The 288,358-nt window shown below is 38.7% G+C and overlaps 1 protein-coding gene and 1 non-coding gene across 2 annotated transcripts; both read left to right on the plus strand.

Annotated features, from left to right (window-relative positions):
• The first annotated feature begins 23,911 nt into the window (after positions 1–23,911).
• Positions 23,912–179,373, plus strand: HMGA2 (high mobility group AT-hook 2). The gene is made up of 8 exons (XM_066255561.1): positions 23,912–24,018; positions 24,126–25,018; positions 27,619–27,705; positions 38,924–38,974; positions 126,907–126,959; positions 161,300–161,332; positions 174,918–175,082; positions 179,238–179,373. Exons 2-8 carry the CDS (start codon positions 24,908–24,910, stop codon positions 179,371–179,373), a joined length of 636 nt encoding a protein of 211 aa, XP_066111658.1. The 5' UTR covers positions 23,912–24,018; positions 24,126–24,907.
• On the plus strand, positions 88,381–88,456 carry TRNAV-GAC (transfer RNA valine (anticodon GAC)). Its single transcript has one exon. It is a non-coding gene; the product is annotated as a tRNA-Val (tRNA).
• Positions 179,374–288,358: the final 108,985 nt, after the last annotated feature.

Consider the following 288,358-nt stretch of genomic DNA (forward strand, 5'->3'; position numbering starts at 1 on the left):
GACAAGAGCAACTTGCCTTTCTACTGCACGTCTACTCAGGAAATATGGGAGCAGCTGTATGCTTTCACAAACAGTGTAGTCAAACATGATTTGTTAATTTTTGGTTATTATTTGTTTATTTACAACAAAGGCTTTGGAGTAGCCTGACTGTAAGTACCCTGAAGGAAGAGAGAGAAATGAGTTTGAGCACAGACAAGAAGAGATCTAGCTGGGAAAGGAACAAGAGCATCATTGTTACCTTCCAGAGCTTCTCTCCCTGACCTAGGCTCCACATCCCCATGCCTCTTCCAGCTCTGGGAAGGGAGAGGAGGAGAGATAGACGAAGAGATGGGGAAGAGGACAGGAAAATGGAAAGGAAGTGGGGTGAGCAAGTAGTGGGAGTGCTCAGGAGTGGTTAAAACAAAGAAATGAGGGCTAGAGTAAATCTGTTCTGAGCATCATCATAGACAAACTGAAGATTTTGTATCATGTATGATGTACTATACCTACTGCTTCTGCTACCGTTATCTAAGGACACCATGTATAAGCATGATTCTAAGCATTTTACATATATTACACATTTAACTTCATGATGAACCTACAGGGTGAAAGTCACAGAAAGCTTGATCTTTACTGTCTTAAAAAAACATGAGAAATAATTGGTTATACAAATAAGCAGTCCTTCAGGCATGGCTTTACCCGGGGCACAGAAACACAGAAAATGTGTCCTTCTCTCCATTGCTTTGCTCTACTGCACAATATTGATCCCAGGTCCTAACAGTTTATTTATATTTTCCTATATATGTGCATGTGTGTGCACACACTTCTATCTATACTGAATTGCAAGCGAGAGAAACCAATTTAGATTAATTTAGGCAGAAAGGGTTATTCTTTTTAAAAGAAAGGTTTTCACTAGGTCAGAGGCTCCATCTCCAGGAAGCTGACTGTCTTCCATCAGACTGCTGGGAAGTGGCCCCTGGCAGATGTGTACTGGTGGTGACTTAGCAATAAAGCCAGGAGGAACTGGCAAGGGCGAGGGGCAGCAGGGTAGGAAATGGCAGGAAACCCAGCAAGCGTGCAGTCTCAAGCAAAGTGTCCCAGGGAAGTTTCAGCCTGATTCCACAGAGTAACTCAGTAGTACTTACTCGCTCCTCAGTGTTGCCCCAGCAAACGGCCTGGGGGCTGGGTTTTCCCACCCTGCACCTCTAAGGTACTGATTAGGGGCTGCTCTCAGAAGGCAAATTCCCAGGACATCTGGATCTCCATGCGTTCTAGCAAAACCTAGCTCCGGGAGCCAACAGCTCCGGGAGCTGCCGAGAAAATAATGTACAGCAGTCTCCCACCCCCTTATCTGAGGTTTCACTTCTATAGCCCAAAAATATTAAATAGAAAATTCCAGAAATAAACAACTCCTAAGTTTTAAATTTCTCCTTGTCCTGAGTAGTGTGATGAGATCTTGCACTGTTCCACTCCATCCTATCTGAGGTGTGAACCCTCCCTTTGTGTGTGGACACTTTCCCCCCGTTAGTCACTTAATAGCCATCTCTGTTATCAGATCCATTATCCTGGTATCGCAGAGCTTGTGTTCAAGTCAACCTATTTTACTTCATAATGCCACATTCACATAACTTTTATTACTGTGTATAATTGTCCTATTTTCTACTACTAGTTATTGTTAATCTCTTACTGTGACAAATTTACAAATTAAACTCTATTATAGATATGTATATACAGGGAAAAACATGTAGTATATTATAAGGTTTGGTACTGTCTGAGGCTTCAGGCATCCACTGGGGGTCTTGGGACATATCCTCAAGGATAAGGGTGGCCTTGTTGGTTTTTGGAAGTGAAAACACCTTGAGATGCTGGGGAGGAGAGGGACACATAACTGTAAAGAGGGACCTAGTGAGATATGGGCCACGTGCAAACACAGCGCACTACTTTGGGACAACCAGTTTTGAAATACCCAGTCAGTAACAGTGTTCTAGACCACACTATGCAGCTGTCCTGGGAAATCTTGCTGCTACCCAGCCAATTCCACTAACCTACTACTGCTTCAATTGCTGACTGAAGCCTTTGCCAGCATAGTTCCCTGGTGTTTTCTCTTGGAGTCTATATCTTCTAAAGGCTAGGGGGCTGAGTGACGGAGGCGAGGATGTGTGATTACACCTCTACTGAAAGAGGGGCCAGTCAAAGGAATACCTAACTTTTTTAGATTCTACATTAAGAGGGAAGATGTGCCCCACTAAATATTAAATGGGAATTCCCGAAACACAGGAAGAGGATGCTGATCTTGTGTGGCCCAAAAAGAATAAGAGGTGTTCACTATACACAGACTTGCAAATGCATCAGAGACATGTTGTATCAACAAGAGATTGCTGACAGAAATTACTGCTGGAAAGTGGAATTAAAATGAGGGTTCAAGGAATGGGGGAATTCTTGTCATTTTATATCTTTGTAGTTTTTGAGGATTTTATAAGGGACATGTATTCATTTGGTTTAAATAAATTATGTACTCTCTCTTTTCAGATTTGGTGGCTGTCATTTATTTATTTATTTTTCATTCTTTTATCAAAGATATATTGAATTACATGCAAGGCCCAGAAGACATAAAGATAGAACACTCAGCTTCTTCCCTCAAGGAAGAATGGGTGATTGTGACAAGAAATGGGAATAAAGTGTCTTTAAATGTTTGGGGGTTTATTTTCTTAAACATTGGTCAGACTGTAGCTTCAATTAGTAAGTGCCTCAACTCTGCAACATTAACTAGCTTTACTATATTTTTTTCCTATAAAATGGAATTTGGAATTATAAATTATATATTTTCAAGATGATTTCCAAGCTAAAGAATGTTGGTGTCTTTGAAAGAAGTTGCTGTAGAAGTATTTTATGCTCTTGAACTTAATTTTTTAAAGATTACACTAGAATTAGGTAACATCCTCTATGTTTTGTGTTGGAGTGCAAAAAACATATTGCTATCCAGATGTATTTTAGCTGATGGTAATAAGAGCATTCTAAAAGTTCATATTTCTAAGATAGATTTAATGCAGAATCATAGGTAAGAAAGTTGTGTAAAATCTATAATCTGGATTACTCTGTCTACCTGACATCTATTTCGATTTATGAAACATTTATAATATGGTCAAACCCAGTGGTAGCTTGAAGAGGGATGCTTTATTTGACCCCCCACAATCACTGTCAGCTCCCAAAACCACCTTAGGCAGGCAGCTTACTATGCTAGTGCAACAGCAAGATCCAGCCCCTTCTTGCAATCAGCTTGCCTCCTTGAGGCCCTTCCTTCTAGAAACTGGAGCCACCACTGTTTCTGCAAGTCATCCTGGTTTTTAGTGGTGCAACTGGTTGACTAAAACACAAAAGTAGCTAAAATTCTTTGGTTTGGGAGTAATTTGTTATATCAACCCTTCTTGAAAATCTACCCTTGCATTCTGAAATATAACATGTCAAAGGGGTAGATTGAAACAATGGTTTTTAACCTGAACTCTGGAACCCCAGGGCTCAGTGAAGGCAGAAGCTGAGAGTGAAGCTGAAGGGTTAGAGCCTCAGAGCTCTGCTTCCCTGCCTCAGACCAATGCATTTCCTCTCTTTCTGTATATTGGGCTTCTATGCAAAGGTTAATTTGGAAAAGGTTTCCACTGATTTTTTTTTAAGTGACTTAAATTTAAGATGTGTATTCTCTTCAACTTAGAAATATAACTTTGAGAAACTATCCTGTTGATATACTACACACATGCTTAAAGATACACACACATACATACACACACACAGAGCAATAATTCCTTTGCCATTATTTTGTAATAACAGTGAATTGGGAACATTTTAATGTTCTTCAACAGGAGAATGGATAATCGTGCTATCATACTAAGAAAATATGATATTATGCAGGTGATACAAATATATGGTAAGATCTTCAGAACATGTTATGTTTTCTAAAAGCAAGTTTCAGGACCTTGTACATAGTATGGTCCAATTTAGGTAAAACGGGGCTGTATATTTGCCTATATATTTATACAAATGCTTAGAATAAAATATCAGAACACTATATATACATCAACTATTTCCAGTGGTTCTAGCTGGGAAGGAGAATGTGCAGAGTTGGTAGGCTAGTAAAGGAAGACTTTCTCACTTCTATGTGTTACTCAGATATTTCTGAACTGTATGAGTGTTCTACAATTAGATTGTCTTCAAGTATAGCTTGTGTGCATAATTAAAGAAAATATTTATCATGAGAGTTTGAAAACCACTGAATGAGATAATGGTTTAATGAAGCCATGAATATCTGCATTTCTCCTGCTAAGGCAAGTTAGGGCCACATACAGAAAATCTCTGACAGCAATGGTACTCACTAACCCCAGCCAGATTTGGCAATCACATATGCATTTGTCACAGTTATATCAGGTGAGAGAGCAGAATTGATTTATTGTTCCCAGTTTACAGCATGTGTCTTACTGGTAGTTTTGTGGCTTTCTCCTTTGTTCTTTGTTTAAGCCATACCATAAGTCTATCCATTTACAGTACATAATTCAATGGTCTTTATATTCAAAGAGTTGTGAAACCATTCCTATAACGAATTTTAGAACATTTTTATCAGGCCAAAAAGAAGTCTCTTACCTATTAGAACTCATTCTTCATCCTTTCTCCCATTCTTCACAAACCACAAATCTATTTCTTGTCTCTTCAGATTTACCTATTCTGAACGTTTTTTATGTAAATGGAATCATGCTATATGTGACCTTTCTGGTCTGGCTTTTTCAATTAACACTAATGGTTTTAAGGGTCAGACATGTAGCATGTGTCAGTACATCATTCCTTTTTACTGCTGAGTAGTGTTCCATTATAAAAACTTTTATCTATCTATTCCTCAGTTGAAGGACACTTGAGTTGCTTCCATTTTCTGGCTTTTGTGAGTAATACCACTATTCACATTCATGCACCAGTTTTTGTGTAGACCCATGTTTTTATTTCTTTCTGTAATCTAGTAGTAAAATTACAGGGTCATATAGACATTCTACCTTTAATGTTTTGAGGAACTGCTAGACTAGTTTCCAAAGAGACTGTCCCACTTTACATTCCCACCAGCAACGTACGTATGAATGTCCCAATGTCTCCATGTCCTTGCCAGGACTAATTTTATCTGTCTTTGATTATAGTCATTCTAGTGGGGGTGAAGTCATTTCCATATTTTCTTGTGTCTTTGAGAATGACCAACTATATTAATTAGGCTTCTACTACAATATAGCACTGAGTAACAAAAAGAGCCTCAAACTTCAGTGGCTTCAACCACAAGCATCTATTTCTCCCTCATGAGTTTACACATTGACTGTGGCTCTGTTGGGTCCTGACTTACTTCCTGAGTCTTTATCCTAGAACCAGCAAGTTCTCTTTTCATAAAGGAGCTTAGAATATCAAACTGCAAGCAGAAATATTCCAGCCTAAAAGTGACATGTCACTTCTGCTCTCAAACTATTGTACAAAACATTCATGTCACCAAACACAACTTCACTGGAACTGGAAAGTAAACTCGGCTTGCAGTAGTAAAGAGCATGCATGTATAATTTTATTAAGCACGGAAGTAAAGAGCTGGAAATGATAATCCAATCTATCTTATTACTCAATTCTTTATCTCCAGTTCTATTCTATCCTCTCTCCTGTTTTCCGCCATGGATTGGCCATTATGTTGTATGTTGCTGTCACTCCGAATTCAGTATGTGTCAAATCTTAGAAATCCTTTTCATTCTTTAAATAACTACTCCTCCCAATTTCTCCATCTGGGCAACCAACACCCAAATCTGGAATTACTAACCGCTCAAAAGATTAATTAGAGTGCTTTCTCCCGTCAAGCTTTTTTCTCTTGTTAGCTTCTATCCAATAATATTTTTCTTTAAAAAAAAAGTCATCCAAACTTCATTTTATTCAGAGTAGCAATCTGCTTTTTGCCAGCCAACCTCTTTTGTAGGCGAAGTTGATCCTGTGGTGAAAATCTGCTGTGAATTTCTGGGAAAGTATGGTTCCTTTGTCATTTTCTTCTTATTATTGTTGTCTAGAAGTAGAGATGAGATGAGAGGGAGAGTGGACCTTTGTTAGCCATAAGGTGACTGACCCCATACAGATGAGAACCACATGCTAAGAACTAGGGTGCAAACTAAAAGAAGAGACAGGGTACACTGATAACCAAATGGAGTTTTGCCCATGTAGCTTGCCCACTTCTGAAATTTTTGTTACATCACACTCTTGCTGATAAAGCATCAGTGTCTCTACATTAATAATCAAATAATTTAGGAACTTCTAAATTTGTTAATTAAGATGTTTCAAAGTTGTCTGTAAAGTTCTAATCTTTCATCTCACGGTTATTCTTTGTCCTTCTCTGCCTTGTTCTATGCCCTACTTGGAGGCCATGCTGGTAGCCTAAGTCAGTCGGGATCCCTTGCTCATTGGTTATTGTGTTTGGCCAATGGGATGCACTGGTGTATAAAAGCAGAGCAGGATAGAGGCATGTCACCCCTCCTCCAGGGCCTTCACTAGGGCCTTGAACACAAATTCCTCGCTTACCCCTTCCTCTCTAGAGCGGTAATGGCTCCCTAATATTGCTCATATCTGGCTGCCTCAATATTCCTTGTTTGTTCTCATAACTCTGCCCAATATCTGTACGTGGTCCTCGCAGTAAAGTGCCTTCGCAAGAACCATCTGCAGTCAATTGTTTCCAGCTGGCATCTGACTAATGTAGTAAAAGCTTTCTTGGTACAATATATGCATTTCAGGTTTGTGTTTCAGCAACTTTTCTCATAATTCCTTTGCTGGAAATCCCTTTCCTCCCACCTTTGTGTCTCGCTGTCCTTCAAGGCCCTCTCAAACACCACTGCTCCCAAGTAGCCTCCCTAATCCCCACACCATGGAAATCTCTTCTCTCCTTGAACTCACTCAGCACATACTTGAGAGTGATTATCTTTCTCTGCTTTAAATTATAGTGACTTATGTACATATAACTCTGGCCAGTTTGTAAATTCTTTAAAGTCTGAACCCCCGCCCAGGTCTGGTTTGTTTTTGTTTTCCTCTCTCTCCTTTGGGTTCCTCCCTGAACTCTGCCCCTCTCCCAAAAAACACCTGAAACAAGGACTGATACCAAATATCATTTACTATCATTTACTCATTACTATTTATTGTTGCTTAATACTGCTTCTTAGCGTATTATCAAAAATACCAGTTATTAATGTATTACAATATACACTTCACAAAAAAATTATAAAAATGATGGCACAGGCTAAAATTTCCCTTTGGTGACAATGAAATTGTTATATTTAAAATCTGAAGTAATCATTCACCCCTGATACACATATGATAGGGAATTTTATTTCTATTTATAAGTTTTCAGGTGATAAACTTGGTTTTTCTCTTAATACTTTTCTTGGGTACAAAAAAAACTACCTCTTTGTCTGTGGACAAATATTTATCTATAATGAAAGCTATCTACAAACTACAATCAGAGTTATAGCGTTATCTTCTAACCTGTTATTTTTATGCTCTGTTCTGGGAAGTTCTAGAGCAGTGGTAGTCAACCTGGTCCCTACTGCCCACTAGTGGGCATTTCAGCTTTCATGGTGGGTGGTAGCAGAGCAACCAAAGTATAAATAAAAAGATAGATTTAACTATAGTAAGTTGTTTTATAAAGATTTATTCTGCCAAACTTAGCGAAAATCCGACATAAAGTACTTGGTAAGTAATTATTATATGTTCTAACTTGCTTTTACTTTATATTTATAAAGTAAAGTTACATCCCTACTTTATTATTTTTTATTTAATTAATTGTGTTTACATAGATTCTAGGGTCACCTTGAATGCCTCCCTCCTCCCCCCTATTCCCCTCAACATCTCCCTGGCCCCCTTTCCTACAGCGCCCTCCCCCCTTCCCTTCAGGCTTATCCCATCCTATCATCCTCTTTCCCTCTGGTTCCTTTGATCCCTCCTCTGTCTCAATTCTGTTCCTCATTTCTCATTATTCCTTGGGATCCTCAAATGACTGAGGTCATATGATATTTTTCTTTCTCTGCCTGGCTTATTTCACTCAACATAATAGTTTCCAGGTCCCTCTATATTTTTACAAAGGTAATATTTCCTTCTTTTTCATAACCTCATAGTATTCCATTGTACATATGTACCACTGCTTTTTAATCCACTCATCCACTGATGGACACTTGGGCTGTTTCTAGAGTTTCACTATTGTGAACAATGCTGCCATAAACATGGGGGTGCATTTCTTTTTTTTCAGTTGGTGATATGGTGTCCTTGGGATATATTCCTATAAGTGGGATGGCTGGGTCAAAGGACAGTTCCATTTCTAATTTGTTGAAGAATCTCCATACTGGTTTCCACAGTGGCTACACCAGTCTGCATTCCCACCAGCAGTGCAGGAGGGTTCCCCTTTCTCCACATCCTCACCAGCACTTATTGTGTGTTGTTTTGTTAATGAGTGCCATTCTGACTGGTGTGAGGTGGTATCTCACTGTGGTTTTAATTTGCATTTCTCTAATGATTAGTAATGTTGAGCATTTTTTCATATGCCTATTGGCCATCTGTATGTCCTTTTTGGAGAAGTGTCTATTCATTTCTTTTGGCATTTTTTGATTGGATTGTTTGTCTTCCTGGTGTTGACTTTTAAAAGTTCTTTGTAAACTTTGATTATTAATCCCTTATCAGATATATTGTTGAATATATTCTCCCATTGTGTGGTTTGTCCTTTTATTCTGTTCATATTGTCTTTAGCTGTGCAAAAGCTTTTTAGTTTGATATAGTCCCATTTGTTTATCCTGTCTTTTCTTTCATTTGCCTGTGGAGATAATTCAGCAAATATATTGCTGTGGTAGATGTTGGTGAGCTTACTGCCTAAATTTTCTTCTAGGATACTTATGGTTTCACGATTTACATTTAAGTCTTTATCCATTTTGAGTTTATTTTTGTGTATTGTGTAAGTTGGTGGTCTAGTTTCATTTTTTTTGCAGGTAGCTGTCCAGTTTTCCCAACACCATTTGTTAAAGAGACTGTCTTTACTCCACTGTATGCTCTTACCTCCTTTGTCAAATATCAGTTGTCCATAAAGATGTGGGTTTATTTCTGGGTTCTCTGTTCTGTTCCATTGATCTATATATCTGTTCTTATGCCAGTACTAAGCTGTTTTGAGTACAATGGCCTTGTAGTATAACTTGATATCAGGAAGTATGATACCTTTCACTTTATTCTTCTTTTCCAAGATTGCTGAGGCTATTCATGTTCTTTTGGATCCATATACATTTTTGGAATGTGTTCTATATCTTTGAAGTATGTCATTGGTATTTTAATAGAAATTGCATTGAATTTATAAATTGCTTAGGGTCATATAGACATTTTAATGATGTTTATTCTTCCTAACCATGAGCACAGTATATGCCTCCACTTATTTGTGTCTTCCTTGATTTCTTTTATCAATGTTTTATAATTTTCTGAGTACAAGTCTTTAATGTCCTTGGTTAAATTTACTCCTAGGTACTTTATTTTTTTTGTTGTTGCAATAGTGAAGGAGATTATTTCCTTAATTTCTCTTTCTGACAGTTCATTGTTCATGTATAAAAATGCCTCTGATTTCTGTGTATTAATTTTTTTTTGTATTTTTCCAAAGTTGGAAACGGGGAGGCAGTAAGACAGACTCCCCCATGTGCCCGACCAGATCCACCCGGCATTCCCACCAGGGAGTGATGCTCTGCCCATCTTGGGGCGTCGCTCTGCCACAATCAGAGCCATTCTAGCACCTGAGGCAGAGGCCACAGAGCCATCCTCAACACCCGAGCAAACTTTGCTCCAATGGAGCCTTGGCTGCGGGAGGGGAAGAGATAGAGAGGAAGGAGAGGGGGAGGGGTGGAGAAGCAGATGGACGCTTCTCCTGTGTGCCCTGGCCGGGAATTGAACCCGGGACTCCTGCACGCCAGGCCGATGCTCTACCACTGAGCCAACCGGCCAGGGCCTTCTGTGTATTAATTTTGTATCCTGCCACCTTGCTGAATTCGTTTATTAGGTCCAGTAGTTTTTGACTGAGACTTTAGGGTTTTCTATATACAGCATCATATCATCTGCAAATAATGGTAGTTTTGCTTCTTTTCCAATTTGGATGCCTTCTATTTCTTCTTCTTGTCTGATTGCTGTAGCTAGGACTTCCAGTACTATGTTGAATAAGAGTGGTGAAAGGGGGCACCCCTGCCTTGTTCCTGATTTTAGAGTAATTGCTTTTAATATTTGTCCATTAATTATAATGTTGGCTGTGGGTTTGTCATAGGTGGCCTTTATCATGTTGAGGTATGTTCCCTGTATTCCCACTTTGCTAAGAGTTTTGATCATAAATGGGTGCCAGATTTTATCAAATGCTTTTTCTGCATCTATTGAAATTATCATGTGGTTTTTCTCCTTCCTTTTGTTTATGTGGTGAATCACATTAATTGATTTACGAATGTTGTACCATCCTTGCCTCCCCAAAATAAATCCCACTGGATCATGATGTATGATTTTTTTCATGTATTGCTGGATCTGGTTTGCTAATATTTTGTTGAGGATTTTAGCATCTAAACTCATCAGGGATATTGGCCTATAATTTTCTTTCTTTGTGTTGTCTTTGCCTGGTTTTGGCATCAGAATTATGCACACCTCATAAAAGGAACTTGAAGTGTTCCTTCCTCCTGAAGCTTTTGAAATAGCTTGAAAAGGATAGAAGTTAGTTCTTCTTTGAATGTTTGGTAGAATTCACCAGTGAAGCCATCAGGCCCAGGAGTTTTGTTTTTTGGAAGCTTTTTGATTACTGTTTCAATCTCTTTTGTTATAATCGGTCTGTTTAGGTTTTCTGATTCTTCCAGATTGATTTTTGGAAGATGACATGTTTTAAGGAATTTGTCCATTTCACCTAGGTTGTTTAATTTTTTGGCATACAGTTCTTCATAGTATTTTCTTACAATATTTTGTATTTCTGTTGTGTCAGTTGTTATTTCTCCACTCTCATTTCTAATTTTATTTATTTAAATCCTCTCTCTTTTTTTCTTGATGAGTCTTGTTAAAGGTTCATCGATCTTGTTTACCCTTTTGAAGATCCAGCTCTTGGTTTCATTGATCCTCCGTATTGTTTCTTTAGCTTCTATGTCATTTATTTCTGCTCTGATCTTTATTATTTCCTTCCTTCTACTACCTCTGGGCCTTACTTGCTGTTCTTTTTCTAGTTCTTTTAGATGAATGGTTAGGTTGTTTATTTGAGCTTTATCAAGCTTCTTAAGGAATGCCTGTAGTGCTATGAACTTACCTCTCAGGACTGCTTTTTCTGTGTCCCATAAATTTTGAGTTGTTGTTTGCTCATTATCATTTGTTTCTAGGAATTTTTTAATTTCTTCTTTGATTTTGTTAACCCACTCGTTATTTAATAACATGCTATTTAGTTTCCATGTGTTTGAGTATTTTTCAATTTTTCTGTTGTGGTTGATTTCTAGTTTCATGCCATTGTGATCAGAGAAAATGCTTGATATGATTTCAATCTTCTTAAATTTGTTGAGGCTGCTTTTGTGTCCTAACATGTGGTCTATCTCAGAGAATGTATACCATGAGCACTTGAAAAGAATGTATATTCTACTGCCTTAGGGTGAAAGGTTCTAAAGATATCTATTAAATTCAGTTGATCTAGTGTGTCCTTTAAGTTTGCTGTTTCTTTGTTGATTTTCTTTCTTGAGGATCTATCTAGTGATGTTAGTGGGGTATTGAAATCTCTTACTGTTATAGTATTGCTATTGATCTCACCCTTTATATCCGTCAAGATCTGCTTTCTATATTTATGTGCTCCTATATTAGGTGCATAGATATTTATGATGGTTATATCTTCCTGTTGGATTGCTCCCTTTATCATTATGTAGTGACTTTCTTTATGTCTTACTATAGCCTTGGTTTTAAAGTCCATTTTGTCTGATATAAGTATTGCTACCCCAGCTTTTTTTACATTTCTATTTGCATAAAATATTTTTTTCCATCCTTTTACCTTCAGTCTATGTGCTTCTTTTGTTTTAAGGTATGTCTTTTGTAGACAGCATATGTACGGGTCCTGTTTTCTTATCTAAGCAGCTACCCTATGTCTTTTGATTTGATCATTTAATCCATTTACATTTAAGGTTATTATTGATATGTAGTTGTTTATTGCCATTTTATTCTTTAAAGCTGTATTTCTTTTTGGTATATTCTTTTCCTACTTTGATCTGTTTACAACTGGCCCCTTAACATTTCCTGCAGCATTGGTTTGGTTGTAATGAATTCCTTGAGTTTTGTATTTTTTTTTGTCTGGAAAGCTTTTTATTTCTCCTTCAATTTTAAATGATAGCCTTGCTGGATAAAGTAGTCTTGGTTGTAGGCTCTTGTTCTGCATTACGTTGAATATTTCTTGCCATTCTCTTTTGGTCTCAGGTGTTTCTGTTGAGAAGTAGGATATCATCCTTATGGGGGCTCCTTTGTAGGTGATAGCTTTCTTTTCTCTAGCAGCTTTTAATATTTTCTCTTTATTGCTTAGCTTTGGTATTTTAATTATGATGTGACTTGGTGTAGGTCTTTTTGGGTTTCTTTTTAATGGAGTTCTCTGTGCTTCTTGACCTTGTGAGACCCTTCCTTGCATCAATTTAGCGAAGGTTTCAGCTATGATTTGATTGAATAAAGTTTCTATCTATTGTTCTTTCTCTTCTTCAGGAACCCCTATGATGCAGATGTTATTTCTCTTCATGTTGTCACACAGCTCTCTCAGAGTTTCTTCAGACTTTTTGAGTCTCTTTTCTTTTTTCTGCTCTGCTTCTGTGCCTTTGTTCATCTTGTCCTCCAACTCGCTGATTCAATCCTCAGCTTCATCCATCCTTTTCCTAATTACTTCCATTGTGGTCTTCATTTCTGATATGTATTTGTCACCTCTGACTGATTCTTTTTTAATATTTCAATGTCCTTTTTTATACCTGCTATCTCTTTATTTAGGTGTTTGTAATGACCATCCATTGTTGTTCTAAGATCCCTGAGCATCCTAACAATCATTATTCTAAACTCTGCATCCGGCAGTTTGGTTATTTCCGTATCACTCAGTTCCTTTTCTGGAGATTTCTCTTGTGGTTTCATTTGGATTGCACTTCTCTGTCTTCTCATTATGTCTGTGTATTTGGGTGTGTTGTTTGTAGGGCTGGTTGAGTCTAGATTTGGTGTTGTCTGCCTCCAATTTTCATTTGTTTTATTTCTATGTCTTCTTGGGTTGGCATCAGCTGTAATTTGTAATCCACTTTCAGATTTGGGCTGCTTTGAAGTCTTGATTTGTTTGTTTTCTTCTCACTTGTAGTCTTGTTTACTGATCTCAGCAGGGGGCTTATTTGAAACTGTATCCAGGAATGCAGTGGGTGTAACCTGAGACTCGAAAGCCTTATCTTCCAGTTACTCTCTCTGGGGGTGGGGTGCTTTCTCAGGTTCAGTAGGGGGAGGTGTATCTCAGATCTCCATGGAGACCTGAGTTACTGTCCCTACTCCTCACTTCTTGCTTTCAGCTGTGTCTTGTTGTAGTGATTGGAGCTGGAGAGATGTCTGGAGATGTATGATCCAGAAGCACTTTAGCCTTGTGTTATGTGAAAGGATCAACCTCTCCCCAGCTATGACCGCCTCTAGCACTGAATGATTCAGTTTCTCAGGTCCTCCCATACATTCCTCTACCAGTCACCATCTGTCTCTCTCTCTCTCCCCTTCCCTTTTGGAAGATAAGCCAGCGCTTTCAACACACCTTGTTCCCAGGTTCCCAGGCAAGTGGCTGTGAGCAATATTTACTACTCTTTTCCTTGGAATGAGAGCCCTTCTGGGCTCTCAGCCTCACACCTCCTTTGTTCCTGTAAGCAGGGGAGAATCACCACTCCTCAGCACTCCCTACCAGACTCAGTGTGGCTTCTTCTTTGCTCCTTGGTTTTTGAGAGCTTGTCTTGTAGTCCAGAGTTGGTTTTTCACGCTGACTGTTCCTAAATTAATTTGTAATCCAGTTTGGTGGTGTGAACTGGAAATCTGTGCATTTGCCTACTCCGCTGCCATCTTCAGGTCTCTTTTCTACTTCCCTACTTTATAAATCACCATAACTGTGGAACCAGTGGGCGGTTAGAAAATTTTAATACTAACAGAGATACAAAAGTGGGTGGTAGTTATAAAAAGGTTGACTACCCATGTTCTAGAGAGTCTTTCCAGTAGTGGGAATAGATTGAGAGGTCCTTAGGAGGCTCTCACTAGAAGAAAGGGTCCTGGTTTTTAAAAAGAATGAGAACAATTTCTCTAATCTCAACTCTCATTCCAAACATCCCCACAAACATCCCTCTGTTTATTTGTTAAGGCTCTGTCCAAACATCACTAACTAGAAATTCACTTGCTACACAGAACAAATTATATTCTGTAGTATGTTTTTTTTTTTTAATTTTTTTTTTCATCTTTCTGAAGCTGGAAACAGGGAGAGACAGTCAGACAGACTCCCGCATGCGCCCGACCAGGATCCACCCGGTACGCCCACCATGGGGCGATGCTCTGCCCACCAGGGGGCGATGCTCTGCCCCTCTGGGGCATCGCCATGTCGCAACCAGAGCCACTCTAGTGCCTGCGGAAGAGGCCACAAAGACATCCCCAGCGCCCGGGCCATCTTTGCTCCAATGGAGCCTTGGCTGCGGGAGGGGAAGAAAGAGACAGAGAGGAAAGCGTGGCGGAGGGGTGGAGAAGCAAATGGGCGCTTCTCCTGTGTACCCTGGCCGGGAATCGAACCCGGGTCCTCCGCACACTAGGCCGACGCTCTACCGCTGAGCCAACCGGCCAGGGCCACTGTAGTATGTTTTTAGACAACCTTTACTTTAGGGCATTCTAGATTATATTTGGCTGCAATCTGAGTATCCATCATTCTTCTACTTGAAGCAATAAAGAAGATATTTACATATACTTCCTCAAAATGGCAGTGCTTTAAAATGGTGATCATATCGCCACAGGTCTCTCTTCAGGTGGAAAACACCATTTTCTTCAACTGATCATCATAGGACATGTTTGAAAACTTGGTCATATGTTATTTGTCAAAATCACTCTTAAAATATGATGCTTAGAACTGAAAATAATTTTTCTGATGTACATTGACAAGGACAAAATAAAGTGTTACTATTACCTTCTTTATTCTGGGTATTTAAAAGCCAGTTATAGAGACTGCAAGTTTCTAGCCTGGCACATAAGGAGCTTGTAAGTTGCCAGTATGTACTAATAAGTAAAAAGCTGAGCAAACTGAAAAACCAGTTCTTCTTAGATGTGTAAGATAAGGGAAATTACAGGACAAACTAAGCCTCAAAAGTTGAAGACCGAGCCTGACCTGTGGTGGCGCAGTGCATAAAGTGTCAACCTGGAATGCTAAGGTCGCCAGTTCGAAGCCCCGGGCTTACCTGGTCAAGACACTTATGGGAGTTAATGCTTCCTGCTCCTCCCCCTGATCTCTGTCTCTCTGTCCCTCTTTCTAATAAAAATGAATAAATAAATCTAAAAAAAATTGAAGACATAGGTGAGTACAGAGAGTCACAACTTCCCTGAGCTGCGACTACGGCAGAACTGGCACTGGGATGAGGAAACCTGAACTGTAATTGATAATTTGTGAATGTAATAAGGCAAGAAGATGAAATAAAAAGTAAACATATTTGGAGGGGAGAAAAACTGTCTTTGTTTACATTTGACATGCTTATCTGTGTAGAAAATCCAAAGCAACTGACCACAACATCCTGGAACTAATAAATGATTATAGCAAGATAGCAAGGTTAATATATAAAAGTTCATCTCTTTCCTATATACCAGCAATAAACAAGTGGAATTTGAAATTAAAACACTTTACTGTTTATATTAGCAAACCCCAAAATGAAATACTTACATATAAATCTAAAACTATATACAAGATCTACATGAATAAATCTAAAAAATTCTGATGAAAAATATCAAAGAAGTGAAATGAATGAAGAGAAGTAAATGTTCATGAACAGGAAGACTCAATATAGTCAATATGTTAGTTTTTCTAATTTGGTTTACAGATTCTATATAATCTCTATCAAAATCACAGCAAGTTATTTTGTGGAGATCAATACACTTGTTCTAAAGTGTATATGGAGAGGCAAAAGACCAAGAATAACTAACTCAATATTGGATGAAAAGTACAAAGTGTCAGGGGAACTGACACTATGCAACTTCAAGATTTACTATAAAGCTATAGTAATCAAGACAATGTGGTATTCACAAAAGAATAGATAAACAGATCAATGGAACAGGACAGAGAGCACAGAAATAGACCCACACAAATAGAGTTAGCTGATTTTTGGCAAAGGAGTAAAGCGAATATAATGGGGCAAAGACAGCTATTTCAATAAACGGTGCTAGAACAACTGGACATCTGTCTGCAAATGGCGAAGCCTCTCAGCTAAGTCAGTCCCCTTTAACGAACTTTCCAAGAAGTACTTTCTAAAGACTTCTGCTTATATTTCATTGAGTACCCTAGTCTAGAAGGTAGGCTGGGACATGTAGCTTTGTGGTTGGGCATACTCAACACTGTAGGTGTTCTTATACTAAATTAGAAGGGTGGAATGGATATTAGGTGGAAACCTAACAATATCAACTTTTTAGGTTCTTTTTACTTTGATGCATAATTGATGTATAACATTAATTTCAGGCATAAAATATGATTTGATATTTTATCTACTTCTTTTTATATGTAATATCAGGAATTGTTTTTAAGTCATTTTTTCCACCCTCTATTGGTATGGCTGGGTTTTTTTCTTCCTCTTTTGAAACTAATTACATACCTCATACTCTTTTTTTTATTATTGTATTATAGCTTTCTGAGACCTTTTAAAATCTTAATAGGGCATCAGTAAAGTAAGCTATCCCTTCTACTTTTAGGATGTCTGAAAATTTTTAAATTAGCCAATATGTTGATAGAAGAGACAACCTTTGAATTTTATGTCAGCAGAAAAGAATGCATAATATCCAAGCCATATTTCATATTTTTACAAAGATGTCATAAATTTTTTTTATCAAATACTTACTTAATTCCAGGTGTTCTAATTTATGTCTATCTATCTATCTATCTATCTAGATATGCCATAGAAAACAATGGAATCATTAGAACATTCATCAACATGAAGAAATATTCATGACATATTATTTATATAAAAATAGGTTATGAGCCTGACCTGTGGTGGCGCAGTGGATAAAGCATCTACCTGGAAATGCTGAGGTCGCCGGTTTGAAACCCTGGGCTTGCCTGGTCAAGGCACATATGGGAGTTGATGCTTTCAGCTCCTCCCCCCTTCTCCCTCTCTGTCTCTCTCTCCTCTCTAAAAATGAATAAATAAAATTAAAAAATTATAAAAAAATAGGTTATGAAACCAAATGTGCAGCATAAACCTATAATATTTTTCATTTAAAGTTTAGAAAGATTAAAATGTTAAAGGATTATCTGTGACTGGTGGGATAACAAAGGAATCTTTTTCTTTGCTTAATGTTACCTGCATTTTCTGCAATGCATTTTATTAATTTTTTTAGGTTTTATTTATTTTAGAGAGGGGAAAGGAGAGAGAGAGAGAAGGGGGGAGAAGCAAGAAGCATGCTTTATCCACTGTGCCACCACAGGTCAAGCCTGCAATGCATTTTATATTATATTTCTGATAATAAAAAGGGATAATAAAGATAACTGATTAAAAATAAATAAATGAAAGAATATAGATTCTAGAAGCACTGTAGAGAAAGGATTTTTTAAATATAAAACTAAAGGCTAGGAAACCAGAGAGAAAGACGAAGTTATCCAAATGGGAAATGAAGAGCGTTCTAATGCAGTGACAGTGTAGATAGAAAGCAGATAGATTAAAAAAATACTTAGTTCCTGGCTGGATTGCTCAGTAGATGGTATGCTGAGGTCACAGTTCAATCCCTGGTCAGGGCATAAATGAGGAGCAATCAGTGAGCACATAACTAAATGGAAAAACTAAGTGGGACAATGAGTTGATATTTCTCTCTCTCTCTCTCTCTCTCTCTCTCTCTCTCTCTCTTCCACTCTCTTTCAAATCAATGGAAAAATTTAAAAAAAAAGAAATATTTAGAAGACAGAGCTGGAAGCACTTGGTGATCATTTGATGTGGAAAGAGAGAGTGAATTCCAGTTTAGAGTGGTTTGTAGCTAAGCAAATCACCCATTTGAGATTACTAATTTGAATAGGGTAAATAAAGAAACTTGTTTGGGGGGGTGATGATGGACCAGTTTCTATGGTTACATAAAAAAAAAAATCCAAAATTTGAGTGGCTTAAGAACAAAAACAATGTTTACTTTACTCATATATCTGTTGTTGGGGCAAGGCTCTGCAGGAGTCCCTCCACTTTGATCAGCTTCATGTCAGCTTGGGGTGGTTTAGAGGCAGGGGTTTGGGGACCTTGAATTCTCTGAATGTGCAATCTCTTGCCATGTGTCTCCAGCATGGTAACTTTAGGAATTCTAAAGTCTTGAGATAGAGATATAGAGATGAGAGATAGAGATAGATAGATAGATAGATAGATAGATAGATAGATAGATAGATAAAGAAAGAAGAGAGGCCCTGGCTGGTTGGCTCAGCGGTAGAGCGTCGGCCTAGCGTGTGGAGGACCAGGGTTCGATTCCGGCCAGAGCACACAGGAGAAGCGCCCATTTGCTTCTCCACCCCTCCTCTCTGTCTCTCTCTTCCCCTCCCACAGCCAAGGCTCCATTGGAGCAAAGATGGCCCGGGCGCTGGGGATGGCTGTGGCCTCTGCCTCAGGTGCTAGAGTGGCTCTGGTCGCGACATGGCGACGCCCAGGATGGGCAGAGCATCGCCCCCTGGTGGGCAGAGCGTCGCCCCTGGTGGGCGTGCCGGGTGGATCCCTGTCGGGCGCATGCGGGAGTCTGTCTGACTGTCTCTCCCCGTTTCCAGCTTCAGAAAAATGAAAAAAAAAAAAAAAAAGAAAGAAGAGAAAAGGAGAGAGGGAAAGAGGAAAGGATAGAAAGCAGTACAAGGTGATGTGTTTTCATGCTGGTCATTGCTTCACTAACAGCTCAAAGAGACACAGTGAGTAGCGAGTAGATAGGTGTGCTGCAACCACCTGGGACATCCCCAGACAAACTGTACGCCTGCTTGTATTTCAGAAGTAGTCCATGAGATGGAGAAAGGAGGGGAAGTTTAACCAGATCCCTCTTTTATCAGTTTTCTATTGTTACATAATAAAGTTGCCACAAACTTAATGACTAAAATACCTACTTATTAGCTTTGTAATTCAGAAGTCAGGAATGGCATGGGTCCTCAGCTGGGGGTAGCAAAAGGCTGAGATCAAGGAGTTTACCCCAGCTGAGTTCTCTTCTGGAGGCTCTGGGGAAGATTTCACTTTCAAGCTTATTCTTGTTGGCAGAACTCAGTTCCTTGTGGTTCTAAAAGGAAAGTCCCCGTTTCCTTGCAGGCTATTGCCTGGGGCTTCCCTCAGTTCCTAGTGGCTGCCCACATTCCCTGCCAGGACTCCTCTCTCTTTTCGCACCAACAATGGTGAGTCAAGTCCTCTTGAGCTCCAAATCTCTAACACTCTGCCCTAAAACCAACAAGAGAAAACTCTCTGCTTTAAAAGCACACAGATGATTAGATGAGGCTTACCCGGACAATTTTATCTTAAGGTCAACTATACCATCTGTCATAGCCTAATCACAGGAATAAAGTCCACTGTTTCACAGTTCTAGGGATTATACAGCAGGTACACGGGGGGTGGGGGGGCGGGAAATCTGAGGGGCCATTTTAGCATTCTGCCTACCTCCCCTCCTGTTTCTAAATCTGATTAAAAAGCCCATGCTCCTCCTGCTATTTAAAGCTGCTTGATAGTATAGTATATCTAGACCAAGATTGTTTGGGACTGACAGTATAATATCAACAGATAAGGGATGGAAATGAAATTATCCCACTTCTGTTCTGCTTCCATGACTTTCATCCAAAAGAATGTTCTGGGAATTCCAGCACCTATTGGGTTCTTAGTAAATATTTGTTGAATGAACTATGGATTGGATAGAGAAGAATAAATATTTGTAAGGGTAAATTAAAGGCTTAACAGAAGAGATACATAGATTTTAAATGATTACCTTGCTGTTTCAAAAGAGAGTCTTTCCATTTCCGAATGAATGACATTCCTGAGTCCTGAGAGAATAACAGGCGAGATTACTACAAAACTAACTCAATATATGTTTGTTGAGAAAGTGAGTGCACAAGTTCATTTTATTTGACGATTCTCTGTCTATGGGATGAGAATACTTCCACAGCACCTCCTTCCCCAGCACCCAACATAATGTTAATTCTGTAGGAAAGCTCTGAGATTATTTCTGCTACATTTCATTAAGTACTAAGCATATTTTAAAAAACACAACCCTTACGATTGTCAGTTTGAGCAGCATGAATGAGTTCATGTTAAGACACGGGAAACATTTTTTTAGAAATATATATTTACCTTGTACTATACTGAGCATCTATATAATATATATATATTTATGTGTATATGCAAGCTATGCATTGTTCCATAAATATTAGTTATATTTTTTCTGTGGACTTACATAAATTCACTTCCAAAATATCTGGTTATAATGTGTTTAATTACACGTAAAATACATCCACCCATGATTAATTCAGTCAGTTCTAATGTGAAGGAATTCTTGAATTATTATTTAATTTCTGAATATATTAAAGTATACATATAATGTGATAAAGTACAGTGTGAGAACTTCAATCACCGATACATCTTCCTTTAGTCAAAAGAATTTTGAGGCTATTTTAACATATGTAATGTTTTTCTTATCCTGTGATATATATGTAACATGATAACTTAGTAAGAGTAACTTTGTCAAAGCAATAAATTAGTAAGTATTAAAAACCTATTATGAACTGAACACTACCAACATACAACTAGTACAAAAAAAAATAGGTATCAGAAATACCACTTATTTCCATGGAATTTACTGAGCAGGACACAATTAGAGAACAAGATATTATACATGTTTTAAAGGCTGTTAGAACTGGGAGAACCGTCAGAGATTATACTGATCTTTCATTTCAGAAATGAGGACATTGATATACAGGAGAGAAATGACTTATCAAGGGCAGCAAGTTTGGTTTAGTGAAGTTGTAAGAAACCCTTGTCCCACAACTGTCTGTCAGTGTCATTTATACATGTTACACTGAAAACCATGCTAATATATAGACTGTACATACATGTATTTCTCTGATCTGTGGTGGTGTTGATTATAAAACACAAAGGTATCATATAGATACACTAAAACAAAAAAGATACTGTCTAGTATGTGATAACACAGTGCTAAGATGCTCTGAACTCTAAGATACATCCCATTTTCCAAAATGCAAACAGGTAAAAAAAAAAAGCATCCAAATACAATTTTTTTACACACATGTACTATATAATTAAAACAAAACTTTTACCTGTGATATTATCTATTGCATTTAATTTATGGTTTTAAAATTGTGTGGGTCCACTGAGTTCACTTTATCATCCACTAATTAGGGGACCTGATCCAAATACTAAATCATGTATTACAAATAATTAGAAACCTTTAACATATACAATCAAGGTGCTAATTGCTCAGTTTGATAGTAAGTGCAGAAGAGAAAAGAAATAGTTTTATATGAACAAAAACCACCTGAAACATTTTCAAATTAGAAATAAGAGTTTAGCCTTGAAATATGGTGAGATAAAGAAGAGGAAGTGAACCACTGAGCAACTTAAACTGTAAAAAAAATCCCTCAAATGTAAACATAAAAAAATGCATTTTTAAGTTAAAATATAACCATTTAACTTAATAAAATATATAATGCCATTTTTTAAAATCTTAAGTAATTGCAAACATGAAAATAAATTTTAATGTCTCCTTTACAAAAGATACACAGAAACTCGAAAAAAATAAATAAAAAACTTATTTAGACAAAGCTGGATGCAATCCCCCCCCCCCATTTTTCTTGTTATAAATTCAAAGGGGGTCAAATAGTCTAACGGCTAAGTGACATTGGCCGGAAAACAAGTGCCTGGACACTCTCCCAACCCTAATTTTTTTGTGCTTTTCTTAGAGTCAAGGATTAATGCAAAAACAAAATTTTGGAATCCCCTCCTTTCCAGCCTCTGTGATATGAAAATAAAAACAAAAACAAAAACGAGGCTATAATGTACCCAGTATAAAACTCGCTGGCTGAAATCCTCAGTGATTTCTCTTACATTCGACCTCAGAATTTGATCTGTAGTCCTTGCAAAAAAGAAACAAACAAAAACATACCTAGAAACTCATTTTTATGTATAGGTAAAATGTGCACACCACAGTGCAAATGTGATCACATTAAAGAATGTGCAAACTTGGAAGTTAGGCAATGTCACTGCAATCGTTAGTACCTGAAATTTCAAACCCTTTGATGAAGATAGTATCTTTCAGCCAAGCCCTGACAGAAAACCTATGGTTCCTGTTAGACACCCCCACCCCCACCCCTTCCCCAGTCAGCTGCTGGGCTCCGTCCGGAGGAATGGGGGGCTCCCTCTCACAGCTAAGCGTTCCCAGACCCAGGAGAAACCCTGGTTTCTGCAGGGAACTCAACGTGCAGCTAAGTGTCCCAGCTCCGCAAAGGGCAGCTGGAAATAGATTTAAAATGGCAAGGCGGACCAATCAGCGCAGCCGCGCCGAAGCAGACATTTACACGCACCTCCTCCACAGGCTCAGCGGAACCTGGCGGTGCCTAACTCCTCGCTTAGGTCTGTAAAGGAGGCGTTTTTATTCCACGGTGGTCTGTATTTCTGGGGGAAAAAAAGTCTTCCTCGGGTGAAAGTTTTTATTTTGGAATTAATCCAAAATAATTTTGGGTTTGATGTGTGAAAATCTGAACCTAATTTTTTTCAGAGTTTTTTGTTATTCAAGGTTGAAAAGAGGCACATATTTAAAATGCGCTACACCTTTTAAAAACTGTGGTCATTATATAACTCTAAAACAGCTCAAGCTATAAAATTAGGAGTTGGCAGAAAAGAAGTTCCTAAGGAGAAGGTTTTATCGAGGTAAACTGAAGGGAGAGTTGGACAGCTGGCACAATGGTGGTGTTGGAAGCTTACGATGTCCCTGCTCCGGGCAAACCATATACCCTACGATTGTTGGAACTCGGTGCACAGCGTCAGCCGGGAGGTGTGTGTAGGGGAGTAGGGGGGTGGGGTGGGAGACTTCCCGTCGCCTCTAGTCTTTCCTCAAGAAAAATTTTCAATGAAGAGGCTGGCGCGCTCCGGGTGCGTGTGTGCACATTGTCTGCATGTGTGCATATACCTACGAATGTGCATGTATGTCTGTGTGCATTTGTGCATATAAATTCGCGCATGTTTGTTTACGTGTGTTTATGCATGCATGTGCCTGTGCAAGTGTGCACGTGTATCTGCGTGCATGTCTGTGTGTGCGCGCGCACACCGGGTCCTGCGATCTGTGATGAGGGCATTACGAGGCATGGCAGGGCTGCTGGGGGTCCCGCTCCTACTCCTTTTCAGTTCCTTTCCACTCACAGGGACCTAGAAGTCTGCCCTGCGTGCAGCGAAACGTTTCCTGCAGTGTTGGCTCGGCATCATGGAGGTGCAGGTAAAGGCCAAGCCCCTAAACGCTGCTATGGGGCAGGCACATTCCCGCGCCTTCCTAAGACAACCGCCCAGGGGCGACCGCGGGCGGCGGGCGGGGCAAGGCCGGCGGTGGAGCCGCCCGGGATCTCCGGCCTGTCCCTTTAACCCCGCCGCAGGGCAGGAGCACGTGAGCGGGGCTCCGGGTGGCACCCGGGCGCCGCCGCCGCCGAGGCAGTTGTATTTCGAACGCTGCCTCTGGCCCTCGGCCAGGCGCCTCGGTTCCGCGATCCTCCCGGCCTCCCTCCTCCTCATACTTTTCCTCCTGCGCAGCCCCCTCCCCTTCATCCGCCCACGATTAGAGGTGGGCACTACCCCCACCCCCACCCAGCCGCCCCCTCCCCAAGCGCGCGCGCACACACACACATACACACACACTCACACACTCATCCCTCTTGAATCCTGGGGCAGGAACTCAGAAAACTTCCAGCCCCGGCAGCGCACACTTGGTGCAGGACGCCGGAGCGAGCAGTCCGTCCCCCTCCGACTCTCCGGTGCCGCTGCCGCCTGCTCTCGCCACCCGAGGAGGCGCGGTGCCACCCACTGCTCGTCGCTTGCCTGCGCTCATTGCTCGACCCGGTCCCGGCAGAAACTCCCCATCCTCCTTTGCTTTCCGACTGCCCAAGGCGCTGTTTTCTCTTTCTTTCTCTTTCTCGCTCTGCGAGCGCGGAGCGGGGGGGAAGAGGAGGAGGAATTCTTTCCCCGCCTAACATTTCAAGGGACACAATTCACTCCAATTCTCTTCCCTTTCAAACCATTTCCGAAGTGCTCTCCTTGATCGCAACTCCCGATCCCAAACCGAGAGGGGAGCCTCCTAACTTCAAGCCCTCTTTTTTTTTTTCCTCCCTCGCTTTCCTCCTCCTTTCGCTACCTCCACCTCCGCCGCCACCGCCACCTCCACCTCCGGCACCCACCCACCGCTGCCGCCACCACCAGCAGCGCCTCCTTCTCTCCTCCTCCTCCTCCCCTCTTCTCTCTTTTTGGCAGCCGCTGGGCGTCCGGTGTTGATGGTGGCAGCGGCGGCAGCCTGAGCAGCAGCCCGCGCAGCACGCCAGCTTTCGCTCGCCCTGCCTCAGTCTCCAGCCCCATCACCCACTCTCCCGAAAGGTGCTGGGCGGATTGGGGGCAGCTGAGGCGAAGCGGCTGCAGCGGCGGTAGCAGCGGCAGCGGTAGCGGCGGCGGCGGGAGGCAGGATGAGCGCACGAGGCGAAGGCGCCGGGCAGCCGTCCACTTCAGCCCAGGGACAACCTGCCGCCCCGGCGCCTCAGAAGAGGGGACGCGGCCGACCCAGGAAGCAGCAGCAAGTTAGTACCCGGGCTCGGTGGGAGCACCAGCCACCTCCGCGCCCGCCGCGAGGGCGGTGCGTCGCGAAGCCACCCGAGCGCGGGAGTCCAGCCGCCGCGGCTGCCGCGCTCTGCCCGCCGGCCGTGGGGGGCGGGCTGCCGAGTGCCGCGCGCGGCTGAGCCCCGGGGCGCCCGCGCCCCTCCGGGCGGGGCGGTGGGGAGCCGCGGCGCGCGGCAGCGGGGAGGCTGGAGGTAGGGTCGCGCGAAGAGCGTCCTCCGACTTTCGCTATTGTGCGGCGCCCCGAGTGTCGCGGTGGCTCCTGGCGACTGGAAGCGGCCAGGGTCCGACTATCCAGGGTTCGCCTGGCGCTCTCGGAGCCGCTTTACAATTGCCCCGGGGGGAAGGAAGTGCCGGGGGGGCAAGGCTGCTCTGGAAGGACGGAGTTGGAGGAGCTGAAGTCCTGGCGGCTGAGAGCTCTTTCTCCCGCCAACCCCGGCAGTTCGCGGGCCCGGGTCTAGCACGCCGCAGCCGCCCCCTTGGCGCCTTCCCCAAGTTCTCGGTGGCCCGAGACTCGCGCCCTCCCGACAAAGAGCTCGCGGGCCGGCCGGGTCCTCTCAGGGCTCTTTAAATGCGGCGCCGCCGCCGTAGTGTCCCGGGAAAGGGGCTACTGGAGAGCCTGTAGCCGCAGGGGACCGGATTTGCTCCTTGGCCAAGGGCGCTATAAGTAATGTCCGAGAGGGGTGCACCGTGGCTCGGGTCACTTCCTCGCCAGGCTCCCAGTCTCCCTTTTGCCCCTGGACCCCGCGCCTCAGAGCTTCAGACATTAAATGCGTTACTCTAGGGCCATTGGCTGGGGGTTGGGAGGGGACGATCTAGGGGCGCCCTGGACCCCGCAGGGTGGAGGGTTTTGTCTGCGGATGCAACCAATTAAGCGTGCAGCTAGCGCTTGCCGGGCTGCGCGCAGCGCCCAGGGCGGGGGGTTTTGTTCGCAGCAGATTTCCAAGCCTTGGCGGGCAGGGCTGGAGCGGGACATGTCTATTGAGAACTTTAAACTCCGCTTCCGCGGGCTTTTAAAAACTTCTTTACTTCTTAGCCTTAAAGCGCTTCCTTCGTGGCAAATAGGCCGATTAGAAAATTATCCTAGAGTTTCAAAGCTGCCCGAGAGCAAGGTGAGGATATCGAACATTTGCTTGCCAGCGCGTTTTAGAAAAACTGAGAGGGTTGTACCTTTTTGAAATCATCAAAGGAAACAAGCCCATCTAGAGGCCCCTGAGTTTTCCCGCTCTGCCCAAGCGACACTTTATACCGCGGGAGGATCCTGTTTTACACCTCCCAGGAAGTCTCTGCCCGTCCCCCCGCCCTTGTTTCCCACCCGCCACCCAGCTCTCTTTAGCTGTTCTAATTGCTTCCCACCTCCGAAAACATAATCCAAAAAAAATTGCATTGGGGTCTGGAGATGATTGGAGGTTTTACCTTTGAGTTAAGGCAGAGTTCACAAAGAAAGGAAAATGTGTCTCCGATGTGTTTGCTCCGGATGTGCCCACTGGCGCTAGTGGTCCCACAGAAGCTTTCAGTAACCTTCCCCAGATTCTCTCAATAGGATGCGAATTTTCATTGAAGACTTTCATGAGTTTTAAGTTAGTTACTCTCATTTAATCACTGAATTTGAATGAAATGTAATTTGATGATTCACTGGGTAAATATTTAGGAACTGGAATATTAATCATCGCATTCTCTTAACCACTTCAGTATTTACTACTTGGCATAGACAACATTTAAAGTTTTGCTAAACCTATTGATACTTTCAATTTCTTCTTCCCAGACACTTCCATTCCTTCTCATGTTTCCCCCTTTTCAGTTTTCTCCAGTTCACCCCCATAAGAGTTTTCTCAAAAGATAGTTTTGGAGAAATTGTTCATTTTTATCAAAAGATATTTAAATTTAGACTAGAGATAATGCCTCAATCTCCAAAAGGAAGTGGAGAATTGAAGCAATTATCTAGATAATTCAAGCAAAACCTCCCACAACAGATTTACCATAATTATTTGGAAATTTTAGGGGGAATGAAGTTAATTTGAATTGTAGAACTTGGATAATTGCTCCAATATTTCACTCAGTGTGTTGATTTACAATGCAGATACACACATACATATATAGAGATGATTAAAAACAATCTTTTCAGTAGGGAAGATTGTTGAAATGTTTATGATGTTAGCTTTATATTTCTGTTTGAAATGCTAGTACAATGGCTAGTAATATTAGTGTAAAATGATTATTGATTTTTGTCAAATGCATACTCATGCAACTTTTTCACCTTAAAAATGTGTGACTTTCTTTTTAGAATGAGCAAACTTGTCACTCATTGTTACCCTTTGTAAGGTTGAAATTGAATTTAGTTTTCATATGTAAAATACAAATTCACCTCTGAACCCTTGGGTTAAAAATATAATTCTTTCTCCTCTATGTAAACTCTGTACCACCATCACTATTTATGCTTGAACTGTATGTGTTTCAACAGTTCGGTGGAGCAGCACATTGCAGAAAACATAACTATAGACTCAGGGTCAATTTCTTGCAGACATTCTTGCCACAACAGCATTTTTTTTTTCTTCACAATTAGGAGCCAACTGGTGAGCCCTCTCCTAAGAGACCCAGGGGAAGACCCAAAGGCAGCAAAAACAAGAGTCCATCAAAAGCAGCTCAAAAGGTGAGATTTCTCAAGTCAAGTCCTCCCAACATTCTCAATGACTAAGGAACCTCCCTGTAATTTTCCCATTCTAGATCAGTGTCTAAGGATTTGTCCTAATTGGTTAACTCAAGACTCATTTTCTACCCTTAGTATTAGTAAAATTTCTAAGCAAATGCTTAGCCTAAAAAGGTCATAAAGGAACTTCAGTGTTGTTTTTAAACAAACAATCACCAAATAATTGAAACTTAAAACAGGAGTGAGAAGGTGAGGAGGGGGAGTAGAGAATGACACACTTAAAAATTGGGCCAGTTGTGAAATAGTTAAATGCAAATCAAAACTGTAGATTTTGCAATTTCCTTTAAAAATAATAAAGATTAATTTACTTTGTGCTTATTTACAAGATTACTGCAAAACCAAATCCCCCTATTAAAGTTAAGTACTTTGTCAAATAGATAATAATTAGAAGTGAATGAAATTATGGGATACTCTAAAAAATATATGAATATTACAGCTTTAAATTTGATGATAAAGTATACTGTTTGTTTACTTTATACTGTTTGTTACTTTATAAAAGCTTGCAATATAATATAATATCTCAAAAAACTTTTCTATCATGTGATACAGCAATTCTCTAAATGGAACAATGAGAAGTTTATTTAAGAAAATTTTTGACTCACTGTATTTTTGGAAGGCAGGATAAAACCTAGTCAAATACAATTTTCAGTGTTTTTCTTTATAAACTTTAAATTCCAGTGCAAAATAACTTCATGTTGCTTTTCTTTGAGCTAGCAAAGAGGAAATATGTCAGAGTCAATGCTTGTATAGAGAAGTGAAGGTGAATATAAATTCACGTTTTTAGCTGTATAAATAAATCTGAAATTTTTCAGTATTTTATGTGTAGGTTTGTATATTAGTTAAAAATAAAGGTTCAAAGTTTCAGAAGTAAATTTTGATATACCTTTTGAGTACATTTGTGTACATCATGCACAGTATTTGTAACAGCTACTATATGCTCATCTTTTGGGGATTAATGTTCTATTTGGTTTTCTCTGTGATTATAGGCACTTAACCATATTATATGTGATGGTTTCATGTTGTAAACTATCATAGCAACCAATGATACATATAAAGTTATTTAGGGTGTAACTGTGATTTCTTGTGTGTTTTATTTTAATAGTCTAACAGAATTGAAGAAGCAGATTTCTAATATATTTATATAGAACTGCTTCTCAGAATGAAGATTTGTGACAACACATTTAATTAATAAAACTTTTAAGTAGCTCTAAATCACCTAGTCATGTAAAAGTGACAATATATAATCTTATATTTCTGACATGAATACTTTGTTCCCTTTTATCTGGTTTATTAAATTAACTAAAAATTCAACAGGAGTTTTTTAATTTTGCATCATGTGGGGTTTACCTAACTAATTTTACTTTAATGATATGGCAAAGGGGATATCTTGGTAGGTAGCTAACAAACATTTAGACTATGATGTAATTTCTCTTAAAGATGCATCATTGTAACATCTCCCAGGAAGAAATCTATAAGTCTCATCATAAATAAATTGATTAAAATCTTGTACAAAAAATAGAAAAAGAATTATCTTTCAGATTTCATAGTATTACATATTTTCCAGTGAGTAAAGAGATGTTCCCATCTTTCATTTTGAACAATTTACCACTAACAAAATCATTATTGACAAGGAGAGCTGAGACTTATCCCTAATTTACCACCTAAAAAAAAAACAAAACAAAAATCTTGATCCCCAACAAAGGTTTGATTTCTTTTGAGTTACTTTTATGATAGGCATTTGCAGTGAACCAGGTAGGCCACTCATCTCTCTGATAGTTCTGTATTTATACATATTACAACTTCCCAGTCACAAGTAAGTTTTCTCATTCCCCAAGAAACACTTCCCTGAAATCTCTCATTTTTCCTGACAAAATTATTTCACACAATTCTGTTATAAAAGTCCCCCTTCCAATAAAAATGAATAAATACATTTTCCCATAACATGGCTGTTATATTTCCTCAGTTTTATAAATTACGCTTCATTTGGAGAAGATAATACTTTGCAAAACAGTGAATGACATTGATGAATTGTTCATGGCATGTGTAAACTTAAGGTATTTTCCCTTGCAAATTGCTATGTATTGAGTTTGCTATTACCCTATATAAACATGATTATCAAACGTATTTATCAAATATCTATTGTATTCTAAAAAAAACCCATGTTTATAAGGATTTTGAAAGGGAATCATTTAAAGAAATAGTTCAATTGTTCATAACATGTAAGATAAACACATCGTGCTAGACTAACCAGAGTAGAGATGAGAAGTCTTCTATAATTAATAAATTGGGTATTCTCCTGAAAACCAAGACTCATCAAAATGGAAACTATATAACAAAAACTGGTAAGTATATAAGAGAATATAACTCCAAAATTGGAGAAGATGCAGTGAACATTGGAATCTTGATGTTGTATGTTTAAAATTTCTTGCTGTTTGGAGTTTCTTTACTTATAAAGTTTATGTTTGGTCTCAGTAACTGGCCTTGGGGCATTTGAAAACAAAACTGCTTGTTGGAAAATTAGCAATGTGAAACTTGACAATGCGTGCAGAATGTTACAAGAACAAGTACTTGACTACTAAATTAGCAATCACTTTAATTTTAGGCCACATTCAAAATAAAATTGATTTGTGTGATGCAAAACATAATTTCTAAAATCACCATTTGTTATGCTTAGAACTTTTGGAAGAGAAGATATTTCTTAAATCTGCTTAGGTTCCATTATGACAATTTCTCATAGATGACCATGATGTAGCAATTCTAGTCATTCTTCAAAACTCCAATCTGAGTAATCAAAATGTGTCCCTGAACCAGTTTCATATTGTTATCTTAATAAAAACCCATAAGTTAATGTTTTCCTGAATAAATAATTTATTCATGTGTGTGTGTGTGTGTGTCTGTCTGTGTTTGTATGTATGTCTTGACCCTTTTATTTATATTTTAGTTTGAGATGTACCTGTGACCAGTTGCCTCTTAATTTCCTTTCTATTTTTTTTTTCCTCTCATGTTTGTGCTGGATGGAAATACTTTGTATTTTCACATGACCCATGTTTGGGGAAAGAAAGATATCCTCTCCTTATTGGTTGGCTTAGGCTGTTTGTTGGGGCTTCTTAATCACGAGAGAATACTAGAGGAGTTGTCTTTAATTCCCCAGTGTTTAAAGGTCACAGGTCAAGTTCATCTCTTAAGTCTCAAGCCAGTTCTCATTCAGGTACTTTTAGGAAAAAAAAATAGATTGACTAAAATTTTAATAGGAGGAAATTGCATACAAAAGAGACCTCATGTATGAGGTACCCCTACTTCATAATGTCATAGATTTTCTTGTGCTTCATTTTGACCATACCTAGAGAACAAAGAGCAGACAGGACAAGATCTAGTGAAGGGTGTATAATTCAAACAGTGGTTCAAGTAAGGATTTAATGTATATATTTTATTTGCTTGAACAAAGAAGACCTGATATTAATTGGCTACTATAAAGGCAGATTTTGTACTCCTTCTAATTACATTCCCAGAAATGTGCTTGATTTTTCATAAATGATTACTATTGCAACCACAGGTATTTTAGGATGAGCGAACATGGGTTTAGCTCATCATTTCAGATAAATGCTAGAGCATAATGCTGAATGAAGATGAAGCGTATTTCAGAATTCAGTAGATTCAATCAGAGAGTAACCAAAGGTATCATTATAGGTAAGTTGGGGAAAGATGGTTTTGGAAGTGCTCATATAATTCCAGCCTATGGTCCTCTGTGTATTAGTGGAAAGATATTTCCATTGGGATCCAGGGCCCTATCTAAGTATGCAAATGAATCCAGGAGGGTAGAATTAATTAAAGCCTTGTTATTGTCCGCATTATCTTGATACTTTAGGCTGACTTGCCTAAACAATTGACTTATTTTTTTTCATTTCACTTTGCCAGGGAGAACCAACTGTTACTGCGTCAGTAATTTCTATCTGGCGATGCTTTTGAGTCACCAGAGATTATGATCTAAATATAGGAGATTCAAGTACATTTGAATTATTTTATGGAGTAACTTTATTTCTAGGAAGCCGTAATTCTCATTTTCAGCAAGCTGTCCTTCTCAACTTTTCATCAAAATCTCCTCATTACTTTGACTGACCTACAGCCCTGACTGTAATTTTTTTTTTTTTTATTAAGTGAGAGGCAGGGAAGCAGACAGACAGACTCCCGCATGTGCCTGACTGGGCTCCACGCAGCAAGTCCCCTATCTGGCGATGCTCTGCCCATGTGGAGCCATTGCTTCATTGCTGCGCAACCAAGCTATTTTCATGTCTGAGGCAAGGCTGTGGAGCCATCCTCAGTGCGTAGGGCCAGCTTTGCTCAAACCAATCAAGCTGTGGTTGTCTGAGGGGAAAGGGGGGAGGTGGAGAAGCAGATGGTTGCTTGCTTCTACTGTGTGCCCTACCTGGGAATCGAACCCAGGACATCCACACACCAGGCCAACACTCTACCACTGAGCCATCTGGCCCCTGGTTTGTTTTTATCTTCGTCTCAACACATCATTTTCTAAGGAGTTAGAATATATCATTTAGGTATTCTATTGCATTCCAGTTCTTTCTTGAGAATAGATCCATGCTAAAGAACATTTTATGACAGTTAAGTCATTCAAACCTATCTTGTCTTGTTAGTTGACTTTTTGCAGTTTTCAGAGCTCACGCTGGAAACCACATTGCTTGGAACAAAGGTGGAACAATGAATGTCATATTCTAGATTCTAATGATTTTAGTTATAAATCTTTGTTCTGCCAACCAGGAGGAGAAGGTGAATGGAGAACTTATTATATTTTGGGCTATTGCTTTGTACTCTGTTGCTTTAATGCACTGAACAGTTTTGAGTGGCATTTTCTAATTGTTTTAGTGAGGAATAGTGAAGTTATTATTTTTTCTCCAGGATAATGCAAGGGGCAGTTTGCTCAGAAGTAAACCACAATCCACTTATGTATTGCTGATAATGATTTTTCTGATTCCAAAAGATGTAGAGGGACAATTTAAAGAAAGAGAATCTTAAACTTTGAAAATAACTTTTCTAGTCATTTTGGCCTTGGCTTTAAGTATTCATACAAGTGAAGACAGGGGTGTGTAAATGATATGTGAGTTGACAATGAGGTCTTCCTTGGGTAAAAAGAGCACAAACTCCAATAGATGACAGAATTTACTTACATTTTCTGTTGCAAAATATAGAGTGATGGCAAACTTGTAACATCTTTTTAAGACTGAAAATGGTTGCACTTAGACTTTGGAAACCTATAGAACTAGATTATCAAACAGGTGAAGTGAGAGTTACTTACTGTTAACCTGATTAGTCCAGGGGATTTTGATACCCATGCACATTGATTTAATTCACACACACTATATATATATATATATATATCTCAACATTATGATATATATATATAACGTATATGTTTTTATTAATATACATTAGTATATATCACAATATTGATATATATAATATGCATATTTAATTAAGTGAGAGTCAGGGAAGCAGACAGACAGACTCCCACATGCTATCCTACCAGGATCCACCTGTCAAGTTCCCTACAGGGCGATGCTCTGCCCATCTGGAGCCACTGCTCTGTTGCTTGGCAACTGAGCTATTTTAGCACCTGGGGTGAGGCTGTGTAGCCATCCTCAGCACCTGGGCTCAGTGCCCAGGGCCAACTTGCTCGAACCTTTTGAGCCATTGCTGCGGGAGGGGAAGAAGGGGAGAGTGGTAGAGAAGCAGATGGTCACTTCTCCTGTGTGCCCTGACCAGGAATCGAACTTGGGACTTCCATGTACCAGGCTGATGCTGTACTGCTGAGCCAACTGGCCAGAGTCACTGTTGATATTTTTAAAAGAACAACTGAAAGAAACAAAATGTGACTTTCTAAACTTTGGCTAGCAGGCTCCATATGCTCTTAGTTCTGCTGGTCTTAGTCTTAAAATATACTGCTCACAAAAATTAGGGGATATTTTATCCCTTCATATTCATTTTGAAATATCTCCTAATTTTTGTGAGCAGTATATCTATCTACCTCCCTACTTACCTACCTACCTACCTAATCATCCATCTATCTACCTATCTATACATATATACATACATAGAGATACATGTAAATGAAACAAGGTAGTGCTATGCCTAAATATTTTTCTAGCTTTTTGTTGTTGTTCAGATATATGAATTGATTAAGGATGGGAGAGGGTTGTGGCTTTCATGCATTATCACAGCACATATAAAATATGATGGCAGCATTTAGAGCAGGGGTAGTCAACCTTTTTATATTTACCGCCCACTTTTGTATCTCTGTTAGTATTAAAATTTTCTAGCTGCCCACTGGTTCCACAGTAATGGTGATTTATAAAGTAGGGAAGTATCTTTACTTTATAAAATTTATAAAGCAGAATTACAGCAAGTTAAAGCTTATAATAATACTTACTTACCAAGTACTCTATGTGGGATTTTTGTAAGTTTGGCAGATAAAATCTTTATAAAACAACTCACTATAGTTAAATCTATCTTTTTATTTATACTTTGGTTGCTCTGCTACTGCCCACCATGAAAGCTGGAACACCCACTAGTGGGCGGTAGGGACCAGGTTGACTAACACTGATTTAGATGAACAAAAAATTAATAGCTATTTAAATTTGAGCCAGAAGTCAGAACTGGATAATTCTCTTGGTTCCCAATCTCAGCTCTTGTTCATGTCTTTACAGGAAACTAGGAAATATTTTACTTTTAACTACTCATTTGTTTCTCACCCTAGAAGGTTCTGAACTTTTAAAATTTGCCCATGGTTATTTTATTTTACATGGGATCATCTCCCAGAAGAACAGACCCTTTATTGCCTTGAAAACCAATTGGGTCTCAGTTCCAGTACTTATGAATGTGGGCAGATCGCTTTATCTCCCATTTGGGAAACGGGAAGTAATAGCTGCCCTATTTAAATAAGGTGATACTCAGAAAATCACTATGGAAACTTGAAGAATTGGGAAGTGTTTTTTTTAAGGGCAACATTTTAAAATGTGGAGGGAAGAAGAAATTAATTTGAGTACCTTCTAAATACTGTCACTTTTGTCAGGCACTTCACATACCTCTTAGCTCCTTTTGTGCTCTGATGTGGGCATTTTGGTCTTCATTTCATAAATGAGAAAGTGATATATCTCATGTTCAGCTCCAGCAAATGGTGGTGCCTGGGTTTGAAGTCAAATCTCATGCAAAAGCTTATGATATTTCTTTTACTATATGCAGAAAAATATTTTGTAAAATATTTGCTAGAAGGTAGATTGTTACCTCCAGTAACCTGAAATGCAAGTTGGAAGTTAGGTTTTGAGAAACCTTTGGAGCGCAACTCTTGGCAAGCTTATAAACGGACTATAAATATGTGCTAGCTTCACCCACTACTCACAGACTGCTGGCCCCCAAATAAACCATAGGCGTTATGCTTTTGGAGAATAGAGGCACCAGAAGTTTTCTTATTTTTTGATATAAACAGTAGTGTTTCTTTCTTGCTTCCCTTCCTTCAATAAATATGGAGTGAGCATATCTTGTGTATCAGGCAAAGCACTGTTTCCAAATTCAATAGTTATATTTGCTAAGTGAATTTCTTAATTACTTTGTTAAAGTGCAGAGTACATTTAAAATCCTGAAGTACCAGAACTTCTCAGAGAAAGAAATAATTACATGTCCTATTTAATATTTTTCCTAGCTCTCATGAACTTGCTTTTCAGCATATTATAAAATTAAAGATACATTTCTGAATCTACACTTATTTTTTAAAGTCATATTTATGAAGACAAGCAAGAAAGAAATAACACCTTTAACAAGATATGATAGCTTCAAATATTAGTGTAATAGTGCTGGTCATAGTTTGAAATTCAGTTCTTGCAAATGTAGAATTTCCACATCCTACCCCCCAAATAAGCAGGAAGTATTTAGAATGAGTTTTTGTCTCAATTATACATGGGTTTGCAGTATAGATCCAAATTCTACTCTGGCAAAGGAAAACCAAATATACAGTTCCACAGTATTGCGTATGTTGACATATTAAAAACAAAATAAACTCCCAAAATATTTTGTTTGTCTTCTACTGAAAAATAATATTCTGAAGAGCATTAAACAGAGGGAAAAAAAACTTAAGGCCTGTGTTTTCCACTATGTAAAGACCCTGGATTTATGCTGGTTTACCAACTAAAATCCTAACTTGTTTTGCAGCCTTTGTGAAGTTTGATCAGAATGATTAAATAATGTGGGTTTTAAAGAACAGTGAGAACCTCCCAGATTGACGCCACACAGCACGGCTAATGTGTTTCTTCTAGATGGAGTCTCAGAAGAGGGTTTCGGTTTACAGGTAACACTGGACTGAAGACCATGGAGCAAGTTCGCTTTTAACAAGTCCAAGTGACAATCGTGATATTTTGCCCTTTAGTTAATGGTGCAAAAATTTTCTTTTGAATAGGCTTTTTGTCAGTGAGATGCTCATTTTAAAATCCTCTTATTGGCAGGGCTTTCTCTTTCTTTGAGAGATTTGCTTTCCCTGACTTTAAAATGCAGTGAAATCCTTTTAGAAAACAACCCTCTCTTCAACAGAATTTAGATACACCCAGGTCACATGGCCCCTGAAACATAACAACTCTGCAGAGAGAGCCTGGGGTAGCACTGTTTGCCTTCAAGGTCAGTAGCCTCCTTCCCTCAACTCCACCTGTCATCCCCCATGCCTGTTAGGAAGGATTTCTATCTTCCATGCTAGTGTAATTTACTACTGGGTAAATTATGCTCCCAAAGACCAAATCAGACACTGCTTCTGTATTAGGGAATTTTGTGCTTGTATAACTCACTATACTAGCCAAAGAGTTTCTTAAAAGCTTCATTCTAAAGGTGACAGGTGGGTGTAATGGAATATTTGCATTGAAGGAACCTTTTAACCTGAAGGAAAACTTTCCCTTTAAGAGTTCCAACTTGTTAGGAGAGAGAGAACTTCTCTTGAGCACCTCATTTTATGGTGAGCACTTCACTCCTCACAGGAGGCATTATCTCCATTTCACATATGAAATCAAATCAGGGTTTTCAGGGACCTGCCCAAAGTCCTAACTAAAGCTAAAATGTCAGAGCAGGGATTTGAATCTAAGCTTTCCAAAGTGGAGTCTGTGTTCTTAAGATACCTCCCTCTTTCTCTGAGACACTCAGGAAGAGAGTGTGATTCACTGGGCACTCCTGGCTTTCACTTCATTTAATTCATGCCCGACTGAAGTTAAGACCTTGCCAATAAGTGAATCCTTTGTGGAGCCACTGAAAAGTAGTAAACAATGATTCAGAGTGCCCAATCCGATGGTTAAGTAGACAAAGGCTCCGCCAGGTTTTCTTCTGTTCTAGGAAATTAGCTGAATCAGTGATAATTTTAGTTAACTAAAGTATCTCCTATGGTAGCAAATGCCTTTGGAAAGGTAACAGCACTGTTAGCAGGGTAGGAGCCTAGTTCTTAGGGCCCAACAGAACTGGGTTCAAATCCTAGTTCTGCCATTTACCAACTTTGTGTGTGACCTGGGATTTTTTAGCCTCCCCTACCTAAAATTTACTTGCTCATCTACAAGATAAGAGAAAAAATAATAATAGCTATCTTATAAGACTGTTGTAAGGATTAAAATAACATGTGAATGACTGGGCCCTTTGCCTGCCCTGGGGTATTTTAAATGCTATATAAATGTGAAATAACATAAATTATGCAGAATTTAGGTTAATTCATTGGACCTGTTGGATGTCAGGCCAGGGAGATACTATTTGTGAGAAGTCTTGTGGTTTATTTTATCTGCCTGTCTCTATCTATCATCTATCTATCTATCTATCTATCTATCAATCATCTATCTATCTATCTATCTATCTGTCACCTATCAATCTATCTATCATCTATATCATCTATCTATCTATCTATCTATCATCTATCAATCTATCTATCATCTATCTATCATCTATCTCTCTATGTATCATCTATCATCTATATCATCTATCTATCATCTATCTATCTATCTATCTATCTATCTATCTATCTATCTATCTATCATCTATCTATCTACCTATCTATCATCTATCTAATTCTTACCAGGGAAATTATAGAAAACGAAGGCATTTTCATTTGGCAGGTAGACAGTTATAACAGGTAGTTTTAGTATCACTGTATAAAGTTTCTACTGGCTGCTATACCAGGTAACAAAAGTGAAATGCAAAACAAGTTATCTTGGCTCAGGTTACATGTATTTTTGTATTTAGAGAGCCTTGGAATGATTCTCCTACACAAAAGAGTATGTACTAAGCTTTCTTTATCCTGTTTTTATAGGTGTATGTGATGTGTATGTGTGTGTGTGTGTGTGTGTGTGTGTTGGTAAGGATTGCAGTAAGGTTTATAAATACAGGAAATCACTTAATAAAAAATGTTAAATTTTGATTCAAAAGGGAAAAAATAACCGTGATACCAGAAAAATCTTCTATGAAGTAAAGCAATAAAACAAACTCTCATGGTAGTTAGAACATATGTTTATGTTAAGTCTGTGTTGAGAGTGGAATTAAAGTTAATGTGCATATTTATTATTTTTAATATTCATAGTTTCAAGCACAAAGACTGATAAAATTTCTTCCAGTTTTTTTCCCCCTTTGATTTAGGTGAGCGGATTGGCAAGTGATTGTTTTTTAGCAAGGAATAGGAAATTAACTATGTAGAAATATGCAGATGTTTTTTGAAAAATCAGCATCCTAGATTTTATTTACATTTAGACTTGATTGAGACTAGCAATGTAGGTACGTGCACTGTAAATTATAAAGCAATATTAATTTTTGTAACATCAGTGACATGGAAGAAACATTAATTTTCTAAAGTACTTTATGTAATTATAGAAATGTGGGGATTTTTATTATTATTATAGATAGAAAGAAAAGAAAAACAACCCAGGGAATCTTTTAGGGTGAGGGTTGTGTACATCGTTGTTTACATCCTACAATGAAAAACCAAGAAGAATAAAACGTGGAGAAGATGAACCTAAAAATAGACAGAGATTGTTAAAAGCAATCTTAATACTTCTGAAAATCAGACCATGCTTATTTGGAATGTGTCCCTCCGTGCACTTATAAATAATGTCAGGTAGGAAACTATATAACTTCCTTTTTCATTTTGCAGAAAGCAGAAGCCACTGGAGAAAAACGGCCAAGAGGCCGACCTAGGAAATGGGTGAGTAACGAGATATCATTTCTATTTTTTTTCCAAAGGAAAAAAATTTATTTTAATGAAAGTTAGTTTTATTTTCATCAATGATGTGAATTTCTGACTTCTGGTTCCGAGAATCTTTAAAAGGGTTAAGGCAAGTGGCAGATTACCACCTCTCCTCACCATTAGGCGCCAGAAAGAAGTTGACTCAGAACACTTCTTTCCTGGGAGTGACTCCTTTTTCTATCTCTAATCAATATGAAAAGAGTCTCCACTCTTCCTTCAAGTGGGGCAACAATGAGATGACTTGTTCAGTGGGTTGCATAACTAAGGTTAAAGGGTATTATGAAACCTTAGAAGTTGATTACAAAAAGATAAAGTTCAGATGAAATGTGTTTAAGATAACTTTTGAATGTTTTTCTTTCCTTCTTTTCTTGGTTTGTGTGTGTGTGTGTGTATTTCCTTTGCAGCTTTGCTCTAGACATACCTCATTTTCTAGGTGGTTTGTGTTTTTTTTCCTCCTCTCCGCATTGGCTTTGTTAGTAAACCAGGTTGTAATTTCCAGTTTTTCCAGCTTCCCTGTGTAATTCTTATATCCTGACATTATCAACAGTGGCTTCCATGCAAGTGCTCTTGACCCCGTAGGCACACAGATTTATTTGAGGCCCGAAATTCAGTGATTGCTGAAAAGCTTCGAGATTTTACCATTTGAACCTTGTTTTCTTTGCTGCTATGCTGCTGTCTTTTCCATGGACAGAACAGTCTTAAAATGAATGAAACCATTTGTCAAGAAAGAGAAAGGCATCCTCTATACCCAGTAGCGTCTATGGCGGGATCTTTGCCTTTCTTTTCTTCTTCCTTGGTTTATGCTTTGTGCTTTATCTTTTTAAAAATGTTTCTTTGCTGCTATAATGGAATATATTTTCCTGGTAGTTTGCCGTTTCTTCCTCTAAAGTTCTGCATCACTTTCTATTTATACCTGGGTATTGCCTTTCATTTAATTTATTCATCTTGTATTTTTTTCCCCTCTGCTCAACATGTATTGGGATTAGATTTCTTAGCACAAGGAAATGGGGTTGATTTTTAGATTAAACACATCTCAGTGTTACAGTGTAACCTTAAAGTAAGAGCATTTCATTCAACTTTCTGGTCAATAAATGAATCCTGGCCCAACGTACCCACCAGGTGGGGATCACTGTATTTGATTACCTTGAATGTTAGGGAACTCACTACCTCTTAAGGCTGCCTCTTTGTTCCTGGAAAGCTCTGAACATTCAAAAATTCTTCCATCTGACTCCCTCTAGCTTCTGCTTACTGTGCCCAGGCCTCTTTTCTGGGAATATACAGAAGAATTGTTTTTATTTTTACTCATGAAAGCCCTTCAAATATTTGAAGACAGCTAACATATACCCTTTGCTCTCTTTTCTGGTTTACATGTCTCCAGTTCTTTTAGTCCCCCCCCCCCCCAATAAATGAATATTCTTGTTACTCTCTTCTTCTATGTAGGTTTGGTGTTTAGTCTTTTGAAATATGTCTCCCAGAATCAAGTGCCATGTTCTAAGTGTGGACTCCACAGCCAGTGGATTTACCACCTCTCTCATACACATGGCTCTAGCTACCCGTTACTGCTTCGTCAACCACTTGAAAACTTAATAATGTAAAGTAAAAGGCCATGTTGTTATGCTCATGGATTCTTTGGGTCAGGAATATGGACTAGGCACAGCAGAAAGACTTGTCTCTGCTTCAGGGTCTGGGGCCACAGTGGGAGGACTCAAGCAGCAGGGATGACTCCAGTACTGGGAGCCAAGAATTTGGAGGTTGCCTCACTCCCAGGTCTGGTGCTTTTGTAGGATTGTCTTGAAGTCTGGATGTATATGGAGTGACTGGGGCACCCGTACATGTGGCCTTCCAGCCTTGTGGTCTCGGGATAGGTAGTCAGCCTTCTGCGTGCACTCAGGCCTGCTGGAGAGACTGTTCTCACTACTAAGAAAGAAGCTGCGAGGATTTTTTTTTTTACTTTGTCTCAAACATCAAAAGGTGCTACTTGCATTATTCTGTGTAATAAACACTCTGTTGACTGAGTTGGTATTGGCATACATATTAAATATAGATCTGGCCCTGGCCGGTTGGCTCAGCGGTAGAGCGTCGGCCTGGCGTGCGGGGGACCCGGGTTCGATTCCCGGCCAGGGCTCATAGGAGAAGCGCCCATTTGCTTCTCCACCCCCCCCCCCCTTCCTCTCTGTCTCTCTCTTCCCCTCCCGCAGCCAAGGCTCCATTGGAGCAAAGATGGCCCGGGCGCTGGGGATGGCTCCTTGGCCTCTGCCCCAGGCGCTAGAGTGGCTCTGGTCGCGGCAGAGTGACGCCCCGGAGGGGCAGAGCATCGCCACCTGGTGGGTAGAGCCTCGCCCCTGGTGGGCGTGCCGGGTGGATCCCGGTCAGGCACATGCGGGAGTCTGTCTGACTGTGTCTCCCCGTTTCCAGCTTCAGAAAATGAAAAATAAAAAATAAAAATAAATAAATAAATATAGATCTGCCATTCTCATGGATCAGAACCATTGAACGAATCAATAGAAAAGACCTGTATAAACTTTCTAATAGGCAACATAATAGAAAATAGAGAAATTCTTTGAAGTCATGAGATTAACTTTTGCTAAGTGCAGTGAAGTAAATTATAAGCAAGTACAATGAAACTTAACCAGCACAACAGCCATCACGTATGGCTTCTTCCCACTCCCCCCCCCCCCAGCTTTATTGAAATATAATTGACATATAACATTTTGTAACTTTAAGAAATATAGCATGTTGATTTAATATATTTTATGCATATTGCAAAGTGATGACTAGAGTAACATTAGTTAATGCCTTCATCACTTCACAAAAGAACCATTTCTTTTTCTGTGGTGGGAACATTTGAGATATACTCTCTTAACTTTCAAGTGTATAATACAGTATTGTTAATAACCACCACGATGGATCCGAGAACTTACCTTATAACTGGAAGTTTGTACCTTTTGACCATTATATCCTCATTTCACCTACCAACCAGGCCCTAGCAATCAGCATTCTACTCTGCTTCCAGAAGTTTAGCTTTTCTAGATTCCACATGTAAGTGATATCATAATGTTACTCTCAGTTTGACGTATTTCACTTAGCATAATGCTCTTAAGTTCTATGCAAATAGCAGGATTTCCTTTCTCATAGCTGAGTAATATTCTGTTTACACACACACACACTTTCTTTATGCGCGCACACACACACACACATTTTTAGATGGACCCAGGTTGTTTCCATATCTTGCCTCTTAACTGGTCTAACCTTTCATCTTTTATACCTTTGGGCTACCCTATAATGTTTGGCCATTAATCTCCGTAGGTTATAGTCATGTCACTGTTCTTCTCTGAATCTTGGTTCCACAACTGGGTGCTGTATTAATTATACTCTGCCTTAGCACTTTGAGATTCTTACAGTTTATACCCACCTATCTTTATGGCTTTATTTCTTACTACTCATTCTCAGACACCTGATGTTTCAGCCAAGCTGGAATAAAATATAGATTAGTTAAAGAATTTTTCTTTTTTTTTCCCCCCTCAACAATTCTTACTCACTTGGGGGAGGTGTGGATTCCAGGCAACTGATTTTCATGCTGGATAAGAAGCCCATGCCAGTCATCTGCCATAGAAACCCTTGCCTTTCTGAGAATGATTGGGTCATTCTCATTGATCCTCCTGGTGTCTAATTTTTACTGGCTCTCAGAATGGAAAATGTTATGTAATGAATTGTTTTAAGTCGTTGATTTGTTCCCCAAAGAAGCGTTGTTCTACTCAGAAGAGGAAATGAAAGGAAATTGTATATTTTTTCTAGACAGTGTATTTCCTCTTTGCTTGTATATGTTCTGTTGGATAGAGTATGCAGCCAGTCAGAGCAAGGCATACAGTTTAATGGCATTCTTTACTGGATAGCTTGTACTGAAGAAATAAATTATTGCATTTTCCAAAGGAAATGGGTTTGTACTTTATAGTAAGTTCAGTTCTTTCCAGCGATGTCATTCACTGATTTCCTTGTATTAGAGATACATTTTTCAATTGACTGGATTTACTAAGTACATGGCCTAAAAGCCCAAATTGCTCCACTGCTATTCTTCTGAGTTGCTTTGTTTTGCGTTTAAGTTCTTTTGCTTTAAAGATGATGTCTTGTAAATCTTAAAGTGTCATGTAACAGGCCTGGAAGAACATATCTATAGTGTGACACTCTTATCTGATGTGATTGGGATCTGAAGTTGGTAGGTTATTCAAAGGTTGATTAACCAAAAGTGTGTAGATGCAGGAGAGAAAAATGTTCCAGTCTTGCTACTGCAAGGGATGGAGGGTTGGCTAACCCACGGAGGACATTAACTAAATTTTGGTTAAGAGCACTTCTGCTGTTTAGTTTATTCCCCTTTGTTTGAATTAGATTTTAGATCTATTATTTTTGATGTGTTCATCTCGACTTCACTTTTTTTTTAATGGAAGAAGTGAGTGTCTTAATTGTTGGGGATCAGAGTCTAGATTCAAATGACTTGGATTTATATGTTGACCCATCACTTAACTGCGTAATCTTGAGCAAGTTACATCTTTTAAAAGTAAAATTTTCTCATCTTTAAAAATGTGGTAAGAGCAATGTATTTCCCATAAAGTTGTTTTGAAGATTGTAACATAATGTATGCAAAAGGCTTAATAAAAGTCATGGCACATAGTGAATGCTCAATAAATGTTAGAAATTATGCTTAAATCTACTATACACTTTCATTAATATATCACTCACATCCTAAACTCTAATTACGTACAACTTTCAGTGGTTACACATGGAGTGAGGTAACAATTTATGCATCCAACTAACCAGGTACCTTGATGATATCATTATGTCTTCAATATATCTATGCTGAATCTCATCAGGTTTAAGAATTGCTGATAAATAATTTATTTATAAATAAATAAATTGTGTTGTTCATCAATTTGAAAAGTAATATTTCTGCCATTTGCCTCAATATGCACAGGAGAGATGTTCTGGCTTCTCAGCACCTTTATAGAATTCCATTAGTCAGTCCTTTTGCCAGTTGAATCTAGGCATTTAATATTTGCATTTCTCAATATGTAGGGAAGGAGCTCATCATGTATCTGATTTAGTGATAGAAAATATTCGAAAAATGGTGTAGACAATGGAGCTAAGGCTCAAGAATATAGTGTAATAATAAATATGTCAACCTCACGTATGAAATGCTTCATCCAGATGTTGCTTAGTGAAGCAACTGGTGCTTCTGGAGGAAAAGAAACAAGGGCAAAAGAGTAAAGAATGAATCAATAGACAAGTAAAATTTTTTGAGAAAGGAAATTAACAACAAAAAGGAAAACTACTCTTCAATCGGAATTAATGGTTTTTAAAGAAAAAAAAAATCATTCTAGAGGTCTTGGGATTGACCTAGAAATTGTCTCAAGGACCAGGTACTGAAGTTGAACTCCAATTGGTCACTAGGAATTTATTAACAAACCCCAGATGTTTTCTGGAGTTGCTGATTCTCTTTATTTGGTAATGGATTGTGTGCGGTAGTATGTCAATTTAAAAATATGCATTCCTGTCCGTGTCTTTCTGGGGACAGTTGTCCTTCTTTTATTGAGAGCTTGTGATATGCAGGAAAGTGATGTAATTTCATTTGTTAGTCAAACAGATGAGGATTCTAGATAGGCAACAAGGGTTTTTTGTTTTTCCAAGTTTGTAGAAATCTAGAAACTTGAGTGATGATTTGAAAATCAAGTAAGAGAACTAATTCAGAATTAAAACCTATTACATTTAGACTGATTGAAATTCTGGATTTCTTCTAAAGATCTCAACCATTAATGATTTGAGGAACCTGGAAATCTAATATTGAAGTTAAAACTGTAGATTTTCATTTCCATTACTTTTTCCCTTCATCTTTGTTCCTTTAAAATAAAAACTTTTAACCATTTGTAATTTAACACTTGCCTTATTTAAACTGAAATATAACTTCGATGTTTAGAAATAAATATTCAATAATGTATATTACAGATAATTGTAACTTTACTGGAGTCAGGGAGAAAAAAAATGACTTTAACATTAAAAAACTATCTGCTCGTAATGGAGTGTGTGAGGGTGAAATCATTTTCCTTTAGAGACTTGAAATAAGAACATGTTTTAAAAATGGGAGATGATCCCTCTGAAGTACATGTTTTGATATATGCTCAGCAAATAAAATATAAATTTCTGGTGCATATAACATGTTCAAAATTGGTGAGCAGTCTTTTCTAAAATTGTCTCTTTCTTTGCAATATTTTGTGATAAAATGGAATACTTTGCCAAACAGAACTCTGTGGGGAAAAGTGACTTGTTTATTCTGTTTTTTAATAGCATACTCTAAAATTCACTGAAATGATTATTAAAAGTTGCAAAATTAAATGTGAAAACACTAATAAATCATCCTCAGAGGGCAATAATTGAGTTTGGTTAATAATTGTCTCAAAGAAAACCAGATAGAAGGTGATGGAAGACTATATAACTTTGGGTGATGGGTATGCAACATAACTCAATGTCAAAATAACCTGGAGATGTTTTCTCTGAACCTGATTGATCAATGTCACCCCATTAAAATTAATAAAAAAGAAGTAAAGTTAAAAAGAAATATTTGTCTCAAGATTACATAATCTCTTTTCTGTTTGTTTAAATGTTGAAGTTTTTGTTCCTAATTATTCTGTTAAATGACGTCTGGAAAAGAAAGAGGTTGATTACCTGCCCCAGTAGTCATCCAGTTCAGTTTGGCATGGCTGCTCCTGACCATTAAGGATTATAAAGACATTGACCTTGGATCTGCCGCTTAGTGACCTGCCACAGTACCCCAGTAGCTGTGTGGTCTTACTAAACTATTATCAAGAAAGAACATGTTTTTTTCCCCTTCTTGTAGCTGAATGGCAAATTATATATTAGAGGTGATTCAGATAAATGCCTGTGTCTTTACAAAGAAATAATTAGATCACTAAAATCCTGGCCAAGACAGTTATCTCAATTTTATTCTAATTAGATGACGAGAATTATATAATCCAATAACCATTTTCTATGACAGTAAATGTGTTTAAGACTTTTATCTATATTACCATACACATATTTACCTATGTTAACCCAAATCTGAGTGTTCATGGTCAATATTTCTAAAATATTGGTTACCCTCATGTCCTATATAAATAAAATTAATACATTATACATATATATTTTTTTTCTTTCTGAAGCTGGAAACAGGGAGAGACAGTCAGACAGACTCCCGCATGCGCCCGACCGGGATCCACCCGGCACGCCCACCAGGGGCTACGCTCTGCCCACCAGGGGGCGATGCTCTGCCCATCCTGGGCGTCGCCATGTTGCAACCAGAGCCACTCTAGCGCCTGAGGTATAGGCCACAGAGCCATCCCCAGCGCCCGGGCCATCTTTGCTCCAATGGAGCCTTGGCTGCGGGAGGGGAAGAGAGAGACAGAGAGGAAAGCGCGGCGGAGGGGTGGAGAAGCAAATGGGCGCTTCTCCTGTGTGCCCTGGCCGGGAATCAAACCCGGGTCTTCCACACGCTAGGCCAACGCTCTACCGCTGAGCCAACTGGCCAGGGCTATACATATTTTTTAACTAGGCAAGATAGCTATAACTATTACTTCATATTTAAGAGGCCATTTTCTGTTCTGTTTTTAAGCATGGGGTCTGCTTTTAAGATTTTTTTTTTATATCGAAGATTTTTTTATTCTAAATTCATCAATATTTGACACAAATATTTAACCAGTTTGGGCAAGATTTCAATCCCATGGGATTTAATCAAGTCTGTCTGAAATCAAACCCTGGACTGAAAGAAGGATCTCTGTGTTTTGATGTACTGAGGACCTTTGGGCAGATGGTTTAATTCACCCATACTTTTTCTACTGTTTGAGTGTCTGGCAAGAATGTTCTATCTCTAACTAATCAAGCATTTAAGGTTGTAAGACACAAAAACCTTTATTGATACAACCAGCTCTGTTATCGAGGGGCTGACTATTGAATTTGTAGATTATCTAGCCTCCTGTCCCCTTCTCTGCTTTGTTTTCCCTGCTTCCACCTGCTGCCTGCCCACTGACTGTTTCACTGCTTAGGAGCACCTCCACCAGCGAGGGGCAGGGCCAGGAGCAACGTGTCAACTCTGGTAAAAAGGTTTTGGGGAAAAGAGGCTGGGAGTAATAGCAGACAAGGTTTTCAGATTGTCTGTCAATTTGATAAATTGAACCTCCCCCCTAAACCCTGCTTTCACGAATAATTCAGATTAGCTATGACACTGAAATCTGATTTTCATTCATTATTTATTCATTTTTATAATAAGTGTGATTTTAGAAGATAAGATGGGCCCTGGCTGGTTGGTTCAGTGGTAGAGCGTTGGCCCAGTGTGTGGAAATCCAGGTTCAGTTTCTAGTCAGGGTAACAGGAGAAGCGATGATCTGCTTCCTCACCTCTCCTTTCCCCCCTCCTTTTTCTTCCTCTCCTGCAGCCATGGCTTGAATGGTTTGAGCAAGTTGGCCTTGGGCATTGAGGATGTCACCATGGCCTTGCCTCAGATGCTGAAAATAGCTCAGTTGCTGAGCAAAGGAGCAGCAGCCCCAGATAGGCAGAGCATTTGCCTGGTAGGGAGCTTGCTGGGTGGATCCTGATTAGGGTGTATGCAGGAGTCTGTCTCTCTGCCTCCCCACCTCTCACATAAAAACAAACAAAAAGAAAAGAAGATAAGACATCTTTTTCGGGATACTAGTGGAAACAAAATCTCAGTATTGATGAGTGGCTACAGAATAGATGTGGTAGCAAGTCCTGCCCCAGAAGAATCACACCAAGTTTACTCAAGCTATGGGATGATAGTTCTTTAAATTTAGGCCATGGAAGGTTACCTTATGATGCCGAAGGAGTACTATTTGGGTGTTGAAATATCATATAGCTAACTCTAGCTGTATGACCAAGGGAAACCCCTGTTATCACTTTGTACTGTGTTTCATTAACCCAGAAAATCCACTTGGAGTGTCTCTTTGAATGTAGTATAGTATTATGCAGAAGGCTCAGCATGTAAGATGGACAACACAAATGTGAAAGAAACTGCTTAAACACTTTTTTTATCACCTGTGTTTGCTTCTCTCTTGCTTGGCTGGACCATATAAACCCTAGGGCTCGACTTGTGAGACCCTTTGATTTGTGATTTTCCATTTGTGTAAAGGTGTTGCTAAGTCTTCTGACAGTATTATAGATCAAGCCCTGTGTTAGGTCCTGAGGCTTCAGAGGCCAACAAAACCGGTACAGCCTGCCTTTGGGGCACTTAGGTCTCAGTAGCTGAGAAGGGAAATCTGATGCCAGTCCATTAGATTACTGCTCTATGCTTTGAATTGAATATTGTGAAGCTAAATTAAATTTCCGCTTTCAAGTTTTTCTGCTTCTGTTTTTGTTTTTTAATGATGAGAGAAAGAGTCCTTGATTTGTTGTTCCAATTATTTATGCATTCATTGGTTGATTCTTGTACATGTCCTGACTGGGAATCAAACCTGGAATCTGAGTGTATCAGAACGACACTCCAACCAACTGAACTACCCAGTCAGGGCTCAAGTTTTTTCAACTCTTTAGAATTTAACAGTCCTTCCATACAAGTGATGATGTTGCTTTCCAAATCCTAGCACCACTATCATTATTTGAATTTAGCTAAATGTAATTTGTGAATTTGTGTCCTGAGGGGCCTGAGGTGACATTCTGTCATTATTGCCCTAGAAAAAATCCAGGCAAATATCAAATGTACACATATTTGATCTATTAAAATAGTGAGCCAAATTTTATCTGGTTAAGAAAAAATTTAAAAGGTAGATATTTAAGTGTCAGATAGTAAAGTGTCAGCTCCAAAAAGAAGAGGTGACCAGGAACCAGAAAGACCGAAATAATTCTGTTGAGTCACCACTTCAACATATGTCAATCTTATTTTTTCTCTTTGTTCATGCTGAATATAATTTATGTTTATCAAATAACTTGAAAATTACTAGGTGTTAAAGCAACTGATTATATAGTGCTCCCCTTTATATTGAAAATGAGCGCTTTGAGGGTAGAACACATATCTTATTTATTATTTTACTCTCAGCACCTATAGGACATAAGGGGACTTTAGCAAAGTGATTAAGAGCTCAGACTGCCCGGGTTTAGTTTTCAGGCAGTCTTATTGTCACCAGCTCCAGTCTCCCTGTGTGTAAAACAAAGGGTAATAATAGTTTTTATTTTATAAGATTATTTTTTAAGAACTCAATGACAAGTCATCAAAAAACTTTATTCAACAAGTAACAAGCACTTCATAGATCATAGTTGTTGATGTTAGTACAGTTCCAGGCTCATAGCAGGATTTAATAAATGTTTGGCGAATGGAATAGTATTTCTGCAGTGTTGATAAAGCATGGTCTTTGAATTTTTATTTTCTCAGAGTGAATGTGAATGTGAATTGCATTTTTTTGGCTTTTATGTTTTATCTGGTGGTTTGAACTTTTACAGAAGTTATACATGGGTTAAAAGTACAACCTGTGGGCATCACAGCGGTGTTTGTAAGAATTTTGAATTCCAGCTGATGTCTTTCCCCTGCAGAAGTAAGCTGTGAGCCACTATCACCCAGGCCCGGCACCGACTGAGCGCTTTGCCCTATGTTACTGTTTCCATTCCCTCACTCCTGGAAATAGAATTCTGCTTTCCAAAACAGACTCTAGTGCTGCACCTTAAAAGAATTTTTGTCCCAGCTTTGGATCATCAGAGGCACAGAAGAGAGCCTTGCTGGCACAAAATAGTTTTCTAAGCTAGTTTATACTTTCATTTTTCCTACAAAAAATACATTTTAATTGCCTGTTGCCTATCTCCTGTACTCCTAATTGTAGTATAATCATGGGAATAAAAAAAGGAGGAAAATCAGTTAATAACGCTATTCTTTCTTTGACTTCTTTCCAGGGCATCCTGAAGCCCTTCGAGTGATGCAAAAAGCAATGGGGTATATATAGAAGGATTCATTGAGGGGAAAATCTAGCATCCTAGGTTTACGTCACTACAGGAATAAGGACCTCACAGCCAGAATGACATAGGTAGCAATAGTTCATAACTTAGAAGTTAAAACATTAACATTACCAACTAAGGAAGTGCAGATCTGCCAAGTTTCCAGACAATCCAAATATTTTCAGTCTTTTACAGGAAGCACCAAAGCCCAGGGAGGTGAGAGCATTACCCTCTGGAAGACCAAGAAATCATAAGCTTGTAACTGATCATGTTCTGTAAAAGTACCATTTGTTTTGATGTCTTTTATCATTTTCTGTTCCAAATGATTCTGATGTCAGAAAAGACATAGTATCAGAAGCTGGCCCTGGAGTCGAATTTCCTTATTACAGAATCTTAGTCCTGACATTTTCTTTTCCACAGTTACTCTCTCAGGTTGTCCAATTCTAATGTTCTTTAAATTCCCTACTGGAAATTGATGAAGCATTTGCAGGCCTGCGTCCACTCTCAGTAGATACATCTGGTGTGGAGTTGGAATGTCTGAACATGACCGTCTCTGTGGTCCCGTTACCTTGAGAGACTGGCATTCAGTGGGCAGTAGTATTGTTTGTGCCCATGGGCATGCGCCATGTGAGTGTAATGGAGGGAATGAAAAGGCAGTGTATGATAATGCTGTCCATCCTGTAACATTTTTATTTTCCCATGCTCTTATTAAACTTTAAATTTCTATTTTAGGAGTAAATAAAGTTTGGTTTTTACATCCTTCATTCCTCTTTCTTATCTTTGGGCCATATATTTCCTCTGTGCATGGGATGAAAAATGACCTCACTCCCATCATTAGTGCTCCTCCTCATAATTCCTTTCAGAGCAATGGTACAGAGTTTAATGATGTGTTGTTGGATTGGCCTTTTTCATTTCTAGGCTATCAAACCAAAGCAATGGTGGGTCATGTGCTTTTATTTAGTAATGTTCTTCCAGTGATAGCCTACTTTTTTTTATAAACATTAACATCTATCATTGAACCAGCCAGACTGATTTTGTGCATTGCTTTGCATCCTGTTTAGATAATTGATGAGTGACATAAAATCCGTAATTCTATAAACAATACAATGATGGCTTTTTTCTAATACATAATCTTAATCTTTTTTTTTGCTGTTATATCACTAATCTTAGTGGATGTCAATTGGAACCTCTTTTTAATAGTTAACACCTACGGAGCAAAAAAATATTTTGTATCTTTGAAACCTCTTAGGGGTTCCTTAATATTCACAGGGAACTAATTTATGCCATACCGACTTGTACCACATAGTTTTCTGCTGTGATAAAGTAAGTGGACTTAATGTACATTAAGGGAGCAGTAGTATGCACAATGTGCAGGGCTTGCATAGTGTGAGAGGGCTTGGCCATACATGGTCACAGTGCAAAGAGTTCCCTTGTGACTGAAATTTTTTTGCTAAAAAAAGTCTTCTGCCCAGGATCATTATAATGTGGTATATAGTCAGCACTTCTATTTGTGACTCTTTCAAATAAATATGTAACAATAAAAATTTAGACTTCCCCTGCCCCCTGCATTTGGCAAACTGACATTTTATATCCATAGGCAAACACAACTTTTAAATGTGTGTGAAGATTTAGGTGTCCTATTTTATGGTTTTATCTTTTTATGAATTTTTGGAGTCTAAGAAAATGTTTAGATTGATTTACTTACAATCTCAACAGTATCTTTGGTAGAAAAATCTACTTACATAAAAATACCCTTAAATATCATAAAGAAACCTCCTGTATATCTAGAAAGGAGATTTTTAGTACCCTTGATAATGATCTTGATACATTCAACCTAAATTTCTCTTTATACGGTTTTCAGTCCATTTCCTCTTGTCTTGTTCGTAATGGTGATAGAGAACATCTGGTATGTCCTTCTTTAAATAATCTTCCTCCTTGGGGTAGTGTGATATGTACACACTCCGAGTTTGAGTCTAGGCCTTATCACTTCCTTAGGCCATTACCTCTCTGAATCTAAATTTCTTCCTTTGTAAAATGAGGCTAATAGTTTCTCCCTTGCAGTTTTAGCTTCAGTGTCCTGTTCCTAGTAAATGCTCAAAATATGGTACCTTGTATCATTATTGCTTAAATCTGTGAGAATTTATTAAGTCAGCCTTTTCTTTTCCATAATCGCATTCCCAGATCTTTCTGACTGTGTCCTGTTTTTCTAATCCACCAAAAATAGTTCTAAATGAGATTTCTGATTGTATGGTAGATGATACACAAGGTTTACAATGAAAAACCTATCTGTCTTGCTTTCTGACTTGATGAATTTCTTCCACAAGACCTTGGACAAGTCACTTAACATCGTTGAGCCTGTTTGCTCATGTGTAAGATGGGGATAATAATTACTATATCTTCTCTGCCTTCCTTTCTGGGTTGTAATGAGGATACCATAAGAAAGTAATTTATAAATCATGAAGCACCATACAGTCATAAAGTGATAGCAGTAAACACAATCAGCAATTCAAATTTAATTCTTTACAATAGGGTTAATGAAATCAATCTTATTAACATGACTTTAAAAATGTTGATCGCCATCTTCAGCCTCACCCTTGTCTTACTTGGCAGTTATGAGGCATTTACTGTGTTTAAATCTCCATTTTGTCTGTTTTTATAGTTGGAAGGCTAAAACTGACAACTTTCATTTGCGTGACAGACATACTAAGACAATTCCAACATGAAAGGTACTGAGCTTATGCGCAGAAAGTGAGTCAATAGCAGAGTTGGGTGAAGATGAAAGAGAGCCGGGTGGTCTAAGTGGGAACAAAGAGGTGGAGGGACCTGTGAGAAGTAGGTGAGCAAAGAGGTCTCCTCAGCGCTGGGCAGTAACGGACAGGATGGAGACCTGCATTTCCTGACATAGTCACCGCCAGATTCCGAACAGAAGCAAGGGATGGTCACACAAATCTGAATGAGAAGGGAACATCGGGACACTGGGAGTGTTTTAGAGTGGAAGTTGCATTGGGGGGGCCAGTGATCCTGGGCAGTAGAGGAGAATGCCATGTCTGCAGAGATCCACTCTAAGGAGGAAAGTGGGGCCAGCCCGCTGATACATGGGGAAGTGAGAATGTGATCTTGGAGACCAGTGGGGAAGCTGAGCGTCCCAGCTATGAAAGTCATACCATGGGGACTCTTCAAGAAAAGTGCTAAAAGTAGGGGGAAAGAAAGAGTGGACACAGTCATGTTTAACTTTACATGTGTTGTTGGTTTTAGTTTTTAACTCTATTGTATATAATTACAGTTTGTAGAAGCAAGAAGCATTTCCCTGTATTTGCACTGTGTTCACGTTGTTTTGTTGCCTCGATGCAGTTTGGTTTTATGTTTCATTGTGGGACTGCAAGTGTTTTAATTTTGAGTGGTGGAGAGCAGAATTTGGTTAACTATCCCTGTTGATCACTTTGTTTCTATATCCTAATAAAACTAGTCACAGTGATCCAACCGTCCATTTGAGATTTGTAGATGCTGCTTCCTGGGGCCTTCTCCTCCATGGCTGTCTGTGACCTTAGCCACTGAATCTTGTCATCATTTCTGGCCTCCTAAGTCTGTGATTCTGAGTGGGTCGAGTAGTAGGGTGATGTCATGTCTACGGCATGAACCTGTACCCTCACCTCACCTGGGTCCCACCCTTTCTGATCCAAGCGGCTCAATACACAACACAGGTTTTGGCTCATAGTGGGTGCTCAGTTCATTTAGTTGCTTTTCCTGTCTCTCTCTGGATCTCAAATAGAAATATCCAAATTTGAGAACACCACCATAGGATTAGGTTCCCCAATTAAAGCCCATCGTGAAAGCTGAGGCAGATGTGTGGGAAAGCGTTTCCAGACTTTCATTAGTCCAGGAAAGATGATTGCCCTGCGTTTACAGCTAGGCTTCCCGTGCTCATGAATCATGATATCTCTTACGGGATTAATGAGTTTGAACTTAAGCAACATTGACAAACTATGTGTAATATTGTGACATTTGAAAGGATTAAGTATAAAAACTAGCTGATGGGGGTATATATTTTGAGATACTTTGTGTTCTACTAAGATTGTTTGGATTTTATCCCCTTCTCCCCTTTCTCTTGAAAAGGGTCAGAAGAAAGGTCTTCTGCACTACCTCCAAATTCCTAGAAAGGAAAAATATCAAACTATTGATAATTTTACACATTTCTATCTTTTTAAAGTAAAAAGTGTCTTTCTTGCCTCTTCTTTGGTAGATAGGAAAGTTAGATTCCCTTTCTTTCTCTCCTTTCCTTTACCTCCAATTCCAACAAATATATCCTTATCTTTCTTTTTAATCCAGATAATTGCTGATTCACATACAGTTGTAAAAATTCTACTGAACAATAGCCTGGACACTTTGCCCAGTTTTCCCCTCAATGGTGGTGTTCTGTAAAACTGTATATAGGAACAGCCTCTCAAAGAGGATATGGCATGAATACAGCCCACCCATCCTATTCAGATTTCCCCAGTTTCATGTGTCCCCATTCATGTGTGTGTGTTAAGTTCTGTACAGTTTTACTACCTGGGTAGATTCGTGTGTCTGCCACAAGAGGTATTCTCTTTTAAGACTGTACGTAGCTTGAGAGTTTGGGCACATCCCGTGCTGACAGATATTAAGATGTGTCTTCCCCTCTAAATACACAAGAACACTGCATGGCTGGAGAAAGGAGGAGAGTGGAAACCTGGTCCACGGTTCCCATCTGTGGCTGTGTAGTAACTCCTTCACAGTCCCTCAGTAGGAAGGGCTGGCCGGCCGAGGTGAAATCATAGGTGGGCTTGGCACACAACTAACTATTCGCCTGGAGTAACATGCTTTTGTACTGTGTTAAAAGTTCTGCCAATTTCAGAGGCCAGGAAGCAAAGAATTGGCCTAGGAGTGTAACACACCTGCTTTTCCTGAGGCCACATACAACAGGCTGATTTGAGTACCTGTTTGCCCTCTTGGGGATATATTGAAACATGTCTTCCAGAGTCCTCAAAGTGTGGAAAATACTCCCTACTGCCATCTAGAAATTCATTTCATATACATTTTAAATGTCCACAAGGACAGATATTTTTGGAGGGAAATGTCCTATAAATTGCACTTTAGCTATGTGGCCCAGTCTCTAGAGTGAACTTTAGTAAAATTCTGCTATGTCTAGGCCTTTAGGAATATCTACGTTTGAGAATGTCACAATAACATCAGGTTCCCTAATGTTAAAAAAATTATAACTACCTGTCACACACACAAAGTCACCCCAAACTGTGCTGAGGTATAAACACTTGGCAGATGGCCAAGCTGCTTCACCAGGTAAGTATCTCACTCAGGCTTGTACTATATTCTGAGAAAAACTGGATTTGCAAATAGCTCAAACTGTGAATGGTAAGATCTGAGAATGACAAAGATCTGTTGCAAACCACTCAGTACTCCTGGAATCTGACTGTTTAATTAGATGACCAAAATTTGTGATGATGGTATTTGGGCATATTAACCAATGAGCAAAAATTTATAAATGTGATTACTATGGGATCCTTTTACAGAATAAGTTTAGTAGATTTGTTGCCAATGTCCTATTGGATTCTAAATCTCAACTATATAAAGCATTTCTTTTCCTCTTTGGCCTAATAATACTTTTCTTATTAACACTTTAAAAACCCGTGATTTACAAGTGACTTAATTGTTGGTGGTGACAATCATCTTATTTAAACAAAAGTTTACTTTTAGTCAGCTGGATACATTTTGAAAATTTTACAAGTGCAGAGAAAATTATATATGAAAGGAAAAATTATAAAAGATTATCAGGACAGGCTGCTATTGCTGTTACTCCCATAGCAGACATCTTTGGGCCTTACCTGATCCGAATAAATGTGGTCAAACTGCTGGTGTGGCCATGGAAGTGGCGAATGGAAACCTGAAGTTCTGTTTTCCGTGTCCCACTGTGTCACTGAGGCTTTGTTTAAGCAATGCTAGAATCGTGATTTTCATAACTATTAAAAAGTCAATCAATTTGATATTTGATCTGTCCAATGATAACCCTAGACGTAGTTTAAATATTATGTAGTTGAATTCTCTCATATTCTGCAGGTGACAAAATGAAAACTGAGAGCAATGAAATGTGCCCAGTTCAAGGGAAGGCAACCTCATTAGCTGGGATGAACACCAGGTTTTCTGACTTCCAGTCCATTACTTTTCTGATATAGGAAGCAGTTTCCTGTCACCCCACCAGTCTTCCCTTGGTTTTACATTTGTAATGTTGACAGTTCTCTGATAAACCTCTTCCCTTGGGTCCTGAATGAGTATCTTGGGGTAGCTGTAACAAAGGAATGCAAACTTGGGTGCCTTAACATAACAGAAATATATTCTCTAATAGTTCTAGGAACCAAACATTCTAATCAAGGTGTGGGCAGGGCCACACTCTTTCTAAAGGCTCAGAGGAGTCTGTTTCATGCCTTTTCCTTGGCTTCTGGTGTTGCTAATAAGGCTCATTGCTTCTTGGCTTTTAGGTGTGTCCCTCAGTCTCTTTCTCCTTCAGATGATTGTCTTCCTGGGTGTCTCTGTATGTCTTCTTCTCTTAAGAAAACACCAGTCATTTTTGGTTAGAGTCCATCCTAAGGACTTTATCTTGACCTGATTACATCTTTGAAGACCCTATTTCCAAATAAGGTCACATTCATAAATACGCAGGGGATTAGGACATCAGCGTCTTTTTTAAGAATACAGTTCAATCCATACTGGGGTTCCTTAGCTTCAAAACCATTTTTAGAACTAGTCAGGTATTCGTAACACAATGAGAACCTGCAATGAATTTCATTAAATGTAAAGTATCACATTCAACATTTGTAGTTTGTTACAATAACACATTGAAAAGATTTATAGACTGTTTTGGGTGTGATTTTTGGGTTAATTCCCTGCTTTGAAACTATTTCTTGGGCCCCATTTATTTAAAAGAGGGAATGAATAGACCTGAAAACACCTCATTTTTATTTTCATTTCAGCCTGAAAGTAAAAAAGAATTTTTAGAGAATTAAAAACTGTTGCAGAACACCAGCACTGTATTTTTTATATCATTTTGATCTTCAATTATTAGATACTTGTTTGTATGTGCTAAGCCTCTAGCTAAGATAAAAAGAAACTAAACTTAAAAATATTTTGTCACCGTAAAGTCTAGAATAAAATATTTGCTATATAGTATTTAATAGTGTGTGTATAATTTTGAAGTACAATTTAAAAAGAAAGAAATCTCACTCAACACTCAACTGTATGTGTTCTCCTTTTGGTGTATAACAATTTGTGTTCAAAATAATCTTCTTGTCCTCTTCTTTAATATTATTTAATTAGTTTGGGAGGAAATGTCCATATAACCTGAATTTCTATCTTTAAAAATAATATTTTTAAATGAAGTAATTGGAATAGATGTCATATCTTTTTATTAACTTTTATATATATGATTTCAAATCTCCCTTTCAGTTAATGTCTTCAGCTTCAAATACACTCCTTCCCATAAGGCTGGTCCACATTTCCTATAACCTTACAGAACTAGGAGAACAATATTTTTCCTTCTGTTGTTTTGATAATTACATCCTCTGTGCTCATTGGTGGCCTATTAACTAACATGAATGCCATGGGCTTGCATAATAGCCTCAAATTTCCATATATTGGAACTGTGAGAATTTTCTGTAATGGTGCTCTAGCAATAATGATGGAGGTATAGGCATTTCCTGAGGATTAATGACCAGCTGGGAGGAACCAGTGGCCCTTGGCTCTCCCTCCCAGCCAGCCATTAATTCTTAGGAAATGTCTTTTGTTAAGATCGTTATTGCTATTACAAGTTTTAAGTGGAAAAACATAATAGGCGTGTGAGTTATTTTTATGGGTTGATGCAGTTTCCAATGGTACAGACTAATTCAAGAATATGAATGTGTGTACATACAGTAGTAAGTCAGTCAGATTGTCTGAGTCATCCCTCAGTATTCTGTATGTTTTATGACTGACTTTACAGTTTCCTACCTTTCTTGCTTTGAAAAGAAGAAGAAAATTTTATTCGGTAATTTCTACATTAGTTCAAGGCTTAAAAGTGACATATAGGGAAACACCAGTTTCTGTTATCAACTTCAAATAATAATATTCAGGTTTCATGAATGGTCTGAACAGAAAAAAGTGTATTTTGTATTTTTGTGAAAATTTTTTTCTGTTAGAATAAAACATTGCACAGTTTTTAAAATAAACCTTGTAATAATTTTGCTGTGCTTTGATTTTTCCCTGTCATTTATTTGTTTATTAGACAGCCTTAGATTTATATCTTTACAAATTGAATCCAAGAGAAAGCTTGGATGTACAGCTTAAGTAGTCTATATTCCAGGGTTTTTAATGTACATTAAGTCTTGCAAAAATGGGGAACCCTTTAACATACAACAACCTTAAAAAAGAAGCCAAAATGTTGCCCATCACGCTTTTTCTTTATTCTTTTAAAAAGCTAGCCCTTGTTATATTTCTAATTATGATCTTATCAACTGACCCATTGCATTATTTTTAGTCTAAATTTTTAACAAAGCTAACCTAGAAACATTCTTAAAAGTCATAAAAGGGAATATCTTGAGAATCCAGGCTTTGACCTTGTGGATAGACAGGATCACCCAGGTATGATTTTGTTGACCAGGGGTAGTCAACCTTTTTATACCTACCGCCCACTTTTGTATCTCTGTTAGTAGTAAAATTTTCTAACTACCCACCGGTTCCACAGTAATGGTGATTTATAAAGTAGGGAAGTATCTTTACTTTATAAAATTTATAAAGCAGAATTACAGCAAGTTAAAGCATATAATAATAATTACTTACCAAGTACTTTATGTCGGATTTTCGCTAAGTTTGGCAGAATAAATCTTTATAAAACAACTTACTATAGTTAAATCTATCTTTTTATTTATACTTTGGTTGCTCCACTACCGCCCACCATGAAAGCTGGAACGCCCAATAGTGGTCGGTAGGGACCAGGTTGACTACCACTGTTGTAGACCATTTTTATTTATGTTACCAGGTAGTGACTCCACATTTACCAGGCATCACATATAGAGACCAGGCGCAGTGGAGAATTTGAAAAATTACAGGACACAGATATTCACCAAAAGAAATAGAAGAGTCAAGTGAAAAAGTCTTATCCTGTTTAGCTCTCAAGTTCTGGTCCCTTGTTCACCAAATTCACTCCAGGTGGTTGTTCATATTGGTAAATTCATTTTCAATCAAACTTACTTGAGCTTGTTTTGTCAAAGGTCCTCCACTGTCCCCATCTGCTTCATCTTTCCCTCTCCTTGGCTTTTGACACCTATGAAATGCTTCGGTGCTTCCCTGCCTCTCAGACTTACCCCTACACCTTCTTCCACTTTTGTTGAAAGTGCTAGGATTCTCCCAGTTCCTGCGGAGTAATACTGCCCAGTAGAACTTTCTGCAGTGGTGGGAATGTTCTGTATTTCTGCCATCCAATATGGCAGCCACCAGCCACATGGAGCTTCTTTAGTTTTTTTTTTTTTTTTTTTTTATTATTCATTTTAGAGAGGAGAGAGAAAGACAGAGAGGGAGAGAGAGAGAAGGTGAGGAGGAGCTGGAAGCATCAACTCCCATATGTGCCTTGACCAGGCAAGCCCAGGGTTTCAAACTGGCGACCTCAGCATTTCCAGGTCGACGCTTTATCCACTGTGCCACCACAGGTCAGGCTAAAAGTTTAGTTTTTTTTTTTTTTTTTATTAATTACACATGGAGCTTCTTGAACACTTAAAATGTGATAAGTACAATTGAAGAACTGAATACCTAGTTTTATTTTATTTTAATTAATTTGAGTTTAAAAAGCTACATGCAGCTAGTGACAACTGTATTGGATAGCACAGACACCTTTGGATCCATTCTGTCTCTGCTTTTCCTTTCATAGCTATCTTATTTACCTTCATAGCACATACTTTATATCAACCCTATTCTGTCACTTGCCGCAGGAGGAGATCTTTATGTCCTTCACATTAAATCTTGCCCTATTCTGCCTTTGGTCTTTTGCCTAATTCTACATAACAAAAATCAAATAGCTGTTATATGCAAGCCAGTAGCTTGGTCCTGGTGGAAGTACAGAAAAACCCTCAAAGGATGTACAGACTAGAAAGAACCAGGGTTTTCTCTGTAGCCAGGAGTAGATAGATTATGATTCAGCAGTAACCTGAAGGAAGCCAAATGTGGACTGTCCTGAGCTGAGGGCTTTGAGATGGGAGGCATTGCAAAGAATATGGGATACTTCTAAAGGGGTTAACTTTCAAACCATTTTTAAATGATGTACTTTATACAATACAATACTGTTACCTCTTGAAATGTCACACTAGTGCCCGGTGATTAAGGTGATTATATATGATGGATTTATCAGGACAGCCCCAGTTTATGCCCATTGTTCCAGTGTACCTGCCAGTAGCACCCCTATCACTCCCCAAAGTGCCCCATTTAGGGAAGGTAAAGTCTGTGATCACCCTACCTACAATCTGCCTGAATTTTTCACACAGACACCTTGTGCATCCCTTAATCTTCTTACATCTGTGTTCTTAGTTCACTTCTAGGTTATTTTTTCACTCCATTTTTCTAACAGGTCTCTGTTCAGAAACTGCTAGGGGCTCCTCAGTGACTGATAAAATTCTAACATTTTTAGTTTCTTTAAATAGAATTATTTAGCTTACCATTTTTAAATACATATATACATGTAAGATGTACACATATATAGCTGAGTGAGAAAACTTTCTAGTCCATAAACAAGACAGACACTTTCTCACCATCACTTGTACCTGGAATTTCTTTGATCCACTGCTAAAATCTTCTTTAATCTTTAATGTCCAGTTCAGACACAACTCTTATGACTCCCCAGCAGGAGGGGGGCTCTCTCACCCCTCGATCGTGAGAACACACATTATGAATGCCTTGCTTAAAGTGTGCCTTATCTATTTTCTCTTGTACTGATACTTTTTGAACATTTCTTATCTTTGTTTACTCATTTTGTAAATTCCTTGAGAGAAGTTGCCACATTTTGAATTTTCTTCCAAATCTAGGACAATTATATACAGTTGTTGCTTAACACACTTATTTGTTGAATGAAGAAAAAAAGTATATGGCTGCACTACTTAGGTCATTCCCACAAGATGATTTCTTAAAACAGTAATTGTAAGCTTTAAAAAAAAAGTATTTACGGTATTATGTCATTAATTGCTGTACCCTAAGGAATTACTGCTGCTACTAATCTCTTGGATCCAATACTCAGAGACATAAATATAAGTGACATTAGCCCTGCTACTGCATTCAACGAGATTACAGAATAGAAAGTAGACTTAGAAGCAGATGTTGGAAAAATACCTTCAAAGATAACAAAATGTAGCATGTATTGCTAGGGTTAGCCTGGGGACACTGTAAGGGGACACTGCCAGTGCAGCACTGGACAGTATGCTGATGTGCTCTTTTTTTTTTTTTTTTTTACAGAGACAGAGAGAGGGATAGATAGGGACAGACAGACAGGAACGGAGAGAGATGAGAAACATCAATCATTAGTTTTTTTTTGCAACACCTTAGTTGTTCATTGATTGCTTTCTCATATGTGCCTTGACTATGGGGCAACAGCAGACCGAGTAACCCCTTGCTCGAGCCATCGACCTTGGGTCCAAGCTGGTGAGCTTTGCTCAAACCAGATGAGCCCGTGCTCAAGCTGGCAACCTCAGGATCTCGAACCTGGGTCCTCCGCATCCCAGTCCAACGCTCTACCCAGTGTGCCACCACCTGGTCAGGCTGCTAGTGTGCTCTTCTGCACCGTTTGAAAGAGTTGTTTATTTTGGGGAATGTTTCTTCAAAAAAAACCCACCCCAAAACATGTCTATGATTGATTTTTGAAAAGATCATTTAAAGAAACAACACTTGCTATCTGGGATGAGGAGAGTTCACATATAAGGTGAAAACTTGTATGTGAATGTATTTCTTATTTTTTTTAATCATCTTTCTATGTATGTAGATAACTACATATGAGCACTGAGCTCAGATAAGAAATTAGTTTTCTTTTTCTAACTATGTATCGATAATTTCATCCCTTTTTAGGTTATGTCGACTTCTCTTAAATTAGCAAAAACCTAGATACTCCATAGATTTAATTTAAACCCCTTGTATGTCTGTAGTAAACAAAATGATATAATCTTGGGATAAATTCAAAAAAGAAATATTGCAACTAGTTTCCAGTAGACTGTACTTTGAATTTTAAGATACCAATATGTGTTTTGAAAAAAATCAATTTATGCATTGGCCTGTTCCTGATTCCACAGTGTGACTTTAGATTTTAAAGGGTAATAATAAAAGACTAAGCAATGGATATTTTTACTTTTTCTCAGAATCTTACAACAAACTTACTGAAATATTCACGCACACACACACACACACACACACTGCCTCTGCGGCCATCTCAAAAAACAGAAACTGGCTCTCTCTCTCTACCTACTACCAATGGGTTTAGATATTTTAAGTACATATATATATATATATATTTTAATTAAGTGAGAGGAGGGGAGGCAGAGAGGCAGACTCCTGCATGCACCCCAACTGGGATTCACCCAGCATGCCCCCTATAGGGTGATACTCTGCCCATCTGGGGTGTTACTCCATTGCTTGGCAACTGAGCTATTTTTAGTGCTTAAGGCAGAGGCCATGGAGGCAACTGAGCTATTTTTAGTGCTTAAGGCAGAGGCCATGGAGCCATCCTCAGCATCCACAGCCAACTTGCTCAAGCCAATCGAGCCATGGCTGCAGAAGGGGATAGGGGGAGAGAGAGAGAGAGAGAGAGAGAGAGAGAGAGAGAGAGAGAGAGAGAAAAGGGGTAGAGAGCAGTTAGTCATTTTTCCTGTGTGCCCTGACCAGGAATCAAACCCAGGACATCCACACACCAGGCTGACACCCTACCACTGAGCCAACTGGCCAGGGCTATATTTTTGTTACGTGGGGTTTGAGGAAAAACTAAGTATGTTGGCAAGTGTATTTAAAATACTGTTTTTGAACAGTTAGTTTGCTTGGTTATACCAAAATGGAAGCCAGTTATTAGAAATTTCTTATACTTGAAACACTTAAAAAGTGGTGTCAAGGACTCAAAGTATGGGTTACTTGGAGGATGGTCATGTCCTCAACTATGAGAAAAAACCATGAAGAAGAAAGGGTTTAGCGTTCCAGCTGGAAATAAAATTCTCACATTCTTAGTTATGCCCATACAAAGGCTAGGAGAAGGGGCTGAGCTGCAGGTAAAAATGGAGCCATTAGCGGTAGTAGTGACAGCCATGGCTGTGAATGGAAGATCTGAAGAAAATGTGGAGAAAGAAAAGTGATGCAGAAAGTAGAGAAGAAAAGGAATGTGGGGATCATTGCCCACAAAGGAGATAAAATAGGTGGTCAGCTGCCAGTAATGGCCCATGGACCAGTGGTCATCACTGCATCCTCCCCCGGTTGTTCCCAGTACAAAGAACCTGTGTAGGGCTCTCTGCCCTCTCTTCCCCCACACTCCACTCCTGGTCCTTGGCATGGGTGTTACTTCTTCATTAGCTCACTAGCCTAAGCTCCCCACTGAGCCACACCACAGCCAGCAGTGAACACTAAATCCTGGTCATGCTCTCAACACACATGGAGAGCAGGGAAATGAAACCAAGGAGAATCCTTTTTGGGCCAGACCATTAACTCATATCAAGCAACATCCTGTTTCCTATCTGAAACAGTTAAAAGTTTTGTTGTGTAATTGCTTTACAGCACAGAGCATTCCTCTTGGTTTAATGAAACTCTTTAGCAAAATAGGACACAAGTACAAGGCCTATTCCCAGCAACTGACTGTACCTTCCTTTCTGAGGAACAAAGAGAACATCTGTAATGAAGAGCGAAATGTCCTGGTGTATTTAAACTGACAACCTTGACTTCAAGGATCATTAAATTTCAAAGACAAAAAAAAAAAAGTCAAGGTGTATTAATTGCATGGATCAGATGATGCGAAACTGAGTTGTAATGTGGGATTCATTCACAAGGAAAAGTCTCAAAGCTTTTCACATGAATGAGACCATAAGAGTCAGGAACTCCAGGCTCTGTGCCCAGCTCATCCTCTCTGACCTGCTAGAGGACTTGATCTTTGGGCTGCAATAGTTGCCATCTCTATACTGAGCAGACCATATAAAGTTCTCAAACCTTTGGAAGGGTGTGGTGTCTTCAGGTAAGTCAGCTAGGCACAGAATTTGTACTTGCACCTAATTTTGGCTAAGCTGTTTTAGTAATCCCCCCAAAAAGGTTCATTCTGTAGAGCTAATTGTAGAACAAAGCTTTAACATCTCCCAATGGAAAATGAGACAGGCAAAGCCACTGAAGGAAAGAAACATGTGGTTTCCTAGGCCATGGCTCTACCATCTTAGAATAGTTCTGTGACTAGTCCATATGTGCAGTAAACATTTCTGACCATATTCAGGTGCAAGCATCATGTGGGATTTTGTGCTAGTAGGTGCTGATGAGTACCACAAACAGGAATCTTTTATATCTGACATATCCATAGCAGTGGTGGGATTCAAATAATTTAACAACTGGTTCTCTGCTCTAATGACCATTTTAAGTATTAAAAAACGGAATACCGAAAGGTAGTTTATTATCTCATGCATTTAATACTTAAATAAGAACAATAAAAGAGGTACACAAAACTAGATTATGTTATAAGAAAGAGTTTTAAAATACTAATGAAAAAATATTAAATAATACCTGACAAAAACCAATAAAACTGTTACATTTCTATCTTGCTTCTTGATTGCCATCGCAATTTTCTTTGCTTTTATCCGAGCATCATCGGCTGTGTGATTTATCCTTAACCATCTCTTCACTGTGAGAGTAGGATCCCATTCCTTTAGAGGTAGGCTGATTAGACTAAGAGTCATTGTGTTTGATATATTAGAAACAGGCTACTTCTCTTCTCTGAATATACTATGTTCATCTTTGAAAACCCCCTTTCCACTTCTGCTGAACTTACAGCAATTGTTCTGACAATATTTTTAGCTCTTTGAACACTTTCAGAAATTGCGTAGTTCTGGGAATTTTTAAAAATGTTTTCCATGAAATCTCGATAATCATTAATATTAATTTGGTAATTAAAAATGTCATTAAATGTGAGCAATTGTTCTTTAGCTGCTTTCCATGAACTAGTACTTCTTCAATAATCTAGTAATCTGGCTACAAAAAATTGAAAAATTATAATTTATTCCTATCTTGAAACTGACTACAACTTGCTTTTAAATGTTTACAATCCATTAATCTTTCTTTCAAATTCGTTGATACTTTCTGAACATCTTTCCCGAGGAAGCCTGACAAATTGATGATTTTCTAAAAATTTTATATTTTAGAAGGTTTCTGAAATAAAATTCATCAACTTTTTTTTTTTTTGTATGGACCCTCTTCCTTTCCAAGCATTTGAAATGTTTTAATAGATCTTATCACACATTTTTCAGCCTTTATTATATTTCTTGCTTGCAGTGCATTTGAAAGAAATTTTGTTTAAAATATCAATCATCAATGCCAAATCAGTTACAAAATGCATATTTTCAAGACAGGCAGCCGTACCTAAGTACTTTTTATCTGAATAAAACTAGTGATGTAACGCTGTATAAGCACACTACATAGCTAGGGTTGACCTTAAACTACAGGCAGCCCATCTTGGTCCCAAAACTCTACCAACCTTAGTAATTTCAATTCCAAGTTGTTCAGATATTTTGGTAAGTTCAATCTGGTTCTTATTAGATTGACAAAAAAATAGTGTATATCTTATTGATGAGTACTTATAAAAGATTTACTTGCTTTATTTCCTTTATCAAATCACCTAAAACAAGATGGAGGTGATGGTTTAAGCAGTGCCATATTATGACGTTTGGAAACTTTTGCTGTCCACTCCAGATTTTCTCCCAAGCATAATGCTGGCACCATCGGAGCAAAATCCCATTAAATTTTTTTCTAGGTAGTTCTTAGGAAGCCCAAAGAACATATTGCCTCTGTATCTTGTTTTTCCAATTCAACTAGCTCAACAAAAATTGTTGGTGATGTAACTGAATCCTCAACTTTTAAGAAAAGTATAATAACTGGTTTGCAAGATATCGTTGAAGCTTTGTCAATAATCAAACATATTTTCATATTATTTTAAGTAATTTTAGTAAATATTTCCCTTTTAATTTCCTTTGCAACAAATCAACTACCTTCACAGCAATTTTACATGAATGTAATCCTGTTCCCATACGTAATGTATTTTTAATTTGCGCTTCTATCTTATCTTCTGTCTTAAAACAGCTTACTTTTTTTTTTTTTTTGGCCAGGGTATAAGCTATATTAAATACTCCACAAGTAGTTCTTAAGTATTATTTGTGCACTGTATCTATTACTTTTGTTATTGAATCCTGCTCACATTTTTAAAGTCTCTTTACAAATATTTTGATGAAAAAATGTTTTTTCATTTTTTTATCCTTAGAGAAACTTGCTGTACCTCTTTATTTTCTCCTGACACCTCAATATGAAAACATTTCCATTCTTTGGACGCACGAACACTTTTCTCTTTTATGAAGTCGTATTTTGCAAAATACTCGCAACCTAACTTTTTGTTTGAAATTACCAGTCAGTCATATTTTTCTTTAAAATTGTTTTATTGTTGCACTGTCCAGCATTTAGGAAGACTGTATTCAATTTTGGAGTTGTTATTGTTTTTTATTTCATTCAGTAGTTGATCTACTGCTTTCTGCACGTTGGAGTGGTTGTACTTGTGACTGTTTTGTATGATCCAAGGCCAGTTCTGATATAAGAGATTCCAATTTTGGTTTCTTATTGAAAAAAATCTGTCAAAACACTGTTGCCTTCTCATCCTCTTAAGGGCTACTGCAAAAAAAGTTGAAAAATGTTTTATTTTTATATATTATAGTAGTAATATTTATTTACGGACATTAACACCCTTTATTGAAGATTACAAGAAATTGTACAAAAACTGATTGAAAAATATATGCATCAATAACCACAGACATATAATAAAGAATGCAAAGTTTTATAACATATTACTACAATCACCAGAGGAAATTATAGAATAAAGAGTAAGCAGTAATTAGAATCAAAGAATAGGGGAAAGTTGTAAAAGATGAGCCAGTAGTTGGGTCAAGACAAAAATATCACAAAAATAAGATGGTATTGTTCAAGTAGAAAAAAATGTCATGATTCAAACAATATGTATAAACTACATCAATATCAGTATTTAGAAATAAGGTATTTCAAGAATAAAGGACACAAATATAAGGGAAAAAAAGAATGTATAAACATAAAGCATGGAAAAAAAAATATAAACTAACAATAGAAGTTACATGGCAACACATACATAGAATCACAATAGGAATTAAATTTAAATATAGTCAGTAAAAGTATAAATTAAGACATTACAAAGAAATAGCAAAGTAATAAATATTATAAAAGCTTCATAATGTTATTTATATCTATATCCAGAAACAGTTTGTTATATTCCTTTATCATTCTCTTTATGTCACTAAAATAAGCATAGTTTCACCTGATCAGGCAGTTTTGCACAGTAGATAAAGCGTTGGCTTGGGACACAGAGGACCCAGGTTCGAAACCCTGAGGTCACCCGTTTGAGCACCATCTCACCAGCTTGAGTGCATGGTCACTGGCTTGAGCAAGGGGTCACTGGCTTGGCTGGAGCCACCCCCCCCCCCCATTAAGGCACATATGAGAAAGCAATCTGTAAACGAATAAGGTGCCACAACAAAGAATTGATGCTTCTCATTTCTCTCTTTTCCCGTCTGTCTGTCCCTATCTATCCCTCTCTCAGTCTCTTTCTCTCTCGTCTTGTATCCCATAAAAAATTTAAAAAAAAATGAGCATAGTTCTGCTACAGAAACTCACATTTAAAAACTTGTTCTCTCTTGTTATGACTTTAGGAACATTGAAATGCAGGGTCTCAGGGAGAACAGGACACTCAACAAGATTATTACAAAGTGTGTGTATGAAATTTAAGTCACTCACCCTCCTCCTATGTAGTGATGCTATTAGGTTAAGAACTTCCATAACATCATCATAAGGTGCATCGTAAGTGACATGGCCATGTTTATAGGATACCGATTTTAAGAACTTATGTTGTATCATACTCTCTCGATGCTGTTTTGATGATTTTTGTAATATGGGTTTCAACTGTTGCATTAAATTCCATGGTAGGTCAAACCAGGGTACCGTACAGGATTCTTAGTACACAATTGATGTTACAAAAATCCTTCATGAAGCGACAAATAAAACCTAACATTTTGATGCTTTTTTAACAACGCCTTGAATGTGCAGAGCATCTTCAACATATTTCAGCTTGACCTTTACGGGATGCGTTTTGTTTGCAGCTGGTTTACCCAGTATATGACCTGTGTACATAGACAGAATTGATTTCAGAGAGCAAAGATTTTACTTGTTCAGTGTCTTCATTTGATGTGGTGATTCCCAAAAATTAAAAATTATTATATTGTTTGTTCTAAGACAACCGTCTTAAACTCTCGGGAGAACTTTTTGTCCATGTGCGGTCATATCATAAACTTTTATAAACAAAGCACTGTGCTTCTACTATTGATAAACACCAGTCAGGACATGCATTTTCTTCATTTTATTGATACTAGAAGAAAATTTCTGGGCTAGAATAATAAATGGCATAGGTTATGCAGATTAAGTATGATCAAATAATGTGAATGGCAAACCTATTTCTCATGGGAAAGCCGTGAGCACACTTCCACAGCTTCTGAAATGGGCTGTAAGATAACCCTTGAAATCTATATTTCTGATGGTTCATTGTGTCCTAGCTTCCTATTGGTTTCACCATTTGGGGAACACAAGTGCGCTCATAATATCTCAGGGGAATTTTGGGTGTAACACAAAGCTGGAACAAATGACAGCTTTTCACCCTTTGGTTGTTTGGCACTTTTTCTACTTATTTATATGTTTATTTACTGAAGTAACAAATGTGAGGGAATTAAAATGTAGTACTTCATCAAAGGTATAATGAGTTTTATGAAGTGAATAAATATTACAAGCATAGTTCTGTCAAATTTTTTTCACCTATGAACAGAATGAACATTACTACGGGTGCTTAGAATATATTGTTGTGCAGATGAACGGTAAAAAAGAGTAAAGAATATAAATTTGGGATTTCCACATCTGACAGCTGCCCAGGTGCCCACCTTAGAGAGAACCCTGATTACAAGTGCTGTTTTAACAACCGATTCACCGAACTCAACAAAAAATTAGGTATTGGTTCTGCTGAACCAGTGCGAACCGGATAAATCCCATCACTGATCCATAGTAACTAACTAGGCCCATTTCCATTGTGCTTGTTAGCTTCCAACATGCTGGTCACGCTTAGGCATTGTGAGCTCCAGGATTCTTAATTCATACAATGCCCCAGAGACGGGGACAGCTGCTTGTCAGAGAAACAAACTTAAGCAACAGTTTAAGAGATTTGAAGAATGCCACAAAGCAACCAAGATGATAATGTTTGACTCACCTTTTAATTTAACTGAGCGATGTTATAAGGTTACATAGCCAAAACCAGAAGTGTGAGTTTTAGGAACATACCAGTATTTTTTTGCACCTCTTTGAAGTTTTCTATTATGTTACTGACCCCATTGTTGACTATTTTGTAGGTCGTACACGTTCACCTTGTATATGGCAGGGATCACTTGATTTCCTATTGATGTTCATGATTTTTTTTTTTTTAAAGAAAAGGGGTGGGGGCACAGGGGAAGGGAGAAGGAGGAAAGGAGACAAGGCGATGTTCATGATTTTTTAAAGACATATTTAACATACTAGATGTATTTAACATACTAGAAAGGTTGTTTAAATTAATGGCATTAATGGCCCTGGCCGGTTGGCTCAGCGGTAGAGCGTCGGCCTGGTGTGCGGGGGACCCGGGTTTGATTCCTGGCCAGGGCACATAGGAGAAGCGCCCATTTGCTTCTCCACACCCCCCCTTCCTCTCTGTCTCTCTCTTCCCCTCCTGCAGCCAAGGCTTCATTGGAGTAAAGATGGCCCGGGCGCTGGAGATGGCTCCTTGGCCTCTGCCCCAGGCGCTAGAGTGGCTCTGGTCGCGGCAGAGCAACGCCCCGGAGGGGCAGAGCATTGCCCCTGGTGGGCGTGCCGGGTGGATCCTGGTCAGGCACATGCGGGAGTCTGTCTTGACTGTCTCTCCCCGTTTCCAGCTTCAGAAAAATACAAAAAAAAAATTAATGGCATTAATATTATAATGTTAATATGTCTTCTTTTTTCTAGGGCATACTACAAATGATTATATAGTGTTTGCATTCAATACACATAGTAGGTTTTCCTTTAGTTTACATGTGCAATGCCATTTGAACAGCAGCATAAAATTGTTATTGGCCTGTATTTGCTAGCTTACTTAACTGCAGTTAGACATATATGATCCATTGTATTTACTTTAGCTCTTTTGCATATTAGTGCATTTTTGTTTAATTGCATGAGGGTGACCTTTTGTATTATATGTTTAACAGGTATAAATTAAAATACTTTATATAATTAAATGTATATGCTCTGAAAGATTATACTGCTGTTTTAAATATTTATTATATTATATTTAAACCTAAATTAATCCTTAGACTTTCTAAAGTTTTCATATTTGAATGGAATGCACCAGAGTGACATTTTCCCATTTCTGCACTGTCAAGGTAGGAAGACACTTGTTCTCAGCATTTGTGTCCCCGTCTACTTTTCACTAATATTCAAGCTGTAGTTCCTAACTGCAGTGATGGAAAATTAAATTTGAAAACTCTAAGGATCACACCAAATATCTAATTTCTATGTATCAAAGGTGAGCAGGCTTCTATTTTGAAGAGGAAACCAGTTCACAAACATAAGAGAAAGAGTGGAAACTGAGAATTACCCCTAAGAAGACATCTCTTTATTCACTCAGCTGATGTTTATCATGTCCGTAGTAGGGGACATACACTGGTGAGCACTTCAAGGGCCCTGCTCTCATCAATCTTACATTTTAGAGAGGAATTATGAGCAATAGTCTAGTTACTGGAAACTAAAGATGATCATTTCCAACAGTGGTAAGAGTTATGAATTAAAGTGAACCAAGTTAATGTGATGTTTTATATCAGATAGTCCGAGTGGGCATCATGGAGGAGGTGCTGTGTGAACCTAGAGCCCCAGATGACAAGAATACAGATCTGTTGGCTAACATTAATAGCAGATGGGAGGAGGGAGTTAGGAAGGGCTAACTGAGCATTCAACTTTTTTTGTTTAATTCCCTGGGTTAAGAAAAATGTGAATGAACAGAACACCCAATAATATGTTGCAAGTATCATAAAAGGCATATCTTTTCTTCTTGTGATACTTATATGACTATGTGTTAGCTTCAAAATGAAATAAATATTGCCTCTGCCATTTCAGTCCACCTTTTATTCTTCAGCACAGATTTAAGAAAGCCATCAAAGTGTAGCCTGACCGGGCAATAGCACAGTGGATAGAGTGTCGGACTGGGACGCGGAGGACCCAAGTTCGAAACCCCGAGGTCGCCAGCTTGAGCGCAGGCTCATCTGTTTGAGCAACGCTTACCAGCTTGAGCCCAAGGTCACTGGCTTGAGCAGGAGGTCACTCGCTCTGCTGTAGCCCCCCAGTCAAGGCACATATGAGAAAACAATCAATGAAAAAACTAAAGAATTGATGCTTCTCTTCTCTCTCCCTTCCTGTCTGAACCTCTCTGCCCCTCTCTCTGTCTCTCTCTGTCTCTGTCACATACATAAAAAGCCATCAAAGGGTAGTCATTAATGAAAATAGTTGTCCTTTTAAACAGCGTTAACTTAGAAAAAAATAACTAGCACTTTGCTAAGATATAGCCAATTTGTATCAAGACTACTTGGCATTGTACCCTCTTGACTCAGCTGAGTCAAATTGTTTCTGCTGATGCTTTCCCTGCAGAAATGAGAGAGAAAACGAGAATGTGTGTATGTGCAGGCATAGGGGAAGAGAAATCAGTTCTGGTTTTCTGGTTTCTAACCACTGCAGAAAAATATAGTAAAGTAGGGAATAGAATTTGTAAAGAAAGATGTGGAAAGGGATCCGTGCGCCACCTCAGCAGTGGGTTAAGTTACTAGTTTGTAAAATAAAAAAACGTTGACACTATAAATTGAGAACACGCCTTTGTTAACTGGTGCTCCTGAATGTAGCTAACAGCACAATCTGTGTGGCAGCAGCCACACATTTTTCCTGTTGTTACAATGAACAGAAGTCTAGCCCACTGAGGCACTGAATTCTAACTCTCTGCTCTGTTGAGAACCAGCACACTTGGTATCTGAGCAAGAGGACTCGGAATGGGCGATCCTGCCCTCCCTCAGTGAACATTGATTTGGTTTAAGCTACAGAACTAATTATTGTGAAAGGACACAAAGGAGAGAGAAAACCCAACCCTTACCCTCATGACTCTGACAAATCAGTTGTACTGAGCCACAGGAATCAACTGCAGAAGAACACTGCTGCCAAATTCCAGTTGTGTAAAAAGGGAGGATATGAGTCTTGTAGGGAACACAGAGTTGAGTGAGGCATGTGTGATCAGTCAGGGCTTAAGGCTGCCTGCGGGAGAAAAAATTGGGGTGATGTTTTGAGAGAAGTGAGGAAAAGAGTTGAATTAATATACAGAAAGCTTGTCACCTGAACTGGACTGGAAACACACGGAGGGCACAGATGTAGCTTTTCTTCGTTACACGTTTCCTGAAGTCCTTTGTGACTCTGTAGCAGTATTCGGCAAGAGCATGAATGACTGTACTTGGGCGCCACGTTACTCAGTTGATGAAAGGTTGGCCTTCCACTGTGCCACCGATAGGGCACAGCACAGAATGGAAACAGATGTTGCAGGCACCTGTAGACCTGTCCCTTTTGTCTCCCTATGTTCACTTCCTTTTGAGTTCTTTCTCCCTCCAACATTGCTCACAAAGGAATCTCTCCGTCTAAGAAGGAACAGATATCCAGTAACCTCGTGCATTGACCTCCCTGAAAGGGGAGAATCTGTTGAATGCCACTGGAAATGTAAGGCTCTCTTGTGACAGTGAGGTCTCAGGAGAAAATGCGTAGTTAAATTGCTAAGTTCTTTGAGTCCGAAGCTTTTTTCACTTGCAGTGAAGATAAGTGCCCAATCTTGCAATATCAGGTTTCTGACTTTGTTCTGGCTTCATTTTTTTTTTCTCTCAAAATGCCATTTTCATTTGTTGTTAGAGTTGAGGACATGTCGAAGAGCTTCTGTGAGCAGTGGGTGGTTTCACAGAGCACACAGAGAAGGAACACTCAGCGTCATCCTGGAGGCAGGCCAACGCCATCAGGGAGAAGTCGGCTTACTTTTCAGTCGTGGCTGTGTCTGAATGTGAAACAGGGAAGGGAGAACTGAGGCAGTGAGTCACCTCATGTGGGCCCAAAGCACTGCTGACCTGGAATGTGGAAAGAAATTGAAGCAAGAGCTTTTTTGCTGTTTTCTCCATGGTTTTTATCCAATTCAGTACATCTTAAGTGATGATTGGGTACTATCGGTAGGTCTTGCTTGTTCTCACCTATTTTACCTAAATCCTCATCGGGGTCTATGGGAATGATATTGTCAATTTTAATAAGTTATCAACTGGGTGTTCAGTGGTTTTTATTGGTTATTTTTGATACAGTGATAGAATTGTGATGTTTTGAAATTGAAAAGGAAATTAAGAATTTGTACCCAAACCCAAATTGCAGACAGTCATATTAAACATACTAATGCTGCCCCAAACCACCAACATACCATGAACAAATGAGTCTAATAGATTACCATTGACATCCTGTAACACATTTTAAGAGACAGCCATTAATTAGTAAGCTGCTGTACTTCCTGATCAAAGAGGCAGAAACCTTTGCAAATCATCAGTTGATAGAATGATTAGCTTGAATGAGTCTAGGCCCTGTTTTATAAGGATCCTACTTACTCAACTCAATACCAAATAGACTTTTTTATTTTTTCAAAGTTAGAAGCGGGAAGGCAGAGAGACAGACTCCCGCATGCACCCGACTGGGATCCACATGGTATGCCCACCAGGGGGCGATGCTCTGGCCATCTGGGTGTTGCTCCGTTGTAGCTGGAGCCATTCTAGCGCCTGAGGCAGAGGCCATGGAGCCATCCTCAGTACCTAGGCCAACTTTGTTCCAATGGAGCCTTGGCTGTGGGAGGAGAAGAGAGAGACAGAGAGGAAGGAGAGGGGGAAGGGTGGAGAAGCAGATGGGCGCTTCTCCTGTGTGCCCTGGCTGGGAACCGAACCTGGGACTTCTACACGCTAGGTCGATGCTTTACCACTGAGCCAACCGGCCAGGGCCCCAAATGGACTTTGATTCATTTTTGCATGAGGTTCCCTGGGCCAATTTATTTTGGATATATGTTGTTTGAAATAGGGTACCATGACCACGATCATCACCATGTACATACATAAGTTAAAGCAAGCCAGGGGAAGGAATATGGTGGATCACAGAGCAGCTCAGAAAGATGACAGCGAGTAGGAAGTGAAACACAAGGGTTGTATGTCAGGGGTCCTATCCAGTAGATGATAGTTATTGTAGCTCTTAAAGTTCTACCTTATAGGTTGATGGGTCCTCAAGTCTGACCTTACACCATGGTCTACACTTCCCTCTTGCAATCTGCTGAGGTCATCAGAGAGAGGTCACAGAGGTGCTGTCAATAGGTAACTCCTCAGAGATCATACTAACTCACCCTCATTGTACTGGCTCCTCCCCACAAATGGACTAGAGCTTGCTGCTCTATTTATGTAAGAAAGAATGGTCAAGGAATACAGTTGACATTTTAGTCTGGTTTATACTATTTTGAACATTATTTTTCACTGCAGATAATATAAATGGAGCCACTAAATACACATAATACAGTGTACAGATGATGTGTTGTAGAATTATACACCTGAAACCTGTGTAATTTTGTTAACCCAGTGTCACCCCAATAAATACAATAAGAAGGAAAAAAATAAACACAGTCCTGTTTAATATTTATAATCAATACTTACTAAATGCCTAAAAAGTGCCAGACATTTTTCCAGAGACCTCAGAATTAAACTTCAAAGCTCATTTGATTGACATAATTTTATAAATGGAGAAACCAAAGTCTGTCATACTCCAAAACCCATGATTTTTCTATACCAAGAAGCCAATCCAACTTGAAAGATTATGAAAATCTTAGTTTTTCAGTCCTTTTGACACTCACCTTTAAGATTAGAAGTATTGATTATACTTTACAAAACTGTAGTGTTCAATATTCCAATCATATTTCCTACATATTTATTAAACAGTTAACATAATAGATTTGTGTGTAAGTAAAGAAAATGTTTTTAGCTTTAAGATCTATAGTGTAAGAGTAGATATACATACACTTTCTAGAACTATTCAAGCCATGGCTGTGGGGGGGGGGGAGAAGGAGAAAACGGAGGGGTGGAGAAGCAGATGGTCACTTTTTCTGTGTAACCTGACTGAGGATGGAACCTGGGACACCACACGCCAGACTCCATCACTAAGCCAACCAGCCAAGGCCAAAAATAGGTATTTATAATACAGTTAATTTCCACTTTACAAGATGGTTTTTATGCTTTCTTAATACCAGGAGCTGGTAATTATCATGTGTTTCTACTAACTGGAAAGTGAAAAGATTTATTTCCTTTTGGCAATCTAGTCTAAGTATTAGCGGCCTGAGAACTCTGCCTATAGTTTTAAGAACTTGTATTGAAATTGTTCAACTAGTTCAAATGCCTGAGTCTACTGTCTCAAATAGATGTAGACTTCTGGAGGATACAGACCTTATTTTTGCTTTCTTTACCATCTCCCACAGCACTGGAGAGATTGTTACTCAATGAATACTTGTTGAATGAATGAAAAATTGAATGGACAGCCCCTATGTTAGCCCCTATGTTACTTATAACTCTCGCTCTTATTGTCAGGGTGAGTGATTAGCCCAGAGTCAGAATGAGAAGAACTTTCAGACTTCTGAAGAACCATGTTCCTATAAATTATCAAATCAATAAATGTCATGGACTCTACAAGGACAGTGGGCACCACACTCAGAAATCGTACAGTAGCAAAGCAGGGCTGGAAGAGGTTGAACTGGATGAGGCTCTTCTAGCGTAGGTGCCAACAAACCTTGGCCCACAGGCCAAATTCAGCCCATCACCTGTGTTTATAAGACCAGCAATCTAAGTACAGTTTATACATTTTTTAATGGTTGAAGAAATATTAATAGAACAGTAAAATTTTGTGACATGTACAAATGATAGGAGATAGAAATCCTGGAACACAGCCCATTGTAGTCACAGGGTAGCCATGGCTGCTTTCACACTACAGGGGCAGAGTTGAGTACTTGCCACGAAGGCCACCTGGTCTGCAAAGCCTAAGACATTTGCTATCTGGCCCCTTACAGAAAACACTTGCTGACCCCCTGCTCCTGTGTGTCTTTCTGGCCCTTTTAATCCATTTATGTGCATTTCTTCTTTTGGCGTGCAGGTGGAAAATGAATTTAAGTTCACTAATAGAAGCAAAAAGGCTTAACTTTGCCTCCAGATGCTATTCCCCCCCCCCCACTTGTAAGAATCTTAAATGTTCGGTATCTAGATTCTTGAAGTTAAAGAATAATGAGGTAGAATATGTTTTATGGATTACCAGATCCCTCTACTATGGGGATCCTGAAAATGTGGTTTTCCCTTTAGATTAGAGAAGTACATTCCTTTCTTGGTCACACTCCATTTTTAGTTCACACTCAGGCTGTCAGCTCCTCAGAGCAATGCCAAATGGGCTTCTTAGGGTCTCTTAAAACTCTCTTCCTGTTGGATTTTTGACCAGGTAGTTTTCCTCAGAAGGGCTCAGGAATAGTGCAGTAACTTTTTATTATGAACGGTACATTTAACTTCTCTATTTGTTGTGTTCATGTCACGGTAACCTACCAGTTGCCTTCTGTGCTCTGCAGCTTTGTTTGTGCTGGGCAGTGTCTGGGTTTAGGCCTGTTTAGACATAGCAAAAGGAGGGGGACAACCTGTCTTTCATAGGCTGAAGCCATTCTGACATGGCAGGGAGGCAACTGGATGCAAAGTGAAAAATATTCTCACCTCTTCGTGTCACTTATTCACTCTTGAGCCCAATGTGGTCTGGTCTCCAAATCCTTCATCCCATGGAAAGTACTCTAAGGTCACTGATAACTCCCCCCCACACACACACACTGTAGTTTTATTTTTTTTAATTGAATTTATAGTGGTGACAGTGGTTAACAATTATACAGGTGTCAGGTACACAATTCTACAACACATCGTCTGTGCACTGTAGTTTGTGTTCATCTCCCAAAGTCAAGTCTCCTTCCATCATTTATCCCCACCCTCTCTAACCTCCTCCACCTCCTCCTGCCCCCCTCCCCCCGCAATCACAACCTCGGTAACTTAACTTCTAGATCCAAGGGACACTCCTCAGTGGTCATGGTGACATCTATTCTGAAATAGCCTACACATTGCCTACTCTTCCTGTTTCAAATTCTCCTTTCTGGGATCCCAGAACAAACAGACAAAAGCCAATCCTGATGTTTCTTCTCTTTATCTGAAGGCACCTTGTATCTGGCAGGCTCTTCTCTGTCTACCTGCCCCTCCACATTGTGTGCCCCCAGGGTGACAGCAGAGGGCCTCTCTATTTCATTCCATGTGTCCATTGTGAGTAAGCTCAGTGACAATCTGTGTTTCAGTTACTACCTACATTTCAGTGACTGACTTGAGAGTGCCATAATTCACCCAGTCATTCTGAACTCCTTTCTCCATTTTCAACACCCGCAAACTGTTGTTTCAACTGTCATCTACTGCTTCATATGTTTTGAGTTTTCTTTTCCTCTGTTTCTACTGTGCCTTCCTCTTTGCAGGCCCTTACCTTCCCTCACGCAGACCCTTTGCACTAATCTCCTGTGGTTTGCCTGCTGTCTCTAGTCCTCTCTCTTAAACCACCCCCGATATTATAGCATGTGCTGTGTTCAAGACAAGAAACCTTGTCGCTCTCCTGCCAGAAGCCTTCAATGGCAGTCATTTACTCGAGCGGTAAAGTCCAAATTGCACTATAACGTTAGGTCTTGTTTTTAAGTCTTGCCTGCTGTTGTTTGCCAGCTGTATCCTTTACTTCATGAGTGCAGAAAAACCAGTTTTTCTGAGACCTACACACCTCTGCTGATGGTCATATCCCTTTTCTGTATCTCCATCTGGACAAATTTCAGCACATCTCCCAAGCCCCAGTTCAAATATAGTATCCCCTGAAATTAATTGCCCATCCCCTTTGCATCATGGGAGTTTACGCACCCCTTGTGGAGAGCGCATTTCCTAGTGGACTGTAACTGTGCGTTCATATGTTTTTCAACACAGCAGACCACATCTCCCTCCCCTTTGTGTTTTCAATGCACAGCACAGTGTTTATCTTATCAAAGGTATCCAGGGAATGAAGGTGTCCAAGCACATGTTTGTACCTACACTATGCACCCTTTAGAACCCGTTGCAAGGCGTGTTAGATATGAATGGTGCTGTAATAGAGGTTGGTTGAGGCCCCAGGGTGCAGAAGAAAATATTGGGCCCCTTAAAAAAAGAGAGGGAGACAGGGAAAATAAAAATACACGTTAACCATATTTTTAAATAAATAAAAATATTATGTACTATTAATGTTAAAATTGCACATATGAAACCTAAGTTGGTGTTATTAGAAAAAAGTATAAAGTTGGGGTTTTGCAGGGCCCTTAAGAAGTTGGGGCCCAGAGTGTGTGCCCAGTGTGCCCGCTGTTATATCCACCTCTGCCAAAGGGCAACTATCAGCGGAAAAGGTTTGTTTTCTCCTCTCATTATAGTATTTGTATTAAACCAGACCAAGTGTATGTGGCAGCAGATAGTCGTGCATAAAGTCAGATGTGGGAGGGATAATATTCATTTTAATAGAGTGGTAGAGAAGAGAAGACTTTCAAATGTCACTATTAGTGAGTGGCACATGATAGAGGTAAAGTTTAATTCCCCATATCAATACTAAGAGCTTGGTAGGAAGTCATGGCCTTATAAGTCATACAAAGAATAGAAAGTATAATAAGTGTAATATAAAGTATAAATATTTTAATGTGACCATTACCACATTAGTCAATTTTTTTCTACTCATCCTCTGAAAATTATCATAAAATCTAACAATAAAGACAGGGACTGGGCAGGACCACCATGGGGTTTAACATTTGGTCCCTGCCTTATGGAATGAAAAAAATCACAAGATAAAAAACAATGTAAGGCAGTTTGAGGCATGCCATTTTATAAGTGAGATACCATTTTAGATCTCTCTTTACCTAACTATAGTTTTTGCACTCACTGGATGTTTAATAAGTATTTGCTGAATGAGTAAGTGACAATGGAACAGAGGCCAACTTGTAGTAACTTTTTAATTTTTCTTTCTTCCCTGTTTGAATTAAAATGGTGTTGGGTCTCTGTCTATATTTACTGACACCAGCTAGTTTTAAAGAAGAATAAGCATTTATCTTTAATACCTTGGATATCATTTACTACCTGTAAAGATAAAGCCTATCTTCATTTATCAAATTTCAAATTAAAATTAATAAATATACAGTATAAGTAATAAAGAGATATAAAATATATAAGTAATATATACATTAAAATGTATATCATTTAAAGCTGTAGTATGAAGACTTTGTCAGTGTTGTTGAAACCCATTGGGTAAAAATGTTCATAAAACTTTTTAATGATTTGGATCAAATACTCAGGAAATTTTAACCATCTTCTTTCAGTGGAAACAAGTTGCTTTCCTACAACAAATTCTAGGTTTCCAGTAGGAAGGAAACAATCTAAAGATGTAGTGCCTTCTAGAAGTTGTTTCAGAGGCTTTTTCATAAGGAAGTGTCGGTGATTTCAGACGCCTTTCTAACTTCGTTGTAGCGGAGTACAGGTGACTTGAATATCATTCTTTCATTGGGCCAATTTAAAGTATGCACCCAGCTGCCCAGATTTACCCATAGGACATCCTTAAAGCTCAGTAAGGTATCTTCCTTTTACAAAAGAATGGATGGTCATGATGCTTTTTATTTTTTACAGAGACAGAGAGAGAGTCAGAGAGAGGGATAGACAGGGACAGACAGACAGGAACGGAGAGATGAGAAGCATTACTCATTAGTTTTTCGTTGCACATTGCGACACCTTAGTTGTTCATTGATTGCTTTCTCATATGTGCCTTGACCGTGGGCCTTCAGCAGACTGAGTGACCCCTTGCTCGAGCCAGCGACCTTGGGTCCAAGCTGGTGAGCTTTGCTCAAACCAGATGAGCCCGCGCTCAAGCTGGCGACTTTGGGGTCTCAAACCGGGGTCCTCCGCATCCCAGTCTGACACTATCCACTGCGCCACCGCCTGGTCAGGCGGTCATGATTCTAACTCATCTGTCTTTCTTTATCTATATATGGACGTTAATATTTTCACAAGTTTGCTTAAAAATGTCTTTCTTGCCTCTTTCAGTTTGGGGCTCCATCTCAGGAAAATGAAGTCACATTCTGAAACAGGTATAGATCTTTCTACAAGTATTTCCAGTGCAAGACTATTAGAATCTCACAAATCTGCATGTGCTATCTTCTGTCTCCTCTTCACCCTTTATTCAACCAGGAAGTTTCTATTCCCCCAGACGTTTTCTTATAGAATTACCACGTATCTTGACACTGTGACCATTGTGAGCTTTGGGTTTTTTTTAAATCACACATATGTAAAAATAAAAGAAGCGCTTATATTTAAATAGAGTTAATGCAATAGGTAATTCTTGCCGAGTAGTCACAAATGAATGTGTACTTCTCCATTCTCATCTTAGAAGGTAATCAGGACATGCTTTCTTCAGTTTTCCTATTGGCAGTGATGCCAGATATCCTTTTGTTTGTTGGATAGCTATGTCTTACAGGAGTAGATGATATTATTCAGAGTCGACCTATTTACATGCACTAGACGAACTTGTCATTTATAACAACCTTAGATTATTATTTCAAAGATCATACTGCAAATAATGCCTTCTTCAGATTTTTGTATATTTAGTTTTTCTTTTTAATAGCAAGGCTTACATCAAAAGTCGACTTTCTGTGAGTTTGAACTACCAATTTGGGGGATGTTACTTTCTTTTTAAATTTGCTTTTTCTTTGAATTATTTTTACCATCATGAGAGAATGAGCAAGGTTAATTAGCAGATAAGGAGCTTATTTCTGCTGCTCCAGCTATTTTTAGAATCTTTGATTTTAAAAATGTGGTTGGAAGGAAGAACTGGACCTGCATACCACCAGGCTGACCCTGGTCTCCATTAGCAGGAGCTTTGGTGAGTTTATTCTCTTTAGTTTTTGCCTCTCATTGTCAATAAAATTATTTCTTTGGAATTTCTTTCTTTTCTTCTAAACTTGTTATAAAGAAATGCAGTAGCTACAGACCGGCCTGTCATATGAATACATGTTTGTAAATGATTTACTTGGCTATTCTGGTCTGTTAGTCAAATATGTATGTAAGACACTTAAAAAAAAATAAAAGTACAGTATCATGTTTTTCATGGAATGGGTTCAAAGCTGCTACAAATTTAGTCATTGATTTGTAATTAAATATTTTCAAGACTTTGCATTAGAAGTTTGTACAATGTACTTATGCCCCGATCGTGGTACAAAGTATAAATCAGTTAGCTATATTAAAACAGTGATGGGAAATATCTCATTTGGTATTTCTATAGTTGCCAATAAGTTACTTTCCATTAGACAATGTTAAATACTCCCATTCCCTTCCTAATTTTAGTATGTACACATCTATACACCCAGTTTTTTCCTTCAAGAAAGCCACATCCTCGGGACTTAGAAAGGAGTTCCCAATTAGTGAAATTCTCAGTCCTCTTAGTGTAATTTATAAAGCAGACAAAACAATTCCTGGCATTCGATTTTTGAAAACCATAAAATCATTTCACCACTTACGCCCAAACTTTCTAAATCAAATTTTGACCTAAGAAAATACTTTTGCCATTTATAAACCTTTGAAATTAGGGTTTCGAGCAGAACTTTCCAGACAGTCTTCCACAAAGCCGTGTCGGCACACATCCCCACAGCATATTGAATTATATATATAGTGCTCCACCAGGCGTGCGCAGCATTTGCCACAGGAGGAAATGGCCTTAACCCTTGAGCAGGCCAGTTTGTTGGTGGAAGGGTGACAGGTGCAATCCAGCGAGGATGGTGGAGGAGGGTGGGTGTGGGGCGCACAAGTCTGAGGGTGCAGGGAGGTGACATTCTGGGCTCAGGGTTGCAGGGCGCATTCTTTGCAACTCTGATTTGTGAAGTGATTTATGGGAGCTGCAGCCCATTGGCCATACATCACCTTCCTGGTTGGCTTTGTTGACACCTTGTCACATTCTTGCAGGGCTTGAGGAATTCATTGTTCTTGTTTGAACTGATAAGAACAAAAAAAAAAAAAAGGAAGAAAGAAAGAAAAGGAAGGTTTTCTCACTGAGACCTTGGGAAAGGCAGAGGGAGTGGAATGTGATGTGGAGCAGCCGGGCTGCCCTTTCCCAAGATGTGCAGCCTTTGCCTCTGCCACATTCTTCCGTCCTGGGGACGCCTTGCCACGAGGTGTGCCACCGCAGCTTTCTTTGCCCTCTGAAAGTCGTTTTCTGGTTGGGAGTTTCGGGCACAGTGGAGAGGGGCTTCGGGAGGAGGAAAGCAGAAGGGAGTTTTCCTTCAAGAAGTGGGAGATAGAATGGCCGAGAGGAGATTCCAGGGGAAGGTAAAATGACCCTGGTCACTAGGGGAATGTAAAACATGCGGTGACTTTTGATGTGAGCCCGTCTCTTCGAAGTTCATCCTTTGTACAGTGCGCTTTTCGGGCACGGCGCCACGCTGACCTCTCCCCTTCGCGGTGTAGTGCCCCATGCCTCACTTAGTCTGTTGGCAGCCTGCGTGCAGAGGCTGGCATCTGAGCCCAGCACTTGATGACAGCAAAGTTTCTGAATGAGAACTCTTCAAGCCACTAGTTAAAAGTTTGTGTGATGTAAACGTAGGGTATTATCTTTCACCATAGCAGAGCAAATGAATGATCTCTCCGGTTTTCTCAGATGTCTTTAGAATAATATCTCTGATGTCTTTGCTTCAAAAAAGGTAATGGATTCAACTCCTTTTGCTAATTAAATGTATTGGAGTGACATGATTAATAACAATTTTTGAGTGTACAGTTCTGTAATACCTTATGTGTATATGGCATTGTGTGACCATCACTCAAAGTCTAGTCTCCTCTCATCACCATATACTCGACCCCCTTCACCCTCTTCATACTCCTCTCACCTCCCTTCCTGGCTGGTAACCACCATATGTTGTCTGTGGGTATGAGTGTAACTCCTTTTCACCTAAAAAAAAGTATCAGGTCAGATGATACACATACATATGGGATTGTAAATGCTCATACTTCCTTTGTGAAAATAGATGTTTTCTTTGAGAACAGTTTAGCACCAACAGATTCCATTCACTGATACTCTCTGTCGTCAGTTTTGTTAATTAAAAGGCTAAGAAGCCATGGCACCCTAGTCAAGGGCTGGATGTCTGGGGGAGCTTTTGCATGTTTGTGTCACACTGTTGACAAGTTCATGTGTAATGAATGACCTGCCTATCGCCTTACCTGGAAGTGACGTTCATACATGCCCACTATGAACCTCATTTGGAACTGGAGCCTTAGAAGCCATTTGCCAAACCTCTTATGATGGCTCTCTGCAGCTGTTGCTGTAGAATGCATATAAATAAGCTGCTCTTGCACTTGACTTACCAAGTAGTTACCACGCTGCCAACATGGGAGGCTTGAAGAACTGCCAGGGTAGGTGGCCTGAGAATGGGCACATTATGATCATACTTAATGCAAATGAAAGTGACCTAATAAATGTATAATAATACAGTAGTTTCATGATTAAAATAAGACACTTTTGGGAAAGCATGTGCCCTTTCTCTTCTGACACTGTCTCGCTATAAAGTGCCATTTTGACAACATTTCAATGCCAAATATCATTCAGTGCTCTCAATATCAGCCTCAAACTTCTAATACACATTCAGTTTTTTAAAATCTACAAGTCCAGTTTTCCTCATATTTTTGCAACTGTGACGAGCCTACCAGTTCTGTCTTTGCCTTTTCCTTAGCTTGGAGGCTCCTCTGGGCTCCAGAATTAAGATTATTGACAGTGTTTCACTGCTCTCTGCTGGAGGAGCCCAAAGCCAGGCTAGGCTTCCCCAGCTCCAGTCACTTGCAAGGAATGCAGGTGAGATGGCTGAGCTGATAAACTCCAGGCAGAACCCGTACAGCTCAACACAAGGCTTATTCATGCTGGTCGGAGATCGCGGCTGAAGAGCCATGTTGTGCGGACTAGGGACAGGTTTCTTAGAGAGGAGGATGGTTAAGATGAAATTAAACCACCCAAACTCCAGCTGCTTACTTTAAATGTTGTCCTGTACAAAGATAGCCTTCGTAAAGATGCATAGAGACTGTGCAGTGTCCCCAGTTTACTTTCATCGTTCTGTTTTTGACACTTCGATATACATATATTATATTCTATTATGGACACCTGAGATAATAATCCCCCACCACCCAAAAAAAGAAAGTAAGTAAAGCTCTTCTGATAAAACTTGATATTTCTTTTTCTAAACTTACTCTTTAGTATATGAATGACTGGAGAAAAATGGTCAAGGGTATTTACCAAGTAAGTAATGAGTGTGTTAGGATATTAAAAAAAAAAAACTTTTCTAGGAAGGAATAAATATTAATTTACACTCCCATTTTCATGAGCACAAAACTACTTAAGTATGAAACAAAAGTACAAGTACAAAAAGGAAGAACAGGCAGACACTTTAGGGGAGTGTTGTTTTTAATATATATATATATATAGAGAGAGAGAGAGAGAGTACATATATGCACATGTACGTGTGTGGCTATACATGTATTATACATACGTATTTTTGGAAGGGATAGGGAGAGCAGATAGAAGCCTAACACACCTCCAGAGTGTTTTATGTGCTTTCAGTCTGGCATCTTTTAACTGAAAAAGTAACTTGATGAATAGAAATCATAAAAAGCTAGCTTTACAACAGCATTAAAGTTCTATTCTATTCTACAGCATTCCAAGTGAATTATTGCTGTGCTGTCAAAGAAAACAAAAACATTTGGGAAAGACTGTTTATTTTACAGTGGTTGACCAAAAGTATGTGAGTGGTTATAAAGAAATGTAGACAGCTAACAATGGGAGGTGCCACTTGCACATTCTGAAACCCATTCACAAACCTTCAGCGCTAACGCTCCATCACTAGAGATAATGTTAGAGGAAAAAGCATTTTCCATGGGGAAAATCTGAGCACTTTCAAAGCATTTCAGTCTAAAGGAAGTAAATGAAACCTCTATCCCCATTCTGTATCCCTGGCATTGCCTCACCCACAGAGCCAGATGGCATGATATATTATTTCTTTTCCCAAGAAGAGCAAGGAAAATTTTGCAGAAATATTTCTCTCAGAGGTTAAGGCAATGAGATATTTTTGTGCTATGCAGCATGCATTTTCCTTTGTGTACAAAGATAAAAATAAAAACTGCCATTGACAGTATTAATAGATTCTTTCATTAAACAAATATTTCACTTTAGAACTAGATGAGAAATTAGAAATCCCTAACAGTCCTTTCATAGTAAAGATAATAAAATGTGCTCTCAGAGAAGATAAATGGCTTGCTTAAAGTTGCATAGCAAAGCAGGGTGGAGGGATACAAGTTAGAAATAGAAGGTTACTGTTTATGTTGTAGTATGTTTTGCCTGAGAATCAGACTATATATAGTCAAGACCTCACTGGTATCTCTTAGTAAATGCTTATTTTAATATTTAAGGATTTCTCATTGGTAAAGAGATCCTTTTTCAAAGAGTCTAGGTCTTGAGTTTTAGGTTTCTTTCACATTTTAAAACATTCACTGATAAATCAGGATCTATTTAACTTGCTGGTAGACCATTAGATATATTTTTGAGAAATAGCTCTATTTATCCTTATCATGGAGTAAGAGATATGGAAAGCTCCTTGATCTGTCTAGCATGATCCTATCACATAAAACTACCCAAAAAACTACCCAATAAATATAGGCTGAAAGAATGCCTTTAGAGAAATGTTCCTAATTTCCTTTACATGATGCCAAAGCAGCTTATTTTCTGGGTGGTATGTAAATTGGGAGGAAAGCATCACATTTAAGTGTCTCATTGTGGTACAGTGACTTGACCATTTACCACCATTCACATGTGTTAGATGTATTTGGGCATGGGCTATCCTAAAGTTTTGCCCTGAGGGGTGGAGAGAGTGATAGGAAGAGAAGGAGACAGAAGCAAGACAATTCGCATCTGTGTCCCTACCTCAGCAGCTCCTTCTTGTCTCTGAGGGAGTCTGAGAGTTCTGTGTGGTGTTGGCCCAAGAGACAGTTGTCCTTTTGACAGCTCAGCTTTTTGTGTCTCCTGAATAAGCGTCTGCCTTCTTCCCTCCCTGACATCCTTGGGTCAGTCACGTGCTTGCTGGCCCGGATTTGTAAATACAACTTGGCTAAAATACACTTAAAGGATTACGAAGCTATCTTGCTTAATAGTAGCGAAGCAAAACAAAACAAAACAAAAAAACCACTCCAACAAATCATGTGAGCTCCTAAGTAGTGGAAAGATCCAGCTACGACTGGAACTGCCCTGGCCTGGAGTATTGTCCTAACCCCGGGAGAGGGCTAGAGAGAGAATGACAGGGAGAGAAGCCGTGTTGACGGCAGAGTAGGAGTCACTGGCCCCCCACTCACTGCAGAGACCACGCTGCACATGCTCCCTCCCAGCAGTCGCTAATGAGAGCAGCATGCTGGTGAAGCAAGCCTGCTAATTCGGGAACCCGCCTCTCACGCGTGTGCTGGGATGGCTGGGTCACTGCTGCTTACACATCCTTGAACTACACACTTTCCCCCCCTGTGCTCAGAGGTGGCCAGAGCCTTGGTAGCTTCCCGAGGAGGTTCCAGGCTGCAGAATGCGTTGAGAGATTCAGATTGGGGGGTTCCCGTGTGGTTTTTTCAGTTGAATGTCTCCATCTCCTGATCCTGGACAGCCAGTTGCTGGCCTGCCTCGGAGTTGTCTGTCACCAAAGCTGTCTGCTCTGACCGGAGGGAAATGAGCGTGGAAACCCCTTGTGCTTGTGCGTGCCAAAAGCAACCTTAGTCAATGAAAGAGCTCGGCAGACGGCGGGTCTTGTGTGCAGACCTTTCCGCTGCTCCTATGAGAATCATGCGCTGCTATTTCTGCGGCTTCTGCCAGTTGGCCCCTGCCCACCTTCTCTGTTCTTACTGAAGCAGCCAGGAACTGAGCGTAAGAGGAAGCCTCGGCTACACTGCCAGGAGTGCGTCTGTAGTAGGTCCAGCAGCAAAAACAAAACAGGGCAGGGCCTGGGGAGGCCAGCCAGAGCAGCTGAGCGTAAAAACAAAGGAGCCCTCCTGCCGCAGCAGCAACAGCCAGGGGAGAAGTGGCAGGCTGGAAGGGAACTGCGAGCGGAGCTGCACCTTCTCAAAGGTGGGAGACTGAGGCCCGGAGGGGATGTGCCCTGTCTGAGCAGTGGCCCCGCCAGATCTCCTGAGGGGTGTTTGATATTTGTAGCTCTCCTGTTAATGGGGTAACCCTGGACAACTTACTCTCCTCTGCCTCAGTTATCTCATCTGTAAAATGAGGATGGGACTGATTCTTCCCTTTGTCTAAGGGCTGTGTGAGACTTAAACAAGAAAGTGTAAACAAAGCGCTTGGCATGAGGCCTGGCACTTGGGAAGCCCTCAGTAAACTCTGGCTTATCTTTATTTGAAGGAGGACTTGAGCTGCAAGTGAAGCAGGAAAGGTCGAACATTGTTCATAAACACCTGACTTTTTTAGCAAAATGTATTTTTTCAAACAGGGCTGCTTTTCACAAGAAGTGAGCGCCCTTGAGTTAAGGTCAGGTTAATTAAATGATTTTGTTGAGTTCTGATGTTGTTGGAATGTTTAATCAAATAGTAGATTCTGCTCCTCTTTTCAGGAAGAACCCAACCTGAATAACGAGGAAGCGGGTAATGTGAAGCCTGGAATCATTGCTGTTCAGACTTCCTGAATCTATGTTTATCCCCTTTGTGAAAGTGCATTCTGAACCTTCCTGATCCACAGTTTAACACGTTCGACTTCGAAGTTTTATTCTTTTGGAAAATGTTTCCTGAAAGGCTGAGAGGTTGTTCTGGACGTAAAAGAAATGAGATCAGGCCCTGGCCGGTTGGCTCAGTGGTAGAGCATCGGCCTGACGTGCAGGAGTCCCGGGTTCGATTCCCGGCCAGGGCACACAGAAGAAGCGCCCATCTGCTTCTCCACCCCTTCCCCTCTCCTTCCTCTCTGTCTCTCTCTTCCCTTCCCGCAGCCAAGGCTCCACTGGAGCAAAGTTTGCCCGGGTGCTGAAGATGGCTCTGTGGCCTCTGCCTCAGGCGCTAGAATGGCTCTGATTGCGGCAGAGTGATGCCCCCAGATGGGCAGAGCATCGCCCCCTGGTGGGTGTGCTGGGTGGATCCCGGTCAGGCGCATGCGAGAGTCTGTCTGACTGTCTCCCCATTTCCAGCTTCGGAAAAATACAAAAAGAAAAAAAAAAAGAAAGAAATGAGATCGTGAATTATACCACATTTGAGTAAACAGAAATGATACATGATTTTTCCCCTTTAGGACAAGGTATATGGAAAAGATAAAGAACCAGCTTATAATAACACTTACATCCGGTTCTGGCTTTACATCCGGTTCGGACACTAACTGGTCATGAATCACTTAATAAAGATAATGATACAATGACAACGACCATTTTTTGAGCCTTTACTGGGTGTCAAGTGTTGTGCAAAGTACTATAATATTTGATATTTCACTTCATTTACACAACAACCCCATGAAATATTTCCTGCTTAGTGAAGAAAATTGTCGCTGAGAAAAATTAGATAGCTTTCCCAGGGTCACTCAGCTAAGTACTGGGCTGTGGCTTGCTTCATGCTTAATGTTAACGCTAACCCGAATTTAATCTCTGTAGGTCACTGTTTTCTTCCCTGTAAATAATGACTGGAAGATATTATTACCAAGGCCACTTCTTCCAAAATCCTAAATATTTCCAAAAGGAGGCACAGTTTATAATAAGCAATCCTGCTTTCCAAATACATTCTACTCTGTTAAAATCAAAGAGCCACTTGTCTTTTTTGCATGTATGTATCATTTAAATTAGGGAATTCAGGAAGGGATTAAAAACTGGGAAAGATAATCTCATGTGACGTTTTGATATATATGCATGCCCACTAGCTATTGGTAAAAATTATTATTATTATTATTTTTTTTTTTTACCAAATTATGGCTGCTCGGTTTATAATCCCTGATCAATATTAATTCACAAGTGTATCTTCTTTTGCTGTCAAGGGCAAAATAAAAACTTTATTTGTGCTGGTCTTTATTTCTAAGGAAGTTTATGAATTTATGCATACAAGATGAGGCAGAAGTAGTTTTACAGTTTTGAGTACACAAGACACCGTTTATTCTTGTACTCTTATTTATTGTTGAATTATTTCCAAATGAAGAACTGTAAACCTATGTTTGCCCCACCCTGTATAATTTGCATCCTCAAGGGAAGCAATCCAAACAGTTTAGCATTATTACTTTACTAAATGAAATTTCTCAATTAAAATTTTCATGCTCTATTGGAATGATGCTTCTAAACTCTCAGTGTTTATTAATAGCCGTGAAATTTTGTTAGTTAACTTCATTTAGATTATGTGTGCTCATAATCACTGCCTATGTGACCTTGAACACATTTCTTAATCTCTCTGGGATTAGCTGCCCCATTTACAGAATGGGAATGGGAGTGGACTCATAATATTATTATAATGGGTTGTTGGGAGCATTTAAATCAATTAATTATATGAAATGTTGTCTGGCACATAGTAAGTGCTAGCTAAGTGTTAACTAATACTGCTAATCTCTTTTGATTTCTGAACTGGAATTTTCTTACTGTTGTGCCCAGTAAGTTTTAAATCATAATAAACCTTTTAACTGATTCTATTTTGAATTACTATTCAGCATTATCAAGTTTGTTATTTTCACTTACATAAGAAGTCTTGTTAAGGCCCTGGTTGGTTGGCTCAGTGGTAAAGTGTTGACCTGGTATATGGAAGTCCTGGATTCGATTAATGGTCAGGACACACAGGAGAGGCGATGATCATCTGCTTCTCTCCCCCTCTTCTCTCTCTCTCTCTCTTTTTTACTCCCTCAGTCATGGCTACATTGATTTATCACCTCAGGCACTGAAGATGACCTCAGGCACTAAAAATAGCTTCTTTGCGAGCATGGCCCCAGACAGGGTTGCTGGATGGATCCTAGCGGGGGCGCATGTGGGAGTTTGTCTCTGTATCTCCTCTACTCTCACTTAAAAAAAAAAAAAAAGAAGTCTTGGTAAAGAAACTCATATTCTACTTCATCCTCTCTTTAGCACGAGGTGGTGACTTACTGTTTATTTTTTCTTTAGAATTTTATCTAGAACTTTTAATTTTAAACTGTGACATGTAATGGGTCAAATTACCCTCATCCAATTGATTTACTCAGAACTACAGATTATTTTAGGTAAGATTTGTCCTCAAGTTTTTTTCTTAGTGTCTGAGTTTCAGAGAAATATGTTTCCAGCCCTAATCCTGGTAAATGACATCACGAGATACATATTTCTCAGATACAAACGTTTGTTGTTATGTTCTTTTGGCCAGAAGAGACTCTTCTTCCTGGGAAATGTAGCCACAGAATGCTGCGTTTGAGTTTTATTAATGTCCTTGTAGATTGAAAACAAAATGTTTTCCCTCCCCATTTTTGTTCTTTTCCATTTGGTGAACCTGGTGATTTGCCACATGAGCCAATGTGTGTTTCATTTGCTTATTTTCTTGTGCACTAACAGCCATGCTGATGTCATCTGGAATGTGTGCAATCCCTGGGAATAAATAACATGCTGAAAAATAGTTTGTTTTGAGGTAGCAGGATCATTCATGTACCTTATAGCACACACTATCACAAACCAGTTTTCTTTTCAAAAAAAACAATGTCAAGGTAGGCCGCCTCTTCTATATCTCTTGGTTCAAATAATCACAACAATGATATGAAAAGGTTTTTATAACAAATGACTATGATCTGAGAGTCACATTTTCAAAATTATTTTAAAATTTGATTGGATGATATCAAATACCTATTCCTAGAAAATGTCTTTTATTTAAAAAGAAGAAAAGCAGATTACTAGGTTAAAAGAGCAAACTTTTTTTTTTTTTATTTTAGTGAGAGGAGGGGAGGCAAAGAGACAGACTACCACATGCACCCTGACCAGGATCCACCCAGTATGCTCACTAGGGGATGATGGTCTGCCCATCTGGTGCCATTTCTCTGTTGCTCAGCAACCGAGCCTTTTTTTTTTTCTTCTTCTATTGCCTGAAGCAGAGACCAAGGAGCCATTCTCAGCGCCTGAGGCCAACTTGCTGGAACCAATCTAGCCAGAGACATGGCTGTGGGAGAGGAAGACAGAAGGGGAGGGGGAGGGGCGGAGAAGCAGATGATCGCTTCTCCTGTGTGCCATGACCAGGAACTGAACTTGGGACATCCACACACCCTGCTAATGCTCTACCACTGAGCCAACCAGCCAGGGCCAAGATCAAACTTCTTTTTTTTTTTTTTTTTATGACTGTATATTAATTCTTTTTTTTTTTTTTTTATAATTTTATTTTTTTAATGGGGTGACATCAATAAATCAGGATACATATATTCAAAGATAACAAGTCCAGGTTATCTTGTCGTTCAATTATGTTGCATACCCACCACCCAAAGTCAGATTGTCCTCCGTCACCCTCTATCTTGTTCTCTCTGTGCCCCTCCCCCTCCCCCTTTCCCTCTCCCATTCCCCCTCCCCCCCGTAACCACCACACTCTTATCAATGTCTCTTAGTTTCACTATTATGTCCCACCTACGTATGGAATAATACAGTTCCTGTTTTTTTCTGATTTACTTATTTCGCTTCGTATCATGTTATCAAGATCCCACCATTTTGCTGTAAATGTTCCGATGTCATCATTTCTTATGGCTGAGTAGTATTCCATAGTGTATATGTGCCACATCTTCTTTATCCAGTCATCTATTGATGGGCTTTTTGGTTGTTTCCATGTCCTGGCCACTGTGAACAATGCTGCAATAAACATGGGGCTGCATGTGTCTTTACGTATCAATGTTTCTGAGTTTTGGGGATATATACCCAGTAGAGGAATTGCTGGGTCATAAGGTAGTTCTATTTTCAATTTTTTGAGGAACCACCATACTTTCTTCCATAATGGTTGTACTACTTTACATTCCCACCAACAGTGGATGAGGGTTCCTTTTTCTCCACAGCCTCTCCAACATTTGCTATTACCTGACTTGCTAATAACAGCTAATCGAACAGGTGTGAGGTGGTATCTCATTGCCGTTTTGATTTGCATTTCTCTAATAGCTAAAGAAGATGAGCATCTTTTCATATATATGTTGGCCATTTGTATTTCTTCCTGGGAGAAGTGTCTATTCATATCCTCTTCCCATTTTTTTATTGGATTGTTTGTTTGTTTGTTGTTGAGTTTTATGAGTTCTTTGTATATTTTGGATATTAAGCCCTTATCTGAGCTGTTGTTTGAAAATATCATTTCCCATTTAGTTGGCTTTCTGTTTATTTTGTTATCAGTTTCTCTTGCTGAGCAAAAACTTCTTAGTCTGATGTAGTCCCATTCATTAATTTTTGCCTTCACTTCTCTTGCCATTGGAGTCAAATTCATAAAATGCTCTTTAAAACCCAGGTCCATGAGTTGAGTACCTATGTCTTCTTCTATGTACTTAATTGTTTCAGGTCTTATGTTTAGATCTTTGATTCATTTTGAGTTAATTTTTGTACAGGGGGAAAGACTGTAGTCCAGTTTCATTCTTTTGCATGTGGCTTTCCAGTTTTCCCAGCACCATTTATTGAAGAGGCTTTCTTTTCTCCATTGTGTGTTGTTGGCCCCTTTATCAAAAATTATTTGACTATATATATGTGGTTCTATTTCTGGACTTTCTATTCTGTTCCATTGGTCTGAGTGTCTATTTTTCTGCCAATACCATGCTGTTTTGATTGTTGTGGCCCTATAATAGAGTTTGAAGTCAGGTATTGTTATGCCCCCAGCTTCATTCTTTTTCTTTAGGATTGCTTTGGCTATTCGGGGTTTTTTATAGTTCCATATAAATCTGATGATTTTTTGCTCTATTTCTTTAAAAAATGTCATTGGAAGTTTGATGGGAATTGCATTAAATTTGTATATTGCTTTGGGTAATATGGCCATCTTGATTATATTTATTCTTCCTAGCCAAGAACAAGGTATATTCTTCCATCTCATTATATCTTTTTCAATTTCCCTTAACAATGGTTTATAGTTTTCATTATATAAGTCCTTTACATTGTTTGTTATGTTTAGTCCTAAGTATTTTATTTTTTTTGTTGCAATCGTGAAGGGGATTATTCTTTTGAGTTCCTTCTCAGTTGTTTCATTGTTGGCATATAGAAAGGCTATTGACTTCTGTATGTTAATTTTGTATCCTGCGACCTTACTGTATTGGCTTATTGTTTCTAGTAGTCTTTTTGTGGATTCTTTGGTATTTTCGATGTATAGGATCATATCATCTGCAAAAAGTGATACCTTTACTTCTTCTTTTCCGATATGGATGCCTTTTATTTCTTTGTCTTGTCTGATTGCTCTGGCTAGAACCTCTAGTACCACATTAAATAAGAGTGGAGAGAGTGGACAACCCTGTCTTGTTCCTGATTTAAGGGGGAAAGCCTTCAGTTTAGTGCCATTTAATATGATGTTGGCTGATGGTTTATCATATATGGCCTTTATCATGTTGAGATATTTTCCTTCTATACCCATTTTGTTGAGAGTCTTAAACATAAAATTGTGTTGTATTTTATCGAAAGCCTTTTCTGCATCTATTGATAAGATCATGTGGTTTTTGTTCTTTGTTTTGTTGATATGGTGTATTACGTTAACCGTTTTACGTATGTTGAACCATCCTTGAGATTCTGGGATGAATCCCACTTGATCATGATGTATTATTTTTTTAATATGTTGTTGTATTCGATTTGCTAGTATTTTGTTTAGTATTTTAGCATCTGTATTCATTAGAGATATTGGTCTGTAGTTTTCTTTTTTTGTGCCATCCTTGCCTGGTTTTGGTATGAGGGTTATGTTGGCCTCATAAAATGTGTTTGGAAGTATATTGCTTCTTCTTCAATTTTTTGGAAGACTTTGAGTAGAATAGGAACCAAGTTTTCTTTGAATGTTTGATAAAATTCGCTGGTATAGCCGTCAGGGCCTGGACTTTTATTTTTGGGGAGGTTTTTAATGGTTTTTTCTATTTCTTCTCTACTGATAGGTCTGTTTAGGCTTTCTGCTTCTTCTTGACTCAGTCTAGGAAGGTTGTATTTTTCTAGGAATTTATCCATTTCTTCTAGGTTGTTGAATTTAGTGGCATAAAGTTTTTCATAGTATTCTATAATAATTCTTTGTATATCTACGGTGTCCGTGGTGATTTCTCCTCTTTCATTTTGGATTTTGTTTATATGAGTTCTTTCTCTTTTTTCCTTGGTAAGTCTTGCCAAGGGTTTGTCAATTTTGTTGATCTTTTCAAAGAACCAGCTCCTTGTTCTATTAATTTTTTCTATAGTTTTTCTGTTCTCTAATTCATTTATTTCTGCTCTGATTTTTATTATCTCCTTTCTTCGGCTGGTTTTGGGTTGTCTTTGTTCTTCTTTTTCTAGTTCCTTAAGGTGAGAAGTTAAGTGGTTCACTTGGGCTCTCTCTTGTTTGTTCATATATGCCTGAAGCGATATGAACTTCCCTCTTATCACTGCTTTTGCTGCATCCCATAGATTCTGATATGTCGTATTGTCATTTTCATTAGTCTGTATATATCTTTTAATCTCTGCACTTATTTCTTCTTTGACCCATTCATTTTTTAAAAGTATGTTGTTTAGTTTCCACATTTTTGTGGGATTTTTTTCCTCTTTTTTGCAGTTGAATTCTAGTTTCAAGGCTTTATGATCAGAAAATATGCTTGGTACAACTTCAATTTTTCTGAATTTGTTGATGTTGTTTTTGTGGCCCAACATACGGTCAATTCTTGAGAATGATCCATGTACACTGGAGAAAAATGTATACTCAGTCACTTTGGGATGAAATGTCCTGTAGATGTCTATCATATCCAGGTGCTCTAGTGTTTTGTTTAAGGCCACTATGTCTTTGTTGATTCTCTGTTTGGATGACCGATCTAGAGCCGTCAGCGGTGTATTGAGGTCTCCAAGTATGATTGTATTTTTGTCAGTTTTTGTTTTAAGATCAATAAGTAGCTGTCTTATATATTTTGGTGCTCCTTGGTTTGGTGCATATATATTAAGAATTGTTATGTCTTCTTGATTCAGTGTCCCCTTAGCCATTATGAAATGGCCATTTTTGTCTCTGAGTACTTTTCCTGTCTTGTAGTCAGCATTATCCGATATGAGTATTGCTACACCTGCTTTTTTTTGGATGTTATTTGCTTGGAGTATTGTTTTCCAGCCTTTCACTTTGAATTTGTTTTTATCCTTGTTACTTAGATGAGTTTCCTGTAGGCAGCATACAGTTGGATTTTCTTTTTTAATCCATTCTGCTACTCTGTGCCTTTTTATTGGTGAGTTTAATCCGTTTACATTTAGTGTAATTATTGATACTTGTGAGTTCCCTATTGCCATTTTATATCTTGCTTTCTGTTAGTTTTGTGTCTTGTTTGATCCTTCTCTTTCGTTTTTCTGTCTTTTGTTTTTATTTGGTTGTATTCCATACATCTTTCCTCTGTTGCTATCTTTTTTATCTCATGTGCTTCTGTGGTGGTTTTTTCAATGGTGGTTACCTTTGAGTAATGAAAAGGGTCCCTACCCTGTTCATTGTAGCGAACTATTTTGTGAGTACTTTTGCACTCCATCGTCCTTTGCTACTGTTAATCTCCATCTTCTCCCCCTCTTTCTTTTTGTTGTTGTCACAGTTTAAATTTGGTTTTATTGTGTTCTTCTTGGAGCTTTTACTTGTGGCTCTGTTTTTTTTTTGTTCTTTGTATCTGATTGGAGAACCCCCTTTAGTAATTCCTGGAGTGGGGGTTTTCTGATGATAAATTCCCTCATCTTTTCTGTATCTGTGAATGTTTTTATTTCTCCTTCGTATTTGAAGGATAGCTTTGATGGGTATAGTATTCGTGGCTGAAAGTTCCTCTCTTTCAGGACTTTAAATATTGGGGTCCACTCTCTTCTAGCTTGTAGAGTTTCTGCTGAGAAATCTGATGATAATCTAATGGGCCTTCCTTTATATGTTGTATTCTTCTTTTCCCTGGCTGCCTTGAGAATTTTTTCTTTGCTGTTTGTTTGTGTCAATTTCATTATGATATGCCTTGGAGTAGGTTTGTTGGGGTTAAGAAAACTCGGAGTTCTGTTTGCTTCTTGAACTTGAGGCTTTAGATCTTTCCACAGGCTTGGGAAGTTCTCATCTATTATTTGTTTGAGTATGTTCTCCATTCCATTTTCTCTCTCTTCTCCCTCTGATATACCTATTATTCTTATGTTATTCTTTTTGATGGAGTCAGATAATTCTTGTAGGGCTATCTCATTTTTTTTAATTTTTGAGTCTCTTTCTTCTTCTCTCTGTTGTGCCTCAAGTTGCTTGTCTTCTATTTCACTAATCCTCTCTTCTATCTGACCTGTTCTATTAGCTAAGCTTGTTACTTCGTTTTTCAGCTCGTGAATTGAGTTTTTCATCTCTGTTTGATTTGTTTTTATAGTTTCAATTTCCTTGGTAATATATTCTTTGTGTTCATTGAGTTGTTTTCTGAGCTCCCTAAATTGCCTTTCTGTGTTTTCTTGTATATCTCGGAGAATTTTTAGTATTTCTATCTTGAATTCTCTGTCATTTAGCTCCAAGGTTTCCAATATATTAAATTTTTTCTCCATAGATTTTTCCTCATCTAGCTGTGTTACCTCTCTTTCTTTTGTATCCATGATATTCGATTTTCTCTTCCTTAATGGCATCTGAGGGTGGTTTTGTTGATAGTATTAATGAGATTTAATAAAGAATAAAAAGTTAAAAAAATAAAAATAAAAAAAAATAAAAAATCGAAAAGAGTTGTTTTTTTTAAAAAAAAATTAATAATGAAATAAAGAAAAATAAAATAAAAATTAAAAAAAAGGAAATTATTCCCCCCCTCCTTTTTTCCTCTCCTCTCCTCTCCCCTCTTTTTTGAGAAAATCTTGTGGTGGACTGTGAATTATAATAAACAATGCCTGTGATGGAGGGCCTGAACTGGGGAAAAGTAATAAAGGGGCAAAAAAAAAAAAAAAAAAAAAAAAAAAGGAAAGAAAAAAGAAAAATAAAAGAGCGTATGGACCCATAAAAAGCAAATAAGGAAAAAATTTGGGTCAAGAATGAAATGATTTGCTTTTAGGTGTTGGTTGTCTAAGAGTTATGATGAGAGGAATAAGAGGAAAACGGAAAAATGGGGGGACAAGTTAAAAAATTACTATTGTATTTAGTGGAACAAGAACTAGATAATATGGAGAGCCAGGGATGAGAGCACTGCTAGTGAGTTAAAAAGGTGAAGTAAAAACCCCCCAAAATGCCACAAACATAGGTTTGAGTCCCAGATAAGATAATTTGTTTGTTATTGAGGTTTGAATGAGAGGAGATGTAAAGGAGAAAGGAAGAAACTAATATAGAGGGAGAAAAGAAAGAGAGAGAAAAAAAGAGATAACCACTAAAAGAAGAAAAAAGAAAGGAGAGAGAGAGAGAGAGTTAAGGGTTTTGGAGTGCAACCCTCATAGAGAGAAAGGAAGAGAAGAGAAAAGATAATGGGAGATGTAACACTTATGGGTAGTGTAGTTCAAGGAGAGGAGAGAGTAAGACCGGTAGAGAGTTAATCAGCCAAATTGGAGGAGGAAAAAAAAGTATCAAGAATGAAGATAAGAGAAACAAACGAACAAATATAATAAAATGGGATAGGTTATAAAGTCTGCAGATTATTCTTGATTTTGAGAGGTTATCTTCTTGCTTTTTCTTTTCTCTCCCTCTTCCTGGTCGGTGACTCTGTACCCCGGGTTCTGCCCCTTTGGCACGCTCAGGTAGAGGTTTGCAGTTGATAAGTCTCTATGGCAATGTCATGTATTGTGCTTTAGTCTCGTTGGCAGTCGAAGCTCAATAGCATTTATAGGCTCCGACAGTGAGAGAGTCCGTGTTCCTGGAGCCTTTCTCCTAGTCTTTCCTTCCTTAATTAGTAGCCTGATAATCCAGCTATGGGGTTGCTGCTGCCTCTGCCTGGATAGTAAGAGGCTCAAAGAGCTGGCAACTCCCCACTCTATTTCCACTCAGCACAGGGCTCTGGGTAAGGCTCAGTCAGTCAGAGCTGCTAGCATAATCAGGCAGGCTTTCTGCCCACTCAAAGACCTCTGGCTCTGCCACTCTGTCCGGTAACACAAGCGGGCGCCCACTTCCGGGGCGCTTGGAGGAAACTCTCACTCACTGTCTGCGACCAGGATATCCGGCCAGCAGTCTCACGCTCTGAGTGAAACCCCCAACCGCAGGGAAAAGTTGTAGCGTTGGAATTGAGTCTCACTCCGTCCCCGTGCGCGGCTTTTGCAAGGCGCTGGGGCGGCTCGAGATTCCGCTTTGGCCCACACAAAGGCCCCTGACTCTGCCCCTCTGTGCGATAACACGGGCGCGCACTGCCGAGGCACTCGGAGGAATTGCTCACTCCTTATCTGCGTGTGCAAACCAGGATATGAGGCCGGCCGCGGTTCCCTCTGAGTGAAATACCCTCCAGCACGGAAAATCTCCACCGTTGGAATTAGTTCTCACTCCCTCCCGTGCGTGGCTTTCCCAGGAAGAAATTCTCGCCCACCAACTGCGCACCGACCAGGAGACCGGGTAAAATGGCCGCTCCGCTTGTCTTTCTTTGTTTGGGTTTGGCGCGAGTGTTAGCTTGTATTGCCCGGGTTGCCACAGGATCAGATTTTCCTCGGCTTGGATCTCAGTGCCACAGCCTGGTTCAGCCGTTTGTGTCGCGGCGGCCTGGATCTATTCACCCCCTTTGCCCGCCTCAGTTTCTATATTCACAGTTACCAGAGAAAGCCGCCCTGTTTAGGTTAGTGAGGAAGGAGGAGCATTTCTTACTCCCTATTTCCTTCGGGGTTTGGTTACATATTTAGCCAATTTTTCACTCAATCATACCTTTGGGTGTATTGCGAAGCATCTGGAAGCTCCAAGTATAGGTTTTTCTGTTTCTGGTTGAAGATCTTGTTGAGTTTTGGGGGAGATTTATCGGTATCGCTTCCTACCCCGCCATTACTCTCAAGATCAAACTTCTTAAACCTAGCTTACATTGATATTTTTGCTTTATTGTCACCATTCTTTAAAATTGTTTTTTGACTAAAAAGAGTGAGTTTTAAGAGATTAAGATCCTGAGTGAAAGTTAAAGTGGTCTGTTCTCAAAGTGCTTTCAAACTGACAGTTCACTTAAGGTTAAAGATTTTCTAGCTCCCTCAGTTCTTTTGGATACTCCATCATTCTGGAATGATGAGAAGGACATTGATCCAAGGACAACAACACAGGGGTGTTCTGGGAAGGGGGCATAAATCCAACCACGGCATACCACTGAATTCAAGAGAAATTTCCAAACAAAGCTTTTTATTTTGCCAGCCAAAGGTCTACTGACAGTGGTCACTTTCACTCTTTGCCTTACCTTCAACACAAACAGTTTTTGCTATTTGAAGGCACAGTCCATTGAATTCTTTATTTCCTCTTTTGTTCCTTGACTTCCTCCACTGTCCCTTAATAAGTAGTAATAAGCAAGCAAGACTCTTTTGAACTATAGATTGGATTATGCAATTCTTGGGATTTTTAATGACTTGGAGTTCTTTTAGAAAATAATGCATGTTCCACATGGGCTAGAATTATAGAAGGCCAATTATCTCACTCTATTTGGCAATTTTAATCATGACTTTCTTATAAAGAGCTCATTACACAAATGTCTCTCTGTGCAATCAGTGTTATTTTAGTGGGAATTTCAAAGACGGAAGTTTAATGACTTGCTCTAAGGCCAATTTGATGAAGGTGATGAAAATCTTATCTTGATTTTTCTTTTTAAAGTCAACCTGTAGTGGCACAGCGGAAAAAGCATCAACCTGGAACACTGAGGTCGCTGGTTCGAAACCCCGGGCTTGCCTGGTTGAAGCTTCCTGCTCATCCCCACTTCTCTCTCTCTCTCTTCTCCCTAAAATAAATAAATAAAATATTTAAAAAATAATAATTAAAGTGAGCATTTCAGTGAATCATCGTATGGAAGAGTATTTAAGAAATATTTTATACTTAGAATATGAGAAATTCTAAAAATTTTGGAGAGTGGAAGATCTTAACTTTTATAATTAAAGAAATTAAACAATGATCATTTTTTGATCACTGGGACCTCTGTAGGAAGATAACTGTAGCCAACATAGCCTGCCATCACCTTTAAAAAAACAACAACACCAACTACATCTGAGTTTATTCTTCTAATTGTGCTTCCTTGCCTTTTGCCCCAAGCATTATATGTCTTTTGGATCACCCTTTAGGTCTTAAAGTTTCTTCTTGATCTCCCTGACTTAAACACACACAGATGCACATCCACACATCCTCACAAAGTGGTTTTCCTGAGGTTATTATTAATGCCTTTTTCCATAATGGTTTAAGGGCATGGGATGTAATTTGTGAGTTAGGGAGGGAGACCCAGATATTTTCTGGAAAAAAAATAAATGAATAAAACGTGGTATGCACCATTGACTCATTGATCCATTCACCAATATGTAAAGAGTGCCTACAGTGTGCTAGGCATTTTGATCAGATTATATCACTTAACTCTTACAACAAAGATGGCTCAGGGACCCAGGGAGACTATCACCCCTTTCAGAGATGCTTGTCTGACTTCAGACCTGTGCTCTTTCCTCCAGTGCTGAGCTGCCATCCATGTGCATAGTAGCAAGAAGGACTACAAGCTTGATACCTTGTTTTATCATACTTTTGGATTTTACTGTCATCCTACTCCAACCATCACCAAAATATCCAAAGTATTAAATGTTTCTTAAAAGTAATACTAACTGTGCTCATTTTAATCTCCTAAATATTTTTATTACTGTTGTCACATAAACTTCAGTAACCAGCTAGATATTTAGGACTTCTTTCTTTTGGATTTTGATAAGACTTATTGTTGTAATTAATATAGCAGCAGCATTTTTTTTCCTCAAGTTTCAAGAATGAAAAGAAATTTTTTTCCTAAAAATCAAACAATTCTCAGCTCATCACAAGCTGTCTTTGTTATCTGGAATTTGTTCCTTCTTTTTCTCAATAAAATCACTGAATCAAGGGTGCTCAGATGCACTATAGATTTCCAGACAACCTTTATAATAGATACATAGTAAATAACTATATATCACACATAAAAATAGGGATACTCAGTGGAAAGCTTCCAGTAAAAGAATGCTAACTGAAAACCCAGTGTGCAAGGCCAACTACTCCAGCTTTGCAGAGTGGTGAATGAATCAGGGTATGGCTTTAAAGGGGAAGGTGGGTAGCTGTTGACAAATCTTAGTTTGAATGTGGTTTACATCATGGGAAAGTACATGTCAGGGTTATTTTGAGAATTATCTCATTTCTTTTTTGTAGTAACTCAAAGAGGTAATACTATTATTATCCCCATTTTACTGCTGAAGAAACCAAGGTACAGATTGAGAAGTAATCTACTGGAGAATTCAAGAGCCAATAAGTAAGTGGTAGAGCTGACTTCAGAGATGTTGTGTTTGACTACTTATTTAAATGGCAGATCAGTCTGAAAAATTCTTCTGCCTTTTTCACTAAAAGAAATTCAGGCTGTCTTCCCACTAATTCTTACCGACTTTAATTTCTTCCATAATTTTGATAGATATGGATCCATATAGCAACAACAGAATCAACTCAGAGTATCCTACTTCATCTTTCATTATTAAATTTTTCTGATTTGATCAATGCAAAGAAGAGTGACACCACCACCCAGTATTATTCTAAATATTATATAGTTCTACAATGCTGCTTAAGATGTACAATAAATCCTTTCCTTTTTTGGCAGCCATATTAGACTACTAACTCAAGCCAGCTGCATGTGCCACAGAAATCCACGTTCCCCTTCCCCACCCCACCCCACGCTGCTTTCAGGTAGACCAGAACTCCATCCTTTATCTCCTCTTCTATATCTTCTTCTTTCTAGCCATTGGAACAAGTTGTCTTTTTCTTGTGAAGCATAAAAACTTAGCCCCTCCCACACTGTTTTTGATTACAAACCCTTATACTTAACAGACAATTTACAAGACTGGGATAAACAAGCATTGTAACTCCAGGGAGTTTCCTGGTTTCGTGATCCATTTCTGCCTCATAGGGGCCAGACAATGCTAGGCTTATGGCAGACTCAGCCAGAAAACTGGCAAGTCGATTAATCTGTAGTTAACCACAGCAATAAATGAACACAAAGGAAATGCAGATGTAAGTAGGGGATAAACTTTGAGTGGTTCCCATCAGTAGTGATTCATGATGTTTAACTACAATAATATTTCCTTCCACACACCCTCCCAGTTCCTGTTCTGACCCAAGCCGCATTTGGGGATGACTGTTAGGTTCTGTGGTCATGACTGTGGAAGATGCATTTTATGAATGTTAATCTGGCTGACAAATATTTTAATAAACATGTCTTGTTGAAAGTGGCATTATATGCACTTAAGGGACAGTGGTAATTAACAGAATGGCCACAGTGGTAATTAACAGAATGGCTTAAATATTAAAAAGCCCAAAACAGCAGAAGAGCAGTTTCTGTCTTCTCCAAGTTTGAGCTACAAAATCAGAAGTGGCAGGGTAAGGAGGGGGGATGACAGGGACACTAGGCTGGGTCCCAGCCTATGCACAGCCACCTTTTGCTATGTAGTGCAGCAAGCCACTTCTCTAACATGGGTCTCAGTTTCCTCACCCATATTATCGGGGATCGTTTCTCAGGAGCATTCATTTAAAGAGCCCAATCCCGTGCCTGGCAAGGAGGCCACCCTCCAAAAGTGGCGGCCCCTTTTTCATGGGGCTCCTCGTTTCTCCCAGCCTCTCTGCTTCATCTCTCAGCCGGCTTTCACGCCTTCCTGTCCACCCAGCCCATTCCGAGACTGCAGTGTTATGATAATATGCCTCCTTGTGTCCGTGGTGGTGAATGTGGAGCGGAGAGCTCTGCCTGTCCACGGACGCTGGCTCACACTGATAGTCTTGGCTGGGGGACAGAGGCTGCTGGCAGAAGCCTGAGAGGGAAAGCACCATGGTAGCAGCATGAAAGAATTTGGCAAGGAGGTGCTCGCCACATGACTGTGATTCATACTGTACTCTCGAAATGTGGCAGGAGGGCTAAGAGAGCTTTTAGTGCCAACACACAGAGAGCAGAGACACTCATTTTCAAACATCAAATTCTTTTTATAGTACAGGCATGCCTCATAGGGAAAATATTGATCTTGGCTTGCCAGCACCACGAGAGTCGTCCCAACTGTGATTTTATTGCTTGAGTCACTCGCTGAATCAGATACTGACTACACAGAGGAAGTCTTCTATTAGGGATGTTTTCAAATTGTTTTTAATTAACACTGACTCTGGCCCAGTGTATTTAATTGACTTTCAGCTGACTTTTTTCTTTTTTCTTGTCTGAAATCGTTTTAGACATTTCCTCAAAGTTTCAATTGGATCGTTTTTAAGCATCGTGGTGTAAGAGTCATCTGTGTTGGGTGAACAATGTAAGGGAGCTCTTCAAAGTGGGTGCGTCATCTGTGACTGAACCTGGTCCCTGGGAACAGAGGAGTCAGGGAGGGGTCTCCCCACGTCTGGCATAGTGCTTTTTGATCCCTCCAGCAGTCCTCAATTCATTCATCCTGTTGTTAAAACTGAAAACTAGAGCTGACCAGCTGTTGAGAAAAGTCCTCAGTTTTATTTTAACCAAATGGAGCTGCCTCCTGGGGCTGGAAGGGGGCTGACTTCAAGCACAATTATAAATGTGTAGCTCTTTGGAGAGGCAGAAACCTACAAAATGGCCTTGATTCACAGGGCCCCTTTGGCTCAAAGGCTCTCAGTTTCCCGTGCGCCATAAATCTGTATCTGCATCAAAAAGTGTACGGGCAGCAGTGTGGGGAAGTCCCTCTTCCTCTGCGAGTGTGTCTCTGACAGATTTACACTGTGCCACAATCATAGATTCTTACTATATAGTCATGCCCCACTGACTCAGCTCCCATTTCCTGTCCGAGGAGGACAAGGGGCTGCGTGGGGGGTGAGGGGGTGCAGTAGCTCAGCTCTCTAACTGCTCTTAGTACAGGAGGACCTTTAAGGGCCACAGCAAGACCTGCTTTGTCCATAGCAACATCTCCTGTCTCTTCACGTTGGTGTGGTTACGGCCCAGGTCCAAAGCCTTTAGTCTGAGGACAAGACGTGCGATGACAGGGCATTCCAGAACTCAGCATTGTATGAGTACTGGCCAAATGGCTCCATTTGAAAAGAATAACTAATTTTGTTGTAGCTTTTATATGATTGCCATGATTTTTTTCCTCCAGAGAGCACAAGTTTAAAATGCGAGAAAGAAAACAATTGCCTGAGTGAATGGGTTTTGTATATGAGTATCTGTAAAATGGATGCAGAACAGAACTTGTTTTTGCCACCACCTCTTTGCTCCAGATGTCATCCTTAGTGAACACTGCAGTGTTCCAGGGCAGTAGCTGGTTAGAACCCTCCACTCTGTGGCCTCCACCTTCACGGTTCATAGCTGGCCTGGGAGTCACAAAGCTAAATCGGAGCTGCAGTAATGCAGAGCTGTTGTAAGCCACTCAGTGACAAACTGTTTCATTCATCTACTTTGGGGATGGGGGACAAGGATCAAAAGCAAAGATGTTTGAGCCTTCTAAGAGGAGAGCAAGACTGGTATCCGACTTCCTCACTCTACTTAGACTCTAGTTTATGCAAGATAGGTGCTTTTACTGTGTTTGTTTTTGCTTAGTTTACCCAAACATGTCACTAGCTGAAGTACAGTGTGTGATGGTATTTTTTTTTGTGATGGTATTTCTTTTTCGTTTTTCTTTCTTTTTTTTTTTTTTTTTTGTGACAGAGACAGAAGGACAGGTAGGGACAGATAGACAGGAAGGGAGAGAGATGAGAAGCATCAATTCTTCATTGCGGCTGCTTTGTCTCCTTAGTTGTTCATTGATTGCTTTCTCATATGTGCCTACATATGGGCTGCAGCAAAGCCAGTGACCCCTGCTCAAGCTAGTGACCTTGGGCTCAAGCCAGCAACTATGGGGTCATGTCTATGATCCCATGCTCAAGCCAATGACCCTGTGCTCAAGCTGGAGACCTTAGGGCAGGGGTCCCCAAACTACGGCCCGTGGGCCGCATGCAGCCCCCTGAGGCCATTTATCCGGCCCCTGCCGCACTTCCGGAAGGGGCACCTCTTTCATTGGTGGTCAGTGAGAGGAGCACATTGACCATCTCATTAGCCAAAAGCAGGCCCATAGTTCCCATTGAAATACTGGTCAGTTTGTTGATTTAAATTGTTCTTTATTTTAAATATTGTGTTTGTTCTCGTTTTGTTTTGTTTTTTTACTTTAAAATAAGATATGTGCAGTGTGCAAAGGGATTTGTTCATAGTTTTTTTTTTATAGTCCGGCCCTCCAACAGTCTGAGGGACAGTGAACTGGCCCCTGTGTAAAAAGTTTGGGGACCCCTGCCTTAGGGTTTTGAACCTGGGTCCTCCGCGTCCCAGTACCACTGTGCTACCAGCTGATCAGGCAGGATGGTATTTCTTAAATAACTTTTTTTTTTTTTTAGATTGTACTGCTACAAAAAGATACTATAGGGGAGTGAAAAGTCACTTAGCTGAAAATTAGTGTCATGGTTTTGAATTCACATTTCTTATTAATTTTGTTTCTCTTCCATTGGCCACCTTAACATTACTGTGGCTGCTGTATGCCCCTGGTGTTTGTATTATATCCACCACATATTCTTTTTAACATGCTGAGGATTCTGGTTTAAATAGAAAATCAATTTTCAGCTTGAAAAACTTAGTTTTAAAACTCTACCATCTGCTAGATTTTTGAAAGAGGATCTGGTAAATGAAGATAGTATGTGTATGTGTGTGGTTTATTTTATAGGCACTGCATATTTCTTTGATGATCTATTTTCCAAGCTCATTCTTATCTTCTAGAAGATGTTTCCAGGATTTATGCATTTGGCAAGATTTCAGAGAACTCCACTCAACAGTGGTGGAGAGGTACACTCCATTTATAGGGAATCCTCAATCGGGTCATTGAGAACATTTAGTTTGTTCAATGCTTACATTTATTTCTGCTCTGAACATTTCTCTCAAATGAATCTTTTCTGTTGTTGTTACATTGGCAAAACTGAGATTTTATTTATAAGAATTCTAATAATAAAAGTTTTTTTAGTCCTGACATAAGAAATTTACAAAATATATTAGGAAAGTATGCCAGTTATTTCTCAAGCCATCATGTATGTTGAAAAAGTATACTATATTAGTTTGCAAAACTATATATTTAATGTTGCAGAAGTAAAATTGACCTCTCCCTTTTGGTGCAGAGATGTATACATTTTATGGGAGAACACCCCAAGGGAGAGACTTACTGAAATAACTCTTCAAAAGGGCAAGGCTGGCCATAAACGGCGATGCCATAACCCCACAATTATGTATGCTCAGTTATTTGGAAGGGACATCTGGGAGAAGTGTTTTACATGGTTGCATGGGCAAACAGAGCCGAGTGTGAAAAAACACAGTCCGAAGGTTTGCATTTGTTATGTGTTCACCAGATAACATCCTGATGCAGCTTTACAATGTAAATCCGCTGGTGTCAGTAGAATGGCATTTAAAACAAATAATAAAAGGAGCAACATTTGCAAAGCCATAAAAATATCACCTCTGCAACCACTTCACTACAGTTTTGAAAAAAGTTGGTAGATAGCTCTCCAAAGATGCAAATAAATAATATTTTATTAGATTTCAACCCAGGAGAAAAAGGAGGAAAACTTTCAACTAAAATTACACGATTATTACTTTGCTCCTCCCTCAACCCCGCAGACATTAAAATGGAACATAAAATAAGTCTGTAACAAGATTTATGAGGAAAGGTATTATTACACTTAGGGGTGCATTGGGCAGAAACGTCATTAAAATTGTTTGGGCCTTAGGAAGGAGGGGCTGTACCTTTTTAGAAAAATGAGAAATTCAGATGGACCAAATGCCTGACGGCTACCTAGGGTTTAAGGCTTAAGGTTCTGATTCATATCCTATTCTGTCAGCTTCTCCCCAAACAAAACTGAACGATTCTGTTTTCTCCAGGAAAACAAACTAAAAGAAGTGTATTAATCCTAACATTTCTTTTGCATGCATGCACTGGTAGACCCAGGCTATTAAATGTTAAAACAATACAAGGCATGTTATTTCTGCCATACCTTAGTTGGGGGGGGGGGGTCTTAGTAAGCAAATATTTCTCTTGTATACAGAAGAGGTGAGAACAACGCTTGCTAATGTCTGGGGTTCTTATGCCTTAACTTTCCTCTGCATCCCATTTAGTCTGACAAATTTGCTTTCTTGTTGGCTGTACACATGTTTTAATAATGGCGAGATCTCAGCAAAGTTTTTATGCTCTGTTCTGCTCTGAGTTTGGTTAATATACTCAATTCATTATTATATGCTATCCTGTTTTCTTGACTGATGCTTTTATGTTAGGCTAAATCTCAGTTGATTCTTTCTATACATTTGAGGTGAGTGAATGTATGTATGTGTGTGTGTGCTTTCTTATCTGTAAAGTTTTAACTTTGGCTTAATGTTTAACCAGGAAGCCCAACAGGACAAAGGAGCTCTAACTGAAACTGTATTTTTATGGAGAATCTCCAAGGTTGTGCAATGTTATGAAACGGTGGTTTGGGTAAAAAGTTCTTTAGTTCATCTTTACCAGAGTAAAGTTTTTTTTGTTTTTTTTTTTAAGGAATGTTTCAAGGAGGTCTTTGAAAAAACATTTTCTTCAAATGTTCATTGCATCTAAGATCCCATTTTTGTTCCTTTATTTGCTCCAGAATACCGCCAGACTGCCAACAAAGGAGGGCCTGTGCTCCCAGGAATTTTCTGCATTCCTCTCTGGAGTAGGCATTTTTCTCAGCTACAAAGGCCCTTTGGCGAATTCCCTCTAATCATTGGATTTACCCTGGGCTCTGATAGGTGCCATTCATGGACTTGGTCTGCAGTTTGATGCGGCTGAGACATTAATGGGATCTTTTCATGATAAACAAAACTGGGTACCATTACCAGTGGGGTCACAAAGCTGCTGCTGTCGGAAGTGTAGTGCTTTCTCTCTCTTTTTTTCCTTCTCCTCCTGTTTTATTTTTTTTTTCCCCTTCTTCCTCTTAGGCTTTTCCTCTCCTGTCTTTTTTTGAAGGTCCAGCTCTCTGTGTGAATGCAGCATGGCCATTTCTAGAAGCAGATCTTCTGATCTTGGCTGCTATTCGAACACCAATGGCCAGTTGCAGGCCTTTGTTGGCACTAAGATGATTCTAGAAACTGATCTACAGTCGTGCAGCCAACGGGGAGGTCTGTGATTTTCCTAATTGATTAGATACTGGAGGAACACTGCGTGAAGAATCTTTCTTACATGGTGGCATTTACCTGGTAGTTGCAAATGAGCTGAGCACGGGTCTGTGGGAACAGACACTTAAGAACCCGACTTCATGTGGCTGCTCTGCCTGGTGCATCTGTGTTGTCAGTGTCAGACTGTACAGGGCAGCGTCTGTCGCTGTTGTGCCCTATTTGCTTTTGAGAAGAATGTGGAATTGGTTCATCAGAACCTTATCCCTGTAATAGTAAAGAAGTGAACAATATGGTTCAGAATGATCTTAGGTGACCTAACCCTAGTTTTTGATGGAAAGAAACTTGTCATACAAACTAGAGACCACACAGTTGTGTTATCTACCTCATTTTGTAAGTTTCAAGGAAAATGAAAAAAGCCTTATTTTGCATAGAAATCTTGGTGCTGTGATTTGGGAATAAGTCAAGATGCGGACACCTGAATAGAGTTGGTCTACTTAGTTTCCACTTATCTCCTTATGTTCCATCTTAATACACGGGCCCAGAGGAAAGTACAAAAACGGACTGGTCAGGGTGAGCGCAGAGTGAGAAAGGGTGCAGAACAGTGTCAGAGGGATGTGAAGGCGAGCGATGGTGGGTAAGGAACAGTGCTTATCAGTGCTGCTGGAGAAATAAAACAGGGAAATGATTCATCCATAGGAAAGACCAGCACAATGGTTTCATGTGTCCAAAAGCCATTGATGTTCATTCTTTAATTTTGATGTGACCTGGTTCTGAGTGGGTGTTCCAGTATGAGCTTCGATCTCTATTAGGTGACAAACATGGGGCTACCAGGAGGCTTTTTAGCTAAGTTGTGAGGAGGCTGTTCAGTAGCCCCTAAAGATGCCTATATCAGTAAGTTTTTAAATATACAAGTACTATAGTTCAGGTGGGGAAGAAGTTTGACAGCCGGCACAACAGGGTAGAAAATCATTACCTTTGACAGAGTTGTATTTTATTCATTTTCCTTCAGATTTTGTTGTTGATGAATAATATGTGTTATGGTCAGTTCTGTATAATATATTGTAAATCACGAGCCAGTGTTCAGATCTTCTCAATGACTTGTGCTCTCTGGATGGTGGAGTACTTCTCTGTCTCGGGAAACCTGCAGTGCATAGCGTCTCCTGCGAAGGCTCATTACACTAGTCCCGAAAAGGTACTACCCATGTATCATTATTTTTATATTAAGAAAGCTTTAAAAATCTCTGTGTTATATAATACTGTTGTGTTTCATATATATTGACTTTTTTTTTCACGACTAAATTTCTTGTCTATCTACCATGAAGTCACTGATAGCAGCTGAAGATCTAGGGCCAGGTACATCAAGCACTCGGCTACCGTTATCCTTAGTTAGTTTCTTAGTCCTCTCAGAAACCCTGCAAAACTGGGTTATGATTATTACCCTTTTACAGATGTGAAAACTGAGGCTCAGGGAGGTTATAGTGTAAGAGAGTCATGGAGCCAGATTCCAGCTAGAATGGGGAGATTGCACTGGCTGGGTTCTTCCTATTCTGCCCCTTGTCTGATTATGTCATGCTTTGAAACAAATGAAAACTTCAGGGTTTCCAACTGTTCCCAAATATGCTTATATTTTATAGCTTGTACTTTTATGGCGCATTTGGGAACAAGTGCTTTTCAATGATTATTTATTCACTATAGTACCTACATTTAGTCTCCGCCCCCACCCTCCCATAATGCTTTCATATCCTACTTTGCCCTGCTTCTGAATTCACTCTGTTATTTCATTGGCTTTCTTACTTACCGTAGGACATACACACTTTGGAAAAATCTGCCTGATGATGTGATAATCTCATGACAGTTTCTAAACTGCAAAAGATTTTGGTAAAGGGAGACGATGGTGTGAATCAGGTTTATCTCCGAATGAGAAGAATTCTGGCTGAGGGAATTAAATGGAAACATTCCGGCCAAGTTTTTGAATGCCTATTGAGGAAAAGCCTAATTCAGTCTAGACTAGCCCCTGTATTCTAGACATTTACCATGGTCTGAAACCTGTAGGATTTTCTGTTCTGAAAAAGGAAGTGATTTTCCAGATTGTGTTATTTTTAGGATGAGAATCATTGAAGAATTTTCATCTCTGGATAGTTTTTTTTTTTTTTTTAATTTACAAATATCTCACTGCATCTTAAGAAAGCTGAAATTGCTAGTTCCATCACCTTTTACTGATACACACTTTTACCACCTATATAACCAGCTTCCTGACGCTCAGATTTTTCTGTTTCTCGTGAAATCAGACATGGAGGGAGCTCTGTGGGGGATTTTTTTTCCCCAGTGACAATGCACTTTGTTTTTAAATGATAAGAGGGGAGATGGAGAAACAGACTCCTGAATGCGCCCCAACCAGGATCCACCCAGCAACCCTGTCTAGGGCCCAATGCTAGAATCAACCGAGCTATCCTCAGTGCCAGGGACCAACGCTCAAACCAATTTAGCCACTGGCTGTGGGAGGAAAAGAGAGAGAGAAGGGGGAAAGGGAGGAGAAGAAAAGCAGATAGTCACTTCTCTTGTATGCCCTGACTGGGAATTGAACCCTGGACGTCCATACCTTGGGCTGATGCTCTATCCACTGAGCAAGCCGGCCAGGACCAATGTGGGGGATTTAATAAAGTAATAAATAAATGATAAAAGTTAACAAAGGGGGAAACCTTTTTGTCTCAGTCATTGAATATTTTGTGTTTTCCAAATCCCTAGTTTAGAGTATAATTGTTTCACTCCTTTAGATTATTCTGTTTATGCAGTTTAGATTATTTTGCTAATTATTAATAGCCAGTTAGGTCCTGTTTACTCTGTTGACAATTAAAACGATTTGTTTGAATTGAGATCCCCTTAGTTTATTTAAGTCACAGCTACCTATCAGTTGAGAGAAAGGGCAGTAATTATTACCAGTCTCCACATTCTGTACCAGGGCCTCACTGCATTCTAAATTTCTGTCTGATGAGACTTTGTTACTAGGTCTTAGGTTACTAAATGGCTGAGCATTTCCCACACCACTCTTCTGAGGACTAAGTTTTGTTCTCAAGTCAGGCTCTTTTCAAGATTACTTTCCAGGGTGTTCTCCAGCAGAGGAGAGTCTTTCCCAGTTCAGAACATAGCTGAGTGCCAGATTGCAGAGCTCTGCAGACAGGAATCCGTGCACAATCCCAGGAGAAACCGACAAGAGGCAGCCACTGTTCCACACTGAATGTACATCAGCCGCTGGTCCAGGACCAGCTCTGTCCGAGGAGACTGACCAGCTCTGAGAACTGTAAGAAATTCCCGGAGCAGGGGACAGAGAACATAGGAATAATTTTGTGGCTTTCTGTCCTTGAAAAGACAACAACTAAAAATTAGCCCAATTTTTGTAGTAAAAGCTCTCGTCACTTGTGAAGACTCACTAAATTTACCTGTTTACAGATAAAATTGGATAGACCCCCCCCCCCCGCCCGCAACTAGCCAGCATTACTGAAGGAGATTTTGTGGTGTACAGGGGTCAATTGGGAGTGGATTATTACATTCTCAGAAATTGTGTGAGCTGGTTGTTAAATATAGCAATTAAGTAAGTGTATAATTAAATTTTTGTAAACAAAGCTAATCATTTCCAAATTATTTTACCAGATTTTACTATTATTTATACTCTTGAAACTTATGTTTATCGTATCTGTCTGGAGAAAACAGGATATAGTATGTGCCACTGTTACTTGTCTTTCTAACTTTTTGCTCAGTGATAACACATAGGCAGCTTGAAATTGACCATAGTGGGAAGAGTGTATATGCCACAAAAATTGACAAATACTACAAATAAGGCTTGACATATTGTTTGGATGATTGTCCAGACTTAAAAAAGTCACTGAAGACATTTGAAAAATTCAGGTTAAACTGGAGAAAGTTGTGTCTGTAGCCTTTATATTGTACATAGCGCAAAAAAAACCCTTGAGGAAATACTCTTTGAGTACTCAAATTTTATTATCCAATTCAGCAAAGAAGTCACTCACACTACTGATGAATGACTGAGGTTCTCGGGGCATTGTTTCACTTCAGTCTTACTCATTAATGTAAAGGAAAATATCCAACCATGTTCATGTTTACACTGCATTCATTTCTTAACAAATTAGCTATTTGGGTTTTAAATTTTTTTTTTTATTTAGAAATTAAATTTAATGGGGTGACATTGGTCCATAGGAGCACACAGGTTTTAGGTGTACATCTCCATAGCACCTGATATTGTGTGCTCATCACCCAAAGTCAAACCATCTTCTATCACTGTACATTTGGCCCCAGCCCCCCCCCCCCCTCTCTGGTAACCACCTCACTTTGTCTATGAGACTTAGTTTTATATTCCATATCTGAGTGAAATCATATAGTTACCTTTTCTCTGATTTACTTCTTTCGTTTAGCATAATATTCTCAAGGTCCATCCATGTTGTCATAAATGGCAGTATTTCATCTTTTCTTATGGCTGAGTCATGTACCACATCTTCTTTATCCAGTCCTCTAGCAAAGGACATTTTGGTTGTTTCCATGTCCTGGCCACTGAATAACACAGCGATGAACATGGGGGTGCGTATATTTTTGCAAACAAATGTTTTTGAATTTTGGAGGTAGGTACCCAGTAAAGGGGATTGCTGGGTCATATGGTAACTCTCTTCTTAATTTTTTGAGGAACTGCTATAACTGTTTTCTATAGTGGCTGTCCCAGTTTACACTTCCATCAGCAGTTCATGAGGGTTCCTTTTTCTCCACAATGTCTCCCATACTTGTTATTACCTGTCTTGTTGATAACAACCAGTGTAACAGGTGTGAGGTGGTATCTCATTGTAGTTTTGACTTGCATTTCTCCGCTAGCGACCTACTTATTTCTTTGCTAAATTGAATAATAATCAAGCATTGATTTGTAGTCTGATTTTGTGATATTACATTTGGTGATAGAATTATAAATAACTGATAGTGAATTTTGCAAAAAAAAGAGCAAGTCAAATGGAAGTTACAGATATTTCAAATTTACAAATAGAAATTATATAATTATTATTTGGCATTTTTTGCTATAATTATACAAAATTTATAGTAACTCATGTAAATTTATATATGCATACACTTTTTTCCCTAGAGAACCAGTGTTAATCATTTACTAGAGAATAGAAAACAATGGAAACCTTCTAACCTGAATCTTTACAATCTCTAAAAATTTCTGTTGAATCTTATTTTTTACATTCTTATTCCAAGGACACTAGCAGAACTTTTCAAAGAACTTGAGAAGTCATATACAGAAATTATATATACATAACACAGAGATACAGATAACAGGGCAGCAAATCCCAGAGAGAAGGGGGGAGGGAGTTAGGGGGAGGGTGGCAAAAGGGGTGTAAATAGAGACACGGGGGTGGGGGTGAGGGTGCTATATTCAGTGGGACACTTGAATCCATGTTAACACAATAAATTAAAATTAATAAAATAAAAAATAGAAAAAAAGGAAAAATAAATTAAAAATAAATTTTGAAAAGAAAATGTAAAAAAAAAGTCACACACACACACACACACACAAACACAAGCCTAAGAGAAGCCATCACTGCCAACCTACTTTAAAAATCTACTTGAGGTGCTTCTGCCTGACACACTGAAGTATATTAGAAAATGAAGTATTTTATGTTATGCCTATAGAACAGGACTTCAAATATCTTTTTTTTTAAATTATGGTGTTGATTAATTTACTTCTTTAAAAAAAATCTCAGTTTATTTTGTGAGAACCAGCTATGTGCCGCACTGTCAGCGGCTCCACACAGAGATTGATAAGACTTGCTACCTATTCTCCAGGTCGAGTTCAAACATTGTTCACAATATGGATCATCTCACTTTAAAGATTTTTTTTTTCTATTCCAAACAAGTAGTAAAATTAAATAACAATCTCAGTTTCTTAAGGAGAATTAGTATAAATTTATGAAGTTCAATGCTAATCTAAATTTGTTCTATGTGCTACATTTTGTACCAGGCACGTTTCTCAAAACTAATCATTTAAAGAATGCTGTGAGCTAGGTTCAAAATGTCTGTTTTACACAAAAGTGAGACATTTTACACAAAACTAAGGATCATTCTGGTAATAAATGATAGATGTAAGATTTGAGTTCAGGTCTTTCTGATTCAAAAATCTTCTTGTCTTTCCTGAAAAGATTTTTTTACCCCAAGAGCCCCTAAAAAGTGAAGCAAAACAAACAAAAATTATATTCTTTTGTACACCATTACTGAACACTCACTGAGCCTAGGGAAATGCTTCTCCAACAAGTGTGAGAACAAAACCAAGTGACTCCTGGAAGAGCAGATCCTTTTTCAGGGGCAGATTGCACGGCAGGAGCAAACAACTGCCCAGAATGAGGGAACGGACCAGATAACAGGCTGCCTTGGTATCTTTTACAACCAGAGGAAAGTAGAGAATCATATTCTGATCTCTTAGTTATCTCTGATATAACCAAGGTTTTGGTTCACTCATACCCTAGGATTTAATTATGGAACTCACAGTGTGGCTTGACACAGTTCCAACTTCCTCCCTTTCCTCTTGTGCCATGTACGATGTCAATGTGCTGCTTATGGGTATTCATTCAAAATTTTACATCTCAATTGTGTAGAGTAAGATGGTCATATAAAAAGGTGCTGTGATTAGAAAGAAAATCAAACAAGTTGAAGTAAGATATAAAAGAAGGAAGAGAGAATGCATTATTTATAAATATTGGTCCCAAGAGATATATATGTATATGTGTGTTAAAAAGCACCAGAACCTGAGGCAGATTGATCAATGACTGACATATATATATATTCCCCCCCCCCAAAAAAAAGCACACAATTTGGAACTAGTGGCTTTGCTAGAAAAAGAGACTGACATTTGGGATACTTCACTAAAGAATTGCTTGAAAAATCATGCCAAAAAGTTTAATATAGAAATGGCCAATGTACACTAGAAAGTGAAGGGAAATAGAGGATGTTAAAAATTAACTGGTTTATTTTAAGTCATCAGTTTGAGGCAATATAAATTGCAGTCTATTAGGAAACTCTGGAGAAATGCAGAAATACATAGTAGAATGATCTGAGGGGGAAATACCTTTAGGGAAGAGAGGGCAGAGCAGAGTCCCTGGTCAGCTGGAGCCACTGTAAAAAAGAACAAATATTAAAGATTCCAAGTGTCCCAGTGAATATTTATTTAGGTCAAATGTTAGCAAAATGTGTCTGACAGCCCTGTCAAATCCGCCTCGGTGAGCCAGGAGAGGCTGTTCTTGGTCCAAGGGTCGTGCTCCACAATGTGGAGTAAAGCCCTGAACATCTGAACCCATAGTTCTGTCACGTCTTCTTGCTGCTCAATGGTACGGGCTTCTGTGAGCAGTCAGCAGATAACAGCGAACATTCATTTTCATTGCTGGAGTGAAACAAGACTCCACACTGACAAGTTCACATATATGATAACTGCCTGGAGCAGTTTGATTTCCTGGTGGAAATAAAGAGGAAATGTTTCATTTCGGGCAGGTGGAGTTATATCTGCCTGTGATAGTGAGTAACAAAACCAAGCATACCACATAGTGATTATCATGAGTCGTAATTATAGTATCTTGAATTTGTAGAGTACTTTTAAAAAGCACCACTTCCTTCAACACATAAATCATTGGCTTCATTTTCCAGAGGATCCCACCAGGCGAGGGAGGTTTGGGAGATATGTCCAAGGTCATAGAATCCATAGCTTGAAAGGCTAGGTCTAGAATCTGGATTTACTGCTGCCACCCAGTGTTGCCCTTTGGCTCAAGCAATCTGCTAACTGATCAAAGCATTGAAATCACTGTATCACTTCTAGATTATAAATTTGTTTGATAATTTCAAGTTGCAGAGCAATTTATTTAAAAATTGCTTTTAATATTAAGCACTGTACAGTTATCTGGAAATGTCTTTCAAGATTTAATTGTGGCATATCCTATTTTTCTACAATAGAAAGCATATTGAATCAAGTGGAAGTCACCTCTACCTCACAGTTCCTTAACAATTGTTCTCTCTTTTTCTTTTCTTTTTTTCCTTTTATTCAGTGAGAGGAACGGGGGCAGAGAAACAGACATGTGCCCCAACCTGGATCCACCTGGCAAGCCCACTAGGGGGTGATGCTCTGCCCACCTGGGGCATTGCTCTGTTGCTCAGCAACTGAGCTCTTCTTAACACCTGAAGTGGAGGCTATGGTGCCATCCTCAGTGCCCGGGCCAACTTGCTCCAATTGAGCCATGGCTGCAAAAGGGGAAGACAGAGAGAGAGAGAGAGAGAGAGAGAGAGAGAGAGAGAAGTGAGAGGAGGAGGGGTGGAGAAGCAGCTGGTCACCTCTCCTGTGTGCCTAGACCAGGAATTGAACCCAGGACATACACACACCAGCCAATGCTCTACCACTGAGTCAACCAGCCAGGGCTTGACTAGTTATTTTAAAGTATGTTATATATGAATAACTCTATAGTCAGATCAGCTTTCGATTAGGTGAATTGTTAAGTAAAGCAGCATTTAAAAAGACGATAAACTTGCTGATAAATTGAAAATCTTTTATGTTAGACTTTGAAATGTGTGTCCTAATTTTCTTTTTTATCAGAGGTCTGATTATTTGGGGAGTAGGTTACAACAAATGGACTTTATCACTTATCACCATATACTTATGACAGGGGACTAGGATAAATACTAAAATTTATTTATTATATATAATTAAGAGATGAAATTGCTATTTTTATAAAATCTATTGAATACTGTCTATTTTGTATGCTTCAGCCTGCCTGATTTTGTTTAAATCTTCATCAAGCTTCTTTAATAACATTCTACTAGATTTTGAAACTGATTCCTCTTCCAGGGAGGAAAAAAATTATATATATTACCACTATGCTAATACTTTGGTTGTTCAATTACAGTTTCCTCCGTTGAGGAATAGGAAGAAAAATAAACAAAAAGCTAAGGTAAAATACTTCATTTCCAAACTTGTTCTGTGTGTGGACACTGCTTGCATCACACAGGCATGGTAACCCTCGACTAGACGGACTCTGAGAATGTTGACAATAAAATGAACAGAAATACTTGTTTTTCTTTACATACACTATTTTTTGCAAGTTTCTGTTTACAAAGGAATATTTTTCTTTAAAAATGTATTTTGCTTAAAATCATATTTTTTCTGATTATTAAAGTAATACATTCTCTTTAGCAACTTTGGAAAATTCATAAAAATACAAGAAATAAAATAAAAATTGTTCCCTTAATCCTATCACCCAGGGGAAGTCAAAATTCATATTTTGGTTTAATTCTTTAATATATGAAGTGAAGATATTTTTTAAAAACCTAAATACTATGTAAAACCTGTCTTAGAAAATTTGGATTATATTTATAATTTCTATTTGGCTCTTTACACATTATAATATATTGTGAACATTTCCCATGTCATTAAATAATCTTCTAAGTAACCAGAATAGATTGGCATTAGTTCATTTAAAACAGTGAACAAACTGCCTTAAAAACTAGCCAGAGCCTCACCAAAGGGCTGATACTCTGAATACCAATCATAGCTTAGTTGCTGTTCCATATGTTAATTTAATTTGACAGAGTAAGAGTCTTTGAAGTCCTGATTCTCTTTTGCATCCAATAAACCAGTTTTTATAGTGCCTGAACCTTTAGACATCAGCCTGCAGAGAAACTCATGTCGGGAAGTTGCCATGAGGTCACATTAACAATGGCCAGAGGGGGAGTTCCTCTGCAAGTCTTATGAGAGAGGTGAGGGGGGGCTGTGAAGGGTCAGGGGGGTGGGGGCGGGAACGGGGCCAGGTCAGTGCCTCTGGTAATAGCATCTTATAGGCATACAGATCACTTGCCATTTATGTGAGCCCTTGAAGCTTGATTCCTACAGAAGTAGGTGCCCAGCAACTTTCACTGGTAAGCTTCATACACATCTTGTGTTTATTAGGGGGTTCTATGCCTTTAGATGGGAAAAGCTAAGCAGACTTCTCAACGATGTGTGCTTTGCTTCTTATACTTGAGCAAGACGATGACTCTAGTGTTTCTACCATCAGTGCTTAGAATTTGGATGTGAAGTGGTTCAGCTCAGAGAATGTATTTGGGGATATTTTTGTTCAATTCTGGTTAGAGTTGCTGGGACTGGTTAGAGGGGTAAAGAAAAGGGCATGAGTGTTAGAGAAGAGGGTCATACAGAAAGAGGTTAAAATTGTGCTGAGCATTAAGTTCCATAGAGGACGGATTTTGAATTTTCTTTTGTTATTTTTTGTTTACATTAAAAGTTTTCTGAGGGCAGAAAACCATGATTATAAGGTATTACAAGCTTAGGACCTGACTGCTAGCATCTTAATAGTTATTTCAGTGCTTCATTATCAAATATGACATCATTGCTCCCAACATTAAAGACCAAGACCTTGTTAAATTGGGTTTCATTCACAGTTACTCATTATCTACAAATGTGTCAGACCTATGCAAGGTAAGCACCTTGTCCCAAAGGTGAGTGTGCGGTTTCTGGAGCTCAAGACGAGTGGTGATCAGCTGTTAACTTAATAAAAGGAGTAAGTACTCAAGTGGAGACCTGTGTGAGAGTTCTGGTCCTCACATTTGTCCAAAGTTAGAAGGTCACCTAATATGATGAAGAAATTTAAAAAAGGCATCTCTGTCCCTCTTTGGAAGCACCTGGAAGGTCTGTGTGTTCCTTGGGGAAATTCATTAATGACAGTGATTTGGGAATAGGGAGCAGAAAGATGGAGAGACCATTTAGAAGGAGCACACCAACATTTAGGGAAATTGGTCATTAACGGGAAATTACTGGACAAGTGTTTAACTTTTCCAGTAAGGATGTTTCTAGGTAACATTTTGCAGCCGAGTGGTTCTAGGATGCAGTAGATATGAGATTAAGCAGCTGTGCTAGACAGTAATGATGTAACTGCATTTCCAACATAATTTTCAGGCCTACTGCTTCTGGGTGGTGTCCACTAGTACTGTGACCTAAGTTCCATTTTTGCAATCTATTTCAACTTCTACCACAGCTTTTCAGTCTTTACAAAGGCAGCTTGGCTGCCGGTCTCTTTACACTAAATTGTTCAATTCATACTTCTTTAAATAAAATTGACACTGTACCTGCCTTGGTTTGTTTTGGCTGCTGTGACACAGTACCACAGACTGGGGAGTTTGCGATCAACAAAGATGTATTTCTCACAGTTCTGGATACTGGGGATCTGGGATCAGGTCAGCAGCATGGATGGCGAGGTCCCTCTTCCAAGCTGCAGACTTCTTGTTGTATCTTGACGTGGTGGAGGGGGGAAGCAAGCTCTCTGGGGTCTCTTTATAAGGTACTAATCCCATTTATGAGAGCTCTGCCTCATGACCTAATCACTCCCAAAGGACCCACCTGCTAATACCATCACTCTAGGGGTTAGGATTTTAACATCTGAATATGGGGGTGGGGGACACATATTCAGATCGCAGCAATATCTATAGTCTGCCAGTTAAGCATTTAGAGGAAACTAAATACTCTATTTGTGGTGGAAAAGGCCAAATTAGACAATAAAGTAGACCAAAAATTTGCCAAAGATTTAGTATAAATTTGCAGGAGTTTACCTTATTTTTATGGTGTGTTACGGTACAGTACAGAAGGCACTCTGGCTTACTCATGCTGGACTTGGTAACAGACGTTACACGCTACTAAGCACCGCTCATATATGTCTTGGTCTCCTCTCCTGCCTCTGAAACAGGCACAGGGAACTATTGGCATGAAACATGAGCCGTTAGCCCCAGCTTAGAAAATCTCACACACATTGTAGTTCTCTTCTCCCAGCCATCTGTCCTGTTTTGTGCAATTTCTTACTCAGATATTCCAAAGTTTCTCTAGACCATTTTTCATCTCATTGAAGTCTTGTTCACTGTCTTCTCTGTATTTTCCTTCTCCATATCCCTTCCCCTTTTTCTTCTTTTGTCTTTCTTTTTATTCTTTCCCTCTTTGCATCCTCAATACAGGGTAACTCTGGCCACAGTGGTTACTGAGAAGCAGTTAGATGTTCCTCCCTTCACTCACCCACAGCATCTCTCCTAAGGCTCAGGGATTCTATGTGGAAATTATTTGATTATGCGTCTGTCTCTGCCTTGAAGGGATTTCCCTGGTATCTAATGGGGGCCTAATAAATGCTCCTGTTTTAAACCATCAAAATTTCAACCAGAAAGCTTAATGCTGCTTTCTAGATGGTCATTTTACAAACAGCCTTTTGGAATCCAACTCCTGTGTAGGTTGAGGACTTCCTATGACACAAACTATAGCAAAAGGCTTTTTATTACAGAACTGTAATCTTGATGTACTTTGGCCCCACCTGAATTCCACTGTAATTGCCTTTACAACATATATCCTGCCATCATCTTAAAAAGGTTTAGTTCTGAACACATCCGCTGGCAGAGGATTTGTTTTGCTTTCTCTTCTAGGAAACTGTAGCTTAGCAAATGTAGCTTAGCAAACTGTTTGTCTGCCTTTAATTTTTCCTGCTTTTTAATTGTTGGTTAATTTTAAAAAAGACAAGTAAATAGATTAGTTTTGTTTGTGTATTATACTCAATAATTCATGTTAGCTATTTAATAATTTTAATAGCAGAATATACATCTAAATCTTTTACTGTTTGTCTGCATGCAAACCCTGTACCTGGGAACTGCAATATTTTCAGAAGAGCACATCAAAGTAATTGTTTTGCCTGGCACCAGTACAAATTTCTGCTGGGACCTGTCCTATTTAATATAAATTATATTACCTGTGGAATTTAAGAGAATGTAAGGTGTAGCATGCCCTACAGGCAGGAAATTTAAACTATGGGTTGCTTTTTTATTTTTTCACTCTGGTTTGTTCCTATAATATGGGATGTTTAGTATGCCTAATTTCTGTTTAATCTTTTTACAGGCATATTTTGAATTTTGTATTCATATGGAAGACAAGTTCAAAAATCCAGTTATTCTCTCAAGCTAACTTGAGAATGAACACTATCTAAAGCTAGTGGTATGAAGGCTTTAACTAATTGTGGGGATGTGGGAAAGAGATGCCATTATCTGAATAAGTCTGTTTGTTTATTTATTTATTTTTACAGAGACAGAGAGAGAGTCAGAGAGAGGGATAGATAGAGAAGACAGACAGGACCGGAGAGAGATGAGAAGCATCAATCATCAGTTTTTCATTGTGGCACTTTTGTTGTTCATTGATTGCTTTCTCATATGTGCCTTGACTGGGGGGGGGGGGGGGCTACAGCAGACTGAGTAACCCCTTGCTCAAGCCAGCAACCTTAGGTCCAAGCTGGTGAGGTTTTTTTGGTTTTTTTCCTCAAACCAGATGAGTCTGCGCTCAAGTTGGCGACCTCGGGGTCTCAAACCTGGGTCTTCCTCATCTCAGTCCAATGCTCTATCCACTGCGCCACTGCCTAGTCAGGCTGAATAAGTCTATTTAAAAACAGAACTCTCCCCACCGCCACAAGAAAGAATAATGAGGAAAAACAGGGGGTTTTGACTTAATTTTTTTTTTAATTTTTTTTTTTTAATTCATTTTTAGAGAGGACAGAGAGAGGGAGAGGGAGAGAGACAGAGAGAGAGAGAAGGGGGGAGGAGCTGGAAGCATCAACTCCCATATGTGCCTTGACCAGGCAAGCCCAGGGTTTCGAACCAGCGACCTCAGCATTTCCAAGTCGACGTTTTATCCACTGCGCCACCACAGGTCAGGCTGTTTTGACTTAATTTAACCAAATCATTATGTTTCAAGACCAGTATCATGCCTCTGTGTTGTCTATAAAAACATTAATGTAGTAATGGAACATCCATGGGCAAGAATAAGGACACATAAACCATTGATAATAAGGACACATTAAATCCATTGAAACAATTTTACACCCTGCTGATATGACCAAGATGTGGGCCTTTCAACATGTGTCAGAAACATATGTGACCTCAGGTAGTCAGATAGAGAGCTCCAGTCTTCCACATGCATTCACACCCTCAGTGACTCAGTTCTCCCAACTGACATCCCGGATGCCCTGTCGTTAGCCCCTGTGGACCTTGTGGTCCTAGGATATCAGATTGATGCATAGATATAATCTTGGGTGTTGAATGTGTAGAAGAAATACTTTAACTAGGAAAAAAAGGAGATAGATGAAAGTTAATAGTGCAAAAGAGAATATATTGGAAAAAGGTAGAGAGAAAGGAAGGAGGGAGAGAAACAGATAAGGAGGGAGAGAAGGAAGGAGACTGGTGGAGCTAAGACCAAAACAATAAAAGTAAGCCCTGATCCACCTCTCCTCTTTGTGTTCCTGATGACTCTTACATTCAGTAACGCTCAAATCGTAGGCTGGCCTTGTGTACTTATCCATGGGCCAGCACAGCTGAAAGTTATCCTTTTCCTGCTCCCAGCAGGAGGAAGGGGCCTCTACTCAGTCTTTTAATTCAGTCATTGTCTTAACCATTCTCATGAGATAGATCTTCATCACCAGGAACTTCCTGGGAATCCTTATTTTGGGGGGGTCCAATAATTCCAATAGTCTCTGAAACATATATATTACAATCATGAGCAATAGTTACCACTTACTAAAGCACTGTGTTTAATCTTCTATCTCTTTTTTTTTTTTTTTTTTTTTTTTTTGTATTTTTCTGAAGTTGGAAATGGGGAGGCAGTCAGACTCCTGCATGCACCTGACCGGGATCCACTCAGCACACCCACCAGGGGGCGATGCTCTGCCCATCTGGGGCATTGCTCTGTTGCAACCAAAGCCCTTCTAGCACCTGAGGCAGAGGCCACAGAGCCATCCTCAGCGCCCGGGCCAACTTTGCTCCAATGGAGCCTTGGCTGCAGGAGGGGAAGAGAGAGACAGAGAGGAAGGAGAAGGGGAGGGGTGGAGAAGCAGATGGGCGCTTCTCCTGTGTGCCCTGGTCGGGAATCGAACCCAGGACTCCTGCATGCCAGGCTGATGCTCTACCACTGAGCCAACCGGCCAGGGCCTAATCTTCTATCTCTTAAAAAGTCTTTCCTTTTACTCAAACCTCACTTCTGTTAGATGTCCCAATGGTACAGATTTAGTTAGTAAGATGCTATATGGCCTTCACCATGAATATAAACACAAAAAAACTATAATTTTACATAAGATTTTCCTGTTTTCCCTTCACTCCTGCATGCATTTCTGTCTGTGTTCATTCTGTGGTTCCTGATTTCCATGGATATCCTCAGGTAGAAACTTTGGGTACTGGATCCTGGGCCACATTTTACATTTTCCTTCCTGGTTTTTCTTTTTAAAATAACCCCTTATTAGTACTGAGAAAATTGCCCAAATTAAACTGAAACACCCACCCCATGGTTTTTTATATTTTTATATTTTTGCTTTCATGCCTCCCTTTTTCTTAAAACAGGCCACACACCCCTTTGTTCTAACAATTGACTGAATTAAGAAGCTCAAATTTAACTCTTATGTTTTTGAGCTGTATAGACTGAGAAGTAACAATTAGTAGTCACTGAATGTCAGTATAGTTAAGAGACCCGATTTTTAGCCTTCCCTTGTCCCCATCTTCCACTTTACCCCTGGAGCCCTCATAGACTGCAACAATGATCAAGATCCCTGTGAGCAAACTTATTAAAGAAATAAAGCTTCAGAAGTATGAGGGATATATATGTCTTAGTCCTGAAAACTGATATATATATATATGTATATATATGTGTATATATATATATATACACACACACACATACATATATAATAGAAACTCACATCTTGTATTTTCAGACAAGACTCTGTATGTCCAAAGTAATACCTTATATTAGCAGACTGAAAGCACAGGCAAGTTTGGTAGATGCCACTGTGCTCAAGTGTTGGGTCTGGGCAAGAGCTGGTTTTGTTATTGGAAAAACAGATTTTCAAAGGTTGGGATAGCAGACACACTCTCTCCATCACTTGACTTTAAAGTTAGTTTTAGATAAAAGGATACCTTTAATAGTAGGGCTGGTTGTTGGGAGGATCAGGCTTCTAAAAACCTTAATATGCTTTCAGCCTTCCCCGGAAGCAGGTGACAGGGTAGTTAGCGTCCACATCCTCTGCTCAGAAGAGCAGTGTCTCTGCTGGCACGTTGCCTGGCACAGCTCCAAGGAAAGCTGTATGATGACAGCAAGATTAGGATGCAGGAAGCAAGGCAGAGTCATATGCTCTAAATGTCGATTTCTCCTATTCCCTTAGTATATATAGTATGGTTGATTCTACTAACGGATTATCCTCTAAGCCAAGTCTCCATAAGCACTTGAGCATTTGAATTCTAAAGATATTAAACAATTTCGTTTGATACCCCTCTCCATATTCTTTGTCAAACTTGTGTTGATGGGATCCCTTACACCATAACCTCCCCTCAGTCAGGGTCCATGTGCAGAAATAGTAACATTGGTGAAGGTTCGGTATTATTGAATCTCCAGTGTTGGGAGTCACTACATTGAGTTATATGTTTGTCAACACTTTTGTGCTTGAAATTATTTTACAAGCATACGTCAAACAGGAATGCGGCTATTATGGTACCATGTCTATACTAAACTCTGCTCTCAATGGATCTGGTTATATTTACACTTATAGATAATACATCATGTGGAGTTGGTAGCGTCTAAATTAGGGCTTTTAGACTGGTGTTCCTTGATTTAGACACTATAGCTTCTTTATAATTTATTATCTACAACTAGACTTTCTTCCCTTTAGTTATTCTGTTTATGTTCTCTTTACAATTGCAAAACATCCAATTGTTGCCATCCTTACCCCATTTCTAAGAATAGGTCTTAAGGTAAATGATAAATGTTTAAAAATGTTTTTAGATTATTGCATATGATTTTGGTAAGTTAAATAATTAAACTTTTTTAAATGTTAAAATGAACTTGAGGTATTTTTTAATGTATTTTGGGATTTATTTTTCTATAAAATGTACAACTTTGAATTTTTTCAGTGCTACCAAAAAACAGACAAAAACTTGTGACCTCATCTGTTTTAAATTTGAATGAATGAATAAACAAAGGAAAAATGTCCTGAGTACAGTCTTCATTGCAAGTTCCAGCAACATAAAGAACAAAAGCTCTTAGACATTGCTTCCCACTATCTATAACCATTATAAAACTACTCTCATCAGTGTGTCGGTAGAGGGACACAAGTGTTTTAGATACTTAGGGTATTTTGTTGGTGTGGTGGTGGTTTTACGCTTCTTCAATCTTGCAAGCAGTCTCTAGAATTTACAAGTGATTTTGCATCAAAGTAAAGGGAACAACTTTAGGCAATATGGCTGACAGTCAACTCTTAGAATGTGTTGGAAATGCAGGTTAAGATTCCAGAAATAATCCTTGATTTGGGATTTGTTCAAAGACTTAATGTCAAGTCTTAGCTTTGTCAGTCATTAACTGGATGAGTCCCTTAGTCTATCAGAGCCTCAATTTTTGTAACTCTAAAATGTAAATTGTCATAGGAAGGTAATGCCCAGTATATAGGTCAATCTGATAATTAAAGGGGGCATTATATTTTTTAATCAATATCACTATTGAATCTATGCAAATGGAAAGTTAAAAATAAGCTGCTTTGAGGATTATAAAATCCCCTAATGGTCATCTCGCACTTGTATATTACTTCTGTAGGCAGGACCACACTTAAGTTCTTCCATTTAGGTAAAAATCTGTATTGCTTGAAAATACTTTCAGAGGAGAGGCTGTAGGACTTGAATCCACAAAAGTGACTACACGAGACATTAAGACAAAAATGTTTTTCTTAATTATTCACACTCGCGATTCTCTTGTTTTCCATTTATTTCCCCATCCAACAGCCCTTCTGTCCTCCAGTCCTTCCGCCACTTTGTAGCATGCCATCCTGTGGTAGTTTTCCCTCTTTTTCTTCCTTTGAGGCACCTCCTTCAGTGGTTTCCTCCATTTTAAACAAACTCCACTTTTCATCTCCTTATGGGGGTCATTTGTCTTAACTTCTGCACAGGAAGAAGATTCCAGTGTTCCTCAGCCGCTCACTCCAAGACATGAGACCCTCTGGTAAGGAAGCTTTCCTTCATGTCACATTGAAGCCCATTTCCTATTCTTACTTCTTCAGAACAAGTTTCGAAAAACAGCTGGTTACCATCCTTTAGTTCCGTCCTTCCCAGACAGTACTTCAAAAACATTATATCACTTTTCAGTCTTTTTTGTCAAGCATGAGTTATAGAACTTCCTTTGTTTTTTTCTCGTCTGGCGTATTGTTCAGCCCTCTAATAAGTCGTGTGGTGTAATTGAAAGAATGTGGGCTTTGTAGTTCGACCTGGTTTTGCATCTGAGCCATGGATCCCGCTAGCTGTTTGACCCCAGTCCGAACATCTAACTCCTTCGAACTACAGTTTCCTCATCTGTCAGGTGAGGTTAATGGGTCATCTCTCACAAGGTCCTTGTCAGAATTGTTAATGCGTAGAACATTCCTGGTATATAATCAAAGCTCTAATAAATGTTAGTTCTTTTCCCCTCCCCCTCTCTTTGTGACGCTCCTTGACATTAAGCTACTACTTTCTAATAGTTATGGGGACTAGAACTGAACACAGTGTTAAGAATTTTAAATAATACTGCTTCCCTATCCCCTCAAATGTGCTTTCCCCCTCCCTCATACTGCTACATCATGAGAGCTCTTCTAAGTATTTATACGCCTTCTGATGTTATGGCCACAAGGACAAGCTACCTCCAAGAACCAGCTCTGAGAAGAGAATATCCAGAGGAAACCATATCAAAAGGAGACACTTAGTTGGCATTGAAGGAGTCCAGGATAGCTCTTAACCTTATTTTCACCTTAAGGAATTTCCCATATGGCTTTATCTATCTGTGACTCTCTCCAGTAGGGGACCCATCACATGTCCTTCAGATCATGTCAAAAGTTACTCATTTCTAGGTTTCCACCTCAGATCTAGATGAATCCTGGATGCAGTTTCACAGCTGCCCTCTATGGCAACCCTTGTGCAAATTTGAGAAAGGCACTGCTCTCAGCAGGTGCAGCGCCATGCCCGGGAGAGCAGTGTTCGGAGGAGAGGGTGGCTGAACTTCGGGCAGCCTGGCACGGGGCTGACGTTTTTGTGGAAGTCACAGTGTTGGCTCTGGTGTGGTTTACTTTCATCAGATAGGTGCTCCAAAAGTATTCCTTGTCTTTGTCCTTTTAGTGTCAGCTAACATCAACCTTTCTTTCTCCCTCCATTGGCCACCTCCTTTTCTTATATCTGTTGTCCCCTTTACAATTTGTAAACCACATTTTATTCTCGCTTCAGATTTGCTTCAATTACTTCTACTGGTTCTAGCCATTTCTTTCCAGGCACCTTTACATACCTGCCTTGACACACACACACACACACACACACACACACACACACGTATGTATGTGATATATATTTATATTTTGTGAAGGTACTCTTTGTGTTTTAATTCTGAGCCATTTGGTATTGAGCCAAACAGACTTTCCTAAAAATTTCAACATTCTATTAACTGATTCTTTTTACTAGCAAATTGGCAAAATCTGTATAATTAATTCATTCCAGTGTGTGTTCCCGGTTGTCTACTTTCCTCTATAGATGATTTTGCTAAACATTTCCATTACCTAAACCGAGGTCATGGGAAAGAAAGGGGAAGAGATTGCCAAGAGATTATATAATCCACACATTACCTGCACCAAAAGTGAGATTTCAGAGGTCCTAAAAGGAGTACATGGATGTTCTCGTCATTACCAGGCAACAAGATCCTTTATACTAAGCTCATGTTTGGGCAAATCCCACCGAGAACAATCAGGTGTGGGTTTAGTGAACCATTCAGTTTTCCAAAGCTCAGCCAGGTCAGTTCTGGTGACCGGTGAATTTACAGGTCTCAGCCAGCTTATTCTCAGGTGCAGTAACTGATGGTTATGCTTAAATTCATCTCAAGGAGGTGGAAGGATATTTTAATAATAATTTTTTTAAAAGTTTGTGTAAAAAGACATAAAATTAAGAAACAAGAAACTTGAAGATCATCTAGAGGCAAAATTTCCTGACATGATGATGTACTGGACAGTAGATAGGTCTTGGTAATGGATGTGGTTGGAATGCCATTATTAAATTTTCCTTTTCTCCATTTTTCTTCATCTATTTCTAATGTGCCTGTTAAGCCAGAGCCTTCCTGGGAACATAACAATAAAACAACTATGGAGTTAAGTAAATAGAAAAACCTAATAAATATCCCTAGAAGTGCAGCTTGAATCATTTACTTTCATGCTCTATAAATCAGTAGCAGACATGTGACAGGAACCATTCTTGACCTGTTTTAGGATATGCAGGCACCCCAGGAAAAGTTTCCTGTTTATTACTTCTTTGAGTGCATGTATGTATGTATGTGTGTGTGTGTGTATTACTTTGAGATATTTACTCTCTGGAATAGTCCTCTGGCTGGGGAAAAGTTTGGGTCTAAGGAAATAATGCAGAAAAAGAGTAAATAGGGCTTAGCTGAAGGAAGGGTGTAGGCAAAGGGCACAGTGGATGAATGGGAAGAGGAGGCTGGTGGAAGACAGAGCTGGGCGTCAGGGACACGAGCACTTCCGCTGCTCAGGCTTTCGGGGAGAGATAATAAAATCTGGTTTTGACATGTTTGCTTTAGATGGCAGTGAAATACTGAGTCTGTATATTTTGTAGATGTTGAGAAATATGTGACTGAAGAGAGGGTGAAAGGTCAGGGCTGGAGATAGGGATCTGGGGCTCATCTGGGTGTAGGTGCTAATTGAATCCATGTGGGTGCACTAAAGAATTGGGTAGACAAGGGAAAGAGGAGCGAGGCCCTCCAGGCTGAGCCCTGGGGGCTCTGAGTGATACTGCCTGGAGGGAAAAGGGGCTGGAGTCAAAGAAGAAAGAAAAGCAGGTGGAGATATTTGAGAATTCCCATGGCCTGAGTCCCACACCACTGAGGCCTTGAGGATGTTGGGAAGCACATGGCAGTGTGGAAGGTGGCCCAGAGCCCTAAGACTGGGAAGCCACAAAAAAGTTCAGTAAGGAGCTGCAGTGTTTGGTGGCTCTCAGAAAAGCATCAAACAAAAGCAAGGACTGCAGAGAAAGAGGCAAACCAGGCCGCATCTGGGTCTGGTCGTCTTGTTCCTCCACATTGCCTGGTACGGTGCTTGGTAAGTCACACTACGGATGGCTGAGGGTGGCTAATGAATCAGTCAAGTAAGCAGCTATAGGTAATCATGATTTTTTTTTCCCATGTAAGAGAGGATAATAGCATAGTACTGAACGGTTGCTACCAATATCGCTGATAGGCCTACTAGTTCAAATAGGCAGAAAAGAGAAAAGGAGGTGAGAAGAAAAAGGAGAAGGCAGAGCCTGGGAAGAGAGGAGACAGAACTAGGTAGTGAAGAAGGCCAGGTGTTTTCCGGGGTGTAAAGTCAGAGAGGTAAACAGCCTAAGTTTGTGAATTGGGCCTTTAATTTGCTTGTATCTCTAGCCATTTCTCAAACATTCATCTTGTCCCTCTGGTGGAACTCCCAGCTTCTTGGCAAAGACAGGAACTTCTTTTGTGTATCTCTTTAGTACCTCATACGGTTCTGCAAGCATTTACCCTGTACTCAATGACAGCTTGAAAGAAAGAAATTTTTAGTGATTTCTAAAAGGTGATAATTATCCAGAAATTTAGTCCGTGAAAATGTTCACTTTCGATAAATCAAATGAAAACATCCCTTCTCCACTCAGAGGAGGCTTATTAACTAAAATTTTCTAAATAATTCACTCAAAGCCCTACCTCTGGAAGAGTGTCTAGATGCTTGCTTGTGAAATTTCCTTCAGAGCCAGCTATACAAACATCCTCTCTAATCTTCGCAAAATGAAGAAATGGGCCTAACAGATGTGGAATATGCTTCTTTCCTACTCTGTTTTTGTTCTGTTTTCTTAAGACTACCTGTAAGTAGTGATCTGAATAAGAGAACTGGCTTTGGAAGCATCAAAAATGTAATTTTCAACTTCTTATGATTTAAAGAACTGAACACTTCAGTTTTCTCAAACTTTTAAGAAAATGAAATTTACCTTTCGGTGGAGATCCAGGTGAACATATTAACAAACACCAGGAGCCTGGAGACTGAAAATAATCTTGTGACTGACATCTGATTTTGACTTTATAATGTTCGACTGCAAACACACCTATAAGGGCAATGAAGAGATAGTTGAAAAAGGCAACGCTGTTACTTATTTAATTAAATATGTAAAAAGGGTTGTTTGCATCTGTAGTTCCTGACAGTAGTTTTCTATTTTTAGAAGTGATGTTAATGATACTGTATTGCGACAGATACCAGTGGGTTGGCCATAGGTTTCAAAGGATGTCTAGAATTTTTAAAAAGAAATAGTCTGCAGGAGGTTAAGGAAGGGGCCTGCGCTGGTAAATCTCAGCAGCATGGAAAAGGGAAGGGGTGTCCCGACAGTGTTGTTTCATCTGCTAGAACTTTCCCACAGAAAAAGGACAGATATCAAATAAGAATGTTTATCAGACCTCAGATATATATATTATACATATATATATAATATAATACATATATAATATATGTATAATATATATAACTCAGAAATTATATGTAATGGGATGACATTAATCAGGAAGATTACATAGGTGTCAGTCACATCTCTTCGGGTATATTATGCAGTATAGACTTGCTTATCCCAAACTTGGAAGGTGGGAAGCACCATAAAAATACAGACTGGCACCCTGTGAAGAACAATAGCCAGTCTTCATTATTCACACTGATCTAGATGCTAGACATTGTGGTGTGCTTGTTAAATGACACATCAGACAGTACCTACCGCTAATACGGCAGTAGGCCATGAGTTGCTGGTGCAAAAGAAAGCTAAAGTGAATTAGGCAAGATAGCTAATGAAAAGATAGCAGTGGTCCCAATGGAAAACCATATGGACACTGACCCACTTTTCTAGTTTTACTTTTGTCTGATTTTCTTAAGAATGGGTTACTGCTGCAGAGCAGCCTGAGTCTGATGGCAGAAGGCAGTCCCTACGGTCGGTTCATTTAGAAGCAAGAGAGAATAAGTTGACTGCCCAGGAGATGTCTTAGTTAATAAGCGCAGGTCTTTGCAGATGAAATAGAATTTAAGTAACAGAAACTGAATATTATTACTTCAAAGAAGAATGCAGTAATTCTTCTGTAAATCGGCCGTTTTCCCCACTCTGAAAAGATAGTGAACAATGTGGAAGGATGTGGCATTTTCTATTACTTGCCATTGAATTGATGAGAATAAAATGTCTGTGAATCTATCCACACTACTGAAAGACGGGCCATAGAATCGACTAATTGGCAGAATGTGTGTATCAACAACAAAATATACTAAAAAGTTTTCACCAGGTAGTGTTGAGATCTGCCATCTGTTTATTTGTGACCTTATTTAGTATTTTCCTGTTTTACCTCAATCCCTAAGGGAACCAAGGTTGCATATAAAGAACATAATGACCATCAGACAACCTTGAGTTTTCAGTGAGCAAAGGTGGACTCTGAGGCCCATGACATTTTGTAGTTTGTTATCTTTCTCAGGCACAGAGTTGAATTCTGGCTCCTGGAAGCCAGTGTTTGGGAGAATCATTTATTTTGTGAATGAAGCACACTTTGACAGTAGCCACATCCCAATGTGACCTTGTTGTCTCCTAATTTGAGTTTACCTAGTAACTCTCTTTAAGAGACTAAACGATTGTTTTAGTTTCTTTGTGAAAACAGCCATAAAGTGAGAGAAGAATCCTTGGTTGAAGTTGGAGAGGCAGTTGACCCTGGGTGGAGGAGGGGCACAGCAAATGTTGGCCTATAGAGAGTAATTTTTACCGGAGAAATCTCCAAACCTGAGCAGTGTTTCCTGGACCCCAAATTTAGAGACTGTGAATTTGAGGGTTTGCCACATCCTCAGAATCATCAAGGGACTGCTAAAATGTAATAGGAAATTAGCATTATAGAGAAAAGAAAAAAAATTATAGGAAAAAAGACAAGGAATATGTAAATGATTTATTTAACCCTTTGAGTAGTATGAACGTTCATGTACGTTCTCGTGCCTCCTGACCATCCAGAGTACGATTGATTTATTTTAAAAATGTGTAAGGCAACATTTAAAAAAGGCAAATGTGCCTGACCTGTTGTGGCACAGTGGATAAAGCGTCGACCTGGAAATGCTGAGGTCGCCGGTTCGAAACCCTGGGCTTGCCTGGTCAAGGCACATATGGGAGTTGATGCTTCCAGCTCCTCCCCCCCTTCTCTCTCTCTCTCTCTCTCTCTCTCTCTCTCTCTCATCTCTAAAAAATGAATAAATAAAAAAAAAAGGCAAATGTATGTTCTTCTTGTTTCCATAGATCGGTTATCAAACATGATTTTAAGTTAATAAAACTGGAACTAGAACTAATTTCATTTTTTGGAAAAAAAACTCAGTCCCGGGGGTCAGCAAGCATGAAAAAAAACTCACTACTCAAAGGGTTAAAATGTTTAGTTTAGATTAGATCCAGGTCTATTACTACTAACTACACAGCCTTGGGAATGGTCTGTCTGACCATTTCTTCGGTGTTGCCAATTGGAAACAAGGTGAAACTAGTCTTTACCACTAATTTGCATGCCCCAAAGTAGGATAAATGTACTCCTCTGGCTGATTTAATCGGTAAATGTGGACCCAGGCAAGTGAAAGAGAAGCAAAAAATTCCTATGGCCATACTTATAAACAAAACTCCTGAGGGAATAAGAAGACAAGAGTCTGGGTTCTTTCCCACTCTCAAACCAGATCCGCTGTTTCATCCCTGATATAAATTCGTGTTCTGAAGACTGGAGGTTGGGAGGTGAGGGGTGGAGGTGAGTAGTAGAAGGATTCTTTGATGAAGGAACACCTGTCACCCACTATGGGCTTTCCTGCAGTCCCTCTAGGTCACCGTCAGTGCCGGGATTTCAGGAAATAAGCTGAAATAGTTGTGGGTTTCCCTTGCCAACCCAGGAACTGAACAAAACAAAATAAATGATGGTACTGAAACTCAACTTCACTCACTTGCTTACTGAATACTTCAAGTTCCTGTAGGTTCCTATACACATCCCGGAACAGTATGTTAGGATGCTGATTGGGGTGTCATTTTATGGCTGCAAATGGGGAGCTCTAGGGTTAATCTGATAAGAGATGCCAAACTTTTATGCCACGAAGAAACCTATCCCCAGCCTGCCTTGGGAAGGATACTTCCTAATACTAACTGAAATTCCTTTTGCTGTAATTAAGGTCTGTGTTGTCTTGGTTTATTTGGGGCAGTGGAAGCTTTGCCCATGTCCTGTTCTCCTTCAGGTTACTGAAGCTAGTTTTTAAGTGAACCTACTCAAATTAAGTAAAACGTTATTTTAGTATACCTTCATCTGACCTGTTTCAAATCCCATTGCTCTTTCTGCTGTGCCTGAAGGTATTCTCCCAATTTCTTCAACACGTTCATTTCTGGGCTGTAAATTAATATAGGACAGGCACTCAAATTTTGTAAATACTCTGGGATTACAAATCACAGTTGCCCTCTGTCTTGGCTCAACCTCCCACCACACACACGCACATGTGTCCACACACGCACACACACACATACACACTCTTTGGAAGTCACTCTAGCTAGTGGTAACTATGAAGTCTTTGGTAGAAGGTACTTTGCTGTGGACTAGAATAGAATGTCATGTGGCTCAGAGATTCTTTCTGCATTTACATTCTCTCAAGATAATGGTCTCACATATATTTTCATACATGCAAATATGAATTTACTTTCCTTTTCTTTCTCGCTTCCAACTCTTTCTAGTTCTTTCAGAACATGTCTTCCAATTTTTATCTATGCCACTTTTATCTACCATTTTGTCGTATTGCTAGAGTGGCCCTGGAAATATCAGAGAGGAGAGAAACCATATGTTTTGAGGTAAAACTTAATAGAATAAAGAAAGAATGCCATTAATTTCCAGCCCTTGAAAATACCCAGCAGCTCCCATTCAGACCCTCCTTACCATCCACTGTCTTGTATTAAATCCTGGTATTTCTCAAATGTCAAATTCCAAGGTGGATTTTTTAAATATTTCTTGCAAACGTTTGTTTAACTCTTTTAATTAAATATGAATCACTCAGAAGTATTTTCTTCTATCATTTTTGTTATAAATGTGCTACAGTTTAGGTTCTAGTTCTTTGTCATCCAGCCTGAGAATCTAACCATTGTTTATACCTTTTTTTTACTCAAGGTAAATATCTCCTAAATTTGAAAACATTGACACCCAACTCAACTTTTGGACTGCTTCAATTCTAATAAGGACTTGGTTGGCCTTGAGCAAGAGGAAATGTTCTTCTCACATGAGAAACACAGCTAAGGAAAACATCGTAGGGATAGCAAAGAAGTTTTATTTTGAGACTTTGGAAAGGAACCTGACTTGCCATTTAGGTGTGTGATTGGGATTGATAGTGAGCAGTCTGGACGCCAGCATTCTGACTGCTTCTGAGGCCATCTTTATCTTCAGGGGCACGGGATTCGGTGAACACTGGCTCTATTTGTCTTTGTGTCTGATCCAGGGCTTCACAGCACTTAGTAATTGCTTCCTGAACTGAATGTAACCCCAGGCTAATTAATGGTTCTTCGCCATCAGATTTGAAGGAAAAGAATAAAATTAAAAGAGAAGCATTATAAAGTACTCAAGTTAAATCATATCAAATAATGACCAAATTTTCAGTGAGGGATAGAATCCTATCTTGTCATTTTCTGCTGTGTGAGCCGAGAGCAGGGATGTGGATGTGTGTGTCCTTACATACCTTCTTACAGAGCAGAAGGAAGGAAGTTGTGAAAGGGGAGAAAATAGAGCTATTGACTGAAGAGCCATAAAGCTGTTTTTAGAATGACTGCTTCTGTTGTAGTGGGGAATGCTTCCTTTAAGAAGGGATATATTATGCATCCTCTTTCCATTAAGTCTATTTTGGGAAGAAGTTACAAGGATAATGTATTACCAACTCCCAGGGATCTCTTATCAACACAGCCTCTATTCTCATTACACACCTGCTTAGAGCTAAATAAATTAAACCTTCTGTTCTTCGGAACACCAACTCAAGGCAATCAGAATCTCCACTAAATCGCTCTATTTATTAGGGAAGCTGCTGGTTTTTGAAAAGTGACAACTCTGCCTGGATTGAGCATTCAGTCAGTTTCAACAGTGGCAAAATCTAGGAATTGTTTTCAAAACAGTGTGGGTCTTCCTAGTCCGGGTGAACATTTGTCTGCATTTGGCAACTACTTTGGTTACTGTGGAACAAGATGACTTCTCAGTAGTTTTACAAATTATTGTTTAACTTGGTCTCTATAGAATTAATTCCTGGGAGGTAGGTAAGAACGGTGGAGGAGAACTCTTCCAGGCTCATTTAAAAAATTAGTTTTTAAAGTAATAGTACCAATTTGCCCCCGAAGCACAACAGTGTAGTAAAGTTCTGTTTCAATCGCTTAGTCATTAAACAACCATTGGGGTTCTCCCCCCCTTTAAACCTGCATTCAATCAGCTTGGATGCTGGTTTACAGTCTCTTTAACTGTAAAGATCACAAAGGAAGGTTAGCAGGATTACCACCAGCAGCAGGAAGCTCTGAAACACCCGCACTGTCACATGAAACTTTCAACCAGAGGCTCCCTTAGCTCTCTCCCAACTCACACTCTGCTCCGGGGAGGGATGTGGTGAGAAAAAATGCAAACTCCGATTTCAGAAGCAGCCCTGTGTTCATTCAAGGAAAGAAAAAAGAAAAGTGTTCTTGCACTTAATCTCCTCCTGCAGGGCCAGGCTGATCACTGTTAACTGAAATGACAGGGTCTTCTTGCTGCAGAAGAGTAACTAGGGAGAGAGGGTGTCATTGCTGACTCCTAGGTGAAGGCCTGGATGTTTCTTTTATGTAAAAAGGTAGAAGTTGCTCTATTTTATGGCTTTCTTTCAACACGTGGGAGGTTTTATCACTCATTTTAAAAGTATAGCTTCACACCATTTTCCAACCAGCCTGAGTTCCAGCGCTGGGTTGTTTTTACAAAATGGTTCCTCAGATCAGGATGGACACAGGTGTCTATTAATTGCAATATTTATCAGAATTGAGTTTATTCCCTTCGTGGTAGGAAAAACAAGAGCATTTTCTGGCATTGAGTTCTACAAGCTATAATCTGTGGTCACATCAGGCTCTAGGAAGAGATCACAACTTTCTGAAAAGATAAATTGCTACTTTACCACAGACTGTCTTTTGATTTCTTATTCTGCCTCTGTTGGGTGTTCCATTTTTACTGCCATAATAAACCACACTGGACAAGACAACCCTGCACTTTTGAGTGGCCAGGTTATAGACAAAATTGGTAATTATTTCAGTTTTGAAGAAGGCAAGGACCAACAGATCTTGATATTTTAATGGAATGACGGAATTTGACAGTGATCTCCATTTGAGATGGAGAAATAGAAACTTAGAGAGTTCAAAAGACTTCCCAAGCTCTTATAGCTAGTTAAGAGCAGAAAATGGGTTCGAAGCCAGAATCTGGACATACAGTTCATTATGCTTTCACCTATCCAGATGCCTGCACTAAGTTAATGCAAAAGTTTCCTGACGTGCCCTCATGAAAGATGCAAGCTTGTTGTTGGACTCTGATATATACATTTATGGGGATGTATATATAAACGTGGGGATATATATATCTCTAAGACAGTTGTTAAGTCACCAGCTTTCTCGCCTTCTTCAAACTGAATAATCCAACTCTTTTTCATTTAATTTTAGGTTTATATTTTCCAATCTTTTCATCATTTTTTACTTGGTCAATGCACAACAAACTTTTGGAATCTGAACCAAAACGTTCAGGGAATTGGCCAGGTTTTTATATAGATATCTGGATATTTTGTAGACAAGTTCTCCATCTCTCTGCTCTCGGAGCAGCTTTCTAGATGAATGCCGGGTGTGGTGTGCTTTGACTAGTTTGTTGGATCGTGTCTCTTGATAACAAAACCGCCTCATGTTTTTCATTCCTGTGTTTCAGTCTTGCATATTTAACACATTTGATTTTTTAAGCCGTGTTTTATTTTGCTAACTAATGTGCATCATGACCATAAAATTTCAGTAATTTTCATCTCTAAGGATGTAAAAGGGAGCTATTGCTAATTTTAAAGACCTATACTAACTCACCCTAATAAAATTTGAAAAGGCTTATTGTCTTGATCTTTCCTGCAGAGATGCATATTTACTTACCCAGCTAATTTACACGAGTAAATAACAGAAGAAACCTACTATCGGTTCTTCAAGTCCTTATATCAGGTACTTCAACAAATATACATTTCTACTCAATTTTAAATGAAATTCAATGGCAAATATCTCTAATCTTTAAAGAGGATTGTCTGTCAACTCAGGGAAGAAAAACAGTTGATTAAACTAGTTGCTTGCCCTTAGCCAGATAAGATCACTGATTGACTCAATTAAGTTGTAAGTTGTTTTAACTACCATACACATGAAGTATGATATAGGTCAGGGAATAACAGGTTGTTCATATATAGTAATAAAAACTGTGGAGAAAGAAAATCCATGAAAGATGGAAAAGAATGAGAGGGAAGAAGAGAGATGATATACACTTTTCTTTTCAAAAAAATTGAATCAACAAGGATTTTCAGAGTAAAGTCTATTGTATAAAGTATAAATCTAATATAACTGAATGCTTATAAGAGGAGATGCTTTCAGCAGCTCCTTTGTTCCCTAATGTATAGACTGTACCTGAGCATAATGCTTCTTTCCTGTGAGCTGGACAGTAGGAAGTAATCTATCTTCAGCCTTGTTTAGTTTGTAAATAACACTGTAGAAAAGGCCTGTTGAACTTTGAGAAGGCTGTCTCCATGTGCTCTCTCTCACTCTTGGAGGTCAATTAAAGGGCACGGCCATGACCAGCACCTTAATCCTACAGGGATTGTTTACAAAAGATTGAAAAATGTGCCCAGGGCCCATGCTACCCCTCTGTAGAACTGGCCCCACTCAAGCGAGCTGGCAAGGAAGCCTGGCTTTTATGAAAACAAGAGAGACTTTGGGTGAGCCTGGCATCTTTCAATGAATGCTTTTTGCTTTCTCCTGCTGAATTTTTTATTTTCATAAAATGTCAGTGGGAAAATGGACACTGGCCTTTTTTTTCCCTCTGCTGCTTTGGAGCTATTGGGATGCTGTTCTTTGGGATAATGAAGTAGGTTGTCATTTCCTCCCCAAATAATGCATTGCAAACTTGGAAATGCAAATTTCCTGTGGAAGCTCTATTAGCAGGTGGTGTTTCCTTAATATATTGTTTTTGACCTTTGGGGAAATTGGTATTATGAGCTGACTTTGGAAAATTAAAATAGAATCAAGGTCCTACATTTCAAATAAAAAAAATATCTTAGTTAATATGAAAAAATTAGAATGGGGTCTTACACCAGAAAAAGACATAACACATTTTACTTTTTTACGTTAATCAAAGATTTGTTATTCATGAAGGGCAAGAAGAAGCAGTATGCCACAGTTGGATTTCATAATTCACTGAGAGGAGGGAGAGAGGAAAAAAAAAAAGGAAAACTATGTATTTTAAAGTTTTCCTTTAGACCTTTACTGTTAACTGATGCATTTGGGAAGTTATACAAAGAGTTAAGCATGGAACTGTTCAGATGGCAAAAACTGAGTTGAGCTGAAGGTAAAGACATCTGTATTTTTTACTCATTTGCTCAACAGCACTAAATTTCAAGCTTGTTTTTTGTTCAGCATCAAAGAAAAACTTGTTTTATGGTTATTGGATTCTTTTTAACTCACATATTTCATGAAAAGGACTCAAGTCACTGGGTCTTTGTATTCTTTTAGTTACTTTTCTGCCCGACAGCCCTTCTGCGTGCCATCTTGTTGAATAAGTAAAACATAATTTTATTATTTTTCTCTTCCTTTGAAGAAAAAAAATTTAAGAGGTTTAAATACCATTCACATTTTGGAATTTCCTTTTTCACTCTCTACCAAAACCATCATCTCACAACCACAGAAAGTGATCCAATGTTGAAAGAATTAAGAGATTCTTAGTCCTATAAAGATCCTTTATATGATTATAACTCCTGTGTTTATCAAGGGCAACAAGAATGGAGCTTAAGACCTGACAAAGTTTGTAAATATAGGTGTGTGTGTGTGTGTCTTCATTCCTATATGTATGTGTGTGTTGCATTTATCCAAAGCTCTATATGTCCAAATATACACAGTATTTTTAGCATGCCAATTGCTGATTAGGTATCTATATTCTTTTTATCTCTAAAAATTCTGAGTGTGCAGACCTATTAGTTGCCATGGGTTAGATGGTCATAACCAATGGAAGACTAAACTATTGATCAAATCTGAGAAATTGAGATTAATTTAAATTTGACTATTTTAAACCATTAAATTTGGTTAGTTTAAATAATTTTGTTTAAATACTTGCCTTCATTTTTTAATTGTTTTCTAACACAAATTTGGCTCCAAGTTTAGGTTTTCAAGTGCAAGAAATCTGCATTTTTATCCTAAGGTATATAAAGCAAGATACTTATATTTTACTAAGGTTCACATTCATTATCATTGCATCTCTTTTTCCTAAAAGAAAGCAGAAGTAAGAGCTGGGGTCAAAACCAGATATAATGAAGTTTCAGCTAATGTTAGGCTCACTGAAAACATTAATTTTTCAGATAGTTGAATATTAACATCTTTAAATTTTAACTTTTAGTTTTGATAATGTATATGGAAATCTCACTAATGTATATGGCACATGTGCCTCTACCTACATTTATAAATGTACTGAGTGCAACTTTATATGTGTTTCTTGATGATGCTCGGTCCTTAGCATAAGCATCACTAGACTTGTCAAGTGGCCAAGATCATACTGTTTCTTTCTTTTCTCCTTTCCTGGGTGCTTACCACATGAGAGGATGCACTCGATGAATGTATGTTGAAGAAGTGAATGGGTAAACAAGCTCAGTGAGTAACAAGAGTAGATTCAATTCAGTAAACCTTGTTTTGAGTATAGGGCCAGACACCATGCTAGCTGAAAGTATAGACAGAGCTATAGAAATAGTATGGAATACAGGGGTGAATGTGTTCATCACTAGGCCAGTTGTGCTCTGTCCCTTCTTGAAAAGTACTCCAAACATGAGAGTGCTTTTTTGACCATTGGCCACTTTCTCATGAAATTGAAAAAAATCCTGCACAGCTGCAGGACTCTCTGGGCATGTGACAAAACTGTCTGAAAAATGCATGTTCAAGTCAAAACCTAAAGCAACCCTTTCCCCAAAGGGTTTCCTCACTTTCTAAAAACTACAGTTGTAACAACTCCAGTCAGTGAATTTTTCCTTACCACTGCCATTCAGAACATTAATGATTTTGGCATCCTAAAGATACATCACAGATACCGACATGCCGGCTTGCTCACCATGCCTCTGACCCCCACGTACACTAGGTATATTCTTGGGCTGTGACAGAAGAACTTTGCTCAGCACTTTGAGAATTTGGGCTAGGATACTGAAGGTGGTGAATTAATTGCATTCATACAGATACTTTATCATCATTACACTCCTGTTCAGCATAATGTGGAGGGAAAGTGTAACTTTGGGAATAGACAAGCATAGGATGAATGTCTGCTTTATTCATTATTCACCACTTGGGTAACCTTGGGGAGCCTCAGTCCCCCCACCCCCATCTGTCCTCTAAACATGATGATATAGACCAAAAACCTTTGTAGAGCTCCATGAAAGCTTGTTATTTTTATTATTGTCACCTTTATGAGAAGATGGCATACACCTGACTGGACATAACAGGCTAGAAGTATTTTTTTAACTTTCTTTAATATTTGTCATATAAGTATAAGCAATATAGCAGAGCTCCCCTTTCATTTATCCCATCTAAATAATCTCTATAAAGTCTGCAAAATAGGTTGAATTTCTCATGAAATCCATTTCTAATAATGGTTTATATACTGACTGGCCCATATAATGAATCAGTGGTAATTAGTGTTAAGGGATAAAAAGTTAACAAAACTATGCCCTGCTTCCTCAAGTAAACATTAATAAGTGAGTCTATTGTTCTGAAACAATTATTTACTGAAAGAATAACTAGAAGATGGTGACTAAACAAGGAAAATTTCTATCTTTTTAAATTATAGCTTATACTTTGTAAGCAATAAGAAAAGCAAGGATATTTTCTAATTACCAAATTTTTACTTACCATCTCTAAGAGGTAACCTATCCTTAACCTGCTCATACCCATGGGGACATGATTTGTTTAGGTTATAAAACTGTCCCAGGCACAGAGTATGTGCAGAAATGAGTTCTCAGAAGCAACCCCAGTAATCTTTTGTAAACTCTTGGATCAACCATATATTGCCTCCTTTCCCCTCAGTTTGCAATGGCATTTTCTCTCTTTTATAAGAGGTACAAGTCTCTGTTAACCATTTAGATTCCTCAGAAAATGTTTACATTTGTTTGTGTGTTGCCTGCACAAGTAGCCCTTAAAGATAAGGAAATTCTCACATCTTCTTTCCAAGGGTTATTTACAGAGATAACAGTATGAGTGCTCTAATTCACATTCAAATGGATGTATTGTGAGAAATTATTCTACAGTTTGAGTAACTGGGAATTTATACAGATTTTCAACAGTAGAACTGTAGATACAAAGTAGGTAAATTAGTGTTGCATCAATCCAGTGGTATTTCCTGTGCCCACTTTTTCCACTTGGAGAGCAATGATCTTATTCTTGAATAACAATAGCATCTTTTTATGCATTGATTTTTTTACTACTTATTTGAAGACATGATGTGGTATGGTTCCCTTTAAGCCCTAGCCCACTTGTGCGCTTTTATACCTTGATCTTACTATCTAATGTGTTGTGGCTTTAATGGGAGGATGCAAAATTTGCCGTTATGAGAGAGCCACCCTCTCCATTTTCCGCCAAATCATTGTTCATCATGCCTTTATTTCTCCATAAAAATCATTGGAGCATGGCATCCAGTGATTAGTGGTGAGCAGAACTAAGGAGCTTGTGTTTTGCTGCTTCCCTTCATGTATATGAAAGTTCACAGGTTGAAAGTGATCTGCAAATAGGCTAAGGGACTGGGAATGTAAACACTCGATTTAGGGGTCAGCATCTTTATTCATGACATTGTATCTTGATTTCCTCATATTTTCCCTGATGACCTTGAATTAGTAGTGAGCATCCATAAAGATATTAGGAAACTCGGTCTTGGGCACTTTTCTCTCAGCCACGCAGGTGTTCCCCTGCAGGATGTGGAGGGATTTGAGAGCAAGAGAAGGAAGGAGTGGCTCCTCTCACCAGCGGTCAGAGCAGCGAAAGCAGAAAAGCAAGTTGTCAGTCCCAGCCAACAAGGCAGCTTCTGAAAAGGATGGCAGCCAAACTGCCTTCTTTCTTCTGTTCTCCTACCTCTCACTACAGCTAAAAGCAGTGGCTTCATTGCCCCCCCCCCCCAGGGGAAGGCAACTTACAGTGTGTGTGGCTTAGCATCCTGAAGATAATGTCATCATTGCATATTTTGAGGGAAATGTCAGAATAGTTAGATTGTTCAAATATCCAAGCTTTAACATTAGTTCTAATGATTTCAAACTAGAGGTTGGCAATTTAGCTTAATTTAGAAATTATATTTATATAGGAAGTATTATCAATTATTAGAACCATTAGAAGTATTGTTAAGCAGTAAACTTATAGTCAAATATCACCTGTTAAGAGAAGACTTATTAATAGTTGTTCAAGAATAGTCCATTAATCATCTCTGCACAAAGAAGCTACTCAAAACTTTAACTAAGTGAAACCTCTTTCACAGAAATATTTGCATAACTGCAGTGTGTTATACAAGCTCATTATAGTGGAAGGGTATAATAATTTCAGTACTTAATGCTGTATCTTAAAGAAAAGTGTGTCTCTTCATTCATAACAGCCTAAGCATTCTAGAGGTACTTAGCAAGCAACAGATAACTTAGAAGATTTAAAATTGCTTTTATTGACATTCTAGTTTTGTAAATTTCTTAAAGTTATTTTTAAAAAAAGGTCACTTTTTGAAGAAAAGAAAATAAAGATTTTTTAAAATCCTGAAACCTAATTGGGAGTCATTAATTCAATTGAATAAAATATAGGTTCCCTTCAAAAGAAATCCCTGACAATAGAACATTTGAGAGCCTGGTTCCCTTTCCCAGAAGCCCAAGGTGTTTTGAAGATGGGGGAACAAGGGAAGTACTTTAAGCTGTGAAGTCTTGTAGGGTTGCTGCTAAGTGCTTTAGGTTCTGCATGCCTGAGGCAATGTCGTGTTACAGGAATATTATGGAAAAAAGCTAAAGGGACTCTTCATACATGCCTAACATATGTAGCTTTAATGTTCACATGGCTGGATCCATTTAAAAGATTAGATCTGTAGGTCAGATGCAGTTTGCTAGCAATTATTATCAAGCTGTTTTACCATTAAGTAATAGTGCCTTGTTAATATTATGGATGTTTGTTCTTTGTACTCTGTAAATCTTTTGTTTCTTTCTTTCTTTTTTTTTTCTTTTGTGCTTTACAAGAATGTGCAGGGAGGACATCTTTATCCACAAATCAAGTGCTTTAAATAGCCAGGCTAGAGCTGAATGAAGGGAATCAGGCTAGATAACATCTCTGTAGAGTGTATGCCTATGAACTCTGCCTCACACAATACAAAGGAAATTGCCATTGTGCTGTGCAAGTTAGATGAACAAAGCACATAAAAAACTCTGTTCTAGTTGCCATGTGTATTCCTCTGCAGCCGAAACCAGAATCTAGAAGGCCACAGAAATGGCACGGCTTTCAGGGACACATTGGCCCATCAGAGAGGGTGGGTTTTGGTTTTATAATGCCGAAAGTCGGATAATCACTCACCAGAGTGATAACCTAGTTGTTTGATAATGACCAACGCAGATCATAAACAAGGAGTAAAGCTGCCGCTGGGGTCACCGCTCCCATTAGCACTGCACTAACTACTGCTGTCGTTACTGTTACTGCCGCTGCTGTTACCACTGCTGTTACTGCTACTGCCATTACTGCTGCACCACCAGTGCCACCCTCCTTAGTGCTACTAAATAACGTTTACTGAGTCCCTAGAGCCAGCAGTCATGCCGTGTATCTTAGAGGCATTAATTACTTTTAATCACTCTAACAACCCTATGAGGAACCCACATGAGACAGGGTAAGAAATTAGTTTGGGCATATTTGGTTGAGACCTGGTTTCAGAGGCCTCTCCGACTCCAAAGCCCTGGGCTCCGCGGTTCCCGCAAACTTCCTTTCCCTGTGGGGGAAGGAAACAGAACGCTGCTGGTATTAAGATGTCACCTCTAAGCCCTTACAGAGTAGATGGAGTTCCCTGAGGGAGAATTTCCTCAAGGCTAAAAAGCTGCTTCTGTAGACTCCAAAGCAGCTTCCATATCCTGGAAACAGCAACTAAAATCAAAGATAGCACCTTACAAACATCCTTCCTTTATTTAAAAAAACAAAACAAAAAAAACAAAAAAAACCCCACACCTACTTCTACCAACAGGCCCTCCTAAGATCCGATTACCTACACATACCTGGCACTAAGCCCAGACGTACCAAAATATGTGTTATCTGGAGCCAAGACTTGAATCCCACTGCATCTACCGACAAGCATCTACTTTTAGTAGACAACTCATTCACAGCGTAGGGACACTCCCCTGCTGAAGTGATAGGGGGGCAGCATAAAACAAAGGGAGCAGTTATTACCCTGCAGCAAAAGCCCCAGACACACCCTCATGTTCTTCTGTTCTTCAGGTAGCCAAGCTGAACACCAACTGGCTCCCATTAAAAGTCGGTAGACATTTAGTTGACTTGCCAAATGGGGGCAGAAGCTCATGTAAATTTTTTACTACCCATCCCTGGATTTCCTTTTGGACATGACCAATGAGTTACAGCTGGTTTTTAGGCAGCATGGCACACTCAGTCATCTAGTGAAATGAACTCAAATCTAGATTTACCAGAGGGAAATTCCAAACAGACTGAGGACGACATTATCTCAATAATAATTATGAAACTGAAATGTGTCCATTCCACCAAGAATTCCGTGCTTCCACCTCCTCTGAAATAGCTTGACAAAAACAAGAGCTTTATGTGTAAACACAAGACGGGCCATGCAGAGAAGCCCTGTGCAGCTGTTTGCAGAGTTGAGAGGGCAGTTTCGGCACAGGGAATGATCAAATGCTCAGAGCTAAGGTGGTTGCTACTCTGCATTTGTCCCCCATCTTCCTTTACTCGCAGAAAGGGACCCTTTCCCTAGCCAGGGTGACTGTGGTTTCTCAGAGGCCGTTCCATCCCCTTGTGGGGCAGGGCTGGCCTGTGAGACAGAGCAGGGCAATCTGCTTGGACCATAGGAAGAGACCATCTCTCCTTTCTCTGGACACTGACATTCCTGGAAGTGCCACCCAGAATGGCCTTATCCCTCTGTGACTCTGAAGGAGACAGACTGAGAATAAACCTAAGGTGCTAGAGCAGAAAGAGAGAAACAATCTGAAGCCCTTGAGGATTTCACCAACTGAATCTAACCTGCTGACTTAACTACTATTTCTGGAGGTGCATCATCTCCAGGCTTTTTGTTACATTAGGTAAATGATACCCTGATCAAGTCCATTTGAGTATTGAACCCAAAAGCATACAGGAGAATTTTCTTAGGGATACTTGAGATTCATCAGAATTCATTATCTACATTTTTATAAATCTGTTGCATTTCCATCCCCATCCCCATATACACTGATCTGCAGGAAATATAGGGAAATAAAGTCATATTTAATATGCCTTCTCGCCCTGGCCGGTTGGCTCAGCGGTAGAGCGTCGGCCTGGCGTGCGGGGAACCCAGGTTCGATTCCCGGCCAGGGCACATAGGAGAAGCGCCCATTTGCTTCTCCACCCCCCCCCCTCCTTCCTCTCTGTCTCTCTCTTCCCCTCCTGCAGCCAAGGCTCCATTGGAGCAAAGATGGCCCGGGCGCTGGGGATGGCTCCTTGGCCTCTGCCCCAGGCGCTAGAGTGGCTCTGGTTGCGGCAGAGCAACGCCGGCAACTACAGGGTTTCGAACCTGGGTCCTCGGTGTCCCAGGCCAATGCTCTATTCACCGTGCCACTGCCTGGCCAAGCAGTTGTTTATTTTTAAAGCAAGTTACTGGGTCCCTTCTGAATCTAGAAGAGGAGTCTGGAATCTGCATTGCCCGCCAACACCCTTTTTATGAGATCTGAGGAAGAAGAACTGGAAGGGGGAAAGAACTTCCAGGTAATGAGAGGCCTTAGAAATGAATCAAATGCCTTTTTCTGAAAATTTACTTCATGCAGAAGACAGAACATGTGTTAGTGGCTGATTCAAGTGGGTGGGCAATTTCTTTCTTTGTGAAGAATGTCCCCAGGAATTTTCCTTTGGTGGCAGAGTGCTAGGGTCTGTGAACACAGCTTCTGTAAAGTTGGAGCATGAAGTGGTCAGCATCGATAGCTTTCACTAGTAATTGTGCCTTAATGTAAATATATATAAATATTATACACATATGTGCAGGCTTTAAATGACTCCATCTGTATGGCACTGTGTATTTATATATATCATGAGTAAAAAATAAGTGTAATGGGTGTTCACATTCTAAAAATATGAACACATCACAAAAGCACGAGCCAACAAATGCAGCCACCATATAGACAAGAGATTAAAAGCAAGAGACGTACTGATTTCCTGAGTAGAAAGCGACAGAGAATGAGAAGGGGAGAGGGCTGATGATGTACAGGAGGAGCATGTATGGGAAGCAAGCAGCTCTTCCTCACATATTGTTCACAGACAATAAAACAACATGTATGTCCATAGACTTCCTATGTTGGAGACCCCACAGAATTTATAGCTAACATTTTTAACATGATCACATATTAGACTAAGTAATTAAAAAAAGAGAAGAGACAAAAATAATTTGTCAGCATTTGTCACAGATATATATATATTTTATTTTTTTTGGTGGAATACTTGAGATTCATCAGCCTTCAGAGTCTTGCCTGAATTTTTTTCCATAGATTTTTTTGAAGAGAATAAAAGAAATAAAAGGATGAAGAAAAATATATAAGGTAAAGATAAGAATGCAGGATGGGATTTCTACTTTTATAGAAATTTAGTGAGAAATAGGGTGATATTTATATTCCTAAGACATCTTGAACTTCTTGACATGAAAATGTTTTTCATAGCAAAGCTTTTATAAAAAGAGTTTTTGTTTTGTTTTTTTCAAATTGCGGAGGTAGGATAGTGCGACAGACTACCACAAGCACCCTGACTGGGATCCACCCGGCAACTCCCATCTGGGCCAACACTCAAATCAACCAACTATCCTCAGTGCTATACCTGGGGTGACACTTGGACCAACCGAGCTATACTTAGTGCCTTAGGCCGACATTTGGACCAACCAAGCTATGCTTAGAGCCCAGGACTTATGCTCAAACCAGTCGAGCCACTGGCTGTGGGAGGGGAAAAGGGAGAGAAAGGGTAAAGAGAGGGGGAGAGAAACATAATCACTTCTCTTGTGTGCCTTGACCAGGGATCGAACCTGTGACATCCGTATGCCAGGCTGAAGCTCTATCCACTAAACCAAAAGGCCAGGGTGAAAAAAGTTTTCTAATACTAATTTGCTCTTAAGAAGTATTAGAAACAGTCTTTTGAACTAAGATCTTTAAAATTGTTACATTAAATGCAGACTTTTTTATTTGGTAGTTTTTTTAATTAGTGAAATCATAATCCTAGAAAGCTAGATTTGTAGTATTTTTTACAGGTGTTCTTTTTATGGATGAAAGAAGATAGATGCATGAGCACTGATATTTCATAAACAAATACACACAGAATAAGCAATTATGGCCCTGGCTGGTTGGCTCAGTGGTAGAGCGTCAGCCTAGCACATGGAAGTCCCAGGTTCAATTCCCAGTCCGGGTACACAGGAGATGCGACCATCTGCTTCTCCAACCCTTCCTCCTTCCCCTCTCACTCTTACACCTCTCTCTCTCTCTCTCTCTCTCTCTCTCTCTCTCTCTCTCTCTTCCCCTTCCACAGCCATGGCTAACATGGTTTGAGCAAGTTGCCCCTGGCGGTAAGGATGACTCTGTGGCCTCACCTCAGGTGCTAAAATAGCTTGGTTGCTGAGCAACAGAGCAGCAGCCCCAGATGAGCAGAGCATCCCTGGGTAGGGAGGGGGCTTACTGGGTGGATTGGGCTGAGGTGCATGCAGGGATTGGTCTTCCTTCCCGCTTCTCACTTAATTTAAATAAATAAATAAATAAATAAGCAATTGCTGGAGCAGTGTATTCTAGTGGAAAGTGCAGAAGCTACAGAGAATCTGGGACAACCCAGGTTGAAATTGTAGCTTAGGTACGTACTGGTCTTGGAATCTTTCACAAGTCATTCCTATCTTCAGCATTTTGCTTCTGCATATGTAAATCTGAATGGCAGTATTTGCTTCAGATGGCTGTAGTGAGGAAAATCAGACAGTACACATGAAATCACTATGTAAACTGTATATTGCTGTATTATTATCATATAATCAATATACAGTAGTCCTCCATTTTCCGTGGTTTCAGTTACCCAGATTTAATCACAGTTCAAAAATATTAAATGGAAAATTCCAGAAATAAGTTTTAAGTTGCACGCTGTTCTGAGTAGTGTGATGATATCTTGCTCTGTCCCACTCCATCCCGCCCAGGACATGAATCATCCCTTTGTCCCAAAATTCATGCTCTATACACTCCCCACCCATGAGTCACTCAGGAGCCCTCCCGATGATCGGATTAGTTTTCAGAGAGAGAAAGAAAAAAAAAAGTTAATAGTTAACTTTTATCACAATGGATTGTTATAATTGTTCTATTTTATTTTTAGTTATTGTTATTAAGCTCTTACTGTGTCTAATGTGTAAATTAAACTTTATTTAGGTATGTACGTATAGAAAAAAAAACAGTATATATAAGATTCGCGACTACTTGTGGTTTCAGACGTCCACTGGGGGACCTGGGAGCTACGCCCGCACGGATGAGTGGGGCAACATAAATGTAAAATGAAGACTCGTATCACCTTATCCTGAATTACAATTAAAGAATGTTTGACTCAACAGATATAATAAAGCAGAGTTGAGAAAGATTTCTGGAATAGTCTAAACAAAGAAATAGTTTTAAGGTGAGAGTATACCAACTTCAGATCATCAGTTTTTAGGTAGTTCTGGGGGCTGCCTGAAACTCCACTTAAATTTGAAATAGAGGTTTTGAGGACAAGCTGAGTGAAATGCTTGGTTTTCTGAAGAAGGAATGGAGACACTTTAATTTATGGATTCTGCAAGAAGGGACTTTAATCCCAGGAAAATCTTGAGGGAAGATGCAGGAAGAAGGTACTCTGCAAAGACCGGGGTGCTGGGTGTACTCTGGAAGTGTGAGAATGTGGGAGAAAGAAAACTCACTTCTATAACTGTTTGAAAAGTTAAAGGATATAAGCTAATGTTCGGGAATAGTTAACATTTCTCGGATTGAATATTAAACTTTCTCCAAGAAAAACAACTCAACTGCTAAAGTCAGCCCTAAACTGGTGCCAAGAAAATACTGCTAAATTAGGGTTCTAGGAGTGATATGACTCAGTTAAGTATCATGGAGCTCTCAACCCATAAACTATCCCTTTGTAGTCCTTGAGAATGTAAGAGATTACAAATAAAGTTATGGACTCTTTCTGTAAGGAAAAGAAATGCGTAAAATCATGATTCAGCTGTTAAAATTCAGTTCCGTGGGTGACTATGATAGCTTTTGGGAAATACTGGGTCTTCAAATCATTTTGTAAAGCCATTTTTAAATGTTTTAGTCTTAGACCCAAATAAATGTTCTTAGAACTAAAGAAAATTTCTAAGTATTGATTCTAAATCTCTGTCGTAAAAATTAAAGTGGAACTACTTTTAAATTCACATTATTTCTATCCTAACCATATAGACAAGCACACAAGATATACACATTATGTGAAATATATATATATATAGTTCAAGTCTAAATCCAATTTAATATAACCACTACCTAAATAATAAGTTTAATGTTAAGAAGATATATGTTTTAAATGGACTGTCAAGTATATCACCAACAAATTTGAAGTATTATTACTCATCTCTATTTTATTTTCATTATTTCACAGATGTCTACTTTCATTGATTATTGAACATTACTTTTTCTCTCCAGCTAAAGCTGACCTTAGCTAAAGTTTAATCCACAGCATCTATGCATGTGTGTTTCATTTGTTGAAACCAAGCAGCATGGTGTTTTAAATATTTATTCATTTGACTTTGATGCTGTTAACCATGTGCACATATGCAAAGTGAACTAGCTTTGTGAATGGCTACATACAGAGAAAAGGAAATATGTAGAGAATAAATAAATAATTTGATCCTTTAAAAAATATATAGTGTTTTTGCTTAAAAACTTGTGGGATAAGGAAACACAATTGAAACAGATATTTTTTCCTATGGAGTGTCATTAATCTTACAATTTTCATTTGGTTTCTTTGCTTGCCTAAGGGTGAAATTTCCCCCAAATCTTGGAAAATCATAAAAATTGAGATGAAAAGTCAACTCATATGACTGTATTGCTTTACCCCCACCTGTATGTGACTGTTCACTTCAGAATGCTTTATATCCCCAAAGCACAACCATCTTCTATAAAATAAAAATATGTATTAAATGCGGTAACTTGGAAGCACACCAAAGTATCATTTTACAACTAGCCATGATTTTAACAGCATTACCCCCATAGCTGCATCTTTTTTTTTGCTTTGTTTTCTGATTTTTTAAGACAATTATAATCTTTAACTGTGTAAAGTAGAAATAAAAATTTTTGCCTACCTGTATTTTTTTTTGTGATAGGAAAGAAGTGATCATTTTCTTCTATATTAAGTCTTCAAATTTCTTCTTGTATTTTTTTCCTTCAATGAACATATCTCTACTTTATCATTTTTTCTATTAGAAGAAAAATAGTCATCTCTTTTCTGTGATTATTCTCTGTATTTTATGATCATGCTTCTCAACTCTTAAGATTACCTTGAACGTACAAGATTACACTGAACATGGAAAAAATTAATCTAAAATTGCAAATTGTACTCTAATATATCTTTCTTTATTTGTGCCCCTTATTGGACTCTAGGCTTCTTGAAACCAGGAAACATTTCTTATTCATTTTCTATATCCAGTACCTGTCTGATGTACAGTTTATCAAATAGCAGTGAGAATTCAATGAGCTATCGGGTCATATTATAGAAGATTGGCTTTTGAAATTACTCGGGACACTGAGATTTTTGAGAATTCCTCATAGAGCTTTCCCCTCCATTCTAAAGGTGTCTGAAAGGCAGCTGCAGGAAGGCAAAGACTCCAAAGTATCAACCCCTAAATCTGTTTTCACGAGAACTGTTCTTACGCGGCCTATTGCACACACACACAGGCTGATGTTAATATACTCTAAGTAGAACAGATTCTAACTATTCTCATCCTTGAACGAATGAAATGAGGCCAGGCGTCATGAGGGCACTTTGCTCTAATAATCTAATAACTACTTTTTAATGTTTATTTTATTGATTTTTAGAAAGGCAGGGAGAGAGAGTGAGGAACTTTGATCTGTTCCTATATGGGTACTGACCAGGGATGGAACCAGCAACCTCTGTGCTTTCGGATGATGCTCTAACCAATTGAACCATTGAGCCAGGGCCAATAAATACTTTTGAAGGGATTCTTTTTTTAAAAAAGTCTAAAAATAAAGCCAAGTAAAGTAGAAAATAAAGAACACCTCACCTTTCTTCAGATACCCGGCAGAGGTTCCAAGGATTTTGCTAAAACTCCCCATAGATTTTCACTTCTCAGGAGACTCTATACAGAGTACAAAACCTCCTTTCCACTGTAAGGACCAGATGTTACTGTCAAATTTTAACTATCTGGGGCTACATGTGTACATACATTACAGTCATCTCTAAGTGCACATGGGAGGCACAAGAAATAGACTTTATGATCTAACCCAGGCTTTTGGTAAGCTGGAGGAAAATTGCCATTAGTATCATGAAGGATGGTTTCTCCTCTTTACCAAGGCCTCCCACCACCAGGGGGCAGGGTTGTTCTCAATAGAGGAAGCTATGGAACAGGAAGACTTCCAGCCCTGTGAGAGTGGTATATGCAAAAGGATGGGATTTGTATAGCTACAGCTGAGTCTCATACTAACATTGTTGCACCAACACTTGATCTGAAAGAAATGCTTCAAACTTGAGATACACATTCCTCTCTAATTACCAGAAACATTTCTTAGGTAAATCAAGGAATTTTTTGACCACTGGGTGTTAGGGAATATCATGAACTCAATTCCTTGTATCCGTGTCAGTAACTGAGAGTTGATTATTTATTTTAAATTGAGTTAGAAGTTACAGTTTTAATTCTAAAGCTTCCTTGAATAGCTGTGAAGAATTGTTATATGCACATTATTCCAGCCAGCCAGTTTCAATGAAGAGGTAATGTTCAGAAGGTCTTGGAGTGGGTATAAGAAGTTAGCTAGCCGGTCACAAAGACAGCCACGATATTCTTAAAGAAAGGCTGCAGAATAAATGAAAAACCTGGAGTGTTATACCTGGTATGGGCAAATCCCTTCTTTCACCACAGGGTCTGGCATCTTTTGGCAAAATAAATGTAAAGGAAAAGACCAAGGGAGGAATTGAGAGTAGGACCTAGGTATACAGAAAGTATACCAACCTGTTGGCTAACACAACTTAATAACAAATCACAAAAATTATATAGCTGAATTAGCATGAAACATCACCTTGATTCAATTAAGCCAAACCTATTAGGTTAAACCGTATGAAATTATTGCTTTTTGACAGAAATTCAACCTAACAGTGTAAGTCACATTGAATGAATGCTCTGTAGAGGTTCGGCCTCCACCAATCCTGGTGAAGTACAAGTATGGTGGAGGATTTGCATCTAGAGATCAGAGACTTTTACTTGACTTTCCCTGGACCCTTCAGAGTTCCATTAAGGGACATCCGGGGCATCCTGGGAGGGCAATGAATGTGTTGGAGCATCAGCACCCCAATCAGAAGTACCACTTTGTCTGCTTCCTATTGTAGGATTCACATAAGATCTGATTTGGAAAAGAAGAGAAAGTGGTTCTTATGCTTTTTAAAGAGTGATTCAAAGCCTACAGAACATAAGCTTCATTTATTATAGGGACTCAGATGTAAATCTTGACATTCTAGAATATTGAAGCTTTAAAACTATAAATCCAAAATGTCATAAACAAGAGTGTTGAATACGTCATTTCACAGAAAGCAAGAAAGAATTTCCATTCTCGATGATGGTAATCTTCCTCTACTTGTATTAATGTCATATTCAAAGAAAACATATTCAAAATAGCACTGTGAAACTTCAGAACATTGAAAAGCATATTTCTCAGCACATAAATGAAAGTGAATCTTGGTGAATGGTTATATACAGAGGTAAAGGTCACCTTTTGAGCCTTTTAACTACTTGGGACAAAGGGTCAAAAGGATATTGTTCAAACCACAACTCAACAAGAACTCCTGTCAGTATGCGCACCACAGATGTGAAGCTGCTGCTGGCCATCCTGGCTCAAGGCCATGTATGAAATGTTTACGTAGAGGCTGGACAATTGCTTGTCTTGAATCTGAGCTGTGTCTACTTAACTCAATTTGTTTGACACTTCTTGCTGTAAATAACTAATCAGTCCGGAGAGCAGTTGAGGTAATTGAACAATAGGTCGATTTATTTATTGAAAATTTCTTCAGATGGTAGAAATGCATTCCCCAGCCAGTTGAGGCAGAGGATGAAGCTGTTTGTGCTTGTCTTGACACAGACACAAGCACAAGCCCCCAACTACTTCAATGTCCTGACTTGGGCAGAAAGGACGCCTTTGGAAGTTTCAAAGCAAATATCTTTTTAACAAATATTTTCAGTTTGCTACCATATTAGTTTTAAATTTTAAATAATGGAGCTTATCTTGTGGGATGTTATTTAGTTGGTTAACAAATTTACAAATAAGAAATGAGTTACCTTTTAGGAGCTTTTCATGTCTCGCGGAAGAAATGAGGGTTTTACGATTCTTCTTTAGTAAATGACTAGGGGACCTGTCTTAGCCTAGACTGCTATGAGAAGGGGAAACAGTCAACCTGGGAAAAGATTGTGTGAGGAAACAGAAGGACTTCTTGATTCAACGATGGTCTTGTGATTTTAAAACAAAGTGAGCAAAACTGCCCAGTCCTGCCTGCAGAAAACAAAGGATGTCATTAGATTAAACTGCTGAGAACAGAGATCCAAATGAAAGGGCTGTTTTCTTCTAAAGGTCAATTGAATAACCTTTGCAAAATGATCGTCCTCACTTTACTGTACATTGTACTCAAAGCTAAGTTGGTAAAGCCCGATTCAAGCCTCTTTTTATTTAAAGTTGAGATTAGTAGTAAAGTGAACTCATAACATCTAGGTCCTCTGTTATGACGGATTTTCTTTCAATTCCTACTAGAAGGGGTGGCTTAGCTGTCTAAGTATCCGCTTTAAAATACCTAGACTCCCAGGAACCATAGGTTGGATTCTCAGGAGGGGTAGGGAACCCCTTAATTATTCTGAAATAGATGGGTGGCAGACCACTTCCTGCCTAGTGTCTTTCTACAAAATCTGAAAAACCAAAATACCCTGTGGACATTAAATACACAGCAATGTTTTTCCTTTCATTTGGAGAGAGAGACTGGTTCGCTATATGGTCTCAGAGATTCAAAAATATGTTTTTTCTTTTTTCATATCCTTTGCACTCTCTTAGCATGCTGTATCTTAAGCTATTTAGAGGCAATAATATTTATTTCCTTAAAGATTACACTTTGACTTCGGCTAAGTATTAACCTGCAGAGAACTACACATCTATGTGGTTTAAGAGGGTCCTTCTTCATCTACGTTTGATTGATGGGGTCTGTTATCTTCAGAGTTATATTTTAACATTTATTAATCCAAAGCATTTATTTAAAATTTGTTTCAAGTCCTTTATTGTCATTGATGTTTTGTTCTGGGACAAAGCTCCCTTTCACCTAATGTATTTTAGAAGTTTCAGTACAACAGTGGAATGATTTTCATTACAAGCTTCTGAAAGATGTAACGATTTCTTAACATAAAGAACTCCAGGCCTGACCTGTGGTGGCACAGTGGATAAAGCGTCAACCTGGAAACGCTGAGGTTGCCGGTTCAAGACCCTGGGCTTGCCTGGTCAAGGCATATATGGGAGTTGACGCTTCTTACTCTTCCCCCTTCTCTCTCTCTCTCTTTCCTCTCTATAATGAATAAATAAAATCTTTAAAAAAAAAAAAGAACTCCAAATCTCAGTGTACTGTGAGTTTTGCATGCCAGGTCGAGAAAGTGCCCAAACTGTACAAACTTACCATGTGCATAGACTTCTTCAAACTGAATCTTCAGAATTGTCTAAGCAACTTGGAGCGCTTTGCTCTCTCTTCAATAGAACAGTCATTATGAAACCCATGCCTGTAGAAGGGGTGTCCTCAGACTCTCTGCAATTGATAGCTAAGGAAGAATTTCCAAGGGTGGTAGGGGGAGCAGTTGGATCTTGTGGGCTGACCTCTTGTCCTCTGAGATGTGCTTTTTGTCAGCAACCCAGGAGAATCAGAGCTGGGCCCTGCTGAGGAAGCCAGGACTTGCCCTGGCTCCGGTGGCAGGAAGGAATCCCGAGAGACCCCAGTGGACAAGGAGAATCTAGAGGTGAAACTCAGGCCATGAAACCTAACTGTCCTGGATTGGATCAGATTTGATATATTTTGTTTGTTTGTCTGTCTTTAAGAATGAGAAAGGATTTCCTCAGATCATTTTCCAGAGGATTAAGAGAATTAGAAGAATTGGGTTTAGAAAATGGTCTTGGGGAAATTATATTAAATTCCTTCCAGTCACAAAGGGGTAGGTATTAAAAATGGAAAGGATTTTAAGCTTTTACATGAGAAATACATGAGCAAAATAGTCATTTATTAAGGTGCAGGAAAATATCCTGCCGACCACACTCACGGTTAACATGCATAGTTGATATCATTCAGTTCTTCTTATAAACATAGAGTGATCAACAATGTTTTTAACGACACGAACCCTAAGAGGCAACTGGCTTCTAGGTAGGAGCATTCAGTTCTAAGCCGGAGATGCCTCCAGGAAGACGGAGTCTTGCCGTTTGCCTGGTGTCCCAGAGGGTTTCCAGACAGCAGCTTGCTTCCTTTCCCTTTTTATGAATGGCAGTAGTATTGTGCTTCCCTCGGCATTTTCTCCCAAAGCCATTCATAAAAAATAAAAACAAAACAAAATAACAATAACAGAAAACTTTCTCGGCACAGTCTGGAGCCATTGGGTGCCAGAGGCTGGGAAAACATCCTGGCAGCCATCACCCCAACCAGCACTGAACGAATAAATTCAAGGGTCTGTTTGTTTGGTGGTCTGAAAAGTATGAAGTGCTGTGTGGAAGGGAGGGCAGCTGGAAGAAGTTCTGTGACACAGACTAGGCTGGGAGCCAGGGCTGGAAGCGTTTCAGACATTGTCTTTCCCCTCATTGAAGTGTCAGGACCTAATTCATGGAAAATTGGGTGAGCTGGCAGCCCTCGCAGAGGATTTCATTGAGCCCCACAGTGTGCAGGAGTCACGTGAATGCAGAATCCTCCGCCAGAAAAGGAGGGGGACTTCTGAGCAGCAGGCTCCAGTCGGCCTGCAAGAAACGCATGCGGATTTGAAACAGTTTGGGAGTAAACTTGTGTACAGGTGTCATCGGCAGGAAAAAAAAGAGAAGGGAGAAGAGTAGCTCTGTTCATACAAAAGACTCTTTTGAAAGGAACACTTCTCTCTTAGCACACACTTTGGAATCATAAAAAGCAAGAAGTCCTCATTGTCCTTGGTCTGATTCCACCTGGAGAAAACATCGTCTCAAAATTTGGGCTTTTATGATGTCATCTATACTCTGATTTAAAGTCAAAGGGAAGAATTTTCTTTTTCAGTGAACAAAAGCACTTTGCAATTTTTTAAATTTTTAGTTGTTTATAATGGTTATTATAAAGTTGTTTATCTTTAAAAAGAAGCTTTGATGATTTTTATATATGTTTAAAGCAGCAACACGAAGACATTATACCATCACAGAAACTCTGAGAGGAAGAAAAATGAATAGGAACACTACCCCTTTCGTCATATAGTGAATTTATTCTAACTTCTGTTATTTGGGAGACCTGTGGCTTTTTTTTTTTTTATCTGAACCATGAAAGCATGTCATTTTCCACATCAGAGTGGCTCAGTTAAATTCACAAACATCAGTGAAGTACAAGTAGAATAGGTAAGGCGGGTGATATTCAGACATGAGGGTGAGTACTGGAAGTAATCTATCAAAAAGCTTGAACTTCAAATCCGCAATACAATGAATAACTTAAATATTTTTGTAATACTCTAATTCTTGGAAAATTAATTTAGGCTGGGTAGAAAATTTTCCTCAAGTGTTTCACCTAAAAGTCAAGAGTTCTACATACACAATTAAATAGATATAGATATAAATGTAAGAATTAAATTGATGTAGATATAGATTAAGAAGACATTGGCATAGATGAAATCTGCAAATGATACCATTGAGAAAGTAAACAAACCCACCCACAGAATGAATGGAAGAAGTTGTTTTCAAATCATATTCTGATGAGACTTGCATCCAGAACATAAAAAGAACTCTTACGACTTAATGTGAAAAAAAAACAAATTTAAAAATGGACAAAAGATTTAAATCTTTTCTAAAGAAGACATACAAATGGCCAATAAGCACACGAAAAGATGCTCAAGATCATTAATCATTAAAGAAATTCAAATCAGAACAGGAATGATATTCAACTTTATACCCAGTAGGATGTTTAAAAGATAGACAGTAACAAGTTTTAAAGAAATTGAACCCTGGTGTATTCTTGGTAGGAATGTAAAATGGTGCAGCTGCTTTAGAAAACTGGGAACTCCTCAAAAAGTTTAACATAGTGACCTGTGTGACCCAGAACTTCTCCTCCTAAACATATATATATGTTCTACATATATAACCACATATGTTCCACATATGTAACCATATATTTCTCATATATACAGTGTGTCCGTAAAGTCATAGTGCACTTTTGACCGGTCACAGGAAAGCAACAAAAGATGATAGAAATGTGAAATCTGCACCAAATGAAAGGAAAACTCTCCCAGTTTCTGTAGGATGATGTGGCAGCATGTGTGCATGCACAGATGATGACGTAACACCATGTATACAGCGGAGCAGCCCACGGCCATGCCAGTGGAGATGTGGACGGTACAGAGGAAAGTTCAGTGTGTTCTGTGGCTTGCTAAATTCAAATCCGTGACCAAAGTGCAACATCAATATTGGCGCATCTATAATGAAGCGCCACCACATAGGAATAACATTACTTGGTGGGATAAGCAGTTGAAGGAAACCGGCAGTTTGGTGGAGAAACCCCGTTCTGGTAGGCCATCAGTCAGTGACGAGTCTGTAGAGGCTATATGGGATAGCTACCTAAGGAGCCCTAAAAAATCTGTGCATGAGCCCACATCGAACTGCACTGAATAGGTATGAAACTGGGAGAGTTTTCCTTTTATTTGGTGCAGATTTCACATTTCTATCATCTTTTGTTGCTTTCCTGTGACCGGTCAAAAGTGCACCATGACTTTACAGACACACTGTATATATGAAAAATGAATACATAATTCACATTAAAACATCTATACATGTTCATAGTAGCATTGCTCATGATAGCCAAAAGGTGGAACTAACCCAAATGTCTATCAACCCATGGATGGATAAACAAAATATAGTACATCCCATGCATGGGATATTATTTGGCAACTTTTAAAAGAAATGAACTGATAAATGCTGCAACATGAACAATCTTAGAAAACATTGTGCTAAGTTAAAGATGCTAGACCACAAATACCACATATTGCATGATTCCATTTACATGAAGTGTCCAGACGAGGCAAATTTCTAGAGATAGAAAGTAAGCCCTGGCCGATAGCTCTGTTGGTTGGACCTTCGTCCCAATGTGCAAAGGTTCTGTGTTCGATCCCTTGTCAGGGCACATACAGAAACAAATCGATGTTTCTCTCTTTCTGCTTCTCTCTCTCTTCCACTATCTCTCTAAAATTAAAAGAAAAAAAGTAGATTAGTGGTGACAAGAATGGGAGGGTATCTTGGGAGGCAAGAAGAAATTGGGGGTAGCTGCTCATGGATATGAGATATTTTTTAGAGGAAGTGAAAATATACTAAAAATCTTTTAATTAAATACTGCATATGGGTGAATTTTATGGTATGTTAGTTATATCTCAGTAAAGTTCTTAAGGAAAAACAATATATTAACACATTGGGCCCATACCCTCCTCAAGTTTCAGGGTATTCAGACAAAAAACAAAGTGAATCAAATAGCAAATTTATATATTAATATTTTGATGTAGCTGGTATGCATGCAAACCTTTATTTGGGAATTGTTTTAATAGAGATAACCTGTATTTTATTTCCTTAATATATAATTATACCACCTAGTTCAGTGGTCGGCAAACTCATTAGTCAACAGAGCCAAATATCAACAGTACAATGATTGACATTTCTTTTGAGAGCCAAATTTCTTAAACTTAAACTATAGAGGTAGGTACATTCCTTACTGAGATAGCGCCCGCACATGGTATTTGGTGGAAGAGCCACACTCAAGGGGCCAAAGAGCCGCATGTGGCTCGCGGGCCGACCAGGGATTGATTCTATGGCCCATCTTTCAGTAGATGGATTCACAGACATTTTCATTCTCATCAATTTAATGGCAAGTAATAGAAAATGCCACACCCTTCCACATTATTCTCTATCTTTTCAGAGTGGGAAAAATGGCCAATTTACAGAAGAATTACTACATTCTTCTTTGAAGTAATAATATTCAGTTTCTGTTACTTAAATTCTATTTCATCTGCAAAGACCTGCGCTTATTAACTAAGACATCTGGGCGGTCAACTTATTCTCTCTTGCTTCTAAATGAACCGACCGTAGGGACTGCCTTCTGCTGTCAGGCTCAGGCTGCTCTGCAGCAGTAACCCATTCTTAAGAAAATCAGACAAAAGTAAAACTAGAAAAGTGGGTCAGTGTCCATATGGTTTTCCATTGGGACCACTGCTATCTTTTCATTAGCTATCTTGCCTAATTCACTTTGGCTTTGTGCCAGATGCTTGTCTATATTTGAATTATGTATACTTAATGTTTTTCATTGTGTATGTTTTCTCTTAAACTATAACATTTTTTTGCTTTTGTTTTTGTTTTTTAGCCACAACAGGTTGTTCAGAAGAAGCCTGCTCAGGTAAGAGATGGTTCTTACGACTTCTTCCTTCCAAATAATATAAAAAGTACAGTGAAAAAAATGTTCCCAAATTAAACCTTTAATTAATATTTTTCTAGTTTTGATTACATCAACATTGCACTATTCTCAACAATTTGCTGTATTCTCCAGAAAAAGTCAGAAATAAGCAGTCGGAGTTTGTCATTAAAAACCTTAAACGATCAAGACCTTTGCTTAAGTGCACAAAGCTAATATAAAAATTTGAAAATGTTTATTTCAGTGCCTCATGGATAAAACATATCTAGTCTTATGTTTTTTTACCAATTCTTAAACATCGTATTTTGTCCTTTCCACCTAACTATCCATATTTCATTGACTTGATAAGGGACTTATTAGTTGCAAAATATTTTGTGATTTATGACTAGAAACGTATTTGTTCATTGAGTTATTCCATGACATTAGATGATCCCAAAATGTTCCCCAGGGAAAGCTGGGAAATTACGTTACACTGGTTCTGCAGATGGATGAACTCTCGAGTCTGGCTTCCCTGAGCCATAGTCTCTGAAGTCTTTGGAGGCATCAATTTGAGGAACTAGCTTTACTTCTCTTCTTTCATGTGACTGGAGTTCTTTGTCCTAACTGTCATCTCTCTATACATGGAAACACAAGAATCATATTTATTGAGGAAAGTATATTTTGAAGAAAGCAAAACCGAAGGATAAATGAATATGATTGCCAAGTATGTGAGCTGTTACTAAAGTAGAAGTGTGGCCCGCTGCCCTCCCCTTCCTGGTTTAAGGAGATGATCAGGAGATCTAAGTGTATCATGCAGAACTGGCTGCAGTGTGTTATTAAGCAATGTCTTGGGTTACCACATTCTTTGTAGATCTCTTTCATATAATTTAAAATATCTATGGGCTTTTTTCCCTAGAGGTCCCAAAAAAATGTACCTTATACCCTTTTCTTTTGGGACAATGTTACTTTGCCTGGAAAAGATCACCCACAAAATATTCTGTGCTCACTGTTTTGTAAAAATGCTGCTTGGAAGAGAATTGAAACTTCTAAACATGTATAAGCAGGAAATAAGTATACAAATAATTACACATGTGCTTTATGTAGAATAAAAGCAGAGTTCCCATGAATAAAACAATCATTCTGGTGGCTGCTGCCATACCTGAAAGCTGAGAGTGGTAGGAAGCACTAAAAATAAATACCCAGAGGTTGAGTGTTTATACACAATATTAAACAAAATGAAATATACATAAAAACTTGCCATTTTAGCTTAGGCATACCAGAGATACTGAGCCTCTCACCCTTTATCAGTAAGAACATCGTGAGAAAGTGAATTTATAATTCTTTGTGTCAAAGGCGACACTAGTGTTCACTGTTGCATAGTTTGTGAACAATAGATTAACCTTATGTGGTCTGTTACCAACATTGCTTCAGTCTCTCTTCTTGGTGTCATAGGGAAGATGAGGCTAACAAAAGCAGTCACTGCATCTGAGTCATGTGTAATCTAGTTCAGAGGTTCTTAACATTGGCTGCATATTAGAATAACCTAGTGATTACACACACACACACACACAGTTCCCCCTTTTTTTTCCAACATACCAAAACCCCCTGAAACTCGATAGTATTTAACCCTATATATATTTGTACTATGTTTCCTCTTATACATACATACCCATGATAAAGTTTAATTCATAAATTAGGCACAGTAAGAGATTAATAACTAATTATACATACAATTATAATATATTACAATAAAAGTTATATAAATGTGTTCTCTCTCAATCTCTACTAACCAATCTGATTATCTGTATGGCTACTAAGTGACTAATGGGAGGGTAGGATATTCTGGACAAAGCAATTAATCATGTCCAAGGCAGAATGGAGTGGAACAGCACGTGATTTCATCATACTATTCAGATCAGCATGCAATTTCAAACTTAGTGTTTATTTCTGAAATTTTCCATTAATACATATTAGGGCCAAGGTTGACTGCAGATAAGTGAAACCACAGATAAGGAGGACTATGTATATACGTGTGTGTGTCTTTGTGTGTTTGTGACTGTATATTTAAATGGTTATTATAAATATCATGTTTATATCACATATATATCTCATATAAATACCCACCTAGTGGTGTGTGGGGTGTGCTGAAGCTAGCCTTTGTAAATATCTCTTCCATATTCTACATTCAGCAGTGTTAAGTGGTAGCTTGAAATCCACTGCACTGAAAATACACCATGGAAATTGACAAATACTGCAAATCAGGACTTGATTTTTTTTTTCCTGAAGAGCAAGTTGTTAAATATTTACCTACATACCAATGGCCCAACCTTTCCATGATTCTGATTATTTGATCTGGAGACTCAAGCATCAGTATTTTTAATGAACTCCCCAAGTAATTTTGATGTGCAGCCAGGGATGAAGATACTCAGTGAACACACATGAGAAAAGGTTTGATATTTGAAACACAGAATATCAACGTTTATGAGGTACGTAGGGGACACAGAATGCCACAAGGGAATTATTAAGGGGATGGGGATGATCCCTGGAAGAATTTTTTTGTTTTTTCTTGACAGAGACAGAGAGTCAGAAAGAGGGACAGATAGGGACAGATAGGAAGTGGGAGAGATGAGAAGCATCATTTCTTTGTTGAGGCATCTTAGTTGTTCATTGATGGCTTTCTCATATGTGCCTTGACAGGGTGGGGGGCACAGCAGAGCGAGTGACCTGTTGCTCAAGCCAGTGACCTTTAGGCTCAAGCCAGCAACTATGGGGTCATGTCTATGATTCCACACTCAAGCCAGCTACCTCACACTCGAGCCAGCTACCCCACGCTCAAGCTGGTGAGCTCGTGCTCAAGCTGGCAACCTCAGGGTTTCAAACCTGGTTTCTCCATGTTCCAGTCTGATGCTCTATCCACTGTGCCACCAACTGGTCAGGCCCTGGAAGAATTTTGATTTCATTGTTATTATTTAGTCACAAAAGGGAAAATGGAGACAAATTAGGGGAGAGCAAGAAAGACCTTATAGAGGAGATGAGTGACATATTAAAAAGTAGAGGGGTAGAAACAAATGAATCACAGATGGAGATTGCTGAAACTGATTGCAAGTTGGGCAGTAATACACCAAGAAGTCATATAAGTGAAATAAAAAAATTTTCCGGAGGCAATCAGGAATATCAGAGAAGCCACAGATGGATTGGGTTGTTCTTCGCTGATCAGTCTGGCTGTCTCACAGACCCTGCTCCAGATCTGCCCTTGAAAGAAGAGGTCAGACTCGAAATAGAAAAAAGAACATGAGCTCATTGGACTTCTTAATCTATATTGCCTAAGGACACAGCAATGAATTATATAAACATGGGACTACATGGAAGTTCATGGAGGATAATGTAAATTTTACACTACATTCAAAAGAATCTCTTCCTTTTTCATCTGTTTCTTTCAAAATACCCTCCCAGATGGCTTTTCCATGTGGCAGTCTGGATTACCTCAGGCTCATATCCTTTCTTCATCAACAGTACTTTGCAGGGTTATGTTTAGATCCTGTCTTTAAGTGGTAAAGATTTAGCACAATTAAATATTTTACATCTAAAGACTAGAGCTCAGCGGTGTATAAGGAAACCTAGGTTTTGCTTTCTAGCCCCATCACGGGGCAAATTAATCTCTCTGGGCCCTATCTATCCACCCATGAGATGGGATAATAACAATACCTCTTCCCTTATTTTCAAGAACGTTTTGAGAGATTCATAATTATATAAATTCCAGGGAGTATAATTATGTTTGGATGCTAGGTTTTCTTTCATTTCCACAGGTATATGTTCTTGAAATCTCTAGAATTCTAATTAGTTTTAAAGTCCTATCTTTTTTACCTCAAGTGTTTTTATGGCTTGTTTTTAAAATAAGGATGCTTTTTTACCTAAGGGGAGGATTTTATAGTAATTGTTACATGGTATCATTAGGACTAAAGCAGTCAGAATCACTTTCCCTGTGGGTCACAGATATCTAGAATTACAATGGTTCTATTGTGAAGTTGTGTAAATCCATCAAATTCTGAAACCTCTAAGCTTTGAGAATGCCACTTCTTGAAACTGGGATACAAAGTGACAGAATTCACTCACAAGAGACAAAATCAGGATTATGACAAACCTCAAAATTTAGATAGACACTTGTGTTTATGTATATTAGCACATGTGATTAGGAAAGAATAAAAATTTATGGGGAACCCTACTGGATGGTTTTGTGCTTGGAAAACATACCTCAAGTATGTCTCATAATCCTAATGAGAAAGTTATCGTCTCTTATCAGTCTAAAGGGGGAAATCTGCAATATTCACATTAACTTTTTGAAAAATTCCAAAACCAGTGAAAACAAAAGTTTACAAGGGAACTCTACTATATTTTTATTTAAAGTGATAAAATGAATCATAAATAAAGTTAGCCAGTTTTCTAGGTTTTTTAAACAATTTAAACAGTTGAATTTCTCAACCTTATGGATTACATTCTTAGGTTTATTAGGAAGTAGCTGTAAGTTTTGTTGTTGTTATTGTTTTAATTTACGAAGCACCATACAAGTATCAGGTCATTCTCATTGGTTGAGCTTTCCTTCTTGAGTTTTTATTTTATCTTATTTTAATATTTTTTTAATTTATTGATTTTAGCCAGAGAGGAAGGAAGAGAGAGAGAAAGAGAGAGAGAGGGAGAGAGAGAAAGAGAGAGAGAGAGAAACATCAATCTGTTCCTGTATGTGCCCTGACCAGGGATCAAACTGGCAACCTCTGTGCTTCAGTCTGATACCAACTGAGCTACCTGGCCAGGGCTCGAGTTTTTATTTTGATAAGAACACATTTCTCTCCATCTCAGACCTCTAACAAGGTTTTGGTGGTTTATCAGACATCTTATTGATTCTTTTTATTTTTTAATTTTATTTATTCATTTTAGAGAGGAGAGGTAAACAGAAAGAGACAGGGAAAGAGAGAAGGGGGAGGAGCAGGCAGCATCAACTCCCACATGTGCCTTGACCAGGCAAGCACTGGGTTTCAAACCAGCGACCTCAGCTTCCCAGGTCAGTGCTTTATCTACTGCGCCACCCCAGGTCAGGCCTTATTGTTTCTGATTTCCCCCTCTTACGGCTTTAAACTGAGATTAGAAGTGAGTTCTTGTATATCATTCAGACATATCTTTTTTCTCACCTGATCCCTGCCCAAAGGCTAAGAACAAGTTTTTAAAATCCCAGTAGTAATCCTTCTTTTCCACCCAGTTTCCTCACTGTTGTGCAGCCCTGGCAAGCTACACCTCTAGCAGCTAAGACAGGTAGTAACCCCCTCCTTGTTACTTTCCCGGTGAGAGAATTGGCAAATTTTCCAGTGTCTGAGAGACTAGAAACAAGCTGTCTGTTTCAAAATAGCTTTTACCTGCAAGTGACATCTTCCGCCCCTGGTATGTATCAGGGAGGAGAAATCTCAGTAAGCCTTGGTTATCGGGATTTTTTTTTCTCCCCTTCAAAAAAAAAAAAAATTGAATGTTTTTACAGAGACTTCAAGGGCAGTTTTAAGGATGTTTATATTTCAGACAACCTAAACATTGTTTGGAGCAAAATGAGAGATTTCATTTTGGAACAAGCAAGTTGATGAATTGCAGTCAGCATCTTGTTCTCAAAGAAGGCATTTTACTGGGGGCTTTCAGTCTAGACACTCAGAGGAAGAAGGAGGAAGGAGAGAAAGGAGAGCATGCTCACTCTAACACTCATCTTTTACGTGGCACCTTGGCCAATGCAGTAAATAGTTCATAATAAATCAGACTTGCAAATAGTCAGTCTTCTACTCACTCAGGGAGCTCGGTGATTTACGCTGCCAAAGTCATAAAGAGTTCTGATTTATTTTCCTACTTAGGCTCTTTCAAGCTGGTAAAACATTTTGTGGGCCAGTAAATGTTTGGTACCAACTGGTAAAACATGAAGAATTATATCAAAGTCTGCCCCGAGTGGCACTGTTTTGTTATATAGGGAAGACTTTTTTATTTCACCCCTGACCTCTGACATTGCAAAGGTCAAGGGAAAAGGGAGAGAGCAAAGTAGAAACCTGCCTTTAACCCTTACAACAAAGTAGCTCAAGGGTATAACAACACAGGGGGAAGGCAGAGGAAACATACCAAAATGATTATTAACTGTAAACATGTGAAGTAATTAGCTTAGCTAACAGTTGTAATAAGGGAATGTTGGCAAGATGAATCTAGCTGCTTCCTGGCAGGGAATGTCTTACAGAGATGACATAAACTTCTAACAGAAATGAAAGAACATCACTCAATCTGGAGCAATATATAAAACTCCAGAAGGAAAAGTTTAGTGTTTCTGGACTTGACAGATTTCCTATAGCTTTTAAAAGTATAATTGTTTTTAATGGTGTGGTGAAGTCTGTGGATTAGACTAAAATAAAAATGGCGGTATCTGCCTGCTTTTTCTCTGCATTCTAATGTGAGTTGAATACAGAGCAATTATTTATTAAATATGTAAACTTTCCTATTATTATTAGCCAAATTTGCTGACTCAAGTTAATATGAATAATAGTAACTGGTTTTATTTTATTTATTTATTTATTTATTTAGTGAGAGAGAGAAACAAATAGGGACAGACAGACAGGAAAGGAAAGAGATGAGAAGCATCAACTTAAACTTGCGGCACCTTAGTTGTTCATTGATTGCTTTCTCATATGTGTCCTGATGCAGGTGGTGGGGGGGAGCTCCAGCCCAGCCATTGACCCCTTGCTCAAGCCAGCGACCTTTGGGCCATGTCTATGATCCCACACACAAACCAGAGACCTCAGGATTTCAAACCTGGGTCCTCTGCATTCCAGATCAATGCTCTAACCACTTTGCCACCACCTGGTCAGGCAACAGTAACTGGCTTTTAAAACCTGATCTTTCTAAGAAAATCCTTAATGTTTGAATACAAATATGTCGCTGTATTGAAGATACTCCCTTTATGTTCAGGAAATGTTTGCTGGGCACTCAGATGTCCATTAAATAATTGTCGACTTAACTATTATTGATATTTTCATAATCTTATTCAAAAGTCCTAGGATTATGACAAATGATTGGTGCAATAATGATTGAAATCCAGAAATCTTCTGTTCCCTGGCAACAAATACAAGTTATGCTAAGTTTTACACGTATGAAAAACAGGCCCCGGCTAGTAGCTCGGTTGAGGTGTCACCTCAATATGCCAAGGTTGTGGGTTCAGTCCCTGGCTAGGGCATATACAGGAAGCAACAAATGAATGCACAACTGAGTGAAACAACAAACTGAAGTTTCTCTTTCTCTCCCTCTGTCTCTCCCCCTCTCTCTCTTCCTTTCTCTCTCTCTAAAATCAATAAATTTAAAAAATTTAAAGATAAAGAGAAAAGTTTTCTCCTAGTCTGTCCATCAATAAATACATCTGGAATATAACCATTAAGCAGCCTTGATTATATTTATTTTTCTAATGCTACTTTGCATGAAAACAAGAATATCTTCAACAATTTTGGAAATGTTGAAATAAATTTCCTTTCTGAGTGCTTCCTTCATACAAAAATTAAAAATCCTTTTGCTCTATCTTTAGTTGTTTTTTATACATTAGGCTCCTTCAGTTTAGTAAGAATTAGAACATGGAAAGTTGATCAAGCTCATGGTCCTCAGAAATCCTGACTTATAAGACCCTGCAACTTGAAATTAGTTTAGACATGAAGTGATTTCCCTATCTGAACACTATATGATACCCTTCTGGAGATATTTTTATACAGCCTTTTATCCCAGGAAAGACCTTTGTGGTATTCAAGGGATGCATGGCACCTCTGCCTGCTGAATTTTCAGTGATGGGTCTCTGAGCAAGGGCACAAAGGAGACAAACAAAAGTGCATTTTAGAAACCCAGATGTATTATTTTGTTTTGTTTTGTTGTTGCTGTTTTTAACACGTGAGAGGCAGAGAGATAGAGACAGACTACTGCATGCACTCTGACCTGGGATCTACCTGGCAAGCCCCTACCAGGTGATACTCTGCCCAACTGGGCCACAGCTCCATTGCTCAGCAATCGAGCTATTTTAGCACCTGAGGCTGAGGCCATGGAGCCATCCTCAGCACCCGGGGCCAACTTTGCTGGAACCATTTGACCCATGGCTTCAGGAGGAGAAGAGAGAGAGAGAGAAGAAAAGGGGGGGCGTGGAGAAACAAACAGCTGCTTCTCCTGTGTGCCCTGTCTGGAAATCAAACCTGGGACTTCCATATGCCGAGCTAACACTCTACCACTGAGCTAACCGGCCAAGGCTTGTTTGTTTGGAAGCATTGTTTAATTGTTTATTTTTTCTCAAAATATTTATCATTGAATCAGAGTTAAAGAAATAAGCACAGAATGAATAACTGAAACTAATCATGGCAGTTCCACACTGTAGTCTTAAAAGATATTTTACATTTCTTTTTTCAAAGTTTTTCCAATTGATTGTCACATTTTTTTCTCACACTCTCCTCAGAAAATAGATAGTATGTTCATTGCCAGACTGAATACGGGGCATAAGGCACCAGTTAGACAACCCATGATTTCAGGGTTGGTGCTCTGGTCAGTGACATCTAGGATCAACCTTCTTTAGATATCCCCCAATAAGACCTTTTAACTGACTTTATTAAGGTGATGGTAACAGCTGCAAGATAGTCCTGATAGTTGTATATTTTTATACGGGCAGTCCTCAGGTTACAAACAAGATAAGTTCTATAGATTAGAAAATGTTCAAGTATTTATACATACAGAAAGGTAAAAATAAACACTATGTTAAGGCAAACATCTGTCTAAGCTGCATTTAATAGGTAAATGTACCTGTTCCAACTTAGATACAGATTCAACTTAAGAACAAACCTACAGAATGCAGATACTGCCTGTATACATAAAGTTAAAATAGAGAAAAGATAGGGTACATACACCATAAACATTCCAGCTTCTTGCGTCTCCTTTTGAAAAACATATTTGCCTTCTAACATTTCCACCAGAATCCCTTGCACTTGCCAGATTCTATGGTTTGTATATGTTCCATTTAATATGTTTTTTAAAAACCAGATATAAAGTTTTCTTAGTTGGAGGAAGTAATCACTTTCCATTAAGTTAAACAGTCCCAATCCATATGAAGTTAAAATATCTGAGAGAGAAATAGAAAGAGTCAGCTTTGTGGTCTTGTGGGTCGCTCAGCTGCAGTCGGAATGGCAGTTGGTTCCTGGTCATTGCTGCCAAGGAGGAGAGCCCATTATTTCTGTTCTGGTGGGACTGGCTCGAGATAGTCATGAATGTGAAAAACTCTTAAATGTGTCATTCCAAGTCCTTAAGGAATAAAACATATTAAGATGACAAAAAGAGTAGCTCATAAAACCATAAGTAATCTTTATAGATTGCCAGATATATGTGGGTTTATTTGGCAAAATAACTTAAATTACAAATGTATTTTTAGCCTGCAACATTTTATGGTAAGAGTTGCAGAATTCTTTGCAGCCAAGGAAACAAAGGAAGGCATATTAAAGCCAACACGGACTTCATGCTATACACAATGAGGGACATCATAGTGACCCCACTCCTCGAGTTTGTAGGGAGAGTATTGCCATTTCTTGGCTCTATTTAGAATGCACTGGCCTCCCTTCCACTGCAGACCTGTTTCGTCTGCATCTGAAAATTAAACCCAGAGCTTCAGCTCTTGCATTAAATACTACACATACCCTTACCGACGTCTGTATGGTATGATCTAGAATTAAACTCTTAAGACATTTTAAAATTCCATCAAGAATTAGGGGATGAGGTTGGATATTGAACTGTTTTCTTCTCCCTTCTGAAACCATTAGTGAAAGTATACCCAAAGGTATCTGCCACATGCATTCTGATGAACCAAAGTAAAAGAATAGAGAGATGTGCAAACCCTATTTCTAGGTTGTAGTAGGGTTTTTCCCAAACTTAACCACAGCAATGAAAGAGTTACATTTATTACATTCCTTTTTTTATTATTCACAAAAGGAAAAATCTAAGGCAAAATGAATGTAATTTTCCAATAGTCATAATAAAAATACAGTTCTCCAATTCTGCCCCTTTCCTTTCCTTCCCTTCCCTTCTCTTCTTTTTTTTTTTTTTAATGCCGAAAAGGCTCACGTGTTTCACCAGTGTGGTGCAGCCTCAGTTGTCTTTGTAGAATAAGTGCATGAATGCCTGGGAGCTGTTCAGTGTTCAGAGGCCTTAGTGGCCGGTCCTAATAAAAATGTCACTGTGCACTTCCACTTTGAAAAGTCCTGTTATCCTACATCCCAGAAGCCCCATTCCAAGGCCAAGCATTCTTGATCAGACTGTTGCTGTTTGGCTTTCCTACCTCACCAACTAGCCTCTAATGAAATGTGTATGATTCTTGGCTACAATATTTCAATCTCCTCAATATTTCAGCAGCCTCAAAGCTGCTCTTCGGGGTCTCCACAAGCTCAGAAGTCCTTTGGCTATAGTGGCAAACAGAAAGCCACTTAAATAGATATCTCAAAGCACAAGCTGCTATCTACAATAAGTGACAGTCTCCTCTAAGTTAATGAACAGGCTTGAATCTAAGGGGTGCCTCATAACTACTCTACTATGCAAATAAGATTCCTTGGGGACATCAGAGCTGGCTGCTTATTCCCTGCATCGCTAGTTTCTGTCCGATCTTTGCACCACTTAAGAGCCTTCTGTGAAGCCCGGCCAGCAGGATGCAGGGCAGTGGAGGGTGGGTTCCCGACTTGATTCCTGACGGGAATGAATTTTCTTCTCTTAATTACATGCATGCTTTTGTCACAGCAAGCAAGTCCCTGGAAGGTAAGGTTTGCAGAGGTGAGAAGTGCCACATGCCTTGCCAACATCATCTCCTTGGCAGCCATGTTGTCCTCTGGAGAGTGGCCAGTCAGGGCTCTGCAAAGAGCAAGAGCCCTTCACTAACGAAACTTGTGAGAAAACCATCTTCTGAGCATGTGAGAACCACGTTACCTCCAAAAGTTAAATGGAGCGTGAGCCCCTACCCACCCTCTGAGATCCTAGTTATGTATCCAGTACCATAATTAACAACTACAAGTAGAAGAATTTCAAGTTCGTGGAAAGATACCTTAATGAAACAACTATGCATGTTGGGTTAAGAACAGTTAAGGAAACAATATGAGGGACCATCATTTTTAGCTGAGTTGTGTCTAAGGGGTTTGAATACACCACTTAAAATATCAGGAGCTTCAAGAGCTCAAATGGAGCAAAGTTTCTGGTAATATTTTTGAACAGCTGACCACATTCCATCTACTACAAGGTCTCTTTAAGTTCATGGTGTGAAAATCCTACTTCCTTCCGGATTTGGAAGTATTTTGTTTTCCAGAGGGGAGAGAAAAATCAAGCACTTAGAAATGGAATAATTACAGTTCAATCCAGGAGAGTGTCCCAGCTTGACTGAGTTCTATTAATTTATTAACTATGAGAAGACAGAATAAAATATAGCTGCCGGCTCTTACGTGATGGCCTGTTTCAAGGTAATAACTGAAGTCCACACCTCACATCGTAATGAAAAGGGAGCCATCTGGGGAGGGATGGAGAGTGTATCTGCCAAACAGCTTAGTGACTTTCTGGAATTTAAATATTAAGTGAAAAGAGAAAGTCATAGAGCAGCTGAACCCTGGCTTGTCTTTCTTTCGGCTGTTCGTGGCTTTGATCATGCTACATCCTCCTCTGTGGCCAGGACTCCATAGAGAATCTCAGGGTCGTAGCCTTTTGCCTATCAAGCGGTATAAACCTGCTGCTTAAATATGTGAAGCCTGAAGTTCAACGGTTGGGAGTAGAGGGGAGGTAGTTTCATTCGCTCCACATTTCCCGCATAACCCAAAGCAGACTAAACAAAACTGGTGTGAAATCTCATGACTTGATGCTGCTGCAGTTATATATTTTTTAAGCTGCAATCCATTCATTTGTAGGTGTGTTTATTCCCAGGATTTACAGCTCTCTCAGTCTTTGGGGGAAGAATGTATGAAACCTTTTGGAAAAGGTTGCAGTAAGCAATGGCCTGTGATTAAAGCCCAGGGTAAAGTTTGTGAGTGTGTAAGTGTGTGTGTGCATTCATGGGAGTGAGTGCCCGTTCATGTGGGTTTTTTTCCTCCCGTTTGTTGAATTGACGCAAAAGCGTCACACCTGGTAGCATTTAGGAGCCCCTTCACAGCTGAAGTGTTTCAAACACTAATGAATGGAAGTTTGGTCATATAATGCAGACAAGCTTTAAGGCATGCGTTACTGAATGGTGTACTGTAGTGACCTGGGAAAGGAAGAGAGATATAAATTGTGTCAGTTAGCCACCCAGACAAAATGAAGCCATGTGGAAAATCAAATCTATTAAAGTATGAAGACTGTTATAAAGCTGTTTTAAGTGGGCCGTTCTTAAAGGGGCTCAGTTTGCTGCTGGGGTGAATGTTTACCTCTTCTCCCAGATCTTTTTCACATGCCGTCTTATGAGACAATGTGCAGCATTTGATAAAAATCATCCTCTCGTTAACGACGCTTTTATCGGAAATGTTTATTGTCTCCCGCTTTACCACCCATGTCCTGAAAGGTACTGCACATTTGTAAAATAAGCAAAAGGAGAGAGAACTGTGAGGCTCAAGCCAGTGTGCACAAACTCCAACAAATTCCAGAACCACAAGGACTCAGAAAACGGAAAAGAGAAGGAGGAGTTAGATTTATAGGAAGGGGAGGCCCTGCAAAAACATCTATATTAGATTTCTCTCTGCTTGGCCAGATCAACATTCAGTGTTTGGTCGTTGTGGATTTAGCACTGAGATTGAGCAGGGATGCCAAACTTTGGTCATTGTCTTAAAATGTACTTGAATACATACAAGACCAAGAAAACCAATGTAGAGAGGAAATGAGTAGTCAGCTCTTGCAGCCTGAGAGCAGGCTCCCTTCTGCCCTCACGCTGCCTCTGCATGGCCACGGCGTGGTGGCCGTAGCTTCATGGTCACACACAGGTTCTGGTGACCCTCTGACTCAGCCCAAATCCTGGCCCTCCGTACTGTAACTTTGGATGTTACTTGCTGTGCCTTGATTTTCTCACCTGTAAAATAGGAATAATAGCAGATAGTCCCTAACAGCATCTAGTCATCACCATAAAAGTACCACTATTATTACCAATATCTGAAGGAGACGTTTATTTATGCCTTAAGTAAGGATCTCCTGAACTTTATTTTTCTTACTTCTATGCTGGTTTTTAAAATTGATGAGTGGCATGCTGCTGGAAAAAAAAAGTTGCCCTTTCTATTTTACTCTAATTGGTGCGTAGGCTGACATCCCCCAACATTCCCTGGACTGCACACAATTGAATTTGCTGACCAGCCACCATATTGTCAAGCCTTAAGTCAACAGTGGCTAATGACCGCTCTGGGAAAAAACAACACCTTGATTCCTCAATTACAGTTTAAGAAGCCCTGGGAATGAGTGGCTTGCCAATCATCCGCATCCTCTTTTGAAGCAAGCATAGTGTGCTATGGAAACAGGTCACCTCTGAGCTGTTTTGTAAGAACAGCGGTCACAGTATAATGCTTGTACTCTTTGTGTCTTCCAGGAGGAGACTGAAGAGACATCCTCACAAGAGTCTGCGGAAGAAGATTAGGGGGCGCCAACATTTGATTTCTACCTCAGCAGCAGTTGGATCTTTTGAAGGGAGAAGACACTGCAGTGACCACTTACTCTCTATTGCCATGGTCTTTCCACTTTCATCTAGGGTGGGGTGGGGCGGGGCGGGGGAGGGGCGGGGGTCGGGGGAGAAATCACGTAACCTTAAAAAGGACTATATTAATCACCTTCTTTGTAATCCCTTCACAGTCCCAGGTTTAGTGAAAAACTGCTGTAAACACAGGGGACACAATTTAACAATGCAACTTTTAATTACTGTTTTCTTTTTTCTTAACCTACTAATAGTTTGTTGATCTGATAAGCAAGAGTGGGTGGGTAAGAAACACTCTGAGTCAGGTTTTAGTCAATCACTGCACTGTATACAAACAAGAAACGTGTCACACCCGTGACTCTGGGCATTCACATAGGAAAGGCGCAGTGTGTGACACTGTGTACGCCTCTAATGCCACCTGACCCACTCACCGTAGTAAAGCTTCTGTATAGAACACCAAAGATAGGAATAGATACTACTTCTTTCTTTTTCGTATAATCTTGTACACACTTACTTGATGATTTTTTTTAACTTTTATTTCTAAATGAGACGAAATGCTGATGTATCCTTTCATTCAGCTAACAGACCCGAAAAGGTTATGTTCATTTTTCAAAAAGGGAAATAAGCAAACAAGTGTTGCCAACTCCTGTATTTATGGGTACCACACAGATCAGTAGGAGGAATACATTTACTCTTCACACTCCTTTTCAGGAACAACATTCATTCCGGTAGAATCTACTTCCTACAGAGCCAAATGCCATTTAGCAATAAACCGCACTTGTCAGCCTTAATGCATTGAAGGAACCTAGAGTAAAATCATCCTCTTTGTAATTTAATGAAAAGGTACAAGAATAATGCATGATGAACTCACCTGAATTATGAGGTAGGAGGAGCGAAACCTACATTTCTTTTGCTATAGTTATGCTACAATTTAAAAAACAAACAAAACAAGCAGTCTCTCTCTCTTTCTCTCTCTCTCTCTGTACCTTTTCATTGTGTATCAGTTTCCGTGAAAGACCTAAATACCACTTACCTCAAATTAAGCTTGTGTGTTACTTCAAGTAATACATTTTGACATAGGATGGTGGACTGATGTGCTCTACATTGACTTCTTTAGTTCACCATCTCTTCATTCAAACTGCACTTTTAGCCAGAGATGCAATATATATCCCCACTATTCAATACTACCTCTGAATGTTACAATTAATTTACAGTCTAGTACTTTTTACATGCTGCTATACACAAACAATGCAAGAAAAAACAAAAACAAAAACATAATGGGTAGGTGATGCTAATCACGGTTCTTTTTGTCCACTTAAACTACAGTTAAAGAAGCAAAGCAGTCTCCTTACTGTGTTTCAGCATGGCTATGTATTTTTCTATGTTTTTTTTTAATTAAAATTTTACAAATACTTGTTTCAGCTTCTCTGCTAGATTTCTATGTTAACTTGAATAGGTTTTTAACCAAGTCGCTCCTAGGTTCTTAAGGATCACTGTCCTCGATCGCACTACACATCACACAAAGTTGGATTGTAATGTTTAAATATTACCCTCCAAGTTTGTACCTCAAATGAATTGTGTAAGGAAATGGACTGATTGACTTGCAAAGACCTACCTCCAGACTTCAAAAGGAATGAACCTGTTACTTGCAGCCTTCATTTTTGTGGATGTTTGACATAGTTCAAACTGCAGCTACCCCTAGTCAAAGCTATTTTTGTAAAAGACATTTGCTAGAAAGGAACACATTTTTACATACTTTTGCAAATAAATAAATAAAGCCAACCTTCAAAGAAACTTGAAGCTTTGTAGGTGAGAGGCAGCAAGCTCGGCTTTTGCGATGCAATCAGAAATGTGTGTTTTAAGATTAGTTGAATATGAAAAAATGCTTGACAAAGATTTTCGTGTATTTTACACAAATGTGATTTTTGTACTATGTTTCAACCAGATTTATTTTAAGCGCTTCTTATGTATAGTTTTTATTCTTTTCTCTCCTAGTGAGTGTGCTGACTTTTTAACATGGTATTATAGACTGGGCTAGGAGGTAGTTTCTCATGAGGGCATGTGTCAGTGTGGCTTTTAGTTCTGAAGCCAAATGAAACTCAAAACCATCTCTCTTCCAGCCACTTCAGGGAGGTAGCTTCACAGACCACATACCTCTCCTAGACTGGCAGATGGCTCTCACTGTTGTGAATCACCAAAGGAGCTATGGAGAGAATTAAAACTCAACATCACTGTTAACTGTGCATTAAATAAGCCAATAAACAGTGGCTCATAAAAATAAAAAGTCCCGTTCCATATCTTTGGTTGGACCTTTCTGAAACCTCATTGGCCAGCTCATAAAACTGACACAGTTGCTCGTGTTGGCCAAACTCAGAAACAGAGCAATTTCCATCAGTGATGAAGTTACTCTTTTATTTCCTCTATGTTGTACAATCAAAACACACTACTACCTCTTATGCCCCAGTATACCTCATTTTTCATACTGAAAAAAAAAAAGCTTGTGGCCAATGGAACAGTAAGAACATCATAAAATTTTTATATATATAGTTTATTTTTGTGGGAGATAAATTTTATAGGACTGTTCTTTGCTGTTGTTGGTCTCAGCTAAGTAAGACTGGACATTTAACTTTTCTACCATTTCTGCATGTTTGCAGGAGAAAGGTATCAAGACGTTTAACTGCAGTTGACTTTCTCCCTGTTCCTTTGAGTGTCTTCTAACTTTATTCTTTGTTCTTCATGTAGAGTTGCTGTCTACGATTGTACTTTGAATCGCTTGCTTGTTGAAAATATTTCTCTAGTGGATTATCACTGTCTGTTCTGCACAATAAACATACAGCCTCTGTGATCCCCATGTGTTTTGATTCCTACTCTTTGTCATAGCTCAATTAAATTAAAGTTTGGTCAAAACAGGTTAAGGAGAGAGACATTCAGTTCACAAGTCATTGTGTTGCTCCTTCTGCATATGTACGTCCAGATTTCTACACACACTGAAATTAAGTTTTAAAGTATCATGCTTCTTAAATCAACTGCTCTAAATTCACCTTTCATGTTCTGACATTTAATTCTACAAAGACAAGACCTATAAAGGAAGAATAGCTTATAGTTTAGAGAATTTCTGTGTAAGGTTGGTATTGACAAAGTCTGTGAAGGAAGTAACAGATATTCCAGTTATTTTTCAAATAACATTTGCAGAGATATCCAAAAGTCTGGAGAAAAGAATAAGAAATGAAAGGTACCACTAACCAGGAGAAGAATCAGAATTATTCCAAGTTCAAAATCATTTTTACACCTCAATGGCTGATGATGGATGAATAAATCCAGGATTCTTTAAAAAGCTAAAATCTTCTGGTTAGTGCTGCTACCATTGTCACTAAAACTTTTTCTTCATTTAGCTTCTTGGGAAGGACTTGTCTCTGTTAAAACATCTCCTGTCAGGAAATTTATTGTCAAGTTTTACTCCAGTTCTTCATTCATTTATTTTTACAGCCAATATTTTATGAGTGCCTACTCTGTGCAGAGCCCCAGAAGAAGAGGCCCTTCAAAAGATTATCCCTTGGAGAAACTTATGCAAGTGTAGAAATACACGCAGCATGCAAAAAGAACTAACTGTATCATATAGGCAACCAGTTTCAAGAATTCAGAGTAGGGAAAGCCATTTCCTGCTGGGGTGGATCATTAGTTCACCCTACTAAGAAGGAGATGGGCCAAAGGTATTTAATATAACCCATATTTAGTCTCTTCGTTTTTATTAATGTAGAAAAGCACATAAGAAGAAATTATTTCCTGAAAATGAAAATAAACCAAGAAAGAATCTTTGGCTCAAAAGAGAAAGAATAAAAAAGGATATATTATGTCCAGAATAACATAAGTTGATGAAAAGGATAAAATTTTTACCATATTTTAGTGTCAATACTCACTAAACAATATTGAAATTAGGTTTTAATTTTTGTTTTAACTATTGCTTTCACTCAATAAGCAATATATTTAGGAAGGTTATTATGTGAAGAAATCTTTTTTAAGTTTAAACCTAAATCCAAATAACAGTGGGGCCTCTAGTATGTACTGGATATTATTTGGGGCAGTAAAAGTCAATGCAACTTCATCCCTGCCCACACAGAGCCAAAATTTCTCAGGAGAGAGCTGAACCCCAAGAAAACTCTGAATAGAACCTCACTAAGTTCCTCTGAAAGTGGCTGGAAGCATCTTGAACTCTGCCAGTATCAGGGATGAATTGCAGGACTTCTCACAAAAGGGCTTTAGCGTCACCATCACAGAAGGATCCTGGGGCTGCGTGGACAATGAGTTCAACCTACGAAGCATTTCGTATGAAGGGATTGCTTTTCAACAGGGCTAGGGGTACTAAACTTTTGTGAATTCAGGAATGGTAAATAGATTAGGAGTATGGGCAGTAATAAAAAACAGAACCAAAGGACAGCATTCCAGTCAGTGAGACATCATACGAACGCAGACTATACTTTAGTGAGGGAAACTTGAGAATAGTGAAAAAGAGCAGCAGTAGAGTGGACAAGAGGGCAGAATGAATGTGCTTCTTATCAAGTTATTTATGTATGATGACTTTATTGAGCAAGTGTAATTCTTTTTATTTTTAATTTTATTTAGAAAATTAAATTTAACAGAGTAACTGGTCAATAAGAGCACATGGGTTTCAGGTAAACGTTTCTATAGCATTTGACCTATTTATTATGTTATATACGCATCACCCAAAGTCAAATCATTTTCCCATACCTTATATTTGTCCCTCTTTACTCCCTTCCTCCTACCCCTCCCCTATGTCCTCTTTCTCCACGTCCTCCTCCCCCTGGTAACTATTTCACTTTTATCCATGAGTCTCAGTTTTATATCCCACCAATGTGTGAAATCAGACAGTTCTTAGCTTTCTCTAATTTACTTATTTTACTCAGAATAATGTTCTCAAGGTCTATCCATGTTGTCATAAATGATAGTATGTCATCATTTCTTATGGTTGAGTAGTAGTCCATAGTATAAACGTACCACATCTTCTTTATCCAATCCTCCATCAAGCAACACTTTGGTTGTTTCCATGTCTTGGCCACTGTGAATAATGCTGCAATGAATATGAGGTGCATGTGTCTTTACGTACCAATGGTTTTGAGTTTTGGGGGCAGATACCCAGTAGAGGCATTGCTGGGTCATATGGTAGTTCTATTAATTTTTTGAGGAACCACCATACTTTCTCCCATAATGGTTTTACTAATTGGTACTCGCACCAGCAGTGGATGAGGGTTCCTTTTTCTCTACAATCTTTTCAACATTTGTTATTACCTGTCTTGTTAATAATAGCCAATCTAACAGATATGAGATAGTATCTCATTATAGATCTGATTCGCATTTCTCAACTAGCTAGTGAAGGTGAGCATCTTTTCGTATATCTGTTGGCCATTTGTGTGTCCTCTTGGGAGAAGTGTCTTCATGTCCTCTCCCCATTTTTTAATTGGATTGTTTGCTTGCTTTTGCTGAGCTTTGTGAATTTTTTTTATATATCTTGGATATTAATACCTTATTAGAGCTGTTGTTTGCAAATATCTCCCCCCTTTGGTTGGCTTACTGTTTTTATGTATCTTTTACTGTACAGAGCTTTTTAGTTTGATATAATCCCATTCATTTATTTTTACCTTTATTTCCCTTGCTTTTGAGGTCAAGTTCATAAATTATTCTCAATGACCAAGATCCATGAGTTTAGTACCTACATTTTCTTCTATGCAATTTATTGTTTCAGATCTTATATTTAGGTACTTGATTCATTTTGAATTATTATTTTTTTCTGGAGAACAAACTGTAGTCAAGTTTTACTCTTCTGCATGTGGCTTTCCAGTTTTCCCAGCACCATTTATTGAAGAGGCTTTCTTTTCTCCATTGTGTGTTTTGGGCTCCTTTGTCAAAGATTATTTGTCCATATGTATCTGGTTTTATTTCTGGACTCTCAGTTCTACTCCATTGATCTGTATGTCTGTTTTTCTGCCAATACCATGCTGTTTTGATGATCATGGCTCTATAGTATAATTTGAAGTCAGGTAGTGTGTGATACCTTGGCTTTACTCTTCTTCCTCAGGATTGCTTTGGCTATTTGGGGTTTTTTTATGGTTCCATACAAACCTGGTGATATTTTGTTCTATTTCTTTCAAAAATGACATTGGGATTTTGATGGGGATTGCATTAAATTTGTTTATTGCTTTGAGTAATATGTGCATTTTAACTATGTTGATTCTTCCAATCCATGTACATGGAATTTTTTTCCATTTTATTGTGACTTTTTCAATTTCTTTCAATAATGTTTTGTAGTTTTTAGTATATAGGCAGAGGCAGATTAAGGTCGGTTGAGGCACCAGCCACAAAAGAAAATATTGGGCCCCTTTAAAAAAAGAGAGAGAGAAGGAAAATAAAAATACATGTTAACATTTTTAAATAAATAAAAAATATTATGTACTATTAATGTTAAAATTGCACATATGAAACCAAACTTGGTGTCATTAGAAAAAAGTGTAAAGTTGGGGTTTTACGAGGCCCTTCTGAAGATGGGGCCCAGGACACATGCCCGGTGCACCCATCATTAAATCTGCCCTGTATAGGCCCTTCACATCCTTTGTTAAGTTTTTTTCTAAGTATTTTTTTTTTCAATTTAAAAAGAAATTGTTGGGGTTTTATTTCATTTTCTGAAGGTTCATCATTGGCATATAGAAAAGCAATAGACTTTTGTATATTGATTTTGTATCCTGAGACCTGACTTTATTGGTTTGTTTCTAATAGTATTTCCACAAAGTCTTTGGTGTTTTCTATGACATGATAGGATCATGTCATCTGCAAAAAGTGATATCTTTACTTCTTTCTTGATGTGGATGCCTTTTATTTCTTTCTGTTGCCTGATCGCTCTGGCTAAAACTTCCAGAACTATATTGAATAAGAGTGGAGAGAGTGGGCAGCCTTGTCTTGTTCCTGATTTTAGGGGAAAGGCCTTCATTTTTTCACCATTAGCTAATGGTTTGTCATATATGGTCTTTATTATGTTGATTTTATTAAGTGTTTTAAACTTAAAGGGATGTTGTATCTTATTAAGTGTCTTTTCTGCATCTATTGATAGGATCATATGATTTCTGTTCTTTATTTTGTTGATGTGGTGTATTACATTGATTGATTTCCATATGTTGAACCAACCTTGTACTCCTGGAATGAATCCCACTTGATTGTGGTATATTATTTTTTTTAATGTGTTGTATTTAATTTGCAAGTATTTTGTTTATGGATTTTTGCATCTGTTTTCATTAGAGATACTGGTCTGTAGTTTTTTTGCGTGTTGTCCTTGCCAGGCTTTGGTGTCAGGGTTATGTTGTCCTCTTGTAATGTTTTAGAGAGTATTACGTCTAGCTTTTTGAAGACTGAGAAGGATAGGTACCAAATCTTCATTGAATGTTTGGTAGAATTCATTAGTGAACCCATCTGGTCCAAAACTTTGGGTTTTTGGCTGGTTTTTGATAGTTGTATTTATGACCTCCCTGTTTATTGGTCTATTTAGGTTTTCCTTTTCTTCGTGACTCAGTCTAGGAAGATTGTATAGTTCTAGGAATTTATCCATTTTCTTTAGGCTGTTGAATTTTGTGGCATATACTCTTTCATAGTATTGTACTGTGATCCTTTGTATATCTATGATGTCTGTGGTCATTTCTCCTCTTTCATTTCAAATTTATTCTTTATTTTATTTAATTATGCTTTAGTTTTTCTATTTTCTTTCTTCTGCTGATTTTGGGTTGCTTTTGTTCTTTTCTTTCTAGTTCCTTAAGATGTGATGTTAGGTTGTTAACTTGAGATCTCTCTTGTTTCTTGGTATAAGCCTGTAATGATTTTTAAAAAAAAAAAAAAAAAAAAAAAAACTTCCCTCTTATTACTACTGTCTCTGCATCCCAGAAATTTTGATATGTTGTGTTGTCATTTTCATTTATATGTATCTTTTGATCTCTGCTTTTCTTTCTTTGACCCAGGAATTTTTTAGAAGTATGTTGTTTAATTTTTACATTTGTATGGGTTTCTTTACTTCTTTTTTGCAGATGAATTCTAATTTCAAAGCCTTATGGTCAGAAAATATGCTTGGTATAATTTCAGCCTTCTTGAATTTGTTGATGCTATAATAGTTTTGTGGCCCATCATATGGTCTATCCTTTAGAGTGTTCCATGCACACTGGGGAAGAATGTACAATCTGATGTTTTGGGATGAAATTTTCTGTAAATGTCTATTATGCCCATTTGGTCCAGAGTGTTGTTTAAGGTTAATATTTTTTTATTGATTTTTTTTGTTTGGATTGTGTTTTTGTCTATTTCTATTTTTAGATCATCTAGTAGATATATATTTTGGTGCTCCCTGGTTCAGGGCATACATAGTGAGAAGTATTATGTATTCTTGATATACTATCCCCTTTATCATTATGAAATGTCCACCTTTGTCTGTTGTCTTGAAGTCAGCATTGTCAGATATGAGTATGGCTGCACCTCCTTATCTTTGGGTATTATTTGCTTGCAGAATTATTTTGTAACCTTTTACTTTGAATCTCCTTTTGTCCTTGCAGCTTAGATGTGTCTTTTGAAGGCAACATGTCATCAGGTTTTGCTTTTTGATCCAATATGCTACTCTGTGCCTCTTTATAGGTGAGTTCAGTCCATTTACATTTAGAATAATTATTGACAATTGAAAATTGTTTATAGCCACTTTATGTTTTGTTTTCTAGTAGCTCTGTGTCTTGTTGATTTTCCTCTTTTGTGTTTCTGTCACTTTATTTTGTTTGGTGGTATTTCATACTTTTTCCCATGTTTCTTCTTTTTTTAAGCTGTGTGTTTCAGTAGTGGCTTTTTTATGGGTGGTTGTCATTAGGTTTTTTTTTTTATTTTATTTTATTCATTTTTAGAGAGGAGAGAGAAACAGAGAGGGAGAGAGAGGAGAAAGAGACAGAGAGAGAGAAGGGTGGAGGAGCAGGAAGCATCAACTCCCATATGTGCCTTGACCAGGCAAGCCCAGGGTTTCGAACCGGCGACCTCAGCATTTCCAGGTTGACGCTTTATCCACTGTGCCACCACAGGTCAGGCCTCATTAGGTTTTTAAGAGAAAAATGTTTATATACACAAGAGTCCTTTGTCTTACGAGTGCTTCTGCACTACATCCTCTTTTGCTACAGCAGATCTTTATCCTCTCCCCTTTTATGTTATTGTTGTCATAGATTATCCTTGTTTTTATTGTGACCTTGTTAGAGCTTTTACTTGTTCTTTTGATTTGTTTTTTTTCTTTGTGTCTGATTAAATAAATCCCTTGAGTATTTCCTGCAGTGGGTGTTTTCTGGTGATAAATTCCCTCAACCTCTGTACATCTGCAAAAGTTTTTATTTCTCCTTCATATTTGAAGGTTAACTTCGATGAATGTAGGTTTTTTGATTGGTAATTTCCCTCTTTCAGTACTTTGAAAGTTTGGGTCCACTCTTCTGACTTGTAGAGTTTCTCCTGAGTAGTCTGATGATAACCTAATGGGTTTTCCTTTATATGTTATGTTCTTCTTTTCCCTAGCTGCCTTGAGGATTCTTTCTTTGCTCTTTATTTTTGAGTTTTATTACAATATGCCTTAGAGTAGGTCTGTTTGGGTTGAGGTAACTCAGTGTTCTGTTTGCTTCTTGGATTTGATGCTCTAACTTTCCATAGGCTTGGGAAATTCTCATCAATTATTTGTTTGAATAGGCTCTCCATTCCCTTCTCCCTCTCTTCTTCTTCTGATATACCCACTATTCTTATATTACTCTTTCTGATGGAGTCAAACAGTTCTTGTAGAGCTCTCTTATTTTGTCTGTTTTAATTCAATGAGTTTCTCTCCTATCTGTAACATCTCTAGTTGTCTGTCTTCGATGTCACTGATTCTTTCCTCTCTCTGGTTTGTCTACCTAAACATGCTACCTCAGTTTTCAAGTCATGTATTGAGTTCTTCATCTCTGTTTTTAAAGTTTCAGTCTCTTTGGTGAGTTATTCATTTTGTTCATTAATTTGTTTTAAGCTCATTAGGTTGCCTATTGGTGTTTTCTCGTATCTTGTTGAGTATTTTCAGAACTTCAATTTTGAATTCTCTATCATTTAACTTCAAGGTTTCCAGGTGATTGAGGGTTTTTTTCTGGAAATTTTTTATTTTCTCCCTGAACTATGTCTCTGTCTTGTGTAGCCAGAGTATCTAGTTTCTTCTTCCTTTATGTCATTTGAGATGGTATTGTGTAAAACTCTACCAATAAAAATAACAACTAAAAGATGAAAAATTAAAATTAAAAAACATACAATAAATATATGAAAATTTAAAATATAATGACAAGTGAAAAAGAAAAACTACAGAAAACAAAGACTGAAAATCAAAACAGAAAAAATCAGAAACAAAACACCCACACAAAAAGAAGAAAAATATAAAAATTAAAGAAATGAACTTCAAACTAGAAAATAAAAATAAGAAGAAGGAAAAAATAAAAGAGAAGAAATAAATTTCAGTTCAAGAGGTTTATTCCTGTAGGTGTCACTATATTACAAGTTTAACTGTGAAATTCCTGAGCTGTCCTCCACTGAGATGTTGCTGTACCAATGATGTAGATGGAAGCCACAGTCGCATTGGTGAATGAGTGTGTTTTGAAGGCTTTATGCATTAGGCTTTACAGCTTTGGCTTTTGGCTTTCGGCTTTATGGCTCTAGGAATGGAGATCTCGACTTCCAGGTGCTCTTCCCCACTTCTCAACAGACCTGAGGAGCAGATGTGGAGTACCTCTGGTCTTCAGGGGAAGTATAATTTTTAATGTTAGGTAAGGCCATCCTTGATCTATTGCTCAAAATCCAGAGACACTGAATAAGACCTCTCACTGTACTGCTTAATGGAAAAGGTGGGAACTCTGAAACTAGACTACCTGGGTTTGAATCCTGGCTTGCCACTAACTAGCTGGGGGACTATGGGCAAGTCACATATTGTTCTGAGATCAATGTTTTTCATTTTTAAATAAAAGTAACAGCATCTACCTAAAAGTGTTGTGAGGATTAAATATGTCAGCATGTGTGAAATTCTTAAAAGTACTCAGTTAATAGTAGAAATTGTGTAGTGTTAGCTGTTATTTCTGTGATCCTGCCTCTGGCTGCAGGATGAGCTTAAAAGTAAATTTTCTCTCCAGTTTCTATCATTATTTGATTTTTGCACACGGGGATAGTCACAGATTGTGGTCAAAAGGTATGAGGGTTTCAAACACCATTTTGGTTGTACATTCATTCCATGTATGAAAATCATTAATATATGTCTAGACTCCTTTTTCACATCATGGCTTGCAATGTTTGAGCTCAGTAGATTTGGTTACTAAAGGAAGTCACAACTGAAAAATCAGGAAAATGCAATCGCCTCTAGTACAGTGAGTCACAAGGGGTCCCTGATGTCCTCAGCTTTATTTGCTTGTGGGGATGCTCACTTTCCGCCATTCAGTCCAGCCCTCACCCTGGTTGCTCCAGGCTCCTCTTGACGTTGACCTTAGTTGAAGATATCAGAATGTTAGAATATGGGGCCTCTTGGTGGTGGACTTCTTCCTCCTGGCTTAGCACCCAACTCCTGCTATTCCTTCAGATTCCAGCCTCCACCTAGAGCCCACCTGCCTAATGAAGCTAAAGTAGGCATCCTCCTGCAGCCAATCTTTGTACCTCATCTCATTACCATTCTGTAGGCTGCCTACTTGTCCTTTCCTGCCTAGGCCTCGACCACTGAATTCTACATCCCCTTCAGTTTCCTTAGGTAATGCAAGATTGTTAGTCTTCTTAGACCAAGCATAATGGACCACTTTGTAGAATACTAGAAGAGAAAAGGAAAGTAAATAAGGAGACAGATTTCTCATGTCTTTGATTTTTTTCTGAAGACTGGTCAGAACTGTGGTGGTATGTGGAAGCAGCATGCCTGTGTTGACCTACACTTCCAGGTCCTTGAACATGCTGGCCACACTGTTACTGGAGATGAATGACTGTATTAGCCAAGGGTTTTTCAATCACAAGGGACATATAACCAGTTTGAAATGGCTCACTCAAAAAAAAAAGGGGGGGGAGGGAGGAGAGAAGGGAAGGAAGGAAGGAATGGAAGGAAGGGAGAGAGGAAGGGAGGGAGTGTGGGAGGGAAAGGAGGAAAGGATGATAGAAGGGAAGGAGGGAGGAGAACGGGAAGAGAAGAGAAGGGAGGGAGGGAGAGAGAGAGAGAGAGAAAATAAGAAAAAAGAAAAAGAAAAAGAGAAGGAAGGGAAGAAAAAGAAAAGAAAAAAAGAAAGGAAAGAAAGAAAATATATTAGCTGATACAGCTGAGAAGTCCAGGATACTGGATATTCAAGCATGGTTTGATTGACCCAGGGGCCTAACTAAAGTCATGGCCAGAAGTCTGACTTTGTCTAGTCCTCAGTTAAGCTTTTCCCTTTTTGGGGTTCAGTGTCAGATAGGGTCCCCTCTAGTGGTGGTAAGGTAGCTGTTAGAAGCCCCAGACGAGAGCCTCACAACCTCTGCAGAAAGATACTTTTTTTCAATATTTCCAACAAAATATTAGGGTTGTATAGTGTTGGGCCAACCTGGATCACAGCCCACTCATTCTACCAGTGATTCTGGCCAGAGGGGAAAGAACACTGGTCAGACATAAGTTACATGTCTATCCCCACAGCCAATCAAGGATGGAGGACCTCTGTAGATGTGTCTGTGGGGGGAGGATCAGCTTTGTCGGAAACATAAAATGGAGGCTATCCCAATGAAAATTCCAAGTGCTCTCGCAGAAGGGAAAATGGGCACAGAAGAGAGGAACAACAGCTAGCTGTGTTATGCAACAGCACAGCCCACTGGGCCACTGAAGAACTAGAAAGTGAGATGAGACCCATGTGCCAAGGCTCCATAAAGTCACCTACTTCATCAACATGAGCGAAAGGCAGATACCCTGAGAGTGCCAATCTGGCAGTAGGCTTAGCAGGGGCAAAAAAAGAAACTTTGTTTAAGGCACTGAGATGTTAATATTTCTTACCACAGCACTATTTAGCCTGTCTTGGCCTAAGCAAATAATGACAATTCTTGTTGCATCTTCATTTTTTTTGCTTACAAAGCACTTTCACCAAGTTCATTTCTTTTCATCTTCAGTACCATGCTGGGTAAAATAGCAGTTATTATTATTATTAATATTATTATTATTCTTTTCTTTACAAGTCTGTTAATTGTGGCTCAGAGAGTATTGGATGGGCTTGAAGAGACAGAGCTAGAGCCATACTGTAATCAATTTCAGGTCCCCAGCTTCAGTCCCAGACTCTCACCTTTAGACTAATGAACATCTGTAGAACCTTGTATGCAATTGGTGCTCAGTATAAACCATTCTTGGGTGCACATTCCTAACACACTTCATTCTAGCTTCCCAGGCTCAAACTGGGTTTTGCTAAGCTGGTTTTCTAGGGGATCACGGTAATAACAGTGCACTCAGGCTGGGTCTTTGGCCCCCCCATCAACTGGAACGCTTCCATTTCATTGCCGCGCGTCTGAACCTGGTTGTTCATACCATTCATCAATCCAAGAATATATTTCAGGAGATACGAGCTCTAACAGGTTTAAGGGATTATCAACACTGCAGCAAACAAGCTGGTTGTAGGACCCAGAACATTCTGCAGGGCCACCAGAGTTTAAAGTCCCATTTCTTTAGTTTAGTCACTAAATTTGTAGGCTCAGCAAAGTTCCCTGTGGCCTCGCGCTCTTAAATCAAGCACTCAGCAGGCTGATATATGGCTTTTATTTATTACAATGGGATACCCTTCACCGTAAAACAATTATGTTCAGCCTAATCCCTAGTCAACTTAATACTGTCACGGAAAATAAAACCTATGATTCAACCAGCTAATGAAAATGTGAAACTTCCACAAATCCACAAGTTGACTGTACTGCCTGTTCAACTATTGCAGAAAGTCATTTTTACAAAACTAAGATATTTAACTACCTCTTGAATGCAGCTGCTTTCTCTCCATCTCCCGTGTCTCTGTTACAGTCCAAGCCACTATCACCTCTTGAATATGCTGTGTAGACTTACCCTTCTTCAATTCTTTCCCTATCTGCAGCAAGCATAATCTTTCTGGGGGAAATAAACAAGAAACCCTCCACAAACTAACTACAACAACAAAACAAACAAAAAACACCTGCTTTGGCCAAATAGCTCGGTTGGTTAGACAGCGTTGTTCCTAAGTGCAGAGGTTGCCGGTTTGATCCCCCTCTAGGGCACATACAGGAGCAGCTCAATGTTCCTTTCTCTCTCTCTCCCCCTGCCTCTCCAGCTGAAATCAAGAAAAAAGGGGGGGCGGGGAGTCTGATGACAAATATCATGCTTTTGGATCAAAATCTCTCCTACAGCCTGAATCATGTGGCAAGATCTGGCTTCTGCTTCCCTCCAGCCTGACCAACCAGCCTTCCTCCCTGTGCCCTCCCGCCCACTGGCCTTTCCCCCTAGGAGAGCTGGCAGCACACTGTTCCTTTCTCTGTGACCAGGCTCTGGTACCCTCTGCCTAGAATTCTTGCCCTTCTCCAGGCCACTCTTCCACCCCAGCAAACCTTGTTTTCCAATGTTCTGCTTCCTGGGGTGCCTTCTCTGCCTTTCTCCTGGCCACACCCTCACCTCTGCATAGTCAGGTCCCCTGGTGTATAGTCTTTTGTAACACTCTGGACTTCCCCCTCGTACTGATTACCGCAGCTATCGTTAGTCTCTGTGTAAAGTGTACCCTCCAAAGATCATGTAGGTAGATCTCTCCTGCCACTTTTGTATCCATAGCACCTGTCACAGTACTGGCCACAGTCACCCCTCAGGAACTGCTTCAATGAATGGACTAGCCCAGTCTCAACTGGGCTGAGCAGATAGATTCTTCTGGCAGCATCTCACATGGCCTTTTCCCAGCTTTCTGTCTTCCTCTGACAGCCCACTGACTTCCATTGGGGCTTCACTGTCCCTCCACTATGCAGGGCTCTGCATTCCCTGTTGCCTCCCTGTCACTCCCTCGGCACATCCAGCATAACCTCTCCTGCACCCTATTAGTGTAGGTTCAACTTTCTGCCAGTATATTTATTTGGGGGGTAAAAAATCTGATAATTAATTTAACAGATGCCACATAGGACAGAGCCCTAGCATAGTGTCTCAGACATAGTATGCCCTGGAAACATACAGTCATTGCTTTAAACTACACAGCATTTCTTTTTTACCTTCCTCTGGTAACAGTGCTCCATTTTATTATTATTTGTTTGTTTGTGAAGAAAGTCCTCTCCTTTGCTCTCAGCCCATGAGATTCAGCTGGCTCTGCCATCCCCGGTAGCCTCTGTAGGTGGCAAGTGGAAGTATGTGACTTAAGCCAGATCAGTTGATTTATCTCGATCCTCTGATTGGTTCAAGCACAGGCACATTACCCAAGGTAACTTCATGAGGTACTAAGAACATGAGCCTTTCTCACTCTGGTAGAATTAAAACTAGTAGGATGCTTACCTATAATGTCTGAGGGAAGGTAGTGAGGAGGAAGGCATTTTGCCACAGCATGAGATAAGCACACCTGAGAATGAAGCCAGCAGAGAAGAAAGAACAGACAAAACTTGCAGACAGACCAAGTGTTACAGACATGATTTGGGCCATTGAGCTCTATTGTGCCTGGAAATTAATAAAGTTTCTTTTCTTCAAGTGTTCCAGAACTGGGCATTTCTCACTTTCTCCCAGAAGAATCCTGACACCGCCATAAGTTAAAGATTGAATAAATGAATGAACACAGTGAATGAAAGACAACAGAACTGACCTTCAGAAGGCCTTTATTCTAGCTTGGTTCTACACTTCTACAACACTCAGAGTGCGACAAACTTTGGACAGAGTTCAGTTTCCTTATCCACAAACTGAGGATGGTAGTGTTCAATGTTTAATACAGTAGTCCCTTGTCTATCGTGGGGGATAGGTTCCAGAACCACCTGCAATAGGCGAAAACCCATGAGGTAGCAACCTTATATCCATTTTAATATTTTTATATTTTTAAGCCTTTATAAACCCCACACACACACTCTTATAAACCTTTCCCACACTGTTATTAACCTTTCCCACACTCATTTTGCTTATTTTACCGCAAAAATAATTAAAAGAATAAATATATTAAAATACCTATATACCGCAAAATCCTGCGATATAGCAAAAAATCCACGATACAAAATTAGATATATACAATTTTAAAATCCATGATACACTGAGACCTCGAAAAGTGAACTGTGATATGGTGAGGGACAACTGTTTATTCCTTTTAGGTTTAAAATCCTAAGATTCTGTGATACTACAATGTCCACAAAGGGAATAGTTCGAACGGTGAGAATGAGGATAAGAGTTTGTAAAGGAAACAGTCCTGGATGGGGGAAACTGTTCCTGGCTCTTTTATATTTTGCATGTACACAGATTTCTATGACATGTCCACCTTAGAGAAATAGGAAACTTTCTGGACTAATCATAGAACCAAATAGAGTTTGAACCCAACAAAGAACAAAGTTGCAACCCCATAGTCAACGGTGGAATTTCATGACCAAACTTGTCTATTTCACAGTCACTGCATTGATGTGTGTGTTTGTGTATATAAAGTTAAATACAGATGGCAGATATGTCTTTTCTTAAACTTACAATAATATAAAAATATAGTCATTCGTATAAGCAAAGATAATAATGATAATGATAATTATAACTCTAGCCAGAGGTTAGCACACAAAAGAGAACTAGTATAGAAGTAAATCAAATAGTAGTACATATTATTGCACATGGATAAGTGAAAGATAATGAGGCTATTATTGTGGTCATAAGAATAACATGATACGGATTTGTGACCAAAATTGTTTTAACTTTTAACTAAGTATGTCTCTGGAACACTGTTTTACTCAAAGATTCATTCTGTGTAAAGAATGAAGGTGAAAATACAAGCCAAAACACACACATATGTATATACGTAAAGCACGCGGACACAGACAGCAGTGTGGTGATAGCCGAAGGGAAAGGGGTGGGGACTGGGTGGAGGTGGGCAAAGGGTGGGAAAGAGGCGGAAGAAGACTTCGCCTCGGGGTGGGTGCAGATGATGTTTTGTTGAATTGTACACTTGAAACCTGTGTGGTTTTGAGAACAAATATCACCCAAATAAGTTCAATAAAATAAAAACATAAATAGAAGCAGTACTTTTCTTATCAAAGAAACACTGCTATATGAAAATAGACATTGAGCCAGAGGCTAATGTTATATGTCAATGAAAATTCTCCCACATGTTGTTAATAGCACCCTGATTTATCTTGTTTCCCTCAGAGTTACATAACTGAAAGCTAGCATCACATGTAAAACACTTAAGTCATCAAAGCAGAATGATTTAACCTTGACTGGTGGCTCAGTGGACAGAGTGTTGGCCCTGTGTATAGATGTCCTGGGTTCGATCCACTGTCCGGGCACACAGAGAAGCAACCATCTGCTTCTCCTGCCCTCCCTCTCCCCCTGCTCTCCCTCTTCTTCTCCCACAGCTAGTGATTTGATTGGTTTTAGCATTGGCCCCAGGCGCTGAGATAGCTCGGTTGATTTGATCATCAACCCCAGACAGGGGCAGGAGAGAGGGGTTGCAGGGTGGATCCTGGTCGAAGTGCACCTGGGAGTCTGTCTAACTATCTTCCCTCCTCTCACTTAAAAGAAGAAAAATCAGAATAATTCTGTTTTTTCTTACTAGTCATTTGTATATTCATGAGGTCATCTCACGGAACTTTTGTCTGTATGATTTGTTATTCTTGAACCTGTCATGTAACTTGAACTAAAAAATATATATATATTTTTTTCAGTTTCCCCAAATCATAAAAGGACCATATCCCCTTAAACAATCATCTTTCAATTAGCCTTAAATTAAAATTTTAAATTCATGTTTAAACTTCTCTTTCAACTTTTTTGTATCATTTGTGAGGTCATTCAGGGCACATTAGCTCTGGTCTAGTGAAGAGCAATAGAAAATGCATAAAGTAACTATGACACTTCTAGACCATCTCATGCCCCAGCAGCAGAGTGAGGGAACAGGTGGGGGGGCTGTATTGAAAACATTTCACTTCACATAAATCCAGAACCTGATCTCATGAGTGATAAGGCAAATTAAGTTTTCAATGCAGTCTTGTTAGCCATTATTCAAAGGCTCTGAAGAAATAGGAAAATATAACAACTTTCCCTCACCTATTTGTCAAGCCATAAATAAGAGGCAATAGCATGTGGCACAAGCCATTTTGAAAACATTTTATTTTCTTTTTTCATGGGGCTATAAAATTATATGGTGCATTTTCAATTTACTTAGGAAATTGCTGAAGGAAAAGAGCTTAGGAAATATTCATTTCCTACAGAACACAGGAAGTATGCACAGCCTTCTCTTTATCTCTTTTTCCCTTAACTTCTGGATTCAGGCCAACTTTTGTTAACTCCTTAGGCTTTGACTCAGTCGTTGTTAAGCACAATTGTGCAGTTGTTTTGTTCATTTTCACTCAATATGCAAACTAAAGCGGAACTGAATACATCAACAGTTGCTTTTATTAATTAATTCATTCATTCATTCATTCATACATTTATCCAACAAATGTTTATTGAGCACCTTCTATGTGTCATGTAGTGGGGCTAGCAAGACAAATAATTCAGTCCTTGTGCCCATAAGGTTCAGCACAGGAGACTGATAGTCAATGGCATCAACAATACAGTACATAAAATTAAATGTCAGAGGAATGCTCCTGGAGGTGTGAGAGGTGCAGAAGTCCCATTTAGCTGGTGGCACTGCCAAGTAGGGCTCCTGCAGGGAAGACATATCTAAGCTGAAGCTTGAGAGATGAGAAAAAGTTTAGCCAAGCAAAAGGAAAAGGGAAGGAGAGGAGGCTCCCAACAAATTCCTAGCACAGTCTAAACACCAGAAGCGGGAAAAAAAATGTGCTAAAACCAATATTTTTAAACAACTGTTAATGTTTAAATTTTAACCTCTGGAAAATTTGAGGAGTGATTTGCAGTGGTGACTGGCTCTGTGGGGATGACATTGTAGTGGAAAATTGAGGCACAGACAGAAGGAAGCCGATCACAGCCAAGGCCCCCAAATGACCAGAAGCCATTTCATGTTGTGCAAATCTCATCAATTTCCTGAAACAAAGGTCACTTCACTTCAGATGAACAGATTGAAAGAGAGATGTGGAGTGGAAAGAAGGATGGTGGAGAAGCAGGCAGATGACAAGGACATGTTTGCTAAAGAGCTTATGCACAGTTTCCCCTTCACTTCCCTCAGTTCCTGTGGCCACAAATGTGGCGGGCAAATGCTTCTGCAGTTCTATGAGAATTTCCAATACATAAAAACTTCATTTAAAAAAATTATTGTAGGTTGGTTTTTTCCCCTTACTTTATGACATAGGAAGACATATCAAATTTATATCTTTGTTATAAGGATTGAGAAGCAGACTTGACTCAATTGAGTTCAGGTTACTAAATATTAATTTTTGGGATTGAGGGTTTTTTTCTATTTTAGGTTAAATGTAAATGTTTTTAATCCTTGCAAAATAATAACAGGTTTGTAGCACATTCTTCAGTAATCCATATAAATCTTCATACAATGCCTGGCATATAATAAGTGCTCAATCAAGGTTACCTATTATTATTGATATGACATATTTCCAGTGAATAAGTTCAAAATATTTTATAAGACATATACACTCTTTTTTAAAATAAATAATAGGTAAACAGTACAGGCACATGGTGATAAAAGAAAACAGTTTGCAAACTCTAATAATAGACATGACAGTGACTGACCTCTTCTCACTCGTACTTTGATCCTATTCCTCACATGCAGCTAAGTCTCTTTCATTCTTTTATTGCAGGAGCCCCCAAACTTTTTACACAGGGGGCCAGTTCACTGTCCCTCAGACCGTTGGAGGGCCGGACTATAAAAAGAAACTATGAACAAACCCCTGTGCACACTGCACATATCTTATTTTAAAGTAAAAAAACAAAATGAGAACAAATACAATATTTAAAATAAAGAACAAGTAAATTTGGCCCTGGCCGGTTGGCTTGGTGGTGGAGTGTCGGCCTGGCGTGCAGAAGTCCTGGGTTCGATTCCCGGCCAGGGCACACAGGAGAAGCGCCCATCTGCTTCTCTACCCCTCCCCCTCTCCTTCCTCTCTGTCTCTCTCTTCCCCTCCCGCAGCCGAGGCTCCATTGGAGCAAAGATGGCCCAGGCGCTGGGGATGGCTCTTTGGCCTCTGCCCCGGGCCCTGGGGTGGCTCTGGTTGAAGTGGAGCGGCGCCCCGGAGGGGCAGAGCATCGCTCCCTGGTGGGCAGAGCGTCGCCCCCTGGTGGGCGCATGCGGGAGTCTGTCTGACTGTCTCTCCCCGTTTCCAGCTTCAGAAAAATACAAAAAAAAAAAGTAAATTTAATTCAACAAACTGACCAGTATTTCAATGGGAACTATGGGCCTGCTTTTGGCTAATGAGATGGTCAATGTGCTCCTCTCACTGACCACCAATGAAAGAGGCGCCCCTTCCAGAAGTGCGGTGGGGGTGGATAAATGGACTCAGGGGGCTGCATGCGGCCCATGGGCTGTAGTTTGGGGACCCCTGTTTTATTGATTCCTTTAGGTGGTTACCTCTTCTTTCTAAATTATAGGCTTATGGATTTTTTTTATTGATGAACCAATTTGAGGCATTATCAATGGATGTCTTTCCATGGTAGATGAGAATTTAGAGCTCTTGCATCATTCACTTACTCAACAAATAATGATTGCATACCTCCCGTGCAGAGCACCGCTAGCTGGGCCCTGAGGATGCCACTGTGAACAAAGCTGACAAAATTCCTTGCCCTCATAGAGCTTTTTTCCTAATGGGAAGAGAGACATTAAACAGGAAAAAGACATACTATGTCAGGTGGTTTTAAGTTCAATGGAGAAATGGAAGTGGGGAGGACAAACGGGAGTGCTGGCTGGAAGGGCTACAGTTTGAGTGAGTTGGTCAGGAGAGGCTTTGCCAAGAAGCTGATTATTTTAACATACTCTAATCTTGGGAAATTTTCTCATGTTGTTTCTATGATAATCTCTTCACCTTCATTTCTTTTATTCTAGCTTTTTGGATCCCTATTTAGTCAGATGTTGAGCCTGCTGGTTTAAACTTCTATGCTGTTTAGATGTTTAAATTTTTTTTTTCTGTATTTACCTTTATGTTGTATTCCCTGGGAGATTTTTTTCTTGATTTTATCTTTTTAATTCTTTATGCAACAGGTATGTGGAGGAATTTTTTTTTCCTCTGAGGCTCTTGAGCTCCCCTGGGACCTAACCTCTGACTTCTAGGCTCAGGATGGAAACCAGGCTGTTGACATTTATGCCCAAAGAGATGGATGGCAGTCAGCTGACCCATATAATCTCCCCATTTTCAGCCCTAAGTCTCAGTATCACCCACTACTCTACCTGGCATTCCAGAGTCCTAAGTCTTTCTGGGATTCCTCTGGGAAAATCTTATTTCTTTTGTGTACAGAGGCAGCTTCTTCTGCTGTGCTAAATTTGCTAAATCGGTATTCCAGAAATGTGTGGAAATCTCTTACTTGCTATTGACTTCAATCCCATTCTTTTTGTTCTTGTAAATCTACACTTTCTAAATGCTCTTATTATGATTTTGATTGGGTCTAAGGAAGAAGAAGAAGAAATTAATATTGTATTAGCTAATCTGCTTCTATAATCAGATATCTATGTCCAATTTTAAAAAGTATTTATTGATAGTTATACTTTCCATCATATATGCATATCTTTCTATATATATATTTATCCCAAATACATATTATATATTTATGTATGTGTGTATACACACATGTATGTATGTGTATGTATAGTCTTTAACAAGTGAAAGAGCACAGCATATTTTAGGACCTTCAGGAATGGCTAGAGTATAGATGCATTTAAAAAGAAAGAAATGATCACAGAAGATGCTAGAGAGAAATTTTTTAAAATGGAGCCAGACCCTGCATTAATTTCAGATGGAATGTAAACTATCGTTGAAAAATAAAAATTAACTAATTAATTTTTTTAAGTGGAGCCAGATGCTGAAGAGCCATGTCAGCAAAGTTAAGAACTTTGAAGTGTATTCTATGATCTATAGAGACCTATTGAATGAGTTGAGCAAAAAATGATGTAATGAGATTTATATTTTAGAAAAATCACTGGCTACAGCAGAAAGAACTTAAGAGGGCAAAACACACATGGGGATCAGTTCACAGACAATTGTAATGATTCAAGAGAGACAGGTGGCCTGAACAGAGGCAGTGGCAACAAAGACTAAGGAAAGGGGCCCAATTTCAGGGATATTTGAGAAGTAGAATTCATGCGTCTTGGTGTTTATCAGAAATGGGTGTTCCAACCTGGTTCTGATCTAAGCAGGTGAGTGTTGGTGCCATTCATTGAAACAGGAATCATAGAAGAAGCAGTGGGTTTAGAAGCTGATGAAGAGAGTGAAGAGACAAGATCCAGAAGCCAACTCTATTCACCAAGGCAGGCTACAACCAACATAGACCTCAGCATGGAGGGAAGAGCCATCTCACCTGAATGTAGACTGAAGCCTTGATTGATTATCTAGGACAAGACAGAGAGATGGTGATGTGGGGACCAATATGGAAACAGGACTCTATATTACTTTATAGAAAAAAAAAGAGTACATTTTCCAGAAATCATATCCACTGAATAAATATAAAATTGCATTTTTGTGTAGGCCAGATATATGAAACTTTTTACTCCCCAATTCAAAGATATGCATTCCATTCAAACACACACACAACACATAAAAAAATCAACAATATAGAAGACATAAAGGACGGTGCAAAATTTTTCAAAAATTTGATATCATAGAGATTACATTTTAAAAGCATATTATTAGACAACCAAATTAGACATTGATACTAACAATACAGAAAGGGAGGAACACCACATTTTGATTAAATGCACTTCTAAATAATTCATGAGTTGAAGAGGAAATAATGATGGAAATTGCAAATTATTTAGACCCGAACAACATAAAAGTACTACACATCAGAACATATGAGGTAGAGCTAAAGTGGTTCTTAGATATAAATTTATATTTCTTTTAAAAAGTATTAAAATGAATAAGCATTTACTTCAAGAAAGTATATTAAGTCACTTGAAGAAATTAGATATCAAAGTAAAAAAAAAGCTCATCTGTTTTTATATAAAACATTATTGGGTATATTTTACACAATAAAATGAGGGGGCATTATTGTATAAATAAACAAACACCTATTTGTTCCAAGTAAATTTATGTCAGCCAAGTAATAAAAATGCTGATTTCTTTTACTCTACCCTCTTTGTCTTTTTTACATCTGCATTGATCAAAAACTTCAATGGGTTAGTAGATAATTGGCTTTCTCATATTATATATATATATATATATATAATGTATACATGTATGTGCAATACGATTCTCTGTATGTGTATATCATAGTCCAACTTGATCATTTTCTTTTAAGGAGAAAACAACTCTGAAAGAACAAGATGAAGGGGCCTTGGGTCAGACAGCGCTGAATTCTGTCTCCACTTGACCTCATGAGATCTGGGTAACTTGGGCACTTCTGAAAACTCCAATTTCTTTCTCTGTAAATTAGAGTTGCTGTAACACTGGTAACAGCCACAAATGATTGTTGTGATGATTATAAGTTACTGCTTACCTCACAGCCCAGCAGAGCCAGTGATCATTAAATAGTAAGTTATTAAGAAGTAATAATACTTTATTATGGAAGGGGACTCTTAATTTTTTTTTATTAATTTTATTTTTTTAATGGGGTGACATCAATAAATCAGGATACATATATTCAACGATAACAAGTCCAGGTTATCTTGTCGTTCAATTATGTTGCATACCCATCACCCAAAGTCAGATTGTCCTCTGTCACCTTCTATCTTGTTTTCTTTGTGCCCCTCCCCCTCCCCCTTTCCCTCTCCCATTCCCCCCTCCCCCCCCCCCCCCCCCGTAACCACCACACTCTTATCAATGTCTCTTAGTTTCACTTTTATGTCCCACCTACGTATGGAATAATGCAGTTCCTGGTTTTTTCTGATTTACTTATTTCGCTTCGTATCATGTTATCAAGATCCCACCATTTTGCTGTAAATGTTCCGATGGGACTCTTAATTTTGACAAGCATTTTAATGTATACTTTTCATTTGGCTTTTGATATTTAAATATGAATACTTTATGTGATAGGTTTGATCATGCCTTTCTCCATTTTACAGATAGGGCAAGATAAGCCCTAGAAAGCTTATTAACGTGCCTAAAATTTAAAAAACAAAAAAGCAAAAAAAAAACTACTTAGTGACTATCTGGTATTGAAACTCTGATTTCATCACTCCCTGGTTCATTGTTCTTCCTATGATGTCTTTCAACAAAGATGGGATAGCAAATTCTCATGAAGGATCTTCATTCTATTAGCTTAAGTGGGACATGGATTCACTTAGCTATCTCTAAGACAGTAGAAAAATTAATACTATATAAAAATACAGACCTAGGATGGGACTTTTCTTAAAACATAAAGACCTGTGGAATTTGTGTACAGCCCTGGCCAATTGCATCAGTTGGTAAGAACGTCACTCTGAAACACAGAGGTCACCGGCTATATTCCCAGTCAGGGCACATACAGAAACAGACCAATGTTCCTGTTTCTCTCTCTCTCCATTTCTCTCTCTCTAAAATCAATAAATAAAATGAAAAGTTTACTTACAAAATTTTCTACATTCTTTTTTAAAAAATAATATATAATTTACATAGAGTAAAAATTTACTCTTTCTAGTCTAGTGGACTAAGAGCGTTTTGATAAACACTTACATTCTTGTGACCACTGCCACAGTTAAGATATAGAAACAGTTCTATTGCCCAGAAAATTCTGTTGAGTCATTCTCTAGTCAACTCCTTTCCTCACCTCCAGTCCTTGGCAACAACTGACCTATTTTCTCTATATATAACTTTGTCTTTCCCAGAATGTCACAAAAAGGCATATAACATGGAGCCAATTTAGTTTGGATTTCTTCTCTTAACATAGTGCATTAGACATTCACCCATGTTTCTTGCATTTATTAGAGGTCTATTCCTCTTTTCTCCTGAATAGTATTGATATTTCATTATGTGATTGTACCACCATTTGTTTATCTATTCCCCAGTTAAGGAGTATCCAGATTTTTTTTAAATTTATTCATTTTAGAAAGGAGAGAGAGAAGGAGAGGAGAGAGAGACAGAGAGAGAGAAGGGGGGAGGAGCAGGAAGCATCAACTCCCATATGTGCCTTGACCAGGCAAGCCCAGGGTTTCGAACCGGCGACCTCAGCATTTCCAAGTCGACACTTTATCCACTGCGCCACCACAGGTCAGGCTAAATTGTTCCCAGATTTTGACGATTACAAATAAACCCACTGTAAACAGTCATGTTTAGGTTTTATGTGAATATAAGTTTTTACTTATCTTGGATAAGCACATAGAAGTAAGATTGTTCTACATCTAACCTTCTGTAGAACTGCCAGAAAGGCTACACCATTTGCATTCCTACCAGCAATGCATGAAAGCTCTAGGTTCTACAAATATTTGGTATTGTCAAGGTTTTTTGTTTGTTTTTAACCATTCTAATAAGGATCAAATAACATTATGATTTACTAAGAGACTGATATAGATCGAATGTTTGTGTATCTCCAAAACTCATATGTTGAAATAGTAACCCCCAGTGTAATGATATTTGGAGTTGGGGTCTTTGGGGTGATTAGGCCAGGGGTCTCAAACTCAATTCAGCATGTGGGCTGCAGAGCAAGATCACAGCTGTTCGGGGGGCCGCACTAGGTCTACAAAAGGCAACTGTTACGCAACACTTTTCTCACCGCAGTTGAAAACAAAAAAAAAATCAGTACAACAAGCACAATCGTACATGCAGTTTACTCAGTGTCACAAAACGACCAGAAACTGTAGTTCGCTTCACAACTGCTGTTAACTAAGCTAATATCTAGCTAGGATGCTAGAGAAATGAAAAATACAAGTAGGCCCCTAGGCTTACTTAATTTTATCCAAAATATTTTGAACTTCGTGGATTAGTCTGCGGGCCGCACAAAATTGTTCAGCGGGCCGCATGCGGCCCGTGGGCCACGAGTTTGAGACCCCTGGATTAGGCGATTAGGATGGAGTCCTCATGAATGGATTAGTGCCTTTATAAGAGACCTTAGAAAGTTCCTTTGCTCCTTCTACCTTGTGAGTTCATAGCAAGAAAATGGCCACCTATAAGCCAGGAAGTGGACTCTCACTAGACACTGAAAATCACCAACACCTTGATCTTGAACTTCTCAACCTCTGCACTTGTGAGAAATAAATTTTAGTTGTTCATAAGCTACCCAGCCTTTGGTATCATGTTATCACAGCCCAAATGGACTAAGAAAGAAACATTAGTTATGATAACAACATAAGGATTCTTATTCAAACAAATAGCTATTTTAGTTGACAAGGAAAGTATAAAAAGTTCCTAACCAATAAAATTTCCCTTTCTTATTCTAACTGGGTGTATTGCTTAAATATAGGTATGGGCACACAGACATACAAGTATATCTCACTACTTTTGTCAAATGTCACCCTTTTGGCCTATCAGAAAGGACTTTCTTCCAGGATTTAAGTAGTGTGCACCTTCTGCATTTTCCCAAAGGGGAATAAACAAGGCTTGTCAGGTTTGGTAGGCCAAATAATGAACCCCAAAGAAATCCACACCCTAGTTTACTGATCCTGTGAATATGTTGTTTCATGGCAAGGGGGGAATTAACATTGCAGATGGAATTAAGGTTGCTGCTCAGCAAATCTTAAAATGGGGAGAGTATCCTTGATTAAAAAGGAAGGTTGAGGAGTGACGTCAGAGAAATGGCACTGTGAGGAGCGTGACCGATAAGTCTCCCCAAACTTTCAACAAGTTCATCAACCAGAGAGAGAAAAATCTATCTTTGGAGCGTCTGGGAGTTCCATACACTGAAGGCGAACGTAGGATCGAGCGAAAAATTGACTAAATATATAATCAACCCTGAAGGAAATAAGACAGAGAAAGGAACACTCTGCCTTCCTCACTAACCTGAGCAAAGGCTGCTTTCACTTGGAACTGAGAGTCGGGGGGGGGGTGCTAAGGGTGTAGAAGAAGCTAGGCTGTGGAATGGATGTTCATTCAAGCTGAGGAAAGAGTGTGCCTGTAGTGAATCAGCCCACGCGAGCAAAAGCCCGCGCCTCACGAGCAGCACATACCAGTGGGGAGTGCGCCAAAGCGAACTTCCCTACCCCCGAGCTTCTCTGGTTGGGTGGGGTGCCTCACCCAGCCATTCAAGCTAACAATCAAGCATTGGGGGAGGGGTGCATGGGCAGCTTGCAGTCCTTTCTGGAGCAGATTGGCGGATTCAATCACTGAAATTAGCTTAACCCACAGTCTGCTCACCTCCCAACTGACATACGTGGCTCTAATTGACAAGATCTCTCTCAATTCAATGATCTAAGACAAGAGGCATGATATTTTTTAGTGCCTCTTGCTAAAGGGGTGGGGGCAACTTCTGATTGGCAGACCTTTCATACTCAGGAATATACGCTAAAAAGAGGGACATGGCAGATGTTAAGACCTCCTGTACTGCAGGCAGTGACTAGGGCACCTTCTTCCCAGCCAAAACATGTTATAAAGTGCGGAAAGCCTGGGGAGAGTGGTCCCACAGAGTGCTAGGCATGCTGAACTGACCCAGAGGCTCATAAAAAGTCACCTTGAGAGCAATTGGCTCCCAGCCCTGCCTGATTATGCTGGCAGCTCTGACTGCCAGAGCCTTACCCAGAGCCCTGCATAGAGTGGGGATAAGGTGGGAATTTGTCAGCTCTTTGAGCCTCTTACTCCCCAGTCAGAGGCAGCGGCAGCCTCATAGCTGGATCATCAGGCTGCTAATTCAGGAAGGAGAGACTAGGAGAGAGGCTCCGGGAAAACGGACTCTCTCATTGTAGGAGCCTACAAATGCTAACAAGCCTTGACTACCAACGAGACTGAAGCCTAATATATGACATCACCGTAGAGTCACATCAACTGCAAATCTCTACCTAAGCGTGCCACAAGGGCAGAGCTTGGGGTACAGAGTCACCAACCAGGAAGAGGGAGAGGAAAGAAAAAGGAAGAAGTTAACCTCTCAAAATCAAGAAAAATCCACAGACTTTATAACTTGTTCCACTATTTTTTTGTTTCTTTCATCTTCTTCCCTTTATTATTATTATTTCTATTTCCTCCACCTTGGTTCTTTTATTCTCTGCCCATCTTATTCTTTCCTCTTCTTGAACTACACTACCTATAAGTGTTACATTTTATTTCTTTTCTTCTTCCTTACTCTACATGAGGGTTACACTCCAAAACCCTTAACTCTCTCTCTCTCTCTCTCTCTCTCTTTTTGGTTTTTTTTTTCTTTTCCTTTTCCCCTTTTTCTTATTTCTCCCTCTCTATTAGTTTCTTCTTTTCTCCTTTTACTTTTCCTCTCATTCAATCCTCAATCATGAACAAATTATTTAATTTGGGACTCAAGGTTATTTTTGTGGCATTTTGGGTGCTTTCTACTTCGCTTTTTAACTTATTAGCATTCCTCCCAACCCAGGATCTCCATTCTATTTAGTTTTTGTTCCACTTAATACAATAGTTGTTTTTTTTCCTTTTTCCTGTTTCTCTCTTATCCCTCTCATTATACCTCTTAGTCGACCATCATTAACAAGCAAATCATTTTATACTTGACCCAAATTTTTTCCTTTTTTGCATTTTGTGGGTCCCTACTTCATTTTTTGCCCCTTGAACACTTCCCCTCAACTCAGGCCCTCTGTTATAGGCAGTTTTGGTTCCAATTAGCATAATATAATTCACAGTTCATCACAAATTTTCCTAAGGAGGAGGGGAGAGGAGGGGAAAAGAAGAAAAAAAAGGAAAGAAGTAATAAATTATTATTTTTTGTGTGTGTTTCCTTTTTCTTCCAAATTTTTTCCATTTTTTTTACTTTTTATTATTATTTATTTTTTATTTTTTATTCTTTATCAGTTATCATTAGAGCTATCAACAAGACCACCCTCAGATGCCATTAAGAAAAAGAACATCGAATATCATGGATATAAAAGATAAAGAAGTAGCAGAGATAGATGTGGAAACATCTATGGAGAAAAAATTTAATATATTGGAAACCTTGGAGCTAAATGACAGAGAATTTTAAATAGAAATCCTAAAAATACTCAGAGATATACAGAAAAACACAGAAAGGCAATATAAGGAGCTCAGAAAACAACTCAACGAACACAAAGAATATATTACCAAGGAAATTGAAACTATAAAAACAAATCAAACAGAGATGAAAAACTCAATTCAAGAACTCAAAAATGAGGTAACAAGCTTAGCTAATAGAGCAGGCCAGATAGAAGGTAGGATTAGTGACATAGAAAACAAGCAACTTCAGGCACAACAGAGAGAAGAAAAGAGAGACTCAAAAATTTTTAAAAATGAGAAAGCCATACAGGAATTGTCTGACTCCATCAAAAAGAATAACATAAGAATAATAGGTATATCAGAGGGAGAAGAGAGAGAAAATGGAATAGAGAATATAGTCAAACAAATAATAGACAAGCACTTCCCAAGCCTGTGGAAAGAACTAAGGCCTCAAATTCAAGAAGCAAACAGAACACCGAGTTTTCTTAAGCACAACAAACCTACTCCAAGGCCCATCATAATGAAATTGGCACAAACCAACAACAAAGTAAAAATACTCAATGCAGCCAGGGAAAAGAAGAATACAACATATAAAGGAAGGCCTATTAGATTATCATCAGATTTCTCAGCAGAAACTCTACAAGCTAGAAGAGAGTGGACCCCAATATTTAAAGCCCTGAAAGAGAGGAACTTTAAGCCAAAAATGCTATACATATCAAAGCTATTTTTCAAATATAGAGAAGAAATAAAAACATTCACAAATACAGAAAAGATGAGAAAATTTATCATCAGAAAACCCCCACTCCAGGAAATACTAAAGGGGGTTTTCCAACCAGATTCAAAGAACAAAACAAAATAAAACCACAAGTAAAAGCTCCACCAAAAACACACTAAAACCAAATTTAAACTGTGACAACAAAAGCAAAAAAAACAGGAGAGGACGGAGATAAACAGTAGCAAAGGACCAAAGGATGATGAAGTTCAGAAACACTCATAAAATATGGTACTACAATGAATATGGTAACTACCCTTGAAAAAACCACCACAGAAGCACATGACTTAAAAAAGGTAGCAACAGAGGAAAGAAGTATAAAATACAAACAAACAAAAATAAATGATAGAAAAACAAAAGAGAAGAATCAAACAAGATATAAAACTAACAGAAAGCAATTTATAAAATGGCAATAGGGAACCCACAAGTGCCAATAATTACACTAAATGTAAATGGATTAAACACACCAATAAAAAGACACAGAGTAGCAGAATGGATTAAAAAAGAAAATCCAACTGTATGCTGCCTACATGAAGCACATCTAAGCAACAAGGATTAAAACAAATTCAAAGTGAAAGGCTGGAAAACAATACTCCAAGCAAATAACATCCAAAAAAAAGCAGACGTAGCAATACTCATATCTAATAATGCTGACTACAAGACAGCAAAAGTACTCAGAGACAAAAATGGTCATTTCATAATGATTAAGGGGACACTGAATCAAGAAGACATAACAATCCTTAATATATATGCACCAAACCAAGGAGCACCAAAATATATAAGACAGCTACTTACCTAAAAACAAAAACTGACAAAAATACAATCATACTTGGAGACCTCAATACACGGCTGATGGCTCTAGATCAGTCATCCAAACAGAAAATCAATAAAGATATATTGGCCTTAAAAGAAACACTAGAGCACCTGGCTTTGATAGACATCTACAGGACATTTCATCCCAAAGTAACAGAGTATACATTTTTCTCTAGTATACATGAAACATTCTCAAGAATTGACCATATGTTGGGCCACAAAAATAACATCAGCAAATTCAGAAAAATTGAATTGTACCAAGCATATTTTCTGATCATAAAGCCTTGAAACTAGAATTCAACTGCAAAAAAGAGGAAAAAATCCCACAAAAATGTGGAAACTAAACAATATACTTTTAAAAAATGAATGGGTCAAAGAAGAAATAAGCGCAGAGATCAAAAGACATATACAGACAAATGAAAATGACAATACAACATATCAAAATCTCTGGGATTCAGCAAAAGCAGTAATAAGAGAGAAGTTCATATCACTTCAAGCCTATATGAACAAACAAGAGAGAGCCCAAGTGAACCACTTACCTTTACACTTTAAGGAACTAGAAGAAGAACAAAGACAACCCAAAACCAGCTGAAGAAAGGAAATAATAAAAATCATAGCAGAAATAAATGAAATAGAGAACAGAAAAACTATAGAAAAAATTAATAAAACAAGGAGCTGGTTCTTTGAAAAGATCAACAAAACTGACACACCCTTGGCAAGACTCACCAAGAAAAAGAGAAAGGACTCATATAAACAAAATCCAAAATGAAAGAGGAGAAATCACCACAGACATCATAGATATACAAAGAATTAGTGTAGAATACTACGAAAAACTATATGCCACCAAATTCAACAATCTAGAAGAAATGGATAAATTCCTATAACAATACAAACTTCCTAGACTGAGTCATGAAGAAGCAGAAAGACTAAACAGCCCAATTAGCAGGGAGGAAATAAAAAAAACTATTAAAAACCTCCCCAAAAATAAAAGTCCAGGCCCAGACGGTTATACTAGTGAATTCTATCAAACATTCAAAGAAGACTTCGTTCCTATTCTACTGAAAGTCTTCGAAAAAATTGAAGAAGAAGCAATACTTCCAAACACATTTTATGAGGTCAACATAACCCTCATACCGAAACCTGGCCAGGACGCCACAAAAAAAGAAAACTACAGACCAATATCTCTAATGAATACAGATGCTAAAATACTAAACAAAATACTGGCAAATCGAATACAACAACATATTAAAAAAATAATACACCATGATCAAGTGGATTCATCCCAGAATCTCAAGGATGGTTCAACATACATAAAACGGTTAACATAATACACCATATCAACAAAACAAAGAACAAAAACCTTATCAATAATCCTAACCCTAACCCTAATTCTAGAACTTATCAAGAGATGCAGAAAAGGCATTCGATAAAATACAACACAACTTTATGTTTAAGATACTCAACAAAATGGGTATAGAAGGAAAGTACCTCAACATGATAAAGGCCATATATGATAAACCATCAGCCAACATCATATTAAATGGCATAAAACTGAGGACTTTCCACCTTAAATCAGGAACAAGACAGGCTTGTCCACTCTCTCCACTCTTATTTAATGTGGTGCTAGAAGTTCTGGCCAGAGCAATCAGACAAGAGAAAGAAATTAAAGGCATCCATATTGGAAAAGAAGAAGTAAAGGTATCACTTTTTGCAGATGATATGATCCTATACATCGAAAACCCCAAAGACTCCACAAAAAGATTACTAGAAACAATAAACCAATACAGTAAGGTTGCAGGATACAAAATTAATATACAAAAGTCCATAGCCTTTATATATGCCAACAATGAACTATTAGAAAACAAACTCAAAAAAATAATCCCCTTCATGATTGCAACAACAACAACAACAAAATACCTAGAAATAAACATAACAAAGAATGTAAAGGACCTATATAACAAAAACTACAAAGTGGCCTGACCTGTGGTGGTGCAGTGGATAAAGCGTCAACCTGGAAACACTGAGGTTGCCGGTTCAAAACCCTGGCTTGCCTGGTCAAGGCACATATGGGAGTTGATGCTTCCTGTTCCTCCCCCTTCTCTCTCTCTCTCTCTCTCTCTCTCTCTCTCTCTCTCTCTCTCTCTCTCCTTCCTCTCTAAAATGAATAAAAAAAAAAAAAAAACTACAAAGCATTGTTAAGGGAAATTGAAAAAGATACAATGAGATGGAAAAATATTCCTTGTTCTTGGATAGGAAGAATAAATATAATCAAAATGGCCATATTACCCAAAACAATTTATAAATTTAATGCAATTGCCATCAAAATTCCTATGACATTTTTTAAAGAAATGAAACAAAAAATCATCAGATTTATATGGAACTATAAAAAACCCCGAATAGCCAAAGCAATCCTAAGGAAAAAGCTGGGGGCATTACAATACCTGACTTTAAACTATATTATAGGGCCACGACAATCAAAACAGCATGATATTGGCAGAAAAATAGACACTCGGACCAATGGAACAGAATAGAAAATCCAGAAATAAAACCACATATATATGGTCAAATAATTTTCTTTTTCTTTTTCTTTTTTTTAATTATAATTTTATTTTTTTAATGGGGGGACATCAATAAATCAGGTTACATATATTCAAAGATCAACAAGTCCAGGTTATCTTGTCTTTCAATTATGTTGCATACCCATCACCCAAAGTCAGATTGTCCTCTGTCACCTTCTATCTAGTTTTCTTTGTGCCCCTCCCCCTCCCCCATTCCCTCCCCCTTTCCCCCCTGCCCCCCATAACCACCACACTCTTATCAATGTCTCTTAGTTTCACTTTTATGTCCCACCTACGTATGGAATAATGCAGTTTCTGGTTTTTTCTGATTTACTTATTTCACTTCGTATAATGTTATCAAGATCCCACCATTTTGCTGTAAATGATCCGATGTCATCATTTCTTATGGCTGAGTAGTATTCCATAGTGTATATGTGCCACATCTTCTTTATCCAGTCATCTATTGTCACACGTGTTAGATTAGCTATTATTAACAAGACAGGTAATAGCAAATGTTGGAGAGGCTGTGGAGAAAAAGGAACCCTCATCCACTGTTGGTGGGAATGTAAAGTAGTACAACCACTATGGAAGAAAGTATGGTGGTTCCTCAAAAAACTGAAAATAGAACTACCTTATGACCCAGCCATCCCTCTACTGGGTATATACCCCCAAAACTCAGAAACATTGATACGTAAAGACACATGCAGCCCCTTGTTCATTGCAGCATTGTTCATAGTGGCCAGGACATGGAAACAACCAAAAAGCCCTTCAATAGAAGACTGGATAAAGAAGATGTGGCACATATACACTATGGAAAACTACTCAGCCATAAGAAATGATGACATCGGATCCTTTACAACAAAATATTGGGATCTTGATAACATTATATGGAGTGAAATAAATAAATCAGAAAAAACCAAGAACTACATGATTCCATACATTGGTGGGACATAAAAACAAGACTAAGAGACATGGACAAGAGTGTGGTGGTTACTGGGGGTGGGGGGAGGGAGGCATGGGAAGGAAGGAGGGAGAGGGGGAGGGGCACAAAGAAAACTGGATAGAGGACAATCTGACTTTGGGTGATGGGTATGCAACATAATTGAATGACAAGATAACGTGGACATGTTTTCTTTGAATATATGTACCCTGATTTATTGATGTCACCCCATTAACATTAATAAAAATTGTATTTATATAAAAAAAGGAAGGTTCAAAGTAATCACAAGGGGTCATTAAAAATAAAAGAGGGAGAGAAGACAGTCAGTGTCAGAGTGATACAGCATAAGAAAGGCTTGACCTGTTGTTTGCTGGCTTTGAAGATGCGAGCAGGTCACAAGGCCAAGAAATGTGGGCAGCTGGAGAAGTCAGAGAAGTGCAAGGGAACATGCTTTTTCCTGAGCCTTCCGAAGGAATGTAGCCTTGCCAAGGCTGTGATTTTAGCCCAATATGACCTATTTTGGACTTTGACCTCCAGAAACTCAAGAATAAATGTACATATGTTGTTTTAGCTACTGAGTTGGGCATAAATTGTTATTAGTATATAAGAGTACATTATAAGAAGAAAGACCATGTGGCCACTAACTTGATTGATTTCTGAAAGTCTTTCTTCTCATTAACTCACAAAAGCCTGAATATTAAATGATTGTGATTCCTGCCTCTGCTATAGTTTCTCAGGATTTGGTGGCAGGACATCTACTTCCCCTCTTCTTCTTGCCTCTGTAATGTCACCACACTCATGGCTTCAGATGGTATTTGTACATGTGAATGATTGACAAATTTGTATCTCTCACTTAGTAGTCTTCCTTACAGAGCTTCACTCCAGAGTATCTCCTGTTAGCTACCTCACAGGGATTTCAAACGTAATGTGTCAAACATTGAACTCTTGATTTTCTACTCCTCGCCTTACATCCTCACATCTCCAGCATGTCTTTCCCAGCAGTTCCCCAATTGCTCGTGATAGATATTACTCAAAAAACATTTGACACTTCTGCTCAATCTCCAATGACCAAGTCTTATCGAGTCTATCTTTACATACAATTTATCCAATTGTCTCCACCTTTCATCACCACCCTAGTCCAAGCTATCATCAATTCTTCCCAGAACTACTGTAACAGTCTTCCAATATCTCTGCTTCACTCAGGGCCTCTCCATTTCACTCTCCACAAGGCAGCCAGAGTGATCCTTTAACACATGAATAACATAATGTCCTTTCTCTACTTGACACCTTTTAATGGCTTCCCATTGGTCATACAAGAGAACTCAAACTCCTCAGCATGACTTGAAAGGTCCTTGTGATTCCCCCATCTCTGAATCTGCCTCAGGCCACTGTCTTCTCACTAGTCCCGGAAAACTGCAAGGTCACATTAACCTTTGAATTCCTTGAACATCCCAATCGCCTTCTCATGTCAGGGACTTCATACAACTCTTTCCTCTGCCTAAAATACATTTCTCCCAACTCTCCACATGACTTCATTCTTCAGTTTTCATGTTACCAGAGAGAGCTCCAAACCGCCCCGCCCCCAGACTTAAAGTAGCTCTCATAGCATCTGTTATTTTCTTCCATAGTTCTTATCAAAACCTGTACTTACACATGTACTTATTTATTTGATTTGAATGACTTTCCCTAATCTGTAAACTCCCTCAGGCGGGGGTCATGTTGATTAAGTTCATCTGTGTATTTATAGTCCCAAGCACAATGCCTGACAAATAGTAGGTACTGAATAATTTTGATAAAATAACATATTAATACATGAATGATGAATTTGGATAAACAGAATGTTTAGAGATTTCCTATCCTATCCCTTTCTGGAAATTATTTCTCCCTTTGTTCCCCATCAGCCTGTCTTTGTCACTTACTCCAACCTTTCCTAGGTGGTACCATATGCTCTGAAACCTTCCTGCCTTATCAAAATCTATTTATCATGTCACATTCCCACAGGGACTCTGCCCTCTTCTGGCCAATAGGGGTTCAATACCATTGTAGTGGATGCTTAAGGACTAACTTACTTCCTCATATTCTTATTTAAATCAGTGACTTTTAGAAAACCAAAATATTGCTCCAAAATAAAGACTCCAAATCCATTTCTGTTTAGTAATATATAAAAATCAAGCCCACTACCAAATTCAGGAGTGGTGAATCCATACACTTAACTATGGCAGTCTTCAGTTGTTAATTCAACACCTAGTTATTGACTATCTACTCTGGTTGAGAAACTTAGAACTTTTCAAGGAGCCACAGACCCAGAAGAGGAAAGATATTGCAACTAAAAGAATAAAGCTGTGTCCTCTGCAGATAATTTTCTATTTTACCTCTTTCAGATCAGGTCACTGGGGAAGGGGAGGATCTCTGGACTGAAAATCAAATCAGCAACTATGCATTATGGCACACTACTGAGACCTTCTCATATTTCCATTATGTCTGAAAAATTATACTTTATGATAAAATTTGGAGTAAGATCAAGAAAAAGACAATACTATTCTGCATGTCTCCAGGGGGATGTTTAGGGAAAACATCCTAATTTCTTTCTGATAGGCTTAATGATATTGTCCATGAGAATCATTGGTGCACATATATTTGTGATCCAGCAGTTAATTAATTGATGGACAAAAGGACATACTTGCCGGACACAGTGTCTACATTTCACCCCAGTAGGGGAACTTAAATAGTAGTCTGGATTTGGAGTACACGTGTATACTTGGGGCTGTTCTGTGGCACTTAGAATGCCAGAGGTGAACTTGGGTTGGCCTGTTGGAGCTGCCTCTCCCCATCACTCTTCCTCATCCCACTATGACCCCTGTATGATTTCCCAAAAGATGGGGAAAGTTTATCCCACGGCAATTTAGAAAGAAAAGGCTCTTTTGTAGAGAGGTACGTATCGGAGGATGGAGTATGAAGTTGAACATGGTAATTTGCTCAACTTCTTAGGTTGGTTTCCCTTAGATTGTGGGAAGTTATGGTTAGTGTATAAGTTTAGATTATTATTTTATTATATTACATAATTATTGTTATGCTATTAAAATAATATTAATAAATTGTCTTATTATTACTACAACCCTGCATTTGGTAACTCTCTTTAGATACAGCAAACCTTCAATAAAATCTGATTTACCCATACATCCATGCATGAATGTTGAGGCAAATATAGAAGTAATGCAATGTAAAAATATTTATCAGAATCTTTTAGTTGTTGAAAATTGAATTGGTTTAAGTGAAAACAAATTTATTAAATCATTGAACTGAAAATCCAAGCATCTATTGGTTGCTGAAAATCAATTGTCTTAAGTGAAAAAAAGAACTCTAGATCACTGAACTGAAGATCCAAGCACTCAAACTATGTGTTCAAGAATTTCTCTTTCCTTCTTCTCATGCTATTTTCCTCTTTGGTGTCTTTATTTTCAAACAGTCTCACCCATAGTTTGGTGATATGGCCACTAATAGCTCCTAATTTAGCAACTCAACAAAATTAGAGCTTCTCCTTCCAAAATGTCTTAGTAACAATAGTAAGCAGATATTTATTGGTTTCACTTGTCTAATCCCAAACCAATCACTATGACCAGAAATGGCCTATTCTGGGTAAAATGTCCATTTCCAGAGCCAGGAGATGGCTTGAACCATATAAAACAAATTTGAAATAACAAATCTGGGTGACAGACAACACATAACATTAAAAATAAGAATGTAATATTACATGATGTGATGATAAGCTTTCTAAATAAAAATATAGCAAAGTAAAGAAATAGAGGAGGACAAGTTTGCTTTTTAGAAGAGGTCAGCAGGAAACGAGATCGGGAGCTACTCTTTGATGATCTGGGGTAGAGTGCTCCAGGAATGGGGAATGATAAGTGCAAAGGTCCTGAGGGGGGATGCTGAGAGTATTTGATAGATAGCAAAAGTCCACGTGTCTGGAGTCCAGCATCAAGGAGTAAATAAATGATAGGAGATGAAGAGAAGTAGCGAGGAGGCAAATCAGGCACAGCCTGATGGCAAAGACAATAGATTTTACTCTAAATGTGACAGGAAAGTATTGAAGTAATTTGAGCACTGGATTGACATGATGTTACTTATATTTTTAAGAGGATGACTGCCTACTGTTATAGACTTTATGAGGCATCAGGAAAGGGGGAGAGAGGAAACAGATGACTTAGGAGTGCACTGAGATGAAAGATAACAGTGGCTTGGGCTACAATGGTGGTGGAGGAAGTTAGATAAACGGTTAAATTCAAGAATTATCTTTGAAGTTAATGCCAATAGATTTAGGAAATGAATTTGATATAAGATGTAAGAAAAAGAAAAGAGTCCAGGATGATTTCAAGGTTTCATGCTAGAGGAAGCAAGGGTTTCATTTAGGTGACAATATGTAAAGAATAATGACACTATGTCACAACACATGCACACATTTTATTAAATAGCTCAAGAACTCTGTTACTTAGGATCTGGCATTCAGTGCATGCACATGTCTGGTAATTCTAAACATCACTGTTAAGACTAACATACTTCAGGCCCCCAGGGAAACTTCTCTGTATCTCTTGCCTTATGTCCTTAAACTATAAGCATATGACTGTCCCGAATGCGTAAACATTGTGCCATTGCTTGTGTTTTGAGTAAGGAGAAGACTTGAGCAGTGAAAGTACTTAGGTATAAGAGAAAGACAAATGAACTTGACATCCTTTCTCTTGCATAAGTAGGATCATTTCCCAACAGTACTGAGTATCAATTTTCTTGCTTCTTTTGATATTCCAAATTGTGGCCTGGAAGATACTCACCAATAAGCTCATTCAAAACTGTTGCATATGGTTTCTGAAGAAAACAAGTTACAACATTTAAAAATTCACAGTACTCTTAAATTTATGCATGCAGACATAGATCTAACTAATGCATAAAATACAGTCCCGTGCCACTTATGGACAGGGATGCAACAAGTGATTTTGTTGTGATGCTAACATCAGAGTACACTTATACAAACCTAGATGATGTTCCAGTGGTTTTCAACATTTTTATGCTTGGAAACCTATAAAAATAATAATTACTTTGGAAACCATTAAGGCAGAAATCACCCTGAGCATACGTGAATTCAACTAAGATCATTGGGTCTATAATCTTCACACAATATCAGGGTGGATAACTCTTTTGCAGATCAGCACAAAATTTCTGGCTGCCAGTCTGTAGACTAGCGGTCGAAAAACTCTGCTATAGTCCACGACAGTCCTAGGATATATAGTATACAGGGAGTCCTTGGGTTAAGACATAATTCCATTTCTACAACAGTGATATAACCCAAATTTTGGTGTAAGTTGAAACACACCCTAGCCTCAGTCACTTACCTATCCTAACACAGTTGTAAAATCATAATATAGAACATAAAAACACAACTAAGCCACAGAAAAAGGAAAAGGATGTAAATACACTATATTGTAGAAACAGAAAAAGTGACAAAAATTAGTATAAAAAAATTTCTTACCTTTATTCCTGTGGTCAGCTTGCACACTGGAAGGGGCATTGCAAGGTGGGAGAGAGTGACCTACTGGGAGGAGGAAGCTGGAGAGGCAGGAGAACCTGCAGAAGGTGCTGGAAATACTGAGTCAGGATTGCCTAAGGAACATGCAGGAGATGCTAGAGATGATTCTACCTGTACTACAGGTGTTTCATCTCAAGAAGCAGCTGAGGTAGAGGGTATAGAATCATTTGCAGGCCTCTTTACCTTCTTAAAGAATTGTTCCAGGTTCTGGCTGGTTGGCTCAGTGTGTGGAAGTCCCAGGTTCGATTCTCGGTCAGGGCATACAAGAAAAGTAACCATCTGCTTCTCCACCTCTCCCCCTTTTCTCTCTTTCTCTCATCTCCTCCTATAGCCAAGACTTGAATGGTCCAAGCAAGTTGGCCCCAGGCACTGAGGATGCCTCCATGGCCTTGCCTCAGGTGCTAAAATAGCTCAGTTGCCAAGCAACAGAGCAGCAGTTTCAGATGGACAGAGCATCACCCTGTAGGGGGCTTGTCGAGTGGATCTCAGTCAGGACACATGCAAGGAACCTGTCTGTCTGCCTCCCTGCCTCTCACTTATAAAAAAAAATAAGAATAAGAATTGTTTTAGGCTAGTGTGGAAGGTTGATGACTTCTCTTCCAAAATCTGCCTATACCATTGAAAAGCATCCATAACAGCTCTGAAGACCTTACTGAATTTGTCATCGCTGGGATCCTCAGCCTGAAATTTTACCAACACACCTTCAACCATAGAAAAACCTTCTTCCAAACCCTTGGTAGTAAATCTCGGGTTCTGGGGTTTCTATGTCTTCCTCTTCAATCAGCTGCTTTTTTACAGCTGAATGAGGTCCTCAGGAGACAGCACCTCTCCATGTGATGCCAGTAGCTCTGTGCCATCCTCAGGCTCCATCTCCAAATTACGCTGTTTACCCATGGCAGCAACCTTCTCTGTCAGCCTCCACTGACTCCTCAAAGCCATGGAAGTCATACACAACCTGGGGACACAGATTTTTCCACACACCATTTAAGTTTGTTCACCTCACTTCATCCCAGACAAAAGCAGTGTTTTGCACAGCATTATAAATGTTATAAGACTTCCAAAAGTCTTTGAGTGTCAGGTTCTTGTCCCCGCAGTTGCATTAGGGCATAGCAGATGTCCTCCAGAAGCAGTAGGTCTTGATAGAGGTAATGATGCCTTGGTCCATGGGCTGTAAAAGGGAAGTGGTATTAGGTGGAAGGTAAACCACCTTGACATTGGGTTAAAGTCAGTCAAGTGGGCAGGCTGACCAGTGGCATGTCCAGCACTAGCAACACCTTAAAAGGTAGCCCCTTGATAACACATTAGTCCTTCACAGCTGCACAAAATGGCTGGAAAACCACTCCTCAAAAACCTCCAGACAACAAATAGCTGACCCTTCCAAATGTCCTTTAGTGCCCTGGGATTCTCTGCCTGGTACACCAACAGAGGCCTGAGTTTAAAGTCACCTGCAGCATTCCCCACAAGAAGCAAAGTCAGTCTCTCCTTGCCAGCTTTATGGCCCGGCGCTCTCTTCTCCTTGGTGATGTTGGTCCTGTTAGGCTTACGCTTCCAAAATATTAAACACTGTCTCATCAACATTAAACACTTGTTCAGCACAGTAGCCCTCCCCTTTAATTAATTTAGACACCTATCAGGAAATCTGCTTGCTGCTTTCTTATCCTCACTAGCAGTTTCACCCTGCACATTAAGGTTATGCAAGTTGGCACGAGCTTTGAAACACATGAACCAACACTCACTAGCTACAAACTCTTCACTCCCTTCCCTCTTTTCACTTTTTATTGCCTCAAACAATCATTTAGCCTTCTCCTGAATCAACATTAGATTAACTGGTACATGCCGCTGGTGCTGGTCTCCCAGCCACAAAACTAGCCATCTTTCCATCTTGATCATCATGCAGCCTCACTGCTTAGTAATCACAGTCAATTTCATAGGGGCTGATCCCTTTACATGCTCTAATATACGGTCTTTTATCCTTGATAATTGTTGCTACAGTAGAGCGGCTAAGGCCTAGCACAGGGCCAATGTTTGTTGCTGATTCTCTTTTTTCTGATCTCTTTACAATTCTAATTTCACTTCCATCATGATGGTTTTCCTCTTCTTTGAAGCACTACCATCCAAAGAGTCTGCTTTTCATTTAGGAGCCATAATAAGGGCCCAAAAGTTACCAAACAAAGCAACACAGACGGAACACTTGTGCTTTTAACAGTAAAAAATGGTGAAGGTAAGCGTACTGGGGGATGCCAACTCCTGCACTCATATGCCGCGTTGCTGCGTGTTCTTTCACTATGCACAAGCAAACCAGTTTGCCCACGTAGGCTGTAAGTACGACACTACCAGCATGAGCCAAAACACTCACATCTCAATTTCTTAAAGTTTTTATGGGCATGAGCATCATAAACTCAAAACGTCATATGTTGAGACTGTTGTAACCTGAGGACCCTGTAGTCTATTTCTCCTAGGCTACAAATCTTTTTTTTATTTTTTATTTTTATTTATTTATTTATTTTTGGGCTACAAATCTTTACAGCATATTACTGTACTGGATACTGAAGGCAGTTGTAACACAATGGTACATATTTATATATCTAAACAGACTTAATCAAAGAAAAGTTACAGCAAAAAATGTGGTATAAAACATTTAAAAAATGGTGCACCTGTATAAGTCTTAACATGAATGGAGCTTGCAGGACTGAAAGTTGCTCTGGGTGAGTCAGTGTATGATTGGTGAGTGAATATTAAGGCCTATGACATTACTGTACACCACTGTAGACATTCTAAACACTGTATATTCAGGCTGTACTAAATTTATACAATAACACAAGATTAAATCAAGCACAAAAGAAATGATGCAATCAAGGAACATGGTAAACACAAAATGTGTGAGGCTGTTGGTGGTTTAACACAGCATACTGTTTCACAGCAGATACTTTTTATATAAATAGAAAGAGTAGACTCAAATAATAAAAGAGTAGTATAGTAAAAACATAAACTAGTAACATTTATTATCATTATCAGGTATTACATGCTGTACATAATTGTATGTGTTATATTTTATATGACTGGCAGTGTAGTGGGTTTGTTTACACCCACAAACATCACCACAAACACATGAGTAATGTATTGTGCTATGATGTTATTACAGTGATGGTATCACAAGGCAATAGGAATCTCTCAGCTTCATTATTATCTTATGGAACCACTATCATATATATCATTGACCAAAATGTTATGTGGCACATGACTGTATAATATTGATTATTTACACTGGTACTTAGATAACCATTAAAGACTAGATTTACAAATTTACTTTTATAAATATATTTAATAATATTTAAAGTTTTGAAAACATTAATTTTTTTTTTTTTTTGTATTTTTCTGAAGCTGGAAACAGGAGAGACAGTCAGACAGACTCCCACATGCGCCCGACCGGGATCCACCCGGCACGCCCACCAGGGGGCGACGCTCTGCCCACCAGGGGGCGATGCTCTGCCCATCCTGGGCGTCGCCATGTTGCGACCCTCCTGGGTGTCGCCATGTTGCGACCAGAGCCACTCTAGCGCCTGGGGCAGAGGCCACAGAGCCATCCCCAGCGCCTGGGCCATCTTTGCTCCAATGGAGCCTTGGCTGTGGGAGGGGAAGAGAGAGACAGAGAGGAAGGTGCGGCGGAGGGGTGGAGAAGCAAATGGGCGCTTCTCCTATGTGCCCTGGCCGGGAATCGAACCCGGGTGCTCCGCACGCTAGGCCGACGCTCTACCGCTGAGCCAACCGGCCAGGGCTCAGAAGCATTTTCTTATCCGTGGTCAACACATCACGAATATCCCAAGACCAACCAATACATTGATATAAACATTATTTATTTATTTATTTATTTATTTATTTCCATTTAATTTATTGGGATGACACTGGTTAACAAAGTTATACAGGTTTCAGATGTACAATTCTACAACACATCATCTGTATTGTATTGCGTAGTCACCACCCCAAGTCATGACCCTGCCCATCACCCTTTATCCTTCCTCTACCCTCCTCCACCATCCCCACCCCCTTCACCCAGCAATCAACACATTGTTGTTTGTATCCATGAGCTTTTTCTGCTCAACCCCCACACTAACAACCACCAAATAGCTGTCAACCTGCTTTCAATCTATAAGTTTGTCTCTTATTTTGCTTGTAAGTTTATTTTGTTCATTAGATTTCATTTATGGCTGAAACCATATAGTATTTGTCTTTCTCTGACTGGTTTATTTCACCTAGCATAACGCTATCCAGGTCCATTCATGCTGTCACAAAAGATAAGATTTCCCCTTTTTTTTCTTTTCTTTTTTTACTGAGTTGTAATCCACTGTATAAATGTATCACAGCTTTTTTCACTCATCTACTGAGGGGCACTTGGGCTGCTTCCAAATCTTGGCTACTTTAAATAATGTTAAAATGAATATAGGGATGCATGTATTTTTTTGAATTAGCATTTCTTTGCATATATTCCCAGAAGTTGGATTTCTAGGTCAAAAGGCAATTTCATTTTTAATTTTTTGAGGAAACTCCATACTTTTTCCATCATGGTGCATCAGTCTGTATTCCCATCAATAGTGCAATAGGATTCCCTTTTTTCCACATCTTCCCCAAAACTTGTTTTTTGTTGATTTATTGATGATAGCCATTCTGACAGGCACAAGTTGATATCTCATTGTGGTTTTAATTTGCATCTCTCTGATGATTAGTGACATTGAGCATTTTTCCATATGTCTATTGGCCATCTATATGTCCTCTTTAGAGAAGTGTCTATTCAGATCTTTTGCCCATTTTTAATTGGGTTCTCTTCTTGGTATTGAGTTGTATAAATTATTTACATACTTTGGAAATTAAAACCATTATCAGATGTATCATTGTCAAATATGTTCCCCTATTCAGTGGGTTCCCTGTTCATTTTGTTAATGGTTTTTTGCTATTCAAAAGCTTTTTAGTTTGATGTAGTCCTATTTATTTATTTTTCTTTTGTTTCCCTTGCCTAAGGAGATATGTCAGAAAAAATATTGCTACAAGAAATGTTCAAAACTTTACTGCCTGTTTTTTTTTCTAAGATTTTTTTTTTTTTTGGTTTTGCAACTGACATTTATCTTTAATCCATTTTCAATTTATTCTTGTGTATATTGTAAATTGGTGATTTAGTTTCAGTTTTTTCATTTATCTGTTCAATTTTCCCAACACCATTGATTGAAGAAACTGTCTTTATGCCATTGTAAGTTCATGCTTCCTTTGTCAAATATTAATTGACCATAAAGGCATGGGTTTATTTCTGGGCTATTTTGTTCCGTTGATCTATGTGTTTGTTCTTGTGCCATGCTGTTTTGATCACTGTAAACTTGTAGTACAGTTTGATATCAAGTAGTGTGGTAACTTCAACTTTGTTTTCCTTTCTCAAGATTGTTGAGGCTCTTTGATATCTTTTGTGGTTCCATGTAAATTTTTGGAATATTTGGTCTATATCTGTGAGACATACTATTGGTATTTTAATAAGAATTGCATTGGGTCTGTAGATTGCTTTGGGTAGTATGAACATTTGAATGATGTCATTTTTCCTAACTATAAACATGGTATATGCATCCATTTATTTGTCTTCCCTCAATTTCTTTCTTCACTATCTTATAATTATCTGAGGTCTTTTACCTCCTTGGTTAAATTTATTCCTAGGTACCTTATTTTATTTGTTGCAATAATAAATGAGATTGTTTCTTAATTTCTCTTTCTGATCATTCATTATTGGTGAATAAAAATGCCACTGATTTCTGAATATTAATTTGATTTTGTATCTTGCAACTTTGCCAAATTTGTTTATTAGATCTAGTAGTTTTTTGGTAGAGTACTTAGGGTTTTCTATGCACAATATGATGTCATCTGTAAATAATGAATTTTACTTCTTCCTTTCCAATTTGGCTGCCTTTAATTTATTCTTATTTTCTAATTGCTGTGGCTAATACTTCCAGTACTGTGTTAAATAAGAGGGGTGAAAGCAGACATTTGCCCGTTTGAGTATGATATTGGCTGTGGATTTGTCATATCTGGCCTTTATTATGTTGAGGTATGATTCTTTTATTCTTACTTTGTTAAGAGTTTTTACAGTAAATGGGTACTGGATTTTTGTTGTTTGTTTTGTTTTGTTTTGTTTTACAGAGACAGAGAGAGAGTCAGAGAGAGGGATAGACAGGGACAGACAGGAACGGAGAGATGAGAAGCATCAATTATTAGTTTTTTGTTGCGCATTGCGACACCTTAGTTGTTCACTGATTGCTTTCTCATATGTGCCTTGACTGTGAGCCTTCAGCAGACGGAGTAACCCCTTGCTCAAGCCAGTGATCTTGGGTCCAAGCTGGTGAGCTTTTGCTCAAAACAGATGAGCCCGTGCTCAAGCTGGCAACCTCAGGGTCTCAAACCTGGGTCCTGGGCATCCAAGTCCAATGCTCTATCCACTGTGCCACTGCCTGGTCAGGCTGGGTACTGGATTTTATCAAATGTTTTTTTCTGCATCTATTGATATAACCGTGTGATTGTTATCATTTGTTTTATTTATGTGTTGTATCACATTATTGACTTGTAAATATGTACCAACCTTGCATCCCCAGAATAAATCTCAGAATAAATCATGGTGTATGATTGTTTTAATGTATGGCTGGATTTGATTTGCTAATATTGTGTTGAGGATTTTAGCATCTATGTTCATTAGAAATATTGGCCTTTAATATTCTTTCTTTGTGGAGTCTTTTCTGGTTTTAAAATTAGGATAATACTGGCCTCATGAAAAGAGCTTGGAAATCTTTCCTTCTCTTGAACTTTTTGATATAGTTTGAGAAGGAAAAGTGTTCGTTCTTCCTTGAATGTTTGGTAAAATTCACCTGTAAAGCCATCTTGTCCAGGACTTTTGCTTGCTGGGAGTTTTTATATTGCTGCTCTGATTTCATTAGTTGTAATTGGTCTATTCAGGTTTGCTGATTCTTGCTGATTCAATTTTGAAAGAATGTATGTTTCTAAGAATTTATTCATTTTGCCCAGGTTGTCCAATTTGTTGGTATATAGTCATTCACAGTATTTTCTTACACTCCTTTGTATTTCTGTGGTGCCAGTTGTTACTTCTCCTCTTTCATTTCTGATTGTATTTATTTAGATACTCTCTCTTTTTTCTTGATGAGTCTGAGTAGAGGTTCACCAATCCTGTTTATCTTTTTAAAGTGCCAGATCTTGGTTTTATTGATCTTTTGTATTTTTTTTTTTAGTCTCTGTGTAATTTATTTCCGCTCTGATCATTATTATTTCCTTCCTTCTACTTACTCTGGACTTTGTTTGTTGTTCTTTTTCTAGTTCTTTTAAGTATAGGGTTGTTTATTTAAGATTTTTCTTGCTTCTTGAGGTAGATGTGTAATGCTATGAACTTCCCTCTCAGGACTGCTTTCACTGTGTCTCATAGATTTTAGGTTGTTGTGTGTTCATTTTCATTTGAGTTCAGATAACTTTTGATTTCTTCCCTGTTCTCATTATTAACCCATTCATTATTTAATGACATGTTTATTTAGCCTTCACGTGTTAGAATGTTTTTCAGTATTTTTAAATTGTAATTGATTACTTGTTTTATACCATTGTGGTCAGAGGAGATGCTTGATATAATTTCAATCTTCTTGAATTTATTAAGACTTATTTTGTGTGCTAACATTCTTTGAGAATGTTTCATGTGTAGTTGAGAAGAATATATATTCTGCTGTTTGGGGATGAAATGCTCGGTGAGTATCAATGAAATCCAACTGATCCATTGTGTTGTTTAAGGTCACTCTAGCCTTGTAGATGTTTTGTCAGTGGGAATGTTAAAATCCTCTACTATGATCATACTGTTGATGATCTCTCCCTTAATGTCCATCAAGATTTTCTTTATATTTATTTGTTCCTATTTAGGGTGTAACTAGTTGGGTCAAGCTGTGGTGTGCTCTGAAGCCCACTACTGGTTATTTGGTTCTGGACCCACTTGGGCAGGGTTTATGTACAAGTCAATACCAATCATTGTGTGTAACCAGCCTTGGGCCACTTGTCTGGAGCTACTATGCTATTCATTGTTTGTGGCTTTGTCAACTGGGCCTGGGTATGCATGGGAGGGGCCAATCTATGTACAAAGGTTAGCTTCTACCAACTTAGAGCTGGGAACAGATCTATAAAACATCCAAGGTTCCCTTAGGTCTGCTCCTACCTGTCAGCTATACTGCCTCCCTCTGAGGTTGCCTGATTTCCTCTAGAGTCTTCCAAAGAAAGACTGTTGAGTGGGCTCAGGCTGGCCTTGGCCTATGGACCCTTCCACAGGTCTTGAGTTCAGTAGGTCAAGGCAAACAGAATCAGGAGAATGGGGCGGGTGGGTGCCATACTTGGGTGCTATGAGGGGAAAGTGGCCCCTACTCCAGAGTGAAATCACTCAGTCTCTGACAGAGTCTCCAACTCTAGCTCCCACAGGAGAAGCACACTGCAGGTTCAGGTTGGGTGCAGCTGGCCATCCCCTCTACAGGATCAAGCTCAGCAGTGCAGAGCCAGTGGGGATAGGGGAACTGATCAAAAGAGTCTCCCATTGAGGGTGATAGTGGCTGAGCCTACAGGAGGAGCCAAACATCTTGTTCTGGTCCCAGACAATAGCCTCTGAGGGAAATACACTCCAAATGTCCCAGCTCTAAGCAGTCATCCCTTCCCACTGTAGAACTGATGTCAGCAGGATGGGGCCACCTTGATGTAGGAGGGCAGATCCAAACTGTCTGTAGAAGGGGGAAGGCACTTCTTCCCAGGATACTACAGGAGAGAGAGGAATGTCTCCCTTGTGATATAACTATACAACCCAGCACCCACCTCTCTGATTCCTGGACAAAAGCCTCCCTGGGACACAGTACTTCCAACAGTTTCAACTCTGCACTGCATTCTGATACCCCTGGGCAACTGAACTCAGCAGGGTGGGACCACAGAGTGGTAGGGCAGGCCCAGTGCTCAAGGTAAGAGAGCATGGTTCACTTTTCAAAGCTACACAGCTCTTCAGATAATTAGCACCCTAAGCACAACAGGACCTGAGCATAACAGAATGGTGTCTCCAGGAGTTGGAAGGCCAGGCAGTGCACTTTCTGACTGGTGCTGTAACAATAAGAGTGCTTGACCCTGGGAAGATGACATCTGGGTCTCTAGCAGACTCCCTTTACTCCCAAGTGGACTGAACCCCATCTAATTTTCACTACCAGATGCTATGTGGACTTCCCTTCCTGTCTCTGTTGCTCCTGATTAGGAGGGAATTTTGTAGCTGAGATGTCCCTCTGGCTTCTCAGCCACCACATGGCAGTGTGGAAACTAGACCTTTCCATGTCTGCACCCTTCTTAACAGTCTCTATGTAGCTTCTTCTTTAATCCAGAGGCGGTTTAACAGCGGGCATACCAGGCATGTGCCCTGAGTTCTGACTTCTGAAGAGCCCCACAGAATCCCAACTTTATACTTTTTTCCAATGACACCAAGTTTGGTTTCATATTTTATATTTGGTTTAACATATTTATATTTGGTTTAACATTAATAGTACATAATATTTTTTATTTATTTAAAAATGTGGTTTACATGTATTTTTATTTTTCTTGTCTCTCACTTTCTTTAAGGGGCCCAGTGTTTTCTTCTGCACCCAGGGCCTCAACCAACCTTAATCTGTGTAAATCCTTGGTTATAACATTTCTGTTCAGCTAGACTTCAGTTTGATTCTTCTATAATTTAGGGGTAAATCTGGTTTGGTGCTGAGAACACAGGAGTGTTTCTTCTAGTTACTCTAAAACCATCTTGAAATTCTCTAATTTTAAGGTTTTGATTTTATATGCACTATAATATAGATGCAAGCTATATTCAATTTCTTTTTTCTTTTTTTAATAAATAAATTTTTATTAATGTTAATGGGGTGACATCAATAAATCAGGGTACATATATTCAAAGAAAACATGTCCATGTTATCTTGTCATTCAATTATGTTGCATACTCATCACCCAAAGTCAGATTGTCCTCCGCCACCCTCTATCTAGTTTTCTTTGTGCCCTTCCCCCTCCCCCTTCCCCTCTCCCTCCAGCATCCCCCTTACCCCCCACCCCCGGTAACCACCACACTCTTGTCCATGTCTCTTAGTCTCGTTTTTATGTCCCACCAATGTATGAAATCATGTAGTTCTTGTTTTTTTCTGATTTATTTATTTCACTCCGTATAATGTTATCAAGATCCCAATATTTTGTTGTAAAGGATCCAATGTCATCATTTCTTATGGCTGAGTAATATTCCATAGAGTATATGTACCACATCTTCTTTATCCAGTCATCTATTGAAGGTTTTTTTGGTTGTTTCTATGTCTTGGCCACTGTGAACAATGCTGCAATGAACATGGGGCTACATGTGTCCTTACGTATCAATGTTTCTGAGTTTTGGGGGTATATACCCAGTAGAGGGATTGCTGGGTCATAAGGTAGTTCTATTTTCAGTTTTTTGAGGAACCACCATACTTTCTTCCATAGTGGTTGTACTACTTTACATTTCCACCAACAGTGAATGAGGGTTCCTTTTTCTCCACAGCCTCTCCAACATTTGCTATTACCTAACTTGTTGATAATAGCTAATCTAACAGGTATGAGGTGGTATCTCGTTGTAGTTTTGATTTGCATTTCTCTAATAACTAATGAACATGAGCATCTTTTCATATATCTGTTGGCCATTTGTATTTCTTCCTGGGAGAAGTGTCTGTCCATGTCCTCTTCCCATTTTTTTATTGGATTGTTTGTTTGTTTGTTGTTGAGTTTTATGAGTTCTTTGTATATTTTGGATATTAGACCCTTATCTGAGCTGTTGTTTGAAAATATCATTTCCCATTTAGTTGGCTGTCTGTTTATTTTGTTGTCAGTTTCTCTTGCTGAGCAAAAACATTTTAGTCTGATGTAGTTCCATTCATTTATCTTTGCCTTCACTTCTCTTGCCTTTGGAGTCAAATTCATAAAATGCTCTTTAAAACCCAGGCCCATGATTTTAGTCCCTATGTCTTCTTCTATGTACTTTATTGTTTCAGGTCTTATATTTAGGTCTTTGATCCATTTTGAATTAATTTTTGTACAAGGGGACAAGCTGTGGTCAAGTTTCATTCTTTTGCATGTGGCTTTTCAGATTTCCCAGCATCATTTGTTGAAGAGGCTTTCTCTTCTCCATTGTGTGTTGTTGGCCCCTTAATCGAAAATTATTTGACCATATATATGTGGTTTTATTTCTGAATTTTCTATTCTGTTCCATTGGTCTGAGTGTCTATTTTTCTGCCAATACCATGCTGTTTTGATTGTCGTGGCCCTATAATATAGTTTAAAGTTAGGTATTGTAATGCCCCCAGCTTCATTCTTTTTCCTTAGGATTGCTTTGGCTATTTGGGTTTTTTTATAGTTCCATATAAATCTGATGATTATTTGTACCATTTCTTTAAAAAATACCATAGGAATTTTGATGGGAATTGCATTAAATTAATAAATTGCTTTGGGTAATATGGCCATTTTGGTTATATTTATTCTTCCTATTCAAGAACAAGGAATATTTTTCCATCTCATTGTATCTTTTTCGATTTCCCTTAACAATGCTTTGTAGTTTTTGTTATATAGGTCCTTTACATTCTTTGTTATGTTTATTTCTAGGTATTTTATTTTTTTCGTTGAAATCGTGAAGGGAATTATTTTTTTGAGTTCGTTTTCTAATATTTTATTGTTGGCATATAGAAAGGCTATGGACTTTTGTATATTAATTTTGTATCCTGCAATCTTACTGTATTGGTTTATTGTTTCTAATAATCTTTTTGTGGAGTCTTTGGGGTTTTCGATGTATAGGATTATATCATCTGCAAAAAGTGATACCTTTATTTCTTCTTTTCCGATATGGATGCCTTTTATTTCTTTGCCTTGTCTGATTGTTCTGGCCAGAACTTCTAGCACCACATTAAATAAGAGTGGAGAGAGAGGACAACCTGTCTTGTTCCTGATTTAAGGTGGAAAGTCCTCAGTTTTATGCCATTTAATATGATGTTGGCTGATGGTTTATCATATATGGCCTTTATCATGTTGAGGTATTTTTCTTCTATACCCATTTTGTTGAGTATCTTAAACATAAAGTTGTGTTGTATTTTATCGAATGCCTTTTCTGCATCTATTGATATGATCATATGGTTTTTGTTCTTTGTTTTGTTGATATGGTGTATTATGTTAACTGTTTTACGTATGTTGAACCATCCTTGAGATTCTGGGATGAATCCCACTTGATCATGGTGTATTATTTTTTTAATATGTTGTTGTATTCGATTTGCCAGTATTTTGTTTAGTATTTTAGCATCTGTATTCATTAGAGTTATTGGTCTGTTGTTTTCTTTTTTTGTGGCGTCCTGGCCAGGTTTCGGTATGAGGGCTATGTTGGCCTCATAAAATGTGTTTGGAAGTATTGCTTCTTTTTCAATTTTTTCGAAGACTTTCAGTAGAATAGGAACGAAGTCTTCTTTGAATGTTTGATAGAATTCACTAGTATAACCGTCTGGGCCTGGACTTTTATTTTTGGGGAGGTTTTTAATAGTTTTTTCTATTTCCTCCCTGCTAATTGGTCTGTTTAGACTTTCTGCTTCTTCATGACTCAGTCTAGGAAGTTTGTATTGTTATAGGAATTTATTCATTTCTTCTAGATTGTTGAATTTGGTGGCATATAGTTTTTCGTAGTATTCTACACTAATTCTTTGTATATCTATGATGTCTGTGGTGATTTCTCCTCTTTCATTTTGGATTTTGTTTATATGAGTCCTTTCTCTTTTTCTTGGTGAGACTTGCCAAGGGTGTGTCAGTTTTGTTGATCTTTTCAAAGAACCAGCTCCTTGTTTTATTAATTTTTTCTATAGTTTTTCTGTTCTCTATTTCATTTATTTCTGCTCTGATTTTTATTATTTCCTTTCTTTGGCTGGTTTTGGGTTGTCTTTGTTCTTCTTCTTCTAGTTCCTTAAAGTGTGAAGTTAAGTGGTTCACTTGGGCTCTCTCTTGTTTGTTCATATAGGTCTGAAGTGATATGAACTTCTCTCTTATTACTGCTTTTACTGCATCCCAGAGATTCTGATACGTTGTATTGTCATTTTCATTTGTCTGTATATGTCTTTTGATCTCTGTGCTTATTTCTTCTTTGACTCATTCATTTTTTAAAAGTATATTGTTTAGTTTCCCCATTTTTGTGGGGGGTTTTTTCTCTTTTTTGCAGTTGAATTCTAGTTTCAAGGCTTTATGATCAGAAAATATGCTTGGTACAATTCAATTTTTCTGAATTTGCTGTTATTTTTGTGGTCCAACATATGGTCAATTCTTGAGAATGTTTCATGTATACTAGAGAAAAATGTATACTCTGTTGCTTTGGGATGAAGTGTCCTGTAGATGTATATCATATCCAGGTGCTCTAGTGTTTCTTGTAAGGCCAATATATCTTTATTGATTTTCTGTTTGGATGACCAATCTAGAGCCATCAGCAGTGTATTGAGGTCTCCAAGTATGATTGTATTTTTGTCAGTTTTTTTTTTAGGTCAGTAAGTAGCTGTCTTATATATTTTGGTGCTCCTTGGTTTGGTGCATATATATTAAGGATTGTTATGTCTTCCTGATTCAATGTCCCCTTAATTATTATGAATTGACCATTTTTGTCTCTGAGTAATTTTCTGTCTTGTAGTCAGCATTATTAGATATGAGTATTGCTACACCTGCTTTTTTTTGTTATTTGCTTGGAGTATTGTTTTCCAGCCTTTAACTTTGAATTTATTTTTATCTTTGTGCTTAAATGTGTTTCTTTTAGGCAGCATACAGTTGGATTTTCTTTTTTAATCCATTCTGCTACTCTGTGTTTTTTTATTGGTGAGATTAATCCATTTACATTTAGTGTAATTATTGGCACTTGTGGGTTCCCTATTGCCATTTTATAAATTGCTTTCTGTTAGTTTTATATCTTGTTTGATTCTTCTCTTTTGTTTTTCTATCATTTGTTTTTGTTTGTTGTATTCCATACTTCTTTCCTCTGTTGCTACTTTTTCTAAGTCATGTGCTTTTGTGGTGGTTTTTTCAAGAGTCGTTACCATTAAGTAAAAAGGGTACCTATCATATTCATTGTAGTACCCTATCTTATGAGTATTTCTGCACTTCATTGTGCTTTGCTACTGTTAATCTCAGTCCTCTCCCATTTTTTTTTTTTTTTTTGCTTTTGTTGTCACAGTTTAAATTTGGTTATATTGTGTTCTTGGTGGAGCTTTTACTTGTGGTTTTGTTTAGTTTTGTTCTTTGAATCTGGTTGGAAAACCCCTTTTAGTATTTCCTGGAGTGGGGGTTTTCTGATGATAAATTCCCTCATCTTTTCTGTATTTGTGAGTGTTTTTATTTCTTCTTCGTATTTGAAGGATAACTTTGATTGGTATAGTATTCATGGCTGAAAGTTCCTCTCTTTCAGGGCTTTAAATATTGGGGTCCACTGTCTTCTAGCTTGTACAGTTTCTGCTGAGAAATCTGATGATAATCCAATAGGCCTTCCTTTATATGTTGTATTCTTCTTTTCCCTGGCTGCATTGAGTATTTTTACTTTGTTGTTGATTTGTGCCAATTTCATTATCATGTGCCTTGGAGGTTTGTTGTGGTTAAGAAAACTCAGTGTTCTGTTTGTTTCTTGAATTTGAGGCTTTAGTTCTTTCCACAGGCTTGGGAAGTTCTCATCTATTATTTGTTTGAATATATTCTCCATTCCATTTTCTCTCTCTTCTCCCTCTGATATACCTATTATTCTTATGTTATTCTTTTTGATGGAGTCAGACAATTCCTGTATGGCTTTCTCATTTTTTTAAATTTTTGAGTCTCTCTCTTTTTCTCTCTGTTGTGCCTGAAGTTGCTTGTCTTCTATGTCACTAATTCTACCTTCTATCTGGGCTGTTCTATTAGCTAAGCTTGTTACCTCGTTTTTCAGTTCATGAATAGAGTTTATCATCTCTGTTTGATTTGTTTTTATAGTTTCAATTTCCTTGGTAATATATTCTTTGTGTTCATTCAGTTGTTTTCTGAGCTCCCTAAATTGCCTTTCTGTGTTTTCTTGTATATCTCTGTGTAATTTTAGGATTTCTATTTTAAATTTTTTGTCATTTAGCTTCAAGGTTTCCAATATATTAAATTTTTTCTCCATAGATTTCCCCCCATCTATCTGTGCTACTTCTTAATGTTTTGTATCCATGATATTTGATTTCCTTTTTCTTAATGGCATCTGAGGGTAGTCTTGTTGATAGCACTAATGAGAATTGATAAAGAATAAAAAGTTAAAAAAAAGTAAAACAAATAGAAAAAAATTTGGAGGAAAAAAAACCAGAAAAAAAATTTATTATTCCCCCCCACTTTTTCTTCTTCTCTTTTCTCTCTCCCCTCCTCCAGAAAAATATCATGATGAACTGTGAATTATATTATGCTAAATGGAACAAAAACTGCCTATAACAGAGGGCCTAAGTTGGAAGGAAGTGTTCAAGAGGCAAAAAATGAAGTAGGGACCCACAAAATGCAAAAAAGGAAAAAATTTGGGTCAAGTATAAAATGATTTGCTTGTAAGTGATGGTCGACTAAGAGGTATAATGAGAGGGATAAGAGGGAAACAGGAAAAAGGAAAAAACAACTATTGTATTAAGTGGAGCAAAAACTAAATAGAATGGAGATCCTGGGTTGGGAGGAATGCTAATGAGTTAAAAAGCGAGGTAAAAAGCACCCAAAATGGCACAAACAAAAACACTTGAGTCCCAAATTAAATAATTTGTTCATGATTGAGGATTGAATGAGAGGAAAAGTAAAAGGAGAAAAGAAGAAACTAATAGAGAGGGAGAAATAAGAAAAAGGGGAAAAGATAAAGAAGAAAAAAAACAAAAAGAGGGAGAGAAAGAGAGTTAAGGGTTTTGGAGTATAACCTTCATGAAGAGTAAGGAAGAAGAAAAGAAATAAAATGTAACACTTATGGGTAGTGTAGTTCAAGAAGAGGAAAGAATTAGATGGGCAGAGAATAAAAGGACCAAGGTGGAGGAAATAGAAATAATAATAATAAAGGGGAGAAGATGAAAGAAACAAAAAAATAGTGGAACAAGTTATAAAGTCTGTGGATTTTTCTTGATTTTGAGAGGTTAACTTCTTCCTTTTTCTTTCCTCTCCCTCTTCCTGGTTGGTGACTCTGTTTCCCAGGCTCTGCCCTTGTGGCACGCTTAGGTCGAGATTTGCAGTTGATGTGACTCTATTGCGATGTCATACATTAGGCTTCAGTCTCGTTGGTAGTCAAGGCTTGTTAGCGTTTGCAGGTTCCAACAATGAAAGAGTCTGTTTTCCCAGAGCCTCTCTCCTAGTCTCTCCTTCCTGAATTAGCAGCCTGGTGATCCAGCTATGAGCCTGCCACTGCCTCTGACTGGGGAGTAAGAGGCTCAAAGAGCTGGCAAATCCCCACTCTATCCCCACTCAATGCAGGGCTCTGGGTAAGGCTCTGGCAGTCAGAGCCGCCAGCATAATCAGGCAGGGCTGGGAGCCAATTGCTCTCAAGGTGACTTTCTATGAGCCTCCTGGCCTCTTCAGCATCCTAGCACTCTGTGGGAGCACTCTCTCCAGGCTTTCCACACTTTGTAACCTGTTTTGGCTGGGAAGAAGGTGCCCTAGTCACTGCCTGCAATACAGGAGGTCTTAACATCTGCCAATATACCTCTTTTTAGGGTATATTCCTGAATATAAAAGCTCTGCCAATCAGAAGTTGCCCCCACCCCCTTAGCTAGAGGCACTAAATATATCACTCCTCTTGTCTTAGATCACTGAACTGAGAGAGATCTTGTCAATTAGAGCCAGGTATGTCAGTTGGGAGGTGAGCAGACTGTGGGTTAAGCTAATTTCAGTGATTGGATCCACCAATCTGCTGCAGAAAGGACTGCAAGCTGCCCGTGCGCCCCTCCCCCAAAGCTTGATTGTTAGCTTGAATGGCTGGGTGAGGCACCCCACCCGCCCAGAGAAGCTCAGGCGTAGGGAAGTTCGCTTTGGCACACTCCTTGCGCGTCACTGGCAGCTGCTGTCCGTGGCTCCGGCGGCTGGGTTGCTCAGGGCGCCAGGGCGGTTGAGATGCTTGCGGCGCTCAGGAAAATGGGATGTGTAAGGCCAGCAGCCGCCATCGTGGCCATTCACATGCAGGTTCCCATTGGATTCGGGCAGACAATAAAGAAATGGCGGAGTCAGAGGATGGGGGGCCATCCTATTTATTGGTGTCTCACCAAGACAGGCAAACCACAAAAGAAGACAAGGGAAAAGCAGAAAACCAGCTCTTCCCATGAAGGGCAAGGGATCAGGGAAGCCCCTGCAATTGTGATAGCAGGAACTGTGTGTCCAAGCTCCTGGTCTGTCCCACTTTACAGTGTAGAAAACCAAAATCCCTTAATCCAATATACAAACAAGGAAGTCTCTGATACAAAGTCACTTATCCAAGGCATAATTGGATTCTTCATGAGAGTGCACCACCCAGATCATACAATCAGTCAAGGGTGTGGGGAAAAGCTTAGTCCCAAAACCAAACCCCAGGCTACAATGACCTGGCCTGCTTATACCCTGTCCCCCACACCCAATATAAGTCACAAGCGAGCAAACATATATATCATATTTACAAACTTATTTAACCAACATTTTGCGGCACAGGCGTTTGCTTGCATGGGCTGATTCTCCACAGGCACACTCTTTCCTCGGCTTGAACGAATGTCTGTGCTGCTGCAGCCTAGCCTCCTCCACACCCTTAGCTCCCCGCCTCTGATTCTCAGTTCCAAGCGAAAGCAGCCTTTGCTCAGGTTAGTGAGGAAGGCAGAGTGTTTTTTTTTCTGACTTATTTCCTTCAGGATTGATTATATATTTAGTTAATTTTTCACTCGACCCTACCTTTGCCTTCAGTGTGTGGAACTCCTGGACACTCCAAGGATAGATTTTTATGTTTCTGGTTGATTAACTTGTTGAAATTTTGGGGAGATTTGTCGGTCGCACTCCTCATAACACCATTTCTCTGACATCACTCCTCAATTTCATGTTCATTGACTATAATTACATTTTATTATTTAATTCTTTTGATCATAATTGTCAATATAATAGAAATTAAAGTCAGTTATAATATAATAAATTATTTTTCTACAGTCAAGAAAAATCTGTTTTATGAAATAACTATATAAAATGTGCACAATAACATATAATAATGTGTGAACTGTGTATATTTTTATTACTCATCCAAATATTTCTAGCCTATAAATTAAATAATGTTTATTAATTACTGTTAAATTTGGTCATCTACAGTGTTTTGTCAACTTTGAGTCTTATAAAAACAATATTTTCTCATAATTTTTATTTTGTTATTATGATTATATATTTGACAAGGGAGGAGAATAGAACAGATTTTACTCAACTGTTGATTAGCTTGATTTATAACTTCTTAAACATTTTGACACATGGTATGTATGCCTCTATTCATGCTTTTTCTTGTACCTGATAAACGTTATGGTCAGCTTGTTCAAAAAAATCAAGAGAGCACTGAGAAGAGTGTGCTTAACTCTGGAAGTTCCAGGAACGTTCCCCTGAGAAGATGTTGCTTTACTAGATCACCAAGAATGGTCAGGAGCTCACCAGGCAAAGGAGGAAGGGCATGCAAAGAATAGCAACAGCACATGCAAAGCTAAACAACTGCGTGATGTGAAGTACAGTGAGCTTGACATAGTTGGGCATAAAATAGTGTGAGGACACGGGAATGGTTGGACATGGAGCTAGAGATAGGACATAGTGAAAAACATCTAGAACTAATGTACATAGCTTTTGTTGGCACTCATCATCTACCGCTTTAATTCATTCAGAAATATTGTTTTGAACACTTACCATGTGCCAGGCACTAGGCTAGAAGCTGGAGGTACAACTACAAGCCAGACACCTTTTTTTTTTTTTCTCCAGGAGTTTATGTAGATGGTGCTGGGGGGTGGGGGGTGTAACAGTCACACTGTACATTTTAAGAAGCACTATGAGTGAGGGATCCTGATATAAGTTTCTTGCAATTCCACCCAGCCCAGGATGTGAAATCAGATAAATACTCCATGAGTAATTGCTGAATTGAAGTAAGAACAATTACAGCTGGAATATTTGAATTTATTCTTAAGGCTACATTGCAGGAAGTACATTTGTGAACTATTTTCCAAGGTCTCAAGTCTAAAGGATGCTGGGATTTCACTAGTTCATTGTTAGAAATGCTGTGAGAGAGCTGAAGTATAGCAAACAATAAAATATTAATAAAAATTAAAATAATAAGAGGCCCTGGCCCTTATGGCTAAGTTGGCTTAGCTGTAGAGCATCGGCCCAGCATGTGGAAGTCTCAGGTTCCATTCCCAGCCAGGGTGCACAGGAGAAGCTCCCATCAGCTTCTCCACCCTTCCCCCTCTCCTTTCTCTCTATCTCTCTCTTCCCCTCCTGCAGCCAAGGCTCCATTGGAGCAAAGTTGGCCGGGGCATTGACGATGGCTCCATGGCCTCCGCCTCAAGTTCTATAATGGCTCTGATTGCAGCGGAGCAATGGGCCAGATGGGTAGAGCATCGCCCCCTGGTGGGCATGCCAGGTGGATCCAGGTCGGGCTCATGTGGGAGTCTGTCTGCCTCACCCCTACCCCCTCCTGCTTCACACTTCGGAAAAAATACAGGAAAAAAATTAAAATAATAAGAAATTATTATTACTAATACTAACAGCTGTCATTTATCAATCACTTAGTATGTGCCAATCTCTATGTTAAGTGCTCTGTATGAATAATCTCTATGATATTCTAATTCTCATACCAACCATATGACAGAGATAGAGATACTGAAGGGCAGCAAAATGAATTAACCTGCCATGATAAAACCTATAGAGATAGACCAGAAGTTCAAATTCAGGTTTACCAAGATCTAGAGAGACATAGAAGGTGTCCCTTACACACACACACACACATACACACACACACACATGCACACACGCATGCACACACACACAAAACAAGCAATGCTTTTATAATAGTCCAGAGGGCTATGATTACCCTCAAAGTGTACCATGTTATGGTTTTTTTCTCTCCTGATGATTTTACACAATTTGGACAATGGCCACATCTATATCATAAATAATTGGAGCACGGAGTCTTTCCATCTGGTCCATGTCTAAAACATGTTCATCCCAGTAGATTGGTACTGGGTTTCTGTGATGGGTTAAGGGACTCTCTAGCCCATATGAAAACACAGTTCTTCAATCGATAGAGCTAAGAAACAAGGGCTTTCTTTTGCAGGGTCCTCGAGTCCTGTTGTGAGAATCTATATGGTGCAACAAAAAATCCGTTGACACATTTTTTTTTTCAATGAGAAGCATGTCTTTCTATTAGAAATGTTTATAAGAATATAAATATTAACAGAAGGGAAAGAATTACTTCTCAGGATACAAAAGCTTGATGAAGAGATTTCCCTACAGATGAACCTTAGTCACAAAGAGCCAGAAAATGGTGGGAGTTTGCTCACCAAAAATGGAGAAACTAGGCTGCCATGTACAGCTGTGCAGGTTGTTTATTACATAAGGGTACCTGGCTCAGGTGGCAGGTGAGACTAAATATCAAGCACTCTGCTCACCAGATAACGCACAGTGGTGCAGGATTCTGTCTGCCCAGGATGGGCACTTTGTTTGAGTCTGTATGTATTCACCAAATGTACTAGTGGCAGCCCTGCCCCAGCCTCCTTCCACTTTAAGGATGCTAGTGGTGACATCAGATGTTTATTTCCACTCTTCCAAAAATCTCCCAGCATTTAGAGCATTTGAGAGACAATATGGCATAGTAAGTGGACTTCCAGGTCTGAACTATTCTGTTCAGTAGCCACTAGGTGCATAAGGTTCTTGATCACTTAGTATGTGTCTGATACAAATGGAAATTTTCTGTAAATGTAAAATATACAACATATTGTGAGACTTAGAATAAAATAGGATTTAAATATGCATTCATAATTTTTATGCTGATTACATATAAAAATGATAATATTCTAATATATTATTAGAGAAAAAATACTATTAAAATTAATTTAATCTTTTTTGTTTTTTTACTTTTTAAATATGGCTACAAGAAAATTTAAAATTATTTATGTGGCCTACTTTATATTTCTCTTGGTCAGTGTTGCTCTAGAATCAGTCAGAAGTGGTTTAAATATTCTCCCATTCGCTTATTAGCTCTGCTTCTTTAAACAAGTTCCTTAATAGCTTTTTCCTGTAAAAGTGAGATTATAACTTTGTAGGGTTGTTCTGAAGATTAAATGAGGTCATGCATGCATCCTGATACTTCTGACACATGAATATTTATTATTACTATAGTTTTCTGGTCACAGGGCTTCAAAGGGAGAGGCAGGAGAAGCAGGTGAGGAATGCCAGCATCCCAAATCACAGGTAAGAGCTGGGTGTCAGAATCAAGGCACAGCCTCAAGGGGGAAAGAGACCTTGCAAAGAACCTTATCTTTGAGCTCCAATTTCACTTGTCAGAAATCCTGCCTTTGCTTTCAAGAAGCTTGCTAGCACTAAGGAACCATTCTTATTGCATTGTCCAGTGTCCTTGCCTGCACCATGCTGCAGTTCGGCTGTTTGTGGCCACGATGTGGATCTAGTCCTTTCACTAATGTCTCCTTGGGGATCTCTTTTCTAGATTATAATTTTTTTTTTGGTGAGAGGAGGGAAGGCAGAGAGGCAGACTCCCTCACGCACCCGGACCAGGATCCACCTGGCAAGCCCACTAGGGAGCAATGCTCTGCCCATTTGGGCTGTTGCTTCATTGCTCTGTGACTGGAGCCTTTAAAATTTTTTAGTAACTGAAACCGACACCAGGGAGCCATCCTCAGTGCCCGAGCCAATTCTCTCAAACAAATTGAGCCATGGCTGTGGGAAGAGAGATAGAGAGATAGAGAGAGAGAGAGAGAGAGAAAGAGAGAGAAGGAGGAGGGGGAGGGGTGGAGAAGCAGACAATTGCTTCTCTTGTGCGCCCTGATCAGGAGTCCAACCCCAGACATCCACACACTGGGCTGATGCTCTACCACTGAGCTAACCAGCCAAGGCCTAGGTTATGCATTTTTATCAGCAATATTCTTTAACTGTACCATAAACACATGGCTCTTTCCCTCTTTTAAGAGACTAAAAACAAGCAAATAAATAAATAAATAGATAAATAAAATAAAATAAACAGTTATTCTGCAAACACAGTATTCATTACCATGCCTGTATCTAGCTTTTGCTTGGGAAGGTGAAGGTAGGACAATGTTTATAGTTCCCATTTTTGAAAAGGCCTCAAAGATCTTTATGTCTTAATCCAAACAGATTTCTTTGTGGGCACATTTGCAATGTCTTTATTCATAAATCACAAAGCTAGGACAGATGTGTTAATGTGAATACTCAGTTTCTGAACAAGACCAAATGTTTGATCGCCTACTCATTCCACCTTCAGAGGAGCTGGCACCAAATGTGTCGAAGCCAACAAGCTGCAACTGCATCCATTGCCTGTTTAACAAATATCATTTTTCTCTCAACCACTACCTTGGGTTCTTCATGGTCATTTTTTTAGTCGTTTTCCCACTAACGTTTGTCCCTAGAATGCCATAACTGCAGTCTTTAGATTAGTTGATAAACTCAAAACCAACTGATAAAAAGAACAGTTTTCTAAAAAGGGCTACTGTCTGATGATTGGTTCTGTGCTCAGAGAGCCACATGGCATTCTATGTTTTAAAAATTTCCCAGACAAAATCAGAATAAAAGTGTGTTAGACTAAAGGCTTTGGGCTAGGAGAGAGGAAAGTAGATTTGAATAAAAGATAGGTAATGAACATCATTTATTTTTAGAAATCTGGACTCAGTTGTCCCCTGTGACCTTTGAAAGTTCTGGAATTGCCTAACACAGGGCTATACTTACTGAAAGGCATCCCCCCCCCCTTTCTCCCTCTCTCCCTTCATTACCCCATTCTGTTTCCAGTATTTTCTTAGCTGAAAAATATTTTATTTTTGAGTTCTGTAAAACAAGAGGCATGGTCTTAAGCCACAGGTTGTTTTTCATAGGGAAAATGTTTAATGAATGTTTAGTAGGTCCAAGACACTCTCCAGAAATCAAAGCAGACACAAATATAAATGAGCATTGAGTGTGCCCTCAAGGAGTTTCAGTCTCTGGGAAAAGCTTAGACTTTTATCCAATCATTCAACAAATGTTTATTAAGTGCTTACTGCATGCCAACCATGTTCTAAACATCAGAGAAACCACAAGAAACAAAGTAAAGACATTGTTATTATGTGGCTCAGATTCTGGAGGAAGGAGATTGACAACTAGGAAATACCTATACAGGGTGGGGCAAAAGTAGGTTTACAGTGGTGAGTATGCACAGCACAGAGTTAATAAAGCTATTGTAATAATCATAACCTGCATGCCTTTTCCCACATGAACAACTGTGAGCCTAATTTTGCCCCACCCTGTATACTATATCTGATATTATGGTACAAACTCAGTGCTGTTCATCTCCTGAGCACACGGTGACATCATTCTTCCTTTCCCGTTTTGATGTAAGTATGGCCATGTGACTTGTTATGGTTAGTGACATAGGAGTAAAGATTACATGTCACTTACTAGCATAAGCTTTAAGAGGCAGGGCACAAATCATCACATTCATTTACTAGTGCTGCAGTAATTGTGGAAGAAATATGCTAGTGATGCCACATCGTTCTGAGACAGTTAATGATAAGCATGAGTGAAGACCCCTGCCAGTCTGCAGTGAACAAGTTGCATGAGCAAGATACATTTTTGCTATGTTTGGCCACTAGCATTCGGAGACTACCAGTTATCACAGAATAGGGAGAACTTGCAGGCTAAGTGCTCTGCAGAAAAATCAAACAGAGTTAAGGATATTTTTTAAATGACCCATGAAGAATGATTTCTATTTCAGCTAGAGAGGGTTAGTGGAGTTTCCCCTGATAAATTGATATTTGCTCAGAGCCCTGAAAGAAATCAGAGTGCCAGACATGAGGGTATCTAGATGAAAAGCATTACAGAAAGATGGAACAGGCAGAGGTCCTGAGATAGAAGTGTGCTTGGAGTGTTTGACACGACCAGTGTGGTCAAAGCCCAGTGAGCAAAGGACAGAGTAGTAGAACATGACTTTGGAAAGGCTAGTGGGGGGTTGCCGATGACGAAGGCTTTTTGGTTCACATGGATTATATGTAAAGGTCAAGTACAATGGTCTTTTGACTCTTATCTCTAGCTCACCTCTTATAGCTAACTCATGATCAAATCTTAGTTATTCTTGGATCTGTTCTCCATGCCCCGCTTTGACACCACTGCCACTAGATTGATTGCAGCCTTCCCAGCGTTGACCTGAGCCACTGCAACAGGTTTCTATCTGGCCAAGTCTTTTCCGTCTTGTAGCCCAAATAAATTTCACCTGCTAGAGCCATTCCCTCTCAGGAATTGATTCTTCAAAACTCAAGATTGAGGAAGCCACTTGGTTATAACACATCAGCAGCTCCACACCTTCTAATGAAAAACAAAACAGACCCAACCCCTTAGCATGGAATTTGAGGTCCTCCATCATTATGCCAGCCCTTAGGTCCTCCCTTCCGGTCCTGACTCTCACCTTCACTCTCTCCTCCTCCCTGCAGAATGACCTCACTTCTTCTGGCTCCCACACGCCATGTTGTTTTATGTCTCCATGTCTGTGAACAGGCCATTTTGTTGGCCTTTCCCACATCCTTCTCCATCAGCCTCAGTCTAAATCTTGCTTCATCATGGCCTACCCTACAAAACTTTCCATGACAATGTCCCCACCACAGACCCAATGAGCCTCTCTCTTTCACCTTGGCATTTTAGAGATTACACCCATGATTGAAGCTTTAACATGGTGTACATTTATCTGTTTCCATGGCTGTCTCCTCTTCATTCATTCTCTCAGGATGAAACCTGGTGATTCAGTTCTCTGATCCAAGCTGGGCCTTGCACAGCTCTTCCCACACCATGGGGTCATTGTGATGTCTCCTTCAAAGGCATTCTCTGAAGGGCTTTTCCAGGCCTTACCTCATAAATCTGTTCCAGATTCAGTTATTCATTCTTCTTCCAACTCTTGGTTTTATAATTTCTGTGAGCTGTTTGGACTTAATGTTTTAGACCCACCTATGCTCTCAGAACCATTTTTCCTTTGAATACTAAAAGAATTATAATCTTGGGCCCACTTTGATTAATCCCCATACTTGGACAACCACCAAAGCCAGAGTCCTATCCCCTTGCTTAGCAAGCCTGGGGGCATAACTTACCACTGAGCAAAACTGCTATTCCACACAGGACTGCAGAACTGAGGTGGCCTCACCTTGTACATGGGCTACACCGTCCTTCTTCCCCTTCACTGTGTACCCTCTGGCCCCCACCAATCTCTACTTCAATAAGAGCAAACACTTGTAAGGTAAGTGGCAGCAGCTCCGCACAGCAGTTTGGGTGGCCCCACTAGGGCCCTTCAAGCATATCTTACCCACCTTTCCTCTCCTCCTCCCTTCCTGTCCCCTTTCTCTCTCGAGTAGCTGGAAATGCCTTCAGAGCCATCATTTAACAATAGAATTAGTAGAATGTGTTCAAGCTTGTCTGATATAAAGGTACAAAAACCACAATAAGGAAGTTGTGTTCTTTTTGCTATTTAGCACTTGGCAATTCTTCTCAAATATGCATTCTGATATGGGTGAGGGGTCAGAATGAACTGTACTCCTCGTCAGACTCTGTTACGTTAGCATGAATCTCCTCCTGGGGCCATTTTACCTCAAAGGATGTGTTTTGAATCTTCTCTGTCTTGGAAAAACCCACAGGAGCTGTGAGTAAGGGTGGTGGCACTCAGGAGCCTGGGTGTGGGCTGGGATGGCTCTTGTCTGCCAGCTCCAGATTTTCTGGCAGCATGATTGTGGTAAGAACAACGTCTAGGCAATACTGATTTCAGGGAATAAAGGGGAAAGTAAGGGGAAAATAAATTTCAGAAATGAACACGAAGGATCAAGTGACTTTCTTTTCAGTGGCTTGATTAAGCTCATTACTCCCTGACTGGTGGAAAGAAGACCCAATGTGGGGATTTTTGACCTTGTGTTGTCCACGGTGATTTTATATCTAAAAAGTGAAAGGCATTCTCAGGTCCTCCTGGATTGAAAGAAAGGGCACCTAAGTAGATCAGAGATGTCATGGTGAATTCTAGATCTCACAAAAGAAAGGAAAGGACTGACTTTGTCTTACATTAGCATACTTATGGTGGCTAAAAACATCTACAAGGAGTATTCAAATGGCAGGTGACTGGGCAGTTGACATCTTTTCTACTTTATTATTTTGACATGGATTAATGGCTTATGATAATGTTTGACAATGCTTTATTAAGACTAAAACTATCTTCTTTTGACTTTTAGCTGTAGATGAAGTTTATTCAGAGTCCATTGAGAATGGGTAGAATTCAGTTAGAATGGTATAAAAGCTTCTTTTCATATAGAGTCTCATTGCTCTTAATGTGTGAAATAAGTCCTAACTCCACAGTAAGGTGATTTCCCGATCACCCTAGAGAGCACTGGAAAACCAGGAGAAGCCAATGAGTGAGTTTCTCTGAGAAGTCAGTCAGAAGGCTAAGTCTGTATTTCTCAACATATTGAGATCACCTGGAAGTTTTTAAATTACATATACAATAAGGTTTCTAAATGAAAAACTAAAACAATTATGTAGAAGCTGTAAAACAGCTTCTGCCTTACCTGTGAGGTAAGAGGGAGATAGCAAACATTAAATTTTAATTTATAGTCATTTAATATATGAAATACACTAAATTAATAATTTATATATTACATAATTATTCATATATTAATTTTTTAAGTAAGAGGAGTGTAGATAGAGACAGACTTCTGTATGTGCCGGAAAAGAGATCTATCCAGCAAACCCTGTCTGGGACCGACGCTTGGACCAACCCATCTATCTTCAGTGCCTGAGGCCTACACTCAAACCAACTGAGCCACTGGCTGTAAGAGGGGAAGAGAGAGAGAAATATAGGGAGGGGAAGAGAAGCAGATGGTCACTTCTCATGGGTAGCTCTGACTGGGGATGGAACCTGGGATGTCGCACGCCAAGCTGATGCTCTATCCACTGAGCCAACTGGCCAGACCTCAGATATTAATTTAATCATTACATTTAATTATATCATTTTCTGTTATATAAAATATTGACAGAATTCTTCATATTAATTATATGATAATTTAATAGTTATCAACATTAAGTTTATTAAGTGTTTAATATAGATCTTAAATGTATTGGATCAGCTATCACTAAATCATTAAAAATGTATAATTCCTATTCTATATAATAGTTTTAAAGACTGAAAAAGAGAAATTCCTTTTATGTTTCTAGCAAAATCTTAGTATTAAAACTCTACAAAGGAGATTAACAGGAGAAAAATTATAAACAAGCGTAAGTATAGGTAAACCTAATATTTATTCATTAACTTCTTATAAAAAAAAGTAAAGAAGAAAAAGAGAGAGAAGGAAGAGAGAAAGACAGAGAGGGAAATAAAGAGAGTGAAGGGAAGGAAGGAAAAAGAAAGAAACATGTGGTAAATTTGGAGTAAAATAAATTTTTTAACCTGGTATCAGTACCTCCCAACAACCTAAACCAAACATCATACTGAATGGGAAAATCAGAAGCATTATCTTTAAAGTCAGAGACAAGGCCATGGTGTTCACTGTTACTAGTTCTATTCATGACAGCAATGCAGAAACTGGAAAAGACAACACAGAAATAAGAACTGGAAAAGGAAAAGTGAAACCATATGGTCAGTATTATCCAATGACTTGGTGATTTACATATATATACAATTAAAGATAACTCACAATCAGTTTAATAAAATTAATGAGGGCTTATCAAAGTAGCTGGGCAGAGAAGAAATATGTAAAAATAGTAGTTTTACTATACTTAATTAAAATTTTTAGAAAAAAACATTACTTTTTAAAATTTTATTTAGAAAATTAAATTTAACAAGGTGACATTGTAGGAGTACATAGGTTTCAGGTGAACATTTCTATAGCATTTAAACTGTAGATTATGTTATATACCCATCACCCAAAGTCAAATCATTTTTCGTCACCATACATTTGTCCCTCTTTACTCCCCTTCTCCCCACCCTTCTACCACATTCCCCTCCCCCTAGTAACCACTTCAATTTTATCTATGTCCATGAGTCTCAGTCTTATATCCCACCTATGTGAGAAATCATACAGTTCTTAGCTTTTTCTGATTTACTTCTTTCACTCAGTATAACATTCTCAAGGTCCATCCATGCTGTAAATGGCATTATGTCATAATTTCTTATGGCTGAGTAGTATTCCACTGTATATATGTGCCATATCTTCTTTATCCAGTCCTCTGTTGAGGGATACTTTGGTTGTTTCCATGTCTTGGCCACTGTGAACAATGCTGCGATGAACATGGGGCTGCATTGGTGGGATTCAAATAATTTAACAAGTTCTTGGCCCTAATGACCATTTTAAGTATAAAAAAAGATATACTGAAAGGTGGTTTACTATTTCATGCATTTAATACTTAAATAAGAACAATAAGAGGTACACAGAACTAGATTATGTTATAAAAAAGAGTTTTAAAATATTAATGAAAAAATATTAAATAATACCAGACAAAAAACAATAAAACTGTTATTTAAGATATTTCCATATTGCTTCTTGGTTGGCGTCCTCCCTTAAGTATCATTGGCTGTGTGATTTATCCTTAACCTTCTCTTCACTGTAGGAGTAGGATACCATTCCTATAGAGCTAGGCCAATTAGACTAATCGTCATTGTGTTTGATATATTAGAAACAGCTGGGCAACTGAAGTAACAAATGTGAAGGAATTAAAATGTATTTCTTCAGAGGTATAATGAGTTTTATGAAATGAATAAATAAATATTACAAGCTTAGTTCCATCAAATTTTTGTCACCTATGGATGGAATGAACCTTACTACAGATGCTTAGAATATGCTGTTGCACAGATGAACCTTAAAAGAAAGTAAGGAATGTAAATTTGTGATTTTCACATTGGGCGGCTGCCCAGGCACCCACCTTAGAGAGAACCCTGACTACAAGTGCCATTTTAACAACCGCTTCATCAAACTTAACCAAAAATTAGGTACCGTTTCTGCCAAACTGGTGCAAACCGGCTGAATTACACCACTGGGTGCATGTGTCTTTATGTACCAATGTTTTTGAGTTTGGGGCACAGATACCCAGTAGAGGAATTGCTGGGAAATATGGTAATTCTATTCTTAATTTTACTTTCTTTCATAATGGTTGTACTAGTTTGCATTCCCACCAGCAGTGAATGAGGGTTCCTTTTTCTCCACAGCCTTTCCAACACTTGTTATTACCTGTCTTGTTGATAATAGTCAATCTAACAGGTGTAAGGTGGTATCTCATTATAGTTTAGATTTGCATTTCTCAAATAGCTAGTTTTGAAGATCAGCATCTTTTCATCTGATGCCATCTGATGGCCATTTGTGTGTCTTCTTGGGAGAATGTCTATTTAGGTCCTCTCCCCATTTTTTAAATGGGTTGTTTGCTTGTTTGTTGCTTAGTTTTGTGAGTTTTTTTATATACAGTGTGTCCGTAAAGTCATGGTGCACTTTTTACCAGTCACAGGAAAGCAACAGAAGACGATAGAAATGTGAAATCTGCACCAAATAAAAGGAAAACTCTCCCAGTTTCATACCTATTCAGAGCAGTTCAATGTGGGCTCATGAACAAATTTTTTAGGGCTCCTTAGGTAGATATCCTGTATAGCCTCTACAGACTCATCACTGACTGATGGCCTACCAGAACGGGGTTTCTCCACCAAACTGCCGGTTTCCGTCAACTGCTTATCCCACCCAGTAATGTTATTCCTATATGTTGGCACTTCGTTATAAACACGCCGATATTCACGTTGCACTTTGTTCACGGATTCGAATTTAGCGAGCCACAGAACACACTGAACTTTCCTCTGTGCCATCCACATCTTGACTGGCATGGCCGTGGGCTGCTCCACTGTATACATGGTGTTACATCATCATCTGCGCATGCGCACATGCTGCCACACCACCCCACAGACACTGGGAGGATTTTCCTTTTATTTGGTGCAAATTTCACATTTCTATTGTCTTTTGTTGCTTTCCTGTGACAGGTCAAAAGTGCACCATGACTTTACTGACACACTGTATATTGGATATGAACCCTTATCAGAGCTGTTGTTTGCAAATATCATTTCTCATTTGCCTATTTGTTTTGTTGTCAGTTTCTTTTGCTGTGCAGAAACTTTTTAGTTTGGTATAGTCCTATTGATTTATTTTTGCCTGAACTTCCCTTGCATTTGGTGTCAAATTTATAAATTTTCTCTATGGCCAAGGTCAATGAGGTTAGTATTTATGTTTCTTCTATGCAATTTGTTTCTGATCTTATATTTAGGTCTTTGATACATTCTGAATTAATTTTTGTGCAGGGGGACAAACTGTAGTCAGTTTTATTCTTTTATCTGTGGCTTTCCAATTTTCTTAGTATCATTTATGGAAGAGGCTTTCTTTTCTCCATTGTGTGTTTTTGGCTCCTTTGTCGAAGAGGATTTGTACATATATATGTAGTTTTATTTCTGGACTCTCAGTTCTGTTCCATTGGTCCATATATCTGTTTTTCTGCCAGTGCCATGATTTTTTGATAATCTTGGCTCTATAGTATAATTTGAAGTCAGGTAGTGTGAAATCTTGGCTTTATTCTTTTTCCTCAGGATTGCTTTGGCTGTTAGGAGTTTTTTATGGTTCTATACAAACCTGGTGATTTTTTGTTTTATTTCTTTAAAAAATGACATTGGGGTTGGACAGGGATTGCATTAATTTTGAATAGTGCTTTGAATAATATGGCCATTTTAACTATGTGAATTCTTCCAATCCATGAACATGGAATATTTTTCCAATTCATTGTGTCTTTTTCAATTTTTTTCAATAATGTTTTGTAATTTTTAGTATATAGGTCTTTCACATTCTTTGATAAGCTTATTTCTAAGTATTTTATTCTTTTGGTTGAAATTTGAAAAGAGATTGTTTTTGTGATTTTATTTTCTGAAGGTTCATTATTGATATATAGGAAAGCAATAAACTTTTGTATATTGATTTTATATCCTGAGACTTGACTTTACTGGTTTATTGTTTCTAATAGTTTTTCAGTGGAGTCTTTGGGGTTTACTATGACACAACAGAATCATGTCATCTGCAAACAGTGATGCCTTTACTATTTCTTTCCCAGTATGAATGCCTTTTATTTCTTTCTCTTGCCTAATTACTCTGCCTAAAATTTCTAGAACTTTGTGTTGAATAAGAATGAAAAGAATGGACAGCCTGGTCTTGTTCCTCCTGATTATAGAGGAAAAGCCTTTATTTTCCCATCATTTAGTATGATATTAGCTGATGGTTTGTCATATATGGCCTTTATTATGTTGAAGTACTTTTCTTCTATTCTGATTTTATTGTGTTTTAAACATAAAGCAATGTTGTATCTTAACAAATGCCTTTTCTGCATCTATTGATAGGATCACATGATTTTAGTTCTTTGTTTTGTTGATGTGGTGTATTATGTTGATTGATTTTTGTATGTTAAACCATCTTTGTGCTCGTGGAATGAATCTCACTTGATTATAATGTATTATATTTTTAATGTGCTGTTGTATTCGATTTGCTTGTATTTTTGCATCTGTATTTATTAGAGATATTGGTCTGTAGTGTGTGTGTGTGTGTGTGTGTGTGTGTGTGTGTGTGTGTGTGTGTTGTCTTTGCCAGGTTTTGGTATCAGGGTTATGTTGTCCTCATATGTGTTAGAGAGTATTGCTTCTTCTTCTAATTTTTTAAAGACTTTGGGAAGAATAGGTACCAAATCTTCTTTGAATGTTTGATAGAATTCATTAGTGTAGCCATCTGGTCTTGGACTTTTTATTTTTTTGGAGATTCTTGATAGTTGTTTCTATTTCTTCCCTGTTTATATGTCTATTAAGATTTTCCTCTTCTTTGTGACTCAGTCTAGGAAGATAGTATAGTTCTAGGAATTTATTCATTTCCTGTACGTTGTTGAATTGGGTAGCATATAATCTTTCATAATACTCTACTATAATCCATGTATATCTATGATGACTGTGGTAATTTCTCCTCTTTTATTTCAGATTTTGTTTATATAAGTCCTTCCTCTTTTTTCCATATTGAGTCTAGCCAGTGGTTTGTTGATTTTACTGACCTATTCAAAAACCAACTCTTTGTTGTATTAATTTTTTCTGTACTATTTTTGCTATTTCATTTATTTCTGCTCTAATTTTTACTGTTTCCTTTCTACTGCTGACTTTGATTTGTCTTTTTTTCTTCTTTTTCTATCTCCTTAAGATGTAATATTAGGTTGTTTACTTGGGATCTCTCTTGTTTCTTGATATAAATCTATAATGATAGAAACTTCCCTCTTATTACTGTTTTTACTGCCTCCTCCCAAAATTTTTTTTTTTTTTTCATTTTTCTGAAGCTGGAAACAGGGAGAGACAGTCAGACAGACTCCCGCATGCGCCCGACCGGGATCCACCCGGCACGCCCACCAGGGGCGACGCTCTGCCCACCAGGGGGCGATGCTCTGCCCATCCTGGGCGTCGCCATGTTGCGACCAGAGCCACTCTAGCGCCTGGGGCAGAGGCCACAGAGCCATCCCCAGCGCCCGGGCCATCTTTGCTCCAATGGAGCCTTGGCTGCGGGAGGGGAAGAGAGAGACAGAGAGGAAAGCGCGGCGGAGGGGTGGAGAAGCAAATGGGCGCTTCTCCTGTGTGCCCTGGCCAGGAATCGAACCCGGGTCCTTCGCACGCTAGGCCAACGCTCTACCGCTGAGCCAACCGGCCAGGGCCACACTGCCTCCCAAAAATTTTGATATGTCATGTTGCTGGTTTCATTTGTCTATACATATCCATTGATCTCTGCTTTTATTTCTTTTTTGACCCAGTCATTTTTTAGAAGTATGTTGTTTAATTTTTACATTTTGTGGGTTTCTTTACTTCCTTTACACAGATGAATTCTAATTTCAAAGCCTTATGATCAGAAAATATGCTTGTTATAATTTTCTTCTTCCTGAATTTGTTGATGTTAGTTTTGTGGCCCAATATATGGTCTATCCCTGAGAGTGTTCCATGCACAGTGGGTAAGAATGTACAATCTGATGTTCTGGGATGAAATGTCCTATAAATGCATATTATGTTCCTTTGGTCTGGTGTGTCATTTAAGGTTGATACTTCTTTATTGATTTTCTGTTTGGATGATCTATCTAAAGCCATCAATGGTGTGTTGAGATCTCCAAATATGATCATGTGTTTGTTTCTCTTTTTAGATCAGTTAGTAGATGTCTTATATATTTTCTTGCTCTCTGGTTCAGTGTATATATATTAAGAAGTGTTATGTCTTCTTGTTACAATGTCCATTTTATCATTATAAATGTCCACTTTTGTCTCCAGTTACATTTGTTTTCTTGAAGTCAGCATTATCAGATATGAGTATGGCTACACCTGCTTATGTTTAGATATTATTTGCTTGGAGAATCATTTTCCAACCTTTTACTTTGAATCTCCTTTTGTCCTTACAGCTTTGATGTGTCCCTTGAAGGCAGCATATGGTTGGGTTGTGCTTTTTGATCTAATCTGCTATTCTGTGCATCTTTATTTGTGAGTTCAATCCATTTACATTAAAGGTAATTATTGACACTTGAGGATTTTCTATAGCCATTTTATGTTTTGTTTTCTGTTCGCTCCGTGTCTTGTTTGGTTCTTCTCTTTTGTGTTTCTGTCATTTGTTTTTGTTTGGTGGTATTCCATACCTCTTTCCCCTGTTTCTTTTTTTTTTAAGCTGTGTGTTTCAGTAGTGGCTTTTTCATGGGTGGTTACCATTATGTTTTGGGGTTTTTTTTCAAAGACAGAGAGAGAGTCAGAGAGAGGGATAGATAGGGACAGACAGATAGGAATGAAGAGAGATGAGGAGCATCAATCATTAGTTTTTTGTTGTGACACCTTAATTGTTCATTGATTGCTTTCTCATATGTGCCTTGACTGTGGGGCTACAGCAGACTGAGTAAACCCTTGCTCAAGCCAGCAACCTTGGGTCCAAGCTGGTTAGCTTTGCTCAAACCAGATGAGCCCACGCTCAAGCTGGCAACCTCAGGGTCTCAAACCTGGGTCCTCTGCATCCCAGTCCGATGCTCTATCCACTGCACCACCACCTGGTCAGGCACCATTAGGTTTTTAAGAGAAAAATGTTCATATACACAAAAGTCCTTTGTCTTATGAGTACTTCTGCACTCCATCCTCCTTTGCTACAGTAGGTCTTTATCCTCTCCCCTTTTATGTTATTATTGTCACAGATTATCCTTGTTCTTATTGTGATCTTGTTCGAGCTTTTACTTACATTTTGATTTGTTTTGTTTTTTGTGTCTGGTCAAATAACCCCTTTGAGTATTTCCTGATGTGGGGGTCTTTTGGTGTTAAATTCCCGTAGCTTCTGTAGATCTGTAAAAGGTTCTATTTCTTCTTCATATTTGAAGGATAACTTTGATGGATATAATATTCCATCAAATTAACCAATGTTAATTAACCAATGTTTATTACCTGGCTTGTAATTCCTCTCTTTCAGTACTTTGAATGTTTAGGTCCACTCCCTTTAGGCTTGTGGAGTTTCTGCTGAGAAGTCTGATGATAACTTAGTAGGCTTTCCTTTATATATTATGATCTTCTTTTCCCTATCTGCCACAAGGATTCTTTCTTTGTCATTAATTTTTTAAATTAATTTTAATGGGCTAACATTACTAAATCAGGGTACATATGTTCAGAGAAAATATCTCTACATTATTTTGACATTTGATTATGCTGCATTTCCATCACCCAAAGTCCAATTGTCTTCCATCACCTTTTAACTGGTTTTCTTTGTGCCCCGCCCCTTTCCGAACCCCCTCCCTCACCTCCACCCTACCCTGTAACCCCCACACTCTTGTCCATGTCTCTGAGCCTCACTTTTATGTCCCACCTATGTACGGAATTATACAGTTCTTAGTTTTTTCTGATTTACTTATTTCACTCAGTATAATGTTATCAAGGTCCATCCATGTTGTTGTAAATGATCTGATGTCATCATTTCTTATGACTGAGTAGTATTCCATAGTATATATGTACCAAAGCTTTTTAATCCACTCGTCCACTGACAAACACTTGGGCTATTTCTAGATCTTTACTATTGTGAACAATGCTGCCATAAACATGGAGGTGCATTTCTTCTTTTCAAACAGAGCTATGGTGTTCTTGGGGTATATTCCTAAAAGTGGTATAGCTGGGTCAAAAGGCAGTTCAATTTTTAATTTATTGAGAAATCACCATACTGTTTTCCACAGTGGCTGCACCAGTCTGCATTCCCACCAGCAGTGCAGGAGGGTTCCCTTTTCTCTACATCCTCGCCAGCACTTATTCTGTGTTGTTTTTTTTTTGCTGAACACCATTCTGACTGGTGTGAGGTAATATCTCGTTGTGGTTTTAATTTGCATTTCTCTAATGATTAGTGATGTTGAGCATTTTTTCATATGCCTACTGGCCATCTGTATGTCCTTTTTGGAGAAGTGTCTATTCATTTCTTTTGCCCATTTTTGATTGGATTGTTTGTCTTCCTGGTATTGAGTTTTACAAGTTCTTTATAAATTTTGGTTATTAACCCCTTATCAGATGTATTGTCAAATATATTCTCCCATTGTGTAGTTTGTCTTCTTATTCTGTTCTTATTGTCTTTAGCTGTGCAGAAGCTTTTTAGTTTGATATAGTCCCATTTGTTTATTCTGCTTTTATTTCACTTGCCTGTGGAGATAAATCGGCAAATATTTTGTTGCAAGAGATGTTGGAGAGCTTACTGCCTATGCTTTCTTCTAAGATACTTATGGTTTCACTGCTTACATTTAAGTCTTTTATCCATTTTGAGTTGATTTTTGTGAATGGTGTAAGTTGGTGGTCTAGTTTCATTTTTTTGCAGAGAGCTGTCCAATTTTCCCAACACCATTTGTTAAAGAGGCTGTCTTTACTCCATTGTATGCTCTTACCTCCTTTGTCAAATATCAGTTGTCAATAGAACTGTGGGTTTATTTCTGGGTTCTCTGTTCTGTTCCATTGATCTATATGCCTGTTTTTATGCCAGTAACAGGCTGTTTTGAGTACTATGGCCTTGTAGTATAACTTGATATCCAAAAGTGTGACACCTCCCACTTTATTCTTCCTTTTAAAGATTGCCGAGGCTATTCGTGTTCTCATTTGGTTCCATATAAAGTTTTGGAATAATGTGTTCTATATCTTTGAAGTAAGTCATTGGTATTTTAATCGGTATTGCATTGAATTTATAAATTGCTTTGGGTAATATAGACATTTTAATGATGTTTATTCTTCCTAACCATGAGCACGGTATATGCTTCCACTTGTTTGTATCTTCCCTGATTTCCTTTATCAATGTTTTATAATTTTCCAAGTACAAGTCTTTAATCTCCCTGGTTAAATTTATTCCTAGGTACTTTATTTTTTTTGGTTGCAGTAGAAAAGGGGATTGCTTCCTTAATTTCTCTTTCTGACAGTTCATTGTTAGTGTATAAAAATACCTCTATTTTCTGAGTATTAATTTTATATCCTGCCACCTTGCTGAATTCATTTATCAGGTCTAGTAGTTTTTTGACTGAGACATTAGGGTTTTCTATATACAATATCATATCATCTGCAAATAATAATAGTTTTACTTCTTCTTTTCTAATTTGGATGCCTTTCATTTCTTTTTCTTGTCTGATTGCTATGGCTAGGACTTCCAGAACTATGTTGAATATGAGTGGTGAAAGGGGTCACCCCTGCCTTGTTCCTGATCTTAAGGGGATTGCTTTTAATTTTTGCTCATTGAGTATGATGTTGGTTGTGGGTTTGTCATAGATGGCCTTTATCATATTGAGGTATGTCCCCTGTATTCCCACTTTGCTGAGAGTTTTGATCATGAATGGGTGCTGGATTTTATCAAATGCTTTTTCTGCATCTATTGAAATTATTATATGGTTTTTCTCCTTCCTTTTGTTTATGTGATAAATCACATTGATTGATTTGTAAATATTGTACCAGCCTTGCCTCTCAAGAATAAATCCCACTTGATCATGGTGTATGATTTTTTTTTATATATTGCTGGATCTGGTTTGCTAATATTTTGTTGAGGATTTTAGCATCTAAATTCATCAGGGATACTGGCCTATAATTTTCTTTCTTTGTGTTGTCTTTGCCTGGTTTTGGAATCAGAATTATACTTGCCTGATAAAAGGAGCTTGGAAGTCTTCTTTCCTCTTGAATTTTTTGAAATAGCTTGAGAAGGATAGGAGTTAGTTCTTCTTTGAATATTTGGTAGAATTCACTTGTGAAGCCATCAGGCCCAAGACTTTTCATTTGGGGGAGTTTTTTGATAACTGTTTCAACCTCATTTGTTATAATCGGTCTGTTTAGGTTTTCTGATTCTTCCAGATTAATTTTTGGAAGATTATATGTTTCAGGGAATTTGTCCATTTCATCTAGGTTGTCTAGTTTTTTGGCATACAGTTCTTCATAGTATTTTCTTACAATATTTTGTATTTCTGTTGTGTCAGTTGTTATTTCTCCACTCTCATTTCTAATTTTATTTATTTGAGTCATTTCTCTTTTTTTCTTGGTGAGTCTGGTTAAAGGTTCATCAATCTTGTTTACCTTTTCAAAGAACCAGCTCCTAGTTTCACTGATCCTCTGTATTGTTTCTTTAGCCTCTATGTCATTTATTTCTGCTCTGATCTTTATTATTTCCTTCCTTCTACTAGCTCTGGGCTTTACTTGCTGTTCTTTTTCTAGTTCTTTTAGATGCAGGGTCAAGTTGTTTATTTGAGCTTTTTCTAGCTTCTTGAGGTATGCCTGTAATGCTATGAACTTCCCTCTCAGGACTGCTTTTGCTGTGTCCCATAGATTTTGAGTTGATGTATAGTCATTATATTTTCTTTCTAGGAATTTTTTAATTTCTTCTTTGATCTCATTGTTAACCCATTCATTATTTAATAACATGCTATTTAGTTTCCAAGTGTTTGAGTATTTTTCAGTTTTTCTCTTGTGGTTGATTTCTAGTTTCACGCCATTGTGATCAGAGAAAGTGCTTGATATGATTTCAATCTTCTTAAATTTGTTGAGGCCGCTTTTGTGCCCTAACATGTGGTCTATCCTAGAGAATGTACTATGAGCACTTGAAAACAATGTATATTCTGCTGCTTTAGGGTGAAAGGTTCTGAAGATATCTATTAAATCGAGTTGATCTAGTGTGTCCTTTTAGTCTGCTGTTTCTTTGTTAATTTTCTTTCTTGAGGATCTATCTAGTGATGTTAGTGGGGTATTGCAATCCTCTACTATTATAGTATTGCTGTTGATCTTGCCTTTTATATCCATCAATGTCTGCTTTATATATTTAAGTGCTCCTATATTATGTGCGTAGATATTTATAACGGTTATATCTTCCTGTTGGATTGCTCCCTTTATCATTATGTAGTGCCCTTCTTTATCTCTTACTATAGTCTTTGTTTTAAAGTCCATTTTGTCTGATATAAGTATTGCTACCCCAGCTTTTTCTTTCATTTCCATTTGCGTGAAATATTTTTCCATGCATTTATCTTCAGTCTATGTGTATCTTTTGTTTTAAGGTGTGTCTCTTGTAGACAGCATATGTATGGGTCCTGTTTTCTTATCCATGCAGCTACCCCATGTCTTTTGATCTGATCATTTAATCCATTTACATTTAAGGTTATTATTGATATGTAATTGTTTATTACCATTTTATTCTTTAAAACTGTATTCCACTTTTGCTATATTCTTTTTCTCCTTTGATCTGTTTACAACAGGCCCCTTAGTATTTCTTGCAGCCTTGGTTTGGTTGTAGTGAATTCCTTGAGTTTTTGTTTGTTTGTTTGTTTTTTGTCTGTAAAGCTTTTTATTTCTCCTTTAATTTTAAACGATAGCCTTGCTGGATAAAGTAGTCTTGGTTGTAGGCTCTTGTTTTGCATTACTTTGAATATTACTTGCCATTCCCTTCTGGCCTGAAGTATTTCTGTTGAGAAGTCGAAAGTCATCCTTATCCCCATAAGGATCCCCCACCTACTTTTTTGTAGGTGATAGTCTTTTTTTTCTCTAGCAGCTTTTAATATTTTCTCTTTATCACTTAGCTTTGGTATTTTAATTATGATGTGTCTTGGTGTAGATTTCTTTGGGTTTTTCTTTAATGGAGTTCTCTGTGCTTCTTGAACTTGTGTGATGTTTTCCTGCCTTAATTGAGGGAAGTTTTCAGCTATGATATGTTTGAACAAAGTCTCTATCCCTTGTTCTTTCTCTTCTTCTTCAGTAACCCCTATGATGCAGATGTTATTTCTCTTCATGTTGTCACAGAGCTCTCTTAGAGTTCCTCAGATTTTTTGAGTCTCTTTTCTTTTTTCTGCTCTGCTTCCGTGCCTTTATTTATCTTGTCCTCTAACTTGCTGAATTGATTCTCAGCTTCATCCATCCTGCTTTTAATTCCTTCCATTGTGTTCTTCATTTCTGATATTGTATTTGTCATTTCTGGCTGATTCTTTTTTATTATTTCAATGTCCTTTTTTATATTTGCTATATCTTTATTTAAGTGTTTGTAATGACCATCTATTGTTGTTCTAATATCTTTGAGCATCCTAACAATTGTTATTTTAAACTCTGCATCTGGTAATTTGGTTATACCTGACTCATTTAGGTCCTTTTCTGGGGATTTCTCTTGATTCATTTGTGTTGCATTTCTCTGCTTTCTCAATTTGTCTGTTTAAAAGTAGGTTTTGTTCACTGGAGTCCACTGTGTGTGTCCTCTGTGTTCACTAGGGGTGGTCTATCTGCAGGCCCACCACCCCCTCTGCTGTTGCTGCCTAGGGCGTTCAGGTATGGGCATTGCTGGTGCCTGTCCACTGGGGCTGTTGCTGTGGTTTCTGCCTCTCCTTCACAGGAGTGGCTGTGATCATGTGCTCGGGTATACAAGCCTCAGTGGACTTGGCCTTCACCCCACCTTTGCTCAGCTGCAGGTCTCCGCCTATTCTGGACTTTCACCCCGCCCTTGCAGGAAGAGCTTGCTGGTGGGCTGGCTGCAAGCCTTGGCTCCACAGGCCAGGCAGGACTGCATGCCCATGCTCAGTAGCGGGACTCCACTTGTTCTGGGGTTTTGGCTCCACTCCCATGGGAGGAGCCGGCTCCCAAGTCAGGCCACAAGCCTCAGTTCTGAGGGGGCTGTGCTCCTGCACCCTTGCTCAAGGGTGGGTCTCCGCCCCTTCCAGGGCTCCTGCCCTTCCCCCACAGGTTGGATTGCAGGTGGCCCGCAGCTGGGCTTGACCACTTTTGCACGTCTCTTCCTCCCCAGCCGGGCAAGACTGAGCTCGCACCTGGGCCTCAATGGTGGCCAGCTGGCTTCTGCCCTTGCCACAGAACCATGCTTCCGCGTCCTGCCACCATCCGCCCTCAGGTGAGCCCTCAGCCATGTGGGTGGGGGCACGGCAGCTCAGACCCTAACACTCACTACTGTAGTCCCGAAAACTCCCTCCTTCTAAGCGACTCTACTCTGAGTGCTGTGGGAGAGCTTGTTTGGCTGCTGTCCTGCTTCCCTTTGCTGGTATTGCTGTTTCCAGGGGAAATATTCATTTCAGGTTTGAGAAGTGACTCAGCCCAGGGGTTAGGGTGGCTGTCTCTCAAAATGTTTTTCCCTGTGCCTCCTAGATTACACCCTTCCCACTGCTCTGGTCCTCTCCTCTCTCTCCGTCCCCCGGAGCCCCGGGTGAGTGGTTGTGAAAGAGGTTTTCTGCGCAGTCCCTTTAAGAAGAATCCTGGGTCTAAGAAATCAGTCTCTTTCTCACAAATAGTATCTTGTCTTGTTTCCAGCTAAATACTGTCCATACACCTCTTCTAGGCTCTGGGGCTGCAGGCTGGGGCTTTGTTCCTGGGGCTCAGGACCCTCCTCTCTCTGCTAAACTCACTTCCCACCACGCAAGTCTCTCCCAGCTGCCGTTTGCTCTGGGGAGCTGGGCAGCCCTCTCTACATTTCTGCTTTTCCTACCAGTCTCAGTGTGCCTTCTTCAGTGTTCCTTGGTCAAAGAGTCCTCTTAATTTAGTCCAAAGTTGGTTTTTCCAGATGATGGTTCTTAAAATTAGTTTGTAATCCACTTTGGTTCTGGGAGGTGGAAGTTGTTCCGTTCGCCTACTCCATCGCCATCTTGTCTCTCCTTTGTCATTAATTTTTGACAAATTTATTACAATGTGCTTTGGAACAGGTCTGTTTCAGTTGTGGTAACTCAGCATTCTCTTTGCTTCTTGGATTTGTGGCTCTCTTTTCAAAGGCTTTGGAAATTCTCTCCAATTATTTGTTTGAATAGACTCTTCATTTCCTGCTCCCTTCCTTTGTCTCCTAATTTACTCATTATTCTTATATTCTCTTCCTGATGGAGTCAGATAATTCTTATAGAGAATTCTCCTTTTTTAAAAAAATTGTGAGTCTCTTTCTCTTCTTTGTTCTGTAATTATCTCTAGTTGCCTATCTTTGATGTCACTGATTCTTTCCTCTATCTGGCTTGATCTATTAGGTAAACTTGCTACCTCAGTTTTCAATTCATTTATTGAGTTCATCTCTGTTTTTAAAGTTTCAATTTTCTTGGTGAGGTATTTATTGTGTTCATTAATTTCTTTTTTAAACTCATTAAATTGTCTATTGGTGTTTTCTCACATCTTGTTGAGTCTTTTCAGAACTTCAATTTTGAGTTCTGTATCATTTAATTCCAAGGTTTCCATGTGATTGAAATTGTTTTCTGGAGATTTTTTATTTTCTTTTGAAGCACCTCTCTGTCTTGTTTAGTCATGGTATTTGATTTCTTCTTTCTTGATGACACTTGCAAGTGGTATTAAGAACTTGAACAAAAAATCAACTAAAGAAATGAAAAATTAAAAAATACAATATAAAAATTTTAAAATAATAACAAATAAAAATGAAAAACCACAGAAAACAAAGATTGAAAACTAAATACCAAAAAAGGTCAAAAACAGATAAAATGCACACAGATAAAAAGAAATATTAAAATTAAAAAAAATAAAATTTAAAAGAGCAAAGGAGAAAAAAGAAATAGGAAGAAAAAAGGAAAAACTGAAAAAAAAAGAGAAAAAATAAATTTTGGTATTAAGAAGTTACTGTTTTCTTCCAGTAAGTGTCACTGTACTACAAATTTTAGCTCTGTGAAGTTCCTGGGATGCCCTCCACTGTGATGTTGCTTTCACAATGATGAAGTAGAGCTGCAGTTGCTTTGGTGGTGGGGTGTGTTGTGAGAGCTTTACAGCTCTGGCTTTCCTTATGGCTCTAGCAATGGTGATCTCAGGCCTCTGGGCACTCCTCCCCACATCTCAATGGACCAAAGGACCAGACACAGAGCACCTCTGTTATTCAGGGGAGAGTGTGGCTCTGGAGAGCTTGCTGTGGGGATTGTCTCTGCCACTCTCTGTACCCAAGATGTGAGGGAGGTGGGATCTGGGAGGCTGGAAGGCTGTGCTTTAGCTTTCTCTGTCTCTTCTGAATGCAGGCTGCAGGCAGACTGTAGGAACACTGGCCATGACCCTGTGCTCTGAACCAGTATCTCCACCTCTGCCCTTCTGTCTCACCACTCCTTCTAGCAGAAGGAAACACAGTCACTCTGGGTTTCCCTCTCCATACCCCTCAGACAAAACCCAGACAGCCCATGCTTCCCTCCTCCCACAGTCCAATAGAGAAAAAAAAAAAACCCAGTCACTACAGGTTTGTCTCCTCACCAGAGCCCACTATGAATGTGTTTTATCTCCTGACTGCATTTTCAACCCATCCTATCTTTAGTCCATTTGGCATGCAGATTTTTCAGGCACACCTACAAGCCCAGCTGGGGTTTCTTCACTATGTTATAGTTGTTCAACTTGTTGAAATTTCAAGGGGAGAGATCAGGAGTGTCTTTTATGCTACCACTATTCTGACATCCTACAAATTTTAATTGAAGGAAAAATTTCATTCATAATGGCAGCAAAATGACCTAAAGGTGATAATAAATTTAACAAAAGATGTACAATATATTAACAAAATATTAAAATATATTAAAAGATACATACAACAAATAAATGGAAAGATACAGGCTATTAATAGAAAGAAAGACTCAATGTTGTTAGAATGATAATTTTTCCCAAACTAATCTATAAATTTACTGTCCTTCTTATCCAAATTTCAACAGGGTTCCTGACAGAATTTGATAGCTAATCCTAAAACTCATAGGAAAGAACAAAGGATCAAGAGGAATCAGGACAATTTTGAAAAATAAGAATAAGGAGAACACCTTTCCCTCTCAAATATTAAGTTTTATTATAAAATCTTGGTATTTAATGTGATATTAGCTTGAGGATAAATAGATGGGCTAATAAAACAGGGTAGAAAACCGAAAAACAGATTTATATATATGAAGAATTTGATATTGTACTTCTGGTGCCTAGGGGCCCCTGAGATTGGTGTAATGAATAGTGAGGAAAGAATGTCCTATCTCATAAATGAAGCTGAGAAAAATGACTATCCTCATGATTTTTTTTAAAAAAAATCCTACATAACTTAGATATAAAACAAATTTCAGGTTCATTAAAAGTCTACCTGTGAAAAGTAAAACTTTAAAAGTATGAGAAGACAATGCAGAGAATAACAATATATAGAAATATCTTTATGACCTTGAAGGAGAGAATTTCTTAAATAAAATACAAAATTTACCTCATTTAAGCAATTACATTTTCAGTATAACAAAGCCTTCTAAACAAAATGTAAAGACACACTAATGGAGAAAACTATAGAAGATATAATAAATATTAGTGTACAGAATGTACATTTTAAAAATCTATAAATTAACAAAAAGAGACTATCAAATAGAAAAATGGATGAGTGATATGAACGGGGAATTCACCATGAAAGGACACCAGATGTTAAAGAACCTCACTGAAAGAGTTTCAACTTCCCTAGTAATTAGGAAAACTCAAATTAAACAAAAATGAGTACTTTATGCTAAGTAATTTGGCAAAAATTAAGAAGTCTGCCAAAACATATGTTAGATAAGTTTCATTCAAACATGAGTTATATAGTGTTGTTGCTGTGAGTTCCATGTTAATTAACCAAATATATATTAAATAAGGTGTCTTGAAAGAGAAATACACAGGAAGCAGGGTTATGTGTGATCAGTTCATGAAAATATTTTTTCTTGATGTGATGTAATGTCCAGAAGTTTGGTAGCCATCTTGGAACATTGGAGGAATTTCCTCTGAGAGAACAGCACAATATCCTGAGTATAGCAGAGTAGAAAGAGAAAGAACCTAGAACCCTAATGAAATTGTCGACCTGATTTAACTAAAACATATACTTCTACTTTTCTCTTTAAATAAGATAATGAATACCATTTGGTTTAGATATTTTGGGTTAGACTTTCCATTACTTAAAGTATAAAATGACCTGACATTTAGCCTATAAAATAAAATTTGCCTGTAGTTGGTTTGAACACCTAGAAATGAATTTTCTTTTAAGTCAATAAATAGTATTTCTAGTTCACTTAGGGATGTAGGAAACAGAAAAAACATCAACCCACGCTTATAACAACAACCAAAAAGGCTATGTAATTTTTTAAATTGTTCTTGAACCTATCACAGAACTGTGGTCACAGAGCAAACACTGAATTTAAGAAATGCAGAGAGGCAGATGTCTCCAAGGAAAAGCAGTTTAGCTACACAAACACCAAGTGTTACATAAACTGAAAAAATTTGCTTAAAATTTTTTAACAAAGCTTAAAGGATATAGAATGAGAGTATAGAACTTCTGATAGCCACAAATATAGGAGGAATTCACACCCACTTGAAGGTTCTTCTCCACACATTGCACAAAGCGTGTATGAGCAAATGGAGATAGGATCAGAGTCTGTAAAAGCATTTCTTGGGGTGCAGGCCTGGGGAAGATAAGAGCAGCCACTGAGGTGAAAATCTGTCCATATCCTTCCCTCTCTTAGCTCTGACAGACTAAAGCCATATCCCGCTGGAGGAAGGGCATTAAACCCTACCATCCTCAGGATACAGGTGAAAGAACATTGCATCTGGGGAAAGAAACAAGAAAACCTCTGGAGAGGGGCAGGAGTACCTCTGCAGCTCATATCATTATATTAGAATTCTCCTTCTCATCCCTTACTGCTGGATGACCAGAAGGGCCACTGTGAAGACCTCACCTCTACGACCCCAGGATGGAGCATCTACCCAAGACTGGGACTGAAGCAAAACAGAAAACACTTCCCTTTTACTCCCCGCCATCAGGAATAACCTGAACCCAGCCTTCCTGTTTATGTTCTGCTGACAATCCTACACACTAAAAACCTAGCAAAAATAAGAGGCATGGCCATTATCAGGCATAAATATCACTTACCTCATTTTATACTGTTCTACATAAGAAGTTCAGCTTTCAGCCAAAAAGTTGCAAGACACACAAAGAGGTAAACAAAAATAGTACACTATTAAGATACAAAGCAATCAACAGAATCACATTTGAAATATGAGAAAGGTGCTGAAACTATCTGACAGGGACCTTAAACTCCTCAAGAAACTGCTTTCAGAAATTTCCTCAAAGAGCAGTAGATAACCTCCATAGTCTTTTATATGTAAACAAAGAAGGAAAAAGATTCTCAGCAAAAACTGGGTAAACTAGGGATAAAAGGGAACATCTACAACCAGGAACAGGGTATCTACCATAACTTAGAACTTATGTCATATTTAATGGAGAGAAACCTGAGGATTTTTTTGCCCTAAAATGGAGAACAACACAAGTCTGTCCCCTCCTATCATTCTTATTCAACATCATAGTAAAAGTCTTATCCAATGCAACAAGGCAAGATAAAAGAAATAAGACTCATGTAGATTGGAAAGAAACAAACTGGTCAAGAACCAGAAAAAGGACCTGAATTTTGCCCTACTTGCACGTTCAGAGGTTATGCTGACCAAGTGCCATGGAAGCTTACAGAAGACACAATATTCCTGGGTCAGAGAAAGGTTTTTATTACAGCAATAGCACTCATCAGAGTATCAGCATGTTAGTGCTGGTAATGCTAAGCCCAGTTCCCACAGGGCAGCACGAAAAGGGCCAGGTAATATCTGCAAACGGCTAAGGAACACAAATATTTTGCACTGGTTGTTACTGATTGCCAGGGGCTGGGGTTAAAGGGAGAATTTGGCTAGAAAGAGGCACAAAATATTTTTGGTGTGATGAAATTGTCTTATATTTTAATATCATGGTAATTATATGAGTATGCATTTGACATAAGTCATAAAACTTTATACTAGAAAGTGTAAATTTTACTGTATCTAACCTACCTTCTTTTTTAATGAAAATATTATGGGAAGGGAAACAGACATAAGTGTTACCTAAAAAAATACGAACCCCAGTTCCAGAAATTGTTCAATTATTTCACCATCATGGTTATTGTTTTCTACATTTGCTTCAGTTTTGGGTTCTCTGTTCTGGGTTTCACAATTATCTGTGTGTTTTTTTATATGAAAGTTGCTTTGGTGTTATACCTACATAATTATTTTTAGATATAACAATAAATTTAGTAAAAAAAAAAAGTTATTACTATACTACCTTGAATTCATGAGCATTTTTAAATTAATGACTTTATAAATACCATTAAAGATGTACTTAGAATTCCACAGGGGAAGGAAGGAAAATGTAATCCTGAGATATAGACGTTAAATGACTTTCCCCACCTCACGCTAAATTGACCAGTTCAGATCATTCCTATTATAAGTCAAGGCCTTAAGTCTTGTGTGGTGCACTCCTGGGTCTGGCTACTGTTCAAGGTCAAAAATACACCCAAACTACCAGGCTAAGGTAAAAATCAGGAGCTAGTGTAAGATTACCAGAACTAGACATGCAAGAATGAAGATCTGAGACAAAGCAGACACAGTCAACAGGAAGCTAGGAAGGCCAAAAGCTTTGGGAGGTGGGGAGGCTTTCAAGCCATAGAGGTCAAAGTAGATGACCAGAGAAAATTTAATCCTTTAGGCTTTTGGCTGATAAAGAATAGGGTCAGGGAGGCCAATTTCCAGGTGAGAGGCTGAATACCCAGTCCAACCTGGGGTGTTTTACACCCTTTCTGATTCAGGTTCACAGATGAACTCTTACATGTTCAATTCATGCACCCTCGTCCTCTGCACAGTCCAGAATTGATCAGTCAACTCAAGAAAACATCTAATTTTGTGGAATAAAAAAGCCAAGTCAGTTGATTGAATTGACAATGTCAATAATTTGCAGATATGTTGATATCTTTTGCACAGTTTATTAATTCATGATTACTCTTGCTTAATGTTTCAAAATATGATATTATGTTGAAAAGAAAATGTGGAGTGACAGAAAGAACACATTTTTGAGTTAACCAGATGAGTAGAAATTATTGCTGTTTCTAGGCATGTAACTTTAGACAATTAAAAATCTCTGAATCTCAATGTCTCTACATATAACATGGAGTCAAATGTGTGTCTCGTGGAATTTCCATGGGAAAATCCCATGAGAAAAATGAAATGATGTTTGTAAAGCACCTAACACAGAGAAGACATTCAGTAAACAGTAATAATAATAATGGTCATTTTTTTATAAACTTCCTGTTTAAATTGAAACTTGGACATTTCAAAAATTTAAATAATCCATCTAGTTCATTTGTAAATAAACAATCCATCTAGTTCATTCAAGAAATACTTATTGAGCACCTACTCTGTTTCAAATATTTTCCTTGGCACATAGAATTCAATGACAAAGAAAAGAAAGTCTCTGAACTCCTGGAGCTGGCATTCTATTGGGAGTTTGTATATTATACGCCACCCACATGGCAAGAAATGCTTCTCCCGCTGAGCCTAGTGTAGAACTCTCCCCCCCCCCATTGTAATTCTGCTGGTAACAACAAAAGCCACTGACTTCAATCTATTCAAAAAATAGTCTGCAGATTTCCCAGGCAAGATCTGCATCGAAAGGTTCAGTTCTGCAGAATGAATCTCTATTGAACATAGAACTTGAATTTTGCAGACTCCCTGATACAGACTCATCAGTAGGAATCTTATGCTACAGGAATCGCAGGCTCAAAAACCAACCGAGGGCCTTGGGCAAATGAGTGAAGAAGCCCAGTGGCATGGTTAAAGAATAGAAATAATTATGAAAATAATGAACTGTCTCTATAAAATGTGCAGCCACTACCATTTCCAGTTGATGTTGGTGGAGAAAACGCCAGTGTGGTCATATCTAATTTTTCAGGAGAAGTTGACATCTGAACTTTTTCATAAAATTAAGTGATTTATTTATTTATTTATTTATTTATTTATTTATTTATTTATTTTTTATTTTTTTTTTTTAGAGAGAGGCAGGGAGAGAGAGACAGGAACATCAAGCTGCCCCTATATGTGTCCAGACCTGGGAATCAAACCAGTAACCTCTGTGCTCTGGGACAATAGTCCAATCAAAGGAGCTATCTGGCTAGGGCTTCAATTTTTCTTTCTTTTTTTTTCTTTTTCAAATAAAATGCTTCAACAGCACTGGTTCAGCTCAGTAGAAATCAGTTGGCATTTCCCATTGAGAGCCTTAGAAGACTCCATTTTTAAAAATAAGTAGCAGAAACAAACTTTAATCCTTTTTTCTAATTTTATTTTATACTGAAAGGTATTTTCAGAATTGCAGACTGCCAAATACAATGATTTCTTGTTTGTTTATTTTATCTGAAACTACAGTTGTTATCTGACATCTGAGAAGGTAGAACATCGCCAGTGGGTCCCATAACTCGTGGAGACTCTAACTGGGGCTGGAGTAATGATGGACTAAAGCAAACAGTGCTCGCACGCCACAACGCCTTCTAGCCTACTCTCACCCGAGCATTCATGGGACTTGTTTGTAGTGGCAGGTTTGTGTTCTTTCTTGACTGTGGCTGCACTGAGAAAGCACATCTGTGACATGTTTGCCAGCATGTCAAGAGTAACAGGACTCTTGAAGCCATTTCAAATGTCATGCCAATCTTTGTACATAACATCTTTAAAAAGATTGTTGCTTTAGAGATCTTAATATTTTTTAAAAAATGAAATGAAATGCAATCCTTTTAGCCACTTAAAAGTGGAGTTCTTTTTCGCTAGGCAAAGTTGAACTTTTCAAACTTTTTTTTATCAAACAAGCCTCTTTTTGGTGGTGAGCAAATAAATTAGCATGTGTCCTAAGTGCTCTTAAAATAGTTTTACTATAGATCTGTCCACTGTTTATAATTCTTAAATAAAGCTAAAAGTAAAAGAAAAAGAAAAGTTAAAAGTTTTTCTCTGGAGGTTTATGAGCATTTTTCCACGAAGCAGAAGTCAAACAGAATATCAAAGAGATCTAACAAAATGTTTCAAACTTGGGGTAGGGTGGGCTGAAGGCGGGTGAAGAGAAATCAACCTCTTCAGATCATTTTGGAGATATATCTTGTTATTTCAAAATAAAACAAAACTAAAACATGATAGTCTAAGTGTATCAAACTGACATTTCTTTTCTTTTCTTTTTTGGGTGAGAAAAGAGGACATAGAGAGACAGACTCCTGCATGTACCCCAATCAGGATCCACCTGGCAACCCCATCTGGGGCCGATGCTTGAATGAATCAAGCTATCCTCAGCACCCAGGGTCATGCTCAAACCAATCCAGCCACTGGCTGCAGGGGGGAAGAGAGAGAGAAAGGGGAGTAGGAAGGAGGGAGAAACAGATGGTTGCTTCTCTTGTGCACCCTGATTGGGAATTGAACCCAGGATATCCATATGCTGGGCCAACACTCTATCCACTGAGCCACCAATCAGGGTCTCAAACTAACATTTCTGAACAATGTCGTTAAAAGTATCAATCTTTGCTATTTCACTCTAAGTATCAAAGACATTTTAATTTTAGGCAACTGTTTTCCCAAGTGGCAAATATGATCAAAACCAGGTGAATTTCTTACTTTTTTTTTCCCTAACAACCATTCTCTTCTGGATTTCTCACAGTCTTTCTGCAAAGGATAGATTTTTTTTCAGGTTCATGAAGAATTAATAACAGAGCCTTCAATTGTCTCAAGAAGTATAAAGCATTTTGTATATTTTGCATACTAATTAATTGATGCTTTAGCTTTTATTATACTACCCAGGTAAATATTTACTAACTATTTACTATAAAGTAGAAAAATAAGACAAAACAAATAAACTGAGTATACTTGCTGGAAGAACATAAATCTAGCTAGCCATGATTAAACCCTCAATTAATCTGCTTCTAAGCATCCATTTGGTATTTAAATACATAGTAGTCTATTAAATGTAATTCTCTCTATTAATGACAGTTATTCTAAATTTAATGACAGTTATTTGAAACATGTACTGACAGATTATTAACAACATTCCAACAAGGTTTTTAAACCAAGAAAAGTGAGTATAAATTCATCAAATGTCAATAAATCAATTATTATTTAATATAGAATGCCAGAATTGTTAAATCAAAACACACTCAAGTGAGAAATCTTTGAAAACATTTTAATAAAAAATAACATGCTGGGGAAGGGGAGAGCAATCCATCTGTAAACTGCTATTACTATTTCAGCATGAAATTGAGGATATATAACTTTTAAAGTATATTTATTTTGTATGAAAATGTGCATTTGGTAAAGCACATTAAGTTTTCTTGATTGGGACTTGATTTTAACCAGAATACCATATTAACATTATAAGTCAAGTGGTTTTAATCTTTCTGTGGCCAATTAAATATGTGCTAAAAATATTACATACTATTTTATTCTGGGGATTCACAACCAGATTTTTACAAAACATTCCTTTACAATGAACATAAGAAAAATCTTTCCCAAGGCTTGGTGCCCACCAAGTCACCATTCCTCAAACAAAACAAAGCTGTTGCTGCCTGCTGGCACAATGGGCTTCCCGTGAGGTGGACTCACTGCCGTACCTTTCTGTTGAGTATCAATGGCTTATGCCATTCTTGTATGGCCTACCCTTCCAGCTATCTTCTCCCACATCACTGGGCATTTATTAAGATCAGAAGTGTAGACTGGCAAGCTTGTGTGACTTAAGAATCTCAACCTATAAAGCACATCAGTAGACACTTTGTAGCATGTGCCGTTTATTAGGGTTTCCATTAAAAGTATTATGTTTCCATACTTTACAACCATAAAAGAGTAAATAATTTCAAAGGATTCCTGATAGGAGACTTCTGTTTTAAATGGAACTTGGAAATATCTGGGAAATCACTAGAATAAGTGTACTTAATAGAACTAATGCTGTGAAGTTCTTTTTAACTGTTTTCTTAAGCACATAAAAAGATATACCATTCCCCCCAACATTTTAAAAAATAGGTTTTATCTGTGCATTTGACCTATAAATTTGTCTTACAATGTTCTCATTGTTCTTTCTTTCTCCCTCCCTCCCTCCGTCCTTCCCTCCCTTCCTTCCTTCCGTCATTCCTTTCTTCTTTCCTGTTCTCCTTTCTTTCTTTTATTCTTTCTGAGATAAAGCTGACTTCTTAACACCGGTAGACCCTGCCCCCACTCACTGCTCTAACAGGATAAGTTAGAACTTAAAATCAGAAATTAATGTTACAGTCCACTCAAGAAAACCTGTTGCGCCACCTGATAGGTTGGAAAAGGTATGGTAAATGCCCCTATTGAGATATTTCCCCCCCCTTTTTTTAGAGGAACCACATTCCATTCATGTAACTAAGCAACTGTTTCATTTATCTGGGCTATATGAAGCCAATACAGTATTGATTACACAGGAAAAATATCAGATTAGGTCAACTACAAAATAAAATTATTTTCTAATAATATTTCTAAGATCATGCCTGACCAGGCAGTGGCGCAGTGGATAGAGCATCGGACTGAGATGTGGAGGACCCAGGTTCAAAGTCTGAGGTCACCAGCTTGAGCACAGGCTCACCAGCTTGACTGTGGGGTCACTGGCTTGAATGTGGGATCATAGACATGATCCCATGGTTGCTGGCTTGAGCCCAAGGTCACTGGATTAAGCAAGGGGTCACTGGCTCAGCTGGAGCCCACCCCATCAAGGCACCAATGAGAAAACAATTAATGAACAACTGAGGAGACTAAGGAGCTGCAACAAAGAATTGGTGCTTCTCATCTCTCTCCCTTCCTGCCTGTTTGTCCCTATCTGTCCCTCTCTCTGTCTCTCTCTGTGTGTCTCTGTTAATAATAATAATAATAATAATAATGCTAAGATCAAACATTTGAAGAAAAGTTAAGTAATCTATAAAATATTAACTGGTTATAATCCAGTTGGAACCATGCAGATTGGCTGTCTCTACAATTTTATTCTCCATGAAATTACATGAACTTTTGCTTGATTCTGTCTGTGTAGGCATAACATTAGAATACTTTTTTTTCAGGGTTGTTATTTAAAGGATGAAGTGAAACATTTCTGAGTACCAGCAACACTAGCCATCAAAGACAAGCTGGTGGGTAGATAATAGGTAGGGTGAAAATAATTTGATTGATAATAGCAACTACCAGACTTGCACACCAGGCTCCATGCTGAATTCTTGGCCCATATTACATCATTTAATTCTTAGAACTCTTCCTCGTCTTTATTTTATAAATGAGGAAATTGAGGCTCACAAAAGTTGAGTAACTTGCCCATGCTCACAGAGTTAGAAATGTAGCTAGGATTTCAAACCACATTTGGCTGAGTCTTAAGCCTATGTTTTTAACCACCATGCCCAATATCTCTCCTGCATCAGAGTTGAATAATGCTGCAAGACAGATCCTAGATCTTTACACCTGGAGAGAATCTTGATTCTTAGAAGGTGAGGATGCTATAAAGTCAAGAAGAAAGTCATCCAGTGGCTGTTCACAGAGTCAAGGCCTCTTCCTGTCAGAGTAAGTCAGGTTGCCAAGGAAGATTAAATGGGAGATGGAAGAACAGCCTCTTGGGTTAAGGCACAAGACTTAATTACTGCACTCTATCAAGTGGGAGATGAGTAAAAGCTATATGTCTCCTTCTAGTACTGAGCCAGGCTACATATCTCTGGGTGGTAGAAAGCTGATATAGATTCATCTAGGTGGGGTAAACAAAAAAAGAAAAATGAAGGCAGGGAATGACAACCCAAGGAATGTCTTAAGGTGATCAAGGCCTGGCCCTTCCCGTCAGAGTCATGCAGCCTCACTGAATGACACTATTTGAGAGAAGAAGCTAGGAAAGAGAACAGAAGAAGAATCCATGGCAATTAATCACCTTGTCTGTCAAGGAGGTGCCATTCAGAAACCAAAGGGAAAAACAGGGTTCACTTCCCCAAATCTCTCAATCTCCTGAAAGAAACAGCATAAATAGAATCATATTTGCCAAAGAAGGTTTCTAAATGTTTAACCAGTAACACCACACAGATGGAGAAAGTAATGCTTATGGAAGTTAATGATTTGTACTGTAGTCACTCAGTGAGTTAGAGATAGAGCTGATGTGAACCCCAATCTCTTGACTTCCAGATTCGCCCATACACCATCAAAAAGACAAACCTTCTAGCCCCGAAATCTTCCAAGCCCTTTGTCTGTGGTCTGTTGTCAACCTTCACCATGGCACTGAGCAGAAGAGATTTCTTGCCCTTTACACAGTCTGTAAGTCTTGGTGAGCTACATAACTGTCTCTCCATGTTTTTTCTTTTATTTTTTTTCATTAAGTTGACAAATATTTATTGAGTGCTTCTTATTAGTCAGGCACTGTTCGAGATGTTGGGGACACAGGGGTAAACCAGAGAAAGACCTTGTTGTCTTGGAGTACAGATTCTAGGAGGGGCAGACAGAGAGTGAACAACAAACAAAAACTTGGAAATACTAGAGAGGGAAAGTGTCATACTGAAAATAAGCAGGATGATGGGATGGGAAGTGACAGCAAGAAATATATCACATAGAGTCATCAAGGAAGGCCAAGAAAAAGCCAGCTGTGTGAAGATTAGAGGAAATCACATTTTTCAACCAAAACACATTCCTAGAGCCTTTTCCTGTTATGCTCTCTTTAACCTGTTTTTATTCCTATTGAAGATAACTTACTTAAATGTAAGGAAGTGAAAGTGTCATTCTACCAAAAAAAAAAGCAAAATATTTCATTCTAAATCTTAAAGTTTCATTAGTAAACCTTAGTAATTTGGTTATTATTAATAGTAAATTTCTTAGACATGTCACAGCAGATCAAGATACAGCAGTGTCTTATATTAGAGAGGTTATTATACAAAGGAATTGACAGGTTCACAGAAGAGCTCAGTAGTGTGTAAAGCATTACATCCAGTTTATAGTGTGCTCAAATTTACCTACACAGTAGATCCTCCCCACTGTGGCTCACCACTGCCACCCTCTTTTCCCATTTCATTGTAGCAACCTCCTAACTGGTCTCTCGCTTCTCAGCAACCAAAGTGATTCTCCAAAAAAAAAGTCTGATCACATCTTTCCACTTGTCACCTCACTCGAACTTAAAACTGTCTGCAATTGTAGATTGCTATGGAATGGATTGTATTCCCCAAGCATATATTTAAGCCCTAACCCCCAACATATCTGTATTTGGACATAGAGCCTTTAAGGAGGTAACTGAAGTTAAATGAGGTTGTTAGAGTGGAGTGTCCTCATCCCATAGAATGGGTGTTTCTAACATGAGGAAGAGACACCATGTCTCTCTTTCCCCAAGCACACACAGAGGAAAGGCCATGTGAAGACACAGGGAGAAATCCATCATCTACAAAATGGAGATGCCTCACCAGAAACCAATGATGACAGTGCCTTGATCTTAGACTTCTAGCCTCCAAAACTGTGAAAATACCTATTTCTGTTGTTGAAGCCATCCACCCTCTGGCATTGTGTAGGGTGCCCCTAGCAGACTACTACAGGGATATTTGCCATCTGCACACCTCATTTTCCCTTCTGACTCATCTCCTGCCATGCTCTCCTCTCCCATTTCATTCCAGCCATGCAGTATCCTCTTGTTCCCTATACTGCTAAGACTCCTCTCTAGATATCCACATGTCACTGTCCCTCTACTCCTCCAGAACTTTGTTCAAATGTCCTTTTCTGACCACCTCTGTTTAAAATTATGATGTCCCTTCTCCCATGGCTCATTGCAGTTTTTTGCTTTATTTTCCTTCACAGCACTGTCACCTGCCAACATAGTCTATGATCGACATATTTATTTTGATGTGTTGTCTGTCTCTTCCCATTGATATGTATGCTCCATGAGGGCAGGGATGGCTGGCTGTTTTGTATTCTGTCAAAAAGGGATGAAATAGAGAGTGTATGGGTGTGTTTGTATGTGTAAAAGAGGAGAGAGGGAGTAGAGAGAGAGAGTTTATTAGTTAGAACAAGATTTTGCCCTCTGGGGGAAGTTGTATTAAGTTCTTTAACCAAGTTGACTTACAAATGCTAATAAAATAAAATACAATAACAAAAAAGTAAGAGTTTAAAACAGGGGTCGGGAACCTATGGCTCAAGAGCTAGATGTGGCTCTTTTGATGGCTGCATCTGGCTCACAGACAAATCTTTAATAAAAAAAATAATAACATTAAAAATATAAAACATTCTCATGTACTACAATCCATTTATTTCCTACAGCTTATGTTCATGGTTGTGGGTGGTTAGAGCCAATCACAGCTGTTCTCCGGGACAACATCAAATTTTTATTGAATAATGCGAAATGTACATGGATTGTTGTATGGCTCTCATGGAATTACATTTTGAAATATGTGGCATTCATGGCTCTCTCAGCCAAAAAGTTTCCCGACACCTGGTTTAAAATGTAATAAAGGGATACTATTGCCTGGCACCTGGCAGAGGGCCTGTTACCAAGGAGATCTTCAGTAATTACTTGTTGAACCCAATAGTCATTGTTACCATAACAATCACCTCCATTATCTAGTGACTCCTCAACTACTATGGTCAGACTATGGAAAAAATTTTTATCATCTGAAAACTTCATAGATCAGGCCAGTCAAGATCTTATGTGGTAAAGTGCTTAGAGCAGTGTCTAGCTTACAGAAAATGCTTAGTAAATACTTGTGATATTAACTGAATGAATTCTGACACAGTAGAAATCTAAAACTCTCCTGTGCAGCCCATTACAAGGTAGTTTGTGATTCCTTGCACTAAATGAGCTTTCTTTATTCAGCTTGGCTCTGAGCAGTGTTCAAATCAGTCACATACCAAGACATTATATTTTTACCTTTGAGACTAAGAAAACTCAGAATTTCTTACATCATAGGGTGGGAAAACATTACCACAAAATGTAGTAAGAGCATTTCACAATATGCATTTCACAAGCTGTATGAGACACAACAAATGTCTACCAAAACCTTCTCTTAAAACAATTTCTGTGAACTACTGTTCTGAGCTTTTAATTTTTAACTAAGAATTTTTTTTCCAATTTTATTGAGTAAGCTATTTTTTAATGCAATGGAGAAGATTTCTGAGTTAAACAAACAAAAAAAATTGAGAACTGATATAAAACAAACATTCTGTAAGTAATCATCCCTTAATTAATCCTGACAATTGAGAAAGGTTTCTTTTTGTTTGTTGGCTTATTTTGTTGCTGTTGGTTTATATAAATAATTTTTACTTGAATAGAGTTAACATATAACATTATATTAATATTAGATTTAGTTGTACAACATAATGATTTGATATATGTATATATTGCAAAATGATTACCACAATCCATTTTGTTAACAACCCTAGCAACAGAGTTAAAAAAATTTTTGTGCCTGTGATGAGAACTTTTAAGATCTATTCTCTTAGCATCTTCTAAATATAAAATACACTATTGTTAACTACAGTCACCATACTGTACATTACATCCCCAAAACTTATGTATCTTATAACTGGAAGTTTGTGCCTTTTGTCTCCCTTCACGCATTTTGTCCATGCCCCACCCACCACCTCTGGCAACCACCAATCAGTTCTCTGTATCTAAGAGTTTGGAGGTTTATTTGTTTGTTGTTGTTGTTTCAGATTCCACATGTAAGTGATATTATACAGTATTTATCTTTTTCTGTCTGGCTTATTTTACTAAGTATAATACCCTCAAATTCCATCCATGTTTTTTGAAATGGTAGGATTTTCTTCTTTTTTTATGGCTAAATGACTCCATTGTATATATGTACCACATTTTCTTTATATATATTTACCCATTAACAGACACTTGGGTTGTTTCCATGCCTTGGTTATTGTAAATAACACTGACTGCTTTTACAACAATGCAATTCAATACAATAATGGAAACATGAAATTGTAGATATTTCTTCAAGTTAGTAATTACATTTCCTTCTTGCTGGATCACATGGTAGTTATGTTTTAGGTTTTTGAGAAACCACTGTACTGTTTTCTGTAGTGGCTGCACCAATTTACATTTCTACCTACAGTGCACAAGCATTCCCTTTTCTCCACATCTTCACCAATACTTGTTATTTTTTGCCTATTTATAGTCATTCTAACAGGCATGAATGATATCTTAAGTTACTCTCTTAGAGAGTATAATATTGAAATTTCTTGTGTTGCATATGTTGTAGTCAGTCTTCAAATAATTGCTTGTCTGTTGGTTTAAGGACTTTTATATTTTACACCCATTCCCAACCCCCATCCACTGGCAGACTCTGAATAAGTTCATGAGCATCTCCACCAGAAAGCGATGCAACCAGTCTACCTAAGTCCAGGTAATTAAAAATTACATGGAGTTGCAAGTCTAACTATATCCAAATATATCATGCTCTGATATTTCTCCATGGATTTCCATGAATCTGGGGCTCTCACCCACTGAGCTAGATAATTGAGTCATATGGTTACATGCATCTTTGTAGAAGGTAGACTGGTTTCTCAGTAAATCTAATAGAATTTATATTAGTAAATCCTAAATACAGTGAATATTACAAAAGCCACACACTTCTTATACACAGACAGAATGGGAAGGCAGAGAAATGTAACCCAAATGAATCAAGAGAAATCCCCAGAAAAGGACTTGAACGAGTCAGATATAACAAAATTACAGTAGGAGAGTTTAAAATAATGATTGTTAGGATGCTTAAAGATCTTAGAACAACAATAGATGGACATAACAAACACCTATAAAGAGATAGCAAGTATAAAAAAGGACATTGAAATAATAAAAAATAATCAGGCAGAAATGACAAATACAATATCAGAAATGAAGAACACAATGGAAGAAATTAAAAGCAGGATGGATGAAGCTGAGGATTGAATCAGTGAGTTAGAGGACAAGATAAACAAAAGCATGGAAGCAGAGCAGCAAAAAGAAAAGAGAGTCAAAAAGTCTGAGGAAACTCTAAGAGAGCTCTGTGACAGCATGAAGAGAAATAACAACTGCATCATAGGGATTCCTGAAGAGGAAGAGAATGAACAAGGGATAGAGACTTTGTTCAATCGAATTATAGCTAGATTGATGCAAAAAGTCACACAAGTTCAAGAAGCACAGAGAATTTCATTAAAGAGAAACCCAAAGAAATCTACACCAAGACACATCATAATTAAAATACCAAAGCTAAGTGATAAAGAGAAAATATTAAAAGCTGCTAGAGAAAAAAGGCTATCACCTACAAAGAAGCCCCCACAAAGATGACATTTGACTTCTCAACAGAAACACTTGAGGCCAGAAGGGAATGGCAAAAAATATTCAAAGTAATGCAGAACAAGAACCTACAACCAAAACTACTTTATCCAGCAAGGTTATCATTTAAAATTGAAGGAGAAATAAAAAGCTTCCCAGACAAAAAAACTCAAGGAATTCATTACAGCCAAACCAATGCTGCAAGAAATGTTAAAGGGCCTGTTGTAAACAGATCAGAGGGGAAAAGAATATAGCAAAAGAAGAATAGAGCTTTAAAGACTAAAATGGCAAGAAACAACTACATATCAATAATAACCTTAAATGTAAATGAATTAACTGATCCAATCAAAAGACATAGAGTAGCTGTGTGGATAAGAAAACAGGGCCCATACATATGCTGTCTATAAGAGACACACCTCAAAACAAAAGATGCACATAGGCTGAAGGTAAAAGTATGGAAAAAAATATTTTATGCAAATGGAAATAAAATAAAAGCTGGTGTGGCAATACCTATATCAGACAAAATGGACTTTAAAACAAAGACTATAGTAAGAGATACAGAAGGTAACTACATAATGATAAAGGGAGCAATCCAACAGGAAGATATAAATATTATAAATATCTACACACCTAATATAGGAGTACCTAAATATATAAAGCAGACTTTGATGGATAAAAAGGGTGAGATCAACAGCAATACTATAATAGTAGGGGATTTCAATACCCCACGAACATCATTAGATAGATCCTCAAGAAAGAAAATTAACAAAAAAACAGCAGACTAAAGGACACACTAGATGAACTGAATTTAATAGATATCTTCAGAACCTTTCACCCTAAAGCAGCAGAATATACATTATTTTCAAGTGCTCATGGTACATTCTCTAGGATAGACCACATGTTAGGGCACGAGAGCAGTCTCAACAAATTTAAGAAGATTGAAATGATATCAAGCATTTTCTCTGATCACAATAGCATGAAACTAGAAATCAACCACAAGAGAAAAACTGAAAAATACTCAAACACTTGGAAACTAAATAGCATGTTATTAAATAATGAATGGGTTAACAATGAGATCAAAGAAGAAATTTAAAAATTCCTAAAAATGCATAATAATGAGCATACAACAACTCAAAATCTATGGGACACAGCAAAAGCAGTACTGAGAGGGAAGTTTGTAGCACTACAGGCATACTTTAAGAAGCTAGAAAAAGCTCAGATAAAAAACTTAACCCTGCATCTAAAAGAACTAGGAAAAGAACAGCAAGTAAAGCTCAGAGGTAGTAGAAGGAAGAAAATAATAAAAATCAGAGTGGAAATAAATGACATAGAGGCTAAAGAAACAATACAGAAGATCAATGAAATCAGGAGCTGATTCTTTGAAAAGGTAAACAAGATCAATGAACTTTTAACCAGACTCAGGAGGAAAAAAAGAGAGAGGACTCAAATAAATAAAGTTAGAAATGAGAGTGGAGAAGTAACAACTGACACAACAGAAATACAAAAGATTGTAAGAAAGTACTATGAAGAACTCAAATAAGTAAAATTAGAAATGAGAGTAGAAAAATAACAACTGACACAACAGAAATACAAAGGACTGTAAGAAAATACTATGAAGAACTGTATGCCAAAAAATTACACAACCTGGGCCCTGGCCAGTTGGCTAAGTGGTAGAGCATCGGCCTGGCATGCAGGAGTCCCGGGTTCGATTCCCGGCCAGGGTATACAGGAGAAGCGCCCATCTGCTTCTCCACCCTTCCCCCTCTCCTTCCTCTCTCTTCCCCTCCCGCAGCCAAGGCTCCTTTGGCCAGGGCGCTGAGGATGGCTCTGTGGCCTCTGCCTCAGGCGCTAGAATGGCTCTGATTGCGGCAGAGCGATGCCCAGATGGGCAGAGCATCGCCCACTGGTGGGCGTGCCAGGTGGATCCCGGTCGGGCGCATGCAGGAATCTGTCTGACTGCCTCCCCATTTCCAACTTCGAAAAAATACAAAAAAACAAAAAAATTGCACAACCTAGATGAAATAGACAAATTTCTTGAAACATATAATTTTTAAAAAATTAATCAGGAAGAATCAGAAAACTTAAACATACTGATCACAACAAATGAGATCAAAAGAGTTATCAAAAAACTCCCAACAAACAAAAGCACAGGGCCAGATGGCTTCACAGGTGAATTCTACTAAATATTCAAAGAACTAACTCCTATCCTTCTCAAGCTATTTCAAAATATACAAGAGGAAGGAAGACTTCCAAGCTCCTTTTATGAGACGAGCATTATTCTGATTCCAAAACCAGGCAAAGACAACACAAAGAAAGAATATTATAGGTCAATATCCCTGATGAATTTTGATGCTAAAATCCTCAACAAAATATTAGCAAACCAGATCCAACAATATATGAAAAAAATCATACACCATGATCAAGTGGGATTTATTCTGGGGAGGCAAAGCTGGTACAATATTCGCAAATCAGTAATTGTGATTCATCAAATAAACAAAAGGAAGGAGAAAAGCCACATGATAATTTCAATAGATGCAGAAAAAGCATTTGATAAAATCCAGCACCCATTCATGATCAAAACTCTCAGCAAAGTGGGAATACAGGGAACATACCTCAACATGATAAAGGCCAACTATGACAAACCCACAGCCAACATCATACTCAATGGACAAAAATTAAAAGCAATCCCCTTAAGATCAGGAACAAGACAGGGGTGTCACCTTTCACCACTCTTATTTAATATAGTTCTGGAAGTCCTAGCCACAGCAATCAGACAAGAAGAAATAAAAGGCATCCAAATTGGAAAAGAAGAAGTAGAACTATCATTATTTGCAAATGATATGATACTGTATATAGAAAACCCTAGTCTCAGTCAAAAAACTACTGGACCTGAAAAATGAATTCAACAAAATGAATTCAAAAATGAATTCAATGGCAGGATATAGAATTAATACTCAGAAATCAGAGGCATTTTTATACACCAACAATGAACTGTCAGAAAGAGAAATTAAGGAAACAATCCCCTTCACTACTGCAACCAAAAAAATAAAGTACCTAGGAGTAAATTTAACCAAGGAGATTAAAGACTTGTACTCAGAAAATTATAAAACATTGATAAAAGAAACCAAGGAAGATACAAACAAGTGAAAGCATATACCGTGCTCATGGTTAGGAAGAATAAACATTATTAAAATGTCTATATTACCCAAAGCAATTTATAAATTCAATGCAATACCAATTAAAATACTGACATACTTCAAAGATATAGAACACATATTCCAAAAATTTATATAGAACCAATAAAGAACACAAATAGCTTCAACAATCTTGAAAAGGAATAATAAAGTGGGAGGCATCACAGTTCCCGATATCAAGTTATACTACAAGGCCATTGTACTCAAAACAGCCTGGTACTGGCATAAGAACAGGCATACAGATCAATGGAACAGAACAGAGAACCCAGAAATAAACCCACACCTTTATGGACAACTGATATTTGACAAAGGAGGTAAGAGCATACAATGGAGTAAAGACAGCCTCTTCAACAAATGGTGTTGGGAAAATTGGACAGCTCCCTGCAAAAAAAATGAAACTAGACCACCAACTTACAACCATTCACAAAATAAACTCAAAATGGACAAAAGATTTAAATGTAAGCCATGAAACCATAAGCATCTTAGAAGAAAACATAGGCAGTAAGCTCTCCTACATCTCTTGCAGCAATATATTTGCTGATTTATCTCCACAGGCAAGTGAAATAAAAGACAGGATGAACAAATGGGACTATATCAAAGTAAAAAGCTTTTGCACAGCTAAAGACAATAAGAACAGAATAAAAAGACAAACCACACAATGGGAGAACATATTCAACAATACATCTGATAAGGAGTTAAAACCCAAAATTTATAAAGAACTTGTAAAACTCAACACCGGGATGATAAACAGTCCAATCAAAAAATGGGCAAAAGAAATGAATTGACATACAGATGGCCAATAGGCATATGAAAAAATGCTCAATATCACTAATCATTAGAGAAATGCAAATTAAAACCACAATGAGATATCACCTCACACCAGTCAGAATGGCGCTCATCAACAAAACAACACAGAATAAGTGCTGGCGAGGATGTGGAGAAAAGGGAACCCTCCTGCACTGCTGGTGGGAATGCAGACTGGTGCAGCCACTGTGGAAAACAGTGTGGAGATGCCTCAAAAAATTAGAAATTGAACTGCCTTTTGACCCAGCTATCCCACTTTTAGGAATATATACCAAGAACACCATAGCACTGTTTCATAAGGAGAAATGCACCCCCATGTTTATGGCAGCATTGTTCACAATAGCAAAAATCTGGAAACAGCCCAAGTGTCTGTCAGTGGACGAGTGGATTAAAAAGCTTTGGTACTTACAATACCTGACTTCAAACTCTATTATAGGACCACGACAATCAAAACAGCATGGTATTGGCAGAAAAATAGACACTCAGACCAATGGAACAGAATAGAAAGCCCAGAAATAAAACCACATACATATAGTCAAATAATTTTTGATAAAGGGGCCAACAACACACAATGGAGAAAAGAAAGCCTCTTCAACAAATGGTGCTGGGAAAACTGGAAAGCCACATGCAAAAGAATGAAGCTGGACTACAGTTTGTCCCCCTGTACTAAAATTAACTCAAAATGGATCAAAGATCTAAACATAAGACCTGAAACAATAAAGTACATAGAAGAAGACATAGGTACCAAACTCATGGACCTGGGCTTTAAAGAGCATTTTATGAATTTGACTCCACAGGCAAGAGAAGTGAAACCAAAAATTAATGAATGGGACTACATCAGACTAAGAAGTTTTTGCTCAGCAAGAGAAATTGATAACAAGATGAAACAGACAGCCAACTAACTGGGAAATGATATTTTTAAACACCTGCTCAGATAAGGGCCTATTATCCAAAATATACAAAGAACTCATAAAACTCAATGACAAACAAACAAACAATCCAATAAAAAAATGGGAAGAGGATATGAACAGACACTTCTCCCAGGAAGAAATACGAATGGCCAACAGATATATGAAAAGATGCTCATCTTCTTTAGTTATTAGAGAAATGCAAATCAAAACGGCAATGAGATACCACCTCACACCTGTTAGACTAGCTATTATTAACAAGACAGGTAATAGCAAATGTTGGAGAGGTTGTGGAGAAAAAGGAACCCTCATCCACTGTTGGTGGGAATGTAAAGTAGTACAACCATTATGGAAGAAAGTATGGTGGTTCCTCAAAAAACTGAAAATAGAACTACCTTATGACCCAGCAATCCCTCTACTGGGTATATACCCCCAAAACTCAGAAACATTGACTCGTAAAGACACATGCAGCCCCAAGTTCATTGCAGCATTGTTCACAGTGGCCAGGACATGGAAACAACCAAAAAGCCCATCAATAGATGACTGGATAAAGAAGATGTGGCGCATATACACTATGGAATACTACTCAGCCATAAGAAATGATGACATCGGATCATTTATAGCAAAATGGTGGGACCTTGACAACATTATACGGAGTGAAATAAGTAAATCAGAAAAAAACAGGAACTGCATTATTCCATACGTAGATGGGACATAAAAGTGAGACCAAGAGACATTGATAAGAGTGTGGTGGTTACGGGGGGAGGGGGGAGAGGGAGAGGGGAGGGGAAGGGGCACAAAGAGAACTAGATAGAGGGTGACAGGACAATCTGACTTTGGGTGATGGGTATGCTACATAATTGAACGATAAGATAACCTGGACATGTTATCTTTGAATATATGTATCTTGATTTACTGATGTCACCCCATTAAAAATAAATACAATAAAAAAAAAGAAAAAAAAAAGCTTTGGTACATATATACAATGGAATACTATGGGGCTATGAAAAAGAAGGAAATCTTACCTTTTGTGACAATATGGATGGACCTGGAAACTATTATGTTAAGTGAAATAAGCCAGGCAGAAAAAGAAAAATATCATATGACCTCAGTCATTTGAGGAATCCAATGAACAATATGAACTGAGGAATAGAATTGAGACAGAGGAGGGATCAAAGGGACCAGAGGAAAAGAGGACGGAGGGAAAGGGGATGAGAGGATGGGATAAACCTCAAGGGAAGGGAAGGGTGCTATGGGGAAGGGGGTAAGGGAAATGCTGAGGGAATATGGGGGAGGGGAGATGCATTCGGGGCTAGAATCTATGTAAACACAATAAATTAAAATCAATTAAAAATTATATATATATATAACAAATTTGTATTTTTTACTTGGAGAGACTACAGGTGTAATTTTAATGTATTTCCTGTTTACTTTATTGTATAAACAAAATCAATAAACTGATTTTATAAATTTGGTTGAATTTTTATTTGCCTAGGAAACATTTATTCTGTGGTGTGTTAGTATTAAAACAGTAGAAGAACCAGAATAAAAATAAACACATGTCCTTTAGAAATTGGTTTTATGTAACAGAAAATGTTAACTTCTGCATCTCAAATGCAGAGAAATGAAGAAAAGATATAAGAGAAAGAAGTGAGGGTGAGCTGAGGCCATTTGAGGATAATTGGGCACCTTTAAGTTCCAGGCTAGAGAAATGGTGGAAGTGAAGAAAAAATGGCCTGTCGTTAAAGACCAGAAAAATCATATAACTAGAGGAGGCCACTTCAGTATCTACATCAGGGTTCATTTGGGAATTCTTTTGTACATCCTTCTGATAATTGTTTAAAAAGAGGTCAAAGTTGAAACCGTGAGTAAATAATCAAATTAAGTTGATGGTTATTAAATATCTCTTCTAAATTACCCAAAATTTGAAATACACAGTTTAAAAAAGAGATGCAATATATACGGTGGAATTAAATAAATCTACAAACCCCCATTTCTGGAAAAAGCTCTTCAAATATTCATAAATCTAAGTAACTTCCTAATAGGACATCTCCCAAACAAAGTGTGGCAGAACACAGAAAGCTGAAATTCATAAAAAACAGGCTTTCATTATACACTCTGTCTGGAATTTATTAGGAAGCAGAAATGCCACCAAAATGGAAATTGCACACAGGGAAAAAAAATCTAACCATGCTTTTATCCAGATAGGTTGGAAATGATGTAATAAAGGCACCATAATTTATGTACATAAATGTGTGGGTAACTTATTCAAGGAGTGACAAATGCAGGATTCCAGTGGGGAAAAAATAGTGGACATCAAAGAAATTTGACCAGTTGCCAACAAACCATTAATCTCTTTGTGACCTTTTTAATATATAGATGCCAAATACAGCTTGTCATTATATTTCATCCTCAAAGCAATACATTCTTATTTATGAAGTTATGAGAGAATATAACATGATACTTCATTTGACATACATCCACAGAGCATACAACAACCTTGAGAAGATTTCATTCTTAAAAATGAGACATTGATAAATCAACAGCCATATGCCTCAAGGATAATGGTTTAAGTCTGACCATAGTCCTCAACTTAACATGACTGTGATCTTCATTCATCTTGCCATGGTCAGCAAACCACATCACAGAAACCACTGTATGTGATACCTTACCAAGAGCCAGCTTGCTAACCAGGAGAGACTTCAAATAAAGATAGCATTGAATTGTTTCAGATGTGGAGGCATGAAAATACCCCTCAGAATGAAGATAGAATACATTAAATACCACACGAAAAGAAAACATTTGTGTCATTGTCTAGAATCTGGGAGTTGTTGCCTGTGGTTACCTCAGAATTACAGCATTCCATGTGCTAACACTGTTAAGTGATAAACCTTTTTAATGGTGTGGCTTTACCAGAAGCCACTTAGCACTCTTCAAATTTATAGCTTGATAGGTTTTCAGGGAGAGCTTCCCTTAAAGATATTTCCTTCCTTGGGTTTCTATAATTCTACATCTTACACGCCTCAACAGTAAAACACAATGTGTTCTTTATTACTTCTTCTGAAATGAATAACCAATATTTACCGCCTTGAAACATTACTTCAACAAAGCCTAGATCAAAATATTTCTGCTTATCTAGCCATACAATGAAGAGACCCTATAAATAATCATTTAACATTCACTCAAGTAATGGTAATACTATATTATTGTCCCTTCCACTGCAACCTCAATAAATATTTAGAATGGGGAGTGTGTGGGTGTGTGAGAGAGGGAGAAGACAGAGAGACAGAGGTAGTAGATCATGAATAAAATCAGAATTTTGGACTCTGAGGGAAGGTCTCTGGAATTCTTTGACCAAGTTCCCTAGATGTCAACTTATAAATGCCAATAAAATAACAAAAATTATTTTAAAGCGTTCAGAACGCAATGAAGAGATACTACTGCCCAGCACCTGGCAGAAGGCCTGTCACAAAGTAGAGGCTCAATGAATACTTGATGAACTGACTGGTCACTGTGACCATAACCATCATATTCGTAATCTAGTGATTAAGGAGATCAGCTCTTATCATCTATTATGAAAAAATTCTTTCAATACTTGAAAACTTCACATGTCAAGCAGAGCAAGGTTTTACAAGCTCACATATGCCTGCTCCTAGCAACCAGCCCTGCTGGCCTGGATTAAATGAATTTCCCTATCTTCTTCAAAATAGTCCCAAAATGATGATACTTAATGACCTGTAAGAAAGTTATAAAGATAATTAATGGGCCCTGTTCTCGTCTTGCTTTTCCATTTGAAGAACAGCCTAGCGTCAAGTGCATAACCTGACCCTAGTCTCCTAATGCATGCTAATACTGGGGCTGTAGAGAAAGACAAAGTGTCAGAATGCACAGTCATCCTTCCCGGCTCATGTGCAACATTAGCCTGGGCATTGCATCATATGTCTGCATTTTCCAGGAGGCAAAAGGAAAATGAAGCCAACAAAAGCAGCATTTGCCAATCAGTCAGGACTAGTCCTTGTTCCCTTTCTCTTGATTCTGACTCTGACAGTTCCTAAAACCAAAGCGGACAGTGTCATCACTGTGGAAATGTAGATTATAATAGACACTTAGAGAGTAACGAGCTGGGGGCTGTATATTCAAAGTACAGAGATGGGAATAGAAACGGAAGGGAGAGACCCAGAATGTACCAGAAGAGGGCAAATCATTCCCTGGGGACAGAAGTAGAGGCACAGAGAGAACAGTGGTCTTCTCCAGAAAGCATCCTCTCGCAGATTTTGACAAAACTGCATGGTTCCAGCCATCCAGGAACAACACTGCAAGGGTCCCTGATGGAAAGGGAACAATTTAAATAGGGCACATTTCATCAGGTTTCAGCAGCCTGTGTCCAAATCCAAAGTGCAGAGTCTCAAGTTACACTCCAAGGCTTAGTGCACCCAGACCTACAAAGCCCCTCACTATCACTGACATTCTCTCCCTGCCTCTAATTCAGCCTTAAGAGACCCAGCTCCTCTCACCGACTGTCACACAACCAGCCCACGTCAGTTTGTTGCCACAGAGTGGACTTAGATCCATTTTAAATTACTTATTGATGCGAACTCTTCTCATGCTCACCACCCAGAATTTACTAACTCGAAGTTCCTTAAGATCTCAGGCTTGCCAATCATCAAATTCACATGGCTCAATTATTGAGTAATTCTTAAAATCTCATTATTAAAGTGCAACATTTACCTGAAGGGAAACCTACAAAGGAAAAAAAGGAAAGATGTGACAGTAATAAATTACTATTAAAACAGAATCATAACGTTAGATATCAAACAATGGGGTATTGTAAGTAATACCCTCCCAAAAACGCTGTCTGTGATGGCCTCAGTGAATAAAACACATGATAACAATAAATACGATCTCCACAACGCCACAGTGCTTTCAGCACATGCTCCGTGTGGGGGTGATAAGCGACAGTTCTGCTCTGCATTTTTTGTTTAAAAAGAAATTCTTCCTCACAAATAATAAATTTATAACAAGAGGATGTCTCTGTGACTCTGGCAACCATTTTATCTTCCCGTTTTTAAGAACATAAATTCTACATCTTTGCCTATACGTGGGAAATTCATTAGGGCAACTTGGGATCGGTGAGAACTGGTGAATGTTTAAGAGGAAAACATGCAACTCACTTTAGAGCCTTTTCATTCTTTCCACAAGATTCTTGGCCATTGGACGCAATATGTGAGTTAATGCTACTTCAGTCAACTCTGGATTAGGCAATGGTCCATATTAAATCATTATATTTGGGTAAAGAAAGATCAACTGAAAAAAAAATGATATGGCACACATGAATGTGTAAGATCATGTCAGCTAGCTGTGTATGTATTTCAGAATACCATACCCTTATTTACATTTTAGAAACTTTCATTCTTAAAACTATTTCAGTGTTAAAATAAATTTCATTCTTCCAGTGTTTGAGAACAAACAGGGCCCATATGATACCAGGGATATCCCATGTATAGTTTATTTTACTTAAGAAAACACATCAGGGCCCTGGCTGGTTGGCTCAGCGGTAGAGCGTCGGCCTAGCGTGCGGAGCACCCGGGTTCCATTCCCGGCCAGGGCACACAGAAGAAGCGCCCATTTGCTTCTCCACCCCTCCACCGCGCTTTCCTCTCTGTCTCTCTCTTCCCCTCCCGCAACCAAGGCTCCATTGGAGCAAAGATGGCCCGGGCGCTGGGGATGGCTCTGTGGCCTCTGCCTCAGGTGCTAGAGTGGCTCTGGTCGCAACATGGTGACGCCCAGGATGGGCAGAGCATCGCCCCCTGGTGGGCAGAGCGTCGCCCCATGGTGGGCATGCCGGGTGGATCCTGGTCGGGCACATGCGGGAGTCTGTCTGACTGTCTCTCCCTGTTTCCAGCTTCAGAAAAATGAAAAAAAAAAAAAAAAAAGAAAAGAAAACACATCAGGGATTTTTATAAATCAACAGTGCCCAGGCAATTAAATATTTTCTTTCAAAAGAAAAAAATACATAATGAAATCAAATTATTTGAAAAATGCCAGCATGGATCTCACTGTCTATATTTCAATGGTATGTTAGTCTCTGAACTTAATCTAAACCGTTATCGTATTCCTTTTGTTCCTCAGCACAGAGACCATCTAAACGGGTGCTGCTCCGAGGGCATTGGTGGGACAGTGCTGGCCCGTGAGCTGACTGCCACAGTACTGCCGTGACTGAGCACAGAAACTGAGAGGAAGCACTTAGGAACTTTTTTTGTTTGTGTTTGTATTTTTCCGAAGTCAGAAGCGGGGAGGCAGTCAGGGATCCACCCGGCACGTCCACCAGGGGGTGATGTTCTGCCCATCTGGGGCGTTGCTCTGTTATAGCGGGAGCCATTCTAGCACCTGAGGCAGAGGCCATGGAGCTGTCCTCAGCGCTGGGGCCAACCTTGCTCCACTGGAGCCTTGGCTGCAGGAGGGGAAGAGATAGACAGGAAGGAGAGTGGGGAGGGGGGAGAAGCAGATGATTGCTTCTCCTGTGTGCCCTGGCCGGGAATCGAACCCTGGACTTCCACACACAGGGCCAATGCTCTACTACTGAGCCAACCGGCCAGGGCCACTTAGGGACTTTTATAGCAATTTGATGGGTAACTTTTTGCCCGTTAAATCTAATATTAAACATTAGAGGCTTGCGTTTTGCATGATTTGGGTTGTTTTTTAATTTAATTTTTCCTTGTAATTTATTTTTACTCCTTTTTACAACAATATTAGACATGACATTGGAAATTTTAAAAATGAACTCTTTGTTACCAGTAGCTTGAGAAGCACTGGTCTAAACTACAAAATGATCTACTATATAGTCAGGTAACTGTTTTGTGAACAACACATACAGCATATATTTAAATACAGGCACAGGTCTTATCTCTACAACAGAGCAATCAACTCAGCAAAAATCAGGACTGAAATTCTCTGTGAACTCATTTCCTCAGTCTCTCCAGATGTGCCACAGCTGAGGAGACTGTTCAGAAATGATATGGTTTGATCAGATGACTGAAACAACTGGATTTATTATGCCTTGCTCCTTTGTAGTCTGTCCTTCCCTCCGGCTCCCCTTCCCTTCTTTCTTTTTCATGAAGAACAGTTTCACCTTCCCTGTCATTAAAAAGTGAAACCTAGATTCCATCTCCACACACATGTCAATTAACTATTGATACATCAACAAAACTCACTGAGGTGAGGGAAGGAAGAAAGTGTAGAGATACACAGAAATGGAAACAAAGCTATGGGTGGGAAATGTGGGTACCTTAGAGAAAAGCATTCACGGTGAACTAAAGTAGCATTATATCACGAATCCTCAGGGAACCTTTTATTAATATAATGTAATTGTCTAGAAAAGGGATATTTGACTTAAAATTTTGAAGAACTCTTCTTGGTTTTTCACCCATGAAAATCCAAAGAAATTTCTTCCATGTAATGAACAAACATTCCTTTAGACGCTTTCCCCCTGTGGCACCCCCTTCACCCTAGCTGAACCATTGCAGATTCAGCTGAACCGTTGCAGACCCAGCTGAATTGTTGCAGACCACAGGACTTTCGTGGGCCCAAGGCATTTCTCCTAGTCTCTGATGGTTAAAACAGGATGCTGAAACAACCATATTTTGTCCCACTATGTTGGTCCTTTATATGTACTCAAGATGCAGGTTTGTTCTGTCTCACCTGTGTCTTATGTTAGACACATGCCTCAGAGTCTCTGACATCTTTTGTCTTCCATTTCATAATCAAGGAAATGTACTACCCAGGCTTACAAGAAAACACAGAGAAACGAATCTATATCCCTTAAGCTTTGCAATTCATTTTTCTTCTTTTTTCTGAAACTGAATTCCCTGGCTTGGAGTTTTATATTAGAATTTTGTCTTCTGCTCTTTTCTTTACTTCCCCCACCCCCATGGGGTCACTGAGTCCAAATCAAAATAGCTTTCAAGTGGCCAGGACCAAGTTCCAAAGCTCCTACATTTCCTAGAGATTTTCCTTCTTCCCTAGATTTTCCTAAGCCCCAGTATTTGTAAGAAGGCATGACTTCACAGTATTGTGCCTGGGCCCCAACCCCGACTGCAGGAGTTTATTTGAAGTATGTTACTCTTTCCCTGCTTCCTTTTCTTTTATAAATAAATTTTTATTTTAATGGGGTGACATCAATAAATCAGGGTACATATAGTACATATATTCAAAGAAAACATGTCTTGTCATTCAATTCTGTTGCATTGCCTGACCTGTGGTGGCGCAGTGGATAAAGCGTCAACCTGGAAATGCTGAGGTTGCCGGTTCAAAACCCTGGGCTTGCCTGGTCAAGGCACATATGGGAGTTGATGCTTCTTGCTCCTCCCCCTTCTCTCTCTCTCTCTCCCCTCTCTATAATGAATAAATAAAATCTTAAAAAAAATTTTTAAACAATTCTGTTGCATACATTTAACCCAAAGTCAGATTGTCCTCTGTCACCCTCCATCTAGCCCTCTTTGTGCCCCTCCCCCACCCCCTCCCCTTGTCCCTCCTTCCTTTCCCCCATCCCCATAACCACCACAATCTTGTCCATGTCTCTTAGTCTTGTTTTTATGTCCCACCAATGTATGGAATCCCGCAGTTCTTGTTTTTTTCTGATTTACATATTTCACTCCGTACAATGTCCAGGTTATCTTGTCATTCGATTCTGTTGCATACCCATCACCCAAAGAGAGATTGTCCTCCATCACCTTCTATCTAGTTTCCCTTGTACCCCTCCCCCTCCCCTCCCCCTCTCCCTCCTTCCCTCCCCCCACCCCCTGTAACCACCACACTCTTGTCCATGTCTCTTAGTCTCGTCTTTATGTCCCACCAATGTATAGAATCCTGCAGTTCCTGTTTTTTTCTGATTTACTTATCTCACTCCATATAATGTCATCAAGATCCCACCATTTTGTTGTAAGTGATCCGATGTCATCATTTCTCATGGCTGAATAGTATACCATGGTGTATATGTGCCACATCTTCTTTATCTAGTCTTCTATTTTTTTTTTACAGTGATTAAAGCCTTTAAGCAAACTCTTGGCCAATACAGCAAGAATCCATAAAAGAGTAGTGTCCTTAACATGTTCACCAAGTCCAGGTTGGCCCCAACACCATGCCAAATCCCTGAAAAATGCAACCCAACCCCAGTTCAGTCTGTTAGGAGCTGTCACAAGGAGCAGGAGTCCAGGAAAAGTCCACATCCAGGAAAAGTCCGCATGGCACTGGAATTGTTGTCACAATTCTATACTTTGCAGCTCATGTCCAAGTCCCAATGACTGCTGCTTCTAGCTGGTAATGATTCAGGTAGACTGGAAAAGCCATCTGCAGCATGTGTGGAGATGGAGCTTCTGTTCTCCTCTGCCTGGAGAGATGAGACCAGGTTGCTTTTCCCTGGAGCTCTGTGACTGTGGCTTGGTAAAGAGAACCTTGGGATACACTAAGCTGGGTGACAAAGGTAGATTCATAATAGAAGTTGGCAAAAGGGGGAAAGAGAGCTCTAAATTAGGAGTAGGTCCCAGCCTGAAATATGAGTGGGGCATTGAGGTAGGAGGAATAAAGGAAACACTATATATTAAA

The sequence above is a fragment of the Saccopteryx bilineata genome, chromosome 2 (assembly GCF_036850765.1).
Source record: "Saccopteryx bilineata isolate mSacBil1 chromosome 2, mSacBil1_pri_phased_curated, whole genome shotgun sequence".
Taxonomy (NCBI): domain Eukaryota; kingdom Metazoa; phylum Chordata; class Mammalia; order Chiroptera; family Emballonuridae; genus Saccopteryx; species Saccopteryx bilineata.

What these genes read in the sequence shown, in the direction of transcription:
- HMGA2 (XM_066255561.1), top strand. Translation starts at nt 24,908, where the DNA reads ATGAGCGCACGAGGCGAAGGCGCCGGGCAGCCGTCCACTTCAGCCCAG. An exon ending in GAGGCCGACCTAGGAAATGG is followed by an intron (nt 38,975 to 126,906) that starts GTGAGTAACGAG and finishes ACTTCTGCACAG; the next exon opens with GAAGAAGATTCCAGTGTTCC. An exon ending in CCAAGACATGAGACCCTCTG is followed by an intron (nt 126,960 to 161,299) that starts GTAAGGAAGCTT and finishes TTTGTTTTTTAG; the next exon opens with CCACAACAGGTTGTTCAGAA.